Source organism: Temnothorax nylanderi, unplaced genomic scaffold (assembly GCF_030848795.1).
Source record: "Temnothorax nylanderi isolate EJ_2023f unplaced genomic scaffold, tnyl_v1.0 TNYL_tig0005_pilon, whole genome shotgun sequence".
In the NCBI taxonomy this organism is placed as follows: domain Eukaryota; kingdom Metazoa; phylum Arthropoda; class Insecta; order Hymenoptera; family Formicidae; genus Temnothorax; species Temnothorax nylanderi.
Window position 1 is genome coordinate 3,149,214 of NW_027249067.1, and position 213,722 is coordinate 3,362,935.

Below are 213,722 nucleotides of genomic sequence, written 5' to 3' on the forward strand. Positions count from 1 at the left end.
ATAGGTCAGACTACTACTATAACTACTATCGGCAAAGTACATTTCATATACTGCTGTCGGTAAACTAATTAGGGACTGCACCGACGAAATATATTTCGTCGGTATAGTGCTGTGAGTGCTGTGACCATAGCGTGTTACCCGTTGAAAATATTCGTAGACATGGCTACGTAGTTCAAGGTATGTACACAGACGCCAATAAAATGCAGGCACGGCCGGCGCGTCAGGCGGTCAGGCGTCTCTCTTATAACATGTGATAACATGTGCCCACGTGTATTGTGTTCATCTCATGTGTGTCCCCGTACGTAAACATCTCTCATTCACATTCCATTAATTCGGTCAATTTTATTTATAATCGCGCAGACGACAACACACGACAAAAAGAGCAATAAAGAGAGAGGTAAGGTATTTATCAAAGAAACATACATGAGGAAAAGAGGAAGAAGCATGTGATATAGGTTAACCCTCAGAAGGCCGACACTGGGTAACTTCTGACCCATAGTAAAGTTTCTCTTGTATGTGTTGCAAGACAATTTTATATGAGAATGTTATTTACTTGTTACTCATTTATTTGTTTTTCTTTTTGTTCAGAGACTCAAGACTTAAGACTCCTTGAGCCGTATAGTCTAAACAAAACGGAGTCAAGGCATGGGTCACGAGTCAGGAGCATAGATATATGTATATGACTAGATACAGCCTTCTCTATCTTTTCATTTGTGATAAGGAGTCGTTGTATGACCTGCGTCATATTGAGACTTAAGTAGACTCTAGCACCTCTGAACTCTGGGACAAGTATTTACACGTGGCGTGAATCAGCGGTAAGTTATCGTTTCTGTATCATAAGATAACTTAATATTTTCTAATAATTTCTACAGTTTTAAATAGCTATAAAGCTAAATATATAATACATACAGCACACACACATATTACACATATACTTTGTAATTTTAAGTAAAGTATTTTATAATAAAGAAAATATTTTATGTCATAAAAAATTGTTGAAATTGATATTGTTAATATGTGTATATAAGCTGTATGTATATTTGGCTTTATAGGTATTTAAAACTGTAGGAATTATTGCGCAATATAAAAAATACTAAGTTATCTTATGATACAGAGAGACGATAACTTACCAGTGATTTATCGCTACGTATAAGTACTAATTGTCCCTGTGTTTAGAAGTGCTGGTGTCTAATTCTCAATATGGTGATGCCCATACGACCTCACTTTCTGTTTTGATACGGTATCTAGTTAATATAGATCAGTGGATCACGAGTGACCCGGCGTCTGCCTTCCGAGGGTTAATTTCTCTGAGCATAGCTATACAATTTCTTCTAAATTCGACAGATCAAAATGGACAGCATGGCAGAGGTGCACGAGGTCGACAAGAAGAAACGAAAGAAGAAGCGTTCTCGCATGCAGATGGCGAAGAAATTTCATCGTCAGAGGAACCTTGGTAATGGCCTGGACCAGGACACCTATCAGTACATGATTCGTATTCTCGAGTTAATACGCAACGATTTGTCTTCGTCCGAGGAGAAGACGATGCTTGTGCGAAACGTCTATCAGGAGATAGCTGGTCGCGAGGTCGAATGTGCCTGTAACCAAGTCGGATCTCTCGTCATAGATTCTCTGCTCAAGTACGCCAACTTGGAGGCCATTCAGAAGCTGATCCAGGCATTTGAATCCTCTTTAAGGCGATTCAGCAGCGACAGATTCGCCAGCCACATTTTGCAGAAGATAATAATAGTCTGTGCTGACAGAGGCAACAGAGTCCCTGCGTCAAACGCGAAGAATGCCGATGGCGATAAGACGAGCACAGAATCAGAAAATATTGTCGACGCTGTTATAGAAGTTAAGCCAACCGAAGTGCAGACCTATAACGATATTGTTCTGAAGCTGAGCAGATACGTTCTCAATAATAGCGAAGAATTTGTGTTTGACGCTTATGCTAATCATGTGTTGCGAACAGTCGTAGAATGTCTGGGGGGATTAATCGAGGATCCCAACGAAATTAAGAATAAGAAGTCTGCCATGCCGGATCTCACGAAAAGACGTCCCGTGATACAGGACTATAAGGATTTGCTGATACAAAGTTGCGACCGATTACAGAAATGGCCGCAGTTTCGTCAGTTTGGACGGGAACAAATGACTTCCGGTCTAGTACAATGTATCTTGTACTCGTTGAAAGATATTGATTCAGGTTTAGTGAAGACCATCATCAAGAAGATTATAAAAGAATGTTTTCAAGTGGAAGAAGATGAGAAGCTGCCAAGTATATTTAATTCGGAATGTTCCATCAGAATTCTGGAAGCTTGTCTGATGGTAGCCGGACCAAAACTCTTTAAGAAGATATATAAAACCTTTTTCGCTGGAAATTTAGAATACTTATGTTCGACGCAAAGTACCAATTTTAGCGTGCAAAAGTTATTAGATTATTGTATCACTAAGGAAGTCTTTGAAGAAATGTTTGACAAAGTGACAGAACATTTTCCAAAAATTCTCAAGCAAGGTTTTACCGGGATATTAGTCAGCACTGGAAATGCGTGCTTGAGGTTGCAGGCGAAACAAGGTCCATTTGTCAATGCAATGGTCGAGCTACTAAAGTGTGACGCATCCGCAAAGAATCAAACGCAGCTTGTACGATGTATAATGACTTTAAAGAAACCATCTCAACTGAACGTTGAACCGAATAGTTCACCTCCACCTTTCCACTTGCACGGAAGTCTGATAATACAGGCCATATTAATGTTTAACAAACCCATCAAAGCTGTGAACTCCTTACTAGAGATGAATAACGAAGAGTTACTGCGGTTGTTTGGCGACCCGAAGGGCAGTCGAGTCCTGGATGCTTTCATGGACAGCAAATACATCGGCGAGAAGAGCAGGGAGAAATTATGTAAAAAGTTGCATGGCACTTGGGTAGAATTAGCCAAAGGTACGCACGGATCCAGATGCGTGGATAAAATGTGGGCATGGGCGCACATGAATCAAAAAATGCTTGTCATGGAGGAATTGGCCTCGACTGGACAATCTTTAGGATCTACGAAATCAGGCAAGATCATTTCCGCGAAGCTAAATGTTCCCTTGTTCGCGAGAGATAAGAAGGAGTGGTCGCAATGGCAAAAGAAAGAGGAAAAGATTAAAGTAATGTTTTCAGATATTATTGAAAAAACTCCTGAGAAAAATGAGAATCTGTAAAATATAATCACCTTGTATTACAGTACGAGAAAATCCACTATATATATGTATATTGTGTTTTATATATATAGGTATATATATATATATATATAAAATATGTGCGCGTGTACGTGTTATATAAATGGCAAAATATATTTTTTATTATTGAAATATCAAACACTAATTAGGTCTTTTATACTGAGAAATAATTATAAGCCTATTTGAATCCAATTTATCTAATTAAATTTTTCCATGCAATTTTCCCGTAATATAATTGCAGGGTACAGTAAAAGAGACTGCTGGTATTGTTTCTTACATTCTGACATAGAATAATCATATATATTTCGTTAGTTTATAAATACACTTTATAGGATCCATCATACATCCCCGCAACGCAATGTGCCTAGGAAAAATTACAATAATTCGTAGTCTAGATTTGAGCAAAGTTCCCTAATGCGTATGACCGATAAATCCGCTTCGTCTTCCCGTGTTGACTAGACTTAAATATACGTGATAATCATATCCTGAGATGCGTGCGCGCAAAGTAAAGGATTTCGAGAGACTCTCAAGTTACATTATACAATCGTTACAATCGTTAAACCTATCAATTGACTAGGATAAAATCGATGCGGTTCGTTCTCTCGTCGTGTACGAAACATCGAGATGAGCGTAGGCATGTAATAAAATCAAATCACTCGGTGTGTATTGTAGCTATGTTTGTTGTGTGCATGTATATATCAACTTCATCTTGCGATACATATTATTTTCACGACGATATTCCGCAGTGTAATATCGAGATATAGTAAAAAGTTTACATCGATGTGAGAAAACACATATTACTCGATCGTTTGAAGAGGAGAAAAAGAGAAACTAATTCGTGCAGTGTCATAAATTTCATGCATCGTAGATTCAACCGATATCAAGGACAGTAAAAGTTTTGCGTTCCGTTAAATAGCTTCGAATAATCGAAGGAAGAAGTGCATTTTCTAAGTCGCGTCCAAACAAAGTCTCCTAACTAAACGAGCGCGTTTTTCAGCTCCGCTTCGGGTATATTGAAGAATTTAACTTGTTAACGGCGAAATGAAGAAACGTCTACACTATTAGGAGTTAGGAGAGTTATTTTCGTAAACGCTACATTTATCTCTAATATCGATTCAGAACAACGCGAAACGCACATCTGCGATTCATTGATCGGATTCACGGTTATCTATTTTACTCTTTCAATTGCAGAAATCGTTTAAGACACGCATTATTTCTATTGTTTGGTTTAATCCTAGATAATAAATGGATTGGAAATCTGCGAGTCGCGGTGGAGGAGAGAAAGGAGAGCGGCTCTGGCACGACGCTGATAAACATTTACGACAATATTTATGCATATCTCGCCGGCGTTACTTATCCGGAAAACGCAAACGCTCGTATGATCAATTACGCTACTTGTGAAATCAGTTATTCGTTTTGTGTCATTAATTGATAAAATCTTAAAACGGGTTTATCAAATCCGACGTTTCATTCAAAGCGTGTAATCGAAGAAGTTTTTTCGCTTCTCGCTATCGCATTTTTGGCTATTTTTTATCATTAGTTGACAGTACAAAATAAAATATCTCTTAAAATCATTTAAATTGTCAAAATGTTAAGTTTTAAACTATCGAATTGCACTCGAGCAACATAAGTTTCCCAAAGATGCTCTAATCCTTCAGCCGTTCTTTTAAACTTTCATGTACTATTTGAGTAGGTAACGTTATTTTAATATAATCGAAAAATTAATAACGTATCAAATCGTTGATCGATTATTTAAATATTCGAGTTTTCTAATTGATTAAATAATCGTGAATTTTATTTGTCATTGCATATTTTCAACTGATCGAAATCTCGGAATTAGAGACCTATACAACGAATAAACTGATCGTGGAACCAGTATTTTTCGATACCAGTTCGATCGTGACAGTGAGACATCCTCGACAAGTGTACAATCAACTTTTTCGTAGATATGTTGGATTAGAGAAATTCTTCTCTCTCGTTCTTACTCGTCCACGTATCCAAATATGTTACAAAAGAAATCTCCGATCAGTTTCATGAAAAGAAAAGGGCAGTACGACAAATACAGTACGCAGAAGATGTATGATCGGTAAAAACACTGTAGACGATGAATGAATTAAAAAAAATGGGCGCAGGAATTCATCTTGTGAACATATAAATACCTATTTATCAAAATTAAGTATTGACTCTCTCACCTTTTTCCCGTCCTTTTTTCATCTTAATTCTCACGGAGAGAGCGGACGGGACAAAACAAACATCCAACAACTTCGAGTCAATCCTCGATTTCGAGGATCAGGTATTCGACTTCACAGGAACAAGTTCCTCTCGGTTCATTTCAATTCATACATTCATTTACAGAGGAGAGTCTTTGTGGGGAAACGGCGCGATCAGCGTGACTCGTAGTCGATCGATCTGGTGGATCGCTGGCTGTTCCTAATACCGCGACGTCACTTCCCCTTCGAGACCCCGGCGACGGGCGGTACCGGCGCGGCATCGACCTCGTTGACATTCGTCGAGAGATTCGCGGCAGCGATCCTCGGCGGGCTGCGCGACGCCGATCTTCGCGGCTCGCGCGGCGGCAGGTTGTTGCACGTCGTATGGTGACCGGCCTCCCAGTCGCGATGCTGGCAGAAGGAGCCGCAGTACCGGGCGATCCCGCATCCACCGCAGGTCTCCAAGGCGGGCCTGCCGCAATTCCAACAGCTCTGAAAAAGAGATGAGGATTCGTACGCTCTTAGCTCTCGGCCAGTTTCTATTTAAATAATTAAGCGCTAACTCGGAAAACAACGAACTCCAAGAAAAGACGTATAAGATATTAGGTGCTTTCCATTTACATCAAAACTCAGATAAATCTCACTTCTGTCTTTCTTCAACATGAATGTTGAAGAAAGACAGAAGTGAGATTTATCTGAGTTTTGATGTAAATGGAAAGCAACTATTAAGACGTGATACGAATTGTATAGTGTCATGAGAGAGATGAAATTTGATAGCTGAAAAAAATGGAATAAAAAAACTGATTATTTAGTATACTGTGATAACGATAATAATTAGACAATCATATATAGCTACGCTTATTTTCTAGAAATTTAACTTTAATACAAAAATGGATTTTTTTTCTACTTGAAAGATATATTGTAAATATCTAAACATGTAGTCTGCATTTTAAGATTTTTGCAAACGGTTACACTTACGGATCCCATCATGCTCGTGAGGTGGATGTCTTTTTCATCTTCAGTGGTCGACGGCGCCGAATTCGGCGTCGTCGTCGGCGTCGTAACGTTTCTGGCGCCGGTCTCGACCGCGCTCGAATTTCCGTGAACTCTCAGGAAAGGGCCCTGACGGAGGCTACCCGGATTTCTTTGGGACAGAGGAAGATCCAGTAATCGGTGGACCCTCAAACGTTCGTTCGCCCTCGATTCCGCAACCGCAACCGCTACGGCGCGTTGCACCTCCGCCACTGCGGCCCTTTTCACTTCTAACACAGCTTCCTCTGGAAAATCCAGTAAAACCAATTTTCGATTAACATCATTATTGTTTAATACCGCCTTATTTATTACATTTTCATCATTTCAAGTGGATAATGATCTTTCTAATATCGTCTACAAAAACTAATAATTTTATTAAAGAACTTAAGCGGTTTGTTAGCACAACTTCTCGATATAATAAAGTGAAAGATTTTCACGAAGCGCGAAGATACCTACCGGCTCGTCGTTTGACCTCGGCTACCCTGTCCTCGGTCACCCTGATCGTCTGCGCGACGATCTCGCCGGACAATCGCTTCAGACTACCATCTCGATCGCCGGTGGACGACTCGACTTGCACACCGTTGGTCGACGAGGGATTATTGCCGTTACTGCTGCCGTTATTGCTGGTACCATTCTGCGCTGCAACCACACCTGGTGGAGGCGCCGCGGCCGCCGGGCTGGAACATCCCCGTCGCTGGAGGATCGCCAATGCCCTCTTCGTCTTCTCGACCATGCCGAGGATGCAGTTGAGCATCACGTGGATATTCTTCCACTCGTCGTCGAGGCTGCCACCGTTCTGCGTTTGCAAACCGTGGCCCATTGACTGTTGTGGCTGCTGAGTCAGATGATGCGGCGCGGAGAACGCGTTTATCTGATTAATCTGCACGAGACTAGGCGGCATCGGGCTCGGCCCGTGACCGTGGCCGTGCGCGTGACCTTGAATCGATCCGCCCGAGGAGTGCAACGGATGGTACCAGCAATAGGACGGATCCGTCGGCTGCTGCTGTTGCTGCTGTTGCTGTTGCTGCTGCTGCTGCTGCTGCTGCTGTTGATGGTGATGACTCCAAGGATTAACAGACCTCTTGCCATATACCGGCATATCGTCCAGAAGAACACCGTTCTCGTAGTATCTAGAAGCGCATTAAGATTCGCTAACATTAGCAAGAAGAAAATTAAAGTTATTGATGTACATACAAGAACGACAAGGTGTGTTAACCCTGACAGAATTAACGCTTCAATTTATTAGTCTACGCTAATCGACAGTATTAGAAAGATTTAAAGGACGACGTACTTTACGACATCTTTTAATCATCGGAACACGAATATTCTTCAACTTGCTCAGCCCGTTGCATTGTCCGTTATACAGAACGCTTTTACTTTTGCGCGGCGAATTGTTTGGACGTACTGCAGTTCGTGCGGGGGTCTGCCTACGAATTAAAGACGACTGTCTACGTGTACACCCACGCTCGTCGACACGTGTGCGATGCGGTGTGTATTAGCAGGATGCCAATAGGCACTCGAGGCAAGTTCGTCGGTACTCGTGGGCGAAGAGGTGCGCGCGGGGACGCGGTGGGGTGTTCGGGAAAGGTGGTGCCCCGATGATATATGGAAACGTCACTGGCAGACATATCGAGAGGAGGCCAGGGTGGTATTGCCAGGACGCGTTTTGTCGCCTTCGTATTCGCTTCGTGGCGCCCCTTTCTCTCCTACTCCGTCTACGTACTGCATATCATCCTGACCAGAAATCCCGGCTGTCCGGCCGTTGATTTCATCAACGCCTCGCTCCGCAGCGGAGGCTGGCAACGAGTGCGCATTAAGAAATCTCGATCGAAATTACTCTTCTTCTATTCGTACTCAACGACTTACAATTCAATAAATATTAATATCTTGATATGTTAAACAGAAAATGCAATCTAAATGTTAAAGAATTAGACTTTAAAATACTTGAGAAAACCTGGTATACTCTATATCTGTACTTTAGAGGTAAAGAATCGTATCTCTATTACTATAAATTCAAACAAAAATAGAGTTAAATAGGGAATTATTTTTTTAGATATAAAATAAAAGTAGCAATTTAATTTATTGAGTTTTTAATAAAATAATTTAACTGACACGTTTAACAGTACAACTGTCAATAACGCCGTACCTGACCTGGAAAACTGGAGATACGATTCTTTACCTTTAAGGTACAGATATATAAATTGTGAACTTTTATTCGGAATTGCTGAGATTTCCTCTTAGCATTTTGGGACACTTTCGCGTGAACTATAATCAATATTAGCGCAGTGTTGAACACAGTGGAATCAGGGTCGCATTAATGGGTGTTCGATTGCGATAAATATCGGCCGAGGTATTCAGGCCGGCGGCCAAGATTTTTCCGAAATTAGGTACAGCATTTGCGGTTTGGCAAACGTATTACACGCGCGGCCGCAGCTGCATGGCGTTTATTATCGCGTGAATTACCGTTATGGACAAGCGAAGATTCCACGCGATCTTGCTGCATGAGGAGCACAATTTCCGTGATAATTTACGCACCTACTCGTAAATATTTTCCTTCGTTGATCGTGTGGAGAGAAAATTATCGTGTTTGCCTCTTTAATGTACATAGATATTATAATTATAATTATTTTTATATTCTAATAAATAAGTAACCAGTTACGAATTATAGGGTAGATTATTCAAACACAGATTCGCAAGACGGAGAACTAGGAGGATAAAGTAATTAATAATAATTCCAATTCGAGGCCAATACGAACCTGGAATACGGATATATGTGCAATAAACTATTTTTTTTTTCTTTCAAACAGTTCTCTTTCCAAAAACCGCTAGTTTATCGCATGTACATTCGTACTGTCGACTCGTATTGGCGCCTCAAAATTAATTAAAATTAATTAACGAGCCAACCAAATTGAATCCGTTCATTCCCTCCGTCTGAAATAATTAATTCGCACAGCCAAATAGCGATCTGTCTAACGGTTGAGAACCATCGCTGTGCATCTGCGAGTACAAGGCGATGCGTGTTCACACTCACGGGGTGTCGGAGGCACGGCGTTTCGGTGCATGAGCAGCGCCAGGATAATGGTGCAACGCGCCCGCGGCGTTACTGCCCACCGCGTGCTGAATGGCGCCGACGCCGGGATTAGAATTCGAGCGCATGGCGTAATGAGCGGAGCACTGATTACCGCCGCCGATCCCGTTCGCACCCCCGTGCTCGCCGAAGACCTCGACGGACTCGCCGGACGGTACCAGCCCTACGGCCTCGAGAACGGCGGACTCGTTGGATCGTAGGAACTGCACGCAGCTCTGCGAACACACAAAAGGATCGTGCTCTCGTTAACCCTTTCGCTATTTTCTGTCACATAAATGGATATACTTATAGTGTCCTTTTCTTGTAATACGCAAACGTGTATTTTTCTTTATCAATAAGATCACTCGGAGTGATCTCATTGGGTTCTCATTAATTCTTCTTCAGATGGAACCGAGTAAGATTAAGATTTTACTGTATAATAATCATGATAAACAAGACACTCCGGTTTATTTCCCATCTTATAAAATGTCAGTACAAATGTTTTGAAGTCATAAAAGTGATGTGTAATACTGTTTACATAAATTTTAGTAACCGTAGACCCATTTATTTATAAACGAAAAGTTTCCAAATACATTAGGAAGAAGAAAGTGTGTTGAGTTTTTCTCCCGAATCAGGTCGCGCATGGACTGGGGACCGATTGGTCCCGCCCGATCACATCGGTTTCGACTTTTAATATTCGTTTCACTGCTTTCTTTATCGCCGTTCCCGCCACTCGCGACCACCCAGTCGAAGTTCTTCTCGTCGAGCCCCTTATTCCGTCGTGCCCTCTCTTGCCCCAATACCGAAGTCGGCATGGCAGGGTGGGATTTATCGCTTCTAATTCAATATCGGTACCTTTCCCAACCTCCTCCTCCCTCACCCCTCACCCACACCCCTTTTTCCCGCCTTTACTTGCGAGCTCTTTCGTTTTCACGACTCGCAATTAACGATCATCGATCGGCGGACCAGGTAGATGGTCACTCGCACTGTACATGTGCGAAAACATTCGCAACCGTTTTCCCGGGGACCTAGCTTCTACTTGAAAAGTGACGAATCTTAAGAGATATTTTATTATGTTTTATCAATGTTTCCCTATTTTCTTTCCCTATTTATTTATGGTATTCCAATGTGTTATTGTTCTCAAGTTTTAATCATATTTCTTTATCGTTCTTTATTCGATCTCAGTTTTAAATGTATAATTAATTTACTTGGCTGATGAAAACTCGGTGTAGTTAAAATGTTCCATTTTTTATATTTAAATTAGTACAGGAATTTATTTTCTGACAACCATTTTTTTGGTCGTTTATTAGCCCTTAATCATTTTACAGTATTTAATACATGCGAACATGTAATTCTTCATTTACTTTATTAAGGGCCGGTTGTTCCAACCTTTTGGTAAACTAACTAATAGTGAAATCATATATATGTCTTTGTTTATCCTTTACATTAGACAAAGATAGACATATGATTTAACTATTAGTTAGATTACCAACAGGTTGGAACAACCGGCCCTAAGAGATATTTTCAAACAGATAAAATAATTAAATAGAACAAGTTCTTTTTTGAATACACAACCAACATATTAAATGTCCCAACATAGTATAACATGAAATACTGGCAATCTCCTTATCCCCCTATTTCAATTTAAAAAATGCTTATAATTTTATATTCCTTACCAACCACGCCAATAAAAATGCCAAGAAAAAATCTATCATTTTGACTACTCATAAAAAGATTTCTGATAGATTTCTGAAGATTTCTAATAGATACGAGCTCCTAATTGTTTAAATAATTTTTAAGAAACAAATGTCGCAAGAAGTCTCGACGATTTACATGTATATGACGCCGAGTATTACGCGTCGGGGAAGATGTCGCGAAGGGAAAACCGGAAAACCAACGCCGTGCGCCTGCGACTTTCGATCCTCACGTGCGCCTTCGTTACGCCAGCAGAAATGTAAATGCTCGCTATTAATTTGCAATTCGTTACCCCACCGAGAGCGCTCTGTCGCCCGACGCGACGCGACGCGACGCGTCTCACTCTTTCCGTTTCGCGCTCGCCTTCGAGACGGGCAACAGCTGCGGGCAGTACCGTAAGCGAGAGAAGACTCCCATTAATCCTCCAGGCTCGAATTTCGCGGCGTCGGAAATTAAAGGATGTGTATCAATTGATCGCTACAATGAGCTTCTTTGCACTAAAGGCTCGTGTTACAGCGCGAACATGAAATTATTCGATCCCAATGATGTTCTACGAAAAAAATCGATTCGAAGTTTTGTACGCTTTATCTCATCTCGAAAATTGTCATTTAGATATTTGTGAAAACTTCTATTTAACTATATTATCACACAATCTTATTATTCCAACGTTTTAAAATTGCGCGATCGCGTAATATTTCCATAATTACGTTATTTTATTCGTAGATCTTTTTTTTGTATCTTAAAAAATATTCCAAGCTTTCCTATCGTGTCTGTTCATGAATGTACGGCGCAAGTGAGTTGAAGAAATACTTTTTCGCGAATACTCTTAATTTAAATGCGCCACAGATTTGTACAACTACGGTGGAAACGCATATAAAAGCGTTAATGCATTTTCTCTAACGTTAATTCCCCGTAAATTTGCGTAAACGTTTCCGCCCGATATAAAATACGATGTAGGAGCTACTTATCTTTCTTTTTTTTAGCAGATAAATAATTGCAAGCACCGGATTCAAACCAGCCGATGCGTACATGGATGGCCAAAGTATATCGGATTAAAATCGTACATCCACGGATTCAGCGCGAGAAATTGTATGCAAGGGATAATTTTAAGGACGAGATTATATACATTACAGACGAACAGTTCCGAGCTCCCTTATAATTCTTTGAAATGCAGCGTTATTTAATCGGTTCTTCCCACGAGCGATTCTTTCCACCAAAGCCTAAATTATTTCGTATAAAAAAAGTGGATTTTGTAAGAATTTATCGCCGCGCAACTCTCGAATCTTTTAATTCGCCGCGCAGAAAAATATTAAAATTGATAAGACAAGGATCAACGAGGCCACACGTATGTATTTTTTCTCTTTTCACATTATCGGGAATAACATGTAATTCGCTCAACGTACGCGCGTGATCGCGTGTCACGTATCACGCGTGATTATCAAATTCCGTGTATCTCACGTGTATCACAACGGGTTCATCACGCTGGATGAGGAGATTCGAGAAGGAAGGCAAAAATCGTATAGCGCTTTTTTCCGCCGGCCCCGAGCCCGCCCGCCCGCCCGCGTCTCTCTCTCTCTCTCTCTCTCTCTCTCTCTCTCTCTCTCTCCATCTCGCTACATAGCCGAGTCGTTCATCCATCAACAGACTGGCATGCTCCCACCGACGATCGGAAAGTAGCCTGGGAAATTAAAACAACCTGCCAGCCGGTCAGCCTTGCCTCTGTTGATTTTACCGTGTCCTCCCGCGCTACCGCGTCGCGCTCGTTATACGGAGTGTCCCCCGGACCTGACACGCAATTTCTCACGCAGATTCCGGGATGTATTTAAAATCGATTTTTCTCTCGCAGCGATCGAACGAGGCGCCCGCCGCCGCCGCCGCCGCCTGTAATTCTTGCATTATACAATCGTTGAACGATATTTGACGATACAGTTCCCGATTGATGAAATGAAAATATCGCTGCTAGATATAATTTCAAAGTTATGTAACGTTTCGTATAATTCTTGAATCGTCGTTGTAATATAATTGTTTCACAATTGAAAGCTAAAAGTTGGCGCGCCGCACAAAGAAATAAAGCGGCGGATGCACTGCCGTGGTCGCTGGTTTGGAAAATGAATTTTATAATCTGGGAAACTGACATCTGACGTACCAGCCGCTTTAGAGCTCGGTTTAAAATTTAACTAATGAATAATTAATCATTACTTTATTACGAAATATGAACGAAGTCTGAATCGCAAGCGCTACGTTACCCCGGTTCTACATTGGTCGTATCGTAGCATAAATCGTAAGAAATTGACCAATCACAGTTGATTATTCTCCTCAAATTCGACTGTAATTGATCAATTTCTTATGAATTATGCTATTACGATACGACCAATGTAGAACCGGTCTTACGTGACATTTCGAAATTACATTATTTCAATCTACGGTGATTTTTATGAAAGAAATTAAAAATTTATTTAACAAAAATGAACGTTACTATCGCCGAAATTTACAAAGTTTTAATCGAAGATCTAAATTCCTTTATTGAAATTAATCAACTTATTCTGAGGAGAAAGAACACTATAAAATTTATATTTAAACAACATTCGCCATTAATATTCACGATAATTTATTCCGCAGACTTTGAAGAAAAGGAAGGAGAGCTATTTTTCTTCTCCTTCAAGAATGTAGAGGAAGCAAGGAAATAAAAGTACATCCCTTTGCATGAGTCCGCGGTGACTCGTCTATTATCTTGAACGGCATACTTTGTGGTTCCACTTACTGGCCACAATGTAGCGGGGGGGAACGAACGCGTGAAGGGATTCGGGGGCGCGGTTGCACTTGCCCGAGCGCAGTAGTGCATACAAATTTATGGGCGGGCGCGCGACCCGAGCACGAGAAAGAAAGAGGGTGAGAGTGAGAGAGAGACATCAGGCACGTGCGACGGTGCGGCATCTTCGAGAGGGCACGGACCGGTTCCAGCATGACAAACGCTGCGGGCGGTGATCTTCCCTTGCTCAAGATCGCGACCGCGCTCTCTTGGAAGGCGAGCCGGCCACGTGCGACATTGATCCGCCATTTAGAGCGACGGCGTAATGTCGCGCGGGATCTCTGTTCGTCTCTCCCTATTTCGTTGTGATATTCCCCTCGGAGAGCGTGATAAAAAAATCACATACTGCCCTTAAATATTAAATATTAAATATTAAAGAATAAAATTTGAATCAATATCTTGAGTTAAATAACAATTTGTTATTTTTAACTACCATCCCTGGTGGAAAAATGACTCAGAATTTTTTATATTATTAATCAGAATTTCTATAACAATTTTCAGACTTTCTCAGAGTGCTCAGAATTATTTAGTTTTTTTTTAATGACGAACCGTTTTCCAGAAAAACTCAGACAAAATATAATAATAAAATATTTCAGATTTTTCTCCCTCCAACACATTTTGGTAGAAAACTGAATAAATACGGGAAAATCTGTGCAATTTATCAGAAATTTTCATACAGACAATACTGAAATGTTCCCATCCAATTATTTCTGAAAGTATTTGAGAAATTTCATATATTTTTTCAGGATTTTTTATAAGTCTCATTCCTTACAAAATTTCTGAGAAAATATGAGAAATTTTTTCACTAGGGATGTGTCAAAATTTATTATTTTAACACAGTGTTATTTTAACTCCATTATCTGCAATTATCTGTATTTGAAAAGTCAGAGTGCAGATGTTAACTGAAATTCCTCGACGTTGCACAGTGGGACATTTTGACGATCTAGGCGCTCAAAAGTCCAAAAATAAACTTTTTTTTAAACATTTAGCGCTATAACAAATGTTATTATTAAGGTTCAACATTTGCAAAAACAAATTTCTTTACGCTTTATGACGTCTACAGCGGATATGAGAGAGGTTCAAACTGTTCACTATCGAGCGAGTGAACCGGATGCTCGGCGCGTCATAAGTATCAGTTGCTTTTATTCGCCGTTTTTAAGCAAACAGCTGTGACCATAATTATTACACCTGACGCCATGTATACTCCATGATTAAAGGTAACTAAACATATATATACAGTTTTGTTTTAGTAATCCTGATGGTTCGTTTTTTATAGATCAAGATACAGTTCAGAAAATGAAAAATTGATATATATATATCTTGCCTAAATGTAAACTTTTATATTGTTATAGCACAAAATAGCGGATTGATCTTTTCATAGATCGAAAGTAGAAGTATTTAGGTCTTCAAAACATTAAAGACATTTTGCGATATTTTGCGATCTTTCAAATAGTGCGTGTTTTGTAAATGTATGTGCTTACGATCTGGCAGGCGCGCGCCGAGGCGCACCGTGTAGACTTTTACTTTGTTATTCCATAAAATAACGGATTGATTTTTCATATATCGAAAGTATGTAGAAGTATTTAAGTTTTCAAAACATTAAATTTTACGTTATGGCTGAACTAGCTGGAGCTGTACTGCTGCTGTACGGACAGCTCTGCCGCGAAGTGCGACTTAACGATATTAGTACCGTGATCGGTGTTTCGTTGTCTTCAACTATTTCGTCGTATCTATGTTATAATTGTAGGGCCCGGATGTTCGGTCGAACTTTCCGTAAAAATATTGTGAAAAATATCGTGTGCACCTCGGGGCGAAAGCTTTTTCAGACTCGTGTGTTTGCCGCCCTGCCTCGCCTTCGCGCTTCGGCTCGGGCGGCAAACTTCACACTCGTCTGAAAAACGCTACTTTCTCATTCAAAAACGTTTTCTAGTATCATTCCACGTCAGCTTGAACGAAAAAAAATACAAACTGGAGTAGATATTTTGTTTCAGATTTTTGAGCGCCTAGATCGTCAAAATGTCCCACTGTGCGTTGGTTAGAAAAGAATTAGGACATCCGTGTTTAATTTCGATATATCCGACATATACACAAGTGACTTATTCTGATTGCGATAGATCCCGGCCGCGAGGCAGCGATTTTTGCGGCGCGGGGAACGCGCGTCTTCATGCATCGTTACGCGCTGCGCCGCGCCGCGCCGCGCCGCGTTGCACACGAGTGCAGTGATTTATGACCGCCGTGGTGGCTCCAATAAAGCATCGGGACTGCTTATGAATCAGCCGTCACCGTTATTCTCATTGCAGTCTTGTGACTTCGCCGAATCTAGAGAAACTCATATGGATACTTTTTTTCCTCTTACTCGCGAGCATTAATCAAAATTTAAAAGTGCAGACTGTTGAAGAGCTGCCTCGAGATAAAAGCGCATTGTAATGCGGTAGATTGATAAAATAATAATAATAATAATTGTTGAATTATACCTGAAAAAACGATATTGCGTGATGCAAGCGTATTAGTTTTTCTCGTGACTGGATTTTTATTCATTATTACGTGTGAAAATAAATTTTCGTTTCGCTAGAAACGAAGTAAACGTGAAAACGTAGGTAAATCGATTTTACCTGATTATTCGCCCTGGCCGCGTTACTCAGGTCCCTCTGCAGGGAGGGCAGGGTGTGCTTGAGGTACGGCAAGACGAAGCTTCTGAGCGGGAAGTTGGTCGCCTCCTGCAACGCCGAGTGAAACTCCTCCGCGGTCATGCTGCCGCTCTGCAATTAACGACACGGCAGGCGCCGCGTGTAATTCAATCCTCACGGCAAAAAGATCGGATCCCGTAGCGAAACGCGCGTTTCCGGAACGAGTTGCTGCGCGCGCGCGCGCGCGCTGCGCGCCCGGCTTCGGTTGGATTTGGTTTTGCGTTTGTCACGTGCCGCGATCGTTTTACAGTTAAGCACGGTCACCAGATGTCACGTTTCCGGGGACGTATGCACGCTCGGTACACACGACGACATTATGCATTATGTACGTACTTTGAATATTTACGAGCTGTTTAACGACACGGTACGGCCGTCATCGATTAACTATGCTTTTTTTCATCCCGTGTGCCGCGTGCACGCATTGCACATGCACATCGCGGAATCGTTATCTGACGCTTGTTAGTCGCAATCGGACCACGAATTTTCATGACGAGTTATCATTGCCAAAATGTAACTGATAAAATGCTGCGTAAAAAAAAAAAAGTTATCATTATATTTTTCACAACGATGGTGTTACCAGCTTCAAGTTTGCCACGATAAAATTTTCATCGATAACAAAATTAATAATTGTATGCTTGCCTTATCCGGATTGAAAAGAAATTCTTAATCCATTTTAATAATGTAAAGCAATGTCTACGAAGAAAGATGCTTATAATTAACTATACGGGTGCATCTAACGCGAAAGTACGCTGATGCATATTGCAAATGTGATTTCAGCACGTGACAGAAAGTACGCGTCAGCTGGTACGCGTATATCACTTATTGTTGGTACTGTGAAAGAATTCGTAAATCCGGAAAGGTCTTGCATGCGCAAGAGGATACTCGAAGATGCGAACTACGTGGTGAACAACGCTAACAGAGATTGCTATATGAGCTAACGGTTCATGTGTAAATCGTAACGAGTGCCAATAAAATTTACTAAAATGCCGATAGAAAATAAATAAACAAATAAAAAATCAGCATTAATCCCGATTATGCGTTACGCATTATTATTGGCTCAATATTCTTGACTGACTCAATATTCTTAACGCTTGTAAAGAACCTTAACATTTCTGCGTTCAAAGAAGTATTACGTTAAATTAATAGTAATTATATTAAATAATAAAATTAAATGAAAATTTACAATTAAAACCGCTGCAAATGGGAATACCGTTTACTTACCAAAAGCGCGAGTACCAATGTGCGCACTGTGTCACCCGTGTCCACCGAGATATCGGTGGCGAATTGCACGAGAGTGCCCAGCAACCTCTTGAGCTTGCCGTGTCCCGCGAAGATACCGCTGACACATCTGGATGCACCGGCGGCGGTGCCGTTCGCCAGCGCGGTGCCGTCGCCCTGCTCGTCCGTCGTCCTGGGCCCAGCATTCGCTCCAGCACCTGGAGCGCCCTCCTCGAGCTCGGGCTTGAGCGGCTGCGAGGGCAAAGGGCTGTCGTTGTCAGAAGATCTAGAGCAACCGGACGCGCCTTTGTACTCCGATCGAGGGCCGTTCGTTTGCTTCTGCTGGCCGATCCTTTGATGCTGCTGAGAGGAAGGCGAGTGCGCCTCAGGCTGAACCGCTTCTTCCCGCGAAGGCTTCTCCCGCGTTGCGGAGGATGCTGCAATGAGAATCAGTTATGACCTTTGAGTAATTTATCTTTTAGGAATATTCGTATTGACACTCAAAATCTAATTAACTCTCACAATCAGTCTGAAGATACCTAGATTTTATATATTCTGAGCTCAAATCGATTTACAAAACCTAATTTTTTGTATTTATATTCACCTGTAAAGTCTCAATTGAAAGCTTTATATGGCTATAATTAAAAGCTTAATTAGCTATATAAAATGTCTATTTATTAACTTATTACAATTATAAATGTACTAAAAGATTTTATATGTGTAACAAATTATATAAACCTTTAGTAGACCAAGAACATCTATCGTATGAATTTTTAATCGAAACGTTTCTGGAAGCTTATTTGAAATATTAGCAGATAAAAAGTTTACAACGTCTCATCGATGCAAAAATTGCCATGCTGATACTAAAGACGAAGGCTATATTTCACCGCGCAACTTGATCCACGCGATTCCACCGACGCGCGACGGGTCATTCGATAAAGCCGCGGAGCGCAAGCGTTATTTACATTTGAAACACGGAAAGAGATCCCAAGCTCGGGAAAGCACGGCGCCGCCACAAACGTCCTTTGTGTCGGCGTATCCGTGGGACGTCAAGCACCGAGGGCACGTGGAACGGGCAGCCGAGCCGGATCCGGTAGCGCAAACACCCTCTTCCGCACAAACGCACATGCATACGTTGCGCGTGCATATTATACTTGCGCACGTAGTATGCAACGCCGCCGTTGTTGTGTATACACGCGTATGCACGCCCAGGAACGCGGACACGCCCGCGCGCGCGCGCGCGCGCGCGCGCGTGTGGATGCAACGGATAACATGCAATTACGGGCCGTGTCATCTACCTTGTCTTGTCCCCGTTCTGTGCGCGCGCGGCGCGTTATCTCTCGTGGAACGCCTGCGGCATGCGTGGCGAAAACGACGGGAGCATGCCGATAACGAAACGTTACATCAAGCGCTAGTCTCCGTAACGCGGCTCGTAACGTCGATCGACAGCAAACTCTGCGCGAGGGTGGCCCTTTCGCCGCACATCGGCGAGTTACTTCATCGCGATTGATCAGTCGACCGACTACTGTCGCGGAATCGTAGGCAATACACGTGAACGAAGATTATTTATGCTCAAGTTTCGTTCGCGTACAAAGACGAAATTCCAAATCCTAATTTAAACAAGATTTTTAATCCCAATTCATTGTTTATTTATTAATTACGTTTAACACGTGTTAGGAACAGATAACAAGAAAATATTTTTATGTTTAGTAGACGAAATGAGTTTTATGAAAATATCATGAAAAATAGAATAATGAAAAGAGTTACAAAAATTAAAAATGCCAGGAACAATGTCAGAGAGACCGCAAAGTTATTTAAAAAATGGAAAATGGTTTAAAATATAATTTATAAGTTCTTCCGCGCCGTTCTCGGGAACAATTGTCATTCATATTCATGTTCTTCTTGTCTCCTGTCTCGTTGCCAATGATATGATGGCGTTATCAAAATGAGATTGAATGAAATATAATCCATATTATAGGTATCCATATGCAATAAAGCATTATTACCATAATAAATTCGCACATTAAAGAACTTTTTCTACGCAATATTTATACACCGTCCCATGACTCGCTCATAATTAAAGAGCCGCAGGTATCCCATAAAACAATCTACAATGTACGGCTATAACCTAACACGACAACACATGTTTACTAATCGATAGTAATTAATCTAACACAATCTATCGGATTTATAGATTATAAATTGCTTTTTGCATCCAATTATTGGCTTACCTGAAAACTCGCAACACGCTTCTCGCAACTACCGTTGAAATAACTTTCATATTTTAAGCAACATCGGACGAGACGCCGAATAATTAATGCGAAGCCCGAACTTTGCGTTCATAACGCACGTGGGGACTGTCAGATAAGACGGTCAATCTATCGACAGGAGGGACGGCCCCATTAAGCTAATGGAACCGATTGTCACGAAGTATTTTTGCGTGGGTACGCGCAAATACATGACCGAGACGCCGAGAGAGCGCGCGAGAAAGAGAAAGAGAGGAGGGAGGAGAGAAGATGGTGTGCAGCGCAAGTAAGGAGGAGGACGAGGAGGAGGTCGACGCTACCGTGTCACTACCACCTGACGCCGGTAGCCAGTAGGTAATTACCTGTACCTGAACTCTCGACAAACTAAACTACCTTACGGCTTATGCGATATGACGGTGGAGCCTGAGTACACACAAGGCGCCTTCCGCCGCTTGCGTAAAAGCGAGATAGTTACACGGGGCGCCGCGCCGTCGCCGCCCGTGATATCCCACGGAAAAATTCCCCCTCGATGGTCTCGGTAACTGCCGTGCCGCCGCGGGCTGCCCATGCCGGCGCGGCGGGAAGATTGCGAGCGGCGATTGCGAAAATAGCGTTTGCATACTTCCGCGATCTAGCCGGGACCAACCGAGGAAGAGAAAAAAAATGAGAGAGATTTTCGCGAAAAGTAGTCGTCACTTTTTGATACGAATCGCAATTACGTGGTAATTATTATGGCCTCTCGCCCGCAGGATTCATTCGCGCGATAAATATCGCTATTTCTCTCGTCGGTTCGTTAACGATTTGTCACGCGCTTCTTTCCGTTATCTGTCGGCGAATTAATTTGCCTGGTTTGATAGGCGAACAGGCGGAACAGGTATATGTTTAATTGCGCGATCTGTAAACTCAGACGTAACATTTGTAATAATATTATTCGATTGTAATACGCCATAAATATGTGATAAATGTTGCCGGCGCGCGCTCTCTGCTGATGTTTATTCGCTTACGATTTATTAACGTTGACTGTCGGCGTTTTACGCGTATGACAGTCGTGCAAGTCAAAGTAAAACACCAGACACGGATTTAATTATAATTATACATCGCTGCGAGCGTTTTCTTCGCACACGTACACCCGAAACAAGTTCCACGCCGAATTTATAATCGAAAATCGGGACCAATTTTCGTCCCGTTTCTATTCCCGGGGCGGTTGAATACAGCCGAGTGAACTGATAGAGGAGCGGTTGCCTCGCGTTAATGACGATGACTTTATACACGATACGAAATCGTGGCGATGCATCTCCCGCGGTACAACGATGGCATCTATGCGGGTGCGAGCATCCAGAATCCATCCATTTTCGAATCGCGATGTCTCAATTGCGCCGGCGATTAAGTGGGCGACGCGATAAAACAAAGATTGATTATTCCCAGGACGAATTCTCGCGCTCGCCTCTTCCGGCCCGCGAAAAATTTGGAACGCGAGCGCGCGCCGCGCCGCGCGATTGCGTACCCCCCAAATAAAATTATAATTACAATTATGCACGCGGTATAATAATAATATGCAAATAATACGTGAACGATATAATTATGTAAATAGAGTGTAATGAAGTAATTAACAAACATGATTATTGCATCGTATGATGTTGCGGTATTATTATTCCGTTATTGCGACGGGTAAATAATTGTAATATCAGTTGTCACATATATATATATCTGATGTATTGCTATTTAATCTTGTCATAACGGTTAATAAAATTCTGTAATCGTGAAAAATGCCTCACACAGAAAAAAAACAAGTGTCAAATCAATACTATATATACTTGTATATACGCAAGAATATATAATCTTGAAATGAAATTGTATTGCATTGAACGAGGAAAACTTGCTTGCTTGAAATATCATTTATTTAGTTAAACGAAGTTTTATTTAGTTCAATTGAAAAAAAAGAGTTGAAATAAAAAGTTGAAATTCTTATAAGAAGATTATATACACGGTAAAAGGCATTTTGTATTTAAGTGGATTTCTATCCGTGTAGAAATTTTTGTGTTAAATTTTTAACATACACTGGTGTTAATGCAATATATTGTCATTGTGTTATTTTGACTTTCCTGCGTTAAATTAATATTCAACGTTTCTAAGAGTTAAAATAACCCAATTTATATGTAAATGCACTTGGTGACATATTTTATATGTTAAAATAAACACCTAAGTTGTGTTACTTTCCTCTCTATAAGAGTTTCCATCTGTTAAGTCGACATTTTCTTATGTTATATATTATAAAGAGATATCGCTGTCTTCTGTTTTCTGCAAGAAAAAGAGAAGAAAGAATAATTGAGGACGAGCGTGGCCTAGTAGACAGCGCACTAGTCTATTGAGCCAAAGGTCCCGGATTAGATTCCCGGTAGAGCTAGAAAAATTATATTCGCTCGTTTTCCTCTCGGAAGGCAATGGCAAACCACCGAGAGTATGTCTTGCCAAGAGAACTTCTCTAAAAAATAAAGCCGTTCGGAATCTGCGTTAAACTGTAAGTCTCATATACAATGTGTATAATCTATGGAGAATCTAAGGAGAATCTAAGGAGAAAGGCTTGGTTTAGATTGACGGGTACTCTTTTTTCCTCCTCCTCCTTATTCTATTACTCGTTTCCGAGCGTGGTGACTTCTCTTCATCTACGTGCGCAACACATGTATATGAAGAGAAGTCACCACGCTCGGAAACGAGTAATAGAAAAGGAGGAGGAGGAAAAAAAGAGTACCCGTCAATGTAAGTTAAGCCTTTCTCCTTGGCAATACGCAAAGCTTCTTTATGTGCTTGTGATATATTCTGTATACCCTGATGGACGGCACTTGCTTTGAAAGACTTACAGCACGTATTGATTACTTTTCCAGCTGCCATTGATTCCGGTATCACTACAGTCATCCGTGTGTCCAACTCGTTTCCAAAATAGCAGAGAGTTCGTGCGAAATCTCCCGTTGAGATTGCTATCGCGCCCTTTTTCTTTTGCTCTTCCGATAACGATTGCAGCGTGCAAACCACGCCGCGTCCTTTTATTTTAATTAAATTTAACATTATAAATTAATTTAAAATAAACTTTACTTCCGAATAGCGTCCACGTGTTGTGACACATTTAAATTACAATTTTTCACATATTACTTGTGTTATTTACATATTTGCCTTCTGTTAAATTAACATAAAAATTAAAGTGGATAAATTGAAACATGTGAAATGTGTTAAATTTAACTCGAAATTTTTTACCGAGTACTCTTGCATATATATATATATATAGTATATCAGTGTTGATTTGACACTTCTTTTTTTCTGTGCAGGGAAAGATGAAAAATAGGGAGATTAGATACATCGGACGTTTGGAAAAAGAGACGTAGGTCTTATTGGGTACAGATGTCGGCAGGTATTCACGTTTGTCAAAGTTCTCCGTGCATGTAACCAAGGTTAAAGACCGTCGGCGTGCGAGAGCATGTGCGCGACACGCGAATGTTTAATCAGCGTCGCGCGTTGTGATTGCACACGACTGTCACTCAAACTCTCTTGTGACGAGTGCAATCTTCCCGGCTGCGCCGATGCAGCCGCGCGTCTTTCGTTCGTGTCGCGCACACGTGTGTGCATGTGCCTATGTGCTCCTATGTACAAGAAACCTAGAGAGAAGGTATCTAGCTGGGTGATGGTAATGGTACTGCCGCTGCTACCACCGCCGCCTCCGCCACCACCACCGCCGCCACCGCCACCGCCGCCACCGCCGCTGCTGCTGCCGCTGCTGTTGCTGATGTTGCTATCCCTTCGGCCAGCTGTTACTTCCTGCAGCGGTTCTCCGTCCTTGTCTCTCGTCCGTCGCTCCACCACGCTCCCACCCCGGAAGCTTATCAGGAGAAACGCTCTCCTTTCCCAATTTCCTTTGAGCGTGACGAGCATCCGCGGTCTCGATATCTCCCGAGCGAACGCACATTGATTGTCATTTTTTTGTCGTGATAATAGGGCCAAATGGGATTGAGGTTGAGAACTTTGGCGATCCGCAGGAAATATAGCGATTAGTCGCAGATACAATTATTTTAAAAATATCAAAAAAGCCGATCTACGTTCTCTATATTTTGTCGATTTTGTGGGGGCTTCTAATGCAAAACTTATTTTAATATATCCCTGAGTAAACGTAAAAAATATGATTAGTAAATTATAATTTGCAGCATTTTCGTAAGCTTTTTACAATACGGACGTCATTGAATTTCGATACGTATGTAAAAGAAACCATATACCATAGAAAATTTCGGGTAACCGCGAGCCATTTTTCTGCGAAGCCCCGTTTGTCTTCGTCCGCAGTAGAAAATCAAAGTTTACCCATGTGGGCCGGCCTTGCGGACCATATGCGCGCACACATACACACACATACACGTGCGGAACCCGAAGCAACGTCGCATTTGAAGCGTCACGACCGACCGATGCCGCGGGCAAACTTTTCTTTGAGTTCTGCTCAAAGATATCCGTTATTCGTGATATCTGCATATTCAAATGATGCACAATCCCCGTAAATCCCCGTCTCGCGCAAATCATCCAAATTTTTATATTTTAACTCACATTCACGCGGCTAAACGTAATCGTCCCAGCTTATATAACCGGTACTGCAAAATCGCATTAGATATTGCAAAAATGTACTGAGAATCGGATATAAGTGTCTTTAACGCTAAATATGAGTTATGGATTTCTGTGTTCGTACGCCTTTAACGTATACCGATGTCTCTCGTGAATCAAATTGTTTCTTACCGAGGCTCTTCATTTCTTCGCGGCACGCATCACGGCCAGACATTCCGCAACGGATGAAGAAGTTCGCCGCAAACTATTACGTCAATCAACCGTTCCTTCCCCGAGAGTTACTTTCGCCGCATGACTGTTACTGACGTAAGCCATTCGCGCAATTAGCAACGCTTATACAGCGATCTTTACTCCTGTTTTCGCAGTTGCGAAATAGAACTTCATATATGACTTTACGGAACTATAAGATTGTTACGCAAGTTCTCGTGTCGCAATTTATTTCAGAAAATTGGTTACAAGACTACTTTCGCAGTTTTCAAATCTTCATCTCTAAACTCTACAGCCAATTAGTCCGCTTGCAGAATTTTTATGGAACAAATAAAGTTTTAATTCCTCTTCAAAGAGAAGGGATTAGAAATTCCTGATACGTTTCTGAAAAAATTCTAGCAATTAGGTACAAAGGTTCCGAATCTAAATATCTAGAGATTTTGAAACGAGTTGTCGACTTCGTAGGGATAGTTTTTAGAATTGCTGACGTATCAGAATTTCAAAATTAATCCTGATGTATAATAGTACTCCTTATCCATGAAAACGCGAAGAATGATGCCCTATCAACAAATATCGCAAATGTTGATTCGTTGAAATTGCCCCGAAAATATTAGCCTCGAAAATTATTTCCTTCGCTGACACTGGCTGACACATACAACGTATTTGCTACAGAAGAAGTACGCGCGCGTACTAATCGCAGCTGCTAACTGCAACTGCGCTCGGGGGATTAGCATCCGGATTTACGCACCCGAGCCATACGCAAGCAAGGTACCGCACGGGGGCAAGGTGGTCTTCGTGGGCGACGTTCGACGGGGCACGAAGAGAGCGAGAGATCGATAAAGCGCACGTGCTCCACGCGGCTGAGAGTCCCTGGTTGGAAGTAAGTACGGTGGGACTCAGCTGTCGCCTCCTAATTGCCGGGACAATGCAACAGATGGCTTTGATCGCAATCCCTACCCTACACTCTTCCCGCTCTCTCGAATTCTCCTTTCGTTCTCCTTCTCTCCCGTTCCGAACAACGTTCCCCTTTCTTCAGCCGCCGCCGCCGCCGCCGTCGTCGCCGTTTTTCTCGCATCCTTCTTCGCGGGCATCCTCCTTCCCGCCCGCGCCGATTCGATCCCGACATCTCGCGACTCCATGTGTTCGATTTCATCTCGACAGACAAGCGTACCACTCAAGGACCGAGGACGTCATCCTCGGATTTCATCCTGGTCACTGTTCCCGTCTGATCGGTTGCACACTTGAAAGTTAACGCGTCACGATGCCTAATGTCTTTCTTTTTCAACTTGGATAAACGCGCGGAAGATGTATTACGCGGCCGTTCCCCTAAACCTTAATTTAAAAAAACTGGACTCTGATGAATCTTCTTCTGATCTTGCTAGCCCATATAGATATCGAAAAACGCTAACTGTGGTTTAATTTCATTTCCTGTCTCTTTCCGAAAAAAAATGAATTACATAGAGACAAAGGATTAATTCAGCCTCGATTAACTTCAACTGTTATGGAAACCGACTGTAGAAAAAAAAACCATTAAATGACCTAGTTAACGTTTATGGAAACGGGGGGCTGCCACGGGATAATTTCGTTATCCTGAAAGATATCATGCATAATTAACTAAACATCGCCTTCAAAAGGGCTTAACGGGTGTCAACCCTCGTCGGTATACATCTATAAACTAAGTAACGTCATGAGATTTCGAAGCGATCGCGTCACTTGTTCTCCCTATCGTGAGCCCTTCCAGTTTTACGAAGATCCTCGGTCGCGCGGAGGAAGACGGACATACTACGCCGGGGACGAGCTCCAGGTCGTAAGCCGCACCCCGTAAGCGCAGTACGCGGTGTGCGGGTGACTATCGCGAAATACACCTCGAACGGCGTAGCGTCGGGGATGCCGCGGCGGCAGCGGTGGCGGCGGCGCGGGCGGATATGATATCAGCCCCGAGCAGAATCCCAGTGGAAGTGTCGGACGTGCCTTATCGCGTCTGGACCAGGCAGTCAGGCGGCGCACGAACCTAACCGACACACACCGGGCCAGCCAACCAAGTTGACTGACTGCTCGCAGGAGTTTCGCCATCATCCCCCACGGAGGCATAATACTCTATCTCTCTCTCTCTCTCTCTTTCCTCTCCCTCTCTCGCCTTCGATCTCTTGCATTGCGCGCTTTCGCATACATATCCACGCGTGTACGTGTACGCTTCTGTGCACCTAAATGCGTGCTAAAGACCGCGATAGTCGTATACAGAGCTGCCAAGCCCTATTAACTGTCAACAAAGTACGTAATGACTAATGTAAAACAGAGTTTTGCTCCTAATTTCCTCCTAATTAGGAGATCATTGTATCATATGATACGTCGAAAGTTTCTATTACATTTTATTAAGTATTTTTTAATTATATCAATCGGTGGCGAACGGCATACCTCGCGTCGACACTTCTATGATGATTTTATGTAACGTTGCGTCCAAAAACCATCTACGATTCTGAGACGAGCGAAGAGGGAAAGAGAGACCGAGAGAGAGAGAGAGAGAGAGCCCGCGCTCGGACGCGATGACGGGCTTTGATGTGCCAGAAGGGGCTTTTTTCCTGAGCCCCGGTTTCCAAGTTAGCTGCGGGCTCGCCGCTCGTCTAGATAACCGGCTCGGGCTGAATGTACGATTCGAGCGAGAGCGCGCGTGGACTGGATATACGGGTACCGCCATGCAATATTCCGAACTAATGTACGACGCGCCCACAGCGTGGGCTCTCGCGCGGACATCGGCGAGGTCGTTCCTTTTAATTTCCAGTTTCGAGGATCGGGGTCAACTTCCGGGGGACGCCCGTCGGAAAAGAGCGTCACCCAGGCTTACGCAGATTAGGATCGGATCTTTGAAGTACTTTTGGCACGATTAAATTACTAGCTCTGGTCTCCCTTACTTTTTAAAACCGACGATTGACAAAATGTTGAAAAAGAAATTATTTTCATGCTGGTATTATACGTCTATTTTGTTCGTATCAAGCTTATAGACTCTGCATCGGTCTGCAGTGCGTATACGCAGTACACTTCAATTAAAATTTTATTAATTTTTACGATTTCTGCTGCTTGTACCCGTTTTAATTTAAAAAAAAAAAACTTAATAATTTCGTCAGCGAATTTAAAATTGGCTGTCACATAGCAGAATCTTGGCAAGTGACAGATTGTGCTATGTAAGCGACAGCGTGACGGCTGACAGCTGCGCTAACAACGAGCACTGAAAATCCGCGTTAAGGACAGAAGGAAAAAGGTAATGTACCGTGATGCGAATCTGAAATTAGATAAACTGCACCTACCGCACCTGTACCATATCTATAGTATCCATATCATCGACGCGCTCTCGAACGCCGCGCCCGAGAAACGAATATATCCCGAATTAATAGAATAGCGAGCTCGCGCCCGTGCGATTCAGCTGAGGTATCGAGCGATTTGTTTTTTACGATCGTGCGATAGATCAAACGGGCTAGAGTGGCCACGTTGTTAATTTTTAAACGACACGTGTCACTCCGCCGACACGTTATTACAATATATTGCCGACTGTGATGGAAGTGAAGAGGACATTAACAACTCGGAAACGTCGCGTATACTATCGGCAACGAGATACTTATTCCGAATCACTGCGTCATAATTAAACATGAAGTAATAATGATGACGCAATCGTTCGCGCTAATAGCGGCGATTAAAGTTTCATGTATTTCAATTTCAATCCTATTTTTGCGCTTTTTAATGCGCGCAACGAAGGGATTTTCCCCGCAATAACCGCCGCGTATCGTGAAACAACAGTCTACTTAATTCCACTATGTCACGTCAAGAATCTGTCAATACGTCAGTTTACATTTTGCAAAGCACGACATTACGCGAAACTAGACCACGGCGAGGAATCGATAGGTCAATACAAATTGATATTTACATTGGCAAATAGGTTTGACCCGACCGATCGATCGTTCTCCAAGAAAGTAGAAATATTACTTTCCGAAAAAATCTCGTCTGCTTTATAGAGCAAAACTGACATTAACATATTTCAAAAAGATGAAATATATATTTTTCAAGATAATCGATTTTCTCGTACCGCGTACGAGGGATGGTACCCTCTTCAAGGATGCGTGGGAAGCACCTGTCACCGAGTCACTGTTGTGCTTTCCGCCAACGTCACGCAATCGATATTTTTTCAGCCATGCGTGTAAAAGGTACTCACCCTTACTCTTGGCCTTGAGGTCGAGGTCGACCGGGAAGGAATCTACGGCGTTGGAGGCGGTCGTCGGCGGATGGCAGATAATACTGGAGGACTGCAGAGCGGGGGTGGCAGCGGCAGCGGCAGCGGCGGCAGCGGTAGCGACGACCACCGTGGTGGTCGTGGAAGGATTCGCGTTCACGGTGGAAACACCGTTGCTGTTGGTGACGGTCGTGGTGATCGCCGTCGCGGCCGAGACGGTGAGCGTCGCGACGCTCGCGGTGGTGGCCGCCGACGTGGACGACGGCGAGGCCTGCTGGTAGCCGCAGCATTCCTTCGTCTCTTCCTTGACCTTGACCTTGTGGAGGACCGTCGTCGTCGCCACTCCGCCCTCCACTTTCATGCTCGCGAGCCGCTTTCTCACCTGCGGGCGGCGACATATAAATTAAATGCAAATTGCTCCCTCATGTTGGACTCTAGGACAGTTAACGGGGACCAATAATAACTACGAGCGATGACGCAATTAAGAGACACTCTAGTCTAGAAATTTAGTATTCAAAGGAAGAAACAAAAAGAAAGATGGAGAAAGAAGGAAATAAGAAAGGATAAAGAAAGGCAGATGTTATCCTAATTCTTTACTTTCCCTTTCTTTCCTTTCTTCTTCTTTTTCTTCTCAGGAAAGATTCGCAAGAATCGCCAAAATATTGTAATCGAAAATTAACAGTCTCTTCTATCCGCGGACTACCGCGAGAACGTGTGCCACCTACTTTCGACCGAGATTTCGGACTCGGATCGACGCGGTCGCGGACGTTCGGGAAAACGAGCAAGGAGAGACAGCGGGGCACCTATATGCACGTCATCGCGCGTGCACACGATTCATATTTGATTGATTCCATTTCATGAGAGCGTCGCGCCGGGCCGCATGTTTCGTCTACGTGCCCGGCGAGACGGGATCGTTGCCGCGCATACCGATGGCCGTTTTAATGGAACGTACGGACGTTAGTTTTACAAACCAACAAGGATCCGTCGCGGCGCGGGAGCACGGAATTATTGGGGATCCGCGGACGCTGCCGCCCATAACTGATCGCGCCCCCCGCGTCATTTTAGGCCGCGCGCGGCCTACAAATGGACCATCGCGAAAAGCCTCCGCAAATGTTTGCCGGACTGGAGCGAATATTCGCCGTGTTGCAAATGATTTCTCGCCTACGTATATTCTTCGCTGGGAGTAGAATTTTCGTTTGAGGACTTGATTTTACTAGAAGTCTCCTCCAAGAGAAGACTTAGGCCCTGCGCACAATGGAGTATATATCAGGAACAGGAATATAAATGTAATTTATTAGGATAGATATATAAATATAGGAATATTCCTGTAATAAATATTAAATATTAGGACACGTTAATGTAGGAATATTCCTATAGTTATATCTTGTATGTTATTCTTTTCCTATGTGCGTTATGTTTAATTATTATTTCTAATTCCGATTTCGAATATTTAATATATTCTTATTCCTAATATGTGCTTTACTGTGCGCAGGGCCTTAAAGATTAAAAGCTTCTTTACTATGAAGAAAATTAAAATTTGAAATTGAACTTCAAATCTCTTGAATCCGTATTGAAGTAAATCATTAGGTAGCCTAGTAAACTGGATCGTCGTTTACTGTCTACTGCGGACTTGCATCTTATATAAATTATTGGAAAACACTTTTAAAATACCTTTTCATTACAAAGTATACACTCAATACACCTGTAATAACGTTATTGAAAGATCCGCAATTCCCACGAACTAATTTCGCATGAGCACTACAATTTAATGTGTGTTTTAAATACTTTATATCATTAAGATTTTCATAGCACACGGGTTTTATTAAATCCCTCGCGGTAGACAAATCAAGAATTAAATAGAGAATAAGATTTTCTTATTAAATTTTCGAGTAACTGGAAGTAAGAGCTTTCCAAATACAGCTATTTTTAATTTGTTACAGTGCAATTTTTCTTACCGCCGTGATGTTTGCCGGTCACGAACACGCACAAGGAGTCGTAAACATTAAGCATAAAGATTTACATCGGCTTGACAGGTGGTACCGCGGTGCAATACCGCGCCGCGTAAGCGTCTTGCGTTCTGTACGCAACGCCCCGCGTACTTTAGCTTCTTTTCTCCGCTTACGCTCGCGCTCGCGCGCTCCTTTTCTCCACCTCGTGCTTACGCTGCAAGATCTCGTTTCATATTTATTACGGTAATCGCGTTGCTGAGACTTTTACGAGCGCGGTGCTCCGCGCCGACAGCTACGTCCGGCATTAAAAGTAGTCGAACGTTCGGTTCCTTTTTTCATAATTCCGCGAAAACTGCGCGCGAGAACACCTACGAATAAATTTTTCCACGAATTACCGTCGCAATTTTAGAGATCGTTAATTGTACTTGTGTTTCTTGCATAATATGCGATGAATTTTCCATTAGTAAGAATACATGATATAATATTGTATATATAAACTTAATATTTTTATTTTATATAAAGTATACACATATCAGAGATGAATGTATTATTATTTCAAATTAAAGGCAATTATATTACTGTCTTATTGAGTTTTTTTATCTCTAGTTCTATGTGAAGGAATCTTTCTGATAAATAGAATTAATATACTTGTACGCGTGAAACGTTACACCGAATGGTATCAGTGATATTATCTCAAACAAGATCACGTGCATCGGTACCGCATTTCGTGCATTCGGTGTTCGAAGACAAAACCATGTCACCGGAAATGGCATGGCTGTAAGGAAATTGAATGGCATTCGTTTGAATGTAATAATCATAACGAACAATCCGACAGCTGCGCCATTTTTACTGACTATACATTGGATTATAGTAATCAACCTTTCTCTTTGCACGCTCGCGTCTCTCTCTCTCTCTCTCTCTCTCTCTCTCTCTCTCTCTCTCTCTCTCTCTCTCTCTCTCTCTCTCTCTCTCTCTCTCTCTCTCTCCTCTCTCTCTCTCTCTCTCTCTCTCTCTCTCTCTCTCTCTCTCTCTCTCTCTCTCTCTCTCTCTCTCTCTCTCTCTCTCTCTCTCTCTCTCTCTCTCTCCCCTCTCTCTCTCTCTCTCTCTCTCTCTCTCTTTCTCTCTCTCTCTTTCTCTTGCCCTCTGTCTCTCGCTCACCGACGGTTCTTTCTAGAGAAAGAAAAAATTAATAACTTCACAGTACGATCAATTGAATAAAGTTCGATCAATATGATGAAATTTAATTGAATAAAAAATTACTACAAAAATATATTTTAATCGTATGACAAATATTAAACTAAACGATTGCGGACCAATGTTTAATCGATGATATTAGAATGATAGACATTCGCGCGCGATCGTATCTTTGATTTATGAAAAAAGTTAGGCGTTCTGCGATTTATAACGTCGCGTATGTATAAATCGATTTAAGGGCCGAGCGATTTGCATGAGCTCCGTATAATATTTTCGGTTCGACGCGAGCAAAATTACACGGGAAGGGAAATTAAATGGCACGAAATGCGGAAACGCGGGAGTAATCTTTAAGATCCACGTGGCGCACCGCCGCCGCCGCCGCCGCCGCCGCCGTCGCCGTTCCGTACCGGATGGAATTTTATTTTATTGACGCGCGCACAGCTCTGGCAGCAGGCTGCCTTCGGTGCCACATGGTCCCGTTATTAACGTGAAATGCAAACGAGCCCTTCGTTGCGTCCAAGAAACGGCCACACGGATGACTCGCTATAATTTTTCGCGCGAAACTGCATCGCCAAATGCCGTCGAGTTTTAACGTGCACGTAATTGCGCCGCCGGGAAATTCGGCCGCGAGCCACCCCGTTCGGTTGCGCGACAAGTCGCGCGATGCATTTTGTGAACGATAAAAAGGTACGCGCTAATAACAAATTCGTAACTATCGCGTTCAATTTAATTGCAACATAAATCTACTCGTAATTTTTATGTCGACTGGATAATTGTTTAAGTTCGTGACGAAGTATGTGGAAAATAGGGAGAGTTGCAAGCCCGATATAATAAAAAGTTTCTATATAACAAAGTGATAACAAAATTTTAATTCTAAAATTTTTAACAAGGAAAAAAGATAATTAACTTCTCACTTCCGCTTAACGATTGATTTCGATTTGGAGAATTTTAGATTACGCAGTTATAAAACGATCAACTTCGACTTAATCTAATTACAAATTAACTAATTACAGAGAAACAATAAAAAAAAATGCTGTTCTGATACTACCCATGATTACTGTCGGGCAATAAAAACGTCAACAGCCCATATTCTGGTCACGTAACAACGCTCTCCGATTCTTCTATGGTCGTTCATCAATCAATCCACCCCCCCTGTGTTTCGCGCGGACGATGGAAAAAAGGTTGCGCTACGCAGTTTCGGCGGATTTACGCACGGAACAATTCGCGGTCGCGACGTGTCGGTCTTTATTGTGACAGATGGTCACCATAATTTTAATTGACGCCTTCTTCTGTTGTTACAGTTGTCCGTGAATCGCTCGCCGCATATGCGCAAGTGTTATTTGCGATCCTCTGTTATACCCCATGGCATAATATCACTATGATAGGAGCGAATAGAATCCGCCCATTGATTGATGAAGTAGTAATATTAAAAGTATTTGAAAGACTTAAGTACTTCAATTGTAATATTATATAATATTATATGTATACGTTACAATTTATTAATTTACATTATCACAAAAAGTAACGTGACTTAAAAAAGTATATTATAAATATTATTCACGTTATTTTTTGTGATAATGTAGATTTGTAAATTAATAACTTTGCGTATTCTATGAAAGAAGAACAGAGAATTTTGTAAATTACCTGTTTGATAAAATTAAAAGCGATAAAATTATATTTCGTACGCGAATATGAATCTCGCAGCAACGACAGACACATTTCTAGTACCAATTAATTAAAACATTACAAAAATGCGAACAAAGACAATCATATAATATAAAACATTGCTTCATACGGTTTTGTATTATTCGTGAAAAAGAAATTAATGTGATATCTTAAAGGATCGCGTGAGTAGTGAGTGCCTAATTCGGTTGCGGAATCCATTCAAAGCCGCGCTTTAAAACGTAAAACGTTCCTTTAACAGCAGCATCTCGCTTAATTGCCTGGCTTAACGCTCGAAATAATTTTATTTTCACCATTTGTTTGTGTAAAAGGATATTTATTTTTCCTTTGTTTATAACCGTCGTGCAGAGCTGTCTGTTACACAAGACTTCGGTTAAATGTGGATTGCAATTAAAAGTCGGTTATTGTGAGACAACATTGCAGTATAATGTTGATTGTACTCGCGTACAATCGATTATATTTACAAAATAACACGTTCAAATTAAGTTTGTGAGCTTTTAAAGAAACTTTTGAAGAAAATCGGATCTTGCAATTCCTCATTTCATAATTTGGCAGAATTTGACAACGTGAAAATGGAGTCGAAGTAGAAACCGGGCGGAAACGGCAGGATCAATTGTGCGTGCGTCCACGATGCCGCGAGCGTTTTCGCAGATAATTATATCCGCGACATTGCGCAAGACGCGTAACGTCGAGAACGCAATTAACTCGGATGTCACCTGCGATCGATCGCCAACCGAGAGGTGGTCCCTCTCCAGTTTTCCCCTCGGTGCCCTCCCCCGCGCGTCGTTAAGGTGAGCTTTGGCCCCGACTTGCCGGAGACGCGCGTCTCCGGCAATTCGTTAAGACGCTTAGTTAAGCAAACAAGAGCGGTGCCGCGGCGAAGTGATATACGTGCCGCGGCAGAAAATCCGCGGCTCTGCCGCCCGTAATTGCGCGCAGCTGTGGTTACGCGCGCGCGGATGTAAAAGCCTTCGCGTCTCGCGCGCGCGCGCGCGAATTGCATTACCACGCGAAACGCGGGGCCGCCAGACATCTCGCCTGGACATATTAGAGGCGCGAGCCACCCCCCAATTTTTTCCATTCTTTGTTCCCTCCCCCTCCCCCTGCAACCTGCCGACGATCAATTCTCGGACTTTTTAAAAGAACCAAGGGGGCGGATGGGGGGGGGGAATGCCGCGGCAGACTGCAAATAACGTCGGCGTTATTATAACCGAATTAATTTTATTAATTATACTTGCAATCAATGTAATTATAAACGGCATTTATTGTCGCGAATAATATTACAATGACTGTGGGCAGTATTTAATTAATCGTTATATTATTATAATTGCAACGATTGCTCGTAATAAGCAAGAACGTACAGCCCTTCCCAATATTTCCCTCGATTCTCCAACCGTGCCGTTTGCGAATTTCGAAATAAAGCGAAAGACCCACCGGGGATGACGACGACTCTATCAAACGTTTCGCTAAATTCGCTCCACTTTCAACAGCGGCGCAAGAAAGGAGAAAAAAGTGCCGGACAGGCCAGCGCACAGCCGATGGGAAAAAGCGGCGTGGATGAAAGAGGACGAGAGAAAGATAGATAGATAAATAGATAGATAGATTTATTCCGTTCCGACCGAAGCGAAAGAGAAAAAAAAAGAATTAGTTACAAAGCAGGGAAATTATTTATTAACAATAAGATAATTTATGGATGGTTTCATTTTACTCTATTCTTTTGTAAAACTTTCGTTATTTTAAATCATATCGCATGTATATTATCGTACAGAATTCTTTATCATAATTTTATTTTATAATATAAAAACCCTCCATTGCGTACATAAAAAAAATACCTAAAAAAAATTCACGATAAAATTGATATAATAAGAAATATAAATTAACCCAAGTAAAATGTTCCTATCCTAACGCGAACCGGAAGCATTCTACGTGACATGACGTGGTGGACATCTTCGGGGAACGTCCCGTGAAGAATCCGCGTGAGAGAAAGGGAAAGAGAAACGAAACGAAGGGGGGGACGGAAATCGGGTGGCAGGCGAATAATCGTGGATCGATCGCGGCCACATTTCGGCGGAGACGGCTTCGGCGTCTCTCGCGGGGCTTATGTTTATACATATGTCCCGCACATGGTACGGTGCCCCCGAAGAGAGGAGGCGCGGCGGCCGCGGCGGCCGCGGCGGCGGGTGGAGACGTATTCTGAAATTTCCAATATTAGAACGGCCAGGCGAGAGGCAGGCCAGATGTCTACCGTACTGACTGCCGAGAGCGCGCGCGACGTGCGTTTAGCATGGTTTCATTACAAAAATGTCACGCACAGAGCCCGCGCCGCGACGCGACGCGCCACGCTGCTCCGCTCCGCGCCGCGCCGCGCCGCGCTCTCGCGCCGTCGACCTCTCGACGATGCGTTCGTTCGCTTCTCTCTTTCTCTTCCCTCGATCTCTCGTTCTCCGTTGCCCGTCGTCATCGCGGAGCTGTCGACCTGATCTTGGAACAGCGAAGCCAGCAGCCGCCGCCAATTAACGCGGTTCCGTAGAACGGAGAACCGCCCGCGTGAGATCCTTGATGAGATCATCGGCCGCGGTCAAAGGGTGTGGGATCTTTGGGACGATCGCGTGCGAATAACGACCCATCGCGCTCGGTATCTGCCAGTTTTTTTTTTTTCATCCCGTTGACGTCAGTTCGCGCACTTGCGTGATAAATCCGTTTAAACTTGTGCGCTCGATATGTGACCATTAATTTTTAATAGGGATCAGAATAAATCGCGCTGTCCAGGGTGGATACGACTTTCATCCATCAGCGATCTTCAATTCCTATTTTTGTTCTTGAAAGAATGCAAGTCGATCAACTTCACGAATTACAAAATTCCCAACAAACGAAGAAAGAACAAAAGAAAGAAAGAGAAAGAGAGAGAAAGAGAGAAAGAGTAAAACGAACAAAACGGTAAATACTTCGCTCTTTGGAGTCGACGTGAAACCGTTACATCGTTAATGGTATCGAAGCTTTACCTCGCGAAGGTTCTGCTTGGTTTCATTACAAAGATGTCATGCGCAGGTACGTCGCAGTTATACCCGCTTTTGACGTCCCGCCCGCGTTGTATACACACTTGGCGTTAAACCGGAACGGCCACGGTGCGCCGGGAAAATTATGAAATGCTAAAACGGAAACAAATTTCGCCAGCGCCGAATATTGTTCCGATATTTGCAATTAACTCTTTTATTTCGCGCGCGCGCGATACCACACGCGCGTTCCCCAGCGAGCGATAATATTTCCCGTGATCGAAAATATCGGTAACTTTTCCCGCGCTGCACCAACCTAATCCCGGCGAGCGAGAGAGAGAGAGAGAGAGAGAGAGAAAAAATCAGCGCTTTCAATTAACGAAGCGATTTGTCCCATTTACCCGGGTGTATCGGGTTAGCGGGGCACAAACGCGTTAAATGAACGAACTTTTTCCGCGGGACTAACGAGAGGATAATCGAGGGCGTCGTCATCGCGTGCGCGGATAATTAATCACCACGCTGGTCCATCAACATTCGTCACCCTCTCTACACAGTTTTATCTTTTAAATAGTCTGTCACGCGGATAAGGCGGATCCATGACTGATGTCGGTGCGGGGGATTACATGCAGTGTTAGTCGAATACAAAGTCGCGCGGGATATACACAAGTTCGTAATCAGATATAAATCTCGCTTTAGAACAACCCTCGGAACACTTGAACGAAGTAAATGTTGGGTTTTAGTTAACGTACTATCACCAAAATATAGAAAAGACACGCGAGTATTTTTCTTTCGGGGCAGAATAATATTATAGTTGGTTGAACCATGTCATCCAATATTAGCAATAACAGTCAACAAATTTCGGGGCGCATGTAATTGCACGTCATTTCTCGCTGATAATTAAGCCCAAATTTTGACAATTTCGGTTTCGTAGCCGTCACAGCCATGCCAGAGAATTATCATAAATACAATTTCGCGGCTTCGTGTGCGTGCATATAATGACGCAAATTTTATTATTAACTTCTAATCTATTTTTAATTAAAGAAATTTGTAATTCAGAAAGAACGAACTATTCTTAATATCGATTTTTTACATTCTGCGAGACTTATTGTTTCGTATATTAATTATATTTCTAAATTACTCTGGATGTATATATGTAATTCAAAGAATCATATTTCGAATATCTTATTTTAAAGTAAAAGAATTTAAGGATTCAGAAACAATGGGATCTAACTGTGGTTTTCCCTAAAATGTATAATTACAGAATATATTTTATGCAATATTCAAAATTTTATCGGTGGTTCTCGTGTTCTAAGTGTCCATCCAGGTAACTGACGCAACAATCGATCGATCGACACTTAATATATATTCACAGAAATATCGAACGGCGTTCGCAGGTGTGCCGATGGTACGGCCGGTTCGTCAATGTCAGCGAAAATTGTCGGACACGTGGTTAACTATACGGGGGCTGTTGAACGTTTAGGTGCACGAATAGGGTAGCAACAGTATACCGATATACAATTGCTCGCGCACTTCTGTAGGCCACTGAGGTATGAATCTATTTCGCCGTTTTGCGCATCCTGCAACCGACCTCGACGACACGTGCTATTCGATCATCTGCGGATTGTCGCCAATAAAATTTTCTGTAGCTACAATTTTCAATTTAAACCGTATATTGCTAGCAATTTAGACACGGCTAATTTCTTCCAGAGAAAGAAACAAAGAAATACAAGAGAAAGTGTATTATAGTGACATTATGGGAAGAATTGTCTCTCAAAATCAATATTAATGACGCCTCACTTAATTTACATCTTCCAAATCACTGATAATTTCAATTTTATTTTTATTTTTATTTTTAATAACAAAATTCTTCTTACTTTCTATTTAATTCTATTATGAAAACATCTCAATAACTCCTCTTGCTTTAATTCTTAATTAAACTCTCCGCTTTCTCTGATAATTTTCTTTTTGATAATTATACCGCCGTAAAATGTAATTAAAAATGCGTGTAACTCTTCTATACAGTTTTTCAGTGTAATGCCTTAGGACACGTAACAAATTTTACTGTTATTCGCAGTCTAAAGCTCCTCGATGCAACGTTCATTAGTCCGCCGAACTTATATGTGCCACGGTTAACGCGCGCTAATTACATGCTAAAAAGAAAAGGCATCTCACGGACGGTACCGCGGTGATGCGAGCTAACGTGACGCAACGCAACGCAACGCAACCGGGAGATACCAGGGAGAGACCGGAAGGTACCCGGCGAGAGAGACCAAAAGAGCGAGCGGAGGTCGAGTCTCTCTCCGGCCGTAACTCTTGATTCTCTTTGAAGCGCGGAAGCTGCCCGCAACACCTGACTGACTCGACGGACGCGTATATGGCAGGTCGAGCGGAGCAGCAGCGGCAGACAGAGCTCGCTGGGGGTGAGGTGGGTGAGGGGTGAGACGACGGGCAAAAGCGGAAAGCAACCACCAGGGTGAACCGTCGGTGAGCGAGAGACAGAGGGCAAGAGAGAGAGAGAGAGAGAGAGAGAGAGAGAGAGAGAGAGAACGGGAGCGCGAGGAAGTGGAAGGGAGGCAGAAAGAGAAAGATTAATAATATAGGAAAGCCAAAGCCACGCCGCAGCCCCTGACAAGCTTTCCTCCGCCTCTCTTCTGTTGCCAACAGTTAATCGATATAATACTTCGGTATAACACGCCGCACCGACGAGCGTACGTGCACGCGCGCGTACGCGTTTCCTTGCCGCACGCGTGTACATACCGCGAGCCTGGAATACAGGGTACTTGCACATCAGCAGCGCGCTTCGTGAACGGCGCTCCTGTTTAACGAGCTCGACCTGCCGTGTCTTGCCGCGCTGTGGGCGACGATTCTTTCCTTTCTATTAATGATTTATCAGAATGAGATTTAGAAGTACCCGAGTAGATTTCAATTTCAGCTTCATTTGACAAAAATATCTCTGTTAAGCACGGCAGATATTGAACGAAATTTAAAAGTACACGAATAGATTTCAATTTTAGCTTGATTTGGCGAAAATATCTCTCTCTGTTAAGCATGGCATATATAGGTTTTTATAATTAGACTAATCATAAAGTTCTTTATAGGCTTCTTTAATTTAATCTTTGATTTATATTATAATAAATATAAAACAAAAATTTAATTCGACCATGACTACGTTATTAAAGCAAAATTGTCGTTGCAAGATATTGTTGCAGCTTATAATTGATATATCATAATTATTACTATAATATGATATTGGTGTCATTCCTTTGGTAAGATACGTATTTATCTCGACGATATTTTCTATCGAATCGATGCGCAATAGTTTAACGTAATTATCGGAGGTTTATAAGTTGCTCGGACAAAACAAGGGTTACGCGATTTTATACGCTGTAAGTGACGGCGTATACATCGAGGGAACGGCGGATCCATGCCGAGGGATGCACGCGCGCGGGGGATGAGAGCGTAAAGATCGACAAGCGCGGTTCGCGCGAACATTGCGGAAGCACGCGGCGGGTACGAATTCGTAGCGCGCTTCCGCCACGGTTAATCGTGACGTGCGCTATACGCCGCCGGGGAACCGATTATTGGCAAACACCGTGCGAAAGGGTGCACCTGACAGGGGTTTTCGTCGCGCTGCTCGGTCCTTATCTCCGTGCTCCCGTGCTCGAAGAAAACTCGAAGTTCCCTCCGGTAGTCTTTGCCCCGCGGCGATTCATCCACCTCTCTCGTCTACGGCATTACATACGTACTCTTTGCGCTTCGATGGCTTGATTCTCTGGTGTTTGGCACGATAAGTTCTCCCGGTGATATATATATATATATATATATATATATATATGTATATATATATTATATATATATTCATGATGCCTGGCGGGTATTACGAGCGATTACTTCTTACGGTTCGTCCAATTTCGTCGATAAAACGAAAATTTTTAACGTTAAATAATGATGATACTCAGAAGACATTCCTTAGTTTAAAAATCTTTTTATTAAATCTCTTCCCAACAATAACTATTTAATTTAATTAAATTTTCTTACATTATATACATAAAAAAAAAGATTAGCTACCATAGCTTTAAGGGCACCTAATATTTTTGCTGCGAGAGCTATATTTTTTGCAGCCAGAGCTATAATTTAGCAATAGTAGCGAAACTATTAGCTCTCGCTGCAAAAAATGTTAAGGGTTCCTATTTTTGCTATACTTGCAACTAAATTTGCTATAGTAGCTAATCCTTTTTTTTCGTGCGTATCGTAAGAAATTCAGAGATTTTTAGACTCTCGAAATTATATATTTGTATATTTGTTATAAAATTCGATGTATATTCTATTTCCAGATATGGAATAACAAATACTCAGGTATAAACATGTCCAAAAAGGATTAACAAAATCCGTGATTTTCTACTGTGTGTGTGTGTGTGTATGAAAAACGATGCCATACCTCGCGCTACAGTCACACATATCGAATGGTTGAATACAGCAGAAAAGGTCAAAACATGGCATTTCTCATTAATAACGGAATCGATATAGGAGTCATGCACGTGCAGTTTTTTTGGTAAAAATTGCGGTATAATCGTAATGTTGCAGCGTCGACTAAAATGACAGCAGCTTTGTGCGGCACGCGATTTCCTAGTTACCAATGTTCCCGGCATTACGGGAGGCCCATAGCTTTGTAACGCGAACTTTACAGACATACGGCCACGTGCGATTATGTGTCTCTTTTTTTTTGTATTTATTTTAATATTCAAATTCGCGTTCCGTGGAGTTATACACGCGGTTCTTCAGACGCTCCGTATATAATCAAGCAATCATTTCTCGTGTCATAAAAATACCGTCGCGCGAATTAATGTCCACAGTGCACATACTGTCGCATGCCAGCCATTTTCAATATCGTCTCATGTGTGTGTGAAATCTAAAGGAAGCATGTGCGAGAGAGCAACTTATTTTATAAACATAATACTAACATCACGTTGTAAAATTACGTTGTATCTCTCTTTTATAGAAAATAAATAATTTTCGATTATCGGGATGTGACAATCAAGATAAATTTCTTCTTGTAAAAACGTACAAATGTAAATAAATTAAAAAATTTTTTATATACCATGAATTTAAAAAATATTGCCTTTAAATCTGCGAAGATGTCACACATCGAGTACTCTCTCCTCTGTGAAGATTCTCGCTGCAGCAATTATCGCAAGCGCTAAAAAAAATTGCCCGAAAGGGCTCGAATGGCACACAACTATAGCGGATTCTCACCTCCTGCCTGATCGATGTTCACGCAGCGTGCCAGATTAAAACCGCAAAAAAAAATCCAGGGAAGGCGGCGGGCTGTCGATCAGTCGTCACAGTTTCGCGATCGCGGGCTTTCACGAGCGCCGTAGGTGCTCTCGCGAGCGAGCGTCGACGATACGCTTCATCATGCGGAAATGCACTCTTCTCCGTGCTCCGATTTTCGGTGCCGGTCGAGAGATAAGCGCGCGCGTGCGCGCGCCCCGCGTGTTAAATCCCGCGAATTAAATACAAGAAAAAGACAATTCTAAGAACGAGAAGAAAATATCGAAATATCGAGAGACAGAAGGGAAATTTCAAAACGTACGAAAACGAAGTTGATCTTCGGAACGCGCAAAGATAGGGGGAGGAAAAAAAAAGAATTCTAACACAAAATCAGAAGTAAAGCCTTTCGAGGACGCTTAAATCGCGAACGAAGATCTCGAGGGGTTGACACCCAGGCGACGGGACGCAACGACGAAGAGCCGAGCCGAATCCCGAAGCTGCGACAGAGCGGCGCGAACGTGCGCGACGCACGGACGGCAGTCAGCGGCCAACTGAGAGTCTCGCTGTAGAACCGAAAGGACGACGCCGGGCAGCCAGGCAGCCGCCAGCCGGTGGTGGAGGAGGTGTGAATCCATCACGCAACCTCCAGCCGGCCTTAACCCGCGACGCTTCTTCCGCCAAACACTGGACGATTATGATATCCGGCATCGGCGCGATGATTTCCGAGGAGTGTAACGCTGATGGGAACAATTCGCGAGGCACCTGGCGGAGTTATTTCAGGTCGTTTACACGCCTATGTGCCGCGAACCCGGCACGGCCCCACGCGATGTGGATTACGCGGATTACGCGATTGAAACGATCCAGCAGGTTTCGATAACATACCGGAGAGAGGCTATAAAAAACTTCTGGAAATTTATATTTATAAAAGAACGATTTCATAAGGCGAGAATTCCTAGGTTCTTCTTTATTGCGTTCCCCGTTTTTCCTCAAAATCTTTGCTTATGGTAAAATAGAGCTTTTTTTTAATACAGAGCGTTTATCTTTACATATTTGAAAGTCAATCCTATAAGCAAACGCAATTTCAAACTCATATCTTTGTTTTTTTATCATGAATATTAATATTTGTGTAAATAATACTTCTGTCGAATAATAATGAATATTTTTACGTATTTGAAAGTTAATCCTACAAGCAGATGCAATTTCAAACACTTATCTCTGCTTTTTTAATAATAAATATTAATATTTGCGTAAATAATACTTCTGTCGAATAATAATGAACAATATATTACAATATGTTACAATATACTACATATATATTTCAGTATTTTGCGATTTTTCGACTACTAATAACATCATTCGAGATCACACTGTCATATTACAGTGTTTGTCTTATTATATAAAACATGAAAAAGATTCCCGGGAGCTCTTTGATAATTTTCGAGGCCGATCCAGGACCGCGATCGATGCGGAATCATTTCGGAGCGATGTTTCTCGCGCGACGAGGTGCGAGACGGGGCCGAAATGTAGGCGCGCGCACGTTCCTATACGCGATATTGTAAACGGGCCAGTGTGCTCCTGACGTGTCGATATATTCCCGCGAAGAAAGGCTCTGCCGCTGAAGCTGAGAAATAGCTTGGCCTCCCGTACCCTCGCACCACATCCCGACGCCGGGGGGGGGGGGGTGTGCAGCCCTCACCTCACCTCGGGCACTTTGAATCCTGCGCCGCTACTCCTTTGCCGCTCCGCTCGCTTTCAGCGACGCGCGACATCGATCACCGCTGTGCACCGAAATCTCTGCACGATCATAAAAGTTGGAAAAACTGCACGCGCAAATCGGCATAGTCGCGTTAAACAATACTGATGTAATTTATATGTAAAAGTAGCGCGCGTGAAAAGTACGACTGTTCCCTTATAAATCAACGCAGGACACTGCAGAGATTTCTGTAAGGCGATACAACGTCGAATCGATTGCTGAAAAGGGTTTATATTAAAAATATTGAGATTGTCTGTCACGCTCAAAGATAATGTGTTTAAAATGTGTTTCTTCTCAAGTCATAAGGGACTGAAAGTAAACATTTATTCTTATAAATTAGTGCTTTCGTATGTAGAAATATTATATTAACTTGATAACTTTATATTGTGGAGATTACTTAGATATAACGGACATTTCTCCTAATTATACATTTTATATGTTATATGTTATAGAGTGTTGAAATATGAGAAGAAAAACTCAAGTGGCAAAAGAACTTTGGGCGGGCAACGACATTTCTCGACGTTCTCACATCTTGAGCAGGGACCGTTCGTCTCGATTTTGAGCGGATCGTCGTGTACGCGAGAGTACCGACCTGTGACCGATTTCCAAACTCGGGCGCTGACAAGGAATGCTCGTCGACCCACAATCGCGCCAGCTGTCTTTCTGGAGGACGCAGAAGACGTGCCACCGACCATCCGAGGTTCAGCATTGATCGATGGATCGCGGGATTCTCGAAACCATGGCATCCATCCGTCGTGTCGCGTCGCTTGGAGTTAGTTCGCGATTTGCAAGACGATTTGAACGTTTTAATATTGTGCAGGTAATACAGCGTTCTAAGAGGGTGCATATTAGAAATATGGAGATTGCATTTGAAACTAATGTATTTCTTCTCAAGTTACAAAGTAAACCTTCTCTTTTATGAATTAGCTTCCATATAGAAACGTGTAAGGAACATAATTGTCGGGTGAAGTTCGAAAACGGTCCACCTCCGATTTCGATAAAATTTTATAAAAAGCTTCGTTTTGAGTTAAAATAAAACCCCTTAAAGCGAATTTTGGCGACTTCTACAAGAAAGCCATTTTTTAAGATAAAATAGTAAAAAGAATAGTAAGTGTGGTAATTATTTAGTTTAGGGGAGCAACCTCCTGCTACCTTAACCTTGACATATATTATAGAGAACACTCTCTTCAGTAACCTTCTAAAGGTTTTAGAGCTGTCGTTCGTTATTTATTAAAAAGTTATTAACAAAAAAGTTTAAGAAGTATAACAGTTTATCAGTGCTAAGGGAAGTAATTTGTTGATATGTGTGTATAGACAGTATACACATGTACGCCGGGAGAAGAGCTACCACCCCTGCGGCAGAGTCATAGGTTTCAAAACTTTACCTTAATTGTCTCACGTTCAATTTCGAATGCATTATGTTTACTTGAGAATTTAACGAGTCGTTTTCTAGAACCTCATTAGCGCTGTAACAACGTTCAATACGGAAAGAATTAATTTCAGATCCCGTTTTAGGATACCTCGGTTATCCGAGAGCTTGTTTCCAAGTCCAAGCCTGTCGCGTACGGATTTAACGTCTCCGAATGCATGGACACGTGCGTGCACTCGTGCCTCGTTGCTCAGGATGACACGTGTGTACATGCTGAGATTGCAGCCGGTGTGGACGCGCGCGTTTATCGGCACGAATTCGCGCGCACACACCACGTCGCCGACCCATTATACGTATTATTAGCACTCCGTCACGCCACCCTGTCATCGCCACGCACACACACTCGTGGCGGCGCGTATACGCGCTCTGACGCGAGATCCCGGGATTCCCGTCTGCGATCGGATGCCAGGACGTCGGCGCTTTTCCTCGAGCGCGTCGTCTTCGTCAAAGACCGATACCCGACAAAGTACGCGCATATATATATATATATATTAATTAAAAAAGAAAAAAATACTCAAATATTCCAAATATGATGTTTAAAGTAAGGATGATACCCGGACCACCTCGCGCGTAGGGCCGAAAGGGTTGGTCGCGGTTACGGGGGCGCGGCGGCAAAACAGATAACAAGAATCGTGCTCGCTCGAGCTCGTAGTCACCGTGAATGACGAAGCGGGGCTGCAGGGCACGTCGCCGGTAATTGGACGGTGAGTAATTTATCGAGCCGCTTCAGGTATGACGCGCCGCGAGTTTCGACGTCGAATTAGCGCGGGCGGGCGCTCGGATAGGAATTAGTCGGCGAAGCAATCTAAGTTTCCCTCGTCGGCCGGCGCGGCGGCCGGGAGCTGCGCGAATAGCAAATCATTCGACCTGATGCAGACGTTACGTACAAAGTCTTCGCCCCTCTCTGCGAAGTATTCGCCGCGTAAATCCTCCGCGCGTGATCACCGAGTTTACGCCGATTGTGCGGCCTCGGTAAACTGAAAGCGGTGAACTCGATCGATTCTCGTGTCGACATTGATATCAAGAAATCCTGCCGTTTGCTGCCACAACTTTCAAAGACAATATTTTTCATTTACGTTCGCAGTTTGTTTTGAAAATCATACATTTGAATACGTAAAATCTGTCAAAGAACGTAATTATCAATTTTTCAAAGTGAATTAGTCTTTAATTTAAAATAGCTAATTGCTGAATAATTAATTCAAAGTTGCGATAAGAAGTTTTATAAATAAATTATTTTTATTGTTTCATGAAATAATTGTGTAAATTATGTAAGCTAGGATATATAACGTATACTTGACGATAAATTTGTTTAAATACTATCTCTTTTTGCACATTGTAAACAATGTTGCAACAATATGCTGTGATAATATAATCAAACGATATTAAGAACGAAACTCCCGAAAATACCAAGTACTACCAGTAAAATTTAATCGATATCAGCAAATTCGACATGAGACAATATTAGCCGAAATTGAAAAAATCTTATGTTAAGTGGCATTGAGAATTAACGCTTTTTCCGTGAAGTTCTTGAAAATCGTATAATTACAACTCAATATTTTCCAGCAGAATGACGAACATACTTTAAATAGGAATCGATATTAAAATTCCGAATAAATTAGACTTGGTGTGACCTAATGGCAAGGCAAATCCATGATAATTTAAGCAATTGTTTCTAAAATTCACTGTTTTTTTATGCAAAGCTTGGAGAAAAGTGTACAGTTCCATAATTTTTTAATATAATTTTTTAAACAGTTATACTTCTACGGTTTTTAAAAATATTATATACAGATCTCACAGCTCATACAACATGTTAATTCAATTCATTTCAATCTTAAAATTAGTTACAAATATATTATTGTTCTTGAGTTCTAAAAAAGCAATTTTTACCTTGCACTTGCACGTCGAATTTTCGGGAAAGCATTATATCATGATAAAAATATCCCCTATTGTTCCATCTCATATTCATCAAATCTGAACACGAATATGAGACATAAACGATGGAACAATGTAAATAGATACGTGCTGCCCATAAATTACGACGTCAATTAATTTTGATATATTATTATAAACAGCCGTGGTGCATACGAAAGAAGCGTGATGCACGACTCGATATTCATCACGCGTGAAACAATTCGGGCCATCCTATAAGCTACAATTCCCTAAATAATGGATATATGGGACAAAAGCTACAGACAGAAGCTACGGAAAAAAGAATTTTTACATACTACAAAGAATATACGGTCTAACAGGAAGAAAGAGAGAAAAGAGCAATATCCAACGAAGCTGCTATAAAACAGTTAAGGATAGCGTCGAAGACAAGCCGTTCGGGAATTTCGAGACCCAATTACCAACTCCGGCGGCGCGTATCGAACGGACGTACGTGATTAAACGCTAATTCCGATTTATTCGACGTACGGCCGTAAGTTTAAGCGCGGTGATGGCGTCAATCGCAGGTCCGACCGCGGCCGCGTTTTACACGATCCACCTACGTGCCTGTAATTTACGACTTATCGGCACCGCGGCGCACGGTGTAATTTTCGCACTCGTGCAAAATTACACCGACGCAGAGCCCAGCGAACGCACCCCGTGCACCCTTCCTAGCCCTTCCCCCCCCCCCCCCCCTCTCTCTCTCTCTCTCTCTCTTTCTCTCTCTCTGCCTATTTCTCTCCTCTCTCTAGCTCTCTCTCGCGCTCTCGTTCTCTGGAAGTGACGCGAGATCGTGCTCCCGGCACGGGCGGGCATGTACCGGGATGTCGATACCACGAGAAGCGGATGTCAATAGCATGAAGTCACTCCTCCGGCGAGGGAGAGGCCGCCGCATCCGCCGATTTTACAAAGCCCCTCGCCGCTCTGTCGCCCGTATGCGCTGGAGAAAAAACGCGTTAGCCGAGGAAGAGCGAGAGCGACGAGAAAAGTCCTTTACCTTTCAGGGAGATAGAGGACGAATTGAATGAGTAGGTTTTTATTGCATCGGAAGACCCCTCCAGGCGGCATTACTAACAAAAGTTGCAAAACATACTCGTAAATCGGTATCTAGAGGAGATGTGTGCTTGCGCGCGCAAAACTCTGTTGTGAAACTCTGAAGGAATTGCTTTTCTCTGAGTTACATTTACTTAATGACGTTTATTTCAAACCTAATTTAGCGCCAACACTTGCGGTTAACACTAAGGGTGCGATCCACTAGACGCTTCAAACGCTTCAGAGTATCATTTTATCCTTGTTCAACATTTGATAAACAACAAGGATGAAAATGTTTCCAAGAGCGTTTGGAGCGCCAAGTGAATCGCACCCTAAATCCGACCGTTTAAATCTGAGATATTTGCTTTGCTGCGTTAAAAATAATTTGCGAATAAGGAAAGTGGACATTTCACATCTGGATGACGATTAGAGAAACGAGACATTTCTCGTGTTAACATCAGAACTAGGATTAAGCAAAGTTATTTCAACATCTGGATGCCAGAACTGACACACCTGGACTGCAGATCCAGGTTTAAGCTACGTCCTTTTCAACCGAGGGAAAGCTCATGACGTCGTACCTAAGCCTTCACTAAGGATAAGCATAAAGAACGGTGATGGATAAGAGAGGGAAAGAGTGATAAATAGAACAAGATTGCAATTAAGATGTGCAAAAATAGAAATGTTATATTACAGTCGCTCAGTCCAGAAAGACAAATGTAGCGAGTCAGTCCAGAGCAATTATAAAAAATGTGTATGTAGTAATAGTAACAAAATAAAATTTTGTGGCAAATCTTAAATTTTTATAGGGCTGAAATACGTATTTTTAACAGTACGCATGCGATATAATAAATGCGAATCGAAAGACTTCACAAATCATCAGTCGCGTTTATTAAAAGAATGAAAAGACAAGTACTTGTTATCTCTTATCTTATGGAAACCTGCAAAAGGGAGGCAGAAACGGCGGGATTTTAATCGTTCCCGGAGAGCTTTGCTGTCCCGAGAAAGCCGCATCTTCCGGCTCTGCCGTCCTCTCTTCCCGCGCATTTTCTTTCGCCCGTCCGAGGCTCTTGGAAAAGTTGAATCCGAAGTGCTGCCGGTGACACTCTCCGACGAGTTAGCGAGCGCGCTTTTGTATTACTTTGCATCGGTCGCCGTTGTGCCCGCGTCAACTAGACGTACCCCGGGCAATGCGCGAGTAAAAGGGGAACGGGAATATCGCGGCTTTCAAAAACACCATCGGCTTTCCGAAGACTTCGTGCGCGCTCGTAGCTCTGCCGCGTCTTTCCTACCGAGTTCGCTCGCGGCGTAATCCGTTTTGTGCGATACACTTTTCTCCGCATTGCAAATTGTAGAACCATAAGATATGATCATTGTAAATCTGAAAAACTCGCGGGACTTACATTAACAAGTTAAAAGATCGTGCGAAATGTCTCTTTATCTTTCTTAAGTTTCTTTAACTTTCAATTGATTTATTACATTATTGATTTCAATATCTGGTCGTTGTAGAAATTATAGATATATGTCGAATCATTGCCAATTATCTCCCATATTTTTTTAACTTGAAATTTGTTTACTACCTAAATATCTGTACGTTATTTTTGCCGAAAATCTCGAGAGAATTTCTCTGCGAGTCGACAAATAATCAACATGTTGCATCATTGTCAAATTTGCGCCCAGCCCGAAGCTATCTGCGCGGGCGGCACACATGTGCCAAGACGGGTGGAAACAAGCTTTGTTATGCTTGTGTCAACAAAAGACGGTGGTGCTTCTCAGAGGCGCATGGCGCGTGCTGCACGCGACGCGCTGGAAGAATGAAAGTAAATATCGAGCGCGCGGCGCAGGTGGACCGGATAAGATTAAACAGCTGTTTCCGCGTTTTATCGGGAGTGCAGTTAACCGCCACGGCGAGCCCTCCCTCCTCTCGAAATGCATTCTTCTCGGGTGCGTTAGCACGCGCGTGCAATATCCGCAATAGCGCTCCGCGCAAATGAATTGCGCTTTGCGCAAGCCATTGGGACTTTAAAGAGAGAAGATAGTCCAATAATGTGTGCGAATAAACTCTACGCGAAATATCTCGGATATTTCGCTGCACTTTATTTGCATCTTACTTATGCGTATATTTATGTGCCGCAATATATAAAAAAGGCAAGATGTGTATATTTCAGATTTCGAATAATATTCACTGGATAAATAATCGTCTGGAAAAAATATACTTCACAAAATTGATAGAGCTATCTCTTTCCGATATTTTCGGTTGCCAATGCAATGTGACCGATTGAATAAATAATGAAAAGTCAAAAATGAATATGTAATTGAAATAAATAAGATTGAAATAAATATTAACTTCACTGTGTCCATTTCTTAGAATAGAATTTTTTTTAACTGTAACCACGATAACTTGAGAACGGTTTATTCGATTAACTTCATATTTGACACAAATATTTATAATAATTATCTGCTTCGGTTCACGGAGGCTTTTCGCAAATTTCAAAACCACCTCTTATTTGTTTATTTTATAAGCTCGATTTTTTTCAGTAAAAAGATTAAATTTGACTTTATATAACTCTCTCATTTTGCGACATATTGCTTTTTTTCTAAAAATTTGCTCCATGAACCGCAATAACTATAACCCTAATAAATAAATAAATAATGTAATTATACTGATTTCAGATCACTTCTGTTGAGACTAGGATAATTACCGTTGAAGTATGATTCTTTTGCAGAACAGAATTGAAATGAACACAGTGATGTTAATAAAATTTAATTGTTTTACACCAAGATATTGTCAAATGTAATTAGACGTACATAACAAAAAGCTCATACTCCTTATTAATTTACAACTTTTTTTACAATTCCCCAACTTTTTTCGTAACTCTCTTTTACTCTTATCTATCAGGATCCTGTAATCTCTTAACGCAAGAACTCTAAAAATCTTTTTTAAAAATCTTAATGATGGTGTTAAGTAAAATTCTTGGGATATCTATATATATAGTATTCTATAAAAATCTACAAAGCTAACACATGACACGTGATACTGTACAGAGCAAATTTTTACGCGCATAGAGGGGGGCGTCGAGTTTAATTATACACGAATCTCGTCAAGATGAATTCTACGTAGCGCGAATACGCTCCACGTGTCGCGTCCATCTAGGATTTTATTTCGAAGTGTCCAATCGCGTCGCCGGGAGAAAGGAAGCAAGGCGGAATGGATAGAAAACAGCTGAGGCGCAGCTGGTTTCTGGCATCGCGACGGCCGGCGTCCTCCCCGCGCGCGCAAGAGAGCATCGCACTCCGTGTGTATGCACGCGCGCGTGACGTCTGTGTGTATAGCACAAACCATCGATGGTAGAAAGCAGAGCTAGAAATCGATTCCTAACAATATTTTACGCCGGGCGATAACAAACCGCAGAAGAAAAATTAACATTCGCGACCGGCGAACGGCGCGGATTTCCCCCGGCAACAGCTTGCGCGGATCCCGTTAATCCGTAAATAATTACAACCGCCGGTTACAGCGCGATTACGCCGCTTCGCTGGAGAATCCGGGAAAAGCGAAGGTCGCGGAGCAAATATCTGAAATCCGTGGAAAGACTTGCAAATGAACCTTGGGTAAAAAAGAAAAAGAGAAAGAGAGAGACGGAGATATAGTTTTTTGCAAAGTTGTTTTTAAAAGCTGCTCTTTATAAAAGCTGCTTCGAAAAAAAAGATAAATGTTTTAGAATTCACATTAGAAAAAAAAAAGAATCGTAAAAGGATATGCTTTACGAAAAATATACTTCGCGCGAGACGCTACCGCGTTTCTCAATTCTCGAGTGAAAAGACACTGGCGTTGAAATCCGCATCATCCTGCTTAGTTTCGCAACGTTTTCCCTTTAATTTAAATATCAATGAGCGGAAGAAAGAGCGCGAATTCCCCAGCACACCCCGACACTACCTCGCATTTCGTCGAAGCGACGACGTCGACGTCGGTCACTGTACCCTCGTTGCGCCGAACACGTGCGGTGGACACTTGAAATGTCTTCCTCCTGAATTAACGCGGCGAAAGAAGTCGCACGTGAATCTTTCCCCAGACCCGCGTGTCGCGCTGGCTAAGTATAGCGAGAGAGCCGGCGCGACGCGGGCGCGGGCGCGGATGCAGCCCGTGAAAAGCATTCGCATTAATCTCGGCGCCACCTTTGCCGGCCGGACGAGCGAAATATTTCACGACGGCGACGGCTGCGTCGTCGCTAATGAAACGCCCCAGGTGGTGGACGACTCCGACCCGTCCCGACCCGACATGAGACTCGCGAATTAAAGATCCCGGGTGTCCTTGCGGACACCCGCGCTCTCTCTCTCTCTCTCTCTCTCTTTCTCTCCTTCTCTCTTTCCTTCTCGCTCGCATCCCCCGGAACGGTCGTGTGAAATTGATCAACACCGCTCTACCATGTACAAAGAATTTATTTTGCTCAACATTGACAGTATTCACAAAACTCGCAGCTCGCACAATGACATCGAGATATGGTGTGCGTGGCATCGGCGACGGCGTAACGACGCCACCCTCGGCCTCGAGAGATTCCGCGCCTCCCGATTCCCCTTTATTGCCTTATTGATTTGATCGATCGACTTGGCCGGATTGATTAGCCCGATTACGCTCTCGAGCAACATTTCGAAGCGGCCGGTGCGTGAGCCCGACTTGGGACAATTATTATGTGTGACAAGCGTTTCTCATTCTCTCCCCCTCTTTCTCTCATTCACTGTTCGGCTTTCTTTCAACCGGTGTCGGACGTGCAGGACGACGTGTCGGCGTTACTCTGATCGTTGTTGCTCTCCGTCGACGAGCTGTCGTTACTCTTTATTCGCCGTTTGCGCAGCTTCGCGAACTGAAACTCCTCGACCGGCACTGTACACCAACAATGGAAGTCATGTTATTAGTCCTCTGGCCAATCATCGCCGTTCGCGATTTCTTTTTTCTTTTTTTTTTCTTTTTACTTTGTGTAATTTTTGTTCCGTTTCGCAGAAAGGATAGGATAACTTTGATCGGGGGTGAATCAAGCCGCAGGAAAACGAGAACGAAAAACGAACAAAGAACACTTATATATATTTTTCTCTTTCTCTCTCTCTCTCTCTCTCTCTCTTTCTCTCTCGGCCGACCGAAACGTTTTACATTGTGAATTGCATTATCTTACAGTGGAAAGTGCGCATACAACGGATTTATTTGAGCACCTTGAGCCTGACTTTGGTTCGCAGGATGCAAAATTGTTGTGTTCCGTGCGTAGACATTCTAAGACACTAACATTAGAAATTAACATTAGACCCCAAGCTCTGTTAATCGATACGGCAAGGTACATATCCCTCTATTCAACTCTATTCAACTCTATTGCACAAATCCTCGCATCTTCTCGCGCGAAACGACTTAATTCAATTTCTATTAGCCCAGCCACGTCCCTAAGCTTCATAGGCAAATTCTGTCAAAGCGTCAGAGATTGCGAGACCAGCTCTCTCGGAGTGTTTCGATCAATACTGTAAATCGTTGTAGACATACCTATCGGAGTAGCGTGAAATAGACGACTCTGTGTGTGCGACGAGGTAGACAGTGAACGATCTTTATTTACAATAATGCACTATGTAACACATGAACAAGCTTCCTTGCTATGCGCTGGGAGAAGCAATAAATCGGCTCGTACATCGAAAGCATGTTGTTATGCGATATGTACATACTTACGCGGCAAGTCGATGAAAATTACGTAATAAGGAGAGAACATTCAAAGAACAGTAAACTTCCGTACTCTCAACAGTCTCCAACGTCCTTGTTATCTCTGATATCTACACAGCGTGTCGGACATCTAACATGGCACGCGTTACTTTATTTATCGGTAATAGAAAAATTATTTGCACAATTTATCGACGCTCTTGGTCAAACTACCCTGCCGTAAACTAAGCTAGTATGGAAATTTACTTTGTACCATCTCTGTATTGCAAACTTGCTTGTCAGTAATGCGACGATTCAGTTTTACACATGCGAGTAATGACGAAAATATGCGTAAATAAGTCGGAAAGTGTCGATTCGCCTTATCGCGACTGATACTCCTTTACAGCGGATTTGTACTAGTATCTCTCCCCCAAACGAGAGGAAGTGCACGGGATGTCAGGTAAAGCGCAATCTTAAGAAGCGAGACACGTCACTTCTCGGTTTTAACATCGATTTCTAGTAGAAATACTCTCTTTAAAATAGTCTTTTATGCATTCACGTATATAGCTAATGTAGTTACATATACATCTCACAACAATAAAATCATCTGAGTGTTTAAAAACAATTGGTTCAGACTAAACAGGTCTCTCTCTCTCTCTCTGCTCTCTTACAACAAAGCACAAACGTACTCCCTCCGCGGTTCACTCCTCCGCCAATATACATATTATAAATATAACGTGTGTTACCTGAATTAATCGGCCGTTCGTTCCTTAGGGTAATTTTTAAGTGTTTTACATTTGAAACGTACGCCGAAGGTCCGATTTATTCCTTATCGATATGACTATTTTTAGTGGAGGTTTCATTACCATCTGAATCGGGATCTTGATCGGCAGCGCCGTGAGCCGGGCCGGACGGCAGCGGCACGACCTCCGGCTCGAGGGGTTTCACCGGGCAATCGACATCCTCCACGATAACTTCCTCCGCCAAGCTGCTCCTTACCGCCTCTGCGCATTTGTTACGGTCAGAAAATATAAACTGACGGATCATATTTCTACTTTCCACGTCGATTCATCCATATAATTAATTACCATTGAACGCCTGTGGATATTGCTGGTTCAGCTTGTTCTTTATCAGGCGGATCTTCTTGAAAATATAATCCAGGTCCCTCTTCATCTCGACCAGAAGAGCGGTGTGCTTCTTGAACTCCGTACCAGCCGTCTTGAGCCTGTTCACCGACAGCTGATTGCAGTTCGTCAGCATCTCGTTGGTTTTTTCGAACCTTTGCAACCTGCGGGAGCGTACGACAGAGAAGAATTATAAATCAAGCAAAATGATAGCGCGGGTATGCTGGCAGATTGGTAACAGATTTGATCGGACATGCAGTAGACTGACATCAACTGCATTCAACCTATGTTCTGCCAGCAGAGTCTGCTAACATAATCAGACAGCAGATTGGTTCTGCTCAATTTCTGCCGCAATCTACTGTCTGGTTATGTTAGGAGACTCTGTTATACTTATTGTACTTCTGTTGGCATTCTGCCGACAAAATTTGTAGCAGAATAGCAGATACGTGGCGAGATCTGCTTTCGACAGACTTGGCTATCTGGGCTAGATTAATGTATCTCGAGAAAGTCGGCGACTCACATCTGCTTTTGAGCGCGTATCATGGACTCGACGTCCTGCTGGTCGACGATGCCGGCCAGGCCCTGCACGAACACCTCCGGCGCCGTGTAGTTTCTGAAACACTCGAAGCTCCCGGTGTCCGACTCCGGCGTGCCCTGCGCCGCCGCCATGCTTTCGCCTCACCTCGGGGTTGATCACCAGGTTGCAAGTCCACTCTCATCGTCGTGCGATCCCATCGCACCCGGCCCGCAACCCGCTCGCTCGGCACGGATGACGGAAACGCTCGCTCCGCTCGCAACGCGAAACGCGACGCGTTTATACCGGGTGACTTCGAACGCTACGTGCCACGAGAGTCCGGACTGCGACCGCCGCCCGATCGTGCCACGTTTATCATCACGTTCGGGGACGAAGAGGAGAGAGAAAAAAAGAGAGACGTCGGGTCTCGGATCGATATATCGCGATCGCGCTAACCCGAATTCGTCCCCTCGAAGTCCATCCTCCTCGCTTTCTCGGCAGTTCCGAGAACAAGTGCCAGGCGACGTGCGAAGTTATCGATCACCGCGGGGCGCTCGGAAACCAACGATTCCCGGATTCCCGGAAACGCGGAAGCCGAGCCCGGCGGGAGTCCCGCGATATCTCGAGCCCGTGGCACGCGATTTAAAAATCCGCCGTGAGAGACACGCACGCACGACCACGCACGACGCAGTCGGACGCACACGGCGAGCGACGGGCAGTGAGCAGTGACGCGAGACGAGAATCCGCGCGACGGCGCCGCCGCCCGACGCAACGCAACAGCTGTTCTGCCGCTCGATGTTTTCGAGCCGGGCAGTAGAGACGCGTGCAGCATTCAAATTTCCGCCGTGCTGTTGTGACGGTGTGACCGTCAATCGAGTCGGAGTCGCGAGACGCGAAGAAAGAGAGAGAGAGAGAGAGAGGGAGAGGGGCCCCGCTCCGTAAAGACGATACTTCTCGTCCGATTCACGCCAGGAACGCGAGGACCCGGTGCCCCAGGATGGCGCAGAACGTGAACCCGTTCAGCTCGATGCAGAACACGCCGACTAAGGCAGCCGAGGAGAAGCAGAGCTTGCCGAAGGACAATCACGCAGTCAGCAAACGGTACGCGGGATCGAGCCCGTTAGCGTCAATCGCGAGTCTCCCTTCGGATCGACCCGTTCAAATCAACCCTCGTTCGCGATCCTCCGAATTTATCCAGAAATTCCTGACGCAATCGATATCGCTTTGCTCGTCATAATCACATAACCTAGCGGATTGTTGCGAACTCACCTCGTTCCCTTGGGAGTATTCCACGAGATTCGATTCTGCGATATTCTGCCTTTTTCTCGCTGCTGCTCCTAATTTGTCGCGCGAGACACCGTAGAAATGCTTGAATTTGCCCATCGTATGTCCAGGTTGCAAAAGGAACTCATGGTGCTGATGATGAACACCGAGCAAGGAGTATCTGCCTTCCCAGAGGGGGAAAATTTGTTTAAATGGATCGGGACTATCACAGGACCAAGAGATACGGTAGGACTGCCTTGCAAACTATTTTAAACTGTGTTAATAAGTGAAACAGGACCGTTATACGATGTACAATCAATTTGAGAGAAAAATGCCATTTATGGTCCGAACTGGATATTGTGTGAATTTTGTATACTTTTTCCAAATTCAATAAATTGCGCGCAGATTATTATTAGGCTACCAAGACTACAAGATTCAATCTGGACCATAGATTTTAGACTACTCTACTTTAAGCGTGTCGTTAATGCCTCTAACATGACGGAAAGGTTTAATAAAAAAAAATTCCATGTGTCGCAGGTATACGCCGGTCTCACCTACAAACTGACCTTAGAATTTCCACATAGCTATCCGTATAGCGCTCCTATAGTACGCTTCGCCACACCCTGCTTTCACCCAAATGTAGATACCGGTGGTAACATCTGCCTAGATATATTGAAAGATAAATGGAGCGCGTTGTACGACGTCCGTACCATTTTACTCTCCATACAGTCCCTTCTTGGTGGTAAGTAATGAATGAAATGATTGTATGATAAATCGATGTTTGGTATAAGATACTAATTTGTGGCTTGTACTTTGTTGTGTAGAACCTAACAACGAAAGCCCACTTAATCTTGAAGCAGCGGAGCTGTGGAGCAATCAGACGAAATACAAAAAGTATCTGATGGAAGAATATCACAGAGCACTCGATCGAACGCAGAGCAGTCGCAATCAACAGGATTCATGATAAGCCATGACCATAATCCATTTTGAATCATTTAATATTATTATTCTTATCAGCGGTAGGATTATAATTAAGTGTACGATTGATCAGAACTTCCTGCACTTCTCTCGAGGGTTCATTAAGCATCATCGAAATTAAAAATTGGGTTTTTTTTTCCTTTTCGAAACAATGACACTGACGAAATTCTTTTTCACGAATTATATATATGCCACATTGCATTTAACTCGCAAGATTTTTGTAGGAACTTTTGTAAGAACATTTATAAATTTACGTAATCACCGACATTAAAACAATTGCACTACATTTATTTATTTACCATATAAAAACCTTCTTTGGTTTTTCGATCATTACTGCCATCGTCTGTATATTAGATCTACATTTGATATTTGTTTGCATTTTTACCATTACTGTATAGTTCTAAAATAAATATTTTAATGATCATACAACCATTAAAAATTAATTTCCAATTCTCCTCAAAACATGATTTAATATCAATATCGTGTATATGTATATGTATTATTTTTTTCCAATTTTATTATCCTCTAGCAAAATATAAACTTCGATTTTCTAGAATTTAGATTTTCAGGATTCAATCCCGAACTAAAAATTCTAGGAAGTCTTGGAATAGCGTTTCTCGAATTTTAAATAGTGAGGCCTCTTCACTTATTATATTCTTCTAATTATACTTTGTCGATTTTCGAGACTTTCTTTTCTCATGATTTAAAATCTCGAATTCTTAGAAATGTGAAAAATTTTTCAAAATTTTTAGAATTTTTTGTTCTAATGCTTCTCGGTTTTTAAATTTAAATTTTTGTGTCCAACCTTAAAATTCCAAGAATTGCGATTTTTAGAATTTTAGTTTAATTAAAATAAAAATAGATGTGTTGCTTACTTACGAAACAAGTATTTCGTATCATTAATAAAGGTTTTATTATATTTTTAGAAATCCAAAATATAGATACATTATTATATATTTTTATTTACATCAAATATACATAATTATATATGTATATACATACCTATATAAAATATTCTATCATATATAAATCATCCTATTACTTTTTCTTTATTTCATCTATATTATATTATATACATATAAAATAATAATTTAAATAAAAATTAAATTTTAACTTAGTTGCACTATTTTTACAAGTAATATATGGTGCCATATCGAATTAAACGAAACCTATAAAAGCGAGGGAGTTTTTTTTAAATACCAGACATCACAAACGCGCGCTTCGCGCGCGCTATTTAGCTTTCCTTGATAAACACAAAATATACGATGATAGCTGCTCATGAATAAGTAAGCGCAGCGAGAGAACCAATCGGGATCGCGGAAAAACGGCAACAATAAACTGCTCGAGATATGCGAGCATCGACTTAACATGCCTTTTTTAGACCTTTTTTTAGATTTTTTCTAGATAGGATTTTTTTAGATAGGAAAAGGAGAATGGAGATGGATGGATTCTTAACGGCAATAAATAAACTAAAAAAAAACATTCGTATTATCATCCTCGTGTTATCGCATCACTTCATTATCAGAGCGCACAAACTTGAAGTACCTACATTGTCTGCGATGCTGATATATAACACGATACGGATGCGCGCTGTCCGCGGTACGCTATTATACAATCCATTCGCAGGCTTCACTTGATCACAAACGTATATGTCCAACACGTGCAAGATGTATGCTCAATTCGCGAGTGTGTTATGTAAAATCGTAAAATCCGGGAGCGGATCCGTGCGCATTCGGCAGCTATCAACCACAGCGAGTAAAGCCCGTGAGATGGAGGTATGTGGAGAGACGCGAGCGTATAAAACGGAAGCGTGAAATTGTTACTTGCCGTTTAATCGATCTGCCATTTCGTGGACCATTCCTCGACCTATCCCTGTTAAACGGAGTATAATTCTCGTTAACAGGAACGAAAGGTCAAAGTGGGCGACACGGAAATTAATTACGCTAGGGTCGGGACAGGTGATCATCCGGTGCTGTTGTTACCTGGCGCCTTGGGTAAGACGAATTGTGCAATAGTTGTTTGTTTAACTATAGTTATAGATAACATTCACTTTATCGGCATTTGCCGCCATCTACCGGGCTGTAAATATGGATATAGTGTTTGAATTGTTCGGTGAAAAGCAAGATAGCGTTACCTCCATCACTGTGATGATTTAAAAAAAAAAATCCAATTTTCAGAGTAATTTTCTGCCGCCAGATAATTTTAATTCTCATTTCTGCTGTTCTTTATTACAAATTTAATTGCTTTCTTTGCTGCTCTTGGCTTGTCGCTTTCTATTATATTTATAACGATTTTATGCAAAGCTGCAATCCTGCACATTTTTAACATAAATTTTTAACATAAATGCTATTTGTGTTTGGAGAAAAAATGACGGATGAAAAAAAGACTGATGATTCTACTCTGTTTCCGGTATCTGCTGCTAGATTATTGTATTGGCAGACTTCGCCGGCAGAATACATATTTAATGCAGACGCAATAATTGACGCCAATCCGCCTCAATATTCCGCTCGAACTTGCTGGCGAAACTGTTTAACATTTTGTTCACCAAGACGGTGATGTACGACGGGAGATTTATAGTGCAGCAAAATGGATGTTTCAGGAACGATATGGACCGATTTTAGGCCACAGATGGAGAATCTGAACGCGGAGAAGCTGACCGTAGTCGCGTGGGATCCGCCCGGTTACGGAAAGTCGCGACCGCCCGACAGGACCTTCCCGGACGATTTCTTTCAGCGCGACGCCGCGTGGGCCCACAACCTGATGCAGACCCTCGGCTATTCGAAATTTTCTCTCATCGGCTGGAGCGACGGCGGCATCACGTCGCTTCTGCTTGCCGCGGCGTATCCCGACAGCATCCGCAAGATGGTTGTCTTCGGCGCGAATGCGTACATACATCCAGACGAGACGAAGACATATGAAAGTACGACTTCACTCGCGCGACATCGTAGAGTCAGAGAAAGAATCTTTTCTAGCGTTTAACAACGCAACTTGTCGAAATCGCGTTATTTATTACAAAAGGTACCGAGATCTAAGAGAATTGCGGAATCCCTAAATTTGTTGAAATTTAGTACTGTTAAATATTGAATGAAATTTAAACCGACACCTTGAGTTAAATAATTTTGTTATTTTTAACTATGTCGAATCGTGTATGTTGAAATTTATTATTTTAACGCAAAACAGTATTATTTTAATTTTATTGGTTTAGTTAAATTAACATTGTTTTAGATATTTTAACGACATATTGAATAGGAGCAGTAGCGATCTATAGGTCTAGTTAAAAATAATTCTAATTGAGTATAATTTGACATCACGAATTTAAACAGTGCGTATAAAGTCACTAAAGTGTAGTTTTAAATATTTTCAAAACAATTCAACTTTACAAGTACGACGTGATGTTTCGCTATCGCGTTACCGAGAGCGCGTTAAATATTTCACTTCTTTCTCTCGCGCAACGCTTCATGAGATATTATTGTCCAGGCGTTAGGGACATCAACAAGTGGTCGGAAAAAATGAGGACACCCATGATACAAGTCTACGGTGAGGATTATTTCAAAAAGACGTGGTCGAATTGGATAGACGGTGTGCTGAGATTGTACGAGAAGCAAAACGGCGATCTGTGCAAACAGGTTTTATCGAAGATAAGATGTCCGACTTTAATTATTCACGGAGCCAGAGACGCGATGGTCCTGCCGGAACATCCGCAATATCTGAAGCAAAATATCGCCGACTCGAAGTTCGTACCTATCTTTACAGACTTGAAAAACAATCAACGTAATTTACAATATCTTTTTACTAATTTCCATTGTATTTCTTTACAGACTGCATATCTTCGAGAAGGGCGCACATAATCTTCACTTAAGATATCCCGAAGAGTTCAATAGTTTGGTTACAGATTTCCTGGTCGATCAAGCGAAAATGTGATAATTTATTGTGATACGCACATAAAGGTATACATAATATATCTCGTACATGATGGTGAATGGCTTGTGTGGTGGCATTTGTTGTATATTATATTGCGTATTATTTTACATAAAGTTTTTTAATAAAATTGTATTAAAACATTCTTTGCTTGTCATCCCCCTTTTACATTCACGCAAAGTCATCTTTTATCTTCAGATTCGATGATTCAATGAGTTAAACATCCTTTGTAAATTATATTTGGTCGAAATTGGGAATGAAATTTAGAGCGGTCATTATGAATCAGGTGATTTGTACGTACTCCCGAGAATCAAGTAATATCTACTATCGATCGATTAAAAGTAGTCCAAGTATACCTGAAGACCTAAATTCACGATTACTACATAATATCCGAAATATTCAAAAAACAAATTCGCGGATAATGCTAAATGATCCACTTATTGTTCAACATCGCAAGCAAAGCCCTTACACACATGCATAAAATCGTACATCAACTGCGTGATATCAAAATCATTTGATACGTGTGACATTTAATCTTGAATTATACGCTCTCAAAGCACAAAGTGCACTGCTGTTTAGAATGATGCATCTGCATTTAATTTTAGCTGAATATGTTGATGACATCAACAGCTAGGAATTTTTTTCTTGATAATTATACATTGCTTTTACTACTGGAATAATCAACAATCAACAATTTAATTTCAATTAACATTATAATCACTTAATATCTTATGTTATCTTTTTATGTTAGTTTGTACCTATATTATTAATTATATATTACATTTAATTATTTTTTAATACATATAATTTTATCTGTTATTATCATATCGGAGTTACTGAAGAAATACGTGTTTTCAATCACTTCTGTCCTAGTTTGTCTCATATTATATCAAAAATCAAATCGTAATCGATCTATGGATCCTTGCCAGCGCTTGCAGCGTGCTACATTCGAGATATGTACCGAGAAATCCTTCGCACATAGTTAGAAAGCGGTCTTGTGCCACTTATTATACAAGTGCCTTTATATCCAAAGAGGGCCAGAGAGTACACGGCGCTTTTTCGTCGTTCGACTTGTCTGACGATCGACCGCGGCCGTATATTAAACGGGGATTGACCAAACAGCAACATGCGACCCCAAATAGCGCTTCGTAAGAGTCTCGTGTAACCCAGTATCGAAACTAGAGATAACACTTACCATTACATTATATATTACATTAAATAGAAGGCATGGGTCGTGAGCGTTTAATACCGACCCATTTCGATCAGAAGATAATAGTTCAAAGTTCAATTTCACTTGCTTCCTGACTATCTTGGAAGTTGATTAAAAATAAAGCTGAAAGTATGTTGTGTATAAGAACAGTATTTGTCGCACAATGGAAATGGAGAGAAAATGAAATAAATACACAATTTATAAAATCTATTTTAAATACGCGAAGCAATATCGAAATGGAGAAAAGTCTACAATTCTTAAAATCTACTTTAAAATATAAAATCTAGAATGTACTTTTTTGTTTATATAAGTTAAATATATGTCGTTCTTCTTTTAATCCCTTTAATTGTATCTTATTAGGAATTGCGAATTTTTGTATAGTCAAATTTTTGGAGATGGATATTCTCGTAAATGCAAGTCACGAGTGGTCGCATAATATAAAAAAAATTATATCCACGTGAGTGCATTATTCCAATTACGTACACGAAAAAGAACGTTTCTGCACTTTTTATTTCCACATTTAATAAATTTGTATTGAGATATTCCGAAGTCATGTTCCCGGGGCGTCTCCCGGAGAAACTGCGCGTCTCAATTCTTTGCATTGCAATAACCACGTGAACATCCCTCGCTTATAAATTCTACCGGAATAACGTAGAATCGCGTAGAAAAATACATATATTCATACCTACGCATCAAGTGCATTTATGTGCATCACTGTTTATATCATGTTGTAATCGGAAAAATCTATATTCTCCTCCAATATCTGCATTTTTCGATAATAACGATTTATTAAAAGAAACAAATAATTTATTTTTAGAGAAACGTTCTTCTTTCTGTAAAGGATACGCTGCAGTGTCTCACTTATGAAAGGATGTATGTACCTACTTTATGAAAAATATACTTGTCGCTATCAAGAAGTTTCTTGATTATTCTATCTCCAAGTATCATCGAGATATCTCATTGAGATCATTATTTCCCAAATCTAACTGATCAATCTACTTCTAGCGAAATAAAAAAATTTAAATTAACAATAACCTCTTACCTCATATTTCCCTCATAGATCGATATCTAATCGATGAAATAATAGACTTGTTATTTTTGACAGATCGCAATCTGCAATGCGCAACGCGCGAATTATGCGGTATTCTTCAAAAACAGCAAGGTCACGTTATCAGGGCGATAAAAATTCCACGGGGATAGTATATACATATACATATATAAATCGCAGACACGATCGCCGACGCAACAGGAGGAGCATATAGGTGCGGGCGATCGAAAGAAAGCAATAAAAAAAGGCACGGAATGTAAACTGCATGCGGGTGTAGCCAAATATGGGCAAGTGTGGTTTCTCGCTCTTCGATCAAGTAAACCTCCGGCCCTCTTTTTCCCTCGCAGACACCTTCGTATCCTTTCTTGTCGCCTCTCGCGAGGCGAAAAGGCGAGGGAGGAGAAACGCGCGCGTGAAAGAAGGATCCGCCGGGATCCGCGGGTGTGCCACACGAAAATCCCCCGGTCCTTAATCTCAAGAACCATAACGATAAAACAAACCGAGCTGTCTTGTTTCTCACGAGTACCGTACGTAAAGTTGCTAAGCCCCCCGGACGTACAACGATAAATTAATCAGTTTTATCCTGCGAATTTCGGGTTACCTCCGTAGCGGTAACTCGAGTTCGCACGTGGGCGTGCACTTGAGTAACCAATACCAATTTTGGTGTGTTCCTTAATTTTGAATAATTTATGTCCGTAGATAAATATAGCTTGTAATAAACAGCTCATGATAAATAAGATAATTCTGTATTTTACCCCGCCGTTCGAAGTTATATTTGTGACTTAATCTAACTAATTGCAAGTTAATTCTTTAGCGCGCGACAATATCGGATGTCTCGGATTATTCTGAATTTGGGTTGCTCCGCGCACGGATGCATTCTATCGACGTGGCAGCATGACAAAAGCGGTTAACGAGATCTCCTTGTACGGCCCAGACGTCTCGTTTTAGGCGAGTGCTCTCAGCGTGTAACTCCAGACTCTCGATCCTTTCTTCGTTAAGTGGGGTGCCTTTATTGCCTTTAAATGGCATCGAAATGGCACTGACGCGGCACGTTATGTAATGTAAGCGATCGAATAACGATCGTCGTAACATATATAGCTACTATCGATTACATTAAGTCATCCACGAACGATAAATATAATTAAAAGGTAAAGCGGGAAATAATTGAGTATCTAACTTAATCATAGTGTTATACGATAAAATGATGGACTCTGTTATAAATCGAAGATATATTTACGTCATCGCTTATTTATGTGTCGATCACATATAATTCAATTTACAGTACAAAATGGATTTATTTTTAGACAGATCCCTAAATGCAAAACGTCTCTCTTTTTTTGCTATTTTTTACTAAAAATTTAGATAAACAAGAATCCGTGAACACCCTATCTTCCATCTCCAGACGATAGATGTAATCCTGCCTCCGAGTCGGATGTCGAGCGACTTATCGACTTCGTTCTCCTTCGTCGCGACCTATACATGTCGGCTACCTCCGCAATGGAAAACGAAGCCATTTACGGCGAGCATGGGGACATTGTCGTTTGTTTTCGAACCTGCGTATCGTTCGATCCCACGAGAAAGTGGCCGTATGTCAAAATCTTGGCCTGGATATGAACGAGATGGGACAAAGTCTCCAGAAGCAGCAGCGGCGAGTCGCGCGATTTCGCCGTGGACACTGTGTGGACACTGTAGTTTTTATGACCGTCTCACGTGAGCAAAAATTCCATTATACTTGCTATTAAATTTTCATTATACTTATTTCTTCCTATTGTACGAAAAAAAATCATCTAATGACACAAAATCTTCTGTACAGATTTTCATGTATTCGCAACTTTGTATATAGGTATAATACAGCATAATATAACATAATTATATATCCTGCTTTATACATTTTATTACACTTAAGAGATTGTAATAAATTGCTTATAATTAAACTTTTGCCGTAAAATACTATTAATTATTATTTATAAGTACCTAATCAACTTTGTATAAAATAAGTATCTACAATAAGAATTAGAAAAAAATTAGGTATTTAAAATTATAAGTTAGAATTAAAGGGACTAGCTGCTTACTACAAATAAATGATATCAATCGTAAATATGTGTTTGTTTTAATGTAACCAAGACCTTTTTTAAAGGCCTAATGTTTTAGTACGTAATGACATATCTTCTAACTTAACTCTCGACTACTTGATTACGTCAGTAATGAAACGAATGAACGGGGACATACGCCTGCGGAAGCATTTAGGCGCATCAGTTGTCGTTCACCTTCTTAAGATCAATAAAATGCCAGGCGGGGCAAGGTCTGGTCTGTTCAGGTCTCGGCTCTTCTCATCAGTCGCCAATCGCATTAATTTATTTATACATATACTTTTATTAAAACAAAGAAAACCCGCAAACATCAACATTTATTTCATATTTATATAATTTTCACAACTTTATAATAACGACTTGCGATAATTTTTTTTCTTCAATTACCGCAATTATAGAATTTTCTCTAAAAAAAACTCTCGCTACTCCTCTGCAATTTATCTTTAGCTCAATATTTCCATTATTTTTGACGATTATAATTGAGAAAATTGGCCACAAGACCAACGTTCTAAAGCTAATCGTTACGAACCAAAATTGGCTGGTCGTTTCAGTAGGTATATCATCCGCAGAAATGGAAACCGCACGCGACTCGCCCTGGCGCGCGCGTGTACATATATATATATAGACGATAAATCGATCGTTTTGACGGTGACTCAACGGTCGCTGCTTCTGACTCAGGGGGTAACTTCGCGCAGTAACCCCCTTATCACAATCGCTTCATTGCGAGGTGCGCTTCGCGCGGCTCCTCTCTTGCCCGCGGAAATTCCGCAGAGTCACGTTAGGGTAGGAACGCAACCACCGCCCCTATCAAGGTCGATAACCATGACTCATGTTCACCCTGCGCTGTGACATGCGTACATACAGAATGTCGCGCGCGTACATCTGTTACCAGGAGCGAATTCGGCATTCGGCGATACATGATACATACCTATGTGCCGGCGCGCGATCGACTAAGCCCGAGGCCTGACATTAAAGGCTGAAGGTTAGCCGTAGGAGTACTGAGCTTGAGTCAAGACGATTAACAGCTTGAACCTTGAACGTCTAGATTCGCACGATCATGATCGGATCGAGTTCGATTAAGATTTAAGAGCTTGTCTTTAACGACATATTTAACAATGCCTATATCTAAATGAACATACGACTCGAATAGGCTTCCATTGATTAATGAACTCAATGGCATTCGCATCGAAAAGAATTGTTAGAATGACATCATTTCGTCAGTTAATCATCCCTTCGTAGTTTCACGTCAAGTTATTCGATGCGTCTACTAATTATGATAAACGCGATGTAATATCGGTAAAAAATAATCAAGTTAAAACGTTTACACGTGTAAAAACTTGATGCCATGATTGAAAACGTAAAAAAAGCGTTACAAGGTATATTTATGCAAATAACTGCAGTCATTCTGTATGCAGATTTTGTGATCTCAAATTAATATTTGACATGACTGATGACATAAACAGCACGTTGCATAATCACTAACTTCAGCAAATCTGAATTAGATGGAATAGAAATCCTGTGCTCTTGAGCGTTAAACGTTAAAACATATTATTGAGCTAGCCTTGTGATTTTTCTCTATCTTTTTTACAATTCTTTTTCTTTGGCTTATAGAGTTCTCGTCAGTTCTAAATTTATTGCAGGAAGAGAATAAAGGCATTGAAAATGTTAGAATTATCGATCGCCAAGATTGTTATTAAGTAGACCTCGATTATATTTATCTTCATTTTAAAAATGATTTTTAAAATTTTGATTTGAGAATAAAAATCAGCTCTAAACGATGATGTCACATAATCCTCGTAACACAACGACGCTCTTCATCGACGCACCGCGAGAGAGAATTGCTTCCGGCGCATGAAGCCGCGATGGAAGTGGCATTAAATATTAGCTTGATACAGATCGATCGTTAATTATCGCGACACCCAACCGCGTAATGACGCCAGCGTTACTTTTTCCTCCCGGCGCGGCCGGCGGCGCGGGAACGTGCTCGGATCTGGTTTTAAAGGGGGACGTGATGTCACCCGGCGTTTACGCTCGCGGACACTCGCTGCTTAAATAGCAAAGCCAACGAAGGACAATAGACATGGGGCATTAAGCCGAGCGTATCCACGTGGATTGTTCTTCAGTCGGATATTACGCAATCTCTCGCGGCAAGATTGACGAAAGGCTTTTGTCGACTTACGTCAAGCCCTCTGACGCATCGCAATCAATCTTTTCGCCTCGCCTGCGAATCGTGCGAACCATAAACGATAGATTTTTACGAAACATTAGAAATAATCTCTAAACTAACAGCTTAATCTCCCTGTTATTTGTAGCACGCAACCTGCTGAGCGCACAGAACATTTCTCAGCTGTTTCTCGCCGCGTTCTGTGGAGAGAAACAGCTGAGAAATGTTCTTTTCCGTAAAGAAACGTATCCTCCGCGTTCGCTGAAACCAGCTGAAACCGTTAATCAACGATCGATTAGGGGATTAGGGCATCGCACTTATACAACGGGAAGCATTTCCGCGGAAGCGTCGAGAGGATCGTCGACGCACTTGCATGTCGGATATGCGGTCGTGTTGCGTGGCGCGATCGGGAAAAAGACAGACGTACAACGATCTTGGCGCACGGCCGAGAATCGTGCCGCGGCCACATAATAATTACGATAAAAACCACCGGGTATGTCGTGATCGATGCCGACGAAACCGCGTTATCACGCGAAACCACGTCGCCGCACGCGTGCGCGGGCCGAACGCACGATCGTGCGTGTGTGTGCGCGCGACCTTTCCTTTCCTTTGCTTTTTTATTCTCTCCTCTCCGAGATGACGACGGTGCGCGAGGTTGATCCATACAAGGCAACGAGCAAGGCAGGACCGGCTACACCCCGTCGTCGTCGTCGTCGTCCTCGTCGCAGCCGTCGCCGATCACACCTTCTCTCGCTCTCGATCGCGCGAGCACAACAACCGCAAGAACAACGTGTAATGTTAAACGTCGGTGTGTCACGCGCTGGATGCAAGGGCGCTTGACCCGGCTGTGATGTAATTATTCCTGTTCCTCGGCGTAATAGGTTGACGGCACGAAGAAGCTCGATTTACACGACACTGTCGCGTTGCCGTTACAATAAGACTCGTGAGATGTCTTTTATTGACATTGTTAAGAGTATGAGAGCTTTAATTTTGCCTGAGTGCAGGGTTCGTACGTAATTTGACGTTTCGCGCGAAAATGGACACTATACAGATTTCATTTAGTGACATCATCTTTAAACTGAATATTGTCCCCGAGATAATGAAAATAATATTGACGTTTCTTTCCGATGAAGTTATATTGTGTAGTTATATTTATAGCTTGAAATACCCGGCGTTACCCGGGTAACGTAATGTGCTTACTCATATAATAAATGCACTAAACTTAAATTACCTATTATCATAAAGTGTCATAGGGATGAAATTAGGGGGAAAGGGGTTTTTCCATGTTTCCATGCCTATTTTCGGCAGGGGTCTAGAAAGTAACCATGCAAAAGATTCAGATCGGTCAAAGGGTTTAAGAATTAATATAGGGAACATTACAGACAGACATTCTAGATCTAGTTTATATATAATGATAATTATAGAAGTCATATTTTAATTGAATCATAGATTTGATATAATAGTGTCGCATATAAATATAATGAAACTTTGTATTGAACTGTTAAAATATAATATACAAATTATAATTGTACAATAATATCTATTTAATTATAATCTAATCATATATAATCTATATTTTATATATGTATATATATATATATAATCTGTTATATGTATATATAACAGATTATAATTATAGATTACAATATACATCATGGAAAACTATAATATATTACGTTTTAGCAAGTCGGTTTATGCGCGAGGTACTACTATATGAGAAGAATGACGATAAAAATTAATTATATTACGCGGACGGAAGCGTCTGTGGGATGGGCAGCGATCGTTATATAGGTACACACACAGAATACGCTGCTTGTTCATTAATTAAGCCTGCCAAGTTGCCGCGGGCGTGTACATATCCGTGAGTCACTTATCGACTTTCTCCGACGGGGCTGGATAATCAGGATGGATCTAAGGCGACTACTGGGTAAGGGTGGAGTGAGCAACACTAAGGTTAATCACTTACTACATCGTGCTACTTTACAGGTGTTCTATCCATCCTGAGGGGTTGAAGGCGGCATTCGATCCTATTTCCCAAATGGCTCTACCTGCATTAAAGCCACGCGATAGTTCGTCAATCTTGTTAATGTTCCATCTTTTTTGTGCTGGACTTACGTGCGCTCAATAAATTTTCGCTATAAATAGTTTTAAAAAGAATAATTTGAAAAATTCAAAATTTTTACACGTACTTCTCTTTTGCTTCTGCCCTTGTACCGTATACGTCTATTTTCTAGCCGCAGCGTGTATGTTCTAGCAGGATGATTAGAAAGAACCGTATATACGGTTGACTCATCGTTTTTAATGAATGAACCATTACTGTCCATCTAAATGCACGTAAACCTTATGTGTAGGAGGTAATAAATCGGCGCGACCAAATTTTTTACGGCACCCAAGGTTGTCACGTAAACTCATACATGTTAAATATAAAAAATGTAATAAATTAAAACAAAAAAGTTATACAAGCATATACATATATTAAAAAAAAAACTCAAAATAATTAAAACTTACGTCTGATAGTCTGAGTCGACGAACGTTTCATTTTCGATATCGTACTTCCATATTCGCGTATTTATCGAGTAATATATAGGTCACGGAGTTCAGAATTGTTCAGAGACAATGGGTCTGTTCTGGCGCTATTATTCGCGAACGGATACATACGTATTCGCGCTATTTACGGTGCATACGGATGTAAATGCTCGTCCCATGTAAAACCTCCTAACAGGATTCATACTTAACGCATTTTCGAGGAGGCGTTAGATATGGCGCGCCGACGCATCTCACGTGGAAGCGAGACGGAAGGCCGCCGTTAAGGCAACGTAATGTCACACGAACGCGTAATCGTGGACGAATACGGTACTGCTTCGCAAAGAACCAGCATCTCGCGAGGACTCTTTCGAGAAACGCTTTTAACTGTAAACTTCTTGTGCCGTCGTCACGGCCAAAAAAGAAAATAGAGGTACGGATATAACGCTATTTTAAAGACGGAAATATCTCAATAATCTCACAAATGTGATAAGAATTAATCATATATTAGTTGATTATAATATAATTATATAATTAATATACAAATAATATATATATATATAATCACCATAATTAAATTATATATTTCTTGCGTTCGTGGAACATCCAATTATTTCGAACAAAATCATTTCGAAAAATTAAAAATACTAGATATCAATTAAAATTCTTCCTATATAATATAATTAATCTCAAGATTAATTTTTTAATCGTGTACATAATATCTTTCGAGAATTTTATAGAGATATTAATGTCACAAATAGCCAAATCTGTCAGAAATTAAACAGTTTCTCGCAAAGTCTGCTATAAATGTCGGCAGAATGCCAGCAGAAGTATGAGAAAATCCGTCAACAGGATATGCTGGCAGATTGCAGAAGCCGAGCAAAATCTGTCATTTTCTGATCATTTAATTAAGTGATATATTCCATCTTTATATATTCAAATTACAGATAAAATTCGAGCCTAATGCGGACACGCCAATAAACGCCAGTCTGCCGCAATATTCTGCTCGAGCATACCGCTAGCATTTTGCTCACTGGGTTAATCGAGCTACGGTTCGAATTAATCGAATTAGCCTCTAACGAGCGTTGCTTGTCTCGCGGAAAGATTGGCGTTGCCGGCAATTAGACGTGCGGAGGCCTGCGGAGAACGTGAGCGTCACAATTCGCATCTGCAATCGCGCGGCTCGCCACCGCCAACGAGAGCCACGCCTGCGAATCGATAAGCTGCGGCAGGCGCTCGTATCTCGCGCCGAGATGCACGCCCGGAAATCGGCTGACGGAGCAACGGAAATATATACGTGTACCGAGCATTTCTCTCTCGCGCGCCGGAACGAAATCATCTCGTGTCGACGCGACGATACGCCGCTCGCAATTGACCCAACCAATCGAATATACCGATATACCCTTCGTATTTATGTCGAGAGGGCTCTCCGCGGGCAGATCTAGCCTCGCCCGCATCCATTAGGTCCCAATCAGGGCCGGTGCTCTTTCGCAGCATCTCGGGCGATCACGTGGGGGCGCTGAGATTTTGAAATTAACGGTCCAGTAACGGATTATTAAATTAATGTTACAGAGCTATGCGTAAATCACATCGTCGTTGTAGTTTTGAGAATTTAAGCCGAGGTATCGTAGATTACGTAATCATATTTGATATCTAAAAATAAGTCGAATTGTTGCGAATTTTATGTTTTGATGTTACGAATTGTTTAAATTAGGAAAGAAATTGCGATTCTTTCGTATAATTTTTATTATGTTAATTCTCGCGCCTATCTGTCGCTGTTAAATCGTTTTTATATCAAAATCGATTTTTTAATTTACTATTAATTCAAAATGTTTTCCATTTAACTAACAGAATAAAACAATCGTTTAGATGTATTATGCGAAAAGTCAATTTGATGGTATTTTTGTGGAAATTGTATACAAGTAACTTGAGATTTCGCAGAGTGATCGAATATTTAAAAATTCGCTGAAGAGTATGAATTAAAAAAGCCAACGCGATGAACGAAGGGCTCTATTGTATAGCCGTAAAGAATTTTGCCGAGTGACTCTCTTCGTTATTCCATTGTTAGGAAAATGGAAAAACTTTTTATTATTCGCATGGAACGACTTGTTCCATGCGTTAAACAAGCAAACGTCTATTACCGAACAAAAGGAAAAAGAAATAGAAGTACGATCTCGAATATCAATCACGTTCAACCGTTCCGACGGATATGTTCGCGAGAAATCGCGTAGGATTTCGGACTCTCGAGGCTCCAGTCTGGTAGCAATCGGCACATAGAAAAATTTAAGCAGTAAAACTTAAGCAGTAAGAAATCAACGGTATGGATTCGCTACCGCTTAGGGCCGTGCCTTAAGTTCTTGACTGTGATTGGCTGATTTGCTTACTGCTTGAGTTTTTCTATGTGCCAAGGCCCTTATAATGTTGCGCTATAGCGGTTTCTCTTGAAATTCAGAGAATCGAAGCAGCGCGTTTCTCTGGCGGCGCGGCGCGCGGAGCAGCGAGTCAACGCGGCGAGCGAGCGAGCGAGCGAGCGAGCGGCGCGAAGTTGGCAACGCTGCCGCCGCGCGTCGGCCGCGCGGCGTCCGCGAATCGCGACGGCGCGGCGGAGGCGGGCTCCGCCAATCGCGCGCGCCCAACATCCTCCCCTCCCCGCCATCGCTCCAGTAGAGGCTTGAAAATCTGTAACGGCCACCGCAACCGTCGCATACTCGTCTCTGGGCTCTCGCGACGCGTTAGTCTGTACTCGAGTCAGTTCGATAGTAATCGCCGTTAGTCGCCGCCGCATTCAAGGTACCCCAAGGGTCACTCTTTTCGTGAGGTTACAACAAAACTCCGCACGAGCAACATGAGGGAGATCGTCCACATCCAGGCCGGCCAGTGCGGTAACCAAATTGGAGCGAAGGTAGGCGAATTCAGGCAATCCCGGGGATCGACCGTACGCGCGCGAAACTGAGACCGTCGGCGTCCCGCGTGTCCTTTGTTCGCGGTCAACTTCTCGTCGGTCCAAGAGGACTGTCTACCGCGAGACCGTCGACGTTCCTTCGTTTTTTGCGCCCGCTCGCTCGAAATTCGGGCTCGAGATCGTTCCACCGGCGACGAGTGACGCGATAATCGCCGAGGGCGTTCTCGGCCTCGCTCGCCGGGTTCTGCGCCGGGTCGCCGCGCCATTTTTCTCGCCGCTCGATATCCGCGTCCGAGATGAGGACCGTCGTCCGGTGGGAACGAGGACGTCGCGTCGGAATTTTCCCCGTCGCTCGGCGGGCACGCTGGTATGCGAGGAAAGCCTCGGGCAGCCTCGCCCGCGCGGCGGGCGGTCGAAGACCTGTCATGGCGACAGAAGCTCGCCGGCCGGCCGGTATAGCTTAACGGTTTTTTCCTTCCCCCCCCCCTCTGTCGGTCCTTTTCTCTCCCTCGCCGTACGACCGCGTTCTCGTGCGAACGCGTCGTCGTTGCCGCGCGTCGGCCATCTTCTCTCGCCGTTTCTCGTGTATATTTCGCAATTTCCGCGTACGCCGTCGGGCGACCGCGACGGAGCACAGAACACGCGAACGGGGCGAATCGTTCGCTGAAATTTATCTGTCACTTGACCGGGAACGGAGCTGGGTGTGGCATATCTCTCGGCGACGAGAGAAAGCGAGAGAGAGAGAGAGAGATCGCGCGACGGCATCGACCGGCTGCGCGCGCATCTCTTTCTCGCTCTTTTTCGTTCCACTGACATTCTCCGCTTTTCCGTCTCGCAATAATCCTGGCCGTCGGCCCGCAAATGTTGCCTCGCCTCCGCGACGTTTACTCGTAAAACATACGGGAGATCTGTTCCCAATAAGAAATGAGATGCATTTCACGCTCCAGACGCTCCATTCGATCGCCGCGCCGGTTCGATTTTATCGCGAATAGAACCGGCTGGTCGTATTTTGTTTCTTGTACGTCCATCTTTCCTCGTTCCCCCGCTCTGCGTCTCCTTCCCCCCCTCCCCCGTTCAGGCTGGCGTGTGTTAAGGGTGAGCACACACCGAACGAACGAATGCCGATCCCGACGTCGACGAGATGTTTTGGTCCATTCAGCTGCTACGACCGCTCGCTGAGCGGCTAAGGCTGTGCGGTCCACTTGACGCTACAAATGCTTCGGAGCGTTCTCCTTCTTCTTTCTTCATTGAAAGAAAAGAAGAGAAATGCTTCGGAGCATTTGTAGCGTCAAGTGGACCGCAGCCTAAGTAGCAATTAACTGTTTTGCTTTGCAACTGTTGTAAAATTTCCTCGTTAGAAATGCGATCGATCTCTTCGCGAGATCTTCAGATCTTTCGATCCAGTCGTTCCGGGCATTCGTGAGAATCGCGCGACTCGGGCAACCGTTAGCACGTTTTCGTGTCCGGTCGCGGTGTGGACGCCCCTTAAGGGCAGATGGAATTCCTGCGCCGCGTCCGTCGGCCGCCCGGCGCGGCGTCACGATCGCGTTTAACGGCCACGCCAGCGTTCGTCGGTCGTATGGCGTGGTGTATTTTAAAATGTTTATGCGACGCCGTTAACGGACAACCGGACGGACGCGTGGCCAATGCTGGCCACTGCGTTATCACGAGTCGACACGCTCGGACGCTCGGAGTCCCCGCCGCTAATCGTGCGAATCGGCGTCTCCGTTTTCTACGTGCACGCGCTCCATTCCCTTTTTACCGTCGCACACTTCTCGCCGACTTATCGATCTCTCCGTCTTCGATATTTGTCTTTTTCTTTTTTTTTTTATAAATCAAGTTATTCGAATAGCGTCGCGTTTACAGAAACGTGAGATTCGGCTTCTGGTAGCGCGGGTTTAATTTTTGCCTGAATAAAAATAAAAAACGACAAATATCTTTAACGCTACGGACGGAAATAAGTTTAGCCTGGAGAATAATGGTTCAAATGTTTATGTATAAATTTTTTTACGTAAAGATCATGTAAGCCCACGCAATCGTGTTCGTGATGCAGGTCGGTCTTTTGCAACGATTGTTAATCTTATCTGAATAACCGACGATAAAGATTGCAGATCGAGGAGAAGGTGATCGACGTTTGTCGTCACGCTTCCGTAATTTTTAAGGCTGCTGCACCAAGTCAATGCCCGTTTCTCGAGCTGTCTATCTCAATCGATCCGAGGTCACGGTAGCGTAACATCAAAGGCTATTTTTTTACCTACCCCTTTTTTTACAACAGACTAGTAGTAATGAGAACGCATATCGATTAGATGGAAAATGTTTTCTAACTGAAGAACCCGAGTAATTGCTGTCGCGATAAACTCTCCGATGCACTTTGTTTTCAATTTTCAACTTGTCCAAAATCTGCGATAACATTTACCGATAACCGAGTTATCGCCGAGGATGCGTAAACCGATAAGAAATATGTACAGTTTAAAAGCCTCATTTTCTACCTTTTAATTCTGGAAATTCAGGAATTAAGAGTAATTTGTTATTTCATGTGTTTACGCTACAATACCGCTGATAAAATATTCAACATCTTTTATTCGTCCAAATTCCAGTATAATGAAGAAAGAATTTGGTTCAATATACCGCAAAATATACCGTTCAATATTCTCCGTAAAGTATACCAGAGGAGATAAGATAGTTAAAAGATGTATAAGGGGTGCTCCAAGAAGAAGCTCGTACCTGCCGAAAAAGCATTAGAGAAAATTGGGGCGAAATTACGGTAAAAATTTAGCGTAGTTGCAGGGCCTGGCTTTCTATCTACGCGAGCTTGTTGTGTAACCATTATATACGAATGTGCCCATTTAACGAACGCCTTCGAGTCCAAGGACACCGAGTCTCGGCGTTAGCACGGCAACGCGCTCCCAAATAAAGGAAGCCGGCGATATCCTCTCTCGCCATTTTCCTTCGCATCACCTCGGCCCGTTTCGAACCGTTTCGCTCGTTGCCGACAAGAGCCGGCCCTCTCTTTCTCGCTGGATATAGCCAGGTGTATCGATCGCGTCGAGTCGCAAAGGCTGGGGTTTCGCCTACTGTCGCGACTCGATGACGATTACTATTTTACGATTTCAGTTTTCTTTTTTTCCTTCGCGTTTCGGTCTTGAAATAGATGTTGCAGCGGGATAAATATAATTGAAGTCGTTAATAATATCCTATCGCCGACTGACATTAGGTGCTTTCCATTTACATCAAAACTCAGATAATTCTCACTTGTGACGTCGTTCTATCCTTTTTGGCAATTAATGAATAATAAAGACAGAATGACGTCACAAGTGAGAATTATCTGAGTTTTGATGTAAATGGAAAGCATCTAATATCTGTAAACGACACTCGACCTATTAATATATGGTATCTTACATTAATAAAGATGAAAAGCGTAACTTTTAATGTTACATATCTTGAAATATGTAACAGTAATATCTTTTATTGCGAGTATTTTTTAAGAAATAGATCTGGTTTATTATCAAGTTGCATTTATGAGCGAGTACCTTGTAATCAATGCGGCCAGTTTACGTCCTCATTTACGGGATTCTATAATCTTTATATTACCTTAATTACAAAAATATATGTTCTAAATCTACATTCAAACGAGATGCGTAATTAATTATGGTTATTATTTCTACACGCGAGCATAAGCATTCGTATAAACTACATGAAATAGAATCCTCGATAGAATTCGTTGTTTCCGTTTACTTCAATGGTTTTACTATTCCGTGTAGCTGTAACATATTGGAGTGCAGCTCCAATATTCACTTCGTGCCGTTACAACCAGCTGCTCTCATAGAATTGTGCATTTTGCAACGGGAAATAGTCCTAACACTTTCCATTTATTATTAGCTGCATTATCTTATTATGTTTTGTGGCGTAATATTCTTAAACGATGCTTAGGCTCAATAAGGACCTTTCTTTTAAAGAAGAATTATAACATTCCTCCGACCTAAACTTTCTGGAGAACAGTAGAACAGTATAACTAGTATTTTCTAAAGAACTCCTATTTTATATTTAGTATTTTTTAATTTTGATTGTCTAGTTGGTATATATACATCATACATAAATATATTTATATACACTCATGTGTAGCTCCAATATTCACTTCGTGCCGTTACAACCAGCTGCTCTCATAGAATTGTGCATTTTGTAACGGTGTAATAGTTCTAACATTTCCCATTTATTACTAACTACATTATCTTATCACGTTTTGTGGCATAATATTCTTAAACGATGCTTAGGCTCATTAAGAACCTTTTCTTTAAATACAGATTCATATATTTATGTGATGTATTTATACTAAATAAATATATTTTAATACAAAATTAAAAAAATGCTAAATATTAAATAGGAGTTCTTTAGAAAATACTAATTATATTGTTCTTTCTTCATACATACATACATACATACATACATACATACATACATACATATACGTCACGCATATACATATATACATCGCATTCCTGTATAGTCTAGCTAGATAGACAACCCTTGGCGAATTAGCCCTCTTTAGCGTCTCTCTTTCATCTGCCATAAGCGGCAATCCATTAAAGTCAGTGGGACCCTCGGGATCACTCGCATCGGACCAATTGCATCGCGTATCCGCTCGGTGGTTACGCAACGCGTAAGTGCAGCGTCGCGCGTGGCGACGTGTATGCATTTAGAATAACGGTACGACCTTTCGCGCTGCTTCCGGTCTCGCGACGACGGTCCGCGTCTGTCGCCAGCTGTTGGCGACGTCGAAGTCCTAGGTGCGTGACTCGACTCGAGAAAAATGGGGAAAAATTAAAAATAAATGGACAAACAGATCGCTGCAGTGCATAACCGAACGATCATCGTTCATGTTAATCGCACTGTCGTTTTACAATCATCTCTATATATAGCGGTGACATTGGTGACTCATATCTGACTGTAACATATACATTGCGCGGCCAGGCTGGAAGAGGAGGAGGAGAGGAAGAGGAGGAGTTGGGTGGGGACAGATAGGGTTAGGTGATCTTAGCTTTCGAACGACGATGATCATATATGGTCACTGCTTAATACACCCATCGTCTCCATGTGGGACGTACGTACCGAACGGTAGGCGGACCTGGCGTTTTTACGGTAACTTTCACGCAGATTGTATATGGACTTGAGATTATTCAATGACAATTTCTTGGGGAAAAAAAAACTGACTCGATGGAAGTCGCGACGCAGCGATGAGACTGTCTGCAACGCTCTTATTTACTTTCGACTTTGTCTCTTTGATCGAGAACTTATTAAATAAATATAAAATGAAAACTAAAAACAGCTTTATTGAATGCGATAATGTAGTAAAATATTCTTTTAACCATTTCTAATTTTATAATGAATAGATAGTTACGAAATGCACAGTTAGCTACAACTGCAAATGGCGAAATCATTTTTCGTTTTGCGAATTTATATTTGAGGACAGACAAATTGCAAACAGCCGACTTCCGTAATGGAGCGTCTTGATTGTGAAATGTCGAGAGACTAGAGACGAATAATTTGCCAAGTGATGTGTAATTTGTTATTTTGCCACGCTCCGACATAAAGTTGCATGATATCCTCTATGATAAGACAATTGAACTATCAAGACGTTATAATTACGTTAGTCTAGCCATTCTATTTGCGTGCCCTTGTACTTAGGAGGATATACACGTATCTCTCGCACGTCGATTTCCAGAAATATACCGCGGGGTCCTTGAACCGCGTTTCCCGAGATGAAGTGGAGATGCATCGTGGACCGCACGCGGTGCGCCGACAATTTCGCAATTAATTTCCCCTTTTGTTTGCAAATAAGGAGTTGCATCAGACACGCCCAGTCATTCTGAATTGCTAATTGGAAGGGGGAAAAGTCCCAAACTATCTTCTTTGCACGTAGAAATCAATCAGAAATTAATTTGCTTCATTAATATTAATTAATATATGCGAGCACTGAAATGTTGTCTCTCTCAGCAAATCTTTTGCGATTTGTCATTCACGGATTACTCGAGATTGTCCGGGTGCATAAGTATTTAATTTAAAAATTACGCTCTCTTCATCGCGACTTTAAATTGAAAGACATTTACAAGCGATTGACATTTCAATCTGAAGTGCCGATTATGATTATCACGGTGAAACGAGCGCTTCCGGGAGATTACGTGGCGACGTGGTCCATTGCTGAAGCGTCGTACCCATTGCATCGCGATGCGCTTCGACGAGGCGATCGACCGGCCGCTGCGAGACAGGAGCGTAACACCGCGCTTACGGGACTAATTAGTCTCGATTATCGCTCGGGCGATTCGGTTACACCATCGAGAGGCGGGCTCGCTTTAAAAAATGCGAAAGGGAAAAAAAAGAGAAACGTAATTCGATGCGCAGGCCTTGAGATATTACGATTAATTACACGCGAGTTATTCGCCGTGCGCGCGAGGTCGTTGAACGGCGAACTCCGTTCGCGCTTGATACAATGGAAGGCTGGAAAACGGATGCGAGGATAATTGCGGGGAGAAAGCCGGTGCGCGAAGCTTCCTTCCTACGCGCGGATGATGCGTGATTCAGAACGCGTATCTAATTTTTATGGCAGCGCTGACTCGTTACGGCACTTGCTAGACGAAGAAATACGCGTCGCACCCTTATTTCCTTTATCGAATAAGAAGCAGTTATATCGCGCCTATAAACTGCTTCTTATTAGCCCCTGCAATGATATATTAAAATGTAAAGTTTCTCTTTCTAATGGAAGTATTCTTACGAGGTGACTTTTTTGTATTGCAGTTTTGGGAAATCATAAGCGACGAGCATGGCATTGACCCGACCGGCACCTACCACGGTGACTCCGATCTTCAGCTGGAGAGAATCAACGTCTACTACAATGAGGCGTCCGGCGGCAAATACGTGCCGCGTGCCATCCTCGTCGATCTGGAACCCGGTACCATGGACTCCGTGCGCTCGGGACCGTTCGGCCAGATCTTCAGACCGGACAACTTCGTGTTCGGTCAGAGCGGCGCTGGCAATAACTGGGCCAAGGGCCATTATACCGAGGGCGCCGAGCTCGTGGATTCTGTCCTCGATGTCGTAAGAAAAGAGGCCGAGAGCTGCGACTGCCTGCAGGGATTCCAGCTCACGCACTCCCTGGGCGGTGGTACCGGCTCCGGTATGGGTACCCTGCTCATCTCGAAGATTCGCGAGGAATACCCTGACAGAATCATGAACACGTACTCCGTCGTGCCGTCGCCCAAGGTGTCCGATACAGTCGTCGAACCGTATAACGCCACTCTCTCCGTACACCAGCTCGTCGAGAACACCGATGAGACCTACTGTATCGACAACGAGGCCCTTTACGATATCTGCTTCCGCACCCTGAAACTGTCGACGCCGACGTACGGCGATCTAAACCATCTCGTCTCCCTCACGATGTCCGGTGTAACGACCTGTCTGAGGTTCCCCGGCCAGTTGAATGCCGATCTTAGGAAACTTGCCGTAAACATGGTGCCCTTCCCCCGTCTCCATTTCTTTATGCCTGGCTTCGCGCCTCTCACATCTCGCGGCAGCCAACAATACAGAGCGCTCTCCGTACCGGAGCTCACCCAACAGATGTTCGACGCCAAGAACATGATGGCAGCGTGCGATCCTAGGCACGGCAGGTACCTCACAGTCGCCGCCATCTTCCGCGGTAGGATGTCGATGAAGGAGGTCGACGAGCAAATGCTCAACATTCAAAACAAGAACAGCTCGTACTTCGTCGAGTGGATACCGAACAACGTCAAGACCGCCGTGTGCGATATCCCGCCGCGCGGTCTCAAGATGTCCGCCACGTTCATTGGCAACTCCACCGCCATCCAGGAACTGTTCAAGCGCATCTCTGAACAGTTCACTGCCATGTTCAGGAGAAAGGCTTTCCTTCACTGGTACACCGGCGAGGGCATGGACGAGATGGAATTCACTGAGGCCGAATCGAACATGAATGACTTGGTGTCCGAGTACCAGCAGTACCAGGAGGCTACCGCGGACGAGGATGCAGAATTCGACGAGGAGCAGGAAGCTGAGGTCGACGAGAACTAAGAAAAAAATATATATATCCCGCGACGGAAGCGACACTCTCCCTATTCTCTCTCTCTCCCTTTCTCTCGACCGAGCGATAACGCAACACACCCTTCACCCATGCTTCTTAACTCGTTATCTCTCTCTTTTGTATCTTTTTTTACCGACTTCTGTTTCGAACTTTCGCGGAGCGCGCGCGCGCTTTTCGTTGCTGCCCGTCAATATCGCACCTAGTGCGATAATTCGAAGATTGATTTCTTATTTTTGAATGTGTCTTTCTACAAGATTACTTTCGATTACTAATTCTCGCGCGCCCCTATCATCATCCACTGTACAACCGCCGAGAGCGGCCGCTACATATTTGAATAAATTATTATCATATGAATCTGTCGTCACTCGCACTACCCTGATTATTACACAGACCTCTAGACTCTAGTGCTATTGAGTTTTGTATTTTCGGAGACTTCGTATATATTTATATTCGTCTGTTGTCATACGCAATTTTATACCATGATAAAATAGGTGTGAATAAAGATCCATGAAATATACGAAGAGAGTATTGATTAGACATTCAGTTATATACATATATCTGATATGTTAAAGCTAGAATTTGAAAATATTTACGGGATAAATGTCACGATTGCGAAAAAATAAGTTTTGAATAAATGTACGAGCGCTGCAATTATTACAATAATTTACTTGAAATTTGGATCGACACAGAAATAAGATACATTAGTTGGACTCGACATTTATTAATTTGTTTTTTCAAGTGTGTATTTTCCATAACTAAAAACGGTCCGGTGTAACATTCCGTTTGTTTTCGATATCGAAATGACAAATTTCTGATGAATTGGCGATTAACTTGTCAAGTGATATCTGCATTATCTTATTGACATTGAATAGGATTATTGATTTTTTATTGTTTGACATTCGGAAAGAAAGATTATAGAGATTAAGAACGATGAATTATATACATAATTAATTTTATATGATCTAGTTATACAGTTAGAAGTGTTACGAATAATTTTGCTCGTTGAATTAATCGACGAGTATGTTAATGACAGTTTGATCGGAAAGTCGCTTTTTTTTAACTGAAAGAAATATAAATAAACGATCTTTAGTTTTCGCTATCTTGCTGCATTTATATCAGAGCTATTCGAGTCTATATTTAAATTAAGTTATACATATGTTCCACCTTTTCTCAAATGTTTATTGCACTTGCTCGCAAAATTATGTGCATCTAAGTGTATGCAATATGTAAATGTATGAATCTAAAAAAAGTATGCCTAAATGATTGCAAATCAGTCATCTCTACAGGAAAGTCGCCCTTATTTTTTTTTATTATAAAAATACAAAGCACAGGAGCAGGCCTATTTGGCGAGTCATCCTTATTGATTTATCTGTATTTCAGAGACATCTGTATTTTTATCGAGCAACACGATTTTAAATTTTTTAATAGACTAATGAATTGCTTACATAATTACCAGTGCTAGTAAAAATGGGAAGTACCGACCGCGTCTTACCGACGGAAGTTACAAATTATATAACTCTACCGGGCGAACATTTACTAAGTATACGCAATTACAGATTCTTCGTACTTATTTACCATACGTTAATCTTGAAAGCCGATAATCAAGAGACACGGTAGTGTCTCGCGCCAAGTATACGCGAAGCGAGACCGCACCGTGGATCATTTACGCGACGCAACGAGTTGCGAGTACCCGAGATTTTGAGATCTCGATAACCAGTGATTTTATTTACCCGTATCTCTCATATTTCCGCTTTCTCTGCACAATAATTACCGTTCAGGAACAATAATGATATTTAATTATGACTACTCGTAAAATTAATCCGCGTTGTACGCGTCTTACATCTCGCAGAGTTCAGCAAATTATTCTCGCATGAGATGGTAATTGCGCCACTTTAGCGGCCGCGAGGTATTGCTTCGCCATCATGGCGAAAGCAAAACGCTTTGCATCCGCGCTGCGGTAACGAAGGAATGTCGAGCGCATCGCTCCGGTTAGCGAGCTAACGGATTAACGGAGATACAGTTAAGCCGACGGAATCAGCGCGTTTCGCGCTAAGATCGATATACGCGTTTCATGGACCAAACGCGTACAGAGTCGAAAAATGCGACGATGTGTTGCATTTTCGTCCGGGACAGTAGTCGGCATGCAAGAAACTCGAGCCGGCGCTCGAAGTTGGAAATAACCGCGACCGCGTTGCGACCCTGCGCTTCCGGTCGCGCCTCCTTCGCCCCTACCCCGAGATTATTACCTTATCTCGGTCCTCTAATTTCGCACAATTGACCACCGCCTCCGTGGCCCGCGTGACATTCTCCCACGATCTTCGGTTCCCCTAAATTGATTCTGCCGTTTTAACGATCAGCTCATTTTTATGATTGCTTCGTGATTTTTGATCGCGCAGCAGCGTGCAAAAAGAAACTTAAAATTTTGTAATTATATATAACTAGATAAAGAAAATATAAATAAAATAATAAAATTACAAACATAAATAATTACTTGATAGGCTGAATTATATAAATATATTATTATTATAAATGACGTAAATCGTGCGACGTGTACGGAAAATTATCGGATTCGATTTTGGCCGTTCGCCTTTGATAAGACGCAGACATCGACCTTAATAGAGGCGACATGACTCATCGCGTGTCTCGCTGTATGTCGACCGTCTCGTCTTACGAATTCGATCCATCGCCAGGCGCCGCACGCAATAACAAAGTACGCGTCGTATGTACGTGCCTAGCTCATTAAGAAATAGAGATAAGCATCGTTTCCTGCTTATCGTGCCAAATACCGACTCTCGCGTATAGTCCCTGCCCAAAATATAATTCAATTTCATCGAAATTTTCTTTCTAAATTGTCATATTCTATCTAAAATATTTCTAAACAGAGAGCGTCCCGGGAAAATGCAGGTTTAATCTTCGACGCCTAGACTTCGAAGTACCCCCATAAAAATATCAGAAATTAACGCACGCGATTGCGAAAATTATCTCGCAGTTTTATTTAATCACCCGTACCCTGGCAGAGGGTCGATATACTCGATATACAGAAAAGAAGAAATTGTCAAATCAAAACTTATATGCATATACTCTGATGATATACGCAACATATAATCTTATAAGAATTTCAGCTTTTCCGATTAAGAATTTCAACTTTTTATTTCAACTCTTTTTCCCTGATTGAACTATTGTTTAACGCAATATAATCTCATTTCCAAGATTATAGATTGTTGAGTACAAATACGTCTTGAGTATACAAGTCTTGATTTCCCGAGTCGAAATTTTAGACCTATTTTCGACCCTTTTCTAACGTCTGTAGATGATGCTAGAGGATCAATGTTTAATTTACATGGAAACTTTAGTCCTACTTAGCGTCTCTAAAATAGCAGAAAACGTACAAAATGCTACTTGTAGGTTCTAAAGAGGACTTCAGTAAAGCCTCGTAAAAGCCTCCAGGTCCTCTGGAAACTGTAGGCAAGTAGCATTTTATACGTTTTTTGCTATTTTAGAGACGCTAAGTAGGACTAAAGTTTCCATGTAAATTAAACCTACATTGATCCTCTAGCATTTACAGATGTTAGAAAATTCAGGTCAAAAATAGGTCTAAAATTTCGACTCGGGAATTGACACCTCTTTTTTCTGTGTAGCAAGTTTCGTTGCTCCGTTTGACAAAAAGCGCGGTTTGTCTCGCCGATTTCTTCCCGAATATCGAGCGAGTGACCGCGCACGTCGCGTCGCGCCGACGACGACGCGGATGTTAACGGGAGCTGAGGACAGACGTTACAATAATAGACGGAGGTGACGTCTTTTACGTCGTCGAGGGAAGACCGCGAAGGAGCCCGGCGCACAGCTGGAGACGGAACGCGACGACTATCTCGATTATCATCATCTTCGACGAGGAAAGCGCTGCTTGAAGAGTGACTCACGAGATAAAGACCCCCGAGCGTCTGACTCCGGCCGTGTACTTTTGGAATCTTTTTAAGACCGACATCCTGCTCCAAGAATTCGCGGTACGCGACCGCGTAGATGCGTTCCACGCGTTACAGCCAATTGTGCGTTGTAACTTGAGACGACGATTAAACTGGCCATTACTACTTAAGCACGAACGTCTGATGTTAGTAGAAAAATATGTCAAATATTTCCATTTAAATAGTTTCCATCAATCATTATACTTGTAGAAAGTGGTACGAAATTCTGCTATACAGGCGTAAAAATAAGTTTTTAATTACTAAATAACTGAAGAATTAATATATATATTAACTGTGGTATTAATTTAATTAGCTGTACATAATGCACGTGATAATTATCTGAAAGTTCGGCAAAGCGATTAAACTGTAAAATTGTTATAATTAAACGTGCTATTCTATATTTAATCTTATATTTCATTTATATTACATCCTGACATTTGCATGCGTCGGTGGTAATTATAGGCATTAGCGGACACGCATGTGTGTTGCCCCAGAATTCATGTGACCGAAACGCTTCCGTTAAACGTGATACCACTGATACCTTCGCCTGTATTCAACCAGGAGGAAATACTTTCCAAAAAAAAAGAGAGAGAGAAGTCCCATCTCCTGTTACAGTTCCGGTGAATGAGCTTCAAGGTAATTCGATATAAAGAATAATCGTATATACGGTCTCGCGACGCATCGAACAATATTTCGCACGCGAGCCGTAATTAGGCCGCAGCTTCCGGGAATTAATTTGCAGCGGTGATTAATACGCGTTATTAATTACTTATTCTTCAAAGGCCCAATTTCGGAAATGCTGGAAAAAACACGCTGCCGATAAAAAAATGACCATTCGCTTTGCTGACCAGAGTAAGCCTCGCGCATTTAGCGAGAAGAGACAAACCGACTGGAAGCGGTACTCGAGGGATATGCGCAGATTTGTGCATACGCACGGGGTTCGCATGCGTCCCCCTTTTCGGGGGATGTAACCCCGCGCGGAGCAAGAACGAACCCCCTACGTTTTTCCTTCCCGTTTACTCTCGCGTCGCTTATCAGCCGACGCTCGTCCGTTCCTTCACCCTCTCTCTCTCTCTCTCTCTCTCTCTCTCTCCTCCTTTTTCCTCCGTCGCGACGACGGATTCCTCCCCGCTCCTCTCCCGAGGCTTAATCCCGACGTCGCGTCGTCGAGTGGTAGATTCGCCTCGGGAGAGTGGAGCTCAGGACGCCGGCACGAGTGCGTTTCCCTCACGTCACGAATACCGCTTCGTCGTTCATTCTCAGGCTCGACTCGCGACTCGGCTGGCTGCACTCCTCGGCTCGGTTGCATTCAGCCGCACGCACGCACTCCGGTCCGATACGCCGAGCGCGCACGCACGGATCCTCGGCACCCACGGCACAGGACAGAGAAGGTTCCCGGCAGGTCCAGGAGGAGAGATCAGCTGTTTTCCCTCTCGCCCCGTACCGCTTTTCCGCGCTGAAAGGAAGACAGGATGAGGGAGATCGTGCATCTGCAGGCTGGACAATGCGGCAACCAGATCGGCGCTAAGGTAGGTCGACACGACAGCTCTGAAAAGACATCTTTTTCTACGCTTCATACATTTTCACGCATACGAAAAGAATTTCATAAAACATACCGGGATACCTTGGTATTTTAATGGGACTAATTGCGTAAATTTAGAATTAATTTTTCCTTGGCGAAAATTTAAGTGATAATTTATCGAGACAGCGATACTGTTATTTTATTTATTTCATAGCCCTCGTATCTTTTAAATATCAACAATATTCTTGCACACATCATACTGGTGGGATGTATTTTAATGACAAATTCTGCAACAGATTTCAAATCGTATCTTTATATATTTTTATCCAATTTTGATAAAAGGAAGCGTTTTAGATAAAAATAGATTGTCAAAAGAAAGTATCGAGGAATTTTTATGTTGATAATATTGAATATTCTATTATTAGAATTTTATAATGAATATTTAATAATTGATGAAATAGTTCTAAATCCGCGGGCGAGTTTTTAATTCAGCGATTAAATTCAGCGCAAGAAGATGCAAACAGTCAATAGCTTCAGTATCAAAACTCAGAAACATGAATGGAAGTGATTTATTCGGGTACACATTTACACATTCAATAAGGTGTGGAGTACAGAAGCGTCGATGGGACAAGAATAAATTATCTATTAAAAGATACGCGGTGTCCGGAAATTAACTGTAAATCCGTTTTACTTCGTACCGAGACGACAGACGACTGTCAATTAAAGCGCGAACAAGTCAAGTATTATGACTCATCGTCTTCGAGGTATCGATCGAGGAGTTCGCTCGAGGCACTCTCGTGGTTTTCGGCGCTCTTCTCAGATCCTCTTGTCATTTTCTTTATACTCAAATAAGCGACACACCGGAAACTATCCGTCAAATGGTCACTTCGGTTTTTAAGGGATACAATCCTTTTTAAATTAAATATTTTTTGTACGTTATCTTATTGAACGCGTTATATTATTCTAATAATAAAAAGAGTTATTTCTATAAATTCTTCCTATTCTTCATCTTTCTGGACAGAATCGATAAACTCGGTGGAGCAATAACCGGCAAGAACGCATATACGTTACGTCGCTCCATAAAAAAAAGCAATCTTACTTGATGGTACATAACGTTCGACCGTGGCTGTAATCGAATTGAAGATAAGGCGGCGCGCAACGAATGAAATTTAAAGAACCGCACTCGTCTCGACATTGAAGACCCCCTTCGACCGAAGTGCGCGAAGTGATCCAAGTTTTAATCGCGCCGGCACACGATGGCAGGAAACGACGATCGCGCATACTTGAAGAACACTTAAGATTCTGCAGTAACCGCGTTTATTGTTCATTGGCGTGAAAATGAGTGGACGTGGAAGTGCACGTCTCGAAATTCATTTTTGGAATAAAGTCAATTGTATGAAAAATTAAATTAATCATTCTGCGTTCTTGGACAAATAAAAAGCTGTTTATAATACGACTATAAAAATTAGTTTCTGAGGCTTAAATCGGATAATTATCGCGTAGCCGTAGACCGATGCGTAGCTGAAATTGAGTATTACTGTTAATTAATTTTAGTTGCCGGTTGAGTCTGAATAAGGTGCGTTATTCGACACATTATATGAAGGTAGTATTATCGCGAAGCACTACAGATTCGCTAATCTCATTGATCGTGTTCGTAGGCGTGACAATCTGGACATTCGCGATACATCCATCGCAATTACATTTGTTATTTCACAGACAATATCAAGGAATTTCATCTTCCGTAAAAAAATCAGGCAGTTTATAATCTTAATAACTTACTGTGTATTTATTATTTTATTTCTGTGCTCTTAACTCTATTTTAAAATATTCCATATATACCCATACATTTTCGCGTTATTGTTATAATTTTGCAAGCAGTTTAAATTATTAATTGAAATACAAAGTACATAAAATCAAAATTACTCTGGCATGAACTTTTAATTTCATTCAATAAAGTAAACTTTCTGCTTTATCGAGGTTTATCTTCGACAAATAATGTCTTATCAAATTTCTGTGTAACTTTGTTACGAATTAAAAGATGCTTCTTGATATTTCGTGCGGCATTGCTCATCGGGCAATGACGCATACCAGATTGTGAACCAGAATACGGAGTACCCAATGAGTCAGAAAAAATTTTTTACCAATAGTATAGTAAAAGCCAAGTAAATTTAGTTCGAGAATATGAATGAGAAATAATATAATCGGATAGCAATATTACACTAAATTGATACGGAAGGCATGTTTATCCATTAATTAATTAAAGAAGCTTATTAATAAATGCTTTTACATGTATAGCCCTCAATTTCTATCTATATTTACTAGATTTAGATTAGATATTCTATCATTAGAAATCTGAAAATAAATGATTGACAAAAAAGATGTGAGACGCGCGAGGAAAGTACAGTCTCGTTCGAACGAATCGATCCGTCAATCCTACTGATTCGATTTTCGCAATCACTGGACGCATTATTTCTGTCGATCCAAGTGAAGCGCTCGTAAGATTATCTTCTTTGAAAAGGATCGTCCCTTCTCTTCTGGTGGATCTATCGTCGGTTTCACGGCATCGTTTTCCGCTCGAAAGATTTTAACGATCGCAGCAAGCAAAAGCGAAGTTCCTGTAGGTTTACGGACACAGTCGTGATCTACACGATGATTGTACGACGACGTTTCTCGAGTAATCGAAACACCGGTTGAAAATCCAAGATAGTCTCGCTAGGAAACGATCAGTGAATCGGTCAAGCGATAATAATTATACCACAGTTTCACGTTTTACGCGATTCCAAGCATCAACGTAAAATCTTCTTAAAAATCTATCAAACCTAATTTTTCTTCATATCTGATATACGCGACAATATATTCTCAGTAAAATCAGTTTGTAAAACAAATTCTCTATCTCGACGAATTCTGTTCCGAATCGAACGTGGCCGTTTCCGTGCGAGGAATGACAACTAATCCCTATTCATGTTCGTGCGATAATGAGCGTCGCGTACGTGATGCACGTAAATGCAGCGAGGATGCATTTAGAATAATCAGGGAGGCCCATTTCGCCGAGAGGCGGCGGCCATGGCGACCGGCACACCGGCTCGCTATTAATAGGCGGAGAAAATAGTAAAGACAAGACAAATGGAGAGGAGAAATGTTTAACGGGAGGGTGGACATGAGCCAGGGGGCACAGGCCGCGTTTAATTCCGTACGTCTCTATTTTTGGATGTCGCGCGTGTTATCCTTGTCCCCGGAGTTCGGGGTGCACGCGCTCGGCTTCGGAGGGAAATTGCCCCTTCGACACGTCGAGTGGCTCGCAGGAAAAGTGTAGTAAAATAAACCTACGATAAGCTATATATTTACAAAACATTAAGAGACACTCGCTATTCTTGTATTGAACTACTTTCCGGTTAGATTATGCTGGATATGTTCGGAAAAAGGTAGACTCTGTTTAAACAGTTGGCTTCCAAAATGTTAATGTTGACAAATCACGTTGCAGTTCTGGGAAGTTATTTCTGAAGAGCACGGGATCGACCAGTCGGGCATTTATCACGGTGACAGCGATCTGCAGCTCGAACGAATCTCCGTATACTATAATGAAGCGTCTGGTAAGGGCATATGTAAATATTACGGCTTGCGCGTTCTTCTTTTCTCTTCGTTCTTTATATAGAGCAGAATATAATTTATTTTAAATTCAGTCTGCGCTACACTGCCAAATATTAAAGGATGAAATTTGAACCTTGCGTTAAATAACATTTTGTTATTTTTAACTACCATGTGTGTCGAAATTTATTATTTTAACATCAAACAGTATTATTTTAACTCCATTGGTTCAGTTAAATTAACATTGATTTAGTTAAATTAAACGACATATTGAATTAGGAGCAGTGGTGACCTATAGGTCTAGTTAAAAATGATTCAACTTGAGTATAATTTGACACTACGAATTTAACAGCATATTTGGAGTTGGAATTTATTTATTTATTTATACGTACCGAGTTTGAAAAATATTTTCTCATATTTGCAATAAACATTTTTAAATAATTAATTTCAAATAAATTAACAAACATAATAATATATAACATATTACTTGATATATCTGACTTCTTAGTTGAAAGATACGCACAAGGATGAACATACAGTTTAAAATAGGAATATTAAAAACGACAAGAAAGTAGACATAATAACACCTTAACTAGATAATTTAATTAAGACTAATTAAAGAGATAAATTGTACAGAATCTTTTTAATTACTTCGCGGATTCTACTGTCTTCGCGTCGAAAATAGCAGTAACGAGAAAGATAGAAAATCGCGTGTCCTGCACCGACGGAATGTGGGAGAAGAGGAGCGTTGAGACACGTATTTTACGCTGAAAATAACCGTCTCTCCGTGGTCGAATTTAAGGTTGTAAGTTGCGGCTGCAACACGATTTCTCAGGACTTCTTGTTCGCGTCGCGAAAACGAGATTATTTCCGAGAATGAAACGTGCGGCACGTGCTCCGTGGTAGAAACAGTTTAATTAACAAACGAGTGAAATGTACGCACCACCCGTCGTCGCGAGTGATTTGTTGTTAGAAATAGATTCAAATATACGCGGAAAAAACTCATGTGTCTTTAAGTTCTTACATTTGTATTTCTCTTTTTTTATTTAATTTGATTTTAATATTTAATATAATATAATTCAGTATTTAATTTATATTTTCAGAGCCATTATTCACAATCATATTATTCAATCAAACATCCTACTAAGCACTGATAATGAATACGAAATATTTTATCAGAAACTGATTAAAAGTAAAACTACATATATTTTATTGTTATTAATTATGATTATTCATATCTACCATGAAATTAAAATAATTTTACATTGTAATAATGCTAATTAAGTCGCCTAATATAAATCTTCATATTTTTCTACGGTAGCTTTTCATTTGCAAACGATACAGGTTCCATCCATGTACGCATTTCCGTCGATTATTATGATCGGCACGACTTTTCGGTGGAATAACAATATCGGTCAATCTAATATGGACGTCTTGACGTCTTGAATCACCGCGACTATTGAGTACAATTCATCATATTACATTCTATTCATCGTTATTTCAATACATATATTTAGCAATGGAAAAAGAGATTTTATTACTTTTTCTACTTAGCAAAATATTTTACAAGTCGTTCTTTTTTCGAATATCTTTAGGCATCTCCTGTACTTCTAAAAGTCTAAAGGTCTAAAAAATTTGACCTTTCATTTAGTTTTTCTTTTTCCCCATTACAGTCGCGACGTCCACGAATGGGGGGAAATATGTACCGCGCGCGATCCTGCTGGACTTGGAGCCGGGAACGATGGATGCCGTTCGTTCCGGCGCTTACGGAAAGCTCTTTAGACCGGACAACTTCGTGTTCGGGCAATCCGGGGCGGGTAACAACTGGGCGAAGGGCCACTACACCGAGGGTGCCGAGCTGGTCGACTCTGTCCTCGACGTGGTGCGAAAGGAGTGCGAGAACTGCGACTGCCTGCAGGGTTTCCAGCTCACCCACTCGCTGGGCGGTGGGACCGGGTCCGGAATGGGCACCCTGCTGATCTCGAAGATCCGCGAGGAGTATCCCGACCGGATTATGAACACTTACTCGGTGATGCCGTCGCCCAAAGTGTCCGATACCGTCGTGGAACCCTATAACGCGACCTTGTCGGTGCATCAATTGGTGGAGAACACCGACGAGACGTATTGTATCGATAACGAGGCCCTGTACGACATCTGCTTCCGCACTTTGAAGGTTTCCAACCCGAGTTACGGCGACCTCAATCACCTGGTCTCGCTCACTATGTCCGGAGTAACCACTTGTCTTAGGTGTGCATAAAAATCCATGACAGTAATAAGCGAATTTGTAAAAGAAAAAATATAATTTATCAATACGTGACGCAGATGAAGAAATAGCAATACGTAAAATAGATGATATTTTTTCTTGTTTTAAATAACAGTATATCAATTAATCTTTGTCGAGATAATAACATGAATTCACCGATAATAAAACTTTTATCTCGCAAGCATGGTTCACGAATAAAGCATATTGACTTCTTCAGGTTTCCCGGCCAGCTGAACGCCGACCTGCGGAAGCTCGCGGTGAACATGGTGCCCTTCCCACGTTTGCACTTCTTCATGCCGGGCTTCGCGCCTCTGACGTCCCGGTCCATGCAGCAATATTCCGCGCTCTCCGTGCCGGAACTCACGCAGCAGATGTTCGACGCGAAGAACATGATGGCGGCCTGCGATCCGCGCCACGGCCGATACCTCACCGTGGCGGCCGTCTTCCGAGGCAGGATGTCGATGAAGGAGGTGGACGAGCAGATGCTCAGCGTGCAGAACAAGAACAGCTCGTACTTCGTCGAGTGGATACCGAACAACGTGAAGACGGCGGTGTGCGACATCCCGCCGAAGGGCCTGAAGATGTCGTCGACCTTCATCGGCAACACCACCGCCATACAGGAGCTGTTCAAGAGGATCTCCGAGCAGTTTACGGCGATGTTCAGGAGGAAGGCCTTCCTCCACTGGTACACCGGCGAGGGTATGGACGAGATGGAGTTCACCGAGGCCGAGTCCAATATGAACGATCTGGTGTCCGAGTACCAGCAGTACCAGGAGGCCACGGCGGAGGAGGACTTCGAGGTGGAGGAGTGCGCTGACGACTTCGAGACCTGCGAGCAGGAAAACTGAAACCAGCGACCAGTTTTCTCTTTTACTAGGTTTATCTTCAGCCTCTCTGTCTCTGTCTCGTCATCGTTGGAGCTCTCGCATGAGACCGATCGTGCGCAGCTCGCGAAAAGCCGTCTTTTGATACTTTTATATACGATATACGATGCGCTTTGTAATCGCTGAGACGGACGTAATATAGGCGATCGAGATTACTTTTTTTACGAATTGTGTGATACCGAAATATATTTATGAAGATCAATATTCGAAGGCAAATGATGTCGCGACGAATATTAAATTAATGCGAAGAATAATATTATTTAGAATGTAAAATAGCTTCTTCTATTGATCTTGTATTATGTATCAATGATACGCCTATGTTATATTCAGCTTTACTAGTGATAATCATAAGGATTTTGATATGTCATTTGGAGGAACATGGCATAGACTGGAGTGTAATAAAAATCGTTGAAAAATCAAATTTTTGTATTTATAGCCACGAAAGAATGAAATGTCAAACTGTAATGGAAAAAAAGTCATTTTGAATTCTCTTCCATAATTTTTCTCAATATTGTAGTACCTACTAAATTTTTGATAAGCCTTGTACTACATATTTAGATTTTTTATATTGCAATACACAATCTTACGTACAGCAATTTTATTCAATCTCGAGAGTATCTATATTTTTTACTACATATTTAGATTTTTTATATTGCAATACACAATCTTACGTACAGCAATTTTATTCAATCTCGATAGTATCTATATTTTTTACAAATCAAATGCATTTTGAAAACGTCGATATTAATATATTTGCTTATATATCAATGGAGACAACTTCTTTCAAAAAAGTTTAAATTTATGTGTCGTTATTTTGCATATAGTAATTGATTTAAAATCCAATTTTGGTGAAGTACTTTTTATTATTCTGCATTTTCAATATTTCCTTATCTAAAAGAAATTATATCTTGTCAAAATTAAAAAAGACTCTCCTCACGCGCTGTATATTTCTTTATCGTTTATGATTTATATATTATTTAAAGAATACAGGATAAAATGTAATCTTATACTTTTAATGTATTACATATCATAGATTGGGCGACATTTCACCTCTGAAGATAGTAGCTACGGTGAGAAATAACACGCGCAATAACACGCGTTCTCCTTTATTGTACGCAATAATAAAGTGTTTGCCCTCGGGGCACCGATGAGATAATGCGTGATCGCCAATTTTTGCCGAGGCCTTGGCTTCATCAATGTCAGTTGACCAGAAGGACGATAACGAGTTCGATAACGAGACTCGCGCCTAAACGCCAGCGTTTACTCGTCTTATTTAAGAGGCGTATTTATATCGAGCTACGTACAATGTCATTAACTGATAGAGATGATATTATCTGTGTAACAAAGAGCCTTAATTGAGTCGTGTGAGTTCCTTAAGCATTAAAATGCAGCGTACTTAGAAGAATCCACTGCAATATTAAATCGAAAGACCAATTTGGAGTTTTTCCAATAAGTATTGTCTTTTATAAACTTCACCAAAGTAAGCATACAAATCATTAAAACATCTAAAAATTCGTGTATACGGACAACACATATACAAAACGGTGTAAACCATTCATTAAAAAACGTAAAAATAACAGATACAAAAATATTGTACAAAAGAATCGTCAAGGAATTGTGCAAGTGCGCGCGATCTTCCGTGTTAGATCCCTCTCTCTCCTACTTCTCCATTTCCTCTTCATCCACTTCTTCGTAGTCTTCCGCCGTCGCGTCTTGATACTGCTGATATTCCGACACCAGATCGTTCATGTTCGATTCCGCCTCGTTGAACTCCAATTCGTCCATGCCCTCGCCGGTGTACCAGTGAAGGAAGGCCTTCCTCCTGAACATCGCCGTGAACTGCTCGGAGATCCTCTTGAACAGCTCCTGAATAGCCGTGGAGTTGCCGATGAAAGTGGCGGACATCTTGAGGCCGCGCGGCGGAATGTCGCACACCGCCGTCTTCACGTTGTTCGGTATCCACTCGACGAAGTACGAGCTGTTCTTGTTCTGTATGTTGAGCATCTGCTCGTCCACCTCCTTCATCGACATCCTGCCGCGGAAGATGGCCGCCACGGTGAGATAACGACCGTGGCGCGGATCGCAGGCCGCCATCATGTTCTTCGCGTCGAACATTTGCTGCGTGAGCTCCGGCACGGTGAGGGCACGGTACTGTTGGCTCCCGCGGGACGTGAGAGGCGCAAAACCTGGCATGAAGAAGTGGAGACGGGGAAACGGCACCATGTTCACCGCGAGTTTCCTCAAATCGGCGTTTAATTGACCTGGAAATCTGTAGCCATTTAAGATAAATTACGTATTGATTTACAATCTTTTTATCAGTATTTTTATTATTATATTAATAATTTGTTTCAATTTAATAATCATCATTTATGTATTATAGACCTTAGACAGGTTGTTACGCCGGACATGGTAGCCGACACGAGGTGATTCAAATCGCCGTACGTGGGAGTAGTCAGCTTCAAAGTACGGAAGCAAATGTCGTAGAGTGCTTCATTGTCGATGCAATAAGCTTGATCACTGTTCTCCACCAGTTGGTGAACCGACAGGGTAGCGTTATAGGGTTCCACGACCGTGTCGGAAACCTTGGGAGACGGTACCACGGAGAAGGTGCTCATGATCCTGTCCGGGTACTCTTCTCGTATCTTCAGGATGAGCAGAGTGCCCATTCCAGATCCGGTACCGCCGCCCAAGGAGTGCGTGAGCTGGAATCCCTGCAAGCAGTCGCAGCTCTCGGCCTCCTTCCTCACCACGTCGAGCACCGAGTCGACGAGCTCCGCGCCCTCGGTGTAGTGACCCTTGGCCCAGTTGTTGCCGGCCCCCGACTGGCCGAACACGAAGTTGTCCGGTCGGAATATCTGTCCGAAGGGTCCCGAGCGCACGGAGTCCATGGTACCGGGTTCCAGATCGACGAGGATCGCACGCGGCACGTATTTGCCGCCGGACGCCTCATTGTAGTAGACGTTGATCCGTTCCAGCTGAAGTTTCGAGTCGAAGTCCGAGTCTCCTTTGTAGATGCCCGTAGGATCAATGCCGTGTTCATCTGAAATCACCTCCCAGAACTGCGAATGGTTAGGAATAATTAAGAATTAAATTGTGAGAAAAGATATATTGGTATACAATAGAAAAGACAGAAATGCGAATTGTTAATCGAGAAAAGAATGATCGTGATAAGAGTGTTATATATTTAATTAAGTGGCATTTCTAACTGAATGTTTTAAAAAAATTTATGTAAATTAATAATTAAATTTTATATAAGTTTTTTAAAAATATTTATTCGAAACATATTAATGTTATGCTTAAGTGTGATATAGATATTAACTACTACAAATTAACTAATCAAGCTTGACATTATCGTATTATATATTTTGAGGGATACTAACCTTGGCGCCAATTTGATTGCCGCATTGACCGGCTTGGATGTGAACAATTTCACGCATTTTGTATTAGTTATTCTGAAATTTTTGAACAAAATAATTGCACGGAGTTCAATAATGATTATTCTAATAGCCGTGGAAAAAGTCGGTTCTCAAAATTGAAGGATGAGAAAACGAGGAGATCGCGGACTTGCCTAAGATGTCATTAAAACAGAAAACAGGCGACTGCCAAGTTCTCCTTGGTGACTGTCTGGCCACCTGTATAATTTTCTACTTATTATTCATGGTATTATAGAACGTGAAATATTGATCATGCAAGGTTTCTCAGACGATTATCCGTCTCAATAGATATTAAGATATTTTATTTAAACTAATTAAAATCACAACAAGATCTTCTTAATAAGGACAAAATGTAAAATCGACGTCTAACCGAACAAATAAAAAAGTATAGCGTTACACTCTGGAGTTCTCGTAGATCCCGGGACGTTAATCCTCGCACGGAGCGTTATCAATCACACGCAATGTACACGCACACACACCGCGACGAAGTTGGAAGCACTCTTCAGCAGCGTAGAAAAAAAAACACACGGGGATATTGAATTGTGCTAGTCGACAAACTCAGGCAGGTTTTACAAAGGAAGTACATTATAATAAATGGAAAAATAAATACAATGCGTGTCCTATACTGGTAATTATGATACAACGTTGTAAAGAGTTAATTATAAGACTGTCTGTTTATCCCGTCCCCGTTTCTCATTGCGACTTCCGGCACACGGACACTTCCACCACCACGCTAGCCATCTTCGGCCCGACGACCTCGACATTCGTCAGCTCCTCCGCCTTTGGTGGAGCGCTTAAGTTCTTCGCCTCTTCTTCCTTCGAGGGCAGCACGGCAGCTGGCTTCTCGCCCTCTGACGTAGTCGCGCCTTCCTGCGACGCGACCTTCGAGGTAGACGAGCGACTACCCGGTCCGCCGTTCACTAAGTACTTCAACGGCATGGACTCGGACTTGCTTGAACCTTTCCTGAAACCGATATCAAGTATCGGTACCAAGTTTGTTAATGTAAACATGAAGACGACGATCATTAATATTATTATAAAATAATAATAAAAGAATGAAATTCGTCAAGAACAATTTAAAAATAAAATCGAAGAATCTGCTGTAAAATAAATTTAATTACATAAGAAAATTGTTTTTTGAGAGTTCTCTTTCTTGAAAATAAAATTCCTTTTTGCATTCTGCAACGTGCCAAACCTATCGTCAGTGAGATTACTAACTTTGGTATCGTCGGGCAGGACCACAGCTTGAAATCAGCCCCGAAGAGCTCGCCCTCCTCGACCGTCTGCGGCAGATGGATATTGAGCGTCTCCGGCAGGAATATGGAAGTAAGAGCACCGGCGAGGCTCAGCGATCCCATCACGATCAGGGGTAAGACTCTCGAGTAGACCGCCAAATGAACGATGTAGGGGAAGGTGAGGAGGCCGATACCGGCGATGAAGGAGGCAATGCCCATCGCCTGGGACCTCAGTACGGTCGGCAGCAGCTCGCCGACGAAAACGTAGAAGACGGCGAAGGACGCAGCGATGCCGAATTTGCCGATCATCGCCAGGCTCACAGTCACCCAGACCGCGTCTGCTGCGACAAAGGCCGATCATGTATACAGGATGTGTGATTCCACGGATGGAATCTAAGTCCTGATTTTGCCCGCTCATGTCATTTTACCCTTCCTTAAATTTCTCCTATCTTCTTTTTAACGAAAGTTTGAGATTTCTGTGAATATCGTGGGTTTCCGAGGAGAGAGAAGCTAAATATGCGTGCGGCGTGACGGTAACTAATTTATAAGCAGGTCGAACGTTTATTCATAAACGTCGTGACGTCGGCAACAGTAATTGCCTCTCACACCGTTGGACGTGTGACAATATCATGACGAATTCAATAAGGTAATGACGTTGAGGCCGCCATGACGCAAAGGCGTGCGATTCGGCTTAATACTTTTATTCAATTTTATCCCGCGGAGATAATCGAATAACGTGGAGATGAGCAACGTGGTAAACGGTCGTCATCATACATTTTCTCCCGGTCGGCGTTAGGGATATCATATCCGGCGTTCCATATCCACGTACGTGCGACACGACAAAATAAATAATTACATTTAAATATTTGAAATAATTCTGAAGTTGTTCAGAGATGTAAGATTATTTCTGTTCGCTAAAGACTGTTTGAATCAAGACGTAAATCGACAAAATAGTACCTTCGGGCACGAACATGCAGGACACGCAAGCGAGCCCACCAAGCATCATAGTCACGCATAGTACCCATCGCCTGCCCAATCTGTCCATTGCGTACCACGTAATAAAGTACGACGGAATCTCCACGATTCCTCCTGCAATAAAGATAAGAAGAATATGTTAATGCAGGATTATGATTAATAATTTTTTCATCTCAGATCGTGATGCACTTATGTTAACGAGCAAATTGGCCTGGAGAGAGAGAGAGAGAGAAGAATCCTTTACCAATGAAGAAAGCTAGGTAATCGGAGACACCCAGATTAGTCGTGTTGTAGGATAGCCCGTTGTACACCACCGCGTTCGCCACCCAATCGAAAGCGAGGATGAAGAACTTCTTTCTGATATTTGGATTTGTGATCAGGTCCATAGGCGTCGCGGACGACGGCGGCGATCTGTTCTCGCCTTCCACGTCGATGTTACTGTCGTTGGAATTCCTACCGTTACACGATATCCCTTGCTTCTTTAATATTTCTATCTGCAAATAACATCGCTAATGACTTCATATATAGCCCTTGTATTGCAAAATAGTAACGAAGATGTAATACCTTATCCGAATTTAATAAATTATTAGCTTAAACTAGCCGGCGTTGATGGGGATCGCAAGGGATTATCACAAGGTGTCAAAGGGATGAAATCGGAGGGAGGGAATGGGGTGTCCAGGTCTCGCAGCCCAGGTAGCAAGCACTCGTCATTTTGACGTCAAATGACGTCAAAAGACGTCAAAATGACAGACTTTTGACGTCAATTGACGTCAAAATGACGAGTCTTGCTACCTGGGAGTAGCCTACATTTTCCGCAGAGATCTAGAGAGTAACTGTGCAAAATTTGGTCCAGATCGATCAAAGAGTTTAGGAGTTAATATAGGAAACATACAGACAGACATAAGCAGAAGGAATCGGCGATTAAATAGTGAAGTTACCTCCATCTTTCTGAGAAAGTTCGTAGGCACTGTTTTGCCGTTGACTTTTGCCATCTGTTGGACGATCGCTTCCGCCTCGTCTATTCTATTCTTACTGAGAAGCCACCGCGGTGACTCGGGGATGATCCAGTAGTAACTGAAGAGAAGAATGAAAGGCACCGATGTGGCTAACGACAGGGTATACCAGTGTCTTAACAAGTAACCCTAATCAGACAAAAGGAAAAGAACGAAAGCATATAATGACAATTCAGTTAAAATAGTTACTGTTTTTAATTTCCAGGTTTTCTTTTTTGCAAAACTTGAAATTTCCACGAAATTCACGACTACCGTGCGTATCTGGGCGCGCGCGTAGCTTCGGGAACGTCTGAATGCCAGAATGTTTCTATTGCATTAGCATGCAGCGACCGACCACTCGTATTTGCATACGCTCGCACCGTATGATGCACGCTGATGGATCGCTTGCAAAATGATCCGCGTTGCACCCTCGCGTTGAATCCATTGCGAGATCCGCGAGTTGCCTCTCGCGGGATAATACGAGCTTTGAGGTATTCGCGATGGCGAGATTTTGAAACGACTAGCGTATTCGCCACTTCGTATTTTGTAAAGAAAGAGTGCTTACCAACAGCGCCAGAAGAGACATCGCCGTGGCGAAAAACATGCAGATCACCATCCCAGCGAATGTACGGTATCTCGGTCCCATTAATTCGAGAGCTGCAACGAAATTTATCATACAGAAGTATTTTGCATTTCACACGAACGTCGATTTCGACGTTTCTATTTGTGACTACGTTTCCGGGTGGCAGGTTGATGTCTAAAGACGTCTTATTGACGTTTTATTGACGTTAGAGACGTCATTAAGACGTTATTAATACGTCATTTGACGTTACTCTGCTACCTGGGTTTGTGCAGTAACGGTGACTGAAAAACACGGTTCTGATCTTTCGGACTTCTCTCCTGCATTTAAATTTTCCTTGAAACTTTTGTATTATATTTTTTTAATAAGGATGCTTATCAGCATCAAAAAGTTAAATCGATTATCAATTTAAACATGTGGATTTACTGTTCCAACAAAGAGCTGTGTTTAAAGACCAATAAAAAAAATCGGCGCGCAATTTGGAAAAAGTATAAAAAATTCACAGAATATTATTATTAGACTACCAAGATCTACCTCGGACCTTAAATTGCAATTTCTCTAATTGATATTAGATTTTCGTTTAAAATTAAATAGCCTGCGATTTACGTGTGCCCAACGTACCGAGTATAAAAGGTATCTGATAAATGGCAGGAAAAAAGAGACCGTTCACGGTCCTCAGCGCCGTGTAGATCACGTAGTTCGGACTGAAGCTCGTGGCGATGGAGAATATCACTTCGAGAAACAGGATGGCGAAAAAGGCCGTCCTTCTGCCCCATTTGTCCGCGATCCAACCGAACACGACGTTGCCGAAGAGGCTGCCCACGTAGAAAAACGTCGTCGACGTGGAAGGCCACCAGCTGTTGTCACATACCAGGTCTAGCTATGTGGATGTAGAACGCCATTAAACTACTTCGCCAGCGTGTAATTGTATACCGCGCCGGAAGTAATCCGATGATTAAAAATAATAAACTAGAGAGAAACTGAAATAAAAAATAATAAAATATTCATATCAACGCGTAATTTATTCATTTCTGTGTTATTTCTACGGAAAATGTCAAAGTTTTCGATACAATAAAAATTGAAATTTAATTAGTTAAAGAAATTAGTTGAACAATAAAATGGAAACTTTTTGTGGAGAATATATACGTATATCTTGTTGACAGTAGTATCAAGAAGAATTGTAAGCATGTATGCTTTAATAAAGTTTAATTAATGAGACTGTTTTAAAGTTTCTGTTTGTGCTTGCTTATTTAATCGAGAGATGCAACTAGACGTACCAAATTGTCGATAGATGTCAAGAGCGAAGGCTGAAGTAAAATTACTATATAGACACGATGGAAATTTTTCACCCAACGGAATGGTACCGAAGAAATAATTGGCCCAAAAAAGTGATTAGTCCGATCAAATCGCTATTGTTTTTTCCTATGTGCTCATAAGTATGTGTACGTCTGTAACGCGCATGACATATATGCAATTGCGGGCGTCGCGATTCTGATGAATGTGACTCCGAGATCTTACGAGAGAGAACTTGACACGTTTGCATCATGGTATAAGAATATAAGATGCTGTAATCCCAGAATGCGTGAACCCTCGTTCAAATTAATGAAAATTCTTAAACTCACACAGATCCAAACATGAGAATACAACGTGACCGTACAACTGCTTGTTTTAATGATAAACAAAGCTTCAGATTTGCAAACGTGATACGTTGTAAAATATTTAGCAAACTTTGGAATATAGGTTCACCAAGATATTTAACGTCAAAACTTGAAAGGGCTCCGATTAAATATTTCCACTGAAAAAAATCAATTAGGAACTCATGGCAGAACTGGCGTCTTTCTTTACATACACTTACTTACGTTTAAAATAAAATTTCGAAGAATTAACATGCAAACAGACATCTGGCGTGGCCAGATAATTTTAAGCAATTTTTGTTTAATTTTAAGCAATGCTGCAGCTTTGTATGAAGGATCTTTTCTAATCCTTCTTTTCTTTTTGGATGGGATAGTCCTTCTGTGCCCCTTCTCTGGGAGGTTCCAATTAGTAAAGAAGAATTTTTTAGGGTAAATATTTTTTTAGGATTCCTTATAAATAGTCATTATTTATCAAAAAAATATTCAGAATGCTACGAAAAAATTGAAGTCAAATATTTTACATGATCTAATCAATATTTGCCGAGAGAAGCTCGACCACAAGTTTATCGCAGAAGAGCGCGCTGAGATTTAACGTCATAAACGTCATAAAGCATCCTGTGCATCTGTAGAATGTAAAATGCATACGGAGCTGTGGGCCGACATTAGTGACGAACCGGAGTGCGTGCTCGCACACGTGTGAACACACGCGTCACTCGGCCGATCGTCATTTGTTCGTCGGTCCAGCATCGGCGACACACGCACGCGGGGAACGCGCGCGATGAGGAATGGAATCGGTGGCGGCGGGGAAGCTGAGTGAGGGAGAAGGAGGGATGCCGCTGGACCAGCAGCGCGGCGCGGTGGAAGGGGGCGTTTCATCTCGTTGCGTTTACGCAGGAGGCCTACCGACGTAAGTACGCGCTCGTGTTTATCGTGCGAGTGGGGGCGCACGTGCGTGTACGTGTGCGAGCTTTTCAGCATGGAAATCGCACAGGCTCGTAAGCGTACGGGTCGCGCGTAAGTATGCGTGCGCGTATCCGTACGCGCGCGTCCGAAGGACGCCAAGGTGTATTGGTGAGGCTTCCCACAGTGAGAGGTGTCCATCACCCTCGTTTGACAGGAGGAACACGATCCCCCCTCGCGCCCTTTAAAGCCCCCGTCTCTCCCTGTCTCTCTTTCGTTCTTCTCTAGTTCTCTGGCGCGATCTCGCGCGGCGAACCCGACACAAACGCCTCGCTGATCGTATGTTTGTTGATGCAAATGGTGACGATAAATGCGACACATTTTATAATTGGATTTTAATAATACTCTAATTAAACAATTATGCATGTATATTTTTCGGAAATTATTTTTCCTAAAAAGTAACGAAATTACCTATAATTTTTATTAAATTCGCGCGATATCGCAAAGTCACGAAATTTGGATAAATGAAGAAAAATCTTGAATCTTTTTTTAGACGTTTTTCTCTTATTAGTAACGAAGATTGCATCTCGGGACTTTCGAGAAGTGCATTGTTAAAGACGTTGACTTTTCATACTTGTAATTGTGTGAGTTTAAGAATTTCCATTATAATTTGAAGATGCAATTAATGTAATGTATTAGTCGGAAAGTGCTGTTGCGAGTTAATAAGCGTATCCCGAACAAACGAAATCGCAATCGAGTGGCTATTAGCCTCGACAAATAAAGTTCACCGGTGGGTGTTAATAGTTTTGACATGAAGTCTGATTTAAGCAAATTGCCACTCACGGACTTTCGAGGTCTGCGCGAAACGCGCAAAAGATAAATTGCGCGGAAAGACAGGAGAGTGTGCCCGCTAACGATGATGTTATCGAGTTATTGTCAAGGGCAGTGCACGCGCCCATAAGGACACTAATAACACGCATGTATTTCATCACCCTGACACACTTCGAAATCAATATTGATATGACCGTAGTGCCGTTCATTACCGCGATTGTTTTTGTCCTGCTCGTTGCGCGCAGGTTTAACATCGAAATTAAATTCTACATTGAATCACGGTGAGCACGGTGACAATATTTGTCGAACGATGCGTCGAAGTAGGTTGCAAAGTGTTGGACCACGCGAGAAAGAAATGCGAAGAAACGACAGTAAAAACTTTTACATTAGTTGCACAACTCGGTAATTGATGGTTTATCGGTGATAACTGAACAATCCGTGGATCGTGATCCATTTTAAAAAAATTGAACATCGAAATTTGACACGAGACTCAAAAGCCTCTACTCGCCACGCGATATTTATCCTAGAACTGCACCACAGTTTCATCTCCATGCGTTTGGGTACGCGTGTATTTACACGCTCCGGATTTACGCAGACACATGACGCAAAGAGCCATCGAGGCAAATCCTGTCCTTCCGTTTTCCGTTCTTAATCGCTATCACTTTCTACCGTATGCAGCCGTACGCCAACGCTTCAGTCACCCCTTTTATCGTTTATACATCGCTCGTTTCGTTACGAAAAAGTCGTTACACGCCTGCCCCTGTCGATACATATATTTTTTCAATCTATTACGAAGTGGTTAATTAAGTAGATTCGCGTATCTCTAATTGCAATCGCTATCGTTTAAGTTATTCTTACTATTGATTTAAGATAGATGCTTTACATGTTCCTAGCAATTAATGTGGAAGGAAAACTCGGAGTTTTGTTAGTTTGAATATCAATCTAAAGTCAGCGATTTTCAAGTACTCTCGCGTGTCCATACATATTCATGTATTCATTAAGCTGCTCATTGATCCGCGTGATACAGAATGACGGCGTCCTAAGGAACCTGCGGTGGAACAAGCAAGAAATAATCCTTTCCCTAATGAAATATATTTGTTCAAATTGCCGCCTGTTGTAACGACAAGTCAACTAACGCTGCTTTATAAGAGAATTTAGAATTTAGTTATGAAATAATTTAGTTATCGATTTTATACATTAATAATAAAGATTATTATTATTATTATTATTATTATTATTATTATTATTAATTTTCTCGCCTGAATCTCTTCTGAGATGGTTGCGTCAAGTAATGCTAATAATTGTAATTATACGAGTGTTCGATACGCAAAGCAAATTATACAGATGTATAAATTGTGCATGTAAAGCACGAAATAAATCATCTTTGCCCTGCGAGAGACAAATTAGATCCGGGCAGGAAGCAGCGGATATGCGGTGTATTCGTCTTCGGCGAGGCTGCTTGTCACATGTCGACACGGAAAAGACAATGACCCGTTCCACGGTCTCGCGCGGCGTGATGTCATTAGAACGAAGCTCCTAAATCGACCACAATAAATCATCGGATCGGAAGTAAAGTATACAAGCGCGACTGCCCACGCGCTTTGCCACTGGCCAACGTCTCTCCCTCGTCGATGCATACGTTCGCAAAAAAAAAGAAGAAGAAGAACACTTTTCTAGATCGACCATAAGCGTTCCAAAAGAATAACTTCATCGTTTCGTAACAAAACGATGTGTCACGTATTAATTAAGCAAGCGCTACGTAATCAGAAAATTTCAATGCAAATAATACTTTAGAAATAAAATGTACGAGTCGTTGCTTATCGGTACGTCGTGTTATCTCAACTATCATTGAAAATGAAAAATTGTTATACAGAAACGTCTCGGAGATACGAAATCGTTAGACGATCGATAAAGAAAATTTGCCGAAGAACGCGAAAGGTGCGGAAGTGATCGACTTGCGAAGACGCGAGGACGGGGAGCGGCGAGAAAGAGGAACAGAGAAGAAAAAGAGAAAACGGAAGCTGGTCACGTTGAATCCGGCGGCAACTAAGTACGTAGGAACATATACCCTCTGCATGAAGAGAGCTTGGCAGTTTGTGCGAGGCGTTTGATGTGACATATCACATGACCGGATGCGGGGGTAGGTAAATTGGTCGGCAATTGCTGACGCCACCAGAGCTGCAACCTATCGGCCAGTCACTCGGTCGCTCATCAACCTTGTTCACCTGTTGACGATTATCTCGTTGCTGGAATTCTCGCGCGTATCGCGCGTATCGGCCCCGCAGACGAAATCTTAGAAATCGCTCGCGTCAACGCGAAACGCGCTACGTCACCTCTCGCAATTTTCGGGGAACGCTTGACGAATCGTTCACCGCGCGGCGGCGATGCTGATGGATCGGCCTATTATCGCTCTGTCCAAGATTATATAGATTTTTATATAGATTTTTAACGCTGCTTGCAGTACCATTAATTTATATAGCAATTCGTTATGCAATAATTTCGACAGAAAAAAAAAAACCCAGAGGCGACGAGAGGTACATTAATTCCAGTAATAATTTAATTCGCTAACTCGATAATGGTGTAGCGAAACGTGACGCGCATACAAATCAACGAGATTTATTTCCCACGTTTATCGCATTAAATTAAATCCCGGCGCAAAAGGGAGCTAAATTCGACTGTATAAATTGTTGTATTTCGCGTCAGTTAAATAAATTTTGCGGATGATTAATTGAAAGGACGGAAATGCAATGGCTGTAATTCATGTAACCGTGGATCGCACTGAATAAAAACCGGGCGTGCAAACATCGGCGAGAGAGCGGATAAACTGAACAAATATACAATAAACGTAAAACGTGATACCGCGTGAAACGGTGATAGGCTTAACGCCACGCTTATCAGATATTTTGAGAAACGCGCGAGGAATACGTGTATAATTCTGATTTATCAAATGCAATGTCATAAAGGAGACTAACACTCGTGATATGCAAAATAAATATTTCGCTCAATCCATAATTTCGGCAAGTAAACGTACATACTTTTTTTTTAAACATCACTCGCCTTTCAACACGCGAGAATTGATGTTTTTCTGTTTGCATCGTGAGAGTCTTCAACTCGCAGACTGTTGCAATCTGCGACATTATTTTATGGTTTTTTGTGGTTTATCGCATATATCAATTGTCTCATACGATGCCCGCTATGAGATTACAGTTCTTCTAGCGCAGCAAAGTCGGTAGAATCGAATAGAAGAATAAATGAAGATGAAAAAACACGCCTAAGATCCTCGACCCCGTGCATCGCGATTCCCATTTACGCCAGCAGTCCACCGCGTTGTCTAATTGTGGCAATTTAATAATGTCTTAATGAACACTTACGGCTGCTGCCACGTGATCGCGAGGTTTAGCCGCCGGCCCAGTTGTTTTCTTCGGTATTCAAATACGGCGGAAAATTGCCACTTCTTTCGGAAACGCGATACGCGATGTTGACTTGACTACGGACTTAACATGGACACGTGTTGCCTTCTCGAGAAGTTTTGCAGCAAAACAAATGTATAAAATTGTAAGCACAGAGTACCGACGGCAATAAAATATAAATCCATTCCATTTATATTTATGATAGTACTGTTTATATATAAAACAATTTTTGGATTCGGCAAAAGATTGAAAAACACACGCTTCATATTTTATCACGGGAAGCAATTTAATATTATACCAAGAATTTAATTTCTATAATGTACATGTTTACGAAAATACGGTGACGAATATTTCCATGCAAGCAAAATAATGGGTCCTCGTCATAGACAGAGGATATGACGAATCATCTAGGATAGATAGAATTAAAAATATTAATTTCACGCCTTAATTCTTGACCTCGTACTATTAAGAAAATTGTTTTGTGCAATTAATTTGTGCATTGTGTTTTGTTTTAATCTTTTTCAATAACTTCAGTGAGAAGATCAATTGTTTCCTTCTAATTTCTTTCATTACTTTTCTCTTTGGTCAAAGAATTAATTTTTAATGGTATTCTCTCTCTCTCTCTCTCTCTTTTCTTTTTATCTCGCTGCGAGGAAATATCATTTCTTTCCTTCGATATGTTTTCACTGCAAATGTAAAACATGCCGAGGGCAATTTGAATACTTCACGACGACGATCGAGAAATTGTATCGCGAGGTATGACAGACGTGCGGGAACTTTGTGTCTCAACATTTGGCCATTTCGTTCCACGATCGTCGCGCTTAATCGGAACTAATCGCGCGTAATCCGCGCCGCACGATTTAATCCGTTCGCGCCAATCATACTCGTCATCGCCGGCAAATACTTCACGGAAAGCGAGACCGTGCGGGAACATTGCGAAGTACACGTAACTTCTCATTCCGCGAACGGGACGCAGCAGAAAACTCGTCGCCGCGATGCACTCGCTGGTGCACAAACGCCGGGATACACACTACGAAGCCAAAGGCCAAGGCGACGTGGGTGAAATCCGATGCTATGCGAGGAAGAAATTTGTCGGCGACTATTAAGGCTCGTGGGAGTATTAAGCAAATCGTCAAAGTACACTTCGCGCTACGACTATATAGAGAATAGAGAAACTAAATGTGCATTTATATTCAGACAATTTTTTTGTCTTTTCAACATTTTTATGATAGTTGGCCCATAACTGGTACTCAGACTGTCCAGTCCGCGGATCCCGTTATTTTATTTAATAAAAAAAATATGAAACAGTAATTGAACCGAACAAATCGATCGTAAAGTATTCTTCATGGTTGATTGTATCTGTTAAATATTTTATCATATTTTCGAAATCTTTCTGAATAAAAATATGAATCCTTCTCCTAATGATTCAGCACTGTTGCTTACTTTAAAATTACCCACTCGCGTATAAAAATGTTTTTTTCTTTATTCGCGAATTAAAAAAAAACTGCTTCTGCGTTGAAAATAGATAATGAGAAGTCTGTATCAATGATTAATGAATTTAATCTGTCGATACAGAATTATTTATTATAAATTTAATTTTGTTAATTTATTATTTGCTAGATATAAGTAAATTGCGGGTGGAATAATTTCATTTTTACGAACGATCTATAAAGTCGATATTTTGTAACATCCGGATGACAATATAGTCACGTTTTATTCTAGAGATTGTTTACATCAGTAGAAGAACACAAGTATATTAAGCGGATACTCGACTCATAAAGTCGAAATTACACCAACTGCAATAATTTAAAATTTTTTACGACGCGTTATGTTATATAACGACGGGTAACAATAGAGACATCGTTAAGCAGTTAAATACGCAGGACACCGGAAAACGCTGAATATATTCTAGTCGTCTTTAGATGAGATATTTCATTTAAAAAAGTCGTTATTTGGAGTTAGATATACATCTCCAAATTAAAAACTACTATGATTATTGTTTGTCGTAAAAATAATTGCTCGTCTTTCAATGGAGACAAAGAAATTGAACTTGGATTCCTCTACATAAAGGCTATCCAAACAATCCATAAGATCTGCCCATTGCCCACTCACAATCAGTGCGAAACGTGAATGCCTCAAGTGCCTCATTACGACGGAAACAGTCGTCTCGGCACGCCGACGAATGGCACGCGGTTCTTTTTTTTTTCGGTGAAAGAGAAAAAGTCGAGTTTACCTCGGTCACGAGGGTGCTGTCGTAGTCCCTGGTGTCGTAGTTCCATCCGTACCGGCATCCGACGATCGGCCAGTCGGGGCTACTGACCGGCGGCAATGGCAATCGGGTCGACGGAGACGTGGTCAACGACGGGCTGTCGGTGGTGTTGGACATATTCGTGGCGCCTTCGAGCCACGAATCAATTATCTCCGTGTAATTCACGTCGTACATATGACACTTGGAGTAAATCCTCCTGCCGTCGGACTTGACCGAGTACGGCAACGAGAGCGCCTTCCTGTCCTCCAGCGACATCAGATCCGTCAGGTTGTCCAGTTCCGGTATCCTGCACCAGTGCTCTGGCGAGGCGCTCACGAACACCTGTCTCGAAATCGCGAGTCTTAATTAAGATTAATTATTCGGACCCGCACATTGTTTTCGCATCTGCCTTTTACCGGTTGCATGAACATTGCTAATTTAAACAATCTGACTTACTGTAGGTTTTACTTTGTTTTAATAAATTATGCAAGACTCAATATGTTTCAATATTTACTTTCAATATTTTATAAATTTGTATGTCGAGTATGAGCATTTTTAAATTTATTCGTTTGCTTTCGCATATTTTATCAAGCTAGAATTTAAATCATCGTAAAAAATTTACATAATAACAAGCAAACTCGCCACTAATTTTTATCTATATGCGAGAAGATTGTATACATAATTTAATGTTGCATTAATATTAATCATACGACCAATGTAATCCAATTTATGAATAAAAATATCTTTTATTTATTGTAAACTTGCGGTTTACGATATTCTTTTGAAAAATAAAAATATTTGCTTGAAATTTTGTTACATAAATTAAGAACAAAATTTATTCCGCGTCGTGACTTTAAAAAAAATCTTATTCCTGCCCTTAGTGCCACAATGCATTAATCTCCATCTCGATAATGATCTCCAAACAGGGCACACCTCTCCGAGGTGACATCAGACAACGTGCTTACTTGTGAGAACGCCAGGAAGGCGGCCGGCAGGGTGGCGGGTATGCACAGCAAGTAGTACATGATGTTCTGGTATCGGCCCTTCTCTCCCACGTGTACCAGCACCTCGTCGAAGTCGATCGAGCTCATCTTTCCGGCGATGCCGCGACTCTGCCGTGTCTCAACAGTTTGACCACGACGGTGTGGACGACCAGCACGGCGGCGGCGGAGACGACGACGACGACGACGACGATCGTGCACGATGCGACGGTGGCGTGGTACACCTTCGAATTACACGGCATGACCGCCGTCGCTCATCCTCGAAGGCAGCCACGCCGAATTACAAACGCACGTTTCTCGCCCCCTTCGTCCGAGACCGCGCACCGAGGAAGTTTTCCTCCTCCTTGGCGGCTGCCTCTACCCTCCCTCGTCTCTTCCACCCCCGCCTCCTCCTCCTCCACCTTCTCCTCCTTTTTCTCCTCGTCCTCCCCCTCGTTCGCCCCCTCGTCCTCCTGCCGTCCCGCTGCCTCACTCCGACGTACCCCCCGAGCGTGCCGAATCGGGCTGTTTCAAGAGCGGCGGGCTTTCCGCGATTCGGAGCGCGTGCTACAACGCGCGTCTCACCACCGGGTATACGGGGCACAAGGTCGCGCACGGTACCACCGAGATCACTGCTGTTAAACCTAGCGAGTCGCGGTTGATCGGGTCCGAGATACCGATCTGCATCCGGCTGCGATGAGCGCGTTGCACTTCATGTCTCATGTCGCACGAATCTTGTGTTGAGTCTGATCAACACCGACGAGGAGCTCCCCTTCGACGAAGAGCTCAACACCGAGAGCGCCAAGTCGATCGCGACGCGAACATCGATCAGTTTGGTCCTCGATCGCGAGGACTCGAGGACGAAAGGAAGGAAGCTGACGGGAAAGGAAAGTGATAACCGTCGCTTCGCTCGATCGCCGAGTCGGTCTGACCTCAGTCGATCCTCCTCCACTTGGCGCTGTCTCGAGGGGATCGAGTTAGTCTCCGCTTTTCGACAACACTCCCGCGTAAATCGCTTCGCGACTGTTGACCGCGTCTTCTCGCGGTAATAAGGGGATTATCTCGACGAGATCGCCTCGAGTAGTCTCAAGTGTCATCGAAAGCGCACTCCGCGGGGTTTAAGTCCTACAATCGATCGCGCAAACTTCTCTCATTGATGATCACCGATTCACCTGATCGCGCGCGCGCGCTCATCGCGGTGCCCATTCATACCCCAGTCTGTTTACGGAAGTGTCTGATTGACTCTCGCCGTCTCCCTCTCTCCTTCTCTCTCGGTCTCTTTGTTAACGTGCACGCGTTTATTAACGAACGCGCGTTTCTCCCGCACTCGGCCGCCGCGGCAGGCCGCAATTGTTAACACTCCTCGACACCGCTCTCGCGACTCACTCGCGACAACGCAGCCGGCTCCTCGTTTCGCGGGGCCTCGAGGGACCGTCCCTTCATCCTCGTTCACGCACCGCGTCCGCCCACCACGTCACGTTTTCGCGAGATCACGAGCGCGTAGATCCCCGCGCGTGGATCCGGTCGCTGCGGGCAGAGCGTTAACGTCGTCGTCCTCGCGATAAGAGCGGCTCATACGCCGCGGGCATCGCGGCCACGACGATCAGCCATTGCCGGAGAAGACCTCCTCTCTTCTGATCCTACCGAACATCATCTTCGTCGGAGTGTCTCTCCACCTCCTCTCTCGGCCGATCGAGAGCCGCCGCCGTCGTCGTCGCAGTCTCCGTACGCTCGTCCGCCTCGCCACTTCTCCGTCCTCTCTCTCTCTCTCTCTCTCTCTCTGTCTCTCTCTCTGTCTGTCTCTCTCGCTCCCTCTTTCTGCAAACGAAATTCCCTTCGTAGCGAACGCTATTTGTCTGTCGTAAGTACTCCGCTGCTCGTTAGCTTCCGCGTGCGACGCGCGCGATCATGGCACGAGCAATCTCGAACGTAGCGCCGGCGGATTTGACATTAAGGATCGCATCCGCGTCTTCCCAAGAAAACACGTTATATTCTAGAGAAGTGATATGTCGCCAATAAATATCATAAATATCAAACGATTATCTCTTAGAATTACCTCTTGGAGAACATGGAATTCCCTATTTATTTTTCCCTCTAGAGAAAATGATGAAATCTTTTATCGACGAAGTCTATACAGGTTTCGAAGATATATATTCATGTGATTCAACTTTTCCCTGTCGACTTGATACGTAACAATACGATTCTTATTGCAATGCCGGAATTTTGTATTATAGAATTCATTATCCATGATATTCATGTTTGTTAATATATAGTCATACTGCTTATTCTTCATAATCGTTCTCTTTCTACTTATCAACTATTCTTACTTTTGTAAGCCCTGCTTATTCGAACGTTTTAAATCCGCATAGCACTTTACCCTTGTAATCATTGAAGCGTTCTAAATCCGTGTCTTCCTCGAAGTTTTAATCTTCCGTTTATTATATATGCATATACGCGTACATTTTTTTCTCGCGATCTAATAGCCAAATGCTAGCAGAATACCGACAATATGCCAGCAGATCTAAACATGAATATGCGGCAGATTCCTGTCCACTGTGTCCTCATAAAGGCTTATTTTCTAGCAGCACGATCTGTTGCCACAATATATAATCGCAGAAACACAGCAGAAACCGCGCACAACGTGCCATCAAGATCTGCTATATCATGATATCAGATTCTGCTAGATTTCTAGTTTATTTCTACGCATACATCTGACACAGCAGATCATGCTTTGCCACTGCCAAAATTATGCCAGTATGGCATGAGACACACAGTTTGTAAAGCCTGCTCTTAGCAGACGTGGCTTGTATGTACATACGTACAAGATAAATTAATTTTAATTAATTATTCAATGAACGCAAATATCCGAAAACGCGAATGCTCAGCAGACATCATGCGTAAATATACAATTATCTCGAACTTATCTATGTTACTTTTTCGTCTAAAATAATTTCGTGCAATGGAATTTCTTTGACTGTGAAGATAAATAATAATATTTAAATAATCACAAATATGTGTGAAATTAATCGCGTTGTCTAAATCTCAGTCTTTCAGATTATATATTCGATCATATATCAAAATGGATACCATCTAAAAAATTCGAGCTTCACGCGCTTTTATTATTCGAATTAATCGACTGAATCGTGTAAGTCCATATAATTAGATCATCATTGTCACGGTCATGCGCGTTATTTCCTATTATGTTTGTAACTTGTTATGCTATTTTCTGCGTTGGGGCATGCGAATGTAAAGTATGCAAAATCTACAAAGGCGAGCACGTGCTGAAAAAACTGCGGATAATGGTTGCGGACAGCAATGGTGCAGTTAGATGCGGATTCACGCCTTCCAACAACAGTGCGTGTATTTCCTATTATGTTTGTAACTTGTTATGCTATTTTCTGCGTTGGAACGTGCGAATGTAAATCTCGCTTGCTTGGAGCAAAAAAAAACCGCGCGTTTTCACACTTTAACCCCTTTTATCCTCTTTTCCCAAATCCTCCTTCAAGAAAAGGACATTTCATCTTTTCTACAAAGTGTACTTGGAAAAAAAACCAGATTGAATCAAATCGATTATTGAAATAAGTTTCAAAGCTGCGTGAAATGACGGAAGAAACATCTATAAAGATACATATATCTATTAACTGTTTCCATTACCATTAATTAAAATTAATTGAGATTTGATTGAACCCCCGTTTAGTTAACTCGAATTAAAGTGGTTACGGGAATGGTTTAGCATGAATTACTCTAATATGCATGCAGATGCAATATCCCTCCGAAAGGTGAAATGTCAAACGTACTGAGCGACGATAACCAGAATAAGGAAACGCTTATTGCAACCAGTCCCGTTTCTCCGTCCGCAAAAATGCGTTCCTATCGAGCAGCGACGGGAATAATAACGTGCGATGTTTCAAATTTACGTCATCCGATGTAGGCTACGATAAGTACAGGTGTATAAACACATTTCGCCGGTCGTTTCCAGTACGTTTGTAAATTACGATCATCCGGCGTGATGATTGCGGGCGCGAATTACGTCGCCATATAAGTAATTTCCTATTTTCCGTGGAGACAAAAATCTCTGACATGCGCGCGACGTTGTTCATGAATCGTTTGCCTAATATATGCCCAGCCAGCCCAGCTATAAACCGCTAATAAAGTAAAGAAGCTGTCTATACGTCACAATTTACTGTGCGTTGCATCTCGTAAACCGCATCGCAGCATCTATTACTTTTCAATACTAAGATGCGTAATATCTGCTATATACATATTTATATTTATATCGTGCAAGATATAAATGTCTTCGCCATATCTTTAAATGCTTAATGATTTTCGATATATTTATAAAATATTTATAAAATAATATATTAAAAAAATAATATAATTCTATAATATATTACATAATTTTCTGTATGAACGTCCGCAGGTCTTTCCTCTTTCTTTTGTATAAGGATTCTTTGGCTTAGAGACGCGGTAGATATTTAAGGCAGCGAAACGCAGCAAAATGAATGAAATGATCGCACATGCAAGTTGTGGCTAGATAAGACCGTGGCATGCCCACGTGCTTGCCGATAAATTAATATCGTCACGAAATCGTCGATAATCGAGCTTGTAGCGCATGCCTATCTTCCTCTCAAAGAAGTCTTTTCTCGTCGAATGATGATAAGGACTCGCGCGGACTTAGAATGTTGTCAAGATTTTATTACTGTCTGGAAACGACCTATCGGGATTTCGTTAAGATGTGGCATGATCATGTGTAAGCAATTTGAGGAAGTTTCGGGCGATACGAAATGTTGACATTTATTATTTCGTTTGACAGAATCAACAGTTTTGTCATCAAACTGACGATGCATTTTTTTTCGCGCAAAACAATGCTTCTGTATTTGGAAATTTTTGTGTGGCTTATTACAATGTTTTGATAATGATATGCACTAAAAACAGTCGATCAACTCATATGCATTGTCGTATCGCGAATGAATGTTATAACCTAACGTGAGCGTTAATGCGATCTTAATCTTCGGAATTACAATGGCAAGTGGATTCTGCTTCGCTCGCCTTTATCAATAAATCAAATTTTTATATTTTGCCTCCAACCAAAACGAGATCTAGAATTTGAATAAAGCTCGAAACAAGTGAAATTAATTTATAATATATAATAATAAACATTACCAAGTTTGCATATTTAAAATAGAAGAGGAAAGGGAGGAAATTAGTTTATAATTTCCTCTATTAGCGATTTTAATTTTAATTTTGGTTCTTATTACAAGATAATTTTAATTAACAAAATAATTTACGGTCCAAAGAATAATCGGTGATAATAATTTTATAATTTAATCGACTAAATATTTCTTGCAAAATGAAACGCTTGTTTTTAAAACGAAAGAGAAAATAAATGATAAAATGAATCGATAAGAATGCTTATTTATTACGCTGTCACGGCTTATCCAAATTCTAATTTGCGACCAGCTTCCTTCAACCTGCAGTTGCAAGACCAAAGCCACGACGCTTTTTTTTTCTATTTAGCCTGTCAGCCTGCCACTGACGTCAGGTAACCCTAGACCCCGGAGCACATGCGGCTCGCGAGCGCACAGAGTCGTGCCTCTCTCATTGTTCGTTACAATTACGAGTGACGTCACGGGTGCAAACAATGTCATTCCGCTTCGCACGCCTTCGCATTCTGCCCATCCCTCTCTTTCTTCACTGGGCGCAATCCCCCGCTCCGTCCTCCCCGCTATTTCTATCATCTGCGCGTTCGCGATGCACGCGAATCTGCGCGCCTACGCGACTCTTCTTAGATTCGCGCCGTTCCCGATATAGGACATTTGCAATTTTACAGTTTTTTGTCACAACTTTATGCTTTATGCAAGCTGCGGATGTCTACGGTAAAAATTATATCCTTTTTACAAAGCATAGTTTTTTTAAACTGTGCAGATCTGATCCTAAATTACGATTTTTCCAAATTTATTCTCAAGAAATATCTTGAGAAAATAATTGGACGCGTGTTCCAATCTTCCAATTAGGTTTAAAAATAGCTTGTTCTCACAAAGACGTTATTATTAAATTTTTAATATTGTTACTCGTAACACATCCAATAAAATCAATAATCAATAACGAGTTAATAAAAGTTATTAAAGATTAAACTTTTATCTAAAGATAAATAAAAAGACATTGTTTGCTTCGTGGAACTTTCACTAAATGCTTTTCTCGATAGAGCTGCTGAACTTTTGCACCGATCTAATGCATATATAATGCATCTTGCGTTATGTTTTAGTCATAAGATGTATAATGAAATATGATTAGCCATGCTGCCCTATTCGTAAAACTTTGTTACGACAACGAATATGAAAAAGCGAACTACATAATATTATAAATTTAGACGTTTACCAATACTTTACAATGTTGTAAGATAGAGCTGGCAAATCTACTCTCACATTTTTCCGAATATTATAGAAGTAATTATAGTAAGTTGGTGAATTTTCAATATTTTATATATGCGCTGCGAGAAATCCAAATAAATAAATAAATTTTCTACGATGTCTCTCAATGTCAATGACGTAGCTGCGAAGTCTCGACAATATTAAGCATCTACTTTTAAAATAAATTTTAAGAGACGCCTATATATTACTTTTGCACCTGGCAAAATTAAGGATGTAGTCATCTCTATTCCAACGATAGTATAATAGCTGCGCCTGATAAGAGAAATGATGGCGGATGACGTACCTCACTATGACGTGGATTCTCTGACGCGGTCAACTAATCGGACATGTAAAATGCAGGTACCAACTAATCGGACGTGTCACAAAATACGGATAAAACTCAATTAATTAGACTTGTCGCAAATGCAGATGCTCGTATCACTGAAAAAACTTTAAGAAATTTTCTCTAACATTCCTCGACGAAGATAGTATATACTGTTATTTATAAAACGCATAACAATTTCGTACAATTTATTTGATGAAAACATGACTGGATATCGCTGTCAATCTTTACGCCAATAAATGCAATTTAGGCACGAGATATCCCTATAACACAATATCTCATTTTATACCATTCATTTCGATTTTCAAAAGATAATAATTTAATAAATCAACTATGTAACTATGCACTTTTAGCATTACTGATCAGCGATTCATTAGATTATTTATATAGACTCAAATTCTAAAGTAATCAATTTCAACAGGACAATTTATCTTCATCATAATTAGAATTAAATATTTAATTAAGTCACATTAAAATAAGGGTTTTAATTTCCAATTTTTGTCAAGTCAGATTCTGCGAAGAGACACCTGCAAACTCCCTTGTGCTTCTTCAATCTTATCAACGAACGATCCCCTGTCCGATCTTACCGATGCCGATCTCACGTCCAGCGGACTCCTATACCGCGAGGAATCGAAGAAAGCCCGATGAGGCGCGCGCGTCCGGCCGCCGCTTCCTCTGCACCGCGCTGATTGAAATGCGACAGCGCGTAGATGGGGGCTGATGACGAGGACGATGACGACGCTCTCTCACTTGGGTGGACCACCTCGGGTGGACCATCAGCCGGGACTCCACCGCCTTCGGCCTTCCTTCGCGAACCCGGCACGTACACAAGAGCGCCCAAGGCGTCACTGTATAAGCCCCCGATCAGCGCCTCGTTCGCAAGCACGCAAGCACGCACATATGTACGTACGGTTCACGCCAGCGTATAGAGACACAAACGTACGTACGAACGCACGCACGCACGCACGCACCCACGCACGCACACGTACGCTCACTTAACGCGGCACTCGGAAGTTCGGTGGAAGCCACGAACACTCTTCAGCGAATCAATCGAATCACTGCACCGCCCGGCATCCGGTCACCTCCGTTCCGCCACGACGACGTGTACGCGCGTATATTACGCGCGGTTCGCGCTGCGAAATAACGAAATGACGGAAGACGACGTTCGTCTTGGACCGCCACCGCGATTCGTCATCCCTCGCGCGCCGTCACCGCCGATCGGGAAGCCGAGGGACAAGGCTCGAGGAGACGTACTCCGAAATACGGAGAGCAGATCGAGAAAGACTCCCCGAGAGAGAGAGAGAGAGAGAGAGAGAGAGAGAGAGAGAGAGAGAGAGAGAGAGAGAGAGAGAGAGAGAGAGAGAGGAGAGAGAGAGAGAGAGAGAGAGAGAGAGAGAGAGAGAGAGAGAGAGAGAGAGAGAGAGAGAGAGAGGCTCCCTTCTTCGTTGGGCTCGCACCCCTTCGATTCTTTTACCCCTCTATCACTGATTTTTATTTCTTCTTCTTTTGTTACCCGTTTTGTTCTTCGTTTTCTTCCTAACGGTCTCTTCTTCGACTCCAGTTCCCTTCGAACCAGTTCCCTCTTTCTGCTTTCTTTTTTGCTTTCTCTATCTCGTTCACCCTTCTCCCTCGACTTGTCCCTCTTTTGTTTTTTATCACGCTCTGTCGGTCTCCCTGTGGTAAGGAGTGCACAACTACCTAGTGGCAGAAGGAGCAAGTAGCCTCCATCGCGAACTGGAACTGAGGCTACCATGTAGATGCAAGGGGTCCGCGCGCGGTTATACCGTCCTCGTATCTATCATTTCGAGGCTCCCCTCGAGGTCCCCCCTCTGCCCGTCCCGCGAATCCGATCGTTCGATCTCCCTCGATCGATCGTACGAGCCTCTCGAGCCCTCTCGCTCTCTCTCTCTCTCGCGCGCGCGAGAGCCGATCTCCTCCCTTCCCGATCTATCTTCCACTTCCCAACAACGATCCTCCGAGACCGCGCGTCCCCCTGGCTCCCGCCCGTCCTAACCCGAGGTGGCCCTCTCGGTAACGTGACACACACAGGCGGCTATCTCGACTATTAATATATAAAATGGGGTTCCTCGACACTCGCCGCCCGGTAATTGTGCCCGCGCGGTCAGCACAGCGCGGTGCTCTCTCGCCGATTTAGATTTCCACACCGGCCTAAACCCTTTCTCGCGGTCGACGCGGTCTCTCTCTCTCTCTCTTCTCTCTCTCTCTCTCTCTCTCTCTCTCTCTCTCTCTCTCTCTCTTTATTTCTCTATCTATCTTACTGATTTCCTGATCGTCCAATCCCGCGAAAACGCGAAAACGGTTTCACGAAGAAATCTGGCAGTAATGCACTGTTCACAATTTTTATAAAACGAGAGAAAAGTTTAGGAAAGACTACTAAAGCATCAATGGAACAATTTATTACTTGAATTTATTACTTGAAGTTAATAATATTGTAAGATAATTTGCAAATAAATTTTATGAGATATCTTCTTCGGAATAAGCAAAGTGCACTTCTTTTCTCTTTCCTTGGTATCGTTTACTTATGTGATAGAAAGATTTCATTGATTCCTGGATACGTTTTGCCCGAAAAACGTTTATCAATGATAATGCTGCGAGAGCGCCGAGGGTTCAGTCACGGTCGAACGGGATCGGAAGGAACACCCTGTCGTTCCATTTGAATAAGAGCACTCGGTATCGGGGTAAGATAGTCGTCCAAGTATCACATCCGCATGCTCAAATCAGGGCTATAGCGGATGCTATTGAGGCAGGTCCGCGGAGCACAGGATATTATCACACTAAATCTCGCATTTGTACGTTTAAGCACGCCATCGAAGTGGGAAGGCATAGAGAACGGAATATAAAATATATTATACGTACGAGAGATAGGACGTTTTAACGTTCTAACATTAATAAATTTGATATACACATACTTTGATTACAACTTGTATTATCTGATTTAAAGACCAAATTAATTTCCTTTTTAATTCGCAAATTCTTCAGAAGATTGCAAAATTTGTAGTATTGTATTGAATGATAACTAAAATATTGGACACACTTTGAGATTTTATTTCATTAATTAGATCCCAGTGAGCAATATGTTATCGAAAAGAGCTCACGCATCTAGAAAGCTGACGTCTTACAACGCCATCTGGAAGATAATATAATGATATCATATTGTTGGCTAATGCGCCGATTTTAGAGAAGATAAGGATAAATGATATCTTCAAGAATCTCTTGAATTTGATAAAAAAAAGTTCTCTCAGCTGATCGATCACTCATCCAAGGTATAGTACCGCGCCCACGTTACTTGACATTGATAATAATTGAATGGACTAGTACGTGGCGAGCCTCTGACTCTGACGCTTCCTTCTTACCTGTAAGTACTTGTCTATATATAACACATCTTTAAAGTATTTAAAAATCTTGTAATGATATATTAACTGGCAAATATTAAAAACAATGCAGCAACAAATTTATTATACAATAAATATTAATAATATTAATTAATATTAACTAACTACAATTAATATTAATTAATGTAATAATATGTTAATAATGAGAACGCCTAAAGGCGCTGCCCGGACACAAGGTAAAAATTTTATTTAATGAATGTAATCAAAGTTAACTTCGTGTGCGTACATGGCGTCTGAGCTAAAATTATATCTGCTAAGAAAATATTAAATAAACGATATTTATCAAAATGACTATAAAATCGTCAACTACAATGTAGACAGATGTTCTGTGAATTGTTTCAAATTTTTTAAAATACTTTAGTAAGGAAAAATAGCGTCAAACGTGATAAACCCACAGTTGCACTAATGTCCATTTCTACCAATGTAGATTAACTTTAATTTCGGTTTAACTTACCTTTTATCTTTTTCTAACTCTTAGAACTAGAAAAAGATAAAAAGTAAGTTAAACCACGATTAAAGTTAATCTACATTGGTAGAAATGGACATAAGAAGGTAACGAAAAAACGTATGCAGGGTACGAAGGGTTAAAAACGATTAGAAATCAAATTTAAAGAGACATAAACCTAAAGTCAATGTCTCTGCAAGCTTCAGTGCTGTATCACACAATAACACTGGCTCTTACAAAATATAGCACAGATTACAGAATAACTACGGAGGTTGTAATCCTGTAAAAGATCCTGCTGCTAAAATTAAACTGCGAATGCGTGTTATATTAACATTATTACTTTGAGAGAACGTTATGATCTATTTTTCGTGATATCTTATACATTTCTTTTACAGGATATTATAGCGACTTCATTTACTACATATATCTATATACAAGCAGATAACATAGAGAGCTCGCTTTTGAGAGAATCTTTTAGAAAGAGAGAGTCTTTTAGAAAGATAATTTAAAAAGAACTCTTCCTCTCAACAAAACACTGGGATTGATATCTTCTTTATCTTTCTTTCGTATTGAGTCTCGTTTTTGATATATTAAATTTTGTGTTATTAGAATAAAACTATTATAGTATATGCAAAAATAATTAAGCTGAAGAAGGTATATATTTAAATAAAAAATAATTAATAGATTAACCAATATAAAAATTAAGTTAATTACATATATCTAATATCAAGCTAATATCGATCTCAAATAACTTTCATAATTACTTTCATTGATAAAATTGTTTAAAATTCTTTTCAAAATCTGTTTTAAAAATTGTGAATCTATTATCTTATACGATTTCTTCATGCAACAAAGCACCATTCAAAAGTGCGCATAATTTTACTTTAGGCGTGAGGTACAAACATTTAAGCAAAAAGAATTTTGTTAAATATAATTTTCAAAAATTAAAAAATTTAAATCAACGATAAGAGAATCAAACTGATCACAGTCAAACAGTTTTCGAGAATTTCAAGAGATTGCTCGACTAGCTTGTCGCTTCCTTTTTCGTATTTTATTCGAACAGGGCGCAACAGTTTCGAGATGCAGACTGGTCGCTCCGGCAACGAGCCAACGAGGTGACATGGCGGCGCCCAGCGCGCACGCCACACAACACATGACTCGGAGTCGGACGCTGTGATGTACGCAACACGAACGCGCGACTGTGCAATTCCGTGCCAGCAGCAGGGTATACAAATGAGTCCAATTTACTCGCGATGTCCGATTGCGACAGACCGAGCTGCAGTCGAGTTCCTCGCGAGGATGTATTACCGCGCGTCGTCAAACCGCGGCACGTAAGATCCTTGAATTTCGGCCGGTCGATCCTCGAGCTCGGCGCCGTCGAGCGGCGGCGCCCGGCGCGGAACGGCGTCCTCGTGATCGACGAGAATGTCGCTCGCATACCGTGCACCGAGAAGGGGGATTACGTGCTGAAGTGGCTCGAGACTCACGAGAACGGCGAGCGCGATCCGTCCCAGTTGTCCCCCGTTCTGGGGACCGCGTCGGCGACCACCACGGCCTCCCGGAGATCGCCGATACTCAGTAACGGTAGGAAGCGACCTAGGGGAAAGATCGGTATAAATAGAAACGCCACGGCGAGAAGGCCGGGCAATGCAGACCGCCAGGAAGTCGCGGAGCACCCTGCGAACTGTAGTACGAAGCGATCCAAGCCACATTGCGGATGTAAGGAGAAGAGCGCGAGGTGTGGGGAGTGTACCAGCGAGGGACAGCACACCCCACCTGGTGCAGAGAAGACCGCTGACGAGTCGTCTCCTGTCCTCGGTACCACGTCGCATCGCGTTTTTAAGAAGAGGAAAAGAAAATTGCAGTATGAACCAGAGGTCGGTGTTTCTCCCAGATGTTCAAAGTCACACGACTGTAAAGTCACAGGTATAAATGTAAAATCAACGACGGAACCTGACGGTAAGCGGAATAATCTGTCTGCGGATCGAGATAAGTTGGAGAAAAATTTGGACACCAAAGCATTGGTCTTCTCGACTGAAGTAAGGGAAAGTCCAGAGAAATATCAGGGATGTATAGAGACATTTTCATCGCCGATACAGGAGAGATTGAGTTTCGCTGACAGTTCAAGTAGTAAAACTGATAAAGGTAATTCAAAGATAGAAACAGGTACGAGCAACGGCAGCGAGGATGAGGAATGTGATAAACTTACGAGCGCATCCAGCAATAGCGACAATTTGAGTAACTTCATAGAGGAAACCGATACGCAGGAAACTACAAAAACATCCCAGTTCTTGATGGCGGATAAAAATTTGATCCCTTCAGGACAGCCGTTTACGTCCTTGCAGTTAATTACCGACGACTCGAATGAAACTTATTGTTCAGAGGCAGAAATGATGCAGGATCAGAGTACACATCTGTCCGCGATGATCTCCGAGGTGACGTCTGTGAATAAAACCACGCAGAAGACGGGCAGCAAGTCGGCGACCCAACAAACTGATGCCATTATCAGCACGATAACAACTCCGTCGAAAAAGTCTCCGGATAAGAGTATGCACGCGCGTCTCTTGGACTCCGGGAAGAAACGCCGCAAGCCTAAAAAGTAGGTATCTAGGTAACCGATAATGTGGTCTCATGAACGTGATTTCTAACATTGCATTTTTGTTCCAGAGGAAGCATGGTCGCGAGACTGCAGTCTCTGATCAACGCGCAGGTATCCGGCATTCGTATATGGCGTCATCGAATGAACAAGGAACTCGACGCTACGTCAGCACGGTACATCAGCGTACTCGTGCGCGATTCTACAAAGCAGTTCGGCAACCAGTTTCTGGAAGGCGTCTTGATCGAGGATCGCTGCAATCTCCTGCAAACCGACACAGAGGTCGAACAGCCGGAAGAGGATAATGCGGCTCAAGTCCGACCGAAGAAAGTCTTGCACAGGAATATAACGATAATGCTAGTCTGTGATATAATTGGTACATTGAAAATGATATCGCAAGTTGTGATAAACGTTTATCCACCATGGAACATCTTGGATAAAGACGATCTTACCTTAGAAGTGATGTATATAAGTATAAGTGACAATCGCGAAATACCTGTTGTTGAGAACGCTGGGAAATCGCGTGAGCGCAAGAAACGAATTCTCAAAGAGTTCAACTGTCCCTGTATAGAAGAACAGAGAGAATTGCCGTTCTGCGCGAGCAAGTCTAGCAGTGATAAGCCCGACGTGATGCGACAAATATTTAATTTCTAATTTATTTGCTTTTTATATATTTAAAATAATATATGTTGCAGAGTTTTCTAGTTATTTCACAGATTGCACCTTACAACAAGAGCATTTTCTGTGTTACGTTTCCTCAGGTGCTGTTGGCTACAATTTTAAGTAGCGACATATAATTGTGATAATTTTGTTGTAGGGAATCACTGCCAGTGATACGACATAAAAGTACAATTGTGCAATTTGAATATACCAGCCAACCATTTTTGAATCAAATGTGTACGTCACACGTCGTGCGATATTTTTTTATAATAAAATTAGACTGATAAGAAATCGTTTAATATTTGTAATATCGCTGTTATATTTAATAAATTAAATATATTTTTTAAGCGGTTATTTGTTTCAAGATATCCGTATTTATAATTAGTCATGAAATATAGAAGTATATTCGCAAAATGGAATTACGTATTTAAAAATAAATTGTAAAATATATAAAATATATGGATTTTTGAAACTGTAAATTAATTTGCAATAGATAAAGTCGATCACTGCTATCTCATCACTATCTTACATTCTGCTGTTATACACTCGCAGCAGGTGGCTCTGTATTCCATGATTCGTCAGTGTTGTGCAGCAATAAGCTGTCAATCGCTTTGATCTTATTGTTTTTGCCGTCTTTATACAATCCATAATAATCATTATTGTACGTAGACGTGAAATTAACGACACCCGCGGCACAAAGGTACGTAATAAAGGCTACATTCTTCGAAACTGTTTCACGTTGTCGCGTCGAACTGCTCGACGTTACGATATTTCGTCGAGTTACCGCAATCTGCATTAAAGAAATTCGAAATCGATCCATAAATCTCGTAAATTAACGCGACACTTGCTTTTGCAAAGTGGCTGAAACCTCTATGAACAATAGGCGTCGTCGCTCTCTCTTATTGCGTGTACCTAACCTCAAAATAACTTATTATCATTGAAATATCGGTTTTTCTTTACAGTTTTAGAACGATGTCGATTACTCAGGACCGTCCCGAATTATACGAAGAAGTTAAGCTCTATAAAAATGCCCGGGAGAGAGAGAAGCACGACAATCAGGCGGATCTGTATGCCGTGGTAAACACGTTGCAGCATTTGGAAAAGGCTTACATCAGAGACTGCGTTACGCCAAAGGAATATACAGCGGCGTGCAGCAAGCTGTTAGTGCAATATAGAGCTGCGTTTAAACAGGTGAATAACCAGTGCGTAAAACAAGAATTAATGTGTCCCTTTTGTACATGATATGCTATTATTGTATCTATCGAGTATATTTAATGAAGAATAATATATATAAACTCAAGTATATCTAATGAGGAAGGATATGTAAACTGTCCATTTTCTTGCTGTAGGTACAAAGCGATCAATTTCCAACAATCGACTCCTTCACCAGAGCGTTCCGCTTAGATTGTCCCGCTGCCCTCGAGAGAATCAAGGAGGACAGGCCAATCACGATAAAAGACGACAAAGGCAACACTTCTAAGTGCATCGCCGACATTGTTTCGCTGTTTATCACACTCATGGATAAGTTACGACTGGAGATCAAAGCCATGGATCAACTGCACCCCGATCTAAGAGATCTCATGGACACCATGAATCGCCTCAGTATACTACCCAGTGATTTTGACGGTAAAGAGAAAGTTGCGGAATGGTTACAGACCCTCGACAATATGTCCGCCTCGGACGAATTATCGGACACTCAAGTCAGACAATTGATATTCGATTTAGAGACATCCTACAATGCTTTTAATAAAATACTTCATAACTCCTAATTCTTTTTATTTTCTGCCGGATCGAGTAAATCTGATATAATCTATGATATGAGCCTTGATGTATATATCATTATAATGCTGCTTGAACAGAATTATTATTAATGTAAAAATATAAAATTATTATTTGTACATATTGTTACTGCTAATTAATTTTACCGCAAGATGTCGATTGAAGAATGCTTTGAAGCTTCTTCTATTATAGGTAGAATTGAATTAGTTTATTCTCAATTGCGACGTTTGTAGTAATTGCAATTATACTTTTATTTTGGTAAGCAACAATTTGCAACGTCACGTCACTTTGCATTGTTCCTTGAATCACGTGTAAGACTCGCAGTATTTAAGATGAATACATTTTATTGGTAAATGAAACTATATTATAGCGAATTCGGTTGGACGCACTAGTGCGCGCTTATTGCGCATTGGTGCACATTAAAGCCGTCGTACACAAAGCAACGTGTAAAGCGTGTTTAATATAAACGTGTTAAATCACGAAATCCTCAATATTCGCTATTTGGTAAAATATGTATTGGGCATTTATCAATCAAGATATTTGCATTTTGCTTTAAAGATTAGAGATTAAATCAGTGTACGACTTTAATATGCACCAGCGCGCACTAGTGCGTCCAACCGAATTCGCTATTACTGCTATTAGATATACGTATATGTATACATAGAAATATATATATATATACACAGATATGTATAGGTGCGCAAAACAAACTATTTTATATGCGATTCTTTGTAAACGCCGACAACTGAATTACTGCTGCTTGTATATTATCGATTAAGCCAATAAAAACGCGTGCAGTTTTAATAGCTGGAAGTGTCTGATACTTGCAAGCATACACGTAGTCTGTCAAGCGACTGTCTATTAAATTCGCTCTATTTAATCGGGGAATGTTAATTGTCCTTTGTGCGCCGAGAGATTCGCGAAACTTTCCAACAGGCCGCGACAACGGGCGCCGGTTTATCGGCGCGCGCCAAGGCGCGCCTCGGCTCCCTAAAGCGGGCGCGTTTAACGCCGCAACAATGACGCCGCCCGCCGCCGTTCAAAGCCGATATTTCGCCGGTTCTGTTTGCGGGCGGGATGGTAATGCGCGGGTTAATTCGCGCCGCGTCCCTTTGATGTGCCAAGAGCAGACTTTTCCCCGAGTCGAGTATTTACGCGGACACACCCGGTATGCAAATGAAGAGAGGGTGGTCCTTCGGCGCACGCTGCCACGTCGGGGTACAATAACGGCTCAACTATTGACTAAACTAAACTAAACTAAATTAAACTGAGCTAAACTAACAGCCCAGGTTGTATCTGCCAGCCGTGCCAGTACTGCCAGTTCGACGCATTCGATGTCCGTGTGCATGGTGCGCATCCTTCCCCCGTCGCCGCGCCGCGCCGTTCGTCGCCCACGTATACTCGCGCTTGTTTGCGAGAGGGAAATTTACATGCAATAGGAATGCTATTATTCGCAAGTCAAGAGCCAGGGAGTTTCGACATCCGAAGATGCGCGTCTTAAAATTAGTTTCGTCGTTGTGCGGTCGTCCGGTAATACGAGAAGACAGCAAGACTCTGATAGATTTTATTAAAATTATTTTCGTCAATATTTAAAACTTCGAAGCTTCGAAGTTTCGAAGAATCAAAATTATATAATTATTAATTTGAAATAGTACCGTATATATATAATAGGTATACATTTATAAAATTATATAACAAAAACCCGAATAAAATTTCCAATGTTGCAATTATGTCGCTTATGTTGCAAATGTATTTTTTTTTTATTTTCGAGCTTATTCGCGAAAATCACAAGGACAGAGCGTGGAATTATGTACACGCGCGTATACTTTATCTATAATAAATTGACTCGGAACTCAGTCGAGGATCCGGCAGACCTTCGTTCGGAATAAATCGAGTCGTATCTCTAAATATGTATCACTTTAGATCCACTCTAAATCCGTTTTCGGCCCGGGCTCGATTGCGTCTTATCAGTGCCAGGAACTGTTAGGTTCTCGGGTCATCTTCCGGGAAGGTACGTCCTGAGGACGATGAGATTTTCATCCAACTTTCAAATAAGGATGATCCTCTCAAGGCAATCCTGGAGTTATTTTAGCGAGCTCGTACATTGCCAAGCCACTCTTACGCGGGGATATAGCCTCCGTATACATCTCGACGATGAAACATATATATACGTATATATACACACTCCATATGCCGAAAAAACACGCACGTGCACACACTCGCGCGCCGGCTTATCCGTCAATCTGTTCGTTTACCTGACGGTGTTATTTCAATATAAATCACTCCGGTCCCGCTACATCGAATATGCTTGCCTTTGACAGGGTGATTTTACCCTCTTTCACTTTTGCCTTCGTATATAAAAATTCAGATTTCGCGGAGCGATTCGGCAGCCGTGGAAAATCAAAGACTTTGATGTATGTACGGTCTCCTTCGGCGCGTTGCAACGCCGCGTCTAGATCCGCATGCACGGCCGCGAGAATGGATTTATCACCGTCGTGTTGTCCATTATTGCGGCCGTGCCGAAAAAAAGGCCGCGCGAGTATGACGAAGCCGACTTTCGCATATCGCCGCCGGTTTCTCCCCGGCGAAAGAAATCGATCGTTTGCATTTATATTAAAACTGTTTTTACGCAATTGCTGGTTACGCAATAAAGTAACTGTTATGCAGAGTTATCCGCAAGTTAACATTCATTCGTTATCGCGGAATGCGCAGCTACATCTCGTATCCCGAAACGCCGAAAGTACAACAGCAGACCGCGAGTCACGCGATGCTAATTCCGAGTGAAACAGATTTAAAGTCATTACGCTTTAACAAATCGGCGCGACCAACACGCAGTAACGGTGATGGCAGAAAACTTTTTCTCGCACGTTCTTTCTGGTTTCTTTGAATTATGGAAAGTAAGACGTTTAAGCAACTTTCTTTGAGTTGGCTTAAATCCTTCTGAAATTGGACTTGGTTTACTCGGATTTTTAGCGCTTCAGCTGTTGAACTTATCCCACAGCAGCATGAATACGATTCTGAAGTGCGGAATAAATATGACACGATCTCGCGTGTGTAACGACACGAAAGTACTCGGGACAGGTAAATCTTCAAGGGAGCAAGAATACACTTTCACGCTTTTCGAATGACGAGATTGGGCGGAGAAAGAGCCACGGGATTATCTGCAGGCGTCAGCATTATCTGTAGAAAGCAGCACGTCGGCTTTCTGTTGAACGACAATGATCTTGACAAAAGAACGTACCGAGGAAAGCTTTTAGCTTATATGCACTATGCACTCGCTATGACTCCAAACGGACTCGTAATGCCGCTCGAGTTACACGTTTTGAGCGATACAAATAACAATGAGTAATATTTGTTCAGACATTACTTCAAAGAATTGCCCCTTCGTGGTTTCATATGATTACGCATTCCCTTTCTTTAAATTTTATAAAGGATATCCATTTTTCTATTTGCTGTGAGATTTTAATGTAAAAAAATGTCCGTGTAATCTTTAAAATGGAGAATACAAGTAGAACTGAATAAAGAATATATCTCATGCTGTTCGCGCTTTAAAAAGCTTGGTCCTAAAAAAAAACCCCTTTATCCTCAATCGTAACGTTTCGGGCTTTTGACGTCTTTATACTAAGGAAAGGTCGGCTCCATATTTTTACTTAGAAAATCCGCAAGTAAAAAGTGACTCCCTTTGTGAATCTCTTTCTCTCTCTCTCTCCCTTTCTTTCTCTTTCTCATTTTCTTTGGCGGGATACCACGTGTGTATGCACTAATATATGGGCACCGGCTGAACGGTAGATACGCGCACGCAGCGTACTCGCGTGTCTCCCTCGGCTTCGTGTCGCTTGAGAGGCATATCACACATTGAGAGGACGTGAGTCGCTTTGAAAAATCGTGCCCGATATGCCGGCGGAACGAAGAAAAAGGGACGGCACGTGAGGGCTGGAAGGTAGAGGAAGAGGTAATGCCCGGGGTTTTCTCGCGCGCGCACACACCGCCTCGCCGCTCCGCCGCCGATCGTCCCCCGATGGCGATGGCGATGGGTGCACCTGGGCTCTCGAATATGCGGCTGGCAACGTCTGCATGCGCGCCCGTGTATTTCCCCCGAAAATTTTACGCGACCCCCAGATAAGCGAAGATCGACGACGTAAGTGAAATTCTCGCTCTTTCCGGTACCTCGGACGGAATTTCAAAATCTTTCGACTCCGTCCAGCGACATCAAAGGGAGTCGCCTCGAAAAGGGGGGTGGGAGGAGGGAGGAGGACCTCGCGATCCCACGAAACCCTTTACGGATTTTGCACGAGACGACGCTGGTATCGATCCTCTTTTTTCTTTTTTCTTCCACCGTGCACCTGCATGGAACGCGGATACACGATTGGCTCGTTCCTCGAAAATCTTACGTCGTTCGAATATGCAGCGGATCGGAACGACGTAAATGAAATTCTCTCGCCTTTAGTCTGTGACTAAATCTCGGAATTTAGGGGAAATGAAGGAAAGGGAGGTCTAAACTTTGACTTCAAAGAAAATTGTCGAAGCGCAAATAAATGTATATACATATACATGTAATAAAATAAATGTATACATATACTATATGTATATATACAAAAATATATACATGCATTATAATGTAAATATGTATACATACACTTATTCACAATATACATATAACATAGATATCGAGTTTTTATCGCTATCTAGGCTAATTTCGCGTAATGATTCGATAATAAAGAAATAAAAAGTAGTTCGGGCCGAGTGCAATATCCAAGCTGCCACAGATAATGATCAAAATTACAAAGCAAAAAAAGTGCATGCGTATGCGCAAGGTGTGCTTTCGCGCCATCGCAGCATCGGGGGCAACGCGACGCTTTAATGAGCCCTCGAGGGACGCATTCGCGTGCTGCAGATGCACTCTTGGAACGCCACACCCATGAAGGGCCCAAGTGAACCAATACCGAGGAAAAATTGCGTACAAAGTACACGATCATTGTGTCCGCGCGTGTCGGCCCCTTGTATACGCGTGTCTAATGAACCGTGGCAATTACCAAAATTACACCGCCTCTCGCACGCAGGCACGCTAGAGGCGAAAGACGATATTTACCTTTCCTGGAAGATATATTCGAGACATTATTAGCCTCGCACGGAAAACCTGGACATGATATACGCATCTACGTGTACAGTGATACAAAGGAGATATTTATTATTAAGGGTGTTGTTTAAAAATATGTATAGTGCAGAACCCGATGTGCTCGATGAACAAAAATATTGTAATTTTTGGTCGCGCTAAGAAATATACACCGAGGTCCAACCTGGGTGGTCACCACCCCTATAATAATTTTCAAATGTTTACCAAACGTAACTGACATAAAGCTGGCTTAAAGCCTATCTATCCTGCACGGATCTTCGAGAGAGGGACTCCAACTAGAGATCTTGAGTGGACACTGATTATAAAGCCTATCTTAAAAATATCAGGCCTTGAATTTTTGTCGGGGTGGCCGCCATCCAGTGTGGCCTCGAAGGGTTAAGGAAAAGATCTCGATTTACTCGGAATTAATGCGGAATATTTTTAATAATATCTAGAATTAATGCAATATTATTTATATTTGTTTTATTAGAAGCAAAGTAATGACTGTGTTCGAATAGTGAGGTCAATCAATCGAATAGTGAAAAGGAAAGGTAAGAATTATATTCTTGCAAGCTAGATGTAAAAGAGAACAAGATTAATTTTTTAATTTTTATTCGTACTACGATACATTGTACGTATGTTATTTATATTATTTACGATCTATTGTTATGTATAGTTTGTATATGTGAATACATTCTTACACAATTCTTCAACGACATGTTTATGTAATTACAATCTCGTTTATGTAATTATAATTTAATAATAGTTTTGTTATGTGTGTAAAATAAAATAAAATTTAAGACAATATTATGCTGATAAATATTTTATTTTATTTAACAATTAGCCCACCACCAAGTAAAGTTATACCCAAACATGATATATTTATAAGTGCAAAGAAAATATCATATTTTATAGTTAAAGATTAGTGCAGTTGCTTATAGAACTGAAGCGAGATAAGAATAGACGCAAGAAGTAACGTTGTCTTAATTCCAAGTCAGAGTCCAAGTTAGAATAGCCTGTCCAGTAATTATTTCTCGGTGCTGGTTCAGTCCAATGCTGCTCATTTTTGCGCACCCACTGAACCATCCGCACAAAATAGCCTAGCCGTTATCCTTCTGCTTTCATATCATTTTGCGCAGAGATTGACCTTTTTCGCCCCGCCCCTGCTCCCATCCCTCCTCCCATCGAGGCTCCCATCCCTCCGCTCGCCCCTCCCCCTCCTCCCATCCCTACAAAATAAATCGGTATTAATAATGGGCGCATTTCTTACTGTAAAAATATGATATTTTTATTAGATATCCTAGCATGGAAATGCGCGCGTACATACCAGAGCAGCAAAGAGAATTGAAAAAGAATTCTTTTTGAATTCCCGAATTATGAAATTAATTCTTTTTTCTATACCATTTCGGTTTTAAAAGAACTCTTAAGAGTTTAAAAGGAATTCATTTTTATGTTATCAATTCTGAGTCTTTCTTCATATATAAAAATAATTATTTCTCTACTCCATAAGAATGGATCTTTATCTAAGCGCTATTTCGAATTCATATTCATTGTGATTTCTTATAAACCAAAAAAAAAAATTTCTTTTGTATCTGAAGAAGAATAAGAAAGAATTTTTTATGGTTTTCCAAAAACAATTTCTGCATCAGAAAGAACATAAAATATACTGATGCGTTTTGCCATCTCTATTATACACTGTGCGATACCGGAGGTATAATTAAGCAGATTCGAAGAATATTAGAGCTCACAAACTCGCTTTTTATCCTATCGCGAAGATTTTTGCTTACGAGAAGGGTAACCTTACTGGTGCATGCACTGCAAATCTAAGTGTTTGATTTTATACACTTTTTTTGTAGTCACTTTTTAAACATTCACTTTAAACACTATTTTGATTAATAAGTGTTTAATTTTAACTCGGTTTTAGTGTTTTATTGCATTACACGCAAAATATAAAACACTAAAACCGAGTTAAAATAAAACACTTAGGTTTGCAGTGTGGCAGCCGCGTCGCAACCTCGCGCGTTACTAGCGTTCGCAGTTTTTATAAATATCAAAAAAGACTACTTTTTGAATTTATTTCGAATAAAATACGCGAATTCATAAAGAATTTGATAAGGTGAATTTTTTTGAGTTTATTAAAATCACAATAAAAACCTGATCCTGGAGGTCTTGTACTTGTACTCGGTGGTTGAGCATAACCCTGCACCAGCATCATCATTATTAAGGAAAATATGACCTGAAAAAATTGACAGAGATTATATCTTTTTTTGAAGTATATTCAACATTATTAACTCGTAAAAATTGTACCAGTTAAAGAGATACGTACACCTAGAAATAAAATCGATTATTAAATCTTTATATTTTTCAAATCTTTGATGTTTTTATTTTTTGTGCTAAAGGTTGTATTGTACTACTACTGTATGGACCAGGAGTGGATCAATCTGACAAGTCAGGTAAAACACCTTGTTGCTTAATCACTTTAAACTTTCCTTAAAACTTTAAATGCGCTTTCTTGAAATCGTGTTTTTGAAATCGGCACCAGATATATCTTGAATTGAAATTGAATTTTACATGTTTACTCTACATGTTAAAATGTTTTTATCATATTGTAAAAGTTTTTTATTTTATACATTTCTTTGTTCGTAATTGCAAAATTAGTGATTAAAATTGATATGTCTGTTTCGAATACCTGTCATTTTGTTTAGAATAAGAATTTTTCAAAACAAATTCAGAAGATATTTGTATAGACTTTAAGAAAAACTTGAATTCTTTATTACAGATGCTTTTTTTATAGCTATTTCGGCTCATCTGGATAATGTATCATTTTTGAAGTCGGCTTTTGTGTGCTTTTGATGTTGACTGCTATAACACCGCAATTTTTAAGAGTTTCGCAACAAAAAAGTTTAAAAATATTTTAAAATATAGGGTAAGTCGGGGGGAAAATGCCAGTAGGTCGAAGATGCCACTTTGTTAATATTTCGTTCATTATCCGATAGACGGTAATGTTTTCTAGTCGTTAACGGGAGAGTTCATGCAACGAGTGACGTATGCAAGTTTCTTCAATTTTATCGTGTAAAATGCGGAGTATCTGGAACATTCTGGGAAAATCTGTTCCACCCAAGTGGTGAGTAGGCTTCCTATAATATTGTTCTCTTCTTTGTTTAAAAAGTTAAAGAGTTTCGCAACATAAAAATTCAAAAATTGTTTATGATATATATATATATATATATATATATATATGTATATATGTTTTTAATAATAAAATCTTATTTTTTAATAAACTTTATATAATATATTTTTTAAATGTATTTAAATGTCAGATTCTTTTCTTCATCGTTTTAAGTGTACGTACCTCCTTAAACAATAATTACTGAATAGAACTTACGACGTATTTCAAAGAAGCCATTTTAATGGATTTCTTTCTTTGTTTCTCTCGTATCTGCTTCTGTTACAAATTGATAGTTACAAGAAATAGTGCGAGATAGTAATACATTAATATATTTTGACTGTGTTTATAAACAATATATATATTTACCTAATATGTACTAAGACGACTGCTAGCTCAGAAACGCAACGAGAATGGAATATTACTATCGTATGTTATTTCTGTAAGCAATATATATACTATTGTTATCATACTAATTGCGTCATTATTTTATAGATATAATCAAATATGATTATATAAAATCGACCTGAGATATAATTAGATATAAAAAATGGCCCGATATAATTGTATATAATTGTATATAATTGCATATAATTATATATAATCACATATAATTATATAACCATATATGGTTGTTTTTCTCCAGAGATTGGTGGGTTATCGTCGTCGTAAATGACATCAGTATCATCCACGATACAATAAGAGTCGTCTTCATCACAATTTATAAGATACATTTTAGTTTCAATCACAAGTACGTTACAAATTAATACAACGAGATTATTAACAAATGTATCAAACCGCAACTGTTCACAGACGCACAGACGCTATCTTAACACGAGGCTGCAGTCAGCTGCACGAGACCACGAATGACGCACCATATTATGCCCATGCGCACACGCAGGGCTGCGTTCGAAAACATACCCGAGTGCCCTCGAGTATCATTTTATCCTTGTTGTTCATCGAATGTTAAACAAGGATAAAATGATACTCGGGGACACTCGGGTAATGTTTTGGAATATGCAGCCCAGTAAATTATACGCCATGTGCATACGTGGAAGGTTAGATTTTGTATCGATACACGCAAACGATCAATCTCGAACAAGTGTGATAACCCGAAATAACCCAATTTATAATATATTGTAATTAATATTTTCATATTTACAATATATTTATTGGATTAAATATATAACTAATCCAATTATTCGTAATTCATCATCTAATTAATTAAATAGTGTGAGAAAATTGATCCAAAGAATCACACACTATTTTTTTTATTTGAGACGTGTTGAACGCGCATAGAATATTTGTAACGTTTTCTAGTACGAATAAATGTGTGAGTATGATATATCTATATGTACATATATTGTATATACGTAAGAGTCAAAAATGCAAAAAGCGACTATAATAATGTATTTTTTTACGTTCACTCTTTTAAAGCTTTCTGTAAAAAAGTAATTAATTTCTTTTGTATAAAAATTTCACTCTAAATTTGAAAATTTTCATGGCAATTAATGTTGAATGCACTGACATCCTCATTTTTACATTTGCTTCTTTAAATTTGTGTCTGTTTTAAATTACGTAAAAAATTTGCTAACAATATTGTAAACAAAAAATGTTGATTACCAAAATAATCTTTGTAGGGTAATATTATTATTATTATAAATCTCATTCGAGATATGTCGTCTGACGAGATTTCATCTAGCGATCTGCAATCGCCAGTTACCAAGAAAAGATACAAACTTTGGAAAGAAGATTCTACAGCTCCGGTATGTATAATATATATATGCATAACTCTGCAATATCATATATTGTAGCTGTATATAATTACTGTAATCTTCAGTAATTTCTAATAAACTTCAACGTAAGAGTAAATTTGTTCTTCACAATTAATTTACATAATTCTGATTTTTTAGTGGTTATTTTTTTCTAATTCTCTTTGCATGGATATATATAGTATTATTTTCAAATTATTTCGTCAATTAAAAGTTGAAAAATTATAATATAAAAAATTACTGGAATTTAATTGTGTGAGAATATGATAAATGTGGAAATATTCAAAAATTTATATCTTAAGAACTTATATTTGAGTATAGAAAATATTAAACATGACCAATTTTTAATTCCTTATTTAATTTCCAACGTTCGCTATTTCTAAATTAACTTATTGTACTTCGTCCATTTTAAGGCTATATGTATTAATTATATTCTGTTTTTAGGTTCCATTAAGGACGTTATCCAGGTGGCGTCGGAATACATCGCTTTGTAAAGAAGTGAATAAAAATAATAATAAAGAGATTCTCGATAACAGTAACGTTTTAGGTGAGGGCACTGCTGATCATAGTACAATCGACAATGATAGTGTCAATGAACGCTGCGATTTGAGCAATCAGGATGAAACTGTAAATAGAGATGATAATGTAGAATCTTTTTATGATATCAGTTTATCAGGTGATTCGAGTGGTAATGAAAGTATAAATAGTAACGGTGATTTTGACGAAAGCTGTGAATTAAGTTCTAATTGTAGCAATAATATAAGCGATAATGATGCAAGTGGTATTGAATGGAATGATGATTATAGTAATGATGATAATGATGACAGTAAGTTTGATCATATGTTATACAAAAATAGCACAATGTCAGTTGACCAAGGTGTTCTCGAGCTAATGAATTTTTATGTTAATCATAAACTTACAAAAGCTGCCTTGAAAGAGATGTTAAGAATAGTATGTAATATGCTCCCTAGAGACAACCAAATGCCAAGGACAGTGTTTAAACTTTTTCAATACGTTAAGAATATTGCGCCTCCATGTAATGTTAATAAACATTTTTATTGTAAAAAATGTTTACATTACATCGGTTGTATTAACGATAAAATTTTTTAATGTTCCTCATGCAATGCTAACAAAAATGATATTTCATTTTTTTTCGAATTCGACATTCATGATCAAGTGAAGTATATGTTCGAAAACAGAAATCTTGCCACCAAATTAAAATCTGCACCTACTTTATTACGTGATAAAAATATCATATCTGACATAACTGATGGATCTGAATATATCCGGGTGAATTCTCGCGATAACAGGCATAAATATGATTTAACATTAATATCAAATACAGACGGGCTATCTTTGGTAAAAAGTGCAAAAAGCCATTGTTGGCCGTCGATGTTTACCATTGCAGAACTCCCAGAGCATCTTAGGGAATCATTCATAGTAACTGTAGGTTTATGGTATGATGATGATTGTAAACCATCGATGAATACTTTCCTTCGGCCGTTCTGTTTAAAATTAAAAAAATATTTTGAAGATGGCATTCATTGGGTTGATCAGACAACAGGAGAAAATATTACATCTAGAATTGTTGCTCCTTTGATCATTGCTGATGCTCCAGCTAGAGCCCAAATTCAAAATATTTTAAATTTCAATGGTCATTATGGTTGTAATATGTGTGAAATAAGAACTAAACAATGTCAACGAGTAGTAAGAAAAAAAAGCTGTCGTATATACCCTTTGAAGGACAACGTAACATTAAGAACTGGAGCAAGAATGGAACAGCAAGCTCGACGAGTACTTAAATCAAACAAAATCCACATCAAAGGTGTAAAGGGTTATTCTGTAATTTCCTGTCTGCCTCTCGTTGACCTTGGAACATGTGTTTTACCAGAGTTTATGCATTCGGTACTTCTTGGAGTAGTAAAACACTTTATTACTATATGGCTAAAGAGAAGCGGCCCTTGGAATATTAAACAATTCAGTAAAGAAATTGATAATTTTTTGGTTAATATTCGACCTCTTCAGTCATTTAGTCGATTACCAAGCCCAATATCTGAGTTTCAATTTTACAAAGCATCAGAATATTATAACTGGATTTTATTTTATTCTCTTCCGGCATTGGTTAATTATTTACCGGATAAATGTTTACAACATTGGATGCTTATATAGTCATTGCTCTATATACCTTGCTACAAGAACGTATCACAATAATTGATCTTCAACAAGCGGACGAATTAATAAAATTATTTAGAGAAGGAATACCGACGCTTTACAGTGACAGAGACTTAACGTACAATGCTCATCAGCTTGCACATCTTGTACTGTCGGTTAAACGATGGGGTCCTTTATGGGCTACGTCAGCTTTTCCGTTCGAAAATTATAATGGATTTATAGCCAATTGCGTCCACGGTAATAAACACATGGGTCAAGAAATTGTTAATGTTTTAACTATTGCCCAAGGTGTTCAAGTATTGAAGAACCGTGTGACTGATGAACATGATACCACTGTAGAAGATCATGAATTAAAAAAATATCAGCTTCTAGGTAAGAATGTAACTGCTGACTTGAATGACGTTGAACGTCAATTATTATTATCTGAAGGTCTACACTCAATGGATGATGTATAAGTATACACTCGAGCGAAAATTAATAAAGAAATTTATACTTCAAACTCATATAAAATCACTAAAACAAATAGTTACACAGTACAAATAAAGATGCTTAATAACTCTTGTATTTATGGCGAGATCCGATTTTTCTTTGAAATTCAAAATAAATTGTGCTTCATAATTCAGTGCTTTTCTGTTAAATGTACAAAAATGTTTTATCAAAACAAAACGAAAGCAAAAGTGAAGCATATCATACCCGTACAGAAAAATAGCGAATTTCTCTTAATCAAATTGGAAAGCATCAAATCAATAATTCAAGTTTTAAAAGTCGGCGAATACATATGCAAAAGACCAAATTTATTTAGAAAAATTTGGTAAACATAATTATATATAATCATAAGTTTTTGCTGTACAATATGCACTAGCTGAATAAAGCCAAATACATGAAAATAAATTATATTCTTTATAAAACACTACCCATAGTTATTAGTATATAATTATGAATTTTACTAATAATATTAATTGTTAAATATTACGCTAGAAGTTTTCCAAGTTCCATACGCACACATGACCTGCAGTATTATTATATAATACTGAATTATATAATATTATGTAACGAATTTTTGAATTTAATATCTATAATATATATAAAAACGATTCAAATAAAATTTTAAATTTAGGATTAAATATCTGCAGCATATATGATGACTTGCGAATCTATATCTATACAGATATAGTGCTATATCTGGTTGTACATAGGACAAGATTAGTCACATTAATATATCTGGCTATATATGACTTCATATATCTATATATATAAAATAGAATGTATGTATGTATGTATGTATGTATGTATGTATGTATGTACGTTCTTTATACACTCTTAAACTATTCGACCGAATTTTTACCAAAAGTATATAAAATAGGGGTAGAATTTTCCGGGGAGTGTTATAGAGTGTATAGTTTTTCGCTACCGATCTTTTTGGGAACCGGTATCCGAAATTTTTCCAATTTTTCGGGAAATAATTGACCGAATCTTAAGGAATTGTATATAAAACAGGGGTAGAATTTCCCGGGGAGTGCCATAAAGTGTATAATTTTTTGTTACCGATTTTTTGGGAAACCGGTATCAGAAATTTTTTCAATTTTTCGGGAAATAATTGATCGAATCTTAAAGAATTATATAAAACAGGGGTAGAATTTCCCGGGGAGTGCTATAAACTGTGTAGTTTTTCGTTACCGATCTTTTTGGGAATCCGAACTGATAAAGGAATTTTTTTCGATTATGGATATTAAAACACAAATAAAGTCGTTTGAAGAAAAACGACTCCCGGGCGAAGCCCGGGTAATCAGCTAGTAGTTTTATATAATGCTATATCTAGTTATATGTAGGGTGCACTACTCATATATCATTATATCTGGCTTCACATACATTTATATACGATTAGATATGGTGCTATATCTGGTTGTATATAGCGCCAGATTAGTCACATAAATATATCTGGCTATATATGACTGCATATATAGTTGTATATAATACTATATCTAGTTATATGTAGAGTGCACTACTCACATATCATTATATCTGGCTTCACATAAAATTATATACATTTATATACAAGTAGATATGGTGCTATATCTGGTTGAATGTAGGACCACTGATTGCACATGTGGCCATGTATAATTAGATATGACCCCATATAAAAACATATATAATTATATATATACCAGATATAATTATATATGATTATATCTAATCATTTTTTCCCGGGTTATATAATATATATCAAGATTAAGGTCATAGATGGTGGGTCTTCTATTCGGTATATTTACCCACATCATGTTTTTGCATAATCAACTTCCACCGCGCACTTTCACGCATTGAGTAAATTAGTTTAATTGGAAACAAAGTAGGATGGCGCCGAGTTCAAACAGAGAAATGAGTCGATCGTATAGTGAAAAGGATAGGTAATAATATTCTTGTAATCTAGATGTATAAAGGACAAATTGTGGATGTAACGGTATTTTTCAGAAACTTTTATATCCGAACCTATATTTATTCCCTAATTTTTAATTTCACTATAATAAACTGTATATTATTTATACAACGTACGATCGATCTATGGTTTGTGTATAGTTTGTATCGCATACGTGAACGTGTCCTTACACATTCTTCAATGACATGCATCTCATTTATATAATTACAATTTAATAATAGTTTTGTTGTGTGTAAAATAAAATAAAATTTAAGACAATATTATGCTGATAAATATTTTATTTTATTTAACAATTAGCCCACCACCAAGTAAAGTTATACCCAAACATATGATTCATTTATAAGTGCAAAGAAAATATCATATTTTATAGTTAAAGATTAGTGCAGTTGCTTATATAGAACTGAAGCGAGATAAGAATAGACGCAAGAAGTAACGTTGCCTTAATTCCAAGTCAGAGTCCAAGTTAGAATAGCCTGTCCAGTAATTATTTCTCGGTGCCATCCGCACAAAATAGCCTAGCCGTTATTATATCGGCGGTTGTGATCTTTGCAGGCCTCCTGCTTTCATATCATTTTGCGCGGAGAGTGACCTTTTTACGCTCCCCCCTCCTTCCCCGCCCATCCCTCCATCAAACCCTCCTTGCATCCCTCCTCCCATTCCTACAAAATAAATCGGTATTAATAATGGGCGCATTTCTTATTGTAAAAATATGATATTTTTATTAGATATCCTAGCATGGAAACGCGCGCGTACATACCAGAGCAGCAAAGAGAATTGAAATAGTATATTGTGCACCAAGGGGCGAAAGTAGCGTTTTTCAGACGAGTGTGAAGTTTGCGGCAAATCACACGAGTCTGAAAAAGCTTTCGCCCCGAGGTGCACACGATATTTTTCACAATACCTTTACGGAAAGTTCGACTTCCATGCCTAGAGAGAGGCAAGAGTGGTCAATTTCACGCCAAGGCGGCATAGCGGGCGGAAAGTAACTACTTTCCTCCCTAGGGAGGAAAGTGACCACTTTCCTCCCTGTTTAGCGGGTGGAAAATGGACACTTTCCGCCCTAGGGAGGAAAGTGGTTACTTTCCGCCCGCTATGCCGTTTTGGCGTGAAATTGACCGCTTTCGCCCCTCTTTACAGGCATGGAAAGTCGAACTTTCCGTGGAGGTGTTGTGAAAAAGAATTCTTTTTGAATTCCCGAATTATAAAATTAATTCTTTTTTCTATACCATTTCGGCTTTAGAAGAACTCTTAAGAGTTTAAAAGGAATTCATTTTTATGTTATCAATTCTGAGTCTTTCTTCAGATATAAAAATAATTATTTCTCTACTCCATAAGAATTCGCAATAAATTCGAAATTACACTTAAATAGCATTTCAATGGATCTTTATCTAAGCGCTATTTCGAATTTATATTCATTGTGATTTCTTATGAACCAAAAAAAAATTTTTTTTGTATCTGAAGAAGAATAAGAAAGAATATTTTATGATTTTCCAAAAACGATTTCTGCATCAGAAAGAACATAAAATATACTGATGCGTTTTGCCATCTCTATTATACACTGTGCGATACCGGAGGTATAATTAAGCAGATTCGAAGAATATTAGAGCTCACAAACTCGTTTTTTATCCTATCGCGTGAAGATTTTTGCTTACGAGAAGGTACTGGTGCATGCACTGCAAATCTAAGTGTTTGATTTTATACACTTTTTTTGTAGTCACTTTTTAAACATTCACTTTAAACACTATTTTGATTAATAAGTGTTTAATTTTAACTCGGTTTTAGTGTTTTATTGCATTACACGCAAAATATAAAACACTAAAACCGAGTTAAAATAAAACACTTAGGTTTGCAGTGTGGCAGCCGCGTCGCAACCTCGCGCGTTACTAGCGTTCGTAGTTTTTATAAATATCAAAAAAGACTACTTTTTGAATTTATTTCGAATAAAATACGCGAATTCATAAAGAATTTGATAAGGTGAATTTTTTTGAGTTTATTAAAATCACAATAAAAACCTGATCCTGGAAGTTGAGCATAACCCTGCACCAGCATCATCATTATTAAGGAAAATACGACCTGAAAAAATTGACAGAGATTATATCTTTTTTGAAGTATATTCAACATTATTAACTCGTAAAATTGTACCAGTTAAAGAGATACGTACACCTAGAAATAAAATCGATTATTAAATCTTTATATTTTTCAAATCTTTGATGTTTTTATTTTTTGTGCTAAAGGTTGTATTGTACTACTACTGTATGGACCAGGAGTGGATCAATCTGACAAGTCAGGTAAAACACCTTGCTTAATCACTTTAAACTTTCCTTAAAACTTTAAATGCGCTTTCTTGAAATCGTGTTTTTGAAATCGGCACCAGATATATCTTGAAAGGTATTGCATCGATTTATTTGAAATTGAATTTTACATGTTTACTCTACATGTTAAAATGTTTTTATCATATTGTAAAAGTTTTTTATTTTATACATTTCTTTGTTCGTAATTGCAAAATTAGTGATTAAAATTGATGTCTGTTTCGAATACCTGTCATTTTGTTTAGAATAAGAATTTTTCAAAACAAATTCAGAAGATATTTGTATAGACTTTAAGAAAAACTTGAATTCTTTATTACAGATGCTTTATTACAGATAGCTAGTTCGGCTCATCTAGATAATGTATCATTTTTGAAGTCGGCTTTTGTGTGCTTTTGATGTTGACTGCTATAACACCGCAATTTTTAAGAGTTTCGCGACAAAAAAGTTTAAAAATATTTTAAAATATAGGGTAAGTCGGGGGAAAATGCCAGTAGGTCGAAGATGCCACTTTGTTAATATTTCGTTCATTATCCGATAGACGGTAATGTTTTCTAGTCGTTAACGGGAGAGTTCATGCAACGAGTGACGTATGCAAGTTTCTTCAATTTTATCGTGTAAAATGCGGAGTATCTGGGACATTCTGGGAAAATCTGTTCCACCCAAGTGGTGAGTAGGCTTCCTATAATATTGTTCTCTTCTTTGTTTAAAAAGTTAAAGAGTTTCGCAACATAAAAATTCAAAAATTGTTTATGATATATATATATATATATGTTTTTAATAATAAAATCTTATTTTTTAATAAACTTTATGTAATATATTTTTTAAATGTATTTAAATGTCAGATTCTTTTCTTCATCGTTTTAAGTGTATGTATCTCCTTAAACAATAATTGCTGAATAAAACTTACGACGTATTTCAAAGAAGCCATTTTAATGGATTTCTTTCTTTGTTTCTCTCGTATCTGCTTCTGTTACAAATTGATAGTTACAAGAAATAGTGCGAGATTGTAATACATTAATATATTTTGACTGTGTTTATAAACAATATATATATTTACCTAATATGTGCTAAGACGACTGCTAGCTCAGAAACGCAACGAGAATGGAATATTACTATCGTATGGTATTTCTGTAAGCAATATATATACTATTGTTATCATACTAATTGCGTCGTTATTTTACGTAAACCTATTATCTACCTAAATGTTCCATATCTAAACTACTGGAAGATTATATATATAATTCATCGCAATAGCCGTCATTTTTTAAATAACCATACAATTTTTGTCATAAGTGTGTCTAAAAGTAGATGTATAATTTATGTAAAAAATTCAAAAACCGCCTAGAACATAATAAAATATTGAATTTAAATAATTTTTGTTAGTTTTTTTGTTAACTTTATTTATTTTTAGACATACCTATGTAATTTTCTTTTTGATAAAATATTTTCAAGTGGTATTTCTATTTCGAGATGATAATAGTATATAGAGATAAAAATAGCAAATCCGGATTTTCATAATAGGTACATCGTAATCTCGCTTTTGCATGACCAATTTTCGCAGCGTATTTTCGACAACTTTCCACAAGAAATGCATGCTGCATTGTTAAGTTTTTATTACTGTTTTTATTGATTACATTTATTAAAGTGTCTAGTTAAGATATAATTAAGTAAGGTCTCGAAGATATATAATAGTTATTGAATAAATGATAAAATGATACGATCGCGTGTTTTCACGGCAAATAATACAATTTTAAACAAACACTTTAAAAAAGTTTGGAACCCGGTGACAAGTTTTAAAGTTCTGTTGTATGACATTGAATCATATTACTCATTCCGCGAGCGATAAAGCTCAATGTCGAACATTGTTACGAATAATTGGACACACGTTCGCATGATTCAGCAAGTAAAATGCTGCGTTGCGCATGTATTTGTCATTATCGTAGCTAATTACCTGTATTTAACTGCTACTTAAACGGTGGCTTATCGTTTCTCAGTTGTTTCATGTAATTACCACCATTACAGTCTGCAAGGGTAGTCGATTGCTCTTTTTGCCAAATGTCCTTCGAATGCGGTAATAATCTAACAATAAGCCAATTCAATGATAAAGGCGAAACAATATTGAAGACGTAGTCTCTATTATGAAACCGCCGATAAATTTTACAACTGTTCCTGGGGTATTGCAAGTATTGCAACTCCTGCATCTGACTTGCTATAAGATCTTTAACCCTCCGAGGCCATACCTCTTTTTTTAATACGCCCCGGCCACACTGGGGTGGTCGCCACCCAGACGGATTCAAAGTCTCATAATTCCAATTAATACGCGTAAAAATTCATGAAACATCTTAAAGGAATGAATACTTAGCAGAATAAAAAAATCTAATACAATTATAGACATGTGTGTAATCATGTTCTCTAATTTTTATTACAATATGAGCATGATAAGTAAACCGTATAAAAAAGACTTTAAATAAGCCACGAAATATCGAGTACGTCTTCGGAGAAATCTTTATTTCCATTCATTAAAATAAATAAACTATTGCTGCAGCTAACGTGATTTTGCGTTGGACCTGATTACTCGATGTCGTGAGCGAGCGATTTTAGCAATAGTGTAATTAATAAGCGAATGAGCGCAGAAAATGGATCAAAACACGATCCAGTCGCATGGTCATGTATTCAGAATCCGACTGATGCAACCTAGTTTAGTTACAGGAAACGTTGACTAAGAAATGGCGAATTTCTCGGATAATCCAACCTAAGGTCGGTAATAAATGGACAACGGCGCAAAGGAAGGTCTTCTCACGGGCGCTATTTTTTGGGTCCACGAAGTATGTGTGTGTCGTACGAGAGCGGCAGTCTCTATTGGTTGGACTGCATTCTATATATGCAATCGAGCATTATTATCGAGCATTATTAATTGCATTTTCAGTCCACGGCGATACTACGAGAAGAGCGATTGTGTAAAATAGGAGATAGTGTAAAATTTGTGGAAGGAAGGGAATATTTAGTGCAAAACGAAAATATATTAATAATGCCAGCTTGTTGTGCAAAGAAAGGATTTCGTCTATTTAGACTTCCTCGCGATAAACAGCGTAAAGAAATTTGGAGCAAGCAATGTAATACATATCCGAAAGAGAATTCGAGGTTATGTGAGGTATTGATAATATTATTTGATGTAAATAATAATTTTGCAATACGGTGTTCAATTGTAAAACTTAGTACGGGACAAATTTGCAATCGAAAATTATTAAATTTTATTTAACTAAGATATAATAGGTATATCGAGACTTAGCAAGTGTGTTATTAATATACTAGGTTTTAAAATTGTATAGTTAAACATTTGCAGTATTCTTGACAAATATATAATAAATAGGCAATTAATACTTGTTGTCGTTGCAGTTTCATTTTTAGTATTTTGACGATTCACAATTTGAAGATGGACGGCAGGATGGATGGCGCAAATTAAAACCCAATGCTATTTCTACTATTTTTGTAAATAAAGAAATTATTACTGAAGAAGGTTTACTGGATGAAACTGAATCTTCTGCAATTATTTTTTATGAAGAAGGTTTACGAGATAAAATTGAATCTTCTGCAACTATTTTTTCTGAAGAAGATTTACGAGATAAAACAGAATCTTCTGCAACTATTTTTTCTAAAGAAAATGTTATTAATAGTAAGTGGTAAATATTATGTTATGTCATTTCAAACATCTTAATCATAATTTTTGTAGACATTTTTTGTAGACACAAATGTTCAACATGATGATCGTCAGCCTGTTTGTTTTCCGCAGAACAGGCACTCAAACTAAGGAAGATAGCAATGTTGCAACGTTCTAAACTGCATACTGTTCTAATAATGATGGAACAATCGGACAAACCAATTTAATTAAATATTTTAAGAAAGAATTAGAATTAGAATTAGAATTAGAATTAGAATATTTTGGTTCAAAAAGTGCATTCAGACAAGCGTTAAGTTAATAGTTCTCATAAATTATATACTTTTTGATATGTGATATTAAATTTATAATAACATATTTAATAAAAAAAATTAATGCAACTGAGAATTTATATGTCATGGTTTTTTATTTTTATATAACATAATAACACATACGTTACATATTTTCAAAATTACTATATCGTTACAATTTATAATAATTACGTTTCAAACAATTGTGGAATATAAATAAATATTTAAATATTTTACTAACAATTCATTATATTAATTTTATTATCAAAACACTTTATTTCCTTTTATTTTACCATTTTTCGATGTAATTTTAATTGTATTTACTTTTCAAACAACTCTTGTCTACTCTTAACTTCTATTAATAAACTGACAGTTCTGGCAAAGAAATTATTACTTTGAACAACTGTAAGATAGCGACCGCTATTTTAATGCCAATGTTGTTGAAGTTGGTGAGAAGATCTTCCTTTGCGCCGTCGTCCATTTATCGACCTTGATCCGATCCAGTGACAAGCTCGATGAAATAAAAGAGAGAGACGTAGGAACACGCGAGCAGTCTCACGATTAAACGTGTACGAGTAATATTTGCTGCCAGTCTGCACGATAAATAATTAAAAAGGTACGAGTCAAATTAAAGTTTATTCAGAGTTTTTAAATGAAATTTTTAATATAAAGTCCGAATTGGTAGTTTTCTTGTTCTTTACGGAACGACGAATACCTATGTCGGAACAGCATAACACAACCAATAGCACGACACATCCTAATGCCAAAAGTGTGGATTATATAATAAATAGATATAATAATATAATAAATAATGTAATAAGTCAAACAAGAAGTCTAGAATTCTTAAAAAAAATAAAAACAAGGTAAAAGTCGGTATGCGAAGGACTGGATAGGATCATTTAAATAGGAAAATGAAGGAGAAAGGTTTTTAGTATTGTTCAGTTTCAATACTATTTTTAGTATTGTTCAGTTTCGATACTACATTATCAGAAAAATGTGTTTCAAGATTTAGTCCTATCTAAATGGATCCCATCTTCCGCATATACTCTTGACTTATGTTTATCTTTTTTAGGAATTCTACATTTTGTCTTTCGAAAAATCGGAACAATCACTACTTTTAATATTAGAATGCGTCGTGCTATTGGTTGTCCCTATCCTGATAATTTTAATTAATTATCCACTTTCTCTCTCTATGCTATATAATATACTCCTGACCGTTTCTTCAATCCACAGTTGTAGCTCTGACGGGAAATTGATCTGCTTCTATATCGTTTGCTTGCAATCGTTACGTTAACAATAGAAACATGAAGGTACTTCTGTTTGCCCTTGGAGTGATTTTGATTCTGGGAATTATCGCTAAAAGTGCAGCTAATCCGCACTTGGGATTTTTCTTGGAACGCTCTCAGAATCCTGAGTTTGAAGGCCCGTTAGAAATGATTAGCAGACTAATGGACCGAGTGATAAATGAGACAAAATATCAGCTAGGTTAAGAAAGGTAAAATGCTTGCTAAAGTATCTGAACTAAAACGATATGTGTGAATTAACTAAAGAAAATTATTATAAATTCTTCTTTATTAGAATGACATTTATCGGATGAGAAAAAGCATTGGTCGATCTTCTGTTGCAATTTTTATTAAAATTTGTAAATAACACATCTGCAAGTGTTTGTATATAATAAATATATATCCCTCCAAATGCACTTTCAACGAATCTTGTTTCGATATCCAATAAAATAAATTATCGTTCTTTATAAATATTTTGAATGTTTATTATATTACATATATAATATAACATAATATGATTTCTCACGTTTTCTCTTAAACTTTGGATATATTTTCTCTTATAATTTTATCTTACAAATTTTATTTTATCTTCTTTGATTTCAGTCTTTTGAGATCTGTATAAGAAGAACATAACTACGACGACGATGCCATTCATTGTATGAGAAGAAATCCCAGTAAACCAAAATGTTCCTATTGTATAATCCAGTATAATCGTAATGAATATTCGAACGCTTTCTTCTGTAATCTATATTGTCTTCTATGTAAATGTTTTGCCCGTAACAAAACTGAGACGTATTTACACGGAGATAATTTTTTCTTAGAATTTATCCTGAAATTATGGTAGTTGTTGTACAACATGTTATTACAAAGAATTTTATGTGAGCTATTCTGATTAATATCTACCATAATAAAAAATATTAATATCTATTACATTTAAATATAAAATATGTTTGATTAATTTTACTAAAATATATCTAGGAAATTTCAATAATTTTTTAAAATATGTCAATCTGCTTGGCAATTTTTATCACGTTGTTTGTAAAATGTCTTTTGCATATTATATATTTCAAAAATTCCTTAGTTGCCAAGTTGTCCCAAGTTTGTAGTGAATTTAACGGTAAAATATAAAGAAAAATTCTCTCCGTGTATGTACATCAAACGAAATAAATGTTATACAAAAAAAATATTTACTCTTAAAGGAATGAATACTTAGCAGAATTATAAATCCAATAAAAATCTAGATATGTATAATTATGTTCTCTAATTTTAATGACAACATGAGCACGATAAGTAAGCCGTATAAGAAAGACTTTAAATAAGCCAAGAAATACCGCGCTAAAAATATCTTCTTAGACATCTCCATCTCCATTCATTAAAATAAACTTATATTTTTCTGTCGTATTTTTTTTTTAGGAATCGTGGAATAACAAATTCCAAGCGCGATATTGCTTGTTTGACTTAATTCTCCCTGTATCCCTAGAAACGCCTACTTGACGACGCGCTTCCCGTTCATCACGCCGAATGAACGTATAACCGCGCGGAGGAAGAAGTGCCATTTCGTAAAGTCTACCCCCAAATGACGAAATTACACGCGGGGTCGAAATGCCCGCTCGCCCGTTGGGGTTTCCGCACAATCTCACTTCCTGGGGAATGAATACAGTTCTAACGGGGCCACCAGGGAGCTATTCGTGTGCCGCGGGGTCCATCGCCGATCGTCGCAACACGCTGCCACGTTGGCTTTTAATGTCCTGCAACTGAGAGATTATTCGTCCCTGGAGGCTGGGCAAAAATCGAGATCGAAACTGCGTTTCCCTTCGGCGCGGCGATCGCGACGGTCATCGAGCATCGGCGGGCGTGACGTCGAATATTACACAGACCAAAAGCTTCAAATCAATTGTTATAATAATGAGGGGAGGGGGCGGCGTAACACGCCGCGCCGCTCATCAACAACCTTACCACGATTCGAAACGCGTGGCAATTAGTGTTTCGCTATGCCGGCGCGGCGGCGACCTGCGATGCAACTTGCTGCAGCTAATGTAATTTTGCATTGGACTTTGTACCAAACGAATAATACTCAACGTAGATAAAGCTTTATTTAATACTTCTCTAAATACGGGGATGATAAAGTTTGGCGAAATTTTCCTTATTTTTAAATATTTGATACATCTTTTAATAAAGTAATTAAAGCACAGTTAATTTTTTTAATCAACGATATAAATATTATATAATAATAATCGATATTTTGCCGTCTTATTCTTTCTATTCTGTCTGTGTCCGAGACGAATTTTTACGAATTTGGTGAAAGGCGCGAGGCAACTTTCGTAAATCGTAGAAAAATTGTGTCGACGTTACGCATAAACTATCGAGCGCGTGTGACACACAGTTGCGCAGAGTATTGCCGAACAATGCGCCGCGGCAAAAGCCGCAATACCGTCCTCCGCCTGCGCTGCTCCTTCATGCGGCAATCGAATTTCTGGATGCGCCCGTGAACTTCGCCCTCGGGAATGCGGCGCTGCTCGGCCAGAGAAATCCAATTGTTCGCCGTTGATTCCTTTGTAATCGGCTGAGTACAGGTATCTGCCGCCGCCGCCGCCGCCGGGCAGGTAACGTTTTAAAGCGAAAAATTTCATTCTGGTCGCACCGCGCGCGATGCGATTCCGCGAATACGATCGGAGAAATGTAAGCGCGGCGGCGGCGGCGGCGGCGGCGGCGAAACAAAGGGTCGGGATTTAATAATGCGTTCTTTGCGCAGAGATACGATGCCGTGCCGAACGATGATGTACGCGCGAGACGTACGCGAGGGAGATCGATAGCGAATACGCTGGCCCGTACGTTCCGCACGGTTCAATAAAAGTTTCCGCTCTGCCCCGGGCTATGTTGTCGTACTTCTGATATCGGGGGGTGGGATACAAAGGTGGGCGCGCGAATTAATCCAATAGCACGCGAGGAGAAACCAGGTGAGCGCGAGGGTGAGGAATAGAGGAGGATGCAAGAAAGTGCAGCGTGCTCGCGTTTGTCCCGCGGCGAATGTCTCTACGGGCTAATTAACTTGTACATGTACAGCGCGTTCACCGAAAGACAAAGGTCGAAGAGTAATTTGTTAAGTCGAAATAGAGATACGCGAGTATATTACGTATTTAGAATAAATTAAAATGAACATTATTATTTTATGTAGTAAACTTTTACCGCTGGACTATCATTAATTCTTTAAGAATCTCGCGATAGGATTTTATTAATTTCTATCGTAACCGAAGAAACAGAATACAGCATGGTATACAAAGAAAAGAAAATAGAGAAGACTAAATTACCGCTACATTTCTTGTATAAATTTGTTCGGATTTTGCGGTTATCAATCTTTGTTTAACGAAAAATGAAATTTCCAGAATTTCCTATCAACAGAATATACGAATGCACAAGCCGGTAACGGCATCGGCTGCAATTTATTTCGCGCGTGATATCGGCGGGGAAAGTTATGGGCATCATCTCGTAAAAAGTTACGAAATACGATTTGCGTGAAATTATTCAAAATAGCCAGCGTGACGACAGAACTTTCCGCTTGAAAAATGTTTCCGTATATTTCGTATCGCTGCTTAAAAAAAAAAAACAATCTCGAAGTTTTTGCGCCCCCAGACTGCAATTCCGTTGCAGTCCTTCGTGTTGTAATAACGAGATACGTTAAAGATGCATCGAGCAATGCAGCTTATCGTATCGGCGCACCCGAAAGTAACTTCGCCGACACGTTGCCGAGAACACAAAAATATACGATATCGAAATTGCTCGTTCTCTGATGTAACGAAACGATAACGCTCGCAATCAGAATGGCTCCATACGTCTGCGAAAGCCGCGAGACATCTATCTCGTGTTCGCTATCGATAAGCCATAAATTTGTTCGCGCTTATACCGAAATATTCTCGAAGAAATTCCCTGCTTCGCATAAAATTCAGAAAAACGATATGTCGGCTGGAAAGTAATCATTTTTCAAATCGCGGATTTTACACATTTTACACATTATTAGGAATATTCTGCGTTAATTTCGAGTAAGTCGAGATCTTTTCCTTAACCCTTCGAGGCCACACTGGATGGCGGCCACCCTGACAAAAATTCAGGGCCCGATATTTTTAAGATAGGTTCTATAATCAGTGTCCCTCCACTCAGGATCCCTAGTTGGATCCCTCTCTCGAAGATCCGTGTAGTAGAAAGGCTTTAAGCCATATCAGTTACGTCTGGTAAACATTTGAAAATTTTAGGGGTGGTGTCCACCCAAGTGTGATCTCGGTGTATGTTTCTTATCGCGATCAAAAATTACATTATTTTTGTTTATCGAGCACATCGGGTTCTGCACTATACATATTTTTGAACAACACCCTTAAGATGAATTTTTACGTGCATTAATTGGAATTATGAGACTTTGAATCCATCTGGGTGGCGACCACCCCAGTGTGGCCGGGGCGTATTAAAAAATGAGGTGTGGCCTCGGAGGGTTAAATATCTTATCGCAGGTCAGATGCAAGAGTTGCAATACCCTAGAAACAGTTGTAAAATTTATCGGCAGTTTCATAATGGAGACTACGTCTTCAATATTGTTTCGCCTTTATCATTGAATTGGCTTATTGTTAGATTATTGCCGCGTTTCGAAGGACATTCGGCAAAAAGAGCAATCGACTACCCTTGCAGACTGTAATGGTGGTAATTGCATGAAACAACTGAGAAACGATAAGCCACTGTTTAAGTAGCAGTTAAATGCAGGTAATTAGCTACGATAATGACAAATACATGCGCAACGCAGCATTTTACTTGCTGAATCATGCGAACGTGTGTCCAATTATTCGTAACAATGTTCGACATTGAGCTTTATCGCTCGCGGAATGAGTAATATGATTCAATGTCATACAACAGAACTTTAAAACTTGTCACCGGGTTCCAAACTTTTGACGTAGAACTACGTCTTTCTCCGCGGTAGGGAGGGTACCCACGGATGAAACAATTGAACGCGACTATGCAACGAAAACATGTCACACTTTGAACGTTTATATCTTCGAAACTAATAATCGTAGAGTAATCATTGACATCACATTTTAAAGCTTAAGAAGTCCCATTTATGATAAAACAAGTTCGAACTCTCTATTTCTTACCGTTTAGATACAGTAGCGTTAGAAAGTTTAGTTAAATTTCTTGTAGATGCAACGAAAACATGTCACACTTTGAACGTTTATATCTTCGAAACTAATAATCGTAGAGTAATCATTGACATCTCAATTTAAAGCTTAAGAACTCCCGAGAGAGAGAGAGAGAGAGAGAGAGAGAGAGAGAGAGAGAGAGAGAGAGAGAGAGAGAGAGAGAGAGAGAGAGAGAGAGAGAGAGAGAGAGAGAGAGAGAGAGAGAGAGAGAGAGAAATAGCTTTATTACCTTCTCGGCTATTTTATACATAAAATATTCTTAAATTAATTTATACATATAATAAGCATGGTTTTTAAGATAAAATATTTAATTTTGCGCACACATGTATTCACGTACGTACACCCTTACATACACGCACAAACACACACACACACACACTCTCAAATCAAAATATAGAATTCAGCGATAACAATAATAAAGAGAATTTACAAAATATTAAGCATGGTTGTGTGCGCGCACACAAACAAAAACACACACACACACACTAATTCACAAACACAAATACGCTTTAAGAAGTTTAGGCGACGTTGATAGAAATAAATGTTGACATCTCATTTTAAAGCGTAAGAAGTTCCTATTTATGATAAAACAAGTCCGAACTTTTTATTTTTACCGTTTAGATATAGTAGCATATACGCGCACACACACACACACACACACACACACACACAAACACAAACACACACACAAATTAAAATTTAGAGTTCAGCGATAAGAATAATAAAGAGGATTGACAAAATATTAAGCATGGTTTTGAAGAAAAATATTTAATTTTGCATAAATATGCATGTACGCACGCACACCCCTATATACACTCGCCCGCGCGTGCACACAAACAAAAACACACACACACAAATACACACACACACAAATACATACACACACACACACACACACACTCATTCACAAACACAAATATGCTTTAAGACACACACACACACACACACACACACACACACACTCATTCACAAACACAAATACGCTTTAAGATACACACACACACACACACACACACACTCATTCACAAACACAAAAGTTTACCCCCCCCCCCATTGTCCGAAGATTTGGCGGAACGAAAGTTATGATACGTATTCTCAAAAAAGGAAAAGAAAATTTTGACATCAAGAATCTGAGATTCTCATGTGAGTTTGAACAACGAGTATCCTGCGAGAATTAAATAAGTTTCCTTATTCGAACATAATACACGTTTTTCGAAAATTACTGAGAGTATACTACGTTTTCTGCCATTGATCTTCTTCGAGCATCTTGCGATTCATGTTTGATTTCTCTAAACATCGAATACTTTATATAGATTGGCGAAATTTGCAACAAATTGGGGAGAACTGGAATATCGCAATGAGTTCTTATATCTTTAGTTCCCTTTTGAAATGTAAGTAAAATTAATATAGACGAAAAATATAACAATATTTGAAGTTTCGAAAAATATCGTTTTTCAGATATTGATTGATATGTTAACTGTGAGACAGCTATAACGAGAAAAGAACAAACGATCATACAATTCTTTCAAAAAAAAAAACATCATAAAGTGTACAGCGAGTTTGGACAAAGATTAACATGCGAGCATTCTGTAAGCTTTATTATTCAAGTAGCGTGGGCATTCTAACTTGAATTATATGAGTATCTTATGTTTTCTGACATAAAAGTAAATATAGAAAAACATTTATTGTTTTATTTCTTTAAAATAAATTTATGTTTGAAAAAATCAAACTAGCACAGTAAACAACTGTGCCGCAAACATGTAGAACTACGTCTACTGCACAGTATGGGCACAGCAACAACTGTGCCGCAATCAACACGTAGCACTACGTCAACTGTCAATGATGATGATTGACGTGATCAAGGAAGGCCAAGGCCCACACCGGGATGTAGCGCCGAGTTCATCATCAGTGACAGTTGACGTAGTTCTACGTTGTTGCTTAAAAAATAAACAAAAATATAAATCAAACAGGCACAGTAACAACTGTGCCGCAAACACGTAGAACTACGTCTACTGTCACTGATGATGAACTCGGCGCTACATCCCGGTGTGGGCCTTGGCCTTCCTTGATCACGTCAATCATCATCATTGACAGTTGACGTAGTGCTACGTGTTGATTGCGGCACAGTTGTTGCTGTGCCCATACTGTGCAGTAGACGTAGTTCTACGTGTTTGCGGCACAGTTGTTTACTGTGCTAGTTTGATTTTTTTAAAGTGTTTGTTTAAAATTGTATTATTTGCCGTGAAAACACGCGATCGTATCATTTTATCATTTATTCAATAACTATTATATATCTTCGAGACCTTACTTAATTATATCTTAACTAGACACTTTAATAAATTTAATCAGTAAAAACAGTAATAAAAACTTAACACTGCAGCATGCATTTCTTGTGGAAAGTTGTCGAAAATACGCTGCGAAAATTGGTCATGCAAAAGCGAGATTACGATGTACCTATTATGAAAATCCGGATTTGCTATTTTTATCTCTATATACTATTATCATCTCGAAATAGAAATACCACTTGAAAATATTTTATCAAAAAGAAAATTACATAGGTATGTCTAAAAATAAATAAAGTTAACAAAAAACTAACAAAAATTATTTAAATTCAATATTTTAATAATTTTATTATGTTCTAGACGGTTTTTGAATTTTTTACATAAATTATACATCTACTTTTAGACACACTTATGACAAAAATTGTATGGTTATTTAAAAAATGACGGCTATTGCGATGAATTATATAGATATGGAACATTTATGTAGATATTAGGTTTACGTAAAATAATGACGCAATTAGTATGATAACAATAGTATATATATTGCTTACAGAAATAACATACGATAGTAATATTCCATTCTCGTTGCGTTTCTGAGCTAGCAGTCGTCTTAGCACATTAGGTAAATATTAGGTAAATATATATATTGTTTATAAACACAGTCAAAATATATTAATGTATTACAATCTCGCACTATTTCTTGTAACTATCAATTTGTAACAGAAGCAGATACGAGAGAAACAAAGAAAGAAATCCATTAAAATGGCTTCTTTGAAATATGTCGTAAGTTCTATTCAGTAATTATTGTTTAAGGAGGTACATACACTTAAAACGATGAAGAAAAGAATCTGACATTTAAATACATTTAAAAAATATATTATATAAAGTTTATTAAAAAATAAGATTTTATTATTAAAAACATATATATATATATATATATATATATCATAAACAATTTTTGAATTTTTATGTTGCAAAACTCTTTAACTTTTTAAACAAAGAAGAGAACAATATTATAGGAAGCCTACTCACCACTTGGGTGGAACAGATTTTCCCAGATACTCCGCATTTTACACGATAAAATTGAAGAAACTTGCATACGTCACTCGTTGCATGAACTCTCCCGTTAACGACTAGAAAACATTACCGTCTATCGGATAATGAACGAAATATTAACAAAGTGGCATCTTCGACCTACTGGCATTTTCCCCCGACTTACCCTATATTTTAAAATATTTTTAAACTTTTTTGTTGCGAAACTCTTAAAAATTGCGGTGTTATAGCAGTCAACATCAAAAGCACACAAAAGCCGACTTCAAAAATGATACATTATCCAGATGAGCCGAAATAGCTATCTGTAATAAAGCATCTGTAATAAAGAATTCAAGTTTTTCTTAAAGTCTATACAAATATCTTCTGAATTTGTTTTGAAAAATTCTTATTCTAAACAAAATGACAGGTATTCGAAACAGACATATCAATTTTAATCACTAATTTTGCAATTACGAACAAAGAAATGTATAAAATAAAAAACTTTTACAATATGATAAAAACATTTTAACATGTAGAGAGTAAACATGTAAAATTCAATTTCAAATAAATCGATGTAATAATACCTTTCAAGATATATCTGGTGCCGATTTCAAAAACACGATTTCAAGAAAGCGCATTTAAAGTTTTAAGGAAAGTTTAAAGTGATTAAGCAACAAGGTGTTTTACCTGACTTGTCAGATTGATCCACTCCTGGTCCATACAGTAGTAGTACAATACAACCTTTAGCATAAAAAATAAAAACATCAAAGATTTGAAAAATATAAAGATTTAATAATCGATTCTATTTCTAGGTGTACGTATCTCTTTAACCGGTACAATTTTTACGAGTTAATAATGTTGAATATACTTCAAAAAGATATAATCTCTGTCAATTTTTTCAGGTCGTATTTTCTTTAATAATGATGATGCTGGTGCAGGGTTATGCTCAAAAAGCAGGAGACCTATTAGGACCAGGATTTCTAGGACTTAGGGCTTATAGACCAGGTTTTATTGAGATTTTAATAAGCTCAAAAAAATTCACCTTATCAAATTTTTTATAAATTCGCGTAATTTGTTCGAAGTAAACTAAAAAAAATTCCTTTTTAATATTTCAAAAAGACCGCGAGCGCTAATAACGCGCGCTATCGCGACGCGGATATACCATGCGCCAGTAAGTACCTTCTCGTAAGCAAAAATCCTTACGCGCTAGGATAAAAGGCGAGCCTGTGAGACACTTGGCTCTAATATTCTTCGCTGCGGATCAGCTTAATGATACCTCTGGTATCGCACAGTGGAGAGATGGCAAAAGGCAAAACGCATTTGTACATTTTATGTTTTTTCTGATACAGCGATATTGTTTTTTGGATAAATCATGAAGAATTCTTTCTTATTCTTCTTCAAATACAAAAGAAATTCTTTTTCTAGTCCATAAGAAATCGCAATGAATTCGAAATAGCGCTTAGATAAAGCTCCATTGGAATATTATCTAAGCATAATTTCGAATTTATTGCGAATTCTTACGAAATAGAAAAATAATTCTTTTTGTATCTGAAGAAGGATTCAGAATGGGTGACATAAAAATGAATTCCTTTTAAACTCTTAAGAGCCTTTTAAAGCAGAAATGGTATGGAAAAAGAAATAAAATTTCATAATTTGGGAATTCAAAAAGAATTCTTTTTCAATTCTCTTTGCTGCTCTGGTATGTACGCGCGCGTTTCCATGCTAGGATATCTAATAAAAATATCATATTTTTACAATAAGAAATGCGCCCATTATTAATACCGATTTATTTTGTAGGGATGGGAGGAGGGGCGAGCGGAGGGATGGGAGGAGGGATGGGAGCAGGAGCAGGGCGAAAAAGGTCAATCTCTGCGCAAAATGATATGAAAGCAAGAGGATAACGGCTAGGCTATTTTGTGCGGATGGTTCAGTGGGTGCGCAAAAATGAGCAGCATTGGACTGAACCAGCACCGAGAAATAATTACTGGACAGGCTATTCTAACTTGGACTCTGACTTGGAATTAAGACAACGTTACTTCTTGCGTCTATTCTTATCTCGCTTCAGTTCTATAAGCAACTGCACTAATCTTCAACTATAAAATATGATATTTTCTTTGCACTTATAAATGAATCATATGTTTGGGTATAACTTTACTTGGTGGTGGGCTAATTGTTAAATAAAATAAAATATTTATCAGCATCTAATATTGTCTTAAATTTTATTTTATTTTACACACATAACAAAACTATTATTAAATTGTAATGATATAAATGAGATGCATGTCATTGAAGAATGTGTAAGGACACGTTCACGTATGCGATACAAACTATACACAAACCATAGATCGATCGTACGTTGTATAAATAATATACAGTTTATCATAGTGAAATTAAAAATTAGGGAATAAATATAGGTTTGGATATAAAAGTTTCTGAAAAATACCGTTACATCCACAATTTGTCCTTTATACATCTAGATTACAAGAATATTATTACCTATCCTTTTCACTCTGCGATCGACTCATTTCTCTGTTTGAATTCGGCGCCATCCTACTTTGTTTCCAATTAAACTAATTTACACAATGCGTGAAAGTGCGCGGTGGAAGTTGATTATGCAAAAACACGATGTGGGTAAATATACCGAATAGAAGACCCACCATCTATGACCTTAATCTTGATACATATTATATAGGTCACTTCTGAGTAACCTACAGAGGAGTTATTTTTTCAGTAATAAGTATCTTATTGAGCAAGCTAAAATAAATATTAGAATTATATTGTATTAGAACATTGTAGTCATTAAAAATTTTATATTTAAATTTTTTAAAACATAAATTTTAAAATATTATTAAATTTTAATAATTCCTTTTAGAGAGATTTTTCAATTTTATTTATTTCCAAAAATTTCTATCTAATTTTTTTTATCGTATTTTTAAGTGATATTTCTATTTCAAAATGATAATACAGATAATAATGGGAAATCCGAATTTTCATGATACATCGCGATCTCGGTTTTGCATGACAAATACCTTAATTCTTATATGGTAATTATTACCATTTTAGAAAATATCTTACCTTTTTGTATCTTATTTTGTATCGTCGTGTTTATCGCATTTCTTATCTTTTCGTCCCGATAAAGAAACAGAAATATGAAGAGATTAATTTTCAAGATGCAGCTTTAACTGAGCTGCGTTCGAAAACTTTATTCGGGTGAACACCGCGTCGTTCTATTTTTGTTATTTACTAAAAGGACAAGGACAGAACGACACTGGTGTGCACCCGAGTGAAGTTTTCGAACACAGCCCTGCATTTTTAGCGATAACTCCAGTATAGATAATAATTCCTAGAGACAAGATCACATACACACATTCCGAATACAAGCAAAAGTATCTTTCTGTTCGTAATTGTTAATATATTATCGTTATAACGATCGCAAACAAGTAATATTACTCCGAATCTGATTCTCTTTAGTATTACGGCTGTGAATTGAAAGCGGAGTATACCACACGAAAAGTGAATCATTCATTAAAATATCGTCAGAAATTGTAATTGGAAATAAATGTTTCTTGAAAAAAAACCCATTTATAACTCCATACAAAATTGCTTTCAGCAACTTGTTGTTTTCCTTTTTCATGAATCATTTGTTTACCATTAAAATTAAAATTTTAATAAAATTTCAATGATTATCTCTGCGACATATATACAAGTAAATCATATAATATACAACGCGCTGAACTGAAGTGTATTTACTACGAATTGCTAACGAGAACAGAAAGACTTATCTCAAGATGGATTTTCGCTTAGAATAAAATATAAACAAAATAAAATAAAATAAAATAAAATAAAATATAAAATATATAAATATAATAAAATAAACTAACAACTGTTGTGCGACCCGATTACTCGATTGAGCGAGCGAATTTAGCAACAGCGTAATTAATAAGTAACGCGGAAAATGCATCAAAACACGATCCAGTTGCATAGTCGGTATTCAGAATCTGACCGATGCAATCTCGTTCCGATACAGGAAACGCTGACCAAGGAATGGCGAAACTCTCAGACAATCCGATCCAGCGACAGGACATCAATCCCGCAGAAATAAAAGAGAGGAGAGGACGAACACGGCGAACAGTTTCACGATCAAACGGGTATGAGTAATATTCGCTGTCAGTCTGCGCGATAAATAATTAAGGAGGTACGAGAGTTAAATTAAAGTTTATTCAGAGATTTCTAGTAAAATTTTTAGTATATGTAAAGTCCGAACTGGTGGTTTTCTTGTTGGATTTCTTATGATTTATATACAGAACGGCGAACCCTTGCGCCGATACGGCATAACACAATCACTAACACAACGTGTCTTAACACAAAAAAATGCAATTATAAATATATACTTATAAAAATATAATAAGTAATGTAATAAAGTGAAAGAAGAAATCTAGAATTCCTAGAGAAAATAAAAAGAAGGTAAAAGTCGGTATGCGAAGGGGACTGGATCCATTTAGATATGAAAATAAAAGAAAGAGAAAGGTTCTTAGTAAGTTTCAAAAATGTTGTTCAGTTTCAATACCATATTATTAGAAAAACACGTTTCAAGATTCACTCTTATCTAAATGGATTTCGTCCTTCGCATATACGTAGGGCAAGAGCCCTACGTTTATCTTTTTCAGGATTTCCACATTTTGTCTTTCGACGAATCGGACCAATCACTACTTCCGGTATTAGGATGCGTCGTGCTATTGGTCGTCCCTATCCTGATAATTTTAACTGGTGATCGACTTTCTGTCGTATATATACGCCACATCGTTTCTTCAATCCACAGTTGTAGCTCTGACGAGAATTTGATCTGCTTCTATATCGTTTGCTTGCGATCGTTAGGTTAACAATCAGAAACATGAAGGTACTTCTGTTTGCCCTTGGAGTGATTTTGATCCTGGGAATTATCCCTAGTGAAGTTATCGCTAGAAGTGCAGCTGATTCGCAAATTGGAATTCTCCTGGGCTCTAGGTTGAAGGCCCTCATGTTGAAGGCCCTCATGTTGAAGGCCGGATAGAAATGATTAGCAAACTAATGGATCGAGCGATAAATGCGACAAAACATCAGCAAGGCTAAGAAAGGTAAAATGTTTGCTAAAGTATCTAAACTAAAACGATATGTGTGAATTAACTAGAGAAAATTATTATAAATTCTTCTTTCTTAGAATGACATTTATCGAATGAGAAAAAAACATTGGTCAATCTTTTGTTAGTCGCAATTTTTATCAAAATGTGTATCGATAACATCTGCGAGTGTTAGTATATGTTTGTACATGTATAGTAGATATTTATTATTTCTCTAAATGAACTTTCAACGAATCTTTTGATTCAACATAAGATATATAATATAAATTATATTATCGTTCTTTATGAATATTCTGAATGTTTATTATATTATATATAGTATGATTTCTTGCGTTTTCTCTTAAATTTTATCTTACAAAGTTTATTTTATTTTCGTTAATTTCAGTGTTTTAAGAGCTGTATAAGAGCGAGATAACTACGAAGACGCCATTCATTGTCCGAGAAGAAATCCCAGCAAACCAAAATGTCCTCATTGTCAGTCTAATCGTAATGAATATTCGAATGCTTTCTTTCTTCTGTCTAATCTATGTTGTCTTCTATATGTAAATGTCTTGTCCGTAATAAACATTGAGAAATATCGATGTAAATCAAATGAAACAAATAGCGTCAAAAAAGAAATATGTGTGTTAATTCATTAATTTGGCAACACACGTATACATTATACGTACACAAACCTGTATATATACGTACATATAACGTATAAACTTATTACGCGCAGACTTTAATTGTAAGTCGCTATCTGGAATTTCGCAATTTATGAAAATAATAATAATTAAAATATTTAACTTTTCTCTCCATTCGCGGTAACAACTTGATTTTGAAAATAAAACCTTCTTTCTATTAAAATTTTTGAGCAGAAGTTATCTCAATTCTTTTGCTTTACGTCTTAAATTTAATGTTGGATATATGTATATATATGTATAAACACGGAGTATTCCCTAGACATCCTACCGTATTAATTGATAGCAGACTCTTGATTCATTATTTGTCACTTTGTATAAAATTCAGTACTTCATGAATTAAATTTTATTTTACGTAATAAAAATCATCTCAAGTTCGAAAAGCAACTATAATATATGATTACATCATTATTTTATCATCAGAAATCTGATCTATAGAATATTGTATAGTATGTGACAAAAGAAAATTGCCCAGTTTTTTCATCAAGTTACATCTCGTTGCTCTATTTATAACTTCTTCGCGATCCGACAGACAGTAGGAAGTAAAATTTAAAAATGCGATCCTAATGGTACACGCAGCTCTAAAGGAATCTTTGAATAGCGGGATCGACCAATTGATTAATCTTGACGCTCGACGCCTTGTACTTGGACTGTTTTATTATTAAAGCTTAGACACGACGGCGAAGGTACACTGGCGGTGCTCTCAGCTTTCCAGCAGCGCCGTACGTCTTGGAATTGGTAACATTTGTCGGTGATTGGAAGAATTTACGAGGTTCTCTCCCGTCTGGAAGCCCTCCGCTCTTCCGCCTGCCTATAGCCTCACCGGCTCTTCCTCTCGCCGTAGCTCACCGATAAATCACTTTCCCGACTCCGCGAGATTTAATATAACGTCAATATTCCCGGTAGCGAATAAAAAGGGCGGGAAGGGATATTCACGGCGAGTCCTCCGCTACGCATCATGGCCCTCGCATGGCATTCGTGCGTGACGTGGGATAAAACCGTTTTAAAATTGCAAATATGTCGCATGTCGGGATGTTGAGAATTTCAGCCTCTCTCCGAAATACGATCGCGACTGAGAATTATAACAAATTCCTCTATGGACTTATATTTATATTACTTTATGTCCTCCTTTAAATTTATCGTGCCGGCTGCGAATGGAATATGACTGCGCTACGTGAGTAAAACGACACGATATGGTAAATTTTTTTATGAATATTTTTCTCGATAAAAATATTGATAAAATATAATTTTGTAATAACTACTATAATATATGTATGATAATAACAATATTCTTTTAAAGATGCTATTTATTTCCAGAAAGTTATATGAAGTCTTCTTTTTTTGATTCTACCAATTTATATAGAATAATATCCGCTTTTCAAGCTATTGATTCTATTGATTCTGTATTGATTGCAGATACATTTTTCTAACAGCTAGAGATGTAATTTAATTCACGTTACAATTCGGTCTTCGAGTACGTGAGATTTCTAACATAATTTCGATCAGTATTCCCGGCAGGAAACGCAAAGAAGGAAAAAGGATATCTATGAAAGTCAAGACTCGGGACTGTTCGGCACGTGTCGTGGATTCTGCGCTTTTCTACGTGACACGCGATGAATAACAGATGTATCATTTATTTTGCAAGGCAATACTTGACTGTGTCGAAGAAACTGCGGCGCTAATGAAAACAAATAAGAAGGGAAGATGCGAATAGTCTCTCCAAATGTAAAAAAGTATATAAAAAAAAACAACGTTAAGTAATTCAAACGTGTGTGATTAAAACTTTTTGTAATAAAATTTATGTTTCTACTTTGTTTCTGTTTTATTGTTTTAAGGGATTTTATATAATAATAATAATAATAATAATCAATTATATTAATCAATATAATATTAATAATTAATTATAATAATTCTGAGTATTATCGTTATAATATTAAGGACAAAATTTTCGTGGCCGGTAGAAAATTCACTATTGATTCATATCGTGATTAGTTTTGATTAGTTTTGACTTGCTATTGCTATTTCAATCTGCATAAAAGGCTCCAAAATAATCGGCCCGCTCACTTCTACAGGTTTTAATGTAACTTCGATACGGGAAGGTGATTTTCCCGGAGAGAAGAAGGAATCTCTGGATGCGTAGCGTCGCACGCCACTCATCTGGCGGATTCTGCAATTTCGTACGTGCTAGCACCGCGACGAATTCTGATTGTGATGCCCGCGGCCTGAAACCATTCCGCCCTTGCGTCGCGATCCAAACTTCTTCGATTCTGAAGAAGCGGTTGAACGAAGCGGAACATGAAAGTCCCTCCTTCATCAATCCAGGATATATTGAAAGAATATTCCAAGAAGTGTTCTCGCTCTATTTGTCATATATATATATATCTTCACCGTTCCGAAAGATAGCCGCTCGTATTGATGAAAGTGCGCAAAGATAAAATTTCAGAAGATAACATTTTTTGAGGCATTTTTTTTTTAAGTTGGGGTTTTCTTTTCCACGAAGTTAAAACCTCGCGGATTTCACGACTGCCCGGAATTTTCGAGTAGCTCCGAAATCGCGGCGGCGGCGGCGGCGGTGCCGGCCAACAAAATGGATTAACGCGATGAAGGGAATTTTCCCATCGTACTCCGTTGGAATTTTTAGCACGTTCGGCGTTACAGGATGAAATCGGCCGAAAATTCGTGCATGAGGTACCGGGGGGGCTCTCTCTCTCGAAACATGCTCTTCGCGCGACGTACCTCCCTTCTTCTATCCCCCCCTTTTCCCCCGCGAATAAACGGCGCGAGAGGAATCGTGGGAAGAGAGGACGACGCTTTAACGCCCGCATATATGGGCGCGCGTGAAGCGAAGTCGGACGAGACGGGCGCGGAAATTAATTCCCGCGGTTGGAAAATTGCCATGCCTGTGCCGCGGCATTGTGAGACACCGCGCGACCAATCGCCGGCGGAAGATCCGCCCGACGCGACGCGACGCGACGTAGGAAAACCGATTGCGGCGATAATTGCTCGTTCGTAATGATTTCCTCCTCGTCGCCGCCGCGCGCCGCGTGGCGGCCCGCAGGCGCGAACGGCGCTAATTTATGACGCGTATTTAACATCTTAATCACCGCGTCTGGTGCTACTTTGCCTTTGAGAGATCCGCGCTCGTTATCAGCTCCCGGTGTGCGGCGCGGCGCGCTCGCGGAAGCGTTTCCGACTACAATTTTCGCGCTTGCAAATGCACCGCAGTTATTCACGCTCGCGTTTTCGCTACTAGATTGTCGAAGGAAACTTCCGCGACTGGTACTCGTAAGAAAATTTTTATGGCAAAAATCAATAATTATATCCGCATTAGCGACTTCATATTTTTTTTATTGTACACTGTTAGATATTAAAGAATGAAATTTAAACCAATACCTTGAGTTAAATAACATTATGTTATTTTTAATTACCATGTGTGTCAAAATTTTTTATTTTAACACAAAACATTATTTTCCATTGGTTTAGTTTAATTAACACTGTTCTAGTTAAATTAACGACATATTAAGTAGGAGTAGTGACGACCTATAGAAATAATTAAAAATGACTCAAATTGAGTATATAATTTGACGGATTCAGTATAAAAATTATGCATTATTGCAATTTCTTGCCAATTTTTATTTCTCTCCGCTGTTGCAGATAAATACATATTTTTTTTATAGGTCACACATCTCATAACACATATCATTTTTACAGGATTAAAAAGCGCGGGACCAACCCGATCGCGTTTGTCAATCACGCGTACCTATGTGACGCTCTCCGCGCTCGGCCACGCTTTGTCGCGTCGTCGCGTCGCATCGCTCGCGAATGATATCCGGTATCAAAGCACGCGACACGGTAACCGCTTATGCGTGTCCATACATATCGAGCTCATTGTACATGGACGAACAATTTTTCGTTCTACCGCGCGGCAGACAGCCGACAGACGGCGCGGTGGCGAGCCACCATTTCGTAGTATCCCATCGAGGGAGGAAAAAGAGAACGGGGTAGAGAGAGGAGAGGAGGATCCGAGCGGCTGCGCCACGATTTCTCTCCCTCGCCCCTGCTGCCTCATCCCACCGTATCCTCTTTTCCCGTCAAATGATTTCCGCATTGTGCCGGCTGTAAGGACGGACAGACCGGCGGAATTTTAACGAGTTTTGTGCAACTTGATATAACGGGGGGTTGGAGGAGGGTGGGTCGAGGTGGGCGCCGTGCCGTCGCTCCGGTTCTTTCCGTAAAATGCTTCTTATACGTTTCTTGCACGAAGAGAAGCGTACGAAAGCGTACGAAGTTAAGGCGCACCACCCCCTCCCTACCGTCCCCCCTCGCTACGGCCGTTGGCGCGTATCGGAACGGAATCGAGGGTGTAAAGATACCTTACGTTTTTCTCCCGCAGGGCAAGCTACCTCCCCCCTTCCGTCCTTCGTTACTGCTACTCGACATGAAGGTTTCCCGGTGGAAGATATCAACGTGTACGTCGTGGCGTTTATCTGCGACTTGATACCCCGGCACTTTCGGAGATATAATAAGGAACATGAACGTTGCTCTCTCTCTCTCTCTCTCTCTCTCTCTCTCTCTCTCTCTCTCTCTCTCTCTCTCTCTTCGATCGTGAAGCCATTAGATTTTATCTGATACAGCGTCTTGAGTCGAAAAAAGATAAATGGGAGCGACATGTTCGATTAAACGGCCGATTACGAAGGAAAAAAGTTTTAGAACGCCACTCTGTTGGCGTGGATTAATGGTTTTATGCAATTTAGAGTCGTAGAATACGAATTTAAAGTCTGCCTTACTTATTACGTAAGAAGTCTTTATCTCATTTCAAATACAAAGATATAAATGTTCATTGATGTAAAATTCATAAGTTGGTCAGTAACAATTTTTTTGGCTAGTTATTGGAAGATACATTTCTGTGTCATTAATACCACGGTTATTAATTATTGATTATGTGATTGTTTTCGAAACGATAAATTTGATTTTTTGTAATATTAAATTACATAGAAATAATACGTCCACTTTAATTTCAGAAACGAAGAATGTTATATCGTCGCCGATGTTTCGCCCGAGTAAATTTTCGACGGACAATATTCGGTTTTACGTGCAGCGGAATGCGAATCTCCATTCGCTGCAGATATTGTATTAGGTGACGTATAAGTCGCATGCACACGCGTCATTGCACTTATACCGTCCCGAGGCTTATCACTACGACATTATTGGCGAACGAAAGCATCCGGAAGGGTGCCGTTCCATATTCCACAGTCCCGCGGAATTTCCAATAACTATAACTGCGTTCGATCAACGTTCTTATACGCGATAAGCCGGAGGAAATAATCGTTAGAGGAAATAATGTTCTGATAAAGTGTGTCGAATGTCCTATGAGATATTCTACTTCCATATAGGATGACGATAAGAGTTAATCCTGACAATTACTTCTCAGATTGTTTTTTTTTTTATTAAATATATATCTTAATAAATATCGCGTAGAAAGCTATTTTAAATTGCAAAAGATTGCGACGAAACGATTGTAAAGAAACTTTTGATTAAAAATAAAATCCGGAAAAATCGGTCAGATTTTTTTTCTGGTCAGAAACTCATAGAACAATTAACTCGGAAATCCTAAATATCGAGAATAAACTTTTTGACACCTGACATTCAGTTTCCGCGATTGTTTCCCCGCACCCTTTTTTTTTGCAATATGCGACCTCATTGTTTGACGGGTCAGCCTTTATTGCGACTGTATTGTGCATCCCCCGACCCCGACCCCGTCTCTCTTCCGCGTTATTTTTCTACGTGCCAGGTCGTACGAAATTTCCGACGGCCATTGTATCCAAATATCGATGGCCCGCAAAGTGGAAACTCCCCCCCGCTCAATGCCACGCAAATCGCCGACATTTGTGAGCGTGACAGGCAACCACTTCTTCAAGTTATCCCATTTCATATCCGCGCTCTCTCCGCGATTCTTGACTCCTCGAAAATATCCGCCGATACATATATATGCTCGCTGGTGAAAATGATAACCGCGATTTATACAACGGGTTTACACGGCAAATCGATCTGAAAGATTAATATCGTTATATCAATATCATTTATCTATAATTATTATTGCATTCTACCGCTATATTCGCGAAAATTATTGCTATTGGTCACGTTTGTTTTTGAACGTAAATATGCTTTGCGTAATTAGATGCCTTTCACACGCGTTAGAGGAACAAAGTACTATTTAATGAATTGCAATGAATTAATTATTTTCAGAAATTTGATTTCTTATTTTGGCAGAGAGAGCAAGAGAGCGAGAGAAAAGGAGAGGGAATGCTTTTTTTTATACAAAGACTACGCGATTATTCGTCGTTAACGAAAAATACGTTACAACAAACTTTCAGTAATAATTCTTCCTATTATCCTCGTGTCTCCAATACTTTATCTCGCTTATCTTAATGATTCCCCGAAGCGAGAAGCGCACAGCCGCGATAATATTAACATTCCAATCTTCAATGCTCGCTTTCCTCCGGCGCGCGGCGGGCAGAAATTTTCCCCGGAGGCCTTTAATCGTCGATAAGTTTTCCGATCCAGAAATCCAAGCGGAAGAGAATTATACCACGCCATATGCTCGATTGTTGTCATAATTCCGGGAGCAGCTAGCTGGTGTTTCGTTGTTCACCGCGGCACGATGCTCATTATATCAGCATTGTGGATTCCATATTCTCGGCATTAAGTCGTATAGAATTTCCAATGGCAATAGAGGATATGCCGCGAGCCAGGCTCGCGAATAATTCCCGGCTTCACATAGCCGACGCGTATATGCGCCTCGGACAACGGACCACCACGGATTTGTATCTCGAGCAAAAGTTGACAGACCTTGCTCGCGTATCGTATTTAACCAAAAATGTCTATATAAGCAGATCCTTGGTTTCAACTCGTATCCACGTTTCATTAACAAACGATACGGTAATTTAAATTAAATGACTGTCAATTGTACCTTCGCGCGCTAATTGCGTCATTGTTGCTCTTTGCATTGTTGCAGCTTCTGCGATCTGCCAATTTGTAAAATCAAATTCGCAAATGGAAATAGTACACTGGAATTTATGTTTTCCACGAGATATGTATTAATAGAAGCATCGCGCGCGATGTAAATTCGCGCAGTTTCGTGCAAAAATTTATCGATACTTTATTCCTTGATAATAGAGTCGCAATAACGCTGATTTTCGATAATCAATTATACTCTCTAAATATGAATCAGTGACTATTCACTGATTCACAGTACTATTCACTGATTCAGATTTAGAGAGTATATAATACGAATTTCCAGACCGCGCGTCGTGACGATTTTAGTTTTATATTACACCGACCGTTATTTTTCCGCCGATTTTCCGTGAATTGACACTAGAAGCGAGAATGTAATCGCGGAAATTGGACAGATCGGGGTTAATAACACGGCGCGCGCGTAATGGAAATTTTACTTACGGGTCTCGCGGAATTTTATCTTGTTTTGCTTTCGACGAGCTTCGTCGTCGAAAACTCTTACACGCTCGATATGAAAGTTTTTCGGCCCGAAACTCTTTCAGTCTCACGCTCGCTCGTCGGAAATTAGCCGGAGCGCGCGGCGAGAGTCTGCAGCGTGATTTTACCGTGGAATCGCTTCCGTGTCGTTGAGCTTATACACGTACCCTTGATTACAGTTCCCCGCGAGTAAAACGTTGCGTACATTTGCATTCGTTGTGAACCTTTGTAAAAATGTGGTTGGCCTTTATGTGAACCACGGTGTTATTAAAGGTACATACAATATTAAAATATATATCGATGTAAATGCACTCTCTTTTTCTCTCTTTCTTTTATGTTATAAAAATTAATTTTTGATTTTATTTTTAATTATAATCACCGTAAAAATAAACGACGGAGACGAGCGCTCAATACTCTTCTCGAGCTTCTCCGAACATTTTCAAAGTTTGACGAGCGGAACAACCCGTATCGCGCGCATGCAACTTCGAAAATGGATTGTAAGAGCAGCGTGTTGTCGATATATGCATCCGCTCGGTAAGAGTCTGAGAGCAACGTAAACCTGCACTTTGTCGAACGCGAACGTGGACGGGATCCCCGGCCTCGATCCAGGGGAAAATGATAAGAAACTCGAGCGATATCGGGCGCGAGAGGAGAGTCTCGCCCGTTGTTTCAGGGCGGCGCGGCGGGAGAGGCAGCGTGGCGTGTCTCGATTGTCTATCGAAGTTTTCAAATATCCTGGAGGAGAGCCGCTGGGACGCCGGTGAATTTATGTATCCTCTGGCACCTGGGAGAAGCTGCGCGCCACTTTTCCCGTCTCGCGTGCATATAACGTGTCTCGTATACGGAAACGGAGGTAACGTCGTGCCTGGCTTCGTCAAAGAAAAGCTAGATATCGAGGCGAAAAACTCTCGATCCGATCGGGAAAATGAGGTTTAGAAGCCGAAAGACACGGCGTCGAGAAACGTAATTCTGCGCGCCGGGGGACTCGTTCGGAGAAACGCTCGTACTTTTTTTTTATCGCACGTTTGGACGATATCCAGCGACCGGGCCCGTTTGCTACCGAATTTATCGAGGACCTTCTGGGCCGCGTAAAAATCGATTGTTCCGCAACTTCTCTTCCTCAAATTTTCGTAAAACACTCCTTTGATTACTTCACACGAGTATGAAGCTTTATCATAGAGAAGAAGGTGTAAGAACATAAAATAGGATAAAAATTTCAGAGCTCGAGGTGTGATTTCCTAACTTTTGACGAAGAGATCGCTACCGCGCATCTTGTATGTTTAGCCGAGAGGTTTTCCCGAAAGTGAAATCGCGCGGGAAGAAAAAGTATCATAAGGTAAATCGAAGAGTTGTGTAAGCATGATTTCGAGAGCATCGGTGCGAGCTGATGCTTTTTTAATCGAAAATTAAATCCGTCGCCGAGGAAAGCTCCGGTGCGGCAATTTTTCTCGCGGCGGCGGTGCCCGTGATCTCGCGGCTTCGACTTTATCCGCCAACCGGTGGCAATTCAGTGCGGCGCTGGCGTTTAATCCGCTTCTTGTTGCAAATCGCCAGTCGCATGGACACGATAAGTTGTTGCTAATACCAGCGGCGAAGAACCGAGCAAGATTAACTCGCTCCCGGGATTATTATTTGTCCTTCGTGGTAAAGCCGTGAAACGCAGCGCAATAAAAAAAAAGCAAATATTTGCACTAATTTGCGGTAGTAGACACCGTCATTGAATTACGGGGGGATGAAATGCGAGCGAACTCTACCGGCGGGTACATATTATACGACAAGAAAACGTGATGGGTATTTTTACCTTGTTAAGGCGCATAAGAGAGAATATTCCGCGTCGCGGGTTTTTCTTCAGTCGGGAAACCGTGAGACGGGAAAATGAGTAAAATAGTGGATAAGATTGAGTTTCAGCCGGGATATTAATATTCATAAAAATAGTAATGCTATAATGCAGAAAGATATTAATGTAATTAAAAATATAAGTTTTGCAATAACAATTTGTCATACTTATTCATCACTGTTAAATTCATAGTGTCAAATTATACTCGATTCGAGTCATTTTTAACCATTCTTATAAGTCACTGCTCTTACTCTTACTAATATGTCGTTAATTTAATTAAACAAATAGAATTAAAATAATACTGCTTTATGTTAAAATAATAAATTTCGACACACATAATAGTTAAAAATAATAAATTGTTATTTTACTCAAGGTATTGGTTTAAATTTAATCCTTCAATATATTTAACAGTGACAAATAATAACCTAAACGTGAAGCAAATTGAACGTTAAACAGTGAAAACATAAATTACTCTTTTGCGACATTAATACGTTTAAAAAATGATAAAAGGATGATGTTAGAAAGTTTTCATTTTAAATTAATCCCACTTTGCTCCGCTCCAATTGATTCGAGTAGCTCTTCCGATCGATAGAAAATCATTCTTTTTATCCCTAAATGCCATATTTTTGCCGCGACTAATACGCTCCACTTTAATCCGATTCATCCAATCCCATTCGCTCCCTGGTACTTTGATACCGTTCATGGTTGCCGTTTATCGCGCGCTATCGCTCGTCTGCACGACGACGGTCGTCGATGTATAGCGCGCGCGAGTTATCGATCCGCGGAGCGACCGGGTTGAGAAGCCGTCAGACAGCTCGGAGATCCGTGTTCCACGCGGGCCATAACACAATTACGTTAATTGGCCGATGCTTACATTAGTATTAAGTGGAAGTCTGACGAGAGAAGCCGAGCCGTATAGCTCGTAGCTGTTTCGGAGCTCCTTCGATAGCTTATACGTTCACACCGAAGCTCGTTGCTTTGGTATATATATGCATATGTATATGCGTATGTGCCTTGTGGCGAAATCCACCAACAGGAAATCAAGGAAGCGGAGTGAGGCGAGAAACAGGAAAACGCGCGTTCATCAGATTTTGGAATAAGCGTTTGATGAGAAACTGTAAAGACGCCATAGAGAAGACAAAGTAAAAACATATGATGAGGGGAAGAAGGATACAAAAGTAAGAAATGCCGACATATTAAATTAATTAAAATCGAAGTAGAGGGAAGAATGGTAGAAATGTAGTAACAATACTCGTACCCAAAAAAATGCGGGTAAACAAGATGAAGAGAATAGGATGAACGGAAACCGGAGAAAGAGTGCATGGAAGTGACGCAAAAAGGCTGGCAAGAAATAACGGATGAAGAGGAAATGTGTTGCGGACTTTGGCTCGCAAAAAAGGGATGAGGCAGCGGGAGGATCAAGAAAGATTGCAGATAAAGGGATGCAGATAAAAGCAGGGATGGAAAATGTGGAGGAAGATATCGCGCAGGAAGGAAATGCAAATAAAGGAAAAGCCTTACGATGGTGCTTGAGGAGCCGCGAAGGATATATGTATATATATGTATATATATATACATATACACATATACACATATACATATATACATATATAAAGACAGGAAGTGGGGATGAGGGGGAGCAGAAATGGAGACAGAAAGAGGATGCGGACGCGTCGAGAGAAGGTGAGAAAGAGAGCGTGCGGCGGCGGGACGAGAGGGTACGGTTGAAGGGTGGTCTACGAGAATGGGGTTTCGGGGCGAAGTTTGGCGGTTTGGCATCCCTACAGCGCAAACTACTACTACACCGGCTCTCGTCGGTTTGCACGAGGTCGCCCTCTCCCGAATCGCCGGCGCTGATTTCACAGCGCCATTCGTAGGATAAGCGGAAGACAGTCTCCAGCCGCGTCGTGCCCCTGATCCTCCGCGACCCCGAGCGCAAACTTTCAAATCCCCGAAATTCTCCCGGGATATTCCCGAAGGAAAACGCGCGCGCCGCTGGGAAAATCTCCCTAGAATTTAAAAAAAGAGAAACAACGCCGTGGAGTTCTCGAAACACATGCATTTTTTAAGCTTCCGAGATTATCGATATAATTTTAGCACAGTTTCACGTTTATTTCGACCATGATCAACAAGCTGATCGATTTCAATTTTATATTTTCTGCTCCACTATTTTTTGCTTCGTTCAGACGCGTGGGCAGAAATATATCGGTGCCATTTTCGCAATTTGCAATTTGCAAAAGAGATAAACAGAGAATAATTATAAGATAGAGATTAATAAAGTTGATTGCAATACGACAAAATATATAGATGTTATAAATATCTGTCTTTTAATGCAAAAGAGGAAAGGAAGAAAGAAATGTCCACAAAAGCTTTGACGTGTACCTATCATCTGTTAAATATTACAGAATGAAATTTGAACCAATACTTTGAGTTTAATAACAATTTGTTATTTTTAACAAGAAACAGTATTATTTTAACTCTATTGGTTTAGTTAAATTAACATTGTTTTAGTTAAATTAATTTAATATTGAATAACAGCAGTGGCGACTTATAGAAATGGTTAAAAATAACTCAAATTGAATATAATTGACACTACACTGAAAAAAAATATTTAGATCCAAGAAAATATTTATTTAGATACTACCAAGAACTTATTTACTTAATATAATCACATATTTATTTAGAATTAGATAGTTTTACTTAAATTAAGTTTTCTTGGATCTAAATATTTTTTTTAGTGTACAAATTTAAGAGTAATTAATAAGACTGCGAAAATCAGTAATACATATCGATTTATTAAAAAAATTAATGATAAATTCAAACTCAATCACGTCCCAACCAAATTGCAATTAACTGAAATCTAATAACTAGCAAAATGCAACTTGATCGAATCGGTACGCAGCGACGCCGCGACGTGGGATCGTGACATGCTTGAAAAGAAGGAAAAGAAGGAACGAGGATCGTGCGATCTTTCGCGTTTCCGTGGCGTCCGCGCGAAATTCGCGCCAATCGCGTCGCCGCGTTTAATCGAACACGCGGGGAATTCAGTCGCCCGAATATTCGAATATTCGCGCACGTGGGGTCTCCGATAATCCCAGCGACAGGATCGGCGACAGAACGCCGCCGTTAATTCAACAGCTCTAAAAAGGAACGGCGCGGAACCGAACGAATCCGAATCGACGTTGTAATCATCGGCAGTGATTAGAGATACGTATTGTCGAACGCTTTGACAGCATCGATATCGCTTCAGGCATCAGTTGTGGATGCATCTGCCATCGATACTAATCTGCTGATAGGCAGTGTCGATATCTTTTCCACGATATTGCGCGGCGACACGAACGCGACATTTGTACGAAACCAAATTCGAGCCGCTTCATACACAGAGTCTGTAAAATTTGTATCCAATTTTTTTATTATTAAATGCAAACGTCGAGTAATAATTCTTTCAATTAAAAGCCATCACGGAATTCTGCGCGGGTTAGATAAGCGCGGAAAATTTATGCGTACGCACATTCGATAAACAATCGGATTTTCGATAAGTAACAGTTAAACTTGCCTTGGGAAAATATTGAGAGAGAGAGAGAGAGAGAGAGAGAGAGAGAGAGAGAGAGAGAGAGAGAGAGAGAGAGAGAGAGAGAGAGAGAGAGAGAGAGAGAGAGAGAGAGAGAGAGAGAGAGAGAGAGAGAGAGAGAGAGAGAGAGAGAGAGAGAGAGAGAGAGAGAGAGAGAGAGAGAGAGAGAGAGAGAGAGAGAGGGAGAGAGCAGAAGTATATCTGAAAGTGTCACTTGTTTTATTGAATATTGCGGCAACGATTGGGCCGATGATCCGCTGAGCAATTGCCGCGGATCAAACATCGAGAGTGCCATTTCTCGCGCGTGTCAACGCTCGAAACCGACGAATCCGGATTTCATTGACGCCGTCCCCGCAATCCCCTAATTTTCCCCATCGACTAATTCTCTCTCATTTATTCGAAATCCGATATGCTATCTCGATAATGGCGACAGCGAGCTTACCGCTAATGTCGGACCCGATCGACAGTGTAATTACGGGCGTGTAACAGCTTTCTATTGGCGCTACACATGCAGTTGATAAATGATGATGACCTCGAGAATGATATCTCATGAAGTGTATCGCCGGTCATAATTTCGGATATTCCCCCGCTGTGAAACGATATAGCAGAGCGTAGAAATCGCGAGGATTATAAAATGTACGCGCTCTTTTATCTCGTTTCGCTCGCGAAATATTTGGGCAGACGGCGCAAACGCGCGCGGATGACTGAATCAAATTCCAACGGGTGGAAAATGATTTTCGCGATATTGCGAAAACATTCATCTCGCTTAGAATTTTTTCCCGTGATTGAAGAGAAATCAATTCGCGATATGGGTGTCCTTCGCGAGGTTTGATTCGCGCTCGTCGCGCTACCGGCCACGTTCGTCAATTACGCTTCTGATTTCGTAAACCAAAAAAAAAAAAAACAGTGATTTTTTATTGTCACTGCACATTGAACTGTGTTGTTTTTTCGCACGAACTATTTTTCACAACTGTAGTCATAAAAAAATTATCCTGTCGTTTGTCTGTAATATTTTATCCGCCCCACCGCACATTTCAGATATGTTTTTTTTTTATTACTCCTATTTATTTAGCTTGCTATGTTTAAATAAATATTATGCAACTGTGGCTTGAATTTTTATAGTAATTAATCACAGGAGAAAGAGGAACACGTTAAAAAGAGAAATGCGACACATCAGGAGGCCGGCGTATCGTAATAAAACTACTTGGCCGGTTTCTAAAGTCACTACGAAGACGGGCTTTACTTCCTGGCGACGTGGTTTTGCGGTGAAAGATGAAACGCCGCGGCGAGTCTACTGTTGCACCACTTTCCTGGCTTCTATGCTGCATCAAAGGAGTAAATAACGGGAGGCCTACTGTCTCGTCACGCTCGTGTCACGCTTAGAATGACGCGATTTCATCACCTGCCTCTGCCTCGTGTTCCTTTTTATACTTTTAGCGAGCTATATTATTTCTTCAATCTAATATTTTTAAAGATAATTTAAATAAATTATAGAAAAACCTGCAAAATCATACTTGTATTCGCTTATTTCTCGCACAACCTCTCTGCACCTTTTTATAAACTTTTATTAATATTTTTACAATTTGATAAACATAAACGCGGATAAAATAATAAAATTTGTTAGTAAAAAATTGTGATAATAACATTTTCGTATCCGCAAACTCTTTCCTAAATTATAATATAACGTATACAAAATTTATTGACAATGAGACAGGTTGTTGCGTTACTCGCGCATTCTGCCTTACATTAATATTTATGTGACACGGTATGAGTGCTCACAAGGCATCGCGAGGAGCCATCAACCCAGACTGGTTCTCACTTAATCCTCGCATACGCTTCGAGGGTTTTTATTAAAGGGAGGAGGAGAGAGCAGCCTGTGTATATCCGTCTATCATTGCTCGCGTGCGAGCGCACGTGCGCGAACGCGGCTTTGCGAGTTCAAGCAACGACGTGAAAAATTCGCGACGGTTGGAGCAAAAAACTCGGTGGCAAGGTGACAGCGTGAATTTTTCTGTCGACCGTGAAAGACTCACATTCATCAGTCTGATGGCCCGTACTTAATGCCCGCATACAGTAGCTGGGATATCAACCGCGGCTTTACCTGCGTTTCAGAGAAAAACTGTGCACATTTTATTTCACGTATCCGTAGCGGAGGAACAGAGGAAAGCGTGTGGTAAAAATATATAAGTTTCGCACATTATGGAATGTATTAGGCCCAATTAGCGTACCCAAAAACGACGCGGTAATTTGTCAAAAATCAACGATATGTGACCTTAGGGACGCGTAGGAATGCAATAATAATAAGAAACTCTAAACTTTTTGTGACCACTTAAGAACGTGATAACTTCTTCACCTTCGAAAACTAGTTTTTCGATGTTTCACGTATATTTACTTCAGCGATAATATAAGAAAACTCTCAGATGAATCATTTAGAAACTTTCTAACAACGATAAGACCCTTTTTGGACTTTATACAAGAGAAGTGTCGGACTGCAAGTTCAGTTCACTGCAGTTCCGCGACACGTTAAGATCTCGTCGTACTGTATCCGTTAGGTAAGCATATAATACTGTGTAAATTCAAGTATCCATGTAAAAGGTGTTTGAATAATTTCTTTTATTGTAAGAAGTTTCACAACTCTAATTCTGTATGTTATGTATTTTTTTAAGCCCAAGATCTATCCAAGTCAAGAACTTTTATATTTTACACGTAAAAGTTGGCGAGAAATATACTCAGCAATTAAACTTGTTAAACAATGTTTCACCTTTCGTAATTAAATCCATCTGTCTAATTTTGAATTTGATTTATGTGATACATGCCAGCAATGTAAGGAAGGAATTAGAATCGGCCGACCGCGGCTATAAACGTCGCATTCTTGATGTAAACCCAAGCTTAATTAAGTGTAAATGCGAAGCATGAGCGGACCGATGCTCATCAGCCTGATGGGCTTTTACTTAACGTATGTGTTGTCTCGCGACAACACACGACGCCCAATGGTACGCGTATAGTTACATGATACGAATTACACAAGCGTGGAAAGCGAATGGCCTGACATAATGTGTATTTCCGCGTCCAGAGTAAATTGCCGGAGTTAATGAAAAAAAATGGCCGGAACGAGAAAGTAGTACAAAAAATCGTATGCAATACGATTTGTCTTACAAGTATATCTTCTTTATATAAATAAATTACGGTAAAACAAAGTAACGTAGTTATTAACAATTATAATGTAAGAGCAATATATTTTCAAAGATTTAAGACATTATTTAACATTCACATGTTTAATCATGAATTATACGAAGTAAAGCAAATATAAAAAAAATTCATGATATAATCTCTTTAGAAAAAAAGATCATATCTTAAAAAACCAAGACGCCCAATTGGGCGATAGAGCAAATGCTGTAGCACGGCGCGATGAATAACGTTTTTGCCGGAAGATACGGCGCGAATAAATCGCGATTTCAAACTATCCTCCAATCGTTCTTCATGTATCGCCGAAATTCACGGTCCAATAGTATCGGATTTTGTACGGGCACACAGCTTGCTTAATAGATCCCCGGATGAATGGATCTCGTGATAAAAAGATGAAGAAAAACAGTCGATAAAAATTGTCGATAATTCTTTTGATTTGTCACAGGTCTCGTTTTCTGAAATACGCGCGCGTACCATATTATATTTTATGGCCACAAAATATATCCGCGAAAGGTATTGTACAGAACGACATATAACGTCCTATATTACATAGCGAAACTTACATGAAAAACGACGTCAATAACTTGTTATAACTTGTCCAATATATTTTGGCATAAGTTGATGGGATGAAGTAAATTTTACGATCGCTAATATTTTCGTTAATCGGCAACGTTATAGACATTTTTATTATTCAACAACAGTTACGGAGTCATTAGCACGTTCGTAACTTTCGTTTAATTTTTATGAATGCTAATGGCACACCTCCTCCGGTAACACTGTTACAATTTATTCAATATTTATTGTCGAAATGCGGCGTTACATCCCGTGACTGCCAATATTTTCGTCATCGCGGCGACAGGTATTGTACAATATCAGGAGTAACCCCTGATGCCGAAACTTCGATCAATATCTGCCGCACGGAGAATAATATCCTTGATAACGGGGGTCCTGCGATCTGTCGACTACTTGTTAATATTACAGTCTACGGCTGCCAATATTTTCATCACCCGGAGAACGGGGGTATTGTATGGCCGTTTCCGTCCGACGAAACTTCGTTCGGTAACTATCGCGCGGAAAATAATATCCTTGATAACGAACACTTGTCAATATTGCATTCTACGGCTGCAGAATACTCTACGTCTACATCATCGAACGCGGAGACAGGTATTGCGCGCGCGGGCGGGCATCACGGATAATTTCGGGTTTTCGAAAGTTTCATTAGCGAAAATTGAACGGGGCGCGATAACATCGTCGATACTTGTCGAGTACTTGCTAAAATGTCGCGTTTACACGCTATGATTGCAAATATTTTGATCACCCTGGGACAGGTATTGTACAGAGAATCGCGGAGATAATTTCGGCCGTTATACAGCCGTTGTAGCGATCAATATGCTAAACTGTACTCGACGCGCGGCATTACATATTGTCCCGCGCGTTGGTACGCGCGATCCACATATGTGCATACCACGGCGCGGCGCGACGAGGTCCGCGTATGGCAAACAATGATGAAGCTCAGCAGCCCGAAGCGATATTTCCAATTTCAAATTCGAATATATAAAGATCCGACGATGATAGGTGTCTGATAAAATGGGAATAAAACAGAATGGGATATTTAGAATAAAAATTCGGAATGTTTTTGTGGTATTAAACGCTGATGATCTATCACTACGCGGGCTTTAAATCTCCGACAGTTTAATTCACGAATTAAAAAGAATTGCGTAATAAAATATCCATTCGTTAAAAAAACACACACACATTACGTCGGATAAAACAAATCTATATCTGAAACCGAGCAATTATTTTGTCAGAAATTATTTTATTTATTTTATTATATAAAATTAATTTTCGTGTTTCGTGACGTTTGAGAATCCCTTGCGGATCAGATTGCGCACTCCCAGACTGGGGGGGGGGGGATATCTCGTGCGATACTCCTCTTTTATCTATGCGCGCGAATGTTCCTTTATGCGGAATTCCGGCACGAGAGCTCCAGCAGCCGAAACACGCAAGAAATGCCGGTTCGTTAGTAACGATCACGGTAAGTTTTGCGCGTGTGAGTGAACGATCCGGATCATATTCCGGTTTGCGCAAGCGGGGAGGGCGGGGCGAGGCGAGAGGTGAGAAGGGACGGCGCGGCGGCGCGGGCGGCGTGCATGCATGACCCCGTATGCATTCGTCGGGGTCGGGCACGTCTCCGGCGCGGCGGGAACTTGATCGCAAGTGATAATGCTCCTTAGTGATCAGCCCTTAGGTGCTCGAGATTCCAAACGCGTCTCCTAATGGTCCCTTATCGCCACCTATACCCTACTGGAGAAGTGCCACGAGACGCCCGCCGTCTCGACATAATATCCGCGATATCCGTCATGGTCGGTGTCATCGCCGAAACGATACTGCCGCAATAATCGCCTGCTCGCGTCGTGATCGCGCAATCATTATATTTAAAAAAAAAAGAAAGAATCGTGTTGACGCATTTCGCGCGCTTCATCCGATTTCCGTGCCTTGAAAATCAACCGGTCGATACGTTTCCGAACGTGACGCTGAATTTCGCGTGATTCTTTCGCGACCGTGGTCGATGTAATGACGACGATGATAAAAACATGTCCCACGGACGTGCGCGAATATCTCGCTGTTTGTTAATTCACTACTAATATCGTATTCACCATATTATGAATTTGCATAAGCGCCACATTGTTTAGAAAAACAATGTGATAATTAATTACGGGATAATGCAATAACGATCGACCTGTCGATAGCCGAAACTAATCGCAGCCGCAGAATCGCAAATTTTCGGGGAGGTCGTAAACTCGCCGTTGTACAACGTGAATGGAAAGTCCTGAATTTTATGAGGTCACCTAATACAGTGTCGGCCGCACTATTCAGACAGAATTCTACGATATCCGCGCCCCCGCGTGATTTGATCGATCGTAAATATCCGGCCGGTCTGTCCGCCGGCAAATTTGCCCGTTATGGTCGCTCTCCCGTTAATTGGCATGCAGGTCGAATCGCGCGGTGGAGCGCGCGCCGTTTCCGTTGCCTCGAAATGAATTTCGAGACAAACGGTAATGCCGCATTCCGAAAGATGCGCGGAATCGAAGCTGCGGTCGGGCGATATTTCTCCCGCTTTTCCGTGAAAAATTTTAAAGCGAAGCCAACTTTATACATCAAGAGCGTAATGCGATATCCTTGCACGATTTATCGTCTACTTTTTTAAGCGTAATGTTTGTCTTGCCTTTCTTTTGACGAATTTTACTCGGACGTTTAATTACATTTTATTAAATGTAATACGTCCAAATTGAAAAATTTTATACGTTGAAATTTTTAATCTAATTCATTTTGACTCTAGGTTTCATTTTATTTTAATTCATTTTTATTTCTCATAGAAACGTTTATATATTACGTATCTAATAATTACGGGCGGTGATAATAAGGTATCATTTGAAATCAAAATAATCTCCGACGGAATTAAAGAGAGCGAGAGTGCTGCGAAAGGAGATAATACGCGCTGATGGGGCGACGTTGAGCTCTCTCACCCAATATAAAGCTAGCATCCGCGGGAGAAGACCCATTTCCATAAACTGCCCTCTCTCTTCCCGGCCATGACAATAAATCAGATTACGCGAACATTTCGCACGCCGTACACCGTGCGTGAAATCCGCACCACGATTCGCGAGAAAGCAAATGATTGTCGGTGGCGAAAAAAAAGGGAGCCGCGAAAAGTGGGAGGAAGATCGTAAGAGCCATTTCGGTGGCACCAAGCTGTCGTTAAATGACGTAAACAATTTCCACAGCGTATTAATCCGCGCAGACGATCGTTCCCACGTAATTCGAATATGTTACAATGAGAATAATAATAATCGTTATCACACATATATGTAGATGATGTGTACACAGGGTGACATTCAATGGTGTGCAGCAAATAGAAGTGCTATACTCGATAAATTTACATGAGATATGTGCAAATCATGATATACATATACATTTTTAATATATCTCTTTAATTTGAATAAATAATTATTTTAAAAAATCTTTTTGATATATTAATTTGCTGTTAGTACTGGACAGTATTACCTACGATTGGGATACTTTTTTATTCTTATCAATAATATTAATCGGAGATATTGTAGAAGGAGATAAAAGTCTGTAGTCAGAAATTTCTGTTCGTGATGTAAAAATGTTAACTGTCAGCGTCTGCGTTAGCGCCGACAGATTCCGAAAAGTCGCGGACGCGAGCTTTCCCGACGGGGGTGGCCAGTTGAGAGATAGTAATACTAACTGAATCAGCCTGTATACGGTTATAGGAAGTATTCGAGCGCGCCCAGTTTTATAAACTGTTCCGCCGTCCGTGGGCGATAAATCAGATTACGGGGACGTTTTGCGCGGCGTATACGAGGCCGTGAAACGACGATGCATCCGCGGGCTGTGACAGCAAATGATAGTATCGCGGAATAACGAAAAACGAGCAAAGGGCGAATAGCTGAAAATCGAGAAAGAGAGAGAGAGAGAGAGAGAGAGAGAGAGAGAGAGAGAGAGAGAGAGAGAGAGAGAGAGAGAGAGAGAGAGAGAGAGAGAGAGAGAGAGAGAGAGTCGGCGCGGTGCGCAATTAATCAGGCTCGTTTCGCAGCAGTTATTATCGCCATTATTGTGCAAATTATGCAGAATACTTTCCATAATTTCCGTGTTATTTACAATCGGTTATACGGCCGAATCAACTGTGCGAGAGCGAGCTCGCCGCGCGCGCCGCGTTTCCGCATTCATATTCATATTTTACTCACCGGTGTGTTACTATACGCGATACTTTCGAGGCAATCTAGCGGCAAAAGCTCTGAATGTAATATACTGTCGATCGCTTTGCGAGTGAATCACGCGTGTTTTAATCGAGTTTAAAAGAATTCACTCACTTTTCGCGCTTCGAGAACAAAGAAAGAAATTCGTCGCGCACACTGCAGTTATCAACTACCCGTTCATTGATCCGGCTTTGGCGGTAATTGCGCGCGTTCCCCGATGTAACACAGTGCAGGGGAAGTCAGAAGTGACGACGGGATGTATTATCTAACCGGAGTATTTGCGCGCGAGTACAGTTTCATAAACTGCATGGCCGGTCGCGGTCATAAATCAGACAGCCCGAATGCAGCGGAATATGCTGCTGGTGGTGAACTCTCTCGCGAAACGTACGGGTGTGAACGCATCGCGAGAATAGGCGATGATAACTACTAAAAGGAAACAAGTGAAAGAAACGGAGCAGCTGGAAAGCAACAATACGGCGCAATACGCTGCTAGACAATAACGTAATGTATAAACTGTAAAACAATAATATCAACACATCTTAAATATTTTTAAAAAATAATAATTTTCAAATAATTAATAGTTTCAAATATTTAAAAAATGTTTATTGCGACAAAATAAAATTGAACTAAAAGTCCTACATACGTGACAAAGCATCGTTATAATGATTAATTAGGTGCGGCGTGACAGAGCACGAGAATAAATTTCTACTAATTCCATCATTGGATAATTAAACGTAATGATTAATAATAATTAGCGATTATATGCGATAACCGCATAAATTAAATATGCTTACTCCTGTTTCAAATTCATATGACACAACTCTCGCCTATTTGAATTAACGAGTAATTGTTCCGTTGGAATTTTGACATATTCGTGCACACACGCGCGCGAAATCTATTCGTCCGCGACGAGTCGAAGTCTGTTTCCCGCGTGTAAATGACGTTGCGCGAGTTGCGTGATGCAGTTTGTGAAATAGCTGAGCTACGCGCGTTGCGAGATATCCCCGCGCGAATTGTGCCAAGCGACAAAACAGCACGATCAAAGGCGTTTCCGCGCGTCCTATATGTCTCGTATTCAGGCAACGATAAATCAGATTATTGGCGAGACCTCGCACGCCACGTCCCGGGCCCATTTAGCTCGCGATGTAAGCGCGTTCTTCCCGCTCAAATATTTATGAAAGGCGCTCTAAAAACCGAGCGCGTTAAGTTATTGCGTGTCTTATTTCGCGAAGCGGCTAATGAATATAAACTTGCACGAGCGTAAGATCAGGGAGACCATAAATCTTCGTTACGATATGTAAATCTGCCAAACACAAGGTATACGAAAAATATGTTTTATGCGAAGCTAAAGTTTGTTCTTAAGAAAATCATTAGCCTTCTCTCTTTTTTTTTTTAAATTGCGTCAGGCATTAGATTAGAGAGACTGCGCTTTTTTTTTTAATTCTTGTTTTGGCGGGAGCTCACGAACAAAGAGGACGATAAATGCGATAAATTTCCGAGGGCGTATAATCGCGTATTACGCGGATAAAACGTTTTACGATAATAAAAGCGCCTGATTAAACTGGCGAGCTGCTATAAGCAACACGGGCGCGATAATAACAATGATAATTACGCGTAACATTAATGCGATCTGCAAGTGATAAATGCAAGTTTCAACGGTGATAGAGGAACGTTATGTCAGGCGGGTATTCGCGAGAATGCAATTTCGCGACTGTCCGACCGGTCACCGTGATAAATTAGATCGCTCGCTCGCGCGCACGGGGGCGCGGGTTCCCGTAGCTTTAGGCGAAAAACGTGATGCAACTGCCAAGGAAGTAAGGCATAAAAGCCGTGTAATTAGAACTAATTTTGTACAGTACGTCGAGCAAAGGTAAACACTATTGAGCTCTGTGCAACCGCACGGCGGCGCATGATAACGCCGAAACAGACGTCGGAATACGAATATTAACTCCTGCGTGCCGTTGCAACAATAGTTCCGTAATCATAGTGGCTAACTACATTTGGGAACTTCGCGTGTGTAGTAACTTGCAGAAGGCGAGCATTTCCATAGGTCGCGAGTCTCATTCGGGCCGACCGGTTGCGTTTGCGACGGTTGCGATATAATTCGAATTTCGCGAAGGCTGACAGTGACATATTTATAGTTTAGCTGCAATTTCTCGATGAACAAAGTAGTTTCACGGATTATATAATAATTGCGTGATTTTCATAATTCTATTGTTAACTTAGGCAACAGAGGGAGAATCCTCCCTCTATTAATATTTAGTGATTATTATTATATTTAGTGATTTAAATAAATTTGCATACACGCAGCCATAATACAATATTATAATAGTATTTTAATATTCAGGGGATTATAATTAGAATCTAAAATTTTCATAGAAAGGATGTTGAAGTCGCGATAGTTTTCTGAGTTATAAGCTATCAAATGTTGACGGATATCTCTATATATCGCATAAAGCGATATTTCCGCCATATCGCGATATATGTATATATTTGTTTAAAGAATGTCCATTTGTAACAGTTTGTTATTAAATTTGAATGTCTATCTTTTTTCATCTTTCTTTATTGTTTTCCCTTTTTACTTTTTTTATTTTTTAATCTTTTTATTTTTTTCTAATAACTAATTCACATTTTGCGGCTCAAAAAATTATATTGGTTATTATTGTCAACTCATGCCGAAACTGTTTCCGGGAACACGAATATAATTCAATAAAACATGAGATTAATTTTGCTTTAAAACTCTTAATTTTCAACAAAATGCTGAAAGAAATTAACCTCCACGATTAAGATTATTACGACTTCTCGCCGGTACGCGAATGTATTCCTTAACATTCATTTGACCCGAGAAACGTCAAAAAAGCTTTTCAAGGCAGCGATCTCAATTAAGAAAGTGGAGAAACCGTGTTTTTAATTGCTTCTGATAATAATTACTTATCGCGAAAAGTAATTTAGAAATCTTTTCGGCAAATATTTAACACAAATTCATAGAATATATTCAATATCAAATGAATTGAGAACGAGGTAAAATATGCAGGCTCTGATTTCGCAATAACCGACGATAATTTCAAATCATGAATATTTCGCAATAATATACTCGCAATTCCGTAATATTAAAAGCATTAAATCTCTAGTGGACATTAAATTTCGCAAATGAGAAGCTAATATTTGACCGTTGAGTTAATTACCGATAATTTTTTAAACAAAAAATTTTAAGTGATAAATTTTTCAAAATTATTAACCATCTCCCTATATTAAAATAAAAGCTGTTGAATTTTATAAGATCTATAAAAATATTAAATTAATTTAATCTAATCACGAATTTTATCTTATAGTGTGTGTATGCATCTAAAATAAAGCTGTCGCGTACTGATGTATCATTTATTATGTATATATGTATAAGTATATGTATATTTGAGTACTTGTATTCAATTATGTATCTATTATATTTCTAAAGTTACTTTAATCGTAGAATAATATTAATTTTTTCTATATATGTAACTAACTTTGTTTTTTTTAATTATCATGTAGGCATTGTGTTTTAATAAATAAGTAATCGATTAACATAATATAAGAAGTAAAGTTGTATGATCTAGTAAGGATCCAAGGATTCGAATTTGCAATTAATACTTTAATTGAACTTATTAATTATTTAGTAGTTGACACAACCGCAGTTGCATCGATAATTTAATGTACTCATTTTCTTTTGTTATTTTATCTATACGTTTACTATTATTTTGATCACAAGTATCGATTTTTAGATTAAGCGAAAAATGTTATTTTTAATGCACTTAAATGATCAGTAAGAGTATTAATTTCTTGTTCCATTTTGTGATTTTATCTTAATATTATTAATTTATATTTATATCTTGATTATCTTATGCTATTGTAAACATACAATTGATGCAATTCTCTACGTTTTTCATTGTATTAAGCGGATTCCTTCTTATATTTTTTATTATAATGTAAAAGAAATAAAACAAATATTGCACATTATATAGTTTGTTTTGCACAGTACCATTTCTTATATCCTGACAAGAAATTTTAGATAGTTGATTTATTATCTATTAGAAACATGAACTAGGAACACTAAAATATATATACAACATAGATAACTATATAATACTGTAAGGAGGAAGAGAATCAAAAGAAAAATCAAAAGAAAAATTACATGGGATAAATGCTGATACACTAGACAAAGAGAGAGAGAGAGAGAGAGAGAGAGAGAGAGAGAGAGAGAGAGAGAGAGAGAGAGAGAGAGAGAGAGAGAGAGAGAGAGAGAGAGAGAGAGAGAGAGAGAAAATTATTCAGTCACCGATTAAACGGCCGAATAAAATGGAAATTTTTGGATCATAGACGACTCTGATTTAGAATCTGTATGTTAAAACCAGATAGTCTTCTAGTCTTCTACCTTTAAGAAAGATAAATATATTGCAAAATACCTTTATACTTAATTTTTTATTTATTTAAGGTATTCTTCTACAACCTCGTGGTTATTTTTTTGTAAATAAAATTTTCTCGTCTAAAATTGACTTTTCACGTCTAAAATTGACTCATACTCCCTAGTCACAGTTTAGGTGAAACACAGGAGTGCTATACCGCAAGCGATATCAACAAGGTAGAGTAGACATAACGAGGGAAAAAGAAAGAAGATATCCATTGCCGATGTCTAACAGTCTAGATAATCCAGGAAATGAGATTCAGCTCTTCTAAACCGCCAGCTGAGCTCTGATCAAGTCAAATTAAACGCGATTCATACGCCTTGATTCCGATTCTTAGAATGATAGACGAGACCAGAGAAATGAAAGCGAGCCAGCGACGAATTCGAGTCAATCGATCGAGCTCTTACCCTTTAGGGTCGAATCGTTTGCCGGAGACAGAGCGTGTTCTCAATTAGCCGACTTGGTAGCAACAATGGTTGCTTATTAAACCGCGCGACATGGACCATTGCGAGTGACATGACATTCCGCGGCCGACGTCACCTCGTGCACTTGACGTGAGAACGTTGCAATGACCGGGCAAAGCCTCTGACGAGTTCGCGTACTGTCAAAACGTCGAAAGTGCGACTCCCGGCCTCAAACTATAGGATTCAATCGAATGGGAGTTAAAAAAGTCTTTTAATCCAATAACTTTAACGTCCGAAGCAAACGCGCGACGTGACGAACCGGCTGCGATTCGTTTATTCAACTATAAATCATCAGCAACGATGAGTATATCATGCATGAGCTTCTTCATCTTTTGAATATCGTATATACCTATAGAAGAAGTTGTCGTTAATGAAAAGCAATGTAATTATTGTAAGCTCTATGCATTATGCGAGGCATTATGTAATAAACATGTAATAAATAATCATGAGCTGAATTCCGAAGTGTCCGTAATAAGGAAATAATTACGTTTAGCATCTCACGTTACTTGTCGCGATCACGTTTCAAAGGGTAAGAGCGGCAAGCGCCGCTACTTGCTAACTCGAGTGTTTGTTCGTGACATAGTAGAGTGACGGCTTTGTATGCATTTGTAAATATGTCGCATAAATAAATTACAAAGACCAACTGATTTACCGCTTTAACTTTAAACCATTTAACGTTTTAGCGAAGAAATTTACGCCGAATATACCGTTTCTTAAGATTTAAATTGATTTCAATGGATGGGTTATTATCGTACATTAAACCTAACGTTTACTTAAAAATAAAATCTACCTTTTGTATATGTAATATGTAATTATAACTTTACGCCGAATTTTTGTGAGAAGAATCGTGACTAAGATGTGACTAATAAATTATGAGAATCTTTCTTGTGAGAACAGATGTGTGCAAAGAGATATGCAAAACCGCATGTTTTCAGTTCAATCAAACTTCATAAGGGAGAGTACACAGAGCATCGAAAAGTATACTTTTATATATAAAGTTGCGCAATTTGTTGAAATCAAGCGGTTTACTCGTAAAATCAAACGTAAAATGTGAAAAGAAAATTATTGAAAATATTATTCCACACACTTTCAGTCCGAAAATAATAGACATTGATATTAAGTCGGTAAGCAAAATAATATTTAAATCAGTGGAAACTTTAAGTGCAACGTAAGAAATATTCAAATTTAGATATCGTTAACTTTTATCCATAAACATCATGAAACTATAATTCAACAATTCTTATTCCTTTTTGCTTTGATAACTTACAATGCAAATCTATTTCAATAAAGTTGTCGTCTGGATATTTTTACGATATGTTAATCGAGAAAGTTGATCACGAGGACCGATGATCGTTAATTATTCGCGGAGAATAATTGCGTTTGGCGTCTTTGAGTACTTGTCGCGATCGCGTATCAAGGAGTAATGCGACAAAACACGGAGCGATTTGCGTCACTACCTGCCGGTTCGAGACTCATATAGTGCGAATGACAGCACAGTGGCCTCGGGTCAACGGAGCATATTGTACGCGCAAAAACACACAACCGCTAAGACCAAATAATACGTTGCCGCCCCGAAATTTCATTGTGTGTACAATACATTCACGCCAAATATTCTCAGGCGTGAAAAAAATTAGCTATAATATCCCGTAGGTACACTGTTAAATATTAAAGTACAAAATTTAAACTAATACTTTGAGTTAAATAACATTTCGTTATATTTAACTACCATGTGTGTCGAAATTTATTATTTTAACACAAAACAGTATTATTTTATCTCCACTAGTTTAGTTAAATTAGCATTGTTTTAGTTAAATTAATATTATTTTAGTTAAATTAACGACATATTTTGAGTAGGAGCAGAGACGACCTGTGAGAATAGAAAAATGATACAAATTATAATAAGTATAATTCGACCCTACGAATTTAACAGTGTACGCTAAAAATCTAACTTCTATTTCACGCAAGACATTTACCTATTTTTATATTTATATTTCTCATTTCCTGCTGTATGTACACTGAGAAAAAAATTATCTGCACTTTAGTAAATATTAGTTTGCATACAACTGTGACTCCACTTATTGAAATGAAGAACATTTTCCTTTTTATTAGTGTATTTTTTTTCAGTAAATACACATAGACTAATAAAAAGGAAAATTTTCTTTATTTTAGTAAATGGAGTCACAGTTGTATGCAAGCTAATATTTATTAAAGTGCAGAAAAAAATTTTTTTAGTGTAAAAGTGTATTTTTCTTAAATAATCAATGCAATTAAAAGAATAATGTCTTACGATTAGACATATTTCAGATAAAGATTGACTTATGATATATATTCAAGTTTTAAATAGCAGAAAAATAAATTATTTTTCTGACGTGCGAAAAATAACAAAGATAAATTATTATACGTTAAAGCTCCAGCATCGCGACCGTTATAGTCTGGGAGCAACTTCAGATATAAATATTCATACGCACGTTTCGAAAATAAAATTCAAAAATACAGTAACATTATACAAAAAAGGAAATTGGATTACTTATACGTAGATAACTCCACAATTGCTCACTGTCGCGCGTTTATATAGTCCATTCGTACGAATAAGCATTAAAGCAAGCAACAAAATTTATTATAAAAACTGGCATAGAGATAAAAATTTACGGTAACATTGTGCACTTTTTTATAATAAGAGAATATATAATTATATAATATAATATTATATAATATTATATAATTTAATTTATAATTCAAAGTAACGTGGTACATTTTATCATAGCTATATTTTATCAAAAATTTTATTCTGTGTCGTTAAATTTCATCCAATTTTTCATCTCTTTCCCATATTTTAAAAATAAGTTATGATAAAATATACTATTATATTCCTATCTGTCCGTGTCCCCCTGGCGCACCGAATTATATGGCCGCGATCATCTACGACATGCGATTTAAGATAAGCCTACTAGATGGAGGCTAATCCAGAAACCTGGGAAAATTTGCGAACGCTTGATATTTGAACGGGGATTTTAATCCGCAAATGATTGGGACTTAATTCGATGGGATTAAGTTTTCGTTTCTAATTATATATTATCGGACGTAATGCGAAAATGTTTTTTATAGCTCTTCTTCAGCTAAATAAAATAAGTATACTAAAAAATATTATATGCATTTTATCTTATAAATCTTATATTCATAGTCGATATATTGGCAACCTATTTAATTATATCTTCTCTTTTTGTTAAATCTACCTTCCGTTTGTTGACTCACATCTATTGTGGCCGCATTTCAATCAGAAATCGATAGGAAAGAGAAAAATGTCTTCTATTGTTGGCTAATCGTCATATCAGGAGTAATCGGCAAGACAACATTACTCCTGATTGTTAGACATACACGTCGATCACTACGAAAGATACTTGATAATCAGATGTTATTGAACGAGAATATTGATTATCGCATAATTGTATAAAAAAAATATTAAACAATTCTGCATGATAAGTGTATTCGAGAGAATTATACCTAAGCTCAGAAAAACTTTTTACCTCAAATCCGCTCTAATCAAAAGAGAGATTATATCTCGCGAATTGTCAAAGGACGAAGTTTGAAATATAAATATAAAACTTTTAAAAAATCAATAAATGAAAATTGTTAGACGTGAGCCAAAAGAATCTAAAGTTCATCAATATTTTAACATTGTTATTCAATTATATCTCGCGAATTGTCGAACAAAACTATGAAGTATAAATAAAATATCAAAACATTCAAAAGTTAATTAATAAAAAAATGTTAAATGTAAAAATTGCGGACTAAAAAAAATGTAAGATCTGTCGCTATTCGTATTCAACTCGAATTGGAAATCTGGAAATCAAATGAGAAATTCAGAATGAATGACGTGAGATCCGAAAGGACCGGAAAGGATTAATTATAATCGGTATTGCTATTAATATTATATGAATTTGTCATTCTCCCGCGTGACACCTTTATTTTTCATATCTTATTGTTGTATTCTGACACAAAATTATTTTTAATATAAGACAAAGTAAAAATGCATATTCCTTCAGAAAATATTTTAATATAACGGGCGTGGGGTAAACTACAAAATAATCTACGTAGGTATATAAGATATTCTTTTGTTTCGCGCTGAAGCATTTATCGGATCTCACGTCATTTTACTTTACTTTGATACAAAACCAAGATTAACAATGGATAAGCTTTAAAAAATTAAATTAAATTAATGTGATATGAATTAAGTAAAATTATTAATTTTCGTTTATTAATTAAAGTTAATTATTCGAGAAATAATTGTGTTTCAAGGGATAAACGATACACAGTGTGATTAATTATTCGTGATGTTTATAAAGTTCACTATGCTACAATACAATTTCTGATATCGCTCGGCGAAAAATGACACGAATCTAAAATAAATGACACTTTCCGTGCAATTAATATTGCAGTTAATATAAATTCTATGTATTCCTGCGATATACGTTTTTATCAGTTTTCAATCAATATAAATATTTTATTTTATATTGCCAATATAAACTGCCGAGTTATTTTTAATATGTAACATATTAAAAGTATACATATTTCAATAAGCATTTTAATATAAATGTATAAATTGATTAACTTTGAGATAATTTGTACAAAAAATTCTTCTGTTTGATAATGAAATATTTAATCACTCATGTCATATTGCATTTTAAATAATATAACATTTAATTATCAAGAAATATGATTAAACGGGCTATGAAAGATCAGAGAAATACAACTAGCACGCGTATAAAAATATATACAACAAATAATTATTTGTGCATTTTTTAATTAAATAACTTAATTGAAATATAAGCTATTGTGCGTTTTTTGTAAAATATTTCCTATTTTTCTGTACTTACGTATATTGAAAACATTAAAAAAGTAAGAATCTTATTGTCTTTTTTGCATTTTATGTAATATTTAACCCTGGAAAAATATTTAAGAAGAGAAGAAAAAAGAAAAATAAAACAACTGAACTGTAATCAATCAATATCTTGTTCCAGTCTTGTTTCAGTTTTCATATCTCATTGATGAGATATGAACCCAGTAAAGCAAATAAAATTAAATAAAACTTTTATATATATTTAAAACATGGCAATACTTTTTTACAGTTTTTTTTATTTTTACCTCAATTTTAACTTTTCATATTTAATTAATAATAAGTAATACATTCGAAAAATACTATGTTTTATATGAAATATAAAATTTCATAGACAGTGTTACATTCGATATTAATATTAATATATTATCTTCATGATGTTCTCTATTTTCCTTTTCTTCTTACTGATACAGAGTGCATGGATAAGTGTAAGTGACAATATACCTCTATCGAATTTGAAGACAATTTTTATTTGACAAGAATTACTCTTTAATTTATACTTATCCCTTTTTGTCGAGCATATTCCAGCTGTGGAATTTCCCATCTTTTTTTATTTATGTCTACGTATATTTCATATTAAATTCAAGCAGCTTGTGTGTAATTATTATTATACTGTTTACGACAACAAAATGTGCCACCAAATCGATGAATAATGCACTGAGGATAATCAGTTATATTATATAAATTTTATGTAAATGTATTTTTATAAGTATAATATATTGAGATGTATAGACTTTCCAAGGTTAAATATTTATACAAATTTTAGTCCATCTATTTCAAGAAGCAATGGACATGTGAGATATTATTTACCTATAATTTTATATTCAATTAAATTTCTAACTTTTTAAGTATTAACTAATATTAGATATTACAATAATCGTGAAGATATACACAATAAATTCAGATGTCAAATAGTTTATAAGAATATGTAATAATATCTATAGAATTTTGTCTCTATATCTATTATTATCGAAAATTTAATTTCTATGTAATTGTAAAGAAATAATTATTAATTAAAGAATAGCTTTAATTCTTCAATTCTTTTCTGATATATTCTACCTTTTGTATACATGTACATGTATTGTTTATATATTTGATTAATAATTTTCACAAGTCCACTACTTCAAGATTAAAATAAAAAGTATGTAAGTAAAAGTATAAGTGAGTAATACTCACCAGTGCGATGCGTAGAGGAATATATGTTTCACGCACGTTGATCTGTAAAATACAAATATATATCAATGCCCAAAATAATTAATATTTTTATATATATCAATAAAAATTTGTATTCATCTTTTCAATAGATAAATTAATAAAAAAATTACGTTACTTCCAAAAATTTTTTTATAAACTTTCGCAAGATTTGGTAAAGATCTACATAACAAAGAGTGAATTAAAATTACTTTATGATTGCTCCGCAATTGCCCGATGTCTTCTCCTCCTCTTGGATTGTTTCGTCGCACACATGTCTATAATGCACATTCGGATAATTATCGCGGTACTTCTCACTGTATTCCCGACGATAATCACATGCTAGAATAACGCAAAGAAAAGAATTACTTAATATTAAATATTAAAAGAAACGATCGCCACGATCCACAATTACATCTCGCTTCCACAACGTTTCGCGATATCAAACGCATATCTAACCTAACCTAACGAAAAAAAAGGAGAAAGGAGAGGGGGATAGATAGATAGATATAATTTATTATGCCCAAGCAATGGCTAAAGGGCAAAGATAAAAGTACAAGACTGTAGTTACAAAAGCGTGTGCATGCTCTCTCTCATAAGGCGAGCAACCAATGATCCAGCATAAAAACAATTAATATAGGATATAGACATAGAGTATAACGCAATAAAATATAGCCGATTTCAATAATATATATATACACAATATAATATATATATAAAACTAAGAACTAATGCAACTTAACTAATAATAAGTACAACGAAAATAGACTATGATAAGGAGCAAGTAATAAAAAGAGAACTAAATAGTGTATATAAAACTAAGAACTAAGGCGCAGCGCAATTTACAAACTTGAGGGGGAGAGAGAGAGAGAGAGAGAGAGAGAGAGAGAGAGAGAGAGAGAGAGAGAGAGAGAGAGAGAGAGAGAGAGAGAGAGAGAGAGAGAGAGAGAGAGAGAGAGAACGAACAGAGAGAAAGAAGAGAGGAGAGAAAGGAAAGAGAGAAGAGAGAGAAAGATTGTAACAAATGACTGATGCATTTACTAATCGTACTCCACTGAAATATACATATATGCATAGTATACATACTGGAACGCGCACTCTGCCTATGCTACAGCTAAGCGGAAAACGAGGGAAGGATAGACGATAGACTGCTTCAGGGGGGCCACCTTTCTTTTTCTAACGCAAGCCAGCGAGCAAGTCAGTGTACGACAAGGATAGGTGGCCCCTCTGACAGCACCTATCCTTCCCGCGTGTTTCGACTGCCATCAGTGCGCGTTCCAGCATGTGAGCGTGTTTTTAAATTCATCGATTGATCAATCGCATTATGCGCAAAGGCAACTTTGCTCTGTAAAAGCTGCATTTGCGCGTAATGCGATCTATCAATCCATGAATTTAAAAACTCGCCCTGTATATATTTCAGTGTCGTACTCAATACGTCTATTTTGAAAAATACATGGCGCCTTAATACGACGTTTACGATTTATGAATCGCGACAGTTGATTACTCGCGCGTGCTGCTGCTAATTACGCGCGTGATCGTTCGTATAGTCAATGCCCCCGTCCGGGCACGTATTATAAAACTTTTCGAAATGGATTCCGATCGGAAATTATTCCCTAGAGAACACAACAGAAATCTATAGGAAGTAACTAAACAATTCCGATCGGAATCCATTCCGAAAAGTTCCACGATACGTGCCCCTGGATATCTCGTACTTGTCGCGGTCGCATTTCGAGGGGCGATGCGAAACACGCGCGGTGCGCTCCGCTCCGCTCCGCGCCGTTACCCGCTCGTCCGGATGTCGCCGTACGAATGATGGCTTGATCGTATCATTCCGATACTTTCTTCAGATGATACGTCGCGCGAAGTAGCTGCCGCTTTGATGCACTCGCGAGTCAGTTTATTTGTAAAGTTAGTCATTTCCTCTCTCGCGAGGAATGATTGAAGGATAACGTGACCGCCGCTTTCTTACTTGAACATCGGCGAATGTAAATTGCAAAGTATCAAAGTCAATATACCGATCGTTGTCGACGATACAAAATATTTCAAGCTCTTTATTAAATTTATTTTGCTAGATATTCCGTTTCCTGCATTCTAAATTATGCATTAATTAATTAATTTCAATAAAGTCTGTCATCGCAAATTAAATCTAGGGCAGGATTTGCGTTATTTGCTCGAAAGAGCATTTATGTAAACTAATCTATTATTATTTTACTTTATATCAAATTTTTACGCCCCGGGAGAAATAAAATTACGTCGTTTGAATAAATCAAGGAAATGTAATTTAATTTCCGCAAAAAATGCGGCGACCTTTTCATTTATTAAAGTCACTCAATTGTACTCTTCTCGTGACGTAAAAATTTAAAAGAGAAGAATAATAATAAATTAAATATACATGTTTAATTTTCTTAATTGCAAGGCAAGCATAAATTTTAGATTCTTAAATTTAACATTATATTGGCTAATTGCTTTTAAGTGGAGCAGTTAATTGACCATTCCAACTTTCATTATAACAATGGATTGAATTAATTGCGTGTAAAGTTTGCTATTAATAAATCAACTTATCGGAATAAGTTGATCGCGCGCGCGTTGTAATATACATAACGTAAAAAAACCAAGAACAAAGTCGCTTGAACTGAGGAATAAAAATCTACGTAATTAAATTGCGAAAATTGATAATGGATCAAATTTATAAATGCATTTTCATGTGAATGCATCTACTTTGATCGGTTATAATTTAAAAACTACCCTCGACATTTCTATATTAAAATTTTCAATTTTAATTAATTCCTAAATACATTATTAAAATGCTATACGATTATTGTGATACGTCTTGCACGTGCATTCTCTGCGTCGTATCAATACTAAACGGGTATAAAATTTAATAGTCGAACCATCAATAACTCTTGAATCGTGCTTCCGTATGATTACCTAAGCGTACGGCGTAACCGGGGGTGTCTTAAAATATCGCGCTTGCCGAGCCTTTTTTACATACAATTGGCGCATTTATTACCGGTCATCATAAATAATAACGGCATCTGATGGCGGCGTGTTGGCGCGAGAGAAAAAGAGAAAGTCGCCTCTTACCATTACGTTTATTACCGCAATTATCGTTATCTGCTCATTATTGCAGGAAGCGACCGAAGAGGGTGGATTATAAAACAGCGATCGCACATGCACGTAGTTCCATAAAGTACCGGCCGTCATGGCGATAAATCAGAATTTATACCGGGCACGGAATACCTCTCACATGCATCTCCTGTTGAATGTTAAAACGCGAACGAGGCGTTACCTCTCCTGGTTTTCGGCGGAAAAATGCACTATTATGCGTAAAGGAGAAAAATTAGCTCTTCAGTTATTTGAATTTATTTTATTATTTATGCATTTCTTTTATTCGAGCAACCGATATGTTAATTTCAATAATTATAATAATTAATTGTATAAATTTGTGTAATCTACGCGTGGCTATTATGGAAATTGAACTATTAGAAATGACATGACAATTGTAACTTCATTACGCGGTTTGCGCATTACTTATCAATTTGTATAATTTGTAAGCTCTAATACGAAATTTCGGTGATGAAGTCAGACAATATACACCGCTGTAGATCTATCAGTCCTTTAATTAATTGCGACAAATAGGAGCTAACAAGCTTTGTAGTTGTACGTGCCGCGTATGCGAAATAATGGCAATCGCTATATAGAACAAACATGTTGAGCCACAGTTATTGTTCGTCGTTTAATTAGTCTTTGACTGATACTGAAGGTATGACCATCTTTGGCTTTCGCAATAATTGTCACCACACACACATTTTTACCTTCTTCGGTTAACGAAGACTTTGGAAAGATTTTAACGATTTACTTGGGTATTCACTAATCTCGTGCATTCGCGAAGTTTGTCACTGTTTGCGGCGCAAGTTTATATCATCAAGATTGTGAGAACAGTCGCACGTGGTGGTCAGGGGCTAATTCCAACTTAATACCCTAGAAACGACGCGGCATTGACAACGAATTAAATGGAATTAGTGAGTAAATTATATATCGATTGCCCGCGATCCGCGAAGTGATATGCACGATCCAAAAAACATAGCAGTGGTGCAGTGTTTAAAATTTAAGAAGATTATTGTAATAGATTTAATATTTTTACGTGATAAATAAGTGCGACGTATAGGATATTAATTTTTTAATTTTGATTACATAGTGTAACTGAAGTAATATTAAATTATTCGGATTACTTTTTGTTTTGCAGATAATGTTTATATATTTGTTTTTATAACATTCTAATGATATAATTAAAAAAAACATAATATGTAAACTGCATATCTAAACATAGCACAAAATAATCTATCATCACATAAATCATCTAATAACATCACATAAAAAAATCAACATAAAAACAATATTACATAAAATAATCGAGCATTTTAATAATTATCACTTTTAATTTATGTATCTACAAAGACAACTATATAGATATTAATTACATGCATATGCATTAAAGAAGAAAATGTCTTAGCTATTCCGACGCCAACTGTACGTACACGGTTCGCAACGAGGAGAACGAGGAGAACGGAATGGGCGCGGGCTGGAACGCGACAAACGGAGAGCGGGGAGTCTGGTACAAGAAGGGAGTAGACTCCAATTACGACGTTTAGGGGTGGCAGGCACGAAGGGGCATCCGTGAAGCCAACCCCAGGGCCCCGAGGCTGTTCCCGATTTTCCAGATAGAAAGGGAGCGACGCGTCGGCAGGCAGGCAGCAGCAGCAGCAGCAGCAGCCGCCTTGCTCGATCTCGCAGCCGAGTCGGAGCTCGTTAGATTTTCCCTGTTCCCTTATATCCACGTTATCCGCGTATCAGCACGATCCGGCTCCTTTTTTCGCGACCGGCACTGTCTGCCGTTTTGCATCTCGCTAATACAATGTGAATATCTCGCTACGCTGTCGTGTCTTCGGCAAGACACGTACCTTCATTTTTATCTGCCTTCGAGTCATGTCGGTACCCGATATACAGATGCGCTGCTCGATCTTATTTATGCATCCGGATTTAATAAAGACAGAGAAATGAAAAACTGTCGTAATTTTAATTACTTGGAATTCGCTGCGAAATTGCTGCATTGTAATAATGAATTATTAAGTAAATTGTAATTATTACGCGTGTGTATGTATGTACATATAAACACTATTTACAATATTTTCCAAGGAAATATTTCATTTAAAGGATTCTACCAGTAAATATGCATGCCATTGTTCTGTTATAAAAAAAGAACAAGTTTTAATAGCTTGAATAAAATGTAATAATTGTTATATTTCCATATTTATTGTCATATTAACGGAACAATGGCATAGCATGTTTTATTCGGTAAAATTCTTTAAATAAAATACTTTCTTGGAAAATGATTAAAAACAAATAATACTATGTTAGATAGTTAAAACAGACAGTAAAGTTTCTCATATAACATTCTTCTTTAAATGTATTAACACCACTGTTTTGTCTTTCTTAAAAAAGTAGTGCTTTCAAACTTTGAACGGTAGTGTATGTCTGTAAAAATTAATAAAATTTTCCAAGAGTGATAATAGGTTATTTTTGCAAGAGCTCTTGAATATTATTGGCAACTTGTAAAAATAATAAATCCTCCTATCATCCTGAAACAAAAACCCGATTGATTTTCCATGCAATTTTCAACATGCGCGAGTTTCACATCTCGCGTGCTTATATTTTCAGTTTCCAGTTGTTTGGAAACGGGTAAAGAGAAGAATCGGAGGACGGAGAGAACGCGCGGTAGATTTTCCATCGGTTTGGCAAAAATCGATGGACCCGGCAATAGCAGATAGATATTATTTCATGCTTCATCCACTATCCGGTGTTTTGCATGTAAAACGAAAAGCGCGGAAGCGCGCGTCGTTCATATACGACCGTTCGATTTTCGCCATTATTTTGCATATGGACCGCGTCATCGATATTTGTCGGTCTTCTCAATATTACGCCGTGTTTACTCGGCGCCGGGCGCACTTGACTCGCCTCCTGCGTCGTACCTCTCGTCTCGCTCGAGCAACTTCTCTCGGGATAAAGACGAGACGCGATCGACAAGGGGCCCGGGGATCGCGTTACAGGATCTCGGCGATGTGTTGCCGTCAATTGCGAGATGAGGATGTTGCTCGGCGTTGTCCGAGAACAAGAGAGCTTCCTCGAGCTACCGTCTCGACGGATCTCGATCCCTCGGCTAAATTGTGCTACTCGTTTAAATTTGCATTATCCGATCGTCGGCACGGCTCCGCCGTCCTCTGCCGTTCCCGTGCCCGTGTGGATCGATGCGCGTGATTAAGATAAAGAGATTCGCAAGCCTACGGGTACACAGGCGCGCCCGACGCGGCGGAGTAATCAGCTTTCGCGTGAAAGACGGAAAGTCGATCGGCGAAACGCGACAGTTCGACGCATTTATCATAATATTCAGATTCGGATCGGAATGAGACCTTAAACTTACTTCTATAAGTTAAAACTTCCGGGAGGATGAAATATTGCCAGTCGATAATCTCCCCATCGATACGTACGTTTCGGTTCTGGTTACTCCGTTTTTCATACAAAAATTGCTCTTTGCTAATTTCTACTCCAAATGCCATGCATATATATGTATATATTATATATATAGAAAGAACGTTTTTTTTTTACCAAAGTGTCTAAAAATTTAGCTAGATATAGGAAACGAAAATAATAATTTTGTTGGACCATTAAAATAATTATGTAAGACACTCAAGCATTATGATAATGCAAAAAGTTTTAATATTCTAGCAGCTTGAGCGTCCAACATAATTATTTTGATAGTCCAACAAAATCAATTTCAGAATTGTATCCATGCTGCTAAATTTTTAGATACTCTTCAATGTTCTTTCCGCATATTATTATACATATAAAAATGGCACAAATTATATACATGTTTCTATATATATCGCGACATTTAATTCAATTTTTATTTCACCCTTTCGCTCAAAATTAATTTGCACACGTCCGTTGCAGCGTGCGTTTTGACGTGTCGCTCCGTTTATTAGGCAATACCAAAAAAGCATAATTATTCCTCGTTTATTAGCTCTTTCCAAGCTGCTTTTAACATCACTGTCGTGTAACGCGACGTGCAGTAAATCCGTAAATAATAATCGAATTGCCGCCACTGTTTTTGATGCATTAACGAATGCAGTCGTAAACTTTCATCGAATTACCGCTGCTTTCATCCGAACCGTTTGTCCCTCGTCTGACTCGTCTCGCGGCATGGACTCCGCGAGAAATAAAGTTATTACGTTACCCTGAACTCTTATCCCTCCCCCGCCTTTTCTCCTCTTTCCACGTCTGCGAGCCGCATTCTCGATCTCGCCGAGCGTCGTTATTATTCGCGTGTCAGCCCGCGGACTTTTTACCTCCCTCTCGCGAGGCTCGGCGATGTATTCTACTTATACCCGAACTTGCGCGTTGTTCCTTGCAGCAGAGAAAGCATCTTGGCGTCTTATTGCTTCGTTTCGACGCCGTATACTTTTTCTCTCTCTCTCTCTCTCTCTCTCTCTCTCTCTCTCTCTCTCTCTCTCTCTCTCTCTCTCTCTCTCTCTCTCTCTCTTTCTCTCTGTATACCCTTCAATAAGAACAACGCCGATGCAGCTGAAATTACATTACGCTTGGGGATGAAAAACGACGAGATACGCGAATGGTAGGGAAAGGGTACAACAGCGAGAGCTGAACTACGAAAAACGCAATTCTCGATAAATCTTCCTTTTGTGTCCTCCAGAAATATCACGTTTTCGTGACAGAATTATGCTTAATAAAGAACTGCTACGAAGAATGATCTATCGAGCGATATTATTCTTAAATAATACCGTTTTAAAAATGCGCCTGCAAAATGATATCGTGTTATTAATTTAATTAGATGCAAAACATGTAGAACTTATCAATCTGTTTTCCTCATCACTTCATTTTATGTTTATTTGTAATTTTGTCGAAAACATTTGCTAGAATGTCATTAATTTTTTTTATTTCCTTATATATTCTACCGTTTCTTTCAATTCTAAATCGTAGAGATCATAAAATAAATGAGACTGAATTTATATCTCGCAGATTCTCATTAATTATGCGCGCAATCACCAGTTTGTAAAGAGTTTAAAAGGGCGAAAAACAAGTCGTAAGATATTTAATTGCTCTGATATTCCATTTTTCTTATTATATCGCATGTGTTCTCTGTATAATTTATTTTAATTTGTCATTTACTTTAGTATAGGAGACAAGCCCAAGTTTTTAATTATAAAATTTCTGTAGCTATACATAAAGATTTGATTTTCAGCGCGGATGATCTATCGAATCGCGTGTAATCTGTCATATCGCGTGTCTCATTAAATCGGCAGTACCTTCTGTTGCATAAATTTGGTTAAGTTAAGACTAAGATCGCTTTGATAACTGCAAGGAGAGCATAACGTTCGTCGCCGCATGGGGCCATATAACTTTTGTTGAACGACTCTCGCAAGAGTCGCAAGTATAGCAGCGGCATCATCAACTATTAATAAAATGTATTTATGCGGGGGAGAGGGGAGTAACGATCGTTCGTGTAATAGAGGATGTACGTTGCTGTTTGCTCGTTAATTAGTTAAATGCACATGCCGAACTTTCGCGAACGATCGCGCATTCAGCGACGACGCGTGTGACCGTGTGTCGCGCTTTATGATCCGGACGCGAAAATGTTGGTACAGCGAATTACGATGACAGTTTATTAACGCCACCGCAATTAACAAATCGCGCGGCTGACAGCCTGGAGAAGCGCGAAATTTGGCTTTTAACGATAGAAGAAAAAAAAAACAAATAAAAATCTTGCCTCTGTAATACACGATAATAATAATCTCTCTCTTTAATTTCTTTTTTTTTTATTATATAAAAATGCAGCACCTTCATAATTCTGCCGCGTGTCGCCATATTTCGCGACTAACTTGTAGAAATATTTCTGAGAGAGACGGCACATTTTCTCATACCGAATCTTTCCTCGTGCCAGAAGGCCATGTAACTTTTTGCCGGTTTTCTCCTTGGCGTTATTCGCCATTTTCCTCGACACTTCCCTTCCGCGTCCGCGTCCGCGGTCGAGAATTCTCCGTTTCTATTGCATGGGAAACGTAACAGAGCGGATTATTTTACGAGACCTCATTAGCGTACTCTCCGCGCAATCTTCTCGTGAATGAAATTACGGATAATTGTGTCAACTAATACCATGTTATTAATAGCAAAATTTATTTACTGCCTTTAATTCCATGCTTTTTCTTCTAGCTTCATAACTGTACTATATAGTAAATGTTTTAAAAATGTAAACCAAAACTGATACAATCGATTGATGATAATTTAAAACAAAAGTGGAATAATACTTGCCGCTTAGCTTAATAAGAGCTTAATAATATACTGTTAATTCAAATCGTGTTATGCAACGCTGCCTTTGTCTGCACGGCGGGCATGCTTCACAAGAGAATCGTACTAGACTTTGTTTTAATCAGGCTAATCGGATTATAATAGGCATCGGGAGGGGTACTGTCATTCTTAGGATATGGAAATACCATGGAAAGATTATTGTTTGTGGAAGTATCTTGTATCACGCAATGTTTTTAAATGATATAACAGTATTTTCTTTTTATCAACAATTAACGATAAATGATGAAGACATTACTTTCTCAGAAAAAGATTTAACAAATTTTTATAGCTTCTGTTTACTTTTGTAGAATATTAATTTTTGTATATCTCATATAATTAACACTCTTTTTTTTTTTGTATAAACGGTCACCTGGGACTACTTTATACCCCAATTAAAAGTCATTGTTATTAATTACATATTGCATATTTTGGATTGTTCTATAATTGATCAGTATTTGAGGACAACATGTACATAGATTTACTCGACATTTTCCGAAAAAAAGTAAGGAAAAACCAAAAAATATTTAAAAAACAAAAAAGCACATTAAAATTACTGTGACGCGAGCTTTATTTTTTCGACACTGTGGGATGTCGAAAATTTGAGTAGCCCCAGCGCCCGTTCTCGGGTTAAATAACTGATTCGAGAACTTCATGTGTTGAAAAATATTTTTCAATTTATACTCGAGTAAAGCCTGACTACAAATTTGTCGAAGAATTTATCGCGCAACGTTAAAGGGCGGGTTTCTACAACAGTTTCTGTAACGGAAACCGCATATATACATCCGACATACGCGGTGAGACGTGGGACGGTTTATGAAGTGAAATGTACGTTTGGGAACTACAAATTTTCTCGAAAACTGCTACCTGTAACTTAGCGGGGCTACGCTTAACGAAATGAAAACGTATATTACAAGGATAATGGTCACCTCGTAATATGTACCAAAGCCCGGGGTGTTATATTTCTAACGGATATAACCAATGTATATATATCGCTAATTCCGAGTGTATAATCTTAATCCGGCGGAGAATGAATAATGATTTTTGGGCCGCGTATTACATTATTCATATGCATAATCCGCTTTCGTATTCCGCAATAACAAATTTTATTTTCTCAACAGAAAATACGGCTATGTCAACATCACGATCGTGTATTCGTGGATTATCCATTCTTATTTTTTCTTCTCTTTACGTAATAAATGATATTGTTTTTAACTGGAAGAGCCGAGAGTTTAATAATTAAAAAATCAGGTTTCATATTTCCGCTCTTATCTCTACCGCACTTCTGTTCAATATGACTCAATTGCTTGCAGAAATTGCTATTTTAATTAGGATTCCAAGTATCATTAGTGACGACTGAACGCACAATTTTTCTCTTTTTACATTCCCTCTCTCTCTCTCTCTCTCTCTCTCTCTCTCTCTCTCTCTCTCTCTCTCTCTCTCTCTCTCTCTCTCTCTTAATAATCAATATTTAAATGCGAACGCATGATGAAGGCGTGACGTCTTCAGAAAACAATAGCATACCGTTGAGCGTGCGAGCGAGGGAAGGGGGTTGGATTCGAGTCGACGGAGTGCAATTGACACGAGAGCCACTTTGGTAATGAACTTACGGGGAAACATGCTGATTAACCGGAGCAGGACAATTCCCTCGCAAGCCGGTATAGTAAAGCAGAGTTGCTCTTTTGCCCCGCGCGCCCTAAACGCGTATAATTGCAGTTCGCAGCGGCGGTTCGCCATTCTATCGCAAACACCGGTGACTGCGCGCGTTTAACGTAAGGAAAGTTTATTTTACCCGGGTGGCGCGGTGGCGGCCTCGAATGTTTGCCTTCTGCATATTTATTATTTACGCGGACACATCGGGTATACTGTACGTAGCGACTTCGAGCCCCGCGGGGATTTGCGGGAAAAATCTTCCTCGGGGATGAATCATTTTTCTTCCTTTTTCCTTCTTTTTTCTTTTTTACATAATGAGACATTTTAAAAACTCGCGATTCACACTTTAGCGCGGCCCCCGAGATATAAAGTTTTCCCCACAAAGGAAAACCGCGTACCTCTCATTGTGTCCCGAAAGGACGTTAGGACTCCCGCAAAAAAACGCTCCTCGGAGAGATGCCCTCTTTTTGCGTCATTTCAGCGAAGTCTGAAACCCACTTTCCGTGTCTCAATCAAAAATTTCCGTTAGCCGTCGGCGAGGACTTGGAGAACTTTATTACGGAGAACTTCACATGCCCGCGCCCGTGTAGTCCCGGGAGATTATTGCGAGGATAGTTTTTTCTCAGGGAGAGACATCTTGCAGAGTAATGTCTTGTCTACGTTTTGCAGCGTTTCAGAAAGTCTGTATTTTTTCCCCTAAAGATTTAAATAAATAATATGTTCTTTATGAAACAAAATATGTCGTTATACATGTATACATCTCATGTCTATAAATTACACCGATAAATCGCTTATTACGTTCAATTTTTTATTGAAATAAGTATTTAGATCAATAAATAAATTTTTACGGTCAGGATATAATTAGGCGGTAAACACAGAAGAATAAAATTTCGCTTTGAAATAAATTCGTTTAATTACGTAGATGCGCTTTGCGTCGAACGTAACGAAATTTAATTTCAATTAATATCGCTTCTTTTAAGTTTTCGTTTAATTCCTTTCATCGCGAGAATCTTGGCTACACCTGATTAAAACCAGCGTGTTTGTTTTATAAACAATCGACATTTTCTTTCTTTATTAAATTTTCTTATATCTCTCAACGCGTTTTTTTTACAAGATAAATGTTATAAATGGGAGCCTTACATATTAAATAAAAATGTCTAGATATTTTATACGCAGAATTAAATGCAAGATGCGGTTATCTTTTGCCAACGCCCGCGCCGATTCGAGCTTTCGCTGCTGAAAGCGGAACGAGGGCACACGTTCGCGCGATCTTTGTCCTTTTTCTTCGATGTATTACTCTCGGCAAAGTTTGCCGGGGATTCGTCGGCTGCCTCGACGGCGGCACAGCACTAAGTTCCTCTTGTTCCTATCGGAAGCTTCCGAGTTTCGAGTACACGACCGTAGTTTAAGCCGTAGCATCGATTTCCCCATTTGTGCTTTGATACGGTCACTACACGAATTCGACGCCGCCTGGCCATTTGTAACCCTATCCGTGTAACATACCCGTCGGACGCGCGCGGCCAGCGCGTATATCTCGCATTCGATCGCGTAATTACAAACTTCAAAACGTATTGCTTGTCAGATCGAGGAGGATTTATCGCGTATAAAATACGCGGTTACCACGGCGGGCGCGGGCGCGGGCACCGCCGGAAATAATCCGAGCTAATAAATAAACGCGCATCAAAGGAGGGAACGTATGACTGAACCTATAATACAAATTTCAGAATTAAATTCTGCGCGGGATCATTCGTGAAAAACTCGAAGGAATTTTAAACTCGTCGTTTCCCACAAAACGCCCACCTTTTCAATGAAATTATAATTTTACGTAATTATATGACTACACTGAGAAAAACAAATTGTTACTCCGAAAAAATATTTAGTCCGATACGTTCAACTAAACATTTTAGTTAGTTAACTAAACATTAGTTGTTTCAACAATTTATTTAGTTTCTTTAATCAAGAATTAATTAATTCGACTAATGTTTAGTTAACTAACTAAAATGTTTAGTTGAACGTATCGGACTAAATATTTTTTGGGATTAACAAATTTTCTTTCTCAGTGTATAAGTATATAATTATAATTTTGCTAATTTTTACAAACCTGATTTACAACCTGGGATTAAGAGACTGAAATATTCGAGACCGTTATTATCGGGCGTTGAGTTTTAACTAAATACCACGTCATGATTATAATGCGCGTCGCGTCATACAGCTAATGTTTTTCGCTTTAAACAACGTGCTCTCTGGTGCTCCGAGGCGCGGAGTGAGAAGTGGCACGGATTTAATCCGCGTACGTGTAAACGATTAAATAAGATTTACCAACGGTGCGGTCGAAAAATCATTCGGGTCGCTGCACGCGCCGTTCCGCGCCGCGTAACGCCCGAGTTTGCCGCGGCAATATCGCGGGGGCTTTTAATTGAAAACGCGCGTTACCGTGTTTTCCAGGGATTTCCCGGATTCCGGAATAATAACGCGGCTCATCGGCGTTCCGATAATTATTTCGCACTCGACCCGGTTATCGGCTCGAAAATTCGCGCTAATTCCGCGCTCGCGTGGCCCTCTCCGCAAATGACGCTCCGCTCCATTGCTCGGCGAGCGCGTTCTCGTTAACCCGGAAATTGCGTTTCGAAACACCGTTCCTCTAATATCCCTGCCCGCCCATCCGCCGCGCCGCCGGAACGACAATTGTCGGCGACGTCGCGTCGTCGGCGAGGAAGGAAGGGTTAACCTGATGGCTCGCGATCTCTCTTCGAAAGGCGTAATCGTAATTACGCGGCTCTCGCGGCAACGTTCCGCTGTTAATCGCGTGCTTTTCAGAAATGTTTCTCGCGCAGCTTGGTAAAGAAACGAATTGTTGAATGCTGAAAAAAGAGAGCCACATAATTTAATTCACTCTTTATTCGTAAACTTATTTTTTCCTCCGTTAATTTGCATTCTTATACGGAAAATATATGATAATGTCCGCAATATGTTAATCCAGAGGCAACATCTTAATCTGAGACTGCACTTTAAAACTGACAGTTAACTTAAATATAAAAATGTAATATATAATATAAAAGAACACAGTTACATTAAAACATATTGAGCAAGAGAATTTATAGTTTCAAACTTACGCTCTCTTTTTCTGCAAAGCGACTTTATGTCTTTTCGCCAGTTTAGCGATGTCATAAATTCGACACATTATTTATCGACAAGAAAAATTTTGAAGGAGCGCATGTAATGATACCCTTATAAAATACCTGAAATATTGAAGTCACAGACAGCCGGGAGTTCCCGAGTCTACGGCTGATGACGTTAATGAAGCACTTTAGACTCCGCGAATTACGTCGGACACGCACAGATATTCCACCGAGATACTCTTTGCGACCTCGCGGAGCTTAAAAGCCACCGTAAGTTCGGCGTCGCGCCGCCGCCGGCCGCCGCCGCCGAAAAGCTCCCCGTCGTTGCTTATTTAAATTTTCATGGTCCTAACTGCAGTAAAAATACTTCCTTACCATCGGCTTAACTCTTGAAGATATGTACCCGACACTCCCCCTGGATCGATACCGCCCAGGTACATATTTATGAGCGTAATGCTGAATTATTGCGAGATTCCTTGAGAACTCAGTTACGAAGCTCTAAAGTCTGCGCGGCGCGGCGATGACTAAAATAGTTAAAGCCGCGGCTTAAAGAAGAAGCGGAGAGAAGAAAAACTCTGCGCCACGATAACCACTAATTAATAATAATTTAGATTTTAGAATAAAAATATGACTGTTAAAATGTCTCGCATCATTAGTGTTTTTTAATACATTAATATACTTTCCAAATCGGAATAAAATAAGCAGGGATGTTTGAATTTATCTAAATTTTAAATTAGCGTAAATCTTTCGCTCACAGCGATAAAATTCTTTATAAAATTATAATAAATTTTGATACACACACATTAGATATCCTGTATACGGTTATGTGATCTATGACAGTATTATCGTGTGCAAAATAATTAAATATAGAAATGACATCGACTGCGCTTTTCCTGATAGAACTTTTCTAAACAAAGCTTCACTTTTTTCTGTCTGCTTCAAATCGACTGGGTCTTTATCGAAGAAGATCGTCGTATTAGGAGGTTCCTTGGTACAAGTCTAACGAACCCCTCGGAAGGTTCTCTCCACATCTTTTTCATCTCCTTCGTTTTTTTTTTAATAGGCTCGTCGATGGAGGGTACGCACGGCTACGCGATTAGGCGACCCTCCTGTACGCTTCGATGATCACGCACGAACGCGGCGGTCCTGCTTAATCTCGCGGGGATAAATAAGAGATCGTGCGCGGGAGAGGAACAGGTCGCGAACAGGGAGTTAAGCGACGTGCCCGGGCCCTCTTCCTCGTCCTCCGGATCGAAACGAGCGTCACGTTTCCACGCTCCACGTCCCGAGAATTCGGGCCATTACCAGCCAGAGGGCAGAGATAGCACACGGACCGCCGAAAAGAAGCTGGATTTACTACGTCCCGGCAGATGGCCGTAATTTTTTTCTCCTTCTGTGCGGCCTACCGCGAATAAAACTAAACGGAAACGTGCGTTTCCCTTGTTTTTACCATTTTCGTCGTTATGTAGGGCTATACATTGGGTTACCGCTCGCGGAAAGTGTAACAATAGACTAAGTGAGTCCTTGTTAACCATTGAAGAATTTGTACACGCTACAACTTGGAGGCGAAAATTATTTGGAAAATATCTCATTTTCTCTCAAAAGGGATGATTTTAAAAATGACATGAGATGGTATAGTATATAATCTTTTTTATTTAATTATTTACTAGTAAAACACTGTTAAATATTAAAGAAAATGAAATTTAAACCACACAATACCTTGAGTTGAATAACAGTTTGTTATTTTTAACTACCATATGTGTAGAAATTTATTATTTTAACACAAAACAGTATTATTTTAACTCCATTGATTTAGTTAAATTAATAATATATTGAGTAAGAGCAGTGGTGACCTATAGGAATGGTTAAAAATAACTCAAATTAAGTATAATTTAATACTACGAATTTAACAGTAAAAATTCAAGAAAAACTCTCTGGATTGAAATTACATAAGTTAAAATTAATATTTTCTGAGATTCAGAATATATTCTGAGAGTCAAATATTTTTTGAGATAGTTTTAATCATAATTTTAATGGAATTACTATTAATTACTATTAAGTTAATAATTCTCAATCAAGTGTTCTTTGTACGGTACGGCAGTCTTGTTTCATACGCGGGATACCTCATTAGTTCCGTGTAACACGAAAGGGTTTTGTAATTAGACGTAAAAGCGGAAAGTTTAACCCGGTACATGTAACTTACACTGCAGTGGGATACGGATAATAAGGCGCTGCAATTTTACTAGCGTTTCACACAATCCCCCTGAATCCGCGCGGAACATTTTGAGGAGCGCGAATTTACACGCGCGACGACGTGTAATGGGATACTTTTATTTAATAAGGATAAGAAGATTTTTCGTCGTTACATAAATCTGCGCTGTTATAACACGTATATGTATGTGGTCGCCGATTCTCTCCGAGACTAACTTTTAAGCTCGCGCAAGCCGCAGTATACTTTTCTCAAAGGAGGAACGTAAAAAAGCAGAACTTCTATACTTCTGAAATCCCCGTTGCGTTATTGTCAACGAGCGAGTAGAATACATGGACTTACTTACCACTTCCTAGTCCAGAACTCGATATCCTTCCGCAGCGTGACTTGCGTTAAATATCTTCATGGAAGATTACTTCGGATTAAAATTTCGTAGGAGTGCATTCCCTAATCAGTTTGGAAGCGGAATGTTTTTAGAATAAATCCGATCAAATGCAATTCTTTACGTAATTTATAAATTTGTAACATTAAGCATCTTGGCTACTTAAAAAATTTAAACAAAAGCTGAACCTTAAAACTTTTTTTTTTTTTTTGAAAATAAAGTACTCTTAAAATTATCAGAGGAACGTTCCACTAGTCATTATTTTTAAAGCTTGATTTATTAAATATTATTTAATTTTCAAAATAAAACTTTGTAATATAATATTATATACCTTGGCCTAAATTTCTTCGAAGAGCGGCTTCGCTTGAACTTCGTCGAGAATTAACGTTCTGAAACTTTGTTCTTTACCAAATATTCTATACAGATAATTATATTATAACGACGAGTTATGCCAATCATGTTCGTAAAACACCGATATTGAACTCACTTTTTCCCATCTCTTTAGGGAGAAACGATTCTAGGTAATAATAACAATATTCTGAAAGAGTCTTTTTCGCGCGACATTCGACGCTTCTTTTTTTTTCTTTCTACTTTAACCCCCAACTTATAGCCACGACCATCTTTCTTCCCAACAGCACTGCCGGCTGTAATTTGTGGGGGACAAGAACTTCCCGGAGAGGCATTGAACAACTTTTATAATGTTTTTTGCGTGCCGTAAACCGATGTGATCTTAACTTTTTCCCATATTATCGCTTTTCTGAAGATTATATGGGTGCGCAAAAAAGATAAAACAGGAATTATCTTTCTTTTGACGCGGTTTCGCGACATTACTGAGCAAACTCCAAACAACTAAAGATATTTTTTAAGACGAGTTTAAACAAGAAAGATAAAAACATAAAGGCGAAAAAGTATATCGTAACGCTTCGCAATTTAGATAACCGCCTGTCTTTGCATACAATCTTGTTGAATAATTTTTATAAACCCTGAATTGTGTCTTATTTTGATTTCTTTATAAATGCAGCGATTTCCTAAATGTTACATCATTATACAAATGCCAGAACATTTCTCAAATACTCTCGTTCACGACTTCATTGAAACAGGAAAGCGCCATCGGGAGAGCGACAAAAAGACCGCTACATCCTGTACGAAACGACAGGCTGGAAAAAAGAAGACGAAAATCGATTAGCTCTAAGCGCGGTCGCGCGACTTCGTCCTTCCTCCAATCTCCGAATCGAATCAAGCGCCGTGCTTGAACGAACTTACGGCGCGCACAGACGATATAAAATAACGCCCGAAGGGGGAAAAATGATCCCGTACCGCAGCCATAGCCGCGACAGCTAATTGCATTCGTTAAAGGGGCCCGCCCAGACCGCGTTAGTGCTTTCTTCGCCGAGCGGGGGGCACTCTCTCCTTCTCTCGGACCACTCGCCGCCCTCTTTGCTTCCTTTTTTTTTCCCTTCATCCCCCAGACTATACGCACCGCGCGCCGCTCTCCGTCGGTCTTTTCCTCCGCCGTTCGGCCACTCGTCGCAATTTGCGGGAGCCGGCGCAATGGCGAGAGAACTTCCTGAAGAGGTGTTGCGAAAGTTTCGGATC

The 213,722-nt window shown here is 39.9% G+C and overlaps 11 protein-coding genes and 4 long non-coding RNA genes across 22 annotated transcripts; 11 read left to right on the forward strand and 4 right to left on the reverse strand.

Annotated features, from left to right (window-relative positions):
- Window positions 1-230: 230 nt before the first annotated feature.
- On the forward strand, window positions 231-3,361 carry LOC139776611 (nucleolar protein 9). 2 transcript variants are annotated; one of them, XM_071713424.1, is made up of 2 exons: window positions 231-402; window positions 1,345-3,361. In XM_071713424.1, the coding sequence occupies exon 2, from the start codon at window positions 1,351-1,353 to the stop codon at window positions 3,196-3,198; it is 1,848 nt and encodes a 615-aa protein (XP_071569525.1). In that variant the 5' UTR covers window positions 231-402; window positions 1,345-1,350; the 3' UTR covers window positions 3,199-3,361. The 2 variants fall into 2 exon arrangements, with proteins under 2 accessions (XP_071569525.1, XP_071569517.1); XM_071713416.1 differs by having other exon boundaries at window positions 232-397.
- Window positions 3,362-3,480: 119 nt separating this feature from the next.
- On the reverse strand, window positions 3,481-55,083 carry Nvy (CBFA2/RUNX1 partner transcriptional co-repressor nervy). Of its 2 annotated transcripts, none has more exons than XM_071713390.1 (8): window positions 54,961-55,083; window positions 29,182-29,581; window positions 17,938-18,371; window positions 16,642-16,788; window positions 9,490-9,761; window positions 6,915-7,588; window positions 6,405-6,703; window positions 3,481-5,918 (listed from the first exon to the last, which is right to left on the reverse strand). In XM_071713390.1, the coding sequence occupies exons 1-8, from the start codon at window positions 54,961-54,963 to the stop codon at window positions 5,661-5,663; spliced, it is 2,487 nt and encodes an 828-aa protein (XP_071569491.1). In that variant the 5' UTR covers window positions 54,964-55,083; the 3' UTR covers window positions 3,481-5,660. The 2 variants fall into 2 exon arrangements, with proteins under 2 accessions (XP_071569491.1, XP_071569501.1); XM_071713400.1 differs by lacking the exon at window positions 54,961-55,083 and adding an exon at window positions 42,272-42,824.
- LOC139776635 (kxDL motif-containing protein CG10681) lies at window positions 52,846-56,456 on the reverse strand. The gene is made up of 3 exons (XM_071713450.1): window positions 55,739-56,456; window positions 55,183-55,382; window positions 52,846-55,098 (listed from the first exon to the last, which is right to left on the reverse strand). Exons 1-3 carry the CDS (start codon window positions 55,885-55,887, stop codon window positions 54,917-54,919), a joined length of 531 nt encoding a protein of 176 aa, XP_071569551.1. The 5' UTR covers window positions 55,888-56,456; the 3' UTR covers window positions 52,846-54,916.
- A 64-nt stretch (window positions 56,457-56,520) lies between these two features.
- Vih (ubiquitin conjugating enzyme vih) lies at window positions 56,521-58,402 on the forward strand. Its single transcript, XM_071713441.1, has 4 exons — window positions 56,521-56,833; window positions 57,127-57,241; window positions 57,533-57,737; window positions 57,820-58,402. Exons 1-4 carry the CDS (start codon window positions 56,730-56,732, stop codon window positions 57,957-57,959), a joined length of 564 nt encoding a protein of 187 aa, XP_071569542.1. The 5' UTR covers window positions 56,521-56,729; the 3' UTR covers window positions 57,960-58,402.
- Window positions 58,403-59,210: 808 nt separating this feature from the next.
- LOC139776621 (valacyclovir hydrolase) lies at window positions 59,211-62,036 on the forward strand. Its single transcript, XM_071713430.1, has 5 exons — window positions 59,211-59,748; window positions 59,877-59,967; window positions 60,573-60,893; window positions 61,451-61,706; window positions 61,792-62,036. Exons 1-5 carry the CDS (start codon window positions 59,623-59,625, stop codon window positions 61,892-61,894), a joined length of 897 nt encoding a protein of 298 aa, XP_071569531.1. The 5' UTR covers window positions 59,211-59,622; the 3' UTR covers window positions 61,895-62,036.
- A 6,997-nt stretch (window positions 62,037-69,033) lies between these two features.
- LOC139775292 (uncharacterized) lies at window positions 69,034-70,596 on the forward strand. Its single transcript, XR_011718792.1, has 3 exons — window positions 69,034-69,255; window positions 70,087-70,330; window positions 70,390-70,596. It is a non-coding gene; the product is annotated as an uncharacterized lncRNA (long non-coding RNA).
- Window positions 70,597-73,612: 3,016 nt separating this feature from the next.
- LOC139776642 (tubulin beta-1 chain) lies at window positions 73,613-82,268 on the forward strand. The gene is made up of 2 exons (XM_071713463.1): window positions 73,613-73,828; window positions 80,618-82,268. Exons 1-2 carry the CDS (start codon window positions 73,772-73,774, stop codon window positions 81,902-81,904), a joined length of 1,344 nt encoding a protein of 447 aa, XP_071569564.1. The 5' UTR covers window positions 73,613-73,771; the 3' UTR covers window positions 81,905-82,268.
- Window positions 82,269-87,062: 4,794 nt separating this feature from the next.
- On the forward strand, window positions 87,063-94,548 carry LOC139776677 (tubulin beta-3 chain). Its single transcript, XM_071713534.1, has 4 exons — window positions 87,063-87,402; window positions 90,877-90,985; window positions 92,654-93,227; window positions 93,461-94,548. The coding sequence occupies exons 1-4, from the start codon at window positions 87,346-87,348 to the stop codon at window positions 94,089-94,091; spliced, it is 1,371 nt and encodes a 456-aa protein (XP_071569635.1). The 5' UTR covers window positions 87,063-87,345; the 3' UTR covers window positions 94,092-94,548.
- LOC139776683 (tubulin beta chain-like) lies at window positions 94,536-97,740 on the reverse strand. Its single transcript, XM_071713548.1, has 3 exons — window positions 97,508-97,740; window positions 96,510-97,186; window positions 94,536-96,396 (listed from the first exon to the last, which is right to left on the reverse strand). The coding sequence occupies exons 1-3, from the start codon at window positions 97,562-97,564 to the stop codon at window positions 95,787-95,789; spliced, it is 1,344 nt and encodes a 447-aa protein (XP_071569649.1). The 5' UTR covers window positions 97,565-97,740; the 3' UTR covers window positions 94,536-95,786.
- Window positions 97,741-97,846: 106 nt separating this feature from the next.
- Window positions 97,847-195,806, reverse strand: LOC139776651 (organic cation transporter 1). 6 transcript variants are annotated; one of them, XM_071713484.1, is made up of 12 exons: window positions 195,562-195,806; window positions 195,335-195,376; window positions 118,687-118,947; window positions 111,332-113,164; window positions 110,352-110,708; window positions 101,965-102,223; window positions 101,329-101,420; window positions 100,710-100,913; window positions 100,016-100,265; window positions 99,754-99,885; window positions 98,780-99,137; window positions 97,847-98,525 (listed from the first exon to the last, which is right to left on the reverse strand). In XM_071713484.1, exons 4-12 carry the CDS (start codon window positions 111,455-111,457, stop codon window positions 98,255-98,257), a joined length of 2,049 nt encoding a protein of 682 aa, XP_071569585.1. In that variant the 5' UTR covers window positions 111,458-113,164; window positions 118,687-118,947; window positions 195,335-195,376; window positions 195,562-195,806; the 3' UTR covers window positions 97,847-98,254. The 6 variants fall into 6 exon arrangements, 2 of the variants coding, with proteins under 2 accessions (XP_071569585.1, XP_071569593.1); XM_071713492.1 differs by lacking the exon at window positions 118,687-118,947; XR_011719140.1 differs by lacking the exons at window positions 97,847-98,525; window positions 98,780-99,137; window positions 99,754-99,885; ... (5 more) ...; window positions 111,332-113,164; window positions 118,687-118,947 and adding exons at window positions 141,910-142,308; window positions 143,662-143,722; window positions 144,866-144,925; window positions 145,016-145,086; window positions 145,910-146,037 and having other exon boundaries at window positions 195,562-195,793.
- On the forward strand, window positions 122,956-125,560 carry LOC139776671 (uncharacterized). The gene is made up of 2 exons (XM_071713522.1): window positions 122,956-124,556; window positions 124,625-125,560. Exons 1-2 carry the CDS (start codon window positions 123,211-123,213, stop codon window positions 125,205-125,207), a joined length of 1,929 nt encoding a protein of 642 aa, XP_071569623.1. The 5' UTR covers window positions 122,956-123,210; the 3' UTR covers window positions 125,208-125,560.
- On the forward strand, window positions 125,756-127,798 carry LOC139776687 (vacuolar protein sorting-associated protein 28 homolog). Its single transcript, XM_071713561.1, has 3 exons — window positions 125,756-125,913; window positions 126,176-126,404; window positions 126,563-127,798. Exons 2-3 carry the CDS (start codon window positions 126,186-126,188, stop codon window positions 126,980-126,982), a joined length of 639 nt encoding a protein of 212 aa, XP_071569662.1. The 5' UTR covers window positions 125,756-125,913; window positions 126,176-126,185; the 3' UTR covers window positions 126,983-127,798.
- On the forward strand, window positions 148,393-150,459 carry LOC139776647 (uncharacterized). The gene is made up of 3 exons (XR_011719137.1): window positions 148,393-148,540; window positions 149,158-149,419; window positions 149,811-150,459. It is a non-coding gene; the product is annotated as an uncharacterized lncRNA (long non-coding RNA).
- LOC139775293 (uncharacterized) lies at window positions 155,573-156,065 on the forward strand. The gene is made up of 2 exons (XR_011718793.1): window positions 155,573-155,775; window positions 155,843-156,065. It is a non-coding gene; the product is annotated as an uncharacterized lncRNA (long non-coding RNA).
- LOC139776694 (uncharacterized) lies at window positions 157,216-159,903 on the forward strand. Its single transcript, XR_011719150.1, has 4 exons — window positions 157,216-157,299; window positions 157,390-157,449; window positions 158,601-158,703; window positions 159,496-159,903. It is a non-coding gene; the product is annotated as an uncharacterized lncRNA (long non-coding RNA).
- Window positions 195,807-213,722: the final 17,916 nt, after the last annotated feature.

Bases quoted from the DNA above. Each gene is read 5' to 3' on its own strand.
- LOC139776671 (XM_071713522.1), top strand. From the start codon at position 123,211: ATGTCCGATTGCGACAGACCGAGCTGCAGTCGAGTTCCTCGCGAGGAT. The intron at 124,557-124,624 runs GTAGGTATCTAG...TTTTTGTTCCAG, and splicing joins AAACGCCGCAAGCCTAAAAA to AGGAAGCATGGTCGCGAGAC.
- LOC139776677 (XM_071713534.1), top strand. From the start codon at position 87,346: ATGAGGGAGATCGTGCATCTGCAGGCTGGACAATGCGGCAACCAGATC. The intron at 87,403-90,876 runs GTAGGTCGACAC...ATCACGTTGCAG, and splicing joins GCAACCAGATCGGCGCTAAG to TTCTGGGAAGTTATTTCTGA. The intron at 90,986-92,653 runs GTAAGGGCATAT...TCCCCATTACAG, and splicing joins ATACTATAATGAAGCGTCTG to TCGCGACGTCCACGAATGGG.
- LOC139776621 (XM_071713430.1), top strand. From the start codon at position 59,623: ATGTCCAACACGTGCAAGATGTATGCTCAATTCGCGAGTGTGTTATGT. The intron at 60,894-61,450 runs GTACGACTTCAC...ATTATTGTCCAG, and splicing joins CGAGACGAAGACATATGAAA to GCGTTAGGGACATCAACAAG. The intron at 61,707-61,791 runs GTTCGTACCTAT...ATTTCTTTACAG, and splicing joins CAAAATATCGCCGACTCGAA to ACTGCATATCTTCGAGAAGG.
- LOC139776651 (XM_071713492.1), bottom strand. From the start codon at position 111,457: ATGAGCTCGATCGACTTCGACGAGGTGCTGGTACACGTGGGAGAGAAG. The intron at 101,421-101,964 runs GTACGTTGGGCA...ATTTCGTTGCAG, and splicing joins TCAGATACCTTTTATACTCG to CTCTCGAATTAATGGGACCG. The intron at 100,914-101,328 runs GTAAGCACTCTT...TTGTCTGATTAG, and splicing joins TGTCTCTTCTGGCGCTGTTG to GGTTACTTGTTAAGACACTG.
- Vih (XM_071713441.1), top strand. From the start codon at position 56,730: ATGGCGCAGAACGTGAACCCGTTCAGCTCGATGCAGAACACGCCGACT. The intron at 57,242-57,532 runs GTAGGACTGCCT...CATGTGTCGCAG, and splicing joins TCACAGGACCAAGAGATACG to GTATACGCCGGTCTCACCTA. The intron at 57,738-57,819 runs GTAAGTAATGAA...TTTGTTGTGTAG, and splicing joins CATACAGTCCCTTCTTGGTG to AACCTAACAACGAAAGCCCA.
- LOC139776642 (XM_071713463.1), top strand. From the start codon at position 73,772: ATGAGGGAGATCGTCCACATCCAGGCCGGCCAGTGCGGTAACCAAATT. The intron at 73,829-80,617 runs GTAGGCGAATTC...TTTGTATTGCAG, and splicing joins GTAACCAAATTGGAGCGAAG to TTTTGGGAAATCATAAGCGA.
- LOC139776683 (XM_071713548.1), bottom strand. From the start codon at position 97,564: ATGCGTGAAATTGTTCACATCCAAGCCGGTCAATGCGGCAATCAAATT. The intron at 97,187-97,507 runs GTTAGTATCCCT...AACCATTCGCAG, and splicing joins GCAATCAAATTGGCGCCAAG to TTCTGGGAGGTGATTTCAGA. The intron at 96,397-96,509 runs GTCTATAATACA...AAATGGCTACAG, and splicing joins GGCGTAACAACCTGTCTAAG to ATTTCCAGGTCAATTAAACG.
- LOC139776611 (XM_071713424.1), top strand. From the start codon at position 1,351: ATGGACAGCATGGCAGAGGTGCACGAGGTCGACAAGAAGAAACGAAAG.
- LOC139776635 (XM_071713450.1), bottom strand. From the start codon at position 55,887: ATGGCGGCGGCGCAGGGCACGCCGGAGTCGGACACCGGGAGCTTCGAG. The intron at 55,383-55,738 runs GTGAGTCGCCGA...ACGCTCCCGCAG, and splicing joins ATACGCGCTCAAAAGCAGAT to GTTGCAAAGGTTCGAAAAAA. The intron at 55,099-55,182 runs GTAATTAATTAT...ACAAATGCGCAG, and splicing joins ATATCCACAGGCGTTCAATG to AGGCGGTAAGGAGCAGCTTG.
- Nvy (XM_071713390.1), bottom strand. The intron at 6,704-6,914 runs GTAGGTATCTTC...TGGATTTTCCAG, and splicing joins CGAGGTCAAACGACGAGCCG to AGGAAGCTGTGTTAGAAGTG. The intron at 5,919-6,404 runs GTAAGTGTAACC...TCTCTTTTTCAG, and splicing joins TCACGAGCATGATGGGATCC to AGCTGTTGGAATTGCGGCAG.
- LOC139776687 (XM_071713561.1), top strand. From the start codon at position 126,186: ATGTCGATTACTCAGGACCGTCCCGAATTATACGAAGAAGTTAAGCTC. The intron at 126,405-126,562 runs GTGAATAACCAG...TTCTTGCTGTAG, and splicing joins ATAGAGCTGCGTTTAAACAG to GTACAAAGCGATCAATTTCC.